Source organism: Mus caroli, unplaced genomic scaffold (genome assembly GCF_978045245.1).
Source record: "Mus caroli unplaced genomic scaffold, Mus_caroli_1 scaffold_11, whole genome shotgun sequence".
NCBI lineage: Eukaryota > Metazoa > Chordata > Mammalia > Rodentia > Muridae > Mus > Mus caroli.
In genome coordinates, this window is record NW_028227266.1 from 118,346,651 (window position 1) to 118,559,741 (window position 213,091).

General features: G+C 50.8%; 3 protein-coding genes across 13 annotated transcripts; 2 read left to right on the top strand and 1 right to left on the bottom strand.

Annotated features, from left to right (window-relative positions):
* The first annotated feature begins 8,099 nt into the window (after positions 1-8,099).
* Positions 8,100-49,652, top strand: Acvr2b (activin A receptor type 2B). 3 transcript variants are annotated; one of them, XM_029481924.2, is made up of 11 exons: positions 8,100-8,382; positions 35,020-35,233; positions 35,551-35,660; positions 35,785-35,936; positions 36,009-36,152; positions 37,437-37,580; positions 37,806-37,954; positions 38,793-38,907; positions 40,051-40,189; positions 40,275-40,405; positions 40,863-49,652. In XM_029481924.2, the coding sequence occupies exons 1-11, from the start codon at positions 8,331-8,333 to the stop codon at positions 41,055-41,057; spliced, it is 1,545 nt and encodes a 514-aa protein (XP_029337784.1). In that variant the 5' UTR covers positions 8,100-8,330; the 3' UTR covers positions 41,058-49,652. The 3 variants fall into 3 exon arrangements, with proteins under 3 accessions (XP_029337784.1, XP_029337785.1, XP_029337783.1); XM_029481925.2 differs by having other exon boundaries at positions 35,809-35,936; XM_029481923.2 differs by having other exon boundaries at positions 35,785-36,152.
* A 4,003-nt stretch (positions 49,653-53,655) lies between these two features.
* Exog (exo/endonuclease G) lies at positions 53,656-73,685 on the top strand. 2 transcript variants are annotated; one of them, XM_085828180.1, is made up of 7 exons: positions 53,656-53,870; positions 54,015-54,049; positions 55,601-55,750; positions 57,007-57,146; positions 58,585-58,661; positions 60,877-60,991; positions 72,129-73,685. In XM_085828180.1, the coding sequence occupies exons 1-7, from the start codon at positions 53,671-53,673 to the stop codon at positions 72,588-72,590; spliced, it is 1,179 nt and encodes a 392-aa protein (XP_085684306.1). In that variant the 5' UTR covers positions 53,656-53,670; the 3' UTR covers positions 72,591-73,685. The 2 variants fall into 2 exon arrangements, with proteins under 2 accessions (XP_085684306.1, XP_021028206.1); XM_021172547.3 differs by lacking the exon at positions 54,015-54,049 and having other exon boundaries at positions 53,664-53,870.
* A 19,169-nt stretch (positions 73,686-92,854) lies between these two features.
* Positions 92,855-191,225, bottom strand: Scn5a (sodium voltage-gated channel alpha subunit 5). 8 transcript variants are annotated; one of them, XM_029481484.2, is made up of 28 exons: positions 191,057-191,225; positions 172,763-173,089; positions 170,713-170,831; positions 162,242-162,331; positions 160,799-160,927; positions 153,466-153,557; positions 149,869-150,099; positions 147,756-147,819; positions 146,577-146,718; positions 145,942-146,139; positions 144,525-144,704; positions 143,636-144,007; positions 140,048-140,180; positions 138,994-139,232; positions 132,226-132,399; positions 130,774-131,130; positions 126,997-127,440; positions 125,600-125,758; positions 122,742-122,862; positions 121,912-122,066; positions 111,508-111,681; positions 107,942-108,064; positions 105,337-105,618; positions 102,910-102,963; positions 101,924-102,061; positions 101,248-101,352; positions 99,376-99,646; positions 92,855-96,256 (listed from the first exon to the last, which is right to left on the bottom strand). In XM_029481484.2, the coding sequence occupies exons 2-28, from the start codon at positions 173,033-173,035 to the stop codon at positions 95,016-95,018; spliced, it is 6,060 nt and encodes a 2,019-aa protein (XP_029337344.1). In that variant the 5' UTR covers positions 173,036-173,089; positions 191,057-191,225; the 3' UTR covers positions 92,855-95,015. The 8 variants fall into 8 exon arrangements, with proteins under 8 accessions (XP_029337344.1, XP_021027288.1, XP_085684307.1 ...); XM_021171629.3 differs by having other exon boundaries at positions 125,600-125,761; XM_085828181.1 differs by having other exon boundaries at positions 101,248-101,348; positions 101,920-102,061; positions 125,600-125,761.
* Positions 191,226-213,091: the final 21,866 nt, after the last annotated feature.

Genomic DNA, 213,091 nt, shown 5'->3' on the forward strand with positions numbered 1-213,091 from the left:
AGCAATGCCATTCTTACATTTCCCAGGAAACCTGGTATAACAGGGTTTCATGGACCCAGATAGTCTTAATAAGGCTTTGAAGCATCTTGGTAGGACCAAGGCCACATCAGACTCAACAAGACAAGGAAAGGTCACTGGGTATGGAGGCAGGCACCCTGGAACATCATCAAAGAAAAATATAAGGACTAGTGAGTGAGGTGGCTCAGTGGGTAAAGGGGCTTGCTGCCAAGACTTAGGATCCAAGTTGGAGCTCCAGAGTCAACACGATGGAAGGATGGAACCAAGCCCAGCAAGTTGTCCTTTAACCTTGACACTTGTGCTGTGGCAATGAGCATCCCCTCATCCCCATGTAAGCCAAGGACAAAAGTGTGCTCAGGTCTCTACCTAGCTAAGCTATCTAGTGTTTTAGTCATGTCTTAGCTAGTTTGCTCACTATTTCTTGCCGTGCTTCTAAAGACAACTGTCACCATACCAGGAGACGAAAGGAGACCCTGACATGGAAGAGTGTCAAATGGTACTGCTTGGACAAAGTTATCTGCTAGCATAGGACAAAGGGGGATGTCTTCATTCGCTTTCTCTTGCTGTGAAGAACACCATGATCAAAGGCAATGTAGTGGAAGAAAGGGTTAATTTCACCTTCCCTTTCCAGGTCACAGTCATCCCTGAGAGAGGTCAGGGGAGGAGCTGAGCAGACACCATGGAGACATATTATTTACTGGCTCCATCATGCTCAGCTGTGTTTCTTATTCAGCCCAGGCACACAGGCCTAGGAATGGTGCCACCTACAGTAGGCCTGTCCCTCCCACACCATCCATCAATCAAGGAATTCTCTCGTGTCCATGGCCACAGACCAATCTGATCTGAACAGTCCCTCAGGTGAGAGTGCCTCAGATGACTCTAGACTGTGACATATTGGCAGCTGAGGAGAGGCCAGGAGAGGAGAAATGGGAAGTACAAAGAGCTCACTGTTGTATGTGCAATTTTGAGGAGTTGATAATATTTAAAATTGCACAACAAGGGACTGGAGAGATGGCTCAGCAGTTAAGAGCACTGACTGCTCTTCCAGAGGTTCTGAGTTCAATCTCCAGCAACCACATGGTGGCTCACAACCATCTGTAATGGGATCTGATGCCCTCTTCTGGTGTGCCTGAAGATAGCAACAATGTACTCACATATATAAAATGAATAAATAAGTCTAGATCTTAAAAAAAATTGCAAAGCAAATGCTTGAGGCTTAAGTACTGAAAAAGGAGAACTGAGCAATAAAACTATTAAGTACTAGAAAGGCATTAGTGTTCAAAACAAAAACCCTATGGGTGGGTGGGTGAGGAATACCCTCATAGAAGCAGGGGGAGGGAGGATGGGATAGGGTGTTTCTGGGAGGGAGGGAAACTGGGAAAGGGGATAACATTTGGAATGTAAATAAAGAAAATATCCAATAAAAAAAAAACCTATATAATCAGTATAATGAAAAGTTTCTAAAAAGCAAGAACAATGCAAATCTCAGCGCTGTGGAGAGCTGTCAGCAGTCAGCAGGTAAAGGTGTTTGAGGCCTGAGTCCGACCCCTGGTGATCCATATGATAGGAGAGAACTGACTTTACAAGTTGTCCTCTGACTGCCATACAGGTGCCCTGGTACATGCATTCATGTATACACAAGAAATAAACCTTAACAAATGCAAGTTGTCCTCAAAGGAAAGGCAGCAGATCATATAACCAGGAATACATGGTAATTGCAGCTTTGTGCACGCAGTAAGCAGAAGTCCCAGCATGAGTCCAGTCAGTAAATGTGAGAGCCCTTAATCCACCTACTCAAAGAATTTCCAAACAGTGTACAAACCAATGCATTCCTGAGTTTAGAGGAGACAAGCACAGAATTGGTGGTTCAGAAAGACTGAAGAGTGGAATGGTCAGCAACAGTCCGTACACAAAACTCACAGAAAGCAGAGACCACAACATCTGTCTCACTGTACAGAATTGAAGTAAGAGACACAAAGAGGGACACCATAGTGTTAGGGGCTTCACTTCACAATCCTGATGTGCCAGCCACCAGGGTACAGGCTCAGCTATTTGTTTTGTCAGCTTGAAATACATTCTGGAATCCTCTGCCTGAGCCAGAATCCTGTGTGCTGTCTTTCTTTCCAGTTAGCTGTGTCCTGTCAAAGCACATGGCATTTGTGCAACGGCATCAGGGGAAACAGACCGCTGGAAAGAACAGAGTTTTAACACACCACTATCTTCTTTAAGGCTAAAGGAAACAAAGCTACATGCTTTCTACACCAGCTCTTGGGAGGCAGAGGCAGGTTGGTTTCCATGAGTTTGAGGCCAGCCTGGTGTTCAGGCCAGCCAGGGCTACATTGTTTGATTCTGTTTCAAACTAAACAAAACAGAACAGAAGGAAACAACAACAAATTCAGAACTGGAGAGATGGCTTGGTGGCTGGCCAGTTAAGTACACTTGTTACTTTTCCAAGGACCCAAGGTTGATTTCTCTCACCCACGTGGCAGCTAATAATGATCTGAAACCCCAGTTCCAGAGGATTTGTCATCCTCTTCTAGCTTTCACATGCACTGCGCTACAAATACATCTTTAAATTAAAAAAAAAATCCATACCCCCTCCAGATGTGATTAATAATGAAATCTATGGCACATAATTAAAGCAATAAATGAAGATATCTCCTAGAATATGAATCACTGATAGCAATGAAAGAATAAAATGGGACTGGTGAGATGGCTCAGCGGGTAAGAGCACTGACTGCTCTTCCGAAGGTCCTGAGTTCAAATCCCAGCAACCACATGGTGGCTCAAAACCATCCATAACGAGATCTGAAGCCCTCTTCTGGAGTGTTTGAGGACAGCTATAGTGTACTTACATATAATAAATAAATAAATCTTAAAAGAAAGAAAGAAAGAATAAAATGAAATTAGTTGGAGTGGCAGCATTTTTTTTTTTAAACCCCAACACTTGGAAAGCAGAGGCAGCCAAAATCTCTGTGTGTTCAAGGCCAGCCTGGTCTACACAGTAAATTCCAGGTCAGCCAGTGTTACTTGGCGATACCCTTTCTCAGAAAAGTGTTTGGTTTATTTTGTGAGTGGGTATGGGTGCACATGTGGCACGCACTGAAAGGGAACTCAGCATTCAGGAAGTGATAAGCAGCTTTCACCTTGCCAGGGGAGGTACTCGCTTCTGCAGCAGACCACACACGTGTTATGGTTTGTTTTGGTTTGTTTTGGTTTTGGTTTTTCGATACAGGGTTTCTTTGTGTATCCTTGGCTGTCCTGGAACTCACTTTGTAACCCAGGCTGGCCTGGAACTCAGAAATCCACCTGCCTCTGCCTCCCAAGTGCTGGGATTAAAGGTGTGCGCCACCATGCCCGGCTTGTTTTGTTTTTTTAAAGCTTCATTGTGAACTCCTTGAATCCAGATGTTTGGTTCTTTTCTGTTTTTAGAGATTTATTATTTTTATTTTTGGTGTATGCGTGTTTTGCCTGTATGTGTCTTTGCGCACGTGTGCATTGCCTGCTGAGGTCAGAAGAGGACCTTGGCTCCCTGGAATGGGAGTCAGAGACCTTGTAAGCTGCTATGTGGGTGCTGGGAACCAAAGCCTGGTCCTTTTCAAGAGCACCGTGGTGCCACCTCTCTGATTCCAGTCTCTTTCTGTGCCTGTTTGCAGTGGGACTGAGGAACGTCCATCCCCACGTCACCAGCTGCTGGGATGCCTTTTTGTTTTCCATGGCGTATTTCCTGTCTAGGACTCTCTTGTCCCACGTAGCCCTTTCTTTCTTGCGTTTCTCTGTCCTTTTGTACCGAAGCTGGCTCATGCAGCCTTTAGTGCTTCCCCTCCCCAACTCCCCCTCCCCCTTTGCTTGTATTTTGAAGAAAACTTTTTTTTTTTTTTTTTTTTTTTTTTTTGGTTTTTTCGAGACAGGGTTTCTCTGTGTAGCCCTGGCTGTCCTGGCACTCACTTTGTAGACCAGGCTGGCCTCGAACTCAGAAATCCGCCTGCCTCTGCCTCCCGAGTGCTGGGACTAAAGGCGTGTGCCACCACGCCCGGCTTGAAGAAAACTTTTATCACTTTGTCTTATTCGAAATTTACAGGGATTTCCTACATATTTTTCATGTAGTTGTTTAATATTTTGGTGTGGATATTTTCAAAGATTCAAACACCATGAAGCCAAACCACTACCTCGTCAGAATCTGATAAAAATGTTAAGAGCCAGATGTAATTTGTTATGGTTTTGTCCCTGGCTCTGCAATAGAAGAATATGAAGAAAAAAAAAAAAAACACTTCTGTGTTAGCCTATGTCCCTGAGTTATTACAGTGACTGGAGTTTACCTGGTGACCCCTAATGGACATGTACTGAGAGTAAGAAATAGATTTTGTGGTTTTAAACCATTGAAGTTTGGGGACTTTTTCCATTAGCACGGGATAAGCTAACAATTCCCTGTCATTATAGAGTGTTGCCTTCCTCTCTGATCCGATTCATTTAGCTGACCTCAAGGTCGTCACCATTAAATTAACAGAGGGGGTAGAAAGAAGACCTGTGGGTCAAGGAAGGAACAAATAGAGCCAAGAAATGAAGCCCTCTGAGATCAACGCCTAAGAAAGAACAGATTCCTGGGAACTGGAGCTGGGGCGAAGCACACAGACAGCATGCTTGCGCGGTGTGTGTGTGCGCGAGACCCTGGTTTGAGCCCCGGGAATGCAAAAATAGTAGATATTGGGGGAGCAGTATTCCTGAGAATACCCACAAGGTCTCCCTCCCTAGTATCACACAGAGGATGATCACTCTAGGCTGTGGGCCCCAGTGACTCCCTTGCATGCGTTTAGAGCATGCATTTGATTGTGCCTCTCAGTGGCTGAGGGCAGCTGGCCCCGTCTTTTCAGTTGTCGCCAAGTAAAGTTATAAAAGTTATGGAAACCTTGGTAGTTTTCGTTGAGGTTGAGGTGTAGCTCAGCAGGATTCAAACCCCAGAACTGGTCTCTGCTTCCGCGGTTTCTGGCATGACAGAAATACTAGCAAGCAGCTCTTTTACCTTCTCCACAATTTCACGGCAAGATTAATGCTTACCACAGGCTTGGCAACAGGTTTTTCTTTCCTTATTGAGGCTACTTACAGGCGACATGCCTTCTCTTAGGCGTATCTGAGTTCCCAGCAGCGTTACTTTCTGTATCAGGGCCATTATTGGGTGAAATGCAGATTCTCTGAGCACAGCACTGTGATTCAATGACCACTGATCCGATAGCCAAGGTGGCCATTAAGGGGTGGCCAATGGGGGCTGAGGGCGGGACTGGAGAGAGAGCTTGGAGGTTAAGAATGCTTGCTTCTCTTGTAGTGGAGCAGAGCTTAGTCCTCAGCACCCACACGGGGTGACTCACAACTGCCTATCTCTAGGCCCTCTTCTGGCCTCCACAGGCACTTGCATACAAATGCACATACACATAAATAAAAATAAACCTTAAAAAAAAAAACCCGAGAGACCAATGAGTGGGCAGAAAATCAGCACGGAAGTTGGGGACAGAGGCAGGAATCTGTTGTGTCCTGGGAAGGTCAGAGAAGAGTGGTGAGAAGTCATCATGCTAGACAGAGTGGCTAGCAGCTTGAAAATTCTAACTTATGAAAATTAATATTTAATGATTTGAGCTTGGTATGGCTGTTAGTAACTGAAAAGAGAAACCACAAATAAAGGGGAATTACTATAATGTAATATAGGCATCTTTAAAAAAAAAAACAAGATACAGTTCTTTCTTTTTTTTTTTAATTTTTAAAAATTATTTATTTATTTTATTTTATTTTCCAGACAGGGTTTCTCTATATAGCCCTGGCTGTCCTGGAACTCACTTTGTAGACCAGGCTGGCCTTGAACTCAGAAATCTGCCTGCCTCTGCCTCTGGAGTGCTGGGATCAAAGGCGTGTGCCACCACACCCGGCCTAATTTTATTTTTCTTTTCTTTTCTTTTTTAAGATTTATTTATTGTTATATGTAAGTACATTGTAGCTGTCTTCAGACACTCCGGAAGAGGGCATCAGATCTTATTATGGATGGTTGTGAGCCACCATGTGGTTGTTGGGATTTGAACTCAGGACCTATGGAAGAGCAGTCAGTGCTCTTAACCACTGAGCCATCTCTCCAGCCCCTCTAATTTTATTTTTAAGTGTATGTGTGCTCACACACAGGTGTTTGTGGAGGTCAGGAGAGGAAGTCAATGTTCTTGGGGTTGGAATTACAGACACTTGTGAATCGTCCAGTCTGGGTCCTGGGAACCAACCAAATCCAGGTTCTCTGCAACAAGAGCAAGTGCTTTTTACCACTGAGCCATCCAACCCCAGAGTCCCATCTTTTAAAAAAAGTCACCTCAGTTACCATTTGGAAAGTGTGCTAGTACCATAGAGATGGCTCACAGGTACCAGGACCTGATGGCACTCTGGAGGATTTGAGATTGATTTCCAGCTCCTACAGAGTGGAAAGACAGAACCAACCGCAAGTTGTCATCCAACCTCAATGTGTTCATGCTCTCTCTCTTCTGTCTCTGTCTGTCTGCTTCTCTCCCTAACACACACACACACACACACACACACACACACAAGTAAAATATAATAAAAATCTTAAAAGAAATAGAAGATACACTTAGCAACGTGAATGGACCCTAGTGACATCTAAGGAGCCCCCATCAGCCCTCTGCTGTTAAAGCTGCCCAGATGTGAGATGGAGGGTGCTGGTGGCACGGGGCATATGGAAACATATGACTGGATGTTGGATGCACATTTGATATATACAGCAAGCACATAGATACAGGCAAGAAAGCACACACACAATCAATAAACGAATGAAAAACGGGAAGAGTCACAGATGGACTGAGAGCTCGAGGCCATCTGAGGATTACATAAGAAGAGAGGAAAAAGACAAAATTTCAGAGCAAAGGTGGTCAGACAAGGTGCAGACCGCGGTGGTCTCAGCTTTTTGGGAGGCCGAGAATCGCTACCTCAAAGCCGTAGCAGAAAGAATGGAAGTCTGGAGGAGTTTAACACCATCATTTTCATAAGGGAAGTCCGAGGCTCGAGCAAGTGAAACGACCCAGGCTGGCGGGGGGGAGGGGGGGGCGTGCGTCCTTCCTCCTATGACCCAGGCTGTGGGGTGCCACCTTCCTCCTCACTGCTCTTGGTGAGGCAGGAGGTAAGTATCTGAGGATTCCATAGCATTTTTTCCCCTGAGTGGTGACTGGCTTTTCCAGTGTTGCTGGGAGGCCGATTGCTCTCACACTCTGATTGTGTAACATCTGAAATGGAGGGATCTGGTGTGTGTGCGCGTGTGAAAGGAACAGAGACATGTTCTGAACAGATCTTTAGAGGTGGGAGGAGTGCTGAAGGTAAGATGAAGGATGCTGGATTGCTGAGGATCCTTCAGAAAGCAGGTCGCCAACAGTTCTTTCCCACCTGCAGCTGCTCTGTGGGTCCTCCTCTGCTTGGAGAGAACTGTGCGTGCGACGTGAGAACTGCTGTCAATTCAGACTTCAGCGTTTTCCTGCCAATTAATTAGCCCATAAATGGGAGCTGGAGGACAGAGGTCCTAGGTTATGGGGACCAGGAGCTATCCACTCACTCAGGGGTCTCAGAGGAGCGTGCATCCCGTAGCGTGGGCTCCATAGCACGGGGCAGGCAAGCACCAGCCAAGTTGTGGGCAGTCCAATCCCACCAGCTCGGAGAGCGCGCCCCGCCTAGCCCTAGAGCCTGGTGCTGCCTGCGCGCTGTCTCCAGAGGGCGCGGGCTGGGGGGCGGAGCCTCGGTGTTGTTGTTCCTCTTCGGCTCCGCCCCCAAGGGGGGCGCGGACCACGCGGCCCGAGGGCCCGCCTCCCCTCCCCCTCCTCGCCCAGCTCGCCCGCCTCTTTGTATCCAACATCCGGGTTTCCCCGCTGGCTCGGCTCCGTGGCCACCGCTCAGGAGCCATTTTGGACTCGGTTCAGGTCCCCTCCCCCACCCCTCCCCCGTTCATGGCCCCTCCGGACTCGGCCCCTGCGCCCGGGGCCCGGGCCCAGCCCCGTTGCGCCATGCCCGCGTCGGGCGCGCCCTGGCCCGCGCCCCGCCGCCGCCCCCCGGCTCCCGCGTCGCCCCATAGCCCGGGCCGCACTGCGCGCCGCCCGCAGCGGCCCTGAGCCCCTATCTCCGCACACTGCCTGGGAACCGAAGCGCAGAAGCGCGCGCTCCTGGAAGCGAGACCCAGAGAAGGAGCGGGAAGCAGAGCGCAGCCGCCGCCGGGCCCTGCGCGCCCCGGGAGCGCAGCGCGGCCCTGCCCGCGGGCTCTGGGTGTCCGCGGGGCGGCGCCGCGGAACATGACGGCGCCCTGGGCGGCCCTCGCCCTTCTCTGGGGATCGCTGTGCGCCGGTAAGGACCGGGCGCGTCGTGGGGGTGCAGGGACCTGGGGCGCGCGGTGTTTACCAACAAAGGGCGGCCCCGCGGCCTCGGCGCCGCGCCACCTGCCTGGGATCGGGGTCGCGCGGGGCGCTCTGCTTGCGATCTTAGAGGCGAGCTCGCCCGTGCGGTTCCTCTGCGCGATTCTGGCTCGCAGAGGTTCTAGGTGATGGAGGAACCTGGAGCGTCAGGGTCGGGGTTCAGGTTCCGTGGGTGTGCGGACCCCAGGGATAGAGCGAGGAAAACCTGAGCGTGGGGAAGGCGGCCAAGCGGGGTGGGCATCTAATTGGGGGCGGCTGGGTTGGGGCTGCTCGCCCCTGAGAGTCATAGGTGTCGCAAAGCGAAGCGGATGGCTTTCCATAGCCCGCCCGGAGTCCTCTGCATCCCGTCCCGCCACTCCGCGTCGCGATCCTCATGCGAGTGGCTCCTACCTGCGCCCGCTTTTCTTGCAGCGGGCCGCAGATGCGCCCTCGTGGGACCGCTTTTGTTTTGGGCAACTGGGAGTGGAGAAGGGTTGAAGAGGCGAACCAACAGGTCTCAGATCATTTCGGCCGGCACGTGGCGGGCGTGAGTGACCGGCGGTCAGCCCGCAGCCGCCTGCGGGCTGTGGATAGCTGGTGCGCGTCTGCTTGGGACTAGGAGGTGTGGGTGTGTACGCTCGAAGTTGTGCTGGGAAAGCGCTTTCTCCCCCCAAAGCCTAGGCACTGATTTCTGTGTCCCGATGGTGCTGAAGCGTGCTCAACTTTGTAGGAGCTCCGGGGCGGGCTTAGGGCAGTTCCAGGAAACATGGACAGTCGGGCATTGGGACTCCAGAGAAAAGATCGTGGAGATTAGGACGGCTGGTGCCCGGTGGCCGGGGCTCTGGGTCCTGCGCGTCTTTGTTCCCAACCCCCATTACACATGCAGCTCGGGTCCCCTGCCGCCCGAGGTGGCAGCAGCGCGGAGTCTGGGAAACCCGCGAGGGGCGGGGCCCGGAGTGTAGGGAAGGGCTGGGATCCCCCTTGTAGCTGCGGGGGTGGGTATCCCAGATGGTCATTGCACCCCCTCACAGGGATCCTCATTTTCAATCTTTTCTATTACAACGTAGTGAGGGTTAGCCGTTGATTCCGACCCGGAGAGTTTTTGCACGAGCCTGGGTGCGGTGGAGCATGAGTGTAGGAACCAGAGGGCAGAGATAACTTCTTTGCTACTCGAGCCCACTGTTGGGAACGGTTTCAGTGCTGTCCTGGAGTGGTCGAGGCAACGCGGTGCTCAGGGTGAACATTTTGTTTCTTTCTGCCACTCCCCGAAGTGTTGCTCCTGAGATTTTTCTCCCCAAGAATGAGAGCCTGGAAGTGATGGAAAACAGTGGTCTTCTCTGGGGAGGGCGCAAGGCAGCAGGCCGATCCCAAGGTACACGACCGACCTCTAGTCGGCTCTCGACTTACTGGATTTCTGCACCTGGACATGTATGTGCCTTGCCTCTTTTAAGTTTCGGTTTGTTGAAAGCATTGTCTCAGGGCCGTTCGCCTCAGACTAGAAGTCTGTATGTACATCACTGCTCCAGTTTGTTCCAGTTTGGCCTCACCAGTGTCACTTCCCATTTGGGGGGTGCAGAGTGAGAGTGGATCCCGGGTACCACATCTGCTGCACTGTTTGGGGGGGAGTGCATAACAGAATACAGAGGCACGTGTTCTGATTAAGCCTGTGGTTCTGCCTTTGGGGATAGAGTCACCTGTGTTGTGGTGGCTGCTGCTTTCTCTTTTGAGGAACTGGAGGAAAACTTTGAAGGGTTGGGGTAGAGCTGGCCTTCCTGTGCCTCTGGCTTCAGAGATCTTTCCTTTATGTTTCTGGCTTGATATTTGGAATTACTCAGCTCTATGGTAAAAAAGAAGAGATCTGTATATTGATGCTGCCAGCGGGAACATGGGCTCGACAGATATATTCAACTTAAAAATTCCCAACAGCCCTGTTAGTAAAAGAAAGAAATAGCTGTGTCTTTCGTGTTTTCTTCTGCCTGCTTTCATACCGCAGGACTGGGTGGTTCAAACAGCAGTGTGAGGCTGGAGGGATGGCTCAGTGGTTAAGAGTGCTTGCTGCTCTTGCAGGGGACCCAAGTTCTAGTCCTAACACCTGAACTTTACTTCCAGGAGGGTCCCCTGCTGTCTGGCTTCGGAGAGCACCAGGCATGTGTGTGGATGGGCACACAGACATAGTTGCAGACAAACACTCCTGAGATAAATACAGTTAAAGTAGCCATATGTATTTAAAAACCAGCAGTGCTTATTTTAACATGGTTCTAGAAGCCAGGCCAGGGTGCCTTAAGAGAGCCAATCCTGCAGTCAGGATCCCACCCTCATGGTCGAACCCACCCTTACCGCTCCCTAGAGATCCCACTTCCAAAGACCTGTATGTCTTTATTGGTGGTTAGGGCTTTGCCATTATGAATGGGCAGGGGGATGGGGGTGCAGAGCCTTCCTCTTTTTCATCGTTGGACAGAATTAAGTTAACATGAAAATTAGTCATTTCAACATACATCACTATAATTAATGAGACAGGAAAAAAAGTTTTTTTTTTTTCCCGAGATAGGATTTTTCCATGTAGCCTTGGCTATTCTGGAACTCGCTCTGTAGACCAGGCTGGTATGGAACGCCTAGAGCTCTTTCTGCCTCTGCCTTCTGAGCACTCCGATCAAAGGTGTGCGTCACGGCTGCCTGGCCCTGGTTGAGACATGAAAAGAATTTTAACTATCTTCAACATATGGTACACATCTTACCCTTTACAGAACACCTCAGTTTCAACTTTGCACACTTGAAGTTCTCTGTAGTCACATTTGGCAAAGTCAATGCCATATTGGACTGCACTGGGTGAGAAGGACAGACTGGACTGGTGCTGTAGCCAGTAGATATGTCTGGAAGTCTTTCTAGATGTGAGGCTGGCCCAGTATGCCCTGGGTGGGGGTGGGGGGCTGGCATTTGGCCTTGTGTTGCTGTGGGCATCCTGGCACGCTATTCTCTGACATCTGCCTCCATCTTTGTGGATCAGAGCTCTGCGTGGTGAAGAGCAGGAGGTGTGTGCTAAGAATGGTCTCAACAGGTCCTTACTGCCCAGAGGTGTTCTCATAGGCTGACCACTGACACCGGGATGTATCTTGTCCATTTTCTGTGGGTGGAGGTACATATGAGTGACCTTTAGTCTTCTGGTCCATTGCAGTGGGAGAGGCCAAGCCAAGGGCTACAGAGTCACGGATATTCCCTCCCCAGAGCGGATGTCCTCTGCTCTCTGTCCTGTCTGCTGGTCTTCCCAGACTGCCTGACTATCAGGTGGGCATGCCCTTTGGGAGGAGTAGGTACCCCCTCCACTCTCAGCGGCCCTTACGGAGCAGATGCGATCCTTGCCTGAGTGAAGACGTGAGACCCAGAACCCTTTGGGTGTGTCTCGCTTAGGCAGGCTTTTGTAGTGTGCCTCCATGCTCCTTGCTCTTCCTGGTACCCAGAATCCTCCAAGTCTCTCGGGACTCACTCGCCCTGGCAGTTACCTAAGGCCTTTCTTTTGCTGGAAGCACAGGGGAAAGCCCCATTATCTCTCATCCTGCTGCTCTAAGAAAACAGAACTCCAGGAAATATAAATCAGGGCTTACATGGGCACTTGTATGTGTGTGTGTGTGTGTATGTGTGTGTGTGTGTGTGTGTGTGTGAGTACACATACAGACATAGTGTTGCACATCCTTTGTGGGCTCTGTAAAATCCCAACTGCCTTGCAGTCAGCCCTCCCCTCGGGGCAATCTGACCCTAGAAGATTGTGTGCGTTGGACCTATTCCTTAGCCTGTTTGGTCCGTGGACACGTCCTTGCCTTTTCTACTGCTACTTGTGATTCTGCCCATCGCTCTGTTTCCATGGTTTCTTCCCCATCCAGGAAGCCACCTCTCTGAGTGCCTATGTATTTAGCCCTTCTACCTGAGAGGTCAGTAGTGCACATGGGATCTACAGCAAGTCAGAGCCTGAGTTCAGAGCCAGCTCCTAACCTATTACCATGGCCTAGGATCCAGTGGGTTGAGGGAGAAGAGCAAATCTGGATCATTCAGGACCATTCATATTTTCAGTCATAATTCCTCCCCATTCATGTGTGTGTGTGTGTGTATCTGTGCATGTGAATGCCTGTGTATATGTGTATATACCTGTTCATGTGAATGCCTGTGTATATACCTGTGCATGTGCGTGCCTCTGTGTGTGTGTCTGTGTGTCTGTGTATACCCGTGCATGTGAATGCCTGTGTGTCTGTGTATACCCGTGCATGTGAATGCCTGTGTATATGTGTATATACCTGTGCATGTGCGTGCCTCTGTGTGTGTGTCTGTGTGTCTGTGTATACCCGTGCATGTGAATGCCTGTGTATATGTGTATACCCGTGAATGTGAATGCCTGTGTATATGTGTATATACCTGTGCATGTGAATGCCTGTGTATATGTGTATATACCTGTGCATGTGAATGCCTGTGTATATGTGTGTATACCTGTGCATGTGAATGCCTGTGTATATGTGTATATACCTGTGCATGTGAATGCCTGTGTATATGTGTATATACCTGTGCATGTGCGTGCCTCTGTGTGTGTGTCTGTGTGTCTGTGTATACCCGTGCATGTGAATGCCTGTGTATATGTGTATACCCGTGCATGTGAATGCCTGTGTATATGTGTATATACCTGTGCATGTGAATGCCTGTGTATATGTGTATATACCTGTACATGTGAATGCCTGTGTATATGTGTGTATACCTGTGCATGTGAATGCCTGTGTATATGTGTGTATACCTGTGCATGTGAATGCCTGTGTATATGTGTGTATACCTGTGCATGTGAATGCCTGTGTATATGTGTATATACCTGTGCATGTGAATGCCTGTGTATATGTGTATATACCCGTGCATGTGAATGCCTGTGTATATGTGTATATACCCGTGCATGTGAATGCCTGTGTATATGTGTATATACCCGTGCATGTGAATGCCTGTGTATATGTGTATATACCTGTGCATGTGAATGCCTGTGTATATGTGTGTATACCTGTGCATGTGAATGCCTGTGTATATGTGTATATACCTGTGCATGTGAATGCCTGTGTATATGTGTGTATACCTGTGCATGTGAATGCCTGTGTATATGTGTGTATACCTGTGCATGTGAATGCCTGTGTATATGTGTATATACCTGTGCATGTGAATGCCTGTGTATATGTGTATATACCTGTGCATGTGAATGCCTGTGTATATGTGTATACCCGTGCATGTGAATGCCTGTGTATATGTGTATATACCTGTGCATGTGAATGCCTGTGTATATGTGTATATACCTGTGCATGTGAATGCCTGTGTATATGTGTATATACCTGTGCATGTGAATGCCTGTGTATATGTGTGTATACCTGTGCATGTGAATGCCTGTGTATATGTGTTCATACCTGTGCATGTGAATGCCTGTGTGTGTATACCTGTGCACGTATGTGGGTGCATGTTCAGTCTAGAGAGTATCACATGGCTTTCACAATTACTCGCCTCCTCGTTTTTTCTCTCAAAGCATCTTGTCTTAGCTTGTGGGCATGGGCCACAGCTCACTGTGTTTGTGGATGTCACCGGACAACTTGAGGAAGTTGGTTCTCTCCACAGTGGGTCCTGAGAAATCAGACTTAGGTTGTCAGGCTCAGTAGCAGTCAAACTTTTACTGCTGAGACATCTTGTTGGCCCCCACTTCATTTTTGAGGCAGAGTCTCTCTGACTCCGGAATTCACCCTTAAAGCAAGGATTACAGGTGCTCACCATATTGCGTGGCGTTTTGTGGGGGTGCCGGGTGACTGAACTCTGGTCCTTATTCTTTTGTGACACACACATCAACTGAGTCATGTCCCCAGACCACTGTCTTCTTTAGGAGACAGTCTGGATAGTCAGTCCTGGGTTCGGGTCCTGGCTGCACGGGCCTTTCTAGAACAGGGTTTCTCAAACCTCGACAGCAGTGATTTTTGCACCTGTGGATTCTGTCCATTGGGAGGAATGTTGGTGGCAGTATGGAGGCAAGCCTGCACTCTGCAGATGCTCAGCTCTCTCGCCTCGGACCATGGTGAGTGGAAATGATTCTTGGCATCTCTGAGGGTTGGGGTGAAACTGCTTAGGTAGGCTGAGAACCAGTGGTGTAGAACATTCAGCCTTTATTGGGGTACACAGTTGTGGGAGATAAGGGTTATGGTCCATTCAACTTTCTCCCTCTGGAGTCAGGATAAGGAGCTGGGTTCTCCCTCAAAGCTTGGATAATTCTTGCATCTCTGAACCTGTTTGTGTTTGGTTCAAAATCAATGGTCCAGGGGACCGGCTGCCACAGAGGAGAATCCTGGCGTCCTTGAGTTTTCCCAGAAGTGGTTCGGGTTTCAGGGAGGCGGCCCGTTGTGGGTGGCCGGGCAGCCTGCCTGCCCGCACCCGCCCACCTGCTCTGGCCTTTGCCTTGAGGCTGGCACTTATGCCTCTCCCTCCCGCAGAATGTCAGGAAGTGCCTGTTGTTGGGGCTCTGCCTGCCTGACACCCCCTCTCTACTCACCTGGGATCTGGGTGAGCCCGGGCTGTATCTGTCTGCCAAGCCTAGGGGGTCGTAGCAGGATCCTGGCATGCCCTTTCCTCCCAGTGGGCCTGCCCAGTGGCGCTCCGAGGAGCCGCGGCGGCTGCGGGCCTGGAACTTCCAGGCCCAGGACGCCAGGGCAGGGGGGCAGCCTCACCCCAAAGGTATGGGTCTGTCTCTTCCCACGGGGCTTGGGAGGTATGTGGTGGGAAAGCCTTGCCAAAGAAAGGCACGGTGGGCTTCCACAGAGACCCATTTGCTGGTCTCTGCAGGCTGGCAACTCCCTGTGGCTGCCCCGTGCTCTTTTTATGCTGTGTTACGCGGAGGATTGTCGGGGGACATTTCTCCCTGATCCTACTCAGTAGGACAGCTTGGAGCTGCTTACTGGTGGGGCTTACAGGGTGCACACAAGCCTTCTGACCATCATTCCGAGTTCTCCACATCACTCTGTGAAGTGTTGCTGAAGTGAGGTTTTCTAGGCCCACCTCTTCTGCACTCTTTCTTCCCCATGATGCTGTGGTTGCTTTCTTAGAGTTCATGGGTCTGGCCCTTTCTCCCATGCTGTCACCAGGCTTTTGCTCTGGGCCGGACACCCCTTATTCTGTGTCCCCCCCTTTTTTTTTTTTTTTTTTTTTTGGTTTTTCGAGACAGGGTTTCTCTGTGCAGCCCTGGCTGTCCTGGAACTCACTTTGTAGACCAGGCTGGCCTCGAACTCAGAAATCCGCCTGCCTCTGCCTCCTGAGTGCTAGGATTAAAGGCGTGCGCCACCACGCCCGGCTTTCTTTTTTTTTTTTTTTTTTCCCCCCTTTTTTTTGCCACATTGTTGACCAGACTTACAAATGAGCCTTAGGCCCAGAGGTGGTTGCTCCTGGGTGCCCAGGTTTTAAGAGTTGGGAGATGCTCCAGTTCTTAAGATGTCTTCAGGTCGGTCCCTAAGGTCGGCAGGATACTTCTGACCATGGTAGGGATTGGAAATCCACAGACCAGGCCCGCTGGGATTGTTCCACGTGGCAAGGGTGCCTTCTTCTGGCATGGGACTGACTAGTCCTGGCTTCTGGCCTTGGACAGTTCTGTTCTTTCCCATCATGCTGTGCACACACATGTGCCATCTTTCCTGACCCTCTTGGGGCCTGGCAGCTGAGCCTGGTGTTTTCATTCATGGACACGTGATTTTGGAGAGAAAGCCTGGTCCACTGGGCAGGTCTGTTGCCCGCCTCCCTAGGGAATGTTCTGGAGGGGCCTGGCCTGCTGGACAATGGCGCTTCTTCTCCCTGGTTAGTTTCTAGGCTACAGCTGGCGAGTTGTGTGAGGCAAAGCCAATACTCTTGTTTGTAAACGTGTTCCTAGGCAGACTATTTCGGTTCTACCTCTGAGAACCAAGGAGGCTAAAATTAGTTCTGGGGAGGAAAAGGAAGGCTGTCGGAAACTCAAGCCCTTGGCTGGAAGGTGGAGGAGGCTGTTTCCCCATGTTTGTGGCAGAGTGTTTAGAAGGATGTGAGCAGAGCAGCTGTTGTCTGTCCATCTGAGTGGAGGGAGGGATGCCTGACTGCCCTGCAGACCTGGGCCACTGAAAGGAAGCAGGCGGCGGCTGTCTTGGGAGCTGTCTGGAATGTTCATGCCAGGGTGTTTTTCTTTCCTTCCTTCCTCCCTCCCTTCCTTTTTCCCTCTTTCTTTCTTTCTTTCTTTCTTTCTTTCTTTCTTTCTTTCTTTCTTTCTTTCTTCCTTCCTTCCTTCCTTCCTTCCTTCCTTCCTTCCTTCTCTCTTCTCTTCTCTTCTCTTCTCTTCTCTTCTCTTCTCTTCTCTTCTCTTCTCTTCCTTCTGGTCTTGCAGTGGTCCAAAGTGTTTCCGGGTGTGGAAACAATGCTGTCTGATGCCCACCTTAATGCCAACTTCCTTACCTTCTACCTCAAACCCGGTAATTACCTGCCCATTGATTTAGAAACGTCTCATGAATTCTCAGATCCCTAGGTTGGCAGCCAGGGGTTAGGAATCATTTCTCTTGGATATCTGGGAGGACTTCCTTTGTGTATGAATTTGAAGTGGGGTTCAGTAGGAGTCTTGTCTATGTCCCTGGCCCCTTGGGAGACCTAACTTCTCTGCAAAGAACACGTGGGTCAAGGTTCATCTACCAAGTGACTTAAAAACTACAGGGACACAGGGTTGAGAAAGGTGAGTGACCCCTGCCTGAGGGAGGGTCAAGGTTTGTTTTTTCTTGAGCTGAAAACCTTCGCTCTACCCAGGGGTCTCCTGGTTAACCTCTGTGGGGAGCAGAGGTCACGGGAGCCCTATTTTCTTTAACTCTTTTTAACTTTTATTAAATTTATAGCCGTTTAAGTAACACGCATATGTTCAGTTGCAGGAATTTAGCTGTTAGTAGGTACAACCGAGGTCTCATTGGGTGTGGGAGTGCAGCGCATGCCTGTGACTCCTGTGCTTGGGAGAGGCAGGAGGATAAGGAGTTACAGGTCCTCCTGGGCTGTGGAGACTGTCTCAAAAACAGATAGATTAGAAAACAAAAATGGCGGGTCTCCTGAGTAAGCCCTCCCTCTTAAAAAGTGATTTATTTTTGTGTATGTGTGTGTGTTTGTGCACATGCACACACATAACCTTGTAAATTCTTGTGCATCGTGTACAAGCCTTGCACACAGAGGCCAGAGAGGATGTCAGACCCCCTTTAATTGGAGTCACAGGCGGTTGTGAACTGCTTGATGGGGGTGCAGGGAACAGAACCTGGGTCCTCTGCAAGAGTGGTTAACTGCTCTTAGATTCTGAGCCATCACCCTCCCTCCTCCAGACCATTTTGAGATAATATCCCACGTTGTCCAGTCTGACTTCAGAGCAACTCTGCTGGCCTTGAACTAGGATCCTCCAACCTGCACTTCCCGAGTGATGGGGATACAGATGTGCTTCACTGCATACACTTTTATGTAGTGCTGGGGAGGAAGCCTAGGGCTTCAGGAATGCCAGGCAAATGCTCTCCTAATTGAGCTATGTCCTCATCTTTCTTAGGTAAGTCTTTTGTGGTTGGTACATATTCTTTGAGGCATTCCTCCCCCAGTAGGGAAACTGTAGGTATTACTTAGGTAATAATAAGATGATGATGACGATGACAGTTTTATTATTTCTTTACATGCATGTGGAGGTCAGAGGACAGCCTGTGGGAGTTGGCTCTTTATTCCCATCTTAGGAGTGCCGAGGCTCAAACACAGGCTCCAGGCTTGGCAGTGAGCGCTTTTACCCAGGAAATCTTTACCTTAGCCTTTGTTTTTTGGTTTTGGTTTTTTTTGTTTTGTTTTTAGCCCCCTGCTGGTGCCACTGTTGAATGTAGCTGGATTTTGCTACTTTGTGGGCGCCTCTTTTTTTCTACCCTTTATTTCACACCCTATCATTAGATAGGAGAGAAAGGATACAGGGGAAAAAAAGAGATAGAGACCCCTGAATCTGGTTTCTTTTGTTTCTCCTTTGAACATGATTGCTAAAAAACTGAAACTACCCCCCCCACCTCCTCTACCCCTGCCACATCCTCCCTGCCAGCCCCTCCCCGCAACGACCAACAGCCATTGACCCTGCTTCTTGGGGCCCTAAGATTTATTTATATACCCTCTGAAAAGTTCCCAGAATTCCACAGGTCACACAGCTGCAGAAATTAATCTGCAGCTAGCAAAACCCCACCTCTGCTAGAGCATGAGGCAAATCAGAGTCAGCTGCTGCAGACATCGGAAGCAGCCCCATACCCTAACACCTGGGATTAAAACAATAACACATTCTTATTAATATTTCTGGGTTTTTAAAGAAACCAAAATTCCAAAATTGTCACTATGTTTCCCCCCTTCTGTTTTAAGCCATTAATTGTGCTGTGTGTATTGGGAAATTGTAAACAAGAATTTTCAATGAACTAAGTGCTTTTTGGGTCAGTGGCCCAAGGTTTTCAGGAAAACTCTTGCTCTTTCTGCTGGAGCAGCTTTGCCTTTGACGTAGGGAACGAGTAGCGGCTGAGCAACCCTGTCATCTGCGTTAAATTTTACCTCTCCTTTTGCTTAAGCCATAATTCTAATTTATCCTGTGAAATCTTCATCTATAATTTTTGGATGCAGTAGTTTTGGGAAGTCAGTCTACGCCTCCCAAGATCATTCCTACAATCCCCGAGGGCAAAGGACCATAAAATCCAGTGGCTATTTTATGACAGTATTTGGGGGATACGGTAAGATGTTTAGCTCTGGCTAAGTCTAGAGCCATACTGCCTGCAGTAGCATGCATTGAATCTCCAATACCAGTGGCGGTTTTTCCGTTTGCATGTCGCTCCTTGGCTGCAGGACCTTGAGCTAGGCCCCCAAGACTGTTTCCCTGCAGTAAGAAATGACCCTGACTATCTCTTCTGAACCTACACTCTTTGGTCCAGTGGCAGCCCTAATCACATCAGCTGCATACCCCTGGGAGCCTAGACCACCTTTCTGGTTTATATTTAGACGAACAATTGTCCTTAGAGATGTCTTGCTCACAGTTTTGTTGTGGGTGACAATATTTCCCACAGTTAAAGCACTGGGCATTTTGAGATCCGAGGACTTTAGCTGCTTCATCACAGTTTCTTTGCTAATGAGTGCATTTCCAGAAACTGAGACACCTGGCACTTTGATATTGGAGAGCTCTAGCTCCAGCTTGACCTAGGATATTAGCATGGTACACATTAGAACCAGTATCAGTCATATCCCTCATCCACTCGTCCAACACCGTAACTGGTCTGATAACTTTTTTACATCCAGTATTTGAATTTCCAAACACCAAGGTTTCCACCAACACTTGCCTTCCATCCTTGCGTCAGGGTCCAGCTTTGTTTACAGCTAAAACTAATCTTTGTTTAAAAAAAAAAAAATCCGTGATGGCTTCTCCAGAGCTTGTATAATCTTTGTTAAATGAGGTGGGTTTTTCTCCCCCTGGGCTCAACCTTGTTCCAAGCTTAAAGCCACGAAGCAATAGTGTCCTGTAGTTACGTCATAGAATAGATTGCATCTATTCTTGAAAATCAGAGTCCCACCCTTCATCCAGCAACCATTCCCCCTCTATTTCTCTGTTCTGTATTCGCAGCTGTTATTTGCAGCTGTATTCCACCATTATTAACCATTGCAACTGCATACTGGCCTCTGGTACAGCTGTTACCAATCCCTTCCATTCTCGGGAAAATAATAGTATTTTGAGTAGCCCAGTTACTTAGAATTTGTTTCACGTAGGGAGAGTGCACCCCATATGAAATCATAGCCTCTTTAAACCACCCTAGATCAATTGTTTCTGTAGGACACCATCCTGTCTTGTCATAACCTAGTTCCACACCGTTAGCAGGCATGTCCTGACTACTGAGGAAGCTGATGGTGACCTTGTCACCCTGGGCCACCCCTCCTCCCACTCAGCTTTTCTCTGTCTGACCTGGCCGCCGCCCTCTGCCAGTTTCTCTCCCTCTTTCTCCTGCTCTCTTGCTCTGGGACCGAGCCTGGGCTCTCTCTCCTGGTGCTCGTTGCCTCTCCACCTTTGCAGCACCAAAGCTGCTTCCTTTCTTCAGAAACAAAGAGTAGTGAGACCTCTCCCCTTTCCCCCTTCAGCTATTTGTTTGTTTCTCAGGCCCCTCCATGTAGCCCTGGCTTGTCCTGGAACTCACTCTGTAGACCAGGCTGGCCTCGAACTCAGAAATACCTGCCTCTGCCTCCCAAGTGCTGGGATTAAAGGCGTGCACCACCACTGCCGGCTAAAATCACAAACTTTTATTTTAACAAGAACCTAGGTTTAAGGTAGGGATGGGAGTAGTAACTGAGGTCGAGGTAGATGGGGTCAGTTCTAGAGAAGAGGACTGGTGACTGGTGCAAGTAAGTCCCCAAGGATTCCTTGCTCAGAGGCTGCACTGCCCAGAACGAAGCCCTCAACCGGGGAAATGGTTTGGTTGAAGGAACCTTGTAGACGCTTCACATGCTGGTTCAGGGTCGATAGCTGATCAAGCAGAGGGTTTAGGATTGTCGCCATGTTGCCCAAGTGCGGCAAGATCTACAGCACAGGTCTGCAGCAACAGGATATTCAGCCACTGGGGAGCAACCTTCCGGCACTCACGGTCCTGGGAAAAGCTAGGAGGCTCATTGGCGTTCTCCACGTCGTTGTGGAGGGTTGGTCGGGCTCAGGAGCCTGCGTGCCGAAGGGCCTAGGAGCAAGGGAACTGGCAATGAATGCAGCAGACAGGTGCAGTAGTAGAAGGGTCGATCTGAGTGCAGTAGGAGGCAGGGTTGGCATTTCCCCAAAGCCAGTGGCAGCCCAGCCCCTAACCAAATTTACCATTTAAAAAAAAGAGATTTATTTATTTATTTAATGGATAAGAGTACACTGTAGCTGTACAGATGGTTGTGAGCCTTCATGTGGTTGTTGGGAATTGAATTTTTTAGGACCCATTATTATATAAAAGTACACTGTAGCTGTCTTCAGACACACCAGAAGTGGGTGTCAGATCTCATTAGGGGTTGTGAGCCACCATGTGGTTTCTGGGATTTGAACTCAGGACCTTCAGCAGAACAGTCAGTGCTCTTACCTGCTGAGCCATCTCCCAGCCCCCAAATTTCCCCTTTTTTAGTTTTAACATTTGAGCTCCACATTCGAGTGCCACTTGTTGCTGGTCTGTGCTACTTTGTGGGTTCTTCCCCCCCCCCCCACTTTATCCCTCTTGTTTCACCTTCTATCACTAGATAGGAGAGAAAGGATAGAGGGGAGAGGGAGAGAGATCCCTGAATCTAATTTGTTTCATTTCATTTCTTTGAGCATGACTACTAACAAATCACAATCAACACCCCCAAATGACCAACAACCTGCACCCCACTTCTCTGCTAGAGCACGAGGTGGGCGGTCTGAAGTGGCCCCATATCACTATACCTGGGATTAAAGCAAAAACATAGTCATATTATTTTTGTGTTTTTAAAGACACCAAAATTCCAAAATTGTCCCTGTGGTTGTAGGCATAAGATGTACAGAAGTCAGTGGTGATCAATCATAGCCTCATAGCCTGGTGCATGTGTGCGCGTAGTGGGTGTAGAAAGTGTTTCCTATGTGCAAGGCTCAGTGGTTAAGGACACTGACCACTCTTAAAGGACCCAGGCCCGAGTACCAGCACCCACAAGGTGCCTCCCAGTCACCTGTGACTCCAGTCCCAGGGGATTCAGTGCCCTCTTCTGACCTTGATGGGTACCAGGTGTTTACATGGTACACAGACAAAACAAAGATACACCAAGTAAAATAATGATTTAAAAACTGAAGATGGAAAGTGTAGCTAGGAGTGAGATCTTGGTGTGGTTCCACAAACCCAATGCACCTTTACAGTCAGCATCCAGACCAAGTCTCCCAAGTTTCCCTTCCTGTCTCAGTGGCTCTCAGGACCCAGTCAGGGCCTGGTGGATACTAAGTGTGCGCTGAAGCCATCTCAGCCCATGCTAGTTGCTGCATCCATCCCTAAGGGTAATTAGCTACTTTGTTTGTAACCAGCATAAACTGGTTTTGCTTGTTATATTTTATACGACAATATTCACACTTTTGAATGATTTGTGTGTGTGAGCAAGATGCCTTTTTTTCTTTAAAGATTTCTTTATTTTTTCAAAGATTTCTTTATTTTATGAATATGAGTACACTGTAGCTGTCGTCAGACACACCAGAAGAGGGCTTCTCAGATCTCATGACGGATGGTTGTGAGCCACCATGTGGTTTGAACTCAAGACCTTTAGGAAGAGCAGTCAGTGCTCTTAACCACTGAGCTTGCAAGATACCTTTTAAACTCAGATCCATGCGGGCAAGCTTTCTAACACACATGTCGGCTAAGGTCTTTTTGTTTTTGTCAGATCCATGCGGGCAAGCTTTCTAACACACATCCATGCGGGCAAGCTTTCTAACACACATGTCGGCTAAGGTCTTTTTGTTTTAAACTCAGATCCATGTGGGCAAGCTTTCTAACACACATTCATGCGGGCAAGCTTTCTAACACACATGTCGGCTAAGGTCTTTTTGTTTTTGTCAGATCCATGCGGGCAAGCTTTCTAACACACATCCATGCCGGCAAGCTTTCTAACACACGTGTCGACTAAGGTCTTTTTGTTTTTGTCTTTTGCTGTTTTTTTCTTTTTTAAAGATTTATTTATTTTATGAATGTGAGTACACTGTCGCTGTCTTCAGATGCACCAGAAGAGGGCATTGGATCTCATTACAGATGGTTGTGAGCCATCATGTGGTTGCTGGGAATTGAACTCAGGACCTCTGGAATGCTCTTAATGGCTGAGTCAGCCCTGTTGGTTTTTTTTTTTTTTTTTTTAAATAGGGCAGGAATTAGATCACTGTGATTGATCGATCAGTTGATGATTGACCTATCAGACAAAGTCTTACTATAGCCTAGACTAGCCTGGAATTCACTGTGTAGCCCAGGCTGACCTCAGATTTGTGATGAGTCTCTTGCTTCTGCCTTCCAAGTGCTGGTATTAAAGGTGTGGGCCACCATGCCTGCTTTACTCTTTACAATAGTCATGAAAAATTCTCAAGTTTAGAGATAGACGATGCTTTATTGGCCTCCTGTTGGTGGGCTTTCTGATTGTATATCATTTATCTAGATTGAAGAGAATAATGTCGGGAACACACGATGTGCTTATTTTGCATTTTAATAAGCACTGAAAGTGACAGGTGACGGCAGTAGGTGCAGAAGCTGAGTGACTTGGCGGTTGACCCTCCCTCCGGCACAGTGTGGGTTTCTGGAGGTCTAGACTTCAGCGTCAACCTTGTAAAGTGCTTGGCTACAGAGGTTGAGGCAGCCACCCCTGGGGAAGGTGCCAGCATCAGAGGCTACTTCTGGGTGTCCCCTTTACCCTCTTCAGGGACTGTGGCAACTGCTGAGGTGGCCGACGAGCTCTGGGAAGCGGCACTGCCTCAAGGCACAGTGCGATGACAAAATGTTGGCATGGCAGAATTCTGATTGCAATACAATTTTAATAACAATCTCACGATGGAAGGACCTCCGGAATTCCCGTATGTTTCTGGTTCCTTCATGCAGCCCTCCGCCATGAATACCTGTAAAAGTAGGGAAGGCAGTTTGGTGTTGTGTGACTTCCAAAGCCCAGCTTCTCTTTGGTGTCTTGGTTCAGCTGTCCTCATTTAAGCCCATGTGTCAGGCCCTGCTCATGGGTTTTAATGACAGGACTTGTGGCAGTGTCTCTCATATGCACAATGCCCCAGTTGGCTCTTCCACATCATCCTGGTGACAAACACTATTTGTGCCTTTGTCTGCACCATCGACTTAATGGAAAACCACATAGCACTGCAGACTCATTCAGGAGTAAGATGCTGGCAGGCTTGATGGAAGAGACTTCCCTCTTCTTGGCTTCCAGGAGGCTGGCTGCCACTGGCTGCTGGCCTTTTCTCTGTGTACACCACAGCTTCCTCGTGACTGCTTCCATCTCCTATCTGTTTATTTTGCTGTTGTTGTTTGAGACAGTATCTCTAGACCAGGCTGGCCTCCAACTCACAGTGATCCACCTGCCTCTGGGATTAATGGCGTGCATCACCACGCCTCACTCTTCCACCTGTCTAAATATAGACATCCTTAAGGTTTGTATTTTAACCTGTGGGTGTGGTAGGTGACATAGATGAGTCTGTAATATTTTGGAATTAAAAATGACAGTTGAAAGTGAATCTTGTTTTCCTTTTGGGTTATATTTTGGAGTGGAAATCACTTTGTTATTGTTGAGACAGAGTCTTACTATGTAGCCCTCGCTGGAACTCCCAGAGATTTGCCTGCCTCTGCCACATACTGGAAGTAAAGGCTCAGGCTACTTAGCTCAGCTGGAATCTACTATACTGGGGGTTTGTCTTGGGGGTCTCTGTTCCTCTAACACTTCCCATGGGCTGCTGGTGAACCCTGTCTCTCTCTTTTCTCCCACCCACTCTTCATTAAGTTTTGAAGTTCCAAGGCAGTTTTACTACAGTCTGAGGGGATGCGGCTGTAAATCTCAGCAGCTGCCGGGACTCGTGACACCCATGAGGAGAGCCAGCCATGCCGTGCCACGGTGGAGGTTGGTGGCCGCGGCACGGTGGGAGGTAGTGTTCCGGAAGTATCCCCAGACATGGTTCAGTGTTTGGAACACAGACAGAAGGAAGGGGAAGCACAGAATCCAGGCTGTTTTGGTTCCTGTGTAGATGGGACCTTGCTTCGGAGTAGTACACTGTGGTCCTGAAGAGAATTCGGGAAGCTGGGTAGAAAGCAGATACAGGGCCTTCCTCTTCTGCTTGCAGGGGCCAGTGGCACCCGGAGCCGACCAGAGAAAACATGGAGCTAAGAGGGACGATGTACAGACCAGGACCAGGCACTTCTCTCCCCGCTGAACTGTATAATAATATAGTAAATTCCCGAGCCCCAGATGTAGCTGCCTCCCTGCTTTCAAAACTCTGCTAATTCCAACATTCCGCCCACCCCCCGCATCCATTGTGCTTCCCTTTAAGAGCGATGAGGATAACCTGATTTTACAAGTTTGTCGGCTTGTGTCAGAATACTGTGAATGACAGTTACAGAGAATCTTGATTGTGCTGTCCCCCCAGATGCTGGTGTTGCTGGCACCTCCGCTGTTTTTAACGTCGGGTAGTTCTATTGACTGAATTCTTCTGTGGCGTGCAGCTCAGGTCCTTGGGGCTTGTTTGGCTATTCTGGTGTAGTTCTAGGATCAGCTAGAGGGCTCGCTAGTTTGCTGGCTTCCATCCAGGCCTGCTGGCTTGTCATTCAGAATTTTTTTGTGATCACCCAGAGGACATACCTATCTATCAACCGTGTCTCTGTTTGAAATTGGAATTTTGTTTTCTGTTTTACTCCTGGTTTCATATCTGGTTTTGGCGGCATCTACCCTCCAGGACATTAAAGAAATATTTATTTTTAATTATGTGTGTGTGTACACACGTGTGAGTCTGTGCTTGAGTCCTTTCTAAGAGCAGTACTTGCTCTTAAAGTTGGAGCTCTCCTTCCAGCTCTTCAATACTATTTATTTGCTTGTTTATTTAGAGACAGGGTTTCACAGGGTCTTTCTGTGTGGCCCTGGTTGCTCTAGAACTCATTATGTAAGCCAGGCTGGCCTAGAACTCACAGAAATCCAGTTGCCTCTGTCTCTGTCTCCTTAGCACTGGGTGGGATTAAAGATCTGTGCCACTACAACCAGGTGCCAGTACATTCAGATAAAGGGCAGATGGAGGGAGATTCTGTTTTTTTTGTTTTCTTTTTCTTTTTTTCTTTTTTAAGATTTATTAGTTTTGCTCTCTCTCCCTGCCCCCCCTTTGCCCCCTCCCAATAAACCTCACATGGAAAAAAAAGATTTATTAATTTTATTATTTTATATGTATGAGTGTTTTGCCTGCATGTGCATGTCTGGTGCCCATAAAGGTTGCGAGAGGGCATCGTATCCCCTGGAACTGGAGTTACAGATGGCTGTTAGTAACGATGCGGGCGCTGGAATAAAACCTAGGTCCTTTGCAGGAGCAGCCAGTGCTCTAACCACTGGGCTACCCCTTCTGCCTTTGCAGTTCATGGACTTGTGAGTGAAAAGCATCCGTCACTGTAGTCTGGCTTGCAAGTACTGGCAGTTGGAAAGCTTATCCATTGTAGGTGCCATTTCTTTCTTACTAGATACTTGCTCTCTCTCTCTCTCTCACTCACTCACTCACTCACTCACTCACTCACTCACTCACTCACTCACTCTGGGGCTGAACTGTTGCTGTCTCATTGTCTTCTCCTAGTGTCCCTCGCTGCACTTTAGCCTGTTATGTTAAGGATGGGCTTGAGTGCTGATTGACAGCTCTGAGCCTGTAGGTGGAGCTGGCCCGGCTGGAAGGGAGACCTGATTATAGACAGGTTTTGGAGCCAGTTAGGGTCTGCTGAGGAGGGTCTTCTGGTCTGTATGTGGACAGGCTGGGTCCTGGAAGCCACAGATGGGATAGTGCTGCGGGCATGCGTTTGGTTTGCCCCCTTTTCAGCGTGGCTCAGGCCTGAGGTAGCCTGTTCCTTTCTGCCCAGTCAGCTTGGCTCTGTGGGTTTGGAGCAGGGCAAACCTGCATCGGAGGCCTGACTGTGCTAATGAACCCACCTTCTGCCTTTTCACACCATTCTTACCAGTGACATCTGGTACCATAGAGTGCCAAGTCTTGGACGCTTCTGTGGTGGGAATCACACTGCCCAGCTTTGTCCACGGCCAGTTGAGGGCTCTGCGTGGTCAGTTCCCACTTCTCCGTCTGCTCTACAGCCAGTTCTGAGTCTTCCCTTCTGTAGCTTCTTTTATTCCTTGAGGCTTCTGCTCTAGAAAACTTCCCTCAGCAGAGGAGTCAGGACATGCTTATAACCCTTGGCCTCACCTGGAAGGACGCTCTCTGGTGTTCTGCAAGAATCACAGGGCCGGCTGAGGGCCCTGGGCCTCACCCTGTGCTGTGGAACTGTGGAACTTATTTATGAAGTCTGGTATAGAGGTGACGTGAGATGTCTTGGCTTCCTCCTGTCATTTTGGAAAGTGTTCTTGGACTGCTTGAAGCATTTATCGTGGAAGAGCTGAAGAGCCCCCATGGAATGCTAGGACAAGTATAGTGAGCTTCCCCTCCCAGCATAGCCAGGGAGCTGCGTGTGCGGGGATGGGAGGGAAGAGTGTGGACACCAGAGGCACGTGCCTCCGCCAGTCTCAGGTGCCCATCCTGGGCTGCAGGCATGGTCCAGCGGAGCACATCCAGCTCTTCCAGAGGACCCAAGCTCTGTTCCCGGCACCCACATCTGGTGGCTCTCAAACTCCTGTACCTCCAGCCCCAGGGGAACTGATGCCTACTCTGACAGCCTCCATGGCACCTGCACACACAGGGAGTAAGAATTGCTCATCCCCTGCAGCCTTGCCCATTCCTGTAATTTAGAGACTCGGGTGGATCCAGTAGATGTGAAATTGACGTTAGGGCCCTCCTGTCCTCGGGCTTCTTTGCTGTCTTACCATGCGTGAGGGCGTGCAGCCTGTGGCTGACAGAGCAACTAGATAATGGAATTCATCTCAGCCAGGAGGAAAGGGGAGGGGAATGGGGCAGATGCAGTTCCCTCTGAGACTTTATAACTACAGACATGACCCTGAAGTTAGAAGTTCATATTATCCTGTTCTGGGAGACTCTAAGTCAGAAATTAAAGGTGTTCTAACCGGTGTGGGGTTTGGCAGAAGCAAAAATGATCATTTCTCTCTGGAAGGTGGCATTTCTCAGAAAAGACCCCATCTGAACATAGGCTCAATATCCAAAATTCAAAATATAAGAAGTCTGCCTGAGTGAAAGTCATCAGAAACAAACAAGCAAACAAAGGTGGTAAATTTTAAAATTAGAGGAGGAGGGTGCTGGAAAGAGCTGGCTAAGAGCACACACTGGTTTTTTGGAGGTCCAGAGATCAGTGCCCGGCACCCACATGCCAGCTCATGGTCGCCTGTGTTCCGGGGGGTGGGGTGGGCGTCCAATGCCTCTGGCCTCAGTCAGCTATACTCGCCTGCCTGATGGGTCTTTGCTACCTTGTGGGTTCTTTTTCATACCCTTTATTCCCCTCGTCCTGTCCCCCCGCCCCCGTCTCTAGACAGGAGAGAGAGAAGTATAGAGGAGAGAGAGACTGAGAGTTTTTTTTTTTCTTGAGCATGACTACTAACAAACTGCAAACAATCCCCTTGAACAACCGCCAACTCCACCTCGCAGGCACAGGTGAATCTGAGTTAGAGGCTAGCCTGATCTGCAGAGCAAGTTCCAAGATAGGCAGGGCTGGCTATACAGAAACCCTGTCTCAGAACAAACAAACAAACTAAAAATAAACAAACAAACAAATAGAGTAAACTTTAAAAAGTAAGTTAGACAGGAATTCGGAGATACCCCAAAAATAGAATGTAAAATTGACCTAGGATGACGATGGCTGAGGGGATGGTCTAGCAGTCAGGGACATTCCTGCCTCTTCCAGGGGACCTGAGTTCTGTTCCTGGCACACACACACACACACACACACACACACACACACACGCGTGTGTGTGTGTGTGTGTGTGTGTGTGTGTGTGTGTGTTCCTTTTTTGTTCTCTTGATGCTAGGCATCAGACCCTGGATTTCATGCATACATTGCAAGCCTGGTACTGTTCTTGACAGGCAAAAGCAGGATCTCTGTGAGTTCAAGGCCAGGTTGGTCTACATAGGGAGTTTCAGGATAGCCAGGGCTACAGAAAAAATTAAGTAGAAATATTAAGTGGAAGAGATACACAGATTAGACACAGTAAAAAGAAGAAACAGTGCGTTGAAAGGGAGATCTTAAGGAATTGCCAAGTGACAAACTCTAGGACAATTTAAAAAGGGGGTGGTGGGTGATGGCTGATTTCCACCCTTAGCTAGCTAGACTGGGCGTTAGCGAGGTCCACATTTGGATGTGTCTGGGGGTATTTCCAGAGAGGTTGGAAGAGAGGGATGAACCACCCTGGATCAGGTGCTGAACCATGGAGAAAAGGAGGGACCTAGCTGAGGACTGAGTTTCTGTCTCCTGATGTGATGGACTGCGATTCCCCCCAAAACCCTTTCTCTCTTTGAAGTTACCGGTTGTCAGGTGTTTGGTCACAGAGATGTGAAAAGTGTCGGATGCAGATACTTGAGTGTGTTGCTGCTGCTCTAACAGCACAGAGCACCATCGCTGCACCACATACTGGACGGTTTATTAGCAGTAGAGGCTGGAAAACGAGCGTGGCTCTAACGTTCAGGGAGGACCTTAGTGCTGTCCTTCCCTGCAGTAGAAGGGGTTGAGTGGGTGCCGTTCATAACTCACTGGTTTAGTGATGACAGACACGCTCTGATGAATCCTTTCATGAAGTAAGCATCCTCACGAGCCAGTCATCTTTTAAGAGATCGTCATCCCCACCTGTCCAACCTCGTCGAATCGCGGATTCAGTTTCTAACCGAAGTCTGGGTGTGATGACACTTAACTGGAATCCAAGGAGGTTGAGACAGGGGGATCACGAATTTGAGGCTGGCCAAGGTTATAGAGAAAGATTGTATCCTTTAAAAAAAAAAAACAAGCAAAGAACCTAATAAACATTTGTAGCGTTTGGACCCCCAGACAGTGAGAGCTCTTGTTATGGTTTGCCTGTGAGATGTCCCAATGGGCTCATGCGACTGAACACTGGTTCTTTTAGTTGTGGATGTTTTCAGAGGTTCTGGAGCCTTTGACAGTCAGGGCTTAGCTAGAAGTGGATCTCTGCTAGTGTTGTGCCAGGGACATGTCAGTGATCCCCCAAAACACACGCAGGAGCCAACCTGATGGAACTCACAGCAGGGTCTTTAATTTTTTTTGAGCTAGCTCTGGCCCCTCCAACACATCACCATCATGCAGGATGGTTTTGGTAGTGGGGGAGCCCCAAATGTCTGTCGGGGCAAGGCTTTATAGTAAGCATCAATCAGGGAATGCATATGTATGCAAGCATCTAATTGGAAAGCTCCTATGGCCCCTAACACAGTTGGCTGGTGCTGGGAGTCCTATCATAAACTTAACTTCTGCTCCCCTCTGCATTGGTGGTTGTTAGGCAAGGGGCTTGTGACCTGGGGTACGGGTTTGTTGGGGGAATAACCAGGAGACACTGGTCTTGTTGGGGGTGTAACCTGGAAACTCTGCTCTTGTTGGGGATTAGCCTAGAGACTAGAGCTAGGCTCAGGTTCTGTTGGAGGGCAACTTGGAAACTAATGCTAGATACCAGCCTGTTGTTAATCTACGTAAGTTTAAACTTAGGTCCGGTGCTCTAAAATGGAGCCTGAATGTAAAAGCTTTGGCATCTCACTGGTGGTCTTAAGGTTTGATAGCCCAGCTCTGCTTGCAGCCCGTGCCTGCCTCCTGAAGCCCTTCAGCGAGCAAGCAGCCTTGAGCTCCTGCCGCTGCTGATCGATCCATCGGTGTTGCTGGTCGCCTCACATTTCTGCCCTCAGATTCCTTCCTCCCCACAGATGATGAGCCAAAATAACTCCCGAGAAAGGGAGCTAATGTACCTAGTCCCAAGATCCCAGTATAGCAGCAAAAAAGCAGCCTTGGCTGTATAAACCACAAATAATGTTTTAGAGATGTATACAGACAACAAAAATACTGAATACTGAGTATAATCTGTTCACAGTTTATTCCCATGCGGATTTCGTATTAATGAAAATCTAAAGGTGATGGAGTTAATCTAGACGTTTCAGGGATAGGTGGTGGAAAGGTAGATTAATGCAGATGTAGAGTCTCAGGTACCCTTCAGATTAGCTAATGCTAGGACAGAAGGGAACCTGAGCTTCCAGGTCACAGGTGGTAATCCATGTTGCTCAGTGGGTAGCTTGCATGAAGTGCTGTGTTTGATCAGCAGACAGAGCTGCAGGAAAGAAAAGGAAACAAAGAACAAATGGAGATTGGAATAGAGAAAATACTAATTTAATCATGAATGTGTTAGGACTCTGGTTTTAAGGGAAGCATTAGATTGAATTGTAGAAAGTTCAAGTGGGCAGAAAGCTTTAAAATGAAAGTGGGAAGGAAAAGATAAATTGGGAAAATGCCACCAGAAATGTTCTAGGTAAGTTAGCACCAGCTAGACATACTCACCTTCTCCACAGACAGGGTTTCTCTGTGTAGCCCTGGCTGTCCTGGAACTCAAACTCAGAGATCTGCCTGCCTCTGCCTCCCCAGTGCTGGAGTGTCAGGACTAAAGGCGTGCACCAGCACCACCTGGCCTTTTGACAGCATGAACAGAGATGGTTACTGCACAGCAGCGATACCCATGAGCATAGACTTCCCTCCGCATAAGGAGAGGTACCTGGCCAGGAAGTGGGAAGGCTGGCCGGTGTTCCCAGGGGAGCTCGGCTGAGGGCGTGCCTCGGTGGGCCGCTCTCAGAAACTGGGCCAACTGTTTTGGAGAAGGATTTGGCAGAATGTACTGAGTCAAAGCTGCTTAGACTCAGCATTTCCAGGATGGGAGGAAATGCTCACCAAGGCTATAAAAAAGCTTTGTGCGTGATGGCTTTGCTCACACGACAGCTGTACATAACCTGAGGGTCCAGCGGGTGAACCAGGCGAGGTCACACTGGGCAGTCCCAGGGCTCCGAAACATGGAACTTCAGGATGTGGCCTGCAAAGAGCCTTAACCTCTGCTTCACTTAGTTCTGTCATCTTAGGGGTTCACTCGGGGTTCTCCATCATAGCGTGCCTGGGGTGTGGTGACAAGTGGGTGTTAGTCTAGGTGACACATAAATACAGATGAGGCCAAAAAAAGCAGAATTAAAATGGTTCGGCTCTCTGGAGTAAGGATTTAAAAGAAACTTGGTTCATGGTGTTGGTATATTGCATGAATGTGCATGCACACAGTGCATGCATTGCCGCTGGAACTAGAGTTACAGGTGGTTGTGAGCCACCACGTAGATGCTGGGAACCAAAGCCATTTGTTTTCAACCAAAGAATAAGCTCTTGTAACCACTAGCCCCACAGTGAAGGATTCTAAGATAAACTGTAGTTACTTGACGGGTTCTTTCCTCCCAGTCTGCCAATATGGGTTCATGCATATGTGTGGTGTGTGTGTGTGTGTGTGTGTGTGTGTGTGTGAGATGCTCCAGCCTTGCCCATCCTTTCTCTTCTGTAGGTTCCCCTTCTGTAGCCACCCTGGTTGTGGTCCTGGGGACTGATGGAAATGCAGCTGTGTAGGGTGGGGAGGCAGGGCCAGTTGGGGAGACTCCTGACCTGGCTGCTAGGCTGTGGGCGGGAGGCCTTCATCTATTAAAGGGCTCTGTGGCCTTGTGGTTGGAATTTTGCCATATGCTATAAATAGCCAGTGTGAGAGTGTGAAGAAATGGAGCCAGGGAGGAGAGAGGAAACGGGAGGCCCCCTGGGTCTCCAGTTGGCAGTGGCCTGGGTGTGGTGTGGGAAGGGTGTGGAATGTCACATGGGATGCAGAGCTGCAGGCAGGCTTGGTGTGGGGCCTGGACTGGAAGGATCGCTACAACCCTAGGAGGCAGGTGCTGTCAGTCACCTCTCAGAGAGTGGCTAGGTGATTTGCCCCAGGCGCACAGCTGTGAGGCATCCGCAGTCTGGCCAGCTCAAAGCTGCTCTGCAGGGTCGGCTGTGGGCAGGTCTGGGAGGTCGGTGGCTCCAGTGAGCTGTTGGGTCCTCCCCGGAGCCTTCATGTGGACTTCTCAGGCTTCTCCACTGGGATCCTATGGTCATGCCAGAGGGGCTGGTGCCTGACACTGGCCTGGAGCTAGGCCAGGCTGAGGTCTACTCTGTTTGTTGTTGCCCTTGTGACTCCAGGGGCTGCTTGTAGTCTGAATGGAGGTGGACACTCTCCTGAGTCTTGGGTGTAGGTCGGAGGTGGAGCAGACAGTACACACAAAGTCCAGGTTCCATCCTCAGCGTCTATAGCAGGGGTCTTGCTTCATGTTGAAGCCATCATTCCTTCTTGTCCCCTCTGCCCATAGTCTGTCCACGCCATCTGTTACATAGGAACTCATTCTGTGCTCAGCAGCTCAGGGCCAGCCTTGCAAGCCTGTGGGGGAAGCTGGGCATCTGGGAAGCAATTGCAGAGGACACTTAAGAGTGTTTGTGCTACACACATGCTTTCATTTCCTCCCAGGGGAGAAGGAGCTGTGTCCTCCCTGGACTGGGTGCTTCACCGAGCTCCACTACCCACTCCTGCCACAAGTACCCGGGGGCTTGTAGACACTCTAGGTGCTACCCTGGCTCCCGGAGCTTGCTCGGGCTTTGTTTTCTAGCCTGTACTCTTCCCTTAGAGTCTCGTCCACAACCTAAAGCCCTGTGCTTGAATAAGGTCCTGGTTGGGAAAAGCCAGTGCACACCCTGTCTGAGCCCCATTCTGGATACCGAGACCCTTCTGGGCCAGGCTGAGTTCTAGCCACCTGACAGGTTGTCACCACAAGTGTCAGGGCCTAGGCCAACAGGACCTGGCATGGCTAGGGCTGAGGCTGGTTTCTGCCATTCTGACCTTTCGGGTCCTACCTGGAGCCTTAAGACTGGCGTCTTGCCCAATCGGGGCCTCCCTGGGAGGAGCTTTTGCCTGCTGTGGTGAGATCTTGTGAGCGTGGCTCAGATCTGCTGTCTTGAGGGTTCCTTTTTTTTTTTTTTGGTTTTACGAGACAGGGTTTCTCTGTATAGCCTGGGTTCCTCTTCCCGAACAGGCAGTCAGGATCCTCCTGTCTGCACCGGGCCCTGGGAAACCAAGCAGTGTTAGCAGTTAGCACTCTGCCAAACTCAGGTCAGGTGGGAGCCCCCTCCCTGATGCCCCTCTGGCCTCAGGTGGGTTAATGGAGTAGGCTGGGTGCCAGTGGATTGAGGTGCAGCAAGGCTAACTCAGCGCTCTTTCCCGTTAGGGTGTCTGCATAAGGTTGTCAGCGAGGTAATAAATGCCACACGTCCTTGGGATGTCCCATGAGGGAACAGGATACCTTTGGGATTTGTGTACTCTTTCCCGTCCTATATCTAAAAGGTTCATGGGGTCATAGTGGGGCAAAACGGGGGCACGCGCAGGGGTGGGGGTAGGGTAAGTGAGGCTTATTGGTGGGGTTGATGAGAAGGGTGGAGTAGGTGGGCGAAGGTGTGGTGAGTTTGGGTGTGTTCAACCATCTGGATGGAACTTCTGGATGAGATCTGTAAGAGTGGATGGGGCGTACCTGTGGGTGTGCAGCAGACCCAGCTGGACGGCTGACCTGCAATCATAGCTTAGCCCTCCTGTCTGAGAGAAGTGACCCTTGGTGACCCTGGGAGCTTACCCTTTTCCTGTAAGCTTAGCTGTTCTTCAGTACCTGGTGAACACAGAGGAGAAAGTCCTGCCTACAGGCTGGTGTAGGCAGGGAATGGAAGAACACTAGCCTGGTCTTGGTAAGAGGTGTTGATGTATGGATGGTAAGGGGGCCAGTATTAAGGGCAGAGGGGTGGGTTGGCATCTTTGCCAGGCACCTTCAGCAGGTTACAAGTCACCTCACCGTGCTCAGCCTCTCTTCTCTCAGGCGCAGGTTCCGGGCGAGGGGAGGCTGAGACTCGGGAGTGCATCTACTACAACGCCAACTGGGAGCTGGAGCGCACCAACCAGAGCGGCCTGGAGCGCTGCGAGGGGGAACAGGACAAGCGGCTGCACTGCTACGCTTCGTGGCGCAACAGCTCGGGCACCATCGAGCTGGTGAAGAAGGGCTGCTGGCTAGATGACTTCAATTGCTATGACAGGTACACGGGGGAGCGTTCCCACCGCCGTAGCACCCGCTACAGCCCTAGCCCCGCTGCACTTGGCCACCCACTGATCTCAGGGTATCTTCAGAGGCACTACCCAGAATCCCAAGCCCCTGTTCTGGTGTTTGCTCTCTTCAGCTCAGGCAGCATTTCCATGCCTGCCTGCCCTTCTCAGCCTTGAGTCACACTCTTCAAGGGATGTGGGTTCACCCTACCTGCTGATGTTTCTAAATCTGCGCTGCCTGGGGGTAGGGGTCGGGGGGAGTCTTGCCGTCCCTGTCCTGGAGTTTGTAACGGGGACCCTGGGCCTTCAGGCAGGAGTGTGTGGCCACTGAGGAGAACCCCCAGGTGTACTTCTGCTGCTGTGAAGGCAACTTCTGCAACGAGCGCTTCACCCACTTGCCGGAGCCTGGGGGCCCAGAAGGTGAGGGGCCTGTGGGAAGAGGGTCTGAGTGTGACACTGTGGAGCCAGTGGGGAGTGTTGGCAGGGCCGGCTGGAGTGTTAGAGTGGGCGGGCTGTGTGACACAGGGCTCCATGTGTCTCCCAGTCACGTACGAGCCACCCCCGACAGCCCCCACCCTGCTCACGGTGCTGGCCTATTCGCTGCTGCCCATTGGAGGCCTCTCTCTCATCGTCCTGCTGGCCTTCTGGATGTATCGACATCGAAAGCCTCCCTACGGCCACGTGGACATCCATGAGGTGAGACAGTGCCAGCATTGGGCAGGGAGAAGGGACGGCTGTGCAGACTCCTTTAAGCCCTTGCCTTTCCAGGACCCGGGGCCTCCACCCCCATCCCCTCTGGTGGGCCTGAAGCCACTACAGTTGCTGGAGATCAAGGCTCGGGGCCGCTTTGGCTGCGTTTGGAAAGCTCAGCTCATGAACGACTTTGTGGCTGTGAAGATCTTCCCACTTCAGGTGAGCTTTTGGGGGTCTCCAGGCCATCTTCTCTCACTGTGGTCCAAGCGGGAGTGTCTTCTCCATGGGGCAGTCTCGCTGCTGACTCAGTACTGAGAGTCCATCAGACACCATGTTGGTTTTGGGTTTTGCCATTACTTTCGTGTTGTGTATGCAGTTTGCATGTTTGTGTACGCACAGGTCCATGTGTGGGGGCCAGAGAATGAGTCCCTTTATTGGACTCCTTTTTATTTTTTGGAGACAGGATTTCAGTATGTAGTCCAGACTGGCCTAGAACTTGTCATATAGACCAGGCTGGCCTTGAACCAAAAGTCTACCAGCCTCCACCTCCCAGATGCTGGAATTAAAGGTGTGCACCACCAAACCTGGCTCTCTACTTTTTACAGTTCTTTATTTTTATTTCTTTTTAATGAAAAAAAAATTTTTTTTCTGGTTTTTCGAGACAGGGTTTCTCTGTGTAGCCCTGGCTGTCCTGGAACTCACTTTGTAGACCAGGCTAGCCTCGAACTCAGAAATCCACCTGCCTGTGTCTCCCAAGTGCTGGGATTAAAGGCATGTGCCACCACCACCTGGCCCTCAATGAAAATATTTTTATGTGTGCAGGTGTTTTGCCCGCATGTATCTATGTGTACTGCATGTGTGCCTTGTGCCTGTAGAAGCCAGAAGGGAGTGTTGGGTCCTTGAGACTGGAGTTGCAGACAGTTGTGAGCCACCATACATGTGCTGGGAATTGAACCCAGGTGCTCAGGAAGAGCGGCAGTGCTCTTAACCTCAGAGCCACTTCTCTAGCCTCTACGTTTTAAGATTTTTTAAGCCTGGAACTCACCGGTTTGGTTGACGAGTCGGCAAAGAAGTCCCAGGGATCCCCCATCTCCACCCCTTCCTCCTTCCAGCACTGGGGTTACACTCCACTGTGTCCAGGGGCTGGGAATCTCTCATGCTTGCCTGGCAGGCACCTTACCTCCGGAGCATCTCCTTGGTCCCTGAGCTTGGTTTTTGGCATTGTGATATACTCAGAGGCTTTGGACACCAGGCAGCCATGTAGTTAGGTGCCCAGGGTACTTAGGAAGGCAAGCATTTGCTGGCTGATACTGGCTGATCACCTCACTCAGCCTTTGTAAATCAGGGCGCCGTTGTCAGCTACCCCAGAGATCACTATTGGTCTGGTTCTCTTAATTGCGTCGTCTTTCGATGCTGAGGCTAGGAAATCAGGGGTTGGGGATGGAGTAGGGTGTGTTGGGGTGGCTATGAGCGTGGCAGGGCTGAGCTGCCTCCCTGCCTCAGGACAAGCAGTCGTGGCAGAGCGAACGGGAGATCTTCAGCACACCCGGCATGAAGCACGAAAACCTGTTGCAGTTCATTGCTGCCGAGAAACGAGGCTCCAACCTGGAGGTGGAGCTGTGGCTCATCACAGCCTTCCACGACAAGGTGAGCCACACCCCAGACCTGGGTGAGATAGATGGGTCCCAGTGGTGGTTTTGTGATGATCTGACCCCGTGTCAGCCGCACTTCCCACCTGGATCACGTCCACAGCCAGAATCGCCACGCCGCCCATTCTGAGCATTTGTACTGAGACATTCCTGCTGGGCCTGGGTTGGTTGCATCTTGTTCTGCATTTGGAGCCTTTGCCCACAGTCTGCTGCCTTCTCTTAGGGCTCCCTCACGGATTACCTCAAGGGGAACATCATCACGTGGAACGAACTCTGCCACGTGGCGGAGACGATGTCACGAGGCCTCTCATACCTGCATGAGGATGTGCCGTGGTGTCGTGGCGAGGGCCACAAGCCTTCTATTGCCCACAGGTACCTGATTAAGGAGCCCCTCTGCAGGTGGGGTGCAGTTGCAGAGAGTTCCCTCTGCTTGCTTGAGTGTGCCTGTGGTGTGTCAGAGCAAACCTGGCCTTCCTGTGTGCTGGAGATAGCCAGCTTCCAGACCAGTGTTCTGGTGCCCTCTGCTGGACCCAGGAGAGAGTGCGGACTCTGGTACTCTGGAGAGCTTCCCACTCTCAGACTGTGGTCAGAACCTTTTGTGTCCTCAGGACTCTACTTACCTAGTCTGTGTCGGTTATGTTTGCTGATGCTTGCCGGTACAGAGCACACGTGTGTTTATGTGTCCTCGTGATAACATTAGCTGTCCATTGTCCCCCGGTGGGGAAAGGCAGATGATAGGCGATTACCTCCCATAGCATTGATTAGGATCTTAGGATTTCTGAGCCACACCTTTGTTCGTTTGGTTGGTTTGGTTTCTGTTTTTTTTTTTTTTTCTAGTCGAGGCAGGGTTGAGTGCCTGCACCCACCCCAGCGCTACCCTGCCTGTGCGGCTTTAGCAGCTGATTCTGAATTCTCGTTCACATTCCAAACATTGTAAAATCACAGAAGACGTGTGCACATGCCCTGTGAGAAACTATTGGCCGGCTTTTAGTAGCGTGGTCTAGGGTCTGCCCAGCTGCCAGGCAGAGCCTCCCAGGACTCCCAGGCCGTTTTGTCTCCTGCCCCACAGAGATGGGGATGGTTTGACCTGGGCGCTGCAGTCAAGTACTCTAGTGCTTGGAGAGCCATGGTGGGAGCAGGGTCATGGCCAGTCATCACGAGGCGGGCTGAGTCCTGATCCCGTGTGTCAGTTGGCGCTTGGTCTCCACAGGGACTTCAAAAGCAAGAATGTACTGCTGAAGAGCGACCTCACCGCGGTGCTGGCTGACTTCGGCCTGGCTGTTCGGTTTGAGCCAGGGAAGCCTCCAGGGGATACCCATGGACAGGTGAGGGACCTGGGCACTGGGAGGAGGGGCTTGAGCAGCTGATGCTCTGTGCTCTGCTGGAGCGACGGCAGAGCTACCTGGGGACGTAGACTCACTAAGAGAGAAAAGAAACCAAGGCCTGGAGGTTGGTGAGGCTTCCTCCAGCTAGGCTAGCAATTTAGCAATTCCTCCTTGTATTTCAGTCTTTCTCTTTCTGTTGTAACTTTATTATATATATATATGAAATATATTTATATTTGTGTGTGTGTGTGTAAGGGAATCAGTGTTTTTTTTTTTTCCCCATCATGTGGGTTCCTTGGACTGAACTTGGGGTTGTGTGGCTTGACATCAAGCACACCTACTACTGAGGAACCTGCTTGCCCTCAGTTGTAGTTATTAAGCGAGATTAAAATCAAAGGCCATGAAAATTAAGCCAGCAATCATCCTAGGAGAATCTCCCTGTGGGTTAAACATGCTCTTGACATTTTGTTTCGGCCTTTTGATTTTTGCTGTTTATTTAGCGTGTGTATTTCTGTTTCCACATGAGTGGCATGTCTGGGAATGGAGGCCTGAGGTAGTCACTGGCATCTTCCTTGATCACCTAAAACCTTGTTGATTAATACTGGGTCCTTTGCTTGGACCCAGATCTCATCAGTTAGTCTAGCCGGCTTTCTCTGGGGACTCCATTGCTGTCTCCCATGTTGCAGGCAGGTTACATTTACGTGGATACCCAGACTTTCATCTTCACACTGGAGTGACAGGTTCCTTAGGAGCTAAGCCACCTCTTCATCTCCCCCTTGTCTGTTAGGGTGTCTGTCTCTGTCGTTCAGATTGGTCTGGGACTTTTGGTTCTCCTGCCTCAGCCTTCTGAGTGTCTGGCTTTGCTTTAGGCACCATCAGAGGCAAAGCCTCAGAGTAGCTTGTTTGGGATGTCCGAGGGCCTGCAGAGCTGTCTGATAAGCACTGCCTCCAGCTCGTGGTGTCGTCACAGTTATCAGCTGGAATCTTCACTCTGCCTCAAACGGGATGGAGCGGGGCTTTGGCTCCAAGGCTTCCTGCTTAGAATTCCACTCTTACCCAACCTGGTGCACGGCGCTTCTGCCAGCTGAGTGTGATTTTGAGTGTAGCTGGTCTCTGGAGATCCTGCCCTTTGTCTGCCTGTAGGTTGGCACCAGACGGTACATGGCCCCCGAGGTGCTGGAAGGAGCCATCAACTTCCAGAGAGACGCCTTCCTGCGTATCGATATGTACGCCATGGGCCTGGTGCTGTGGGAGCTCGTCTCTCGGTGCAAGGCTGCAGACGGTGAGTGGTTTGGCGGCTCTGGGCACCCTGGGTTGGGGCCTTGGAGCCGGGCTTCGGGTGATGCCATCAGCCCCTCGTCACTCAGGGCCTGTCGATGAGTACATGCTGCCCTTCGAGGAGGAGATTGGCCAACACCCTTCGCTGGAGGAGCTTCAGGAGGTGGTTGTCCACAAGAAGATGAGGCCCACGATTAAGGATCACTGGCTGAAACACCCGGTGAGGGGGCTGGGTTCAGGAATCACAGGGTGGTGTGAAGGGGACCTGCCTCGCAAGACAAAGCAAAGCCTAGGAACGAGGTTCCCGGGACTCTAGGGACATATCTCAGAGGTTGTGGGGAGTAAGGTAGGCCCTGACCTCTTTCTTGTCCCCGTTGTGGCTCAACATGGAAACGCTGGGCAAATTTTTGTGTTTGGGCTTTGTGTCTATTTGACTTGAGTCCCAGTGTCCCAAGATGAGCAGCTGCAGCTGCCTGCGGGGGGAGTTCTCCTGCTGTGGTGAAGTTTAGTGAACATTCTCCTGGGCTGGGAGGAGAGGAGTCTGGGGGACTGCTAATTGACCTGTAATGGCGGTGACAGGGCCTTAGGCCCTTCCTGATCCTCTCATACAGACCCACTGGCTGCCTTCATTAGTTAGCCCTAACAAGGTTTCTTCCCTCCCTCCCCCTCCGCTGCAGGGCCTGGCCCAGCTCTGCGTGACCATTGAGGAGTGCTGGGACCATGATGCAGAGGCTCGCCTTTCTGCAGGCTGTGTGGAGGAGCGGGTATCCCTGATCAGGAGGTCGGTCAATGGCACTACCTCGGACTGTCTCGTCTCTCTGGTGACCTCTGTCACCAATGTGGACCTGCTCCCTAAAGAGTCCAGCATCTAAGCCCGGATAGCGTCTCTCCAGACTCAGTGGATCTGAAGAAAAAAAAAAAAAAAAGGAAAAAAAAAAAAAGAATTGTGTTTTGTTTTGGAAATCCCATAAAACCAACAAACACATACAATGCAGCTGCTATTTTACCTTGACTTTTATTATTATTATAATTATTATAATTATTATTAATAATATTATTTTTGGATTGGATCAGTTTTTACCAGCATATTGTTCTACTGTATTGCAAACAGCGGACACGTCAGCAGGCGTTGCGGTGCTGAGCTGTGAACGCAGAAGCGGCGCCATGCTGAAGAGCCTCAGCCACCTCCTGTCCCTCGGATTCATCTCCCCTCGCTTTCTCTGTCGTCTCAGAACCTGTAACACAAAGAAACTCCTGTCTTAGGAAACTCAATGCTGCAGTTCTCTACTAGAGGAACCTTTGAAGACTGTTACACGGACACACCCTTCCTCCTCCGAAGAGGGCCCCCCACCCCCACCCCTTTATTTTGCGTTTCTCCCACTTCAGGCCGTGAGCTTAAGAAACGGCGGCTGTGTCTTTGTCTTCGTGGGTGTAATGGGTGTCGTCCTGACCCAGCCTCGGGAAACCGCGATCAGGAGGGCGGTCTAGTCTGAAGCCAGAGGGGAGGCTGATGCTTCTGGGTAGGGTGCGGAGCAGAGCTACACTGGACTTGGGCACATTTGGAGCAACACCCTTGGCTATGGAGGCTACTTTCTCAGGTAACAAGGGGTTGAGGGCAAGGACCTTGTGGAGGCCAAGCGGTAATAATAGCAAGCACAGGATTTGGAGAAGGCCCAAGAGCAAGGGCCAGGCTGCCCCACCTGTCTGGTTCCTTCCCACTGACGGGCTTGGCCATGGGACAAGACGCTACCTTGCTCCTGTGTTAGGACCAGGTGAGGGCGTGACAGTTTAGTGGATATTCTTCATCATACATGACGCTGTAGATCTCTTTCATGGAGGAAATACTGAGCTGCAGTTTCCTCTTGGCAGTTTGGGGAGATGCCTGTGGCCAACCCTGCACAGCGTGGATGGGCCAGAGGATCCCTGGTAGGGACCATGCCAGCCTGCAGCTCTGGCGTGGCCCCATGCAGTGCGGCATTACCGAGTCCTCTCTGAGGCTCACGGGCGCAGCTTTCTCCAGACCCTTTTAAAGTGGTGCATATTCTAAAACTGTGTTTCTCTTACGCCATAACCTCGCTCGCTCCAGGCGGTGAATGTTCTTAATGCTGCTGTTTCGACATTGGATTTTTTTTTTTTTTTAATTTATGAAACATGCTAAAGGTTTTTTTTTTTTTTCTCAGACAGAACACACACATCCACATATATACACATGCTTTGCTGTGTGGCTTCCGAGGTTTAAATTTTAAAAAGTGAAAGAAGTAACTTCACGACCACAGACCACCTCAAACCAGAAATACCTCAGAATTTTCTACTTGTGTATGTTTTATTAATTATATATTTTGTTAGTTGTGTTGTCTTGTAGGAAGTATATTTTAATGTAAGTTGACTTTTATGACGAGGAAGTTTAAAAGAAATAGAGAAAAAGAAAAAAAAGTTTGGGTCTTCTAGTCGGTACTACCGTCTTCGTTTGATAAAAGCGCCCTTGTAAATAATTGGCATCAGCTGTAGGTTGGCTGTCCGGGCCGAGATGGGCATTCATCACTCTGGTTTAGGCTGTATCATTAAAACTGCACATCTCTTGACCTTGAGGGTAGATAGGCCACTTCCTCCCGGATTGCTTAGAGGTCCACTGGGTAGCACTTGGAACAACACGCCCACTTTAACTTGGTGGTAGCACGGCCCTCAGACCCACTGGAGGTGACAGTCTGTGACATTCAGTTCTTTCAGCAGCAGCAGGTGGAATTCTGTCCAGCCAGTAACTGTGCCGTGACGTCTGGGAGGGCACGGCTCACAGCTGGGCAGCTGCTCCCTCGGCGTGTTGTGTGTGGTGCCTGGGTTGGTCCTGGGCTTGTTCTTCTCTGTGGGTGTTTGTGCACAGGGTGCTGAGGAAGGCCAGCTGGTTTCCCTTCCTCTCAGACTTAGTATGTTTCCGTGGGTCAGTGTGGGCTGGCTGAGGAGTTCAGGGGACGTGGACTCTGTCTCTCTAAGCTATGTCTGTCCCTCCCCCACCCCCATCTGATTTTTGTGCTGTGGTATTTTCTTATCTCAGAATACTTTCCACTGGTTAACAAGTCTTAGAGCAGTTGCTTTCTTTTCCATTTGTTTCTTTAAGGAGCTTTAACTATTTATTGAAAAGTGCCATATATCTCCTTTCTCTAGCTTTCTCCTCAGGCGGTGGGAACACCCCTTCTTCTAACCCTTAATAAATCAATCACTAAGGAATGTAGCTCTTTCGCTGCAGGAGTGACCCAGTCACCAGTCACATACAGTGCCAAACACTAAACCCAGCTCCCTGTATGGTGTCAGGACCCTGGGTGGCTTTTCTCTTGTGTTGCTGCTTGTCAGAAGCATCCCGGCCTGGCTGAGCTCTGGTATGGGACATCCCAGGGAGCCCTGTGTCCAGCCACGGCAGTGTCCTTGTTAGACCTCTTGTCAGAATGGATCGATTGTCAAGGCAGGGTTCCTGTTTGGTGTGGCCAGGAAGGGGGGGGGGAGCTTGGGTGCGGTGTCTCTGAGTAGGGGCTGTAGACTGCCTCTTGCCTTCAGGTAACATACCCAGCTGCTCATAGCTGGAAGGTGGGTGATATTCCAGGGTGTGGCCGGAAGTTTAACTTCCTTCCTCCCTCCCTTCTCTTCCTTCTAGTTTCCTTCTTGTGCCCAGTTGAGACCTGAGGCTTCTGCCTCACACTTTCCTGCAGATTTTGTATCTATTCCCCTCTCCCTCTTTCTGGACGACCAAGGAGGAAGTCCCTCTGTGTGTCAGGGGAGAGAAAGAGCTGGGGGTGCTTCCTCCTTCCTTCACTTCAAACAGAGTCCCATGACTGCTGGCCTTGGCAGAGAATGTTCCGGTTGATACCTGTGACAGCAAAAAGTCACCTGTTGAGGGAAATGTCTGTGAGTCAGAGAAAGACAAAGCAAGTGAAGGCAAGGTCGCTTGAGTCGTGCACCCTCACTGACAAGGTTGCCAAGGAAGGCTGTCAGCAGTTGTTAGCATCTGGGCTAGCATGGGCTAGCCTGTGCTGGCCTGGTATCACGGACACCAGATGCAGGGGGAAACGTGGGCCTTCTGCTCATACATCCACAGGGAAGGGCGGATCCCTTTCTCATCACTGGGCTACCAGGCCTGCTGGGCCTTCCTGACCAGGCCTAAGCTTCTAGCAAGGTGCATGATCCTGTCTGCTCTGGTCTCTCTTCATCCCTGGCATTGACCATGCCCTTGACTCTCTGTCTTGCTACTCTACCCTACTCTGCCCTAGGGCTTAGGCTCTGTGAAGGATTTTTCTTGGTGGCCAGCCTACATAGGTATTTAATGGTTGCCGTGTGCTCCTTGGCTCAGAGAGCCTGTCATGTGGCATTTCCTATGCTCAGCCACGGAGGCAAAGAAGTGACTGTCCCATCTAGAGCTGGAGGGCCGGATGGTTCTCTCACACGCAGACTTTTACCTTTGTAGTGTGTGAAGTTCCAGGTGCATCCTGGTAGGTAGGAGAATGTCCTCTTTGTTTTTCCTATGTAACTAATACAGTAAAAGCTTACTGTGCTGTGAGTTGAATTCCTGCCGTTGTTCTTAGGACATGGTTCATTATTAGAGTCCCTGAATCTGAGGAGTTCTCAGGTTGCTCAGCTTGGTCTCCAGCATCAGCTATTGCACCTTTTTGGGCTTTTGGAGACACAGCTTTGGAAGTGATCAAGCCTGGTCCACATTTCAGACAGGACTTGTAGAGGACAGCTTTCCTAAAAGTGTGGGAAACCGCCAGGAATTCCTACACTGGGATGGTGTCCCAGGAATCCTGTCCTCTCAGGACCTGGTGACATGGATTTTTCTTCATCCCCGGCTGTCTGTAAAGGCTAAATTGAGAAGTGCTCAGCAGCTGGCTTCTCCAGCCTAGTGATGAGGTTAAACCTCAGCTAACATCATGTTATATAAGTAGGCCCAGTAACTCAGATGATGGGTTTCTTAGAATCTAGATGCTAAACTCTCCATGCATCCAAGATTGACTGCCTAGTTCTTCTTCACACACAGTTCTGGGTAGTTGACTCGTAGCCAGCAGCCCTCCTGTGAATGTACCCCAGACCTTTAGAAGGATGTTGAGGAAATTGCTTTTTGCGATACCAATTTAGTTTTATAGGAAAAAGAAACTGAGGGTCAGAACACTCCCTTGGGAATCAACTAGTTGGTTCCACCACGTTAAAGAAGAAAGGAAGAAGGCGAGAGAGTTTAAGAGGCGCGTGAGCTATCGTATCAATAAGTATGCCCAAGTTCTTTTGTGGGGTCCTTGGGATAGTGCCATTCGGACCTATCTGTGATTTAATGACTGTGAACCACTGTTGGGCTGACCGTTTGCAGTGAGATCAGGAATGCCTGCGTCTGCTGGCACTAAACCAAGCTGTAGCATTTTCATGCTGGCATCTTCCAGGTGTGAAGGAAGCAAGACTTTGCCCTCCTGGTGCTCCTTGGAGCTCCTTAGTGCCCAGACCAGCGCCACTTCCCCCATCCACGGCGGCACCGGGCCATGATTTGCCCAAGAATTAAAGTTCATGCTCCCCAGATGCCGGTGAGGGGTAGTGGGCTCTACACTGCTTAGGCTGAGTTAGTGTGTGCAGCCCTATGGGTGCGTGTGCTAATCGATTCAGACGGGTGTTCTGAACACCCTCGGAGAACAGTTACTGTATTCGGGTGTAGACTTTGTGCTTTTGAGTTTACAGTTGGGGGGAAGTGTGTGACCCATTAGTTTTTTCGGGCATGCGAAGGTGGGTTATTGTGAATGAACGAGCGTTGCCTCAAGTCCTGGGGCACCCACCTGCATGGGCCCATCCTGGCTCCTGGTCACTTGACACCAGTGTTGTTAGATAGTGCTGTAAATAAGAGTAAGTTATATAACAGACGCCACTTGAAATTTTACTTTAAGAAAAGTCTATAGCTCCGCACATATATTTAGTTATTATCTCTTGACAGATTGCCTCCACACAGTATGGAGGTTGTTTTATACCACAGATTATTTTTATAAACTAGTGAGTCGCAGTGAGAACGCATCTGTAATCCAAGCCGACGAGCTTTACTGTCAGGATGATGTGCACGCTGGAGCCGAGTGCTGGGAGCTTAGCTTAGTGCATGCACAGCTTCCCGAGTACACTGGCAGCCTGGAGTTGGCTTACGGGTCCCCCTTTGGCAGTGGTATCTGTCCTGCTTCCTGCCTGTGAGAGGACAGCATCCAGGCTGGCAAGGGGCCTGGAGTTGGTTGGATTTCTGCTGAACAAAGGGTTCTGAGGTTGAAAGTTTGTCAGCTCCTTCTGTAGAAAGTAGTCCCGCGAGTTAAAGAGCAGGAGGACAGAAGCTGCGTGCCCCACGCCTAGAGAAAGATTCGGGCTATAGGAACCATTGAAATGGGGATTGGTGGCCGAGTTCCACTAACCAGAACTATCTAGGACCAAACTGAGTCATCCTTTGGAAACAGCAGGGCACATGGATGTCATGGTGGAAATAAGTGGAGAGTTGCTGAGCAAATTTTGCCCCTTTCGGTCAGGGTCATTCATCCCAGAGGCTGCTTTCTTTCTGCTCTAACATGTCGAGTCAATCAGGAACCAATGGAGGAAGCTCAGAACCCCAGTCTCCTGGCATGTTATCTTTCCAGTTCCTGCAGAGGGATTCTGTAAAGGCCAAGCCAGCCATGGCCAGATCTGAGGTGCAGCTAAAGGCCTGTCCCTGCATCCTGCCTGCTGGCTCCAGCCTGCTGCTACAGAACTACACTGGATGGGGCGGCCCTGCTCAGAGATCCTTAGTGTGTCAGTCCAAACCAGCTTTGCCCTCTATTCATCCTGGCTAGAGCGCTGTCTTACGTGCGCTGTTCCTCTCTACCTGGGATCTGGATTCCAGATCCAGCTGCATCCTTGGAGCCCCCCACCCCCAACATATCCACACAACTTGTGTTCCCCATAAAAGAACACTTCTGTGCTTTGCAGCCGCCTGTCTTGGAATGTAATTCTGTTGTGCCTTTGTTTTCTGTCACTCGCCCCTCAAAAGCAACTGCTGTAAGCTTTTTTCTAATTTGTCTTTTCTAGCCCCACCCCTTCCCCCAGGCTCCCCTTTTCCAGCCCTAATTTCTGGATGCACTTGTGTCATCCAGGTACTTTAAGAACCAGTTACCTCAGATGTGATGTGGAACAGTGTCACCATCTGGCCCTCTTGATCCTGCCGACTCTTACCACACATGCAGGAGGCCCTCGGAGTGCAGACACTGACTTGTTTTAAAGCAAAACTCTTCCCAAGTATGGAACCAGGGGCTTCTGGCAAGCCTGTCCTGGCACTGTGGTGGGACTGGTCGGGAGTGTCATCCGAACGGTGCTTCCTGTGTGTTCTGCCATTCAGTATTCTCATAGTCTGGAGAGACAGCACCCTAACTGGCTGCTCTCATATGCAAATCGGCTCCAAAGATGAGCTCTTCCCAACACATTTCCAGTCGCTAGAGCTCAGACATAGAACATTCCTTCAAACAGCAGGGTAGAAGCCCCCATCCACTGCCACAGTGCATTCTGGGAAGATGTCTGTAGTATACATTGCTGTGGGATTAGGCCTTGTGGGATATGGCTGCTTGTCATTTTGATGTATTTTAAATAAATAAATAAATATATATATATATATTTTTAAAGAGCCTTTTTTACCAGTTCAAAAGCTTAATTAACCAGCTGTCACCACATCTGAATTTTTGTCTCTGGGGCATCGACGGCAGGCAGAGACTAAAAGTGGCAATTCAGCTATGAGTTGCCTGCCCTGGGCTGTCCTGCTGTCCTGCTGTCCTGCTGACCGTGGGACACCAGGGTCAGCGTGTTCCCGGTGGGTTTCAACTCAGCCCTCTGGGTGTTTGGTCTCTGCCCCACTTAGCAGACTTAGTCCTTAGTCTTTGTGACTTAGTCTTTGTGCTTTAGCCTCAGTGGGGTTTTCCCAGAGTACTGCCACGAGTTGAGTGTATGAGTTTAGCCAAATAATTTCTCCACTGGGAAAAGCGCTATCATGGAAATTGTACCTGCTTCAAAAGAGACCAGAGTAGGAAAGACTAGTTACCAAGGCCGTCTGGGAGCAAGCAGTTGTCACGTGCGGGCAGGAGATCTCATCTGAAAAGCTAGGTCTACCAGCAGGGGTACAGTTGTTAAAATGCCAGTGGCTTGCTTTCCCACGTCCCCCCACCTACCCCCTGAATTCTGTAACTGCAAAGAAAACTGAGTGGTACTGGAGAACCACAGGGAGGGTACCACAGATGAGAGACACTCTTCTAGACTTCAGTTCATGCCACAGATGCACACGATCCCGTTTCAACTGTACGAGAGAATCTGCTTACGAACCTGATGTCATCCCAGTGATGTTGTCAGAGGCCACAGTTTTCACACGTTACCATCTCTCCACATTTGTCCTCGAATCTGAGTCGCATTATTCAGTACTGTAAAGTTAACTTGGGGTCGAGTTTGATGTCGATTCCTGTGAAGAAGAGCTTTTGGCACGTGACAGACAGACAGTGAGTTACAGAACACAGCAAAGCACGGAAGTTTTTGCACGGACAATTATGGAACCAACAGAAAATGTCACTTTTTAGTTAGCATCTTATGTGTCAGTTTTACCAGCTATTTCTAACTTTGTGCATCATTTGGAAGGGAAACCTTGAAGCTTGTGTAACTTAGTGGGATATGTGTGTTACCCTTAGGGTGGGTAGCCAAGTCTCACTAAGCTGTGTTAATCTAACTTGTATATATGAATTGTAATTAAGAGTTTGGATTCACCTGTTTTCTCACGGTTTAAAAGTGACGAGTCATTACGAAGTCTGGAGATGTGACTAGTCTATGATTTCAAGCTGTTAGAAGTCAGGAAGCTCTCTGAAATGCTAAAACTAAGATTCTAGTTTCGGGCTCAAATTCGATTAAGTACTGTTTGTATGCCAGAGTATGTGAGGTGTAAATGTAGTGGGGTACTTTTCACCCTTGTAGCTGTAAAATACACATTTTGTAGAACAGAAAATAGCTTGTACTACTGAATTAACAAGTTATACTAAAGTATTATGTCTTAAAAACAAAAATACATCTATCTATATATATATACACACACACACACACAGAGTTAAGCTTGTTGCTGTTACCCTGTCTGGATTTGAAAATTGTGCTGATTTATAACACACACACACACACACACCACACACCCCTATAATGGCCTGAAGCAGACATACCTGTAACTACAGTTGCAAACTGCAGACATTTTGGAGAGAAGAACACTGTACCATAGCTCATTCTTTGCGTGGCTCTTTGCTCCTTTTTCCCTGTGGTCATTTTAGAAACGAGTGTCAAGTTTGAAATTAGATCTGCTAAGTTGGGGTTCTGCTGCTGAATTCTGCACTGGGTCCCCAAACAAACCGATGTGAATGTAGTTTTTCCCCTGTGTGAAGGAGCAGCCACAGCCCCGTCAGAATAGGAGGAAAAGTCTAGAAGTATCTCAAGGTTTATCTTTTTGTATATGAAAATAAATAATAATAAATAAAATAACCTTGTCTGTATTTTTTTTTTAATTTGTGATTATTTCTGCATGTGTGTATCTATGCCATCTATGTGTGGATGCCCAGAGAGGCCAAAACTGCCCAGAGAGGCCAAAACTGGTGATCAGATCCTCTGGAGCTGGAGTTACAGGTAGTGGAGAGCCGACATATGGGTGCTGGGAATTGAACTTGGGTCCTCTGGAAGAGTAGCAAGTGTCCTTAACCACTGAGCCATCTCTCTAGACCACCCCCACCCCCCCTTTTTTTTTTTGGTTTTTCAAGACAGAGTTTCTCTGTATAGCCCTGGCTGTCCTGGAAACTCACTTTGTTGACCAGGCTGGCCTCGAACTCAAAAAACCGCCTGCCTCTGCCTCCAGAGTGCAGGGATTAAAGGTGTGCACCACCATGCCCAGCGCACGGGGTGCACCCCATCGTGATGGGGAAAGAGCTCAAAGCAGCTGGCCACGTCGCTTCCACTGTCAGGAAACGGACGAATACCTGCTGGCGTTCAGCTCCTGTTTAAAAAAATAATTTACCTTTTTAAGATCTATCTTTCTTGGTTTTGTTTGTTTGTTTGTTTGTTTTTTGAGGCAAGGTTTCTCTTAGTAGCCCTAGATGTCCTGGAACTAGGCTGGCCTCAAACTCACAGAGATCCGCCTGCCTCTGCCTCCTGAGTGCTGGGATTAAAGGCGTGTGTCACTACCTCCCAGCTTCAGTTTTTATGTTTAAATCATGTGGGTGGTGGGTACTTGCACGTGACTGCCATGAGAGGAGGTGTCAGATTTCCCAGGGCTGAAGTTACACACGTAGTCACAGCTTCCCAACTTGAGTGCTGGGAACAGAACTTGGATTCTCTGGAGGAGCGATAAGTGCTCCTTAAGGAGCCATTGCTAATTACAGGGGCTCGTTCTGGCCAGCCTGTGGGCTCTTGTTTGATATCCATGTAGACCACTGTCTTGTGGGGCTAAGCACCATTCTCCACTTCTTCCATCTAGGCTAGTGAGATGATTCCGCTAATTAAAGATACCACACAAGCTGGAGAACCTGAATTTGCTCCCTTGAACCTACATAAAGGTGTAAGGGGAGAGAGAAACTGTACCCTTAACCGTCAGCGGGTGGCAGGCTGTATATCCTGGGAATCCTGGCACTTGGTAGACAGAGTCCAGATGACCAGGGGCTCAAGGTCATCTCCTAGATGGACTGTTTTTGTGACTGAGGGTAAGTTCTTGAAAGGCGGGAGGATGGTCTCTAGAAGCATCCGGAACCCCACCTCATGCCGTGCTGTGCCTTGCAGTCCTGCTGAGCAGGATTCTTGTGAGTGGGTCGGAGACACCCTGGGATTCAGTTTTGTTTCACAGATGACCTCGGCTGCGCATGGCCAAGTGTGGGCTCGATGCTGAGGTGGCCGGGAAAAATAACGAGAGCACTGGTCCTCAAAAGAATAACATAATCCTGGTTTCTCTCGCCTGGTACAGAAGACAGCTTGGCAAAGCAGCCTGCTGCTTGCTGCAAGGTCTCTCAGGACCTGTGACTAATTTAAGTGAGAAGTGTTTTTTGTTTTTTTGTTTTTTTTTTTTTTTTTTTGAGTCAGATTTCTGTATGGGTGGATGCCTTTTAACTCATCCTTTATCAAGCACCTGCTAGAAAGCTCTTAAGTGGCTCTGGATAACAGTCCAGTTGTGCAAACATTGACCCTTTTTGTAGACCAGGCTGGCCTTGAACTCAGAGATCCATTTGCTTCTGCCACCCAAGTGTTGGGGTTAAAGAAGTGGGCAACCACATCAGCAATTCGGGTGTTAGGGACCATGAATTGCCGAAGAATGATATCCTAGACTCACAGTATGCTGAAGCAAAGAACATTTATTGAACAAATTCCTTCATGCAGGGGCCTAATTCCATTGAGATGGAAGGACCCCGACTGAATTCAAAGATGCAGTTTTAAAGCCAAAAAGGGAACATTAGGGAAGGTTAGGTGATCTATATCACGATTGGTGGGTTCTATCTCTGGGGGTCTGGATGATGCCATGATTAGTTAGGGTCTCCATTAAAGCAAACTTCATGCCAAGGAGGGGCAGCTCTTGATCTCCTAGCTGTAAATTTGCCTAACGATTCTTTTGCAAGCTGGGGAGGGGTCCCTTTTATGTAAGCCTGGTTGTCCCAGTAACTGACTTGCCCAGTCTGGGAAGTAGAAACTCAGAGCTGGTCTCCTGAACTGCTGGTTTGCAGCCTGTCATGGAGTCATCCTGGCTCAGGCCAATGCTCTTTTTATGGGAAGCTGGAGACTGCTGCCAGGTGAAGACCCATTGATCTGAGTGGGAATCTATTAAATACGAATATTCTTCTTTTTACAAAAAATAATTTACGGTCTACAGAGTGAGTTCCTGGACAGCCAGGGTTACACAGAGAAACCCTGTCTTAAAAATAATAATAATAATAACAATTTACCTAATTTTATTTTATGTGCATTGGTGTGAGGTTGTCATGAGTCATGAGCTGTGAGGAGCGGGTGTGGCAGCAGTCCCAAGATGGCGCCCGGGACTGCAGCTAAGTCTTATGACTTGCACCTGACTTCCTCATACACCTGAAAATAAGCCACGACCATTGTGAGAGCTGCGCAGGTGCACCATGATGCTGGCAGTGTAAACAAGTCCATATTTGGTGGAGACATGCCCCTGCCGCCTTGATTGGCTGAAGCTGCGTGCCTGGTGGATGGGGGGCTGAGAGCATATAAGCAGACCTCCCTGGGTACTCGGGGTCCCCATAGCAGCATTGAGGCGTTGCTGCAATAAAGGTTGTTGAGAAGAATCCGACCGTGTTGTGTCTTCCTTGCCGGCCGAGGTGGGCGCAACAATAAGCTACCATATGGGGGCTGGGAAGCGAACCCAGACCCTTTAGAAGATCTGACAGTGTTCTTAAACACTTAGCCATTTCTCTGGACCTTATGTTCTCCCTTTGTCAGTGGGCATTTGCCCATCAATTTTGTCTAAGACCAATTAGAGAGGTGCCATAAAGTGGCTAACATTTACAGAGTTACTTGACGGCATGCATTCCATGTATACCACCTTAGTCCTGAGATGAATCCCTATTGTCTAAGATGACAATTTTAACTTCTTTTTTGAGACAGGGTCTTGCGATGTAGCTGAGACTCATTTGGAACAAACTATGTAGTCTCAGCTGATCTGGAGCTCAGAAATCCCTTCCTAGTCTTTGCTAGCGCTGGGATTACAGATCGGCTCCACCAAGCCCAGTTACAGTTTATTACATCGACTTATTTATGTCTGGCTGTACATACCTGTGCATGTAGGATGGCAAGCACATGCCTGTGGCGGTGAGAGGACAGCTTTCAGGAGTCAGTCCTCTTCTTCTACCAAGTAGGTTCCAGGGACTGAATTCAGGTGTCAGTTTTGGTGGCAAGCACCCTTACTGATGAGCCATCTTGCTTGTCTAGGCACAAATTAAAAGAGATAACATGGACTGACACACTGGGCTAGTTTGGTAGGGATTTAAAGTTCTGAGCTCTGGCCCATCCAGAGTCTCTGGCTACCACGGAGTACTGTTTTCCCAGGAAAATCGATAGGCGGTACAAATGTTCTGATGTGTATTTTGACTTTGAAGCAAGTGTCCCAAACAGTCCAATGGGGTACAGGTTTTGGAATCACATCGAATTGGATCCCAGGTTAGGAGATCTTTGATGGATCATGAACAAGCATTTACTCACTATTAAATGGGACTAAAGACAATTTCTTCAGAGGACAGTACACACACACCATTAAATTGGCAAGCCAGGACACTTAACCCATCCATCAACTGGCCAGGACCAGGGATGGAGGTAGGCGTGTCTCCCCTGCTGGACTCTAGGGGACGCGCCAGACCCTCAGCAGCGAAGGCCTCTGGGAGGCGGCTCGGGATAGCGCGTGCGCGCCTGGTTCCGGAGCCGGCGATTGGACCATTCCGGCCTCGGAGCCCCCGCGTGCGCATGCGCGGCCGAGACAAAGTGCTGGCGCCCGCGAGTCATGGCTGCAAAGAGCTTCGCTTCCCGTCTCAGGACCTCGCGGCGGTTTCTGAATGGCTTCTTGGCCGGGGCTGTAGTGGGCGCCGCGGGAGCGGGGCTGACGGCGCTGCAGTTCCTCCGGCGTCCGGACGCGGGATCCGCGAAGCTGGCGAGGCAGCCACACGGTGAGTCTGCAAGCCTGCTCTGTCCCCGGGGCTCGGCTCCCCACTGCTCCCCCAAATTCTTCACCTGGCTGCGGGCTCACACGTCACCACCCCTCCATCCTTAGCTCCACCCCGAGCTGAGACTCTGTTTGTTCTCCACCTTAGGTGCAGCACAGTGCCTGGTACAGAATTGGCCTTCAGTAAGTGTCTTAGTTTGTTTTCCTGTTGCTGTGACAACGTATACCTGACAGAAGCAACTTAAGGGGTCTGTTTTAGCTCCCCGTTCAAGGTGCACCCCATCGTGGCGGGGAAGGAGCTCGAAGCAGCTGGCCACGTCCCTCCACTGTCAGGAAACGGACGAATACGTGCTGCCGTTTGGCTCCCTTTTCTCCCAGTTTCTACAGTGCGAATCCCAGTCAGGGAATGGCCCAGCCCATAATTAAACTGGAGGTCCCCATATCATTTAATACAGCCAAGATTCCCCCTCTCCCCATAGGAATACCCGGAGGCCTGCTTCTCAGGTGTTTCTAGATTCTGTCAAATTGACAACATTACAAGAATGTTTGAAGGCGTTTCCGTAAAGAATATCTGCTACCCAGTCTTCCTAGTGTGTACATCCTTAAATTTACGGGGCATCTTATCTTTAGACAAAGAAGTGAGCACAGACCCATCACATTCCAGGACGTGCTGAACCACCCGCTTCTTTGACACTTGCCATTGTGCCAGAGGACTGCTCTGGGGAGGCATGGGGAGGAGTCACTTGGAAACAGCTCCGGGTTGAGTCCTCTAGGAGGAAGTGTCAGTTTCTTAGCCGCACTGCAGTGAAGGCTTCAGTCTGTCTTTCCTTGAACAGAAACACTGGGGAAGTATCAGTGAGGGACAGTGTGGGTGGGCTTGTTTCCTTTGTTTTTGCTTTGAGCCAGTACTCACTGTGACCCAGCCAGGCATGAGACTTGGAGTAACAGGTGTGTGCACCCACTCTTGGAGTTAAGGTCTTTTAAAAACCGAAATGGATACTTAACCTGGCAGCTGATGTATCACGTTGATGAAAAACTAAAACGATGGCCATTTTTGTCTCTATTAGTCGCAAGAGGTTCCCATCCATCCACTTTTATACTTGTAGCACTATGGTTTTCCTTTGAATTCTCCCCCTACCCCTCATACACACAGTTTGTGGTACAGGTTTAGAAAACTAATGTAGAAAACTAGTGAGATTGGATTCTTATTTCTTTTTGGTCCCAGGAGTGAAGCCAGGGCCCGTATACCCTAGTCCATGCACAGCTCTGTCATTGAGCTGTGCTCTGCCTCGAGCCAGGTTTTATTTAATTATGTATAGCACATGCCTGTTAATTCCACGTGTGGTCAGCAGGAGCAGGAAGAACAAACGTTTAAGGCCTGCCTAGGCCACGGAGTAACTTCATAGTTAGTTATGAGTAACCCTGTGTTTGTTCCCTAGTCCCCAAACTAAACGCGTACCCCCAGAGCTGAAGCTCATTGTGAATACCTGACAGAGGGTAGGCAAAGGAGGATTTTGCTGAACTCTTTTCTTTGACTTAATAAATTATGGCAAAGATGAGGCCTATTTGATTAGACTCCCTCCTCCTTCAGAGTCAGGCTCCTTGGAGAGACTTTTGAGGCAGTTGTTTTTAGACTTCACCGTTGTCTTTAGAATCCTTTGTTCTTAATAAGAATAATTACTTTTTTTCTGTTCATAACCCCCTCCTTTCTTTCTTTCTTTCTTTCTTTCTTAGAATCTGCAGAAGAAGCTGTCTTGGAACAGTTTGGGTTTCCTTTAGCTGGAACAGAGACCAGGCGTTACACTAACCATGCCTTGTCTTACGATCAGGCAAAACGGGTGCCCAGATGGGTTCTTGAACATATATCCAAGGACAAGATCATCGGTAGGTGGTTGGGGAAAATGTACAGGTGCTGATTAGAGGGCTGTTGGTAATTTCAACCTTTGTACCTCATAGCACACGTTGAAAGTGATATTTGTCTGCTCTCTGAGAAGCAGCTGAGAGCTACATCCTGACCCACAGGTAGAGAGACAGGAAAAGAAGAGACTGGGCTTAGCATGGGGCTTTGCCATCTCAAAGCCCGCTCCCAGCAGCACGGTTCCTCAGTGAGGCAGGCCACACCCCCCAGTCCTTCTCATCCTTCTCGGAGTCCACCAGGTGGGGACCAGCATGCCTGTAGAGGCTATTCTCATTCTAACTACCATGTTGCTTATCAACATTCATCCCTCTCAGAGATCTGTCTGTGGGGTTTCTGGGTGGAATTCTTACCTTAGATGTTTATCATCTCAGAGCCAATAGAGAAGCTGTAAGACATCCTCCCCCTCCTGAGCAGAACAGACCTCTGTGTCTGTGTGTATCCTTTATCCACTCACTCAGTACAGATAAGCTTGCCAGAATATAGTTTTGTAAAACAATACACAAGTGTCTGGTTTTAATGGTCTCATATATGAATGTTTTCATTGTTTTGTATGTGAGAGTTTCATATAGGCATGTAATGAGTTTTGATCAAGTCCGTCCCCTTCCCCCCCCTTCAGTTCTACCCTGTCCCTTTCAGACTATTTCCTTATAATTTCATGTGTTCTTCTTTTTCTTAACATCCCCTGCCCCCTCCACTCCTGCCCACCCCCACTCCTGCCCCCCACCTCCCAGACCACTTAGTGCTGTCATATGTACGCTTGAGTGTGGGTTGCTTCTCAGGGGCTTCAGTTGCTTGTGGCTCGTAGGTGAGAAGAGGGACTTTGTGACCTCCCTGCCCCTTTGTTGGTTTGATCTTGTGCGTGCTCCTGGGATCCTGGGAGTGCTACATGATGGTGCTTTGGTGAACAAGTTGATTTGGTGGTGAAGTTTTCTCTGCTCCTCACCATTTACCGTTTCCGCCCGTACACAGCCCAGGGCAGTTTCCCTTTAACTAGAAAGGCCAGAGTCAGAGCGAGAAGGAGCATCACTGTAGGAGAAGCATCCATCCTAGGCCAACCTTACTGAGCTCAGATGGAATATGAGCTACTTAGGACCCGGAGGCACGCATGTGGTCCCTGACATGTGTTCCCTGACGCCAGCCGCCGGAAGCTGTCCCTTTCCACACTATCCAACCTTCGAGCCTCAGAGGACCCCCTGATAACCATCTGTGTGTTTTTCTTCAGGTGACGCTGACAGAAAGCATTGTAAATTCAAGCCGGATCCTTCTGTCCCTTCAGCCTTCAGCGCCCTCAATGAAGACTATATCGGAAGCGGCTGGTCACGAGGCCACATGGCCCCGGCAGGAAATAACAAGTTTTCCAGTGTAGGCATATTTTGGAGAGGATGAGGCTGTGTGACTGATGACCTAGGAAGCAAATTGTAAAGCTCAAGAACGTCCTTGTCCGGTTTTGTTATTTTTTTGTGCCTTTTTAAAATTTTAATTTATGCTCCTTTGTATTTTACCTCCATGTCTGTCCGACTGAGGGTGTCAGGCTTCACTTTTCATTTTAACTTGTGTCTGTTGAACAAACATTTCACCACTGAGCTACACCCAGCCCCTAACTCTTTTTTTTTTTTTTTTTGAAAAGTTTCAGAGATGAAGAAAAGTTGAAACACAGCAGCAGTAGATATGACCCAGTGGCTGCCAGGCTGCTGTGGGGTGGTGGGGCTGGCTAGTCAGTGAGGTGGAGTTTTGTGCGAGTAGATTAGATATGCAGAGAGAGTGCATTACAGTGGCCAGAAACTGGGAGAAAAGGGACGTTTTCTCTACTACTTTTTTTTTTTTTTTTAAAGATCTATTTATTATGTAAGAACACTGTAGCTGTCCTCAGACACTCCAGAAGAGGGAGTCAGATCTCATTACGGATGGTTGTGAGCCACCATGTGGTTGCTGGGATTTGAACTCAGGACCTTTGGAAGAGCAGTCAGTGCTCTTAACCACTGAGCCATCTCTCCAGCCCTCTCTACTACTTTTGAATTAAAATTTGGTTTTCATGCCTCTTAAATAAAGTTCCTGGAGGTTGGCCTTTCCTCCAGATGTGCAAAGCCTCTGTTTAGTCTCCTTTTCCCTGGAGGCCTTTAGTCCTTGGAGCTGATAAACATGTGTTTGGGTGGCTGCTATAAATGACAAGAAAGGCCAGACACACTGAGCTACTTGCGTTATAGTTTTTATTATTATTACTACTCAAGACATACTTATGTAGCCCAGGCTGGGCTAGAACCCATTATGTAGCTTAGGGTGACCCTGAGTTTCTGATCACCATGCCTTTACCTCTGAAGTACTGGGCTGATGGGCATGTGCCACTGTGCCCAACATGGCATGCATGCATACGTGTGTGTGTGTGTGTGTGTGTGTGTGTAAGTCTAATTTTTTTAATGCAAGTAATTTTGTGTATATTTTGTGTGTGTGTGTGTATGCATGGATCATATATGGAAGCCAGAGGGTATCTTTGTAATTTGTTCTTTCCTTAATCTGTATGTGGGTTCTGGGCATCAGATTAGGGCTAACAAGGTTGTGGAGCAAGCACCTTTACCTGCCGAGCCATCTCACTGGCCTGGAGGCGTTACTCTGCATAACCATAGTTTTCTGCCTTGGAATATCTATTTATTTGTTTGTTTGTTTATCTAAGCAAACATCAGGTTTGGGCTGTAGCCTGAGTGGGGCTGTGGCTAGGTGAGTAGGTAGTGTGGAGACTAGCCGTTAGAGCTAATCTAGAGCAGAGGCATTCTAGAATAACACAGTTTCATTTTTCCCTTCTCAGGAAGCCATGGCAGAAACCTTTTACCTTTCTAATATCGTGCCTCAGAATTTTGATAATAACTCCGGCTACTGGAACAGGTAGGTATGGACGGTAGGCGGCGTGCCGCGAGCTGGACTGCCAGCTTGCTTGTGTTGTCTCTGTGTTCACTCCTCAGGCGCCATCCTGGCTGAACGCTGCTGTCTCTGCCGTGTTTGAGAGACAGCCTGCCTCTCTGGCCCATGTGCTACTGCTCAGAAGTCAGGTTTCTAGAGAAACTAATCAAGGTAGTACTGAGTGGTGTGTCCAGGAAAGGCACGTTCCTGAGCTTGGCAGGGGAGGCATTGCCAGCTGCCCAGGCTGCCTTCCAGCCTGTGACTGTCCTTTGTCGCCTCCTGATTGCCGAGATGACACACGTGCTGCCCCGCCTGGTCTGCTTCCGAGCTTTGCAAGAGAAAAGCTTTGGTTTTAGTGGTAGACACCATGAGACCGCTGAGCCCTCTGCTGCTTCTGACATTGCTAACTTTGCCAGGTGGTCTTACCAAGCATCGGAGGAGACGGGGATCGACCCAGTCCTGGCTGGAGGCCACCACTCCTCTCAGCTCCTCCCAGAATGTGGTTGTCTCAGGCAGGTGCGCTTCTCAGAACTATGTAGTATTTCACAGTTCAGAATTCAGCTAAGGGTGCATGTAGTTTTTTGGTAGACCACTTGCTTCAAAAGCACAGGGGTCTTGCCTTCCATCTCCACCACACACACACACACACACACACACACACACACACACACACACAACCCTAAGAAGAGAAAGTGCTGTGTCAGATGAGGATCTGGGCTCAGTTTCTGGCACCGTGTGGTGGCTCACGGCTGTAGTGCTAGGTCCAGGGGATCCAGGGTCTTTTTCAGGTGATCGTATAGTAGTTCACTTATACGCAGGTAAAATGCACATGTAAAATAAAAAGATAAATCTAAAAAAAAAAATAACTATTAAGAAAATGTCCTATATTTAAAAGAGGTTGGGGCTGGAGAGGCAGCGCCGTGGCTAGGAGCTTGCAGGAGACAGGAGTTTGCTTCCCCGTACCTGTACCCGGTAGCCCAGGGGTCCAGCACCCTCCTCTGTCCTCTGTACACATACAGACACACAAAGAACCTGTAGTGAATCTGTAAAGACTTCCTAAGTCAGGGCCCATGTGTTTCATCTGTGTACTCTAATCCTTACCACCTGCTCAGACTAGAAGATACGACTTTATAAATGGATGTTTGTAGGAGAAAAGGCTTGTTTTAAAACGTAGCCCACAGTACTTAACCTACTACACTTAAAAAATTAACAGTAGTTCCTTAGTGCCAGCTGTACAGAGTTCAGATTCCCCCGAGTGTCTCTGCCACAGGGAGTCAGAAGGTTCCAGTCTAACTCCCAGGTCTCCTCGCTCCCCAGTGAAGCTTCCCCTCTCAGCTTGGTAAAGCTCTGGGCGGTCTTCCCCTTCCTTGCCATTGTTGTGTCTGCAGACTGCACACCTACGGGAGCCTTTGGAGTTTCTTTCTCCCGAGGGAGACCTTGGTAGAGAGCAGCACTTCACCTTGTAACTAGGCATCCGCACTCTGGGAGGAGCTGAGAGGAGTGGTGGCCGGGGTCGCCAGCCCCTGTAGGCCACACCACACACAGTGCAGTCTAAAGAGTGCATATCACTGTTGCATGGACAGTCCTGTCATGAGGCAGTCACTGCACGGGACGGCCAGAAGCTAAGCGCCCACTGTGTAAGGAGTCCATGTTCCTAGTGTCCTTAGCCTTTTGGGAAAGACGCATCCTGGTGATGAGAGACAAAAGAGCCATCGCTTGGTCCAGTAGTCTCTCATGATACACGTTCTAGAAATAGCCACGACTTGGGGAATTACAGTTTAGCTTTTGACTTTTATGGGTAAGTACAGGAGACGTGGTCTGAGAAACATCTTGGTATAATATAAGCCCTACCTTCAGCTTTAGATGGGATGAACTTATACAAGTTGGGGTGCATAGCTACAGTCTTGATACTGTTCTTAATTAAAAAAAATATATATTGGTTTTTGAGACAAGGTCTCACTATGTCTCCTTGGCTGCCCTGGAACTATGTAGACAGCAAGACTGATCTCTGACTATCCAGATCCTCCTGCCTCTGCCTTCTGGGTGCTGGCACTAAAGGTGTGTGCCACGATGGCTGTCCCTAAGTCAACCTCTTAAATGAGCTGTCTCATTTAAGAGTCTTTCCTAGGGACTGGGTGGCTTGCTGCTTTCTTACGTGACACCTGTGAGCATAAAACATTATTTTTGATTTGTTTTTCAGAATAGAAATGTATTGTCGTGAGCTGACGGAGAGATTTGAAGATGTGTGGATAGTATCAGGACCTTTAACCTTGCCTCATACTAGGAATGATGGAACGAAAACAGTTAGTTACCAGGTAGGGACGTGTAACATTCCAGCGCATGTTGTTCCGCGAGCTCGTAATCTCGTTGGATGCTCTGCTTCCTGACGTCATGTATTCAGCATTGTTTATCAGGTGCCTCCTGCTAGGGTTACAGAAGCAGATCCAGTGAGGGGGTAAAAACAACCATTGGCAGTTAAAGGGAGGCACTCACCACCCAGCTATGTTGAAGACATTCTTGTTCTTTTTCTTTCTTTCTTTTTCTTTTTTTTTTTTTTTAAGATTTATTTTTATTTATTTTATTTTTATTTTTTTGAGACAGGGTTCCTCTGTGTAGCCCTGGCTGTTTGGAACTCACTCTGTAGACCAGGCTGGCCTTGAACTCAGAAATCCGCCTGCCTCTGCCTCCCAAGTGCTGGGATTAAAGGCGTACGCCGCCGCCACCACCACCCGGCTTATTTTTATTTTTATGTAAGTACACTGTAGCTGTCTTCAGACACAGCAGAAGAGGGCATCAGATCCCATTACAGATGGTTGTGAGCCACCATGTGGTTGCTGGGAATTGAACTCAGGACCTCTGGAAGAGCAGTCAGTGCTCTTAACCGCTGAGCCACCTCTCTTCCCCCCACACCCCCCCACCCCGTTCCTGACTCTGGAACACTTAGGGACCGTAGAGAATAGACAAAGTGTGTGAGAACTTGCAGTGACGTAGAGACAGATTGTACCTACTGCCCTGGAAGGCTCCAGTGTTCTTGGACCTTCTCCGGAGGAGCGCCTTAGAGGGCTGACGGCTCTACCAAGAGTGTGACTGCATCTCTGTGGAGAGGCCCCCTGAGCATTGTGCCGGGAGGGTGGCACTGTGTGCCCGGCCATGCAGGGGAGGGACACTTGGGGAATGCAGGTCGGGTTAAGCCACCAGAGTCGGTGATGGGAGGCCTAGGGAACAGCTGGAAAGGCCCGGAGCAGCGGTGGGGTGGGGCGGGGTGGCGGCTGCTCTGCGCTTGCCCGTGCTTGCTGTCTGGGTGTGCCGTGCGTGTCTGGTGTCTGTGCCTACTGCTTTCATGTGGGTTCCAGGGTTGGGAAGTCCAGTCGTTCTCAGAGGCGCTAAAGGAAGCAAAGGCCAGCTTCCTCTTCTGACCAACTTGATCACTTAGTTTTAGGGTTTTTTTTTTGTTTTTGTTTTTGTTTTCAAATCTTAGAGTCAAAGTGCCTAAAGGTGTCTGTTATTTTAATTTGGAAATATAATTATTCTTGGCTTTGCCTAAATCCTCTTACTCCCATTGCCAGGAAAGACTGGTGACCCATAAACCTGAAACGATTCACTCATGTTTCGTGTGTGTGAAACTGAGAGCTTTAAGTAAATAACCTGCTCTGTAATAAAATGTTACACAGCATAAAGGAAGAACTAACTCAATTCAGAGCGTCTTGCTACATATTTTTTTTTTTTTGGTTTTTCGAGACAGGGTTTCTCTGTGTAGCCCTGGCTGTCCTCAGAAATCCGCCTGCCTCTGCCTCCCGAGTGCTGGGATTAAAGGCGTGCGCCACCACGCCTGGCTACATATTTTTATTGTATAAAATAATTTTTAAAAATTAAACATATTTTGATCATATTCTCTCCCTCCCCCAAGTCCTTTCAGATCATCTCCCCTCCCTACACACCCAAGTTTAAGTTCTTTCTCCAAAAAAACCCAAAAAACAAAGACCTAATACAATAAACCCCTCAGAATCAAACAACATAACAAAATATAACAATACCCCAAAAGATAAACAAAGTGTACATCATATTTATTTATTCTGGTAGGCTTTATTATTATTTTTGCTACTGTGTTGTTCCAATTCAATAGTGGAAAACATTCGTTTTATTTATTGCTTTTCTTATTGGATATGATTTTCTAATCTACAATTTACAAAATCATGTGTCCAAGTTCTTTGTGCTGAGAGGGCTTCAAAGCAATGGTACAAGCTTTTAGCCATCGGCAGGCAGATCTTGCCTTCTAAAAGTCACCTCTTGTTAAATATCCAACGCCCCCACCCACACCAGAGAAGTGTCTGGTTCCCTCCAGAGTGCCCCAGGAAAGGAAGCACTCAGACAAACGGACATGGGAGCGAGCTGGGAGGTGGTGGGGTTAAGCCGCCTGAGTCTACGATCGCAGGCTTACCGTATCTGTGACTAAATATGAGAGCCAGATATAGTGTAAACCAACTGAGTTAAGTCGGTACCGCTAGTGAGTGAGTACACGGGGCCAGGGCGCTCCTGATTGACAGCTGCGGAGTTGTCATGAGTGAAAATCTTAGGGATCCTTTTGTGGCCCTCACAGTAACAATCTTTTCAAGCAGGTATCATCAGTGGATGCCAGTGTAGCAGGAGTTCCGTGAGGAGCAGGGCGTAGGCTCATCACCCCATAAGTCGTTTAATGATCAGAGAGGTGAGAAATACAACCTTAACTTCCAAACCAAATGACCAGCGCTCTTACCTCTAGTAACGGGACTTAGTGATAGAAGTGCCGTTTCTGCAAAAAAGAGTAATGTTCAAGTCCGCTGTGTGGAAATAGCAGGCGGAGCCCAGGGGAGGACATTATAAAACACACTGTGTGCTTTATCAAAGAAGGGATCATGCCATGAACACAAAGGCCAGGGAAGCAGCTGGGCTGGGGTAACAGACATGGAAACAAAGTCTGCAGTGTGGTTTGAAGGCAGAAGGCAGGGCTGCTGGGGTGGTGTGTGGGACACGTGGACCATGCTTGGGGTCTGGAGACCAGATAAATGATGCTGCTACTCAATTTCCTGATTTTCGTAGTTGGTCTGTAACTATGTCAGTGAATGTCTGTTCTTAGACCGTACATCCTAGGGGATCAAGGAGTGAGCCTGTGACTTAGTTTAAATAAGTTTAGGGACAACAGAAAGGAGAATGATAAAGGCATCAAGGAGGATGTTACCAGTTGGTGGACTGGGTGAATAATGGAGTTCTTAGACCGTTTACAAAGTCTGAAGTTCAAAATGGAAAAAATACAAAGATGATGTTCTCTGGTCTCAGTTTTCATTGCACTGGCACATGTGATGTTGTCAGTGATGGAACTTGGCCGTTAGTTTATCAGTGGATGATGCTCAAGAGGTTCAAGTAGCCTGAGGAGTTTCTGGAGATCTGTCAGCCTTCCTCACAGTCATCAGACGCATGAGGCCAGCCGGGCTTCCTGAAAGTGTGTTTTGGGTGAGGGTCTTGGCTTTTGATTTTATCTTAGAGCCTTACTTGTCCTAGGTCTTCATTTTCTGGGCTTCTGAGCCCTTACCATTCCAGGTCTTCAATGTCTAGGGCCTGTGGATGTTTACAATGGCAGAGCTTTAGTTCAGTTTTCCTCAGGGGCTGTCATGGGGGAGGGCAGTGTACACCTGTAAGTGACAGTCCTCAAGCCGTATTCTTGATTGCTTTCTCTTTCCTTCCCTCCTTCCCTCCTTCCTTCCTTCCTTCCTTCCTTCCTTCCTTCCTTCCTTCCTTCCTTCCTTCCTTCCTGTGTGTGTGTGCGTACACGCGTGTGCTCTGTATGCATATGGGGTCTGTCCTCCCTCCACCTTCACAGGGCTGCTGGGATTGAGTTTAAGTCACCATGGCTAACATGGCAAAGCACCTTTACCTGTTGAGTCATCTCCGGGGTCTTTTTTTATTTGAGGTAGAACCTCACCATGTAGCCCAGGCTGGCCTAAGAACCTCACCATGTAGCCCAGGCTGGCCTAAGACAGCAGCATCCTCGGCTTCCCAGTGCTGGGATGACAGGTGTCACCCTGCTGGGCTCTCTACTGATTATTTCTGTTTCAGATTAAAGAGGGCTATGCTGCATTTTTCAACTCTGGTTTGTCATTTATTAGCCTATTTGTATATAATCTGCGCCTCAGCACAGCTCCAGATTCTGCAGGTCCCAGACTTTGTCTACTGCAGAGGTGTGAACAGAGGCTTGCCTATGACTCGCACCTCAGGGCGGGTTTTGGCCGATGATGCAACGCGTCTGTCATTTGCACTGGAGTTGATGATGTTAGTGGCTAGGGGACCTCATGCATGTTCTCCAGTAGAATGAGAATAAATTGATAATTTTATTGAAAAAAGCAAAACTAAAAATTGACTAATAAGCAACAGTTAATTGAAATCCGAGGAAAACCCTGTACAGGACGCAGTCCTGCGGTGTATGTAACAGTCGCTGTCCATAACGGAATGCACTGGGGAGCAGCTTGCAGCGGAGGGTCTGCCTCGTAGAGGGAGCGCACATGTTTACCTCTGCCTTGACCCTTCCCCCGCTCCTGGCCAGTTCCCTCTCATGTGTTCCTGTCCAGCACCTTGGGCCTTGGGATTATACTGTGGGGTCTATTGAAAGTACAAAGCCAGGATTTATAGTGCCGAGTGTGTGTGTGTCTGTGCACGTGCAATGTGTTTGGGCCTGTAGGGAAGTAGATGTAATTCTATGTCATTAAGTTGGTGCCACTTGAGAGACAAGTGTAACACGACAGACACAGCGGACGGCGAAGGGCGCGCAGGGAACCGCCGGTGCCATTTCTAAGAGTGTAGTCATGTGCTTTGACTTTCAGTTCTTTTATAGGGGGTGAGGAGGTTTGAGACAGGGCTTCTCCATGCAGCCCTGGTTTTCCTGGAACTCACTCTGTCGAACAGGCTGGGCTCAAATTCACAGAGATTCACTTGTCTCTGGGCGCTTTCACTTTCTTGTTGACATGGTTCGGGTCATTTAAGCCCTACCTTTCAGACAGAGAGATCAGTAGGTTCCTGTGAAAGACTCCGAAAGGAGCCCCTCGCTCAGGCCTCAGGACAATAGCGGACACCCAAGAACTCACGACAGACTGAGCTTGTTGCAAACCACATGAGGCTTTATTCGGGGGAAGCCAGAGCTCTGCGGACGACTCATATCCCATGCAGGGGTAGAGGAGTCGACCTCGAGGGGAAAGAGGTCCCACTTTTTATAGGCCCTCATGGGGGGAAGGAGAAGGGGGAGAGTAGGGGATTTCCAGATCTAAACAATGTCTATTCTCAAGAAATGGGTATGGGAGGGGTACAAGGAAAGAGTCTAATGAAGGTGCAGCAATGGGCACACACCTGGTCAGAACATTGGCAGACACACAGGTTCAAGGAGTGGCCAGAGCATTGTGCACCTCTATTTTTCTAAATCAGTGAAGCTAGTTCTGCTAACACTGACGTCTATCTTGCCAATTTCAGGGCTTCTGTGTCCTTTTACATTCTGCCAGGATCTTTCACCTGAAGGTGTTATCCTCGAGGTCTTTTAACTTCCTTGTCCCTCCCCAATCCCCACCCCACCACCCCCCCTTCCACTCACTACGGTCATTTCCTTAGAACAGTTTTGGTGTGTTGCCCTGGTTGTTCTGGAAGCCTTGGGATCAGGCAATCCTTGGAGTTCACCTCTCAAGTAGCCAGGGCATACCTCAGCTATTCAGCACATTTAAATTAGCTCGAGTGTGTACCTGGAAGCTCTGGGTGCTTCTCATACAGAGTGTAAAGGTGGCCACAGAGAAAATGAATGGTAATGGACAGTTGATGAGGGAGAGGAGGGTGAGGAGGCAGGATTGGTCACCTGGGGAGTCCCAGCAGAGACCTAGGTAAAGTGAGGGGGAAGCTGAAGTTGATGTTAAGAGAGCATGGCTCTGTGCAGTCCGTGGTGACAAGGAGCAGGTGGGAACTGCGGGTGGGGACTGCAGGGAGACGGGACACTTCCACGAGGTGTGGGTGAGTCTGCGTCTGCTTCCTGTGCCTTCTCTTGGGCTCTCTTCCTTCTATATGCTTGTATTGTCCCATTCTAATGTGCTGGTTTTGTTTTATCTTATTTTTTTTCTTCGTATCCCTTAGAAGCCCGTTTGTTTTCTAATGAGAGACAGAAAGGAGGTGGATCTGGATGTGAGGGAGGTGGGGAGGAGCTGGGAGGAGTGTGGGGGGGGGAACCATAATCAGGATGCATTATGTGAGAAAAAGATAATTTTCAATAAAAGAAAAAATCAATTTAATTGGGCAAAAAAATGTATTTGTATGCACACAAATGTATTTGTATTTGTATGTAAATGTATACGCATGTGTAATCTTGTAGTCTCACTAAGGAAAGCACATTTGAGGAAAGATGAGACTGGAAGAGTAGGGGAGGGGCAGCCTGTTCTGAAGCAGTGAGCACATTTATTCAGAGGAGGCTGAAGAGATGAAGGGCCGGGGCCTGGTGCAGAGATCTGAACATCCAGCCAGAATCCGGGCGGTTCTCCAGCACGCAGGACCTTTTAGAGTTCCAATCAGGCATTTTAGTGCGCATTGCACAGCTTTCGAGAGCTGTCTGTTCCTCTCAAGGAACAGTGTGAGCCTGAGCCCCCGCTCCGGGGCGGTGCTTGGCAGTTAGGCACGATGATTCCGAGCCACGTGGCTGCTGCTTGTTTTCAGCTGCACGTGCTCTGTCCCTCAGGAGAACGGACACAGCCAACGTTCTAGGTGCTGTGCAGGTGCGGAGCGTGTGCGAGTGTAGACTCTGGAGAAGTGAAGCAGACGAACTGGCCTGCGGTGAGGGCATCATGCTACAACCCTCACCAACCCAAACGTTGCGGCTGTTCCTTTACACACAGGAAAACTGAGGGTTGCAGAGGTCAACTCCAGGTCACACAGCTCCTCGTTAGGAGGCGAGGTCCAAGCCTGGCTCTGTCTTTTCCCACACCTGATGCTCAGTCTGTCAGAGCATTGTCCTTTGAGGCTGTGCCACAGGGACAACTGAGTGTCCAGTACAGAGCATGAGTCTGTCAGTAATGAAAGGCGTTCTCAGTGGAGGCCAGTTGCAAGGAATATCTGCGAGCATGCAGAAATAGCAGAAAATGGGCCAGGAGGGTTCCTTACAGCCAGGCAGAGATGTCCACTAGGATCTGGGAGATGGCTCATAGTACCCTAGAACTGAGTGCGTGTGGCCCCCAGGGAGGGCAAGTAGCAGTGATTTTATCAGAAGTGAGTCGGCTGACAGCTCGAATCAGAATCGCCCTTAGCATAGCTGAGGCTATCCATGTGCTTTCTCTGATGTGCCCATTCCGAAAGAGAGTCCAGGCAAGGGAAGCAGACCTGAAGACTTGGGTTGGAACGTTGTAAATGATCCGAGGAGCGTGCTGGCGGGAAGCTCCAGATTTCTGCCAGTTACTCCCAGGGAGGGAGAAAATCGGAAACCTGCCCCAGGAGTCTGGAGGCATCCTGGTGGGAAAGGGAGCGTCTACCTGACATCTAGGGGATGTTTGTCTCTTTCCGCATCTACCCACTGCCTGGAGCAGTTCCCTGCAGGTGGAGGCTCTATTCCGTGTGAACAGCCTCACCAGCAGGTGCCTGCTGTGGTGACACAGGGCTGACCGACACACTCCTGTTGACTTCCCCCTCCTTTAAGGGCGTGGTCTCTCAGTGTGTCTGGGCAGTTTTATTTTTGGTCTGACTTTCTTCCTCTCCTCCTTGTCTTACTGGGCATGGTGTCTGTCACTAAATGCATTTATCTTAACGTCACTCAAGACACGATAGCTATGACACTGCAAGCAGCAGGCTAAGTCTATTCTTTCTTGCCAACTTCTAAAACTGGGTTGGCTTTGCGGCTATGACGGGTACTGGGTTTCTGTCACTGAGAGGGGAGGAAGGAGGCACTCTGACCAGTGTTTAGGAAACGACCAACTTACATGGGAGTCCATCTTCTAGCTGTTACATGTGTTGTATTTTCTACTCACTTCCAGTCGGTCAGTTTCCAGTTTTTGTTAGCCTTGACAAGGGTTCAGGGTTCCTGAGTGTTTTAATGGTGACAGCGATCTCCTTTGTAAAGCACTTTTATGCCAAATCTTCTGTGAAAAGGTTTGTTGCTGCTGTACTGATATTAAAGCTTGGTTCCTGTTAAGCCACGGCAATCCTTTGTCCGCGGTCATTGGTGTTGTACTTCGTTTCTCCATGTTGACCTCTAACGGCCCGAATCTTGCTGGAACCCACGGTTTTCCACTCTGCCACTGCAAAACCTGGCTTCTGAATGACATCCACTTCAAAAAATAGGTTTTTAAAAAAATAGGTCTTGATGATTTTGAAATCTTTTTTGTTGTTGTTGTTTTGAGCAGGGTCTCATATAGCCCAGGCTGGCCTTGAACTCCTGCTCCTCCTGCCCCCACCTCAAGGTTCTAGGATTATAACTATGCACTATCATAACCCGCACTCCCTTTGGAATCAGGGTCTCACTATATAGCCCTGGGTGGCCCCAGACTCACACTCACAGTTATCGCCTGCCTTTTGGGATTAAAGGTATCCTCCCTCCCTCCTCCCCTCCCCTCCCCTCCCCTCCCCTCCCCTCCCCTCCCCTCCCCTCCCCTCCCCTCCCCTCCCCTCCCCTCCCCTCCCCTCCCCCCTCTCTCTTACCATATCAGTCTGTTGTCGTAACAGTCGTGTGAGGGGCATTTGGGGATTGCTGGTGCTGTTTTAGAAATGAAGGAAGGAGCCTGGTTTTGTTATAGCTTATGACAAGTGGACCCTGTGCAGGTGTCTGTCTGGTCAGCAGCCTAATGCTTCAGTGCATGCGTTCCAGGGACACTGTCCGGCAGTGACTTTCCTGAAAGTAAATGCTTATGTGTTTTGCTGAGCTACCTATAAGGAAAAGAACCCTAAGGTATTTTAAGATTATTTATGTCTCAAGTTTTTTGTTGTTTTTGTTTGTTTGTTTTGAGAGTTTCTCTGGGTAGCCATGGCTGTCCTGGAACTCACTTTGTAGACCAGGCTGGCCTCGAACTCAGAAATCCGCCTGCCTCTGCCTCCCGAGTGCTGGGATTAAAGGCGTGTGCCACCACGCCCGGCTCTTAAGTCCCAAAGTTAAGGAACAGACACTGGGTTATTTAATTTTCAAGCAGGCATGGTGTCTTTTGCGTGTGCTGAGAAACTCAGACAAGGTTACTCAGAAAATGAACGTAGATTTTGCTTTCTACTTACCTGTGGGGAGGTCTTGGCCAGAAGCAAAGCACCTCTGTCAAGGACTGAGGTGCAGCTGAGGGATAGACTGGTGCCCAGCATCCCTGATGCCTTCTGGACTGCAGCACTGGAGATCCTCAAACTGTCATGAGTCTAAAACCCCAAAACTATAAAACGGCACGTAAGCAAGTAAAGCCGGGAAGTGGGAAATGTCAGTTATGGATACTTTTTGCTGGAAGTGAAGGAACTCGGTTAGCGGTTCTGGTGGTCATGCCTTATGATGACCAGGCAATTATTTGTGAAAATGACCATTTGTTTGCGGACAGGGAGCTCACAAGATAGACATAGGCAAGAGAATGGTATAGAAGGATCCCAGGGTTTTCATGCTGTGTTGCAGTGGCATGGAAAGCCCACTAGGTGGTGCCAGGAGTTGGCTTACCAGCCACTGTGGGATGTTTGCAGCTCGTTTCCTACCACCTTGTGAGTGTGGCTCCATCGTAGTTATGTCCTTAGTTTTGGTTCCTGAGCCCTTACTGTTATTATTTATCATGTTTCAGCATCGGGCCACATGCCGTGGCAGTCGGCTCTCCCCGCAGATAGTGTCCTGCAGAGTTCTCTGCCCTCCTCTTTCCTTTGTAATGAGATTTGTAGTCCGGGCTGGCCTCGAGCTCTTAAGTGTATAGCCAAGGATGACCTAGAGCTTATGGCCCTCCTGCCTTCACCTGGATGCCAGATTCCTAGCTGCACCACCCTTTTACCGTGCTGCGGGTCAGTGCTAGGCTTACGACCCAGCATCATTAGCATCTGCTGGGGTTCTGTGACCCGAGTGTGAACACCAGCTTACCTTCTCATCCCTTTGCTTCGACGAGCTCACGTCCTCATGCACAGCTCACCCCTGGGGCCGAGATCTCGAACCTGTGAGCAGTGTGGTTTCGTAAGCCCTGCTCTGTCTGAGCCCTGACCGACCAACCACTTTCCGTATGTTCAAAGGCATTGTTGTAGATCCTGTGGCGGGGTCTTCCCTGAAGTCCTGTAGCTGGCTGTGGTAATGTGTAACAGACAGACCATGGAGTTCTGGGCTATGTGCAGTGCAGATAGGAGTTTGTAAAAATCAGGGAAAACCTCTTTTTTGGCTTGCATCTCGCCGCCTTATTTGGGCTTCTGACAGGGAATCTCATCTACAGCTAGAACTGTCTGACAGGAGAGTAACCTACTGACGGCAGCAAAGGCCTGCTCTGGGCACTCCGAGCATGTCCAGTTGGGTCTTGTCATTTTATCGGGGACCATTAAGCAAATGGACATCCCGCTTTTGTTTTTTAGACAACAGATGGAGGCTTTTAAGCATATTGGAAGGACATTTGAAGAGGCTTCTTAATCCTGTTATTTCATTAATACGGCCAACCTACAGAGCGGCTTGTTTCTCTGCCTCTGCCTTCCTCGTTGTGTGGCTACTTTTCTAAAGTGTGTGACTTGACAGCGTAATTTAGAAGGTCGATGTTTGGTAATCCAGGAGCATTTGGAACTAAGCAAAAGCAGTTGCATGGACTTAACTGTGAAAAGTGAGCGACGATCGAGGTGATCTAGAAAGTTCTGTTGCTACTGTGTCTGGCTGCGGCTTCAAGGGCTGTCTGTTGTTCCTTGGGGCGTTTGGGCTGTTTGTACTGTAAGAGCTGGGAGTGCTGAAGCCAGCAGTTCTGACTTCTGTGTTTAGAGTGTTAGGAGTTCTGATTAGCCAATGAAGAGGAAATGACAGCCCCCCTCCCTCCCTCCCACTGGAAGTTCAGTGCTTGCTTATGGCACCCCTTCGTCCTCTGTCCTGTGGACATGCTGTGACCCCTGCCCTTTGGGGTAACATTATGGTTTTTTGTCGTTATTTTGTTCTTTTTGAGACAGAGTTTCTTTGTGTAGTCCTGGCTATCCTGGACACCCTTAGACCAGGCTGGCCTTGAACTCAGAGATCCACCTGCTTTTTTTTCCTCCAGGGTCCTGGGATTAAAGCCTGGAGCCACCGCTTGCAGAGGTAACAGTATTTTAAAGACTGGTTAGAACTGGTCAGTACTCACGGGTTGTTTGAATGTCTTTCCTTTTCCTTGGCAGTTGGTTGAATGCACTGGCTACACTGAGGCCATTCACAGGCCGTTTCCTGTAAGGCATCTACAGAGGTGTGGGAGCAAAACCTGGGAAGTGTCGGCACAGCCCAGTGCACTAATCGGACTCCTCTGTTTTTAGGTGATTGGTGAGGACAACGTGGCCGTTCCCTCGCACCTTTACAAGGTGATCCTGGCTCGCAGAAGCCCGGAATCTACGGAGCCGCTGGCGCTGGGGGCCTTTGTGGTGCCAAATAAAGCCATTGGGTTCCAGTCCCAGTTATCCGAGTTCCAGGTGAGCCTCCATGACCTGGAGAAGATGTCAGGTCTGGTGTTTTTCCCCCGTCTGGATAGAAGCAGGGACATCCGGAATATTTGCTCTGTGGACACCTGCAAGCTCCTGGGTTTCCAGGAATTCACTCTGTACCTGAGCACGAGGAAGATTGACGGAGCCCGGTCTGTGGCCAGACTGGAGAAGGTTCTGGAAGCTTTGAAGAGCTCAGGGGTGGAACCTGACGGTTACTTCCTGAGTCGCTATGAGAAAAAGCTGGAGGAACTGAAGGCTAAGGAGCAAAAGGACGCCCAGCTGGAAAAGCAGTCCTAGTGTCTGTCTGGGTGTGCACTGAGCACCTGTGACCAACAGGTTTATTTTCAAGAAATGATGGAATTCTGACCAAAATCCTCCAAAGACTCGGGACTCAAAACTCAGTGTCGTTGTCCTTCGCTGGGATCCGAGGTGGCCGAGATGGTTTTAAAACTCTGCTCTCACGTGCTGCTTCCCTCATGACCCTGAAGTCCTCCCATCTGTCTGTGTTGGAGGATCCAATGACTGTTCGTCCTCTGTGCAAACCCTGCTATCCCGTCTTACCTGCGGGGAAGCTGAGGCTCAGAGAACTCTGTATCTTTACCATTGGTATTCAACAGAAGTCATCCAGGGTGCCTCAGAGTCCAGACAGAGTTAGATGGGTGTAACTCAGTCCGTACCTGGTCCCTGCATCCAGGGCTGTTTCTGGTACTACAGCCCTCCTGGTGAGAAGGGTGTATCTCTTCTCACATCATTTCTGTGGGAAGAAATGTGGGTCTTGGAAAGATTAGGTACCTTGTGGGTTTAACCAGAGACTGTGGTTCCCTCCGCGGATCACACGGTGCCAGATAAGTATGTTTCTTGCCTCACTGGCTCCTAAAGGAGCCCAAGAAAGGTGTGTGCCAAGAGTCGCCGGGTACCTCTGGTCCTGCTGTCTGCTGGACCAGCACACCACAGGTAGGTATAGCCTGGGCCCAAGGTCCAAACCAGCTCATTGCCTGGGGAAAGAACAGCTGCTTTCTGTGCCGACCTCCAGACTGGTTTATTCAGATCTTGAGCTGTCCTGAGTACATGCGCATAGCCCAGTAGCTTCTGGGCAAAAGGACTTGTCTGAATCTGCCACTCTGCCACTGTCCTCCAAGCAGTACGAGAGTGATCTTTGTGGCATTGTGTTTGCCTCTGATAGAAATGCACGACTTTACAATAAAGACAAGAAGGCTCTGGCTGAGCCGGGCAGTGGTGGTGCACGCCTTTAGTCCCAGCCCTTGGAAGGCAGAGGCAGGCGGATTTCTGAGTTCGAGGACAGCCTGGTCTACAAAGTGAGTTCCAGGACAGCCAGGGCTACACAGAGAAACCCTGTCTCGAAAAACCAAAAAAAAAAAAAAAGAGAAAGAAGGCTCTGGCTGACCCTCTACTGCTCCTTCATTTGGATAAAAAGAAACCATCAGGTGTAGGACACAGTGACGGATTAACTCCGTTCTGCGGTACCTTCCTCTTCCCCATTAACTTGTGCCAGTCCTTCTGAGGATAGAAAGCCAAAATGTCACCATGACCGAAAAAAATCTGTTACTTTCTCTCCTCAGAAAAGAGGTGATGGCGGGGCCTGGGAAGGAGGCTGGGGCTCCTCCTGCCTGTGCCCCAGCTTCCCACCATGTGTTTATGCAGCCGAGCTCCTCCTCCTATGGCCCTGCTCTCCTCTGCTGGCCTGGCTTGCTGCTAGCTTTGGAGTTGCTTCCCACACTTTCCCTACTCTCCCTACTCAGGAAGAATCTTGTCTGTATCAGAAAGTTTCTGTAGCTTGGGATTTTATTTCTTATGAAAGATGCTACCTGGCCATTGTAAGACAGAAATAAGAGCAAACCAAAAAGACAGCACGCCTGACTGCGTATTATTTATTTATTTATTGAATCTGTATTTTTTATGAGTGTTTTGCCTGCTTGCATCTGTGCATACCACCCAAGTGCCTGCTGCCCACAGAGGTTAGAAGAGCTCATTGGATACCCTGGAAGTGGAATCACAGATGGTGATTCACATACTGTGTGAATGCTGGATTCTCTGCAGTTGAATCGGGGTTCTCTGCAAGAGCAGCCAGTGCTCTTGAACCCCGATCTCAGATTTTATGTGAGAAATGTCTATTGGTATACAACACTGATCCTTGAATTGTTCTTGTGAACATTTCATTAAGAGGACCCAAAACAAACACTTAAAATGGCTCCTCAGTGTCGCTGTCTGTTTTCCTGGATTGCAGTGCAGCAGATTCCTGGGCCATACTTGAGTATCAAATGTGTCAGAGATAGACATAACCAGTCAAACCTGAGTGGGATCACTGTCCGTTCGTTACCTCAGTGGGCTCCCTCAGGTTCTTGGGCTGAGCCTTCTGGGCCATTCACCCTTCCAGTTCCTGGTCTGAAGAAATGACCAGGCTGAGTTGGCGCTGCTGTGGGAAGTCCCTGTCTCTGGGTAGGAGATTTAATTCTTAATCTTTCTTAATTTCTAGTGATATCTTCAAGTTCTTTGGTCTCTGGACTAAGGCTGTTGGCCAAAGCTGAATACAGCAAAAGCCTTACTGGAAGCTAGAGAGGTTAGGGAGAGGGATGCTAGCCCCTGAACTGCGTTGCCATTTCTGCTCTTACATCTTAACCAGCAGAGACCTCTGCCCTTCTCTCCGGCCTTTGACAAGTGCCCAGCAGGAGAGGCAGTCTGCTCTTGAGGGAATGGCTTCCTGCAGAGCTCTGCTCAGTTTGCAGCCTGACACTGGCATGATCCTGTGTGCCTCCATGTCACCTGTGTGCCCTGCCTCATCTGAGAGGGTATTGTTGAGCTCACCACAGACTTGTGGCAGACTTCTGTTAACAGCTTGTGAGGGGGTAGGATCTAACATGTGCCCTGCCAACAGCGCCCCCAGCCTGTGCACCTGTGAAAGCCCTGCAGTTCTTGGGAGAGGGGGCCTGACTGGTGGAAGCAGGCTTTGAAGGTTAACCCCCTCTCGGTTAGGACCTAAGTGCTTTGCTTTCTGTCGGCCGCCATGTAAACATCCTCCGTCTCAATGCTCAAACCTCAGGAGACTGCCGTTCCTGTTGCCCTGCCTCCCATACCGTAGTGGACTGGAATCCCAGCGCTGTCAGATCAAATAAACCCTTCCTGGAGTTGCTTCTGACCGGTGATTGGTCACAGTGACAGGAGTAATACGTGGGTCCCCCTGACCACACGGCCCCTGACCTGGTGGAGCTGATGAGGCTGGCCTCACACAGGGCATGGCTGTCCTGCACGCAGCCTCACATTTAGAAATCGGTCAGCCTACGGGAGAAGGCCAAGCAGGGGGCTTTGCCCTTTGCCGTGAACATCATTGGGGACAGTGGAATCGTCATGGGCATTGCCAGTGTGGGGTTAGGCTTGCTCTGGTCTGAGAGCTGAGTTCCGCTAGGGGTCAGTGTGGTCTCATCTCCACAAGCGTCAGCTAGGCTGGGCGGCCACAGCCTCGCAGTCAGGCTAGAGCCTGCGGCTTGGCAGGAGAGCCAGGTTATCTGCCCGGCAGGTTTCATGTTTTCACTCCATGGAAGCTAGTAGCTTCATTCCTCAGCTGTGTGTTCAGAAACGTCAAGCCTAAGAAGTCTTGCGTGTAGTGATTGTCTCTTCCCCGCTGTTTGTCTCGTTGGCGCTTTTCTACCTGGAACCTGTGAAAATTCATTTGTTGTCCCACTACAAAGTAAGTTGAGGCATGACAGGTCACTTTTCTCTCTCTCCTTTTTTTTTTTTTTGTTTGTTTGTTTTGTTTTTTTAAGGCAGGGTTTTTCTGTGTAGCCCTGGCTGTCCTAGAACTCTGTAGACCAGGCTGGCCTCGAACTCAGAAATCCGCCTGCCTCTGCCTCCCAAGTGCTGGGATTAAAGGCATGCGCCACCACATCCGGCTGACAGGTCACTTTTCATGCTTGAACTTAATGCAGCCTATGAATAAGGACATTCTTCCATGTTTCCAAAATATGCTATCAAATCTAAAAAGAAAAATTACCAAAATTTCTGCCAGGTTTGGTACAAGTCTATAATCCCAGCACTTGGGAAGCAGAGGCAAATGGGCCATATAAGCCATACTGTATACCAAGATCCTGTTTGGAAAAAGAAAATTTGGAAGATCCTTTCACAGGGGTCACCTAAGATCATCAGAAAACACAGAAATTGCCATGATGACACATAACAGTAACATTACAGTCATGAAGTAGCAGTGAAACAATTTCATGGCCGGGGTTACCACACCGGGAGTCACCACACCACGAGGAACTGTGTGAAGGGTCTCAGCATTGGGAAGGTTGGCAACCCCTGCTCCGGAGCAGTGTATCATCTATTTGACTTTAATATATATATATCCCTTACCTGCTCCTTGAGGTTTTTGATTCCGGGGTCTACATTTTAACAAATTATTTTAAGTGTGTGGTTGTTTTGCTTCTCCTGTGTGTCTGTGTGTCATGTACACCCCTAGTGCCCAAGGAGGTTAGGAGGGACAGGTCTCCTGGGGCTGGAGCTATATTGTGAGCGGCCACGTGGGTGCTGGGAACTGAACGTAGATTCTTTGTGACGGCAGCCAGTGCTCTTAACCACTGAGTCATCTCTCCAGTCCCAAATTTACATTTTTTAATAAAAAAAATCGTGTGTATATGTGTGTGTGTACGTGCATGCATGTATGCATGTGTGTCGGTGCATGGGTGTGTATGCATGCACCTGTGTATAGGTGTGAGGACGTGCATGCCACCCTGTGTGTGTGTGTGGAGATCAGAGGCTGACCTCAGGTGTCAGCCCTTGCCTTCTGCTTCTCTTGAGGCAGTCACTTGTTGATTATACCAGGCTAGGCACTAGGCGGCTTGAAAGCTTCTGGAGGTTCTCCCTTGTTCCCCCATTTTGCCTTAGGCGTGCTGTGTACAGATGTGTTGCCACATCTGGCCTTCTGTGTGCTGAGGAATTGGCACTTGGGTCTTGGTACTTGTGCACCCACTGAGCCACCTCGCCAGCCCCGGAATATGTCATTTAAAAAGAACACTAATTGTGATGAGCGCCGGCGGGGCTTCAGGCTGTTCCCTGACACCCTCGTCTTCCTGGCTGATACTAGCTTTTGCCTGAGGTCGTTTCAGGGCAGGAAGCTCACAAAGATGTGGGAGCAGCGGACCTTACATGCTTGTACAGGGCTCTTCCCAGTAAAGCAGTCAGGATGTGCCGTGTTGAGTCCAGGGAGTGGCTGGTCCTTGAAGCCTAGTCCAGTTTTCTCACCGTATACTGTGGTACGAGTGGAACCCACTCCAACAAGCTGCTCCAGGTCTTTCAACTGACCCGCCGTCAAATCAGCAGCTCATCACACACCCACATGTCAGTGTGTGGATCACAAGAGGGAGTTTTATATACGCCAACTGTTCAGCTCCTTGGTACAATCTCTACCCACCTCAAAGGAGTTCACGTTCATGGTAGTCCAGTTTCATCTCGCCGACACTGCCAGGCTAGCTGTGCCTTTCAGCTTTGCGCTGCAGATTGAATAAACAAGGCCTTCAGTGTGTTTGTTTAAAAAAGCAGTGGTGGAGACAAAAAAGGAGAGCCTGGAGATACACAGTCCATCCTACACGGCAACTGGTATTGTACATGGACCCATTTCATGTAAGTTCTTATTTGTTTCTGGGCAAGGTATATCTCTGCGAGTTCAAGACCAGCCAGTGCTTGCTAACATAGACCCTATCTCAGTAACAATAATGAAACCAAATAAAAACCAATAATAAATTTATGTACACTATAGAAACGAGTCCCCAGGACAGTAGTGATTTACTCCAGGGTGGGGGAGAGGCCTGTCGCACCTGTAGGCCTGTAGGATGTGGCTGGGTCAAGGCTTTGGAGATAGGGCATGCTTGAGGTGGGGGACCCATCCCATCTTGCCGTGCTTCAGCAGGACAGCCTCAGCTGCCGTCATCCTTGAGAGTGAAGAGCCTCATACAGGAACAGAGAGAGGATTGGTTGAGAATGGAATACACAGTTTGCAGGTTGATGATAAGGGGTAGCTAGTTACTTGTCAGCTTGCAGGCAACGGGGGCAGTGTATGATGTCAAGCTGGGCACCAGGCAGAAGCAGCTCTGAGACCATAACACGTTGCTGCACACCGTATCACTGCTCAGTTCTCAGAGCCCCTTCCCAGGAGAGCCTCTTCTGGGCACCAGTGAGGAGGTGCTATGGGGAAACGCAAATCTAGAGTCTTCTGGTCTAATGCCTACCCTCTGTCTCCCAAGATTCTTCTCAATCTCACCTGGTTTCCGTTCAGTCCTTCTTGTGTCCACCCAGAGCCCCGCTAATGTGCTAGAGGCAAACACGTTAGCGTCGACTCCTTTCTGGGGTCCCCATCGAACCCTACAGATAATAACAGGTTACATGTTTCGGGGTTACCCAACAAGTCAGAGAAACAGAGTGAATTCTGTTGAGTCTTAGGGGTCCCAGTAAGGCTGGGAGGGTCTGAGTACTGTAGATGACGGGCTTTGAGACCAGGGTTGAGCACTGCCAACCCCGTGGCCAGACTCTTGAGGTACATTCTTGCCCCCTCCCCCCCATCCCCAAGCTGAAGGCTCTGCAGAGTTCCATCGCTGGCCTGAGAGGATCCTTCCTGGTGGGACGATGGGACCAAGGTGGTGAGTGTGTTAAGCAGGGACTCGGGAAGCAGCGCTAAAGTTAGACGACCTAGCTGTGTGCAGGTGTGAAGCCCCACCTTCCCTTCTGCCTGGATCTCAGCATGTGTCTGTTCTCGGCCCTCTTTCAGGCCTATGTCAGGCTGGGTGAAACGTCCTGCCTCTTCTCTCTCTCTCTCTCTCTCTCTCTCTCTCTCTCTCTCTCTCTCTCTCTCTCTCTCTCTCTCTCTCTCTCTCTCTCGTCCTTTCTACCCAGATGTCCTCTAGAGCTGTGGGGCGTGGGCAGTGGCGGGCAGGGGCCTGAGTTCCTGGACACAGCTGGTTCTTTGTTCACCATCGGACAGGACAGTGTTTTAGTTCCTTCCCACTGCTCACAAGATGCCCCTGCTTTCCTCTGGCCATCAGTGCATGTGCCCTGAATCTGCCTTCCCCATCTTCTCACCCCTTGGGGAGAGCCTTAGAGCCCTTGCCTGCCACTGCCCTCTGATACCGTGAGGGAGACCTGCTCTAGACTGTGGGCGGAGATGGAACACTGGCCATCTTGTCCCAGGTGAACGGAGCCAGCACAGCATGATGTCACCTGCCTTCTTCCCCTGTGTGGGTCTAAAACTCAGGCCGACACACAGGAGGTGTGCGCCTCCCTTGTCCTGCAGAGCCTTCGAGTTGTAGGCTGGGGCTTGGACCCTTGCATGTCTGGTCTGGGGTCAGAACCTGGACTCTGACTCTGGCTTCTTAGTGTGTTGTGGCATGATTCCTGTTTCCCTCCCTGTTAGGTAAAGAGGTGGGCTAGACGGTCAACAGGGTCCCGCCCGACTTGGAACCCTTTAGGAGTGCGGAGCAGAGCCTTCCCTGGAGAAAGCCTGCAGGGTGGGTTTGCAGAGGAGGCATGGTGGTGCAGGTGGAGGCCGCAGGGGCAGAGTGGCTGAGGGCCTCTGAGGAGGTGTGAATGAGGGAGGCAGAGCAGGGCTGGTGTGGACAGCCCTGTCCCAGCTCTATCTCCTGTCCCAGACACCCTCTCCACACCCCAGCCCTGATAAGCAGGTGTGAGCCATGGCCGCCTTGTGACAGGCCCTTCTGCAGGGAGGATGATGGCGGGGGTCCACTTCACATCTGAATTCACTTCAGCATCTTTCTTCCTTCTCATCCCCCCAAGGGAACTACACAGTCCCAACGGCACGGCTTTATTCCTGACCTCAGCCTTGGCTCTAAGATGTCCTTTTGGCTGCCTGGTGCCCAGCGAGGTGTACATCTCCCCCAGTTCTCTGGCAAAGTGCCTAGGAGGGTAGTCACCCATCCCCCACCCCCAGGGATGGTTCCTGCAATGACCCCTGTTGCTGGGGCTGGCACATCCAGCGTTTCTTATCACCTCAATGACTGGTCCTCTTGTCTCCTCAGTCAGCTGCCAGCCATACAGCCACTCTGTCTGGGTCTACATTTTCCTCTAAGGAAGGCCCTAGCCATTGCCCAGATGGCCATTTTACAGGCCTGGGAGGTGGCTCAGCGGGTAACGGTATTTGCTGTCAAACCTGACAAGCTGAGTTGAATCTGCAGGATCCACATGGTAGGAGAGAACAAACTCTCACAAGTTCCTCACATGTGATATGGTGCGTGTGTGCACACATGTGCACGCAAACACATACACAAACACCCCATAATAATATTTCAAAGGTCAAGACCCCTTGTTGGTAGGTTTATGAGCATGGAATGGGCAGAGATGTCTTGGTGAAAGAAATGGATGTTCAGAGCTCTCAAGAAGACAAATAATTGCTAAGCCAGAAGCCACGGAAAACCCTCGGGACTTAGGTTCTCTCCAGGTCCTCGTTCCCCTACACTCTAAACCCTCCAGGCTTAGGGCCCTAAGCTGAAAGTCTACCTTCTAAAATCCTCAGGCCTGAAGATTATCTCCATCTTTCAGACTGCAAACATTCTGTACCAGACAGCTGTGTGTGTGTGTGTGTGTGTGTGTGTGTGTGTGTGTGAGAGAGAGAGAGAGAGAGAGAGAGAGAGAGAGAGATGCTCTGTAGGCTTGTCTGTATTTCCACACTCAGCTTCCTGCACAGCTCAAGAGACAGGGCAGTTTCCTGGCTAAGAGCACAGACTCAAGTCAGACAGGCTGACTTGGTGTCACATCCTAACTTTGTCATTTTAGCAGATAGGAAAGCTCTGACAAGCAGCTTAATCACATTGTGCCTCCATTCCACCCCCTGTAAACCAACGCTCCTGATTTTCATGAGAGCTAGCTCCATTAAACCATTTTGGGCAAGACTGTTTGTTGTACAGGTGACGTTGGGCATCCCTGATTCTAGGCAGCTCGCAGTATCCTTTTCTACACTTTGGAAATTCGACCATTGGTTGCCTGGTTTCAGCAGAATCTGCCAAGTGCACCTTTTTCTTTGTTCTGAACACATAATTATGGGGAACTATGGGGACCTTCTGCTCCTTACCGACTTTCCCCATAGGTTTTCACCCTATTTTAAGTTCCCAGTTGGCCCATTCAAATAGCTCCCGTGTCCTTTGACATCTCTCCATCAGTCTTCGGGCACTTCATGTTCTAGCACAACAAGATGTTCCAGGCACATTGGGTAATTTTTTTTTTTCTGCTCTAACTCTGAATTAGCCATTTCACAGGAGTCCTGGTTCTTTTTAGTGGACAGTGACACTAGAAACGAAGATTTAGATGCTGATATGCTGGTTGACACTGGTGTGTCTCTGCTTCTAACTGATGTTTCAATGTGCTTTTCCGATAGCACTCGGAGGTGGGAGACTGCTATAGAAAATGTAGCTTAAGTAAGGGAGTCAAAATGGGATGGCCTGTGTGGTCCGGCCCTTCCTGCTTCCTTCCCTTCCCTCTACCTTCCCTCCTCTCCTCTCCCTCTCCCCCTTCCGTCCCTTCCCCTCCCTCCCCCTCCCCTTCCCTTCCCTCTCCCTCCCTCTTCTCCTCCCTCCCCTTCCCTTCTCTTTTCCCTCTTCATGACCTCACCTCCCCTTTCTTAGTCAAGCATTCCTTTGGGCATTCCAGTATAGAAACCTCTGAGGCCGTTTCCCCAGCTACTCTCGCGCTATCAGAGGCAGACAACTATGCGACCTTTCTGTGTGAAGAGCCAAAGGCAAAGATAATTCTTGAGAAAGTTTGTGCTTAGGACAATCTGGTGACAAGGTGATGGGGAAGACGCATTTGGAAGGTTTCCACCTGGAAGTGGTCCTTTCTTCTTCAGGAAAGCACTCAGACCTAAGCCCGCATGGTCATTGTCTTTGGGCATCCATGGGGGGGGGTCTGCTTGCCATGTGGGCCTCAGGAGTCTGAGAATCAGCTAGCAGGGTTTAAATGCTGGCATCTCGCTTATATCACAGGTGGCAGGGACAGTGGAGATCAGAAATGACAACCTAATGAAGGCCACTCAAATGTTTTCTTTATGCAACTGTGGAATGGGTGGATAGCTGTAATTTCTTCCCTGGTTAACTTTTTTGAGATTAGACTCAACGTTTCCTCTTCTCTGAGGTCCCTGAGACAGGTAGACAAGAATCCAAGAGCCTCTTGGAAGAAGGCTGCCTCCTGGGGTTGCATAAAGGAGACCTGTTGAGCTGTAGCCACAGAACCCCTGTAGAGTTCAAAGGACAACTTGCAGGATTCTCTTCTTTCCACCATGTGGGTTTTAGAGATTGACCTAAGGCCATTTGGCTTAGAAGAAAGCACCTTTAGCAGCTGAGCCATCTTGCTGGCCCATGTTTTTCTGAATTTTAAGACAGGGCACTCTGACCATGAATCTCAGGCTGGCTTCAAATTCATTGTCTGGCTAAGCTGGCATTGAACTTACGACACAGTGCAGGCTGACCTTGCCTTTGTGATCCTCCCAGACCAGCTTCCCAAGTGCCATCGTGTCACATCAAGTGCGTTCTTGACAGGTTAGCAGAACAGGTTTGCGCCTTTGCCCTGTGTGCTGAGGAGGTGACCAATGCAGCTACGTTCACAGCACCAGAGAAGCCAGTGTTTCTCCCGCCCACAATGCTGCCTCCAACAGGAGCTTGCCTTATTAGAGTTCCTGCTGGGAGAGGCAGGGTCCAGCAGATGGGACCTTAAACTAATTCTCAGAGGCTCAGCAGTTCCTCTCACAGTGTCAGGGGCAGCTAGGGTAAGAGGATCATTGTCATGTCCCAGGGAGTCATGAGGAGACACTTGGCACCTCTTCATCTATCCATAACCTAACCACTGTTGTGTCTACACAGAGAGAGCACTGACTCATTTCTCACCCACCATCCTTGCCTTGCACAATTCCTTCCACAGAGCAGAGGTAGGGTCTTGCTAAAGCACAGGCCTGGTGAGCAGCCATGACCTTCACCCCCATAAACAGAAGTATATGAAGGAGTGAGCCCCTTCAGCAGCCCCACACGCCTCAGGTCATATCCTCTTCTGGACCTTGCCAGCATGTGCCACCCCTTATCTGCCAGCCCTGTCCACATGGGCCAAGTTGCCCGTCTGGAATGGGTCACATCCCTTCCACTTCAGAACCTCACATTCTTCTCTCTGCCTGAAAACGCCCACAGGGTCAAGTCCAATGCCACAGCATCAAAAGAGGTCTTCCTTGACTCTGCCCCGAATGTTGTATTAGTCAGTGTTCTCATGGTGGTGACCAGATACCAAGCAGGAAATGGAATGAGGGGTGGGGAGAGCTTGTTTTTGAAGGTGCAGTTGGCATGTGGGAGAAGACAAGGTGATAAGAATAGCCCTTGGCCATGGCCACAGGAATATCAACCTGCTTGCTCATATCTGCGTACGTAGGTCGGGAAGCAGAGAAGGGAATGTTTGGCTCAACACTCCCCCCTCCCTTTTCTTTTATTCAGTCCGGGCCCCCAGCCTGTAGGACGGGGCCACTGCAGTCAGGAGTTCCCTGTCTTCAGCTGATCCTCTCTGGAAAGGTCGTCACAGTCACAGCCTCAAGTGTACCTCAATAACTCGTCACAAGCCTTGTCCTCCCTGCCTGGAAGCAGCTACAGGCAGTGCTGGACGGTCCCTCACCTCCCTGACTTGACTGTGAGCTACGTAAGGTCAAAGACAAGCCTGACTGCTCATCACTGTAGCATCAGACTCTATAAGATGCTCTGGACATGTTTGCTGCAGGAAGAGCAGGCAGATACCTCAGCCTCCCCAGCTGGCTCCACGTGTCGGACTTTATTTGGTGACATTTGAGAAAGGGAGGGAGATCCCTGTGGCTCTGGGGCCTTCTGCCAGTGTGGTTGCTAGCATCAGCCCTGATGGCTGGGCTTCAGCGCCACCCACCGCTCAGCACATACCCACCCTTCACAGGTCACAGTCACGCTCTCTGTAGGAGAGGGAATGCTTTGTCAGGCTGGCGAGGCAGGCAGATGCGTGACCTCCCAGCCCTGACCTGGCCTGGCCATTCTTCAGCTGGAAAGGAGATTGTCTTTTAGGTCCTCAGGCTAGAGCCCGGGGGCAGTAGGTTCTGGGGGTGGTACCCGGGAGGTAGCTGGCTTGGGAAAGAACAGGGTGTGGGGTTGCTAGGGTGCCAAGACAGTCCTGGTGGGAACCTGTGGCTAAGAAGGCTGCACAGGACTTCCCACAGTCAAGGAGGTGACAATGAGTGTGGAGAGCATGCTCAGTAGAGAGGATGGGCAGGGGGTAGGGACAGAGGCTGGTCTCCCCCAGCCTAGCCACTGTCCCTTGCCCCTCGGCTTGTGAACCCTTCTGCACCCTGACCTCTGGGTGCCTCTCCTCTTTGATCTGATCTTCTAGAGCTTTGAAGCTTCAGCCTTTGAATTCCTTCCTTCTGCCAGCTCCCCAGCTGCACCCCAGCACCCCACCTCTGCTCCTTCCCCTCCCTCTGTTCGGGCTCTGCTGAGCCCAAGTGTCCTCTCGTCGCCTGCCCTCCATCTCGGTGGCACGCTGGCACCGGCCCCGTAGCTGCCTGTGCTGATTCATAACGTAGCTGCCCTCCTTCCCACCCCACCACCCCAGAGGGAGGAGGCCCAGGCACAAGAAACACTTCAATTGGGGGTCCAGTTTTCTCGTAGACATCACAGGGGTCCCCACAGAGCAGTGGAGCTGACTAGGGCTGAGCCATAAGGTGGACTGACTGGCATGGATCCTACGGGGTTGAAGAGAGAGGAGACCTTGAAAGTGCTGCCATCTTCCCTGCCACTCATGCCTGGGCCATGTCAGGGACGGGTGATAAGGTCATCTTTGTGTTGCCCTGTGTGCACAGCTGCAGTGCTCCATGCTGGTATGGCTGCCTGGAGCCTGGGATGGGGAAGGGACCTGTTGGAGTATGGATGGCACTGAACAGTTTTTCTGGAACTCACTGGTGGGGTGGTACAGTGGCTGGGAGATCCTGCTTGTCTAGCTCTGTGCCCGCTGTCCATGAGACACAACGGTTCACACAGAAATACAGGGTCTGAGAGGACACGGGGTTATATAGGAGGTAGTCACGACCGTCAGCACACTGGACGTTCATGATGCTCACTGTATCCTGGGGGTTGCTGCGAGTTCATTCCATGTCTGCGAGTACAGAATCACATACACCCAGGAAGGATATCCTTGCTGTTCCCATTTCACAGCTACATTGCCATTCCCATTTCAAGCCAGATGATACATGCAGCAAGCCCCAGCACAGCACCACACTGTCTCACATGGGGAGACTTGTACCTCCAAACAAGGTTGAAAGTGTTGAAGCTCTAGAGAGAGCTTTAGAAACAATGGCAGAGGGGCTGATGAGATGGCTCAGTGGGTAAGAGCACCCGACTGCTCTTCCGAAGGTCCAGAGTTCAAATCCAAGCAACCACATGGTGGCTCACAACCATCCGTAACGAGATCTGGCGCCCTCTTCTGGAGTGTCTGAAGACAGCTACAGTGTACTTACATATAATCAATAAATAAATCTTTAAAAAAAAAAAAAAAGAAACAGTGGCAGAGAGGCAGGTGGATTTCTGAGTTCGAGGCCAGCCTGGTCTATAGAGTGAGTTTCAGGACAGCCAGGGCTATACAGAGAAACCCTGTCTCGAAAAACCAAAAAAAAAAAAAAAAAAAAAAAAAAAAAAAGAAAGAAAGAAAGAAACAGTGGCAGGCATTTCACCAAAGAAGATAGAAAAGCAGCCAATCACTGCACACAACAAAACTCAGTCATTAGCCACCGAGGAAAATGAAGTTAAAATGTCTGAGATACAAACCATAACCCCAGAAAAAACCCCACCGAACCAAACCAAACCAAACCAAATCAAAAACAAACAATAAAAAACATTTAAGATATGAGTGCTGCACCCCTTTGATACCAGTACCTGGGAGGCAGAGGCAGAGGCGGAGGCAGAGGCAGAGGCAGATGGGGTTGAGACCAGCCTGGGCTCTATAGTGAGACCCTGTCTCCTGAACAGGTGTATGAATGAGGGTTAGGCCCACCGGAACAGGTAAAAACTGGTACAACCCAGAATGGGAGGGCTAGTAGGAGGCCTTGGTAGGGGTGCTTGCTGCCAAGCTGGGTGATGTCAGTTTGATGACCCGCAGGTTGCCCTCTGACTTCCAGATGACCTCTGACCTCCAGATGGACTTCTGCACACACTCATTAAATAAAGGAAAAGAAAAAAAATGTTTAAAGGGGTGACTTTTATTGTGTGCAAATTATACCTCCCTAAATAAATCTGACTTGAAAACTGGATCTCCCGGGCAGTGGTGGCACACGCCTTTAATCCCAGCACTCGGGAGGCAGAGGCAGGCAGATTTCTGAGTTCGAGGCCAGCCTGGTCTACAAAGTGAGTTCCAGGACAGCAGCCAGGGCTACACAGAGAAACCCTGTTTCAAAACAAAACAGAAAACAAAAAAAAAAAAAACCAAAAACCAAACCAAACTAAACAAACAAACAAACCCAAAACCAAAAAAAAAAAAACCCCCCAAAACCCCCAAAAAACCCAAAGGCTGCGGGGGTGGGAGGAGGTGGAGGGGGATTCAGAGAGATGGCGGGGACCACGACTGGGGGTTTTAGAGAGTTCTGGTGGAGCTGTGGGTATGAGCAGGCCATGCCAACTGATTCCCCTACTGACGGCTGTGCTAAGAACACTTAGGAAGAAGAACTAGTGAGAGCGGAGGGAAGGTACTCAGAGCACAGAGGTGGCCTCAGAGGGGAGGTGTTGAGAACCGGCTGGCCTTGGGATGTGTTCTGAAGGCAGCGCCAACAGGATTTCGGGCCGGATTGGATACGGAGTGTGAGGGAAAGAGTGGAGGGAAGGATCACATCAAGGGTTTTTGGCCTGGGAAGCTGGTAATCCGGCCGGGCACCCCCGTGGGCACCGTTTAATGGTTTTAGCTGTCTCCCGGGGCCTGTGGGTGAAGTCAAGGCAGAGGCAGTGGGAGGCATGGGTCAGCCCTGCTCCTGGCTCTGGTCTTGGCATGGGCTGTGCATCCTGGTGATTCCATTATGCTTTTATTTATGGCCCTGCTGCCTTTGTCATTTCCTTGCCTCCTGTCTGGAGTGAAGGCTGTAAACATGATGGATTGGTACAGGATGAGGGAGGCTCAGTTAGAGCTGCTGAACTGGCCTCTTCTCTTGGGCTAGCCCTCCTCACTTACACTACCTTGGGATGTCTCCACAGCCCTGCCCATAGAAGGGGACTGACCCTGGCTGTCCACAGGTCTCACCCTGACAGGGTGAGCAGGTAGATGATTCCCACAGAGAAGTGGTCTTAAAGACAAATCCTGGTGGCAAGCCTAGCCCTGATCTGCTCACACCCACATCACAATGTGTGCCCCATTAAACACTGTGCCCCGCACACAGCCAGGCATAGGTTGGGACAGATAGGAGGACAGGACATACCACCAGCCAGTCAGCCTACATCCTGGCAAGGGCTTCTCCACAAAGGCTGGGATACTGGGTCTTTTCTTGTCAGCAGCAGGTGCCTGGCAGCTGCCCAGGATGCCAGCCCCGTGAGCTGGCATGGAAGGAAGTGCTTGCTAGTGTGGTCATTACCCGTGCTGGGCTTAGGCTGCCGCAGGTCTCACTGCTGTTGCTCAAGGTGACTGGGATACCATGAAGAACAGTGCCAACTGTTCAGCCTTAAGGTCTCTGAGACACCCTGCAGCTCAGCACGCCTGCTGGGCAGCTGTCAACCACTGACTGTCATTTCTGAGCAGAGTCCCTCAGTACCCGCTCTACTCGAAGTCTCCCTATCCTCCCTGCCTACCTCTGTCCCTGGGGATATACTGAGGCTTGTGGCCCGAGTCTGTTTGGGAGAGGAAGCCTGAGATTCATTCCTTGCATTTTGAATATAGGTAAATCCAACCAGGTGATGATCCCAAATGGGCCCGCATCTAACTTTCTTCCAGGAAAACAGCAGAGGGTAGGAATGCTGGGAAGGGAAAGGGGCTGGAGACCCCAGGGACAGGAAGGGTACAGATAGAGTGGTCCAGGATAGGAAGGGCACAGATGGAGTGGTCCAGGTGAAGCCAGGGTGGATTGGCTCAAGTCTACTGATTCTACAAACATCTTCACACATCATCCATGCTGGGCTGCTGGGCACCAGGTCTAGGGCTGGAGACAAAATTGCGAACAAACGGGCTGGCCTGGTCAGCCGCAGCCTTTAGCGTGTTAAATGGACAGGATATATGTGCTCAGAGCACTGGAGGCAGGGCAGAGAGGCGCGATGGCAGCACCAATCCTGAGAAGCTGCCAGGGTTGGGAGGCTCAGCAGGGGGAGGGGTGGGGGAAGGGGCATCCCCTGAGTCCAATACTGATCTGTCACACCCTTGGCTTGTCCTTGGTCACTTCCCTCACTGTGGCCTCTGCCTCTAGGAGGGCCCAGGCATCTTTCTCCCTGCCCCTCCCAACCTCCTGGACACCGAGTCTCGTGTCTGTCAGAGCTGCCGGTGGAGGGAGGGCTGCCCGCATGTGGCAGGGCTGCTGCCAACGCCATGGCCCTGGGGTGAGAGCTGACGTCTGTCCCGGAGCATCTCCCTGCCAAGGGCTGAGATTCCCGGCTGCATGCCTTCCCACTTGACACAGGAGCTGGCATCTGCCCCTTACAGAGTCATCCGCCACCCGGACCCCAGCCTAACCCCCATTTGGCCTGGTGACAGCTGTGACATTTTATTAGGTACAGGCCTTCTCTCACAGCCTCAGGGAACTGGGGAAGGCCCTACAGATCAAGAACCCCCAAGACTCAAAAGTGCTGGCTTTAAGAACAATAGGAGATGCTGATCCAGTCTGAGCGAGTAGCTAGTGTCCCTGGAGCATGGGAGAGAGAAGATCCAACCATGTACAGTCCTGTGGAGGGGCTGCAGCCTCAGGCTCCTTGTGTTATTTTATGTATGTGGATGCTTTGCCTGACTGCATGCATGTAAACCATATGTGTGCCTGGTGCCCACAGAGGTCAGATCCCCCGGAACCACACTACAGTTACAGATGGTTGTGAGTCTGGGGATCGGTCAAACCTGGGTCCCAGGGAAGAGCAGTCAGGGCTCCTAACCACAGAGCCCTGCTGGTGTTTCTTTTGAAACGCTCTCCTGTGGACGTTTTCATGAGACATCACTTGGCAGGGATCGCACATGCTCTCCCGCAAGTTCCATATGTATGTAAGATGGCTCCACAAGGTTACACACACGTCATGAGGCTTTGGGCTTATTAAAAAGCTGGTTGTGACCCACACCCTACGATGTGGACTGCCCTTTGAAAGGCGCTGGCTGGTTGGAAGAAAGACAATGAAGGTGACCATCAGAGTGACCAATAGCGTCAGACTTACCTTTCATATGGTGGTCATTTCTTTTCTTCTTTTTTTTCTTTATTAGATATTTTCTTTATTTACATTTCAAATGCTATCCCGAAAGTTCTCTATACCCTCCCCCCGCCCTGCTCCCCTACCCACCCACTCCCACTTCTTGGCCCTGGCATTCCCCTGTACTGGGGCATATAAAGTTTGCAAGACCAAGGGGCTTCTCTTCCCAGTGATGGCCGACTAGGCCATCTTCTGCTACATATGCAGCTAGAGACACGAGCTCTAGGGGTACTGGTTAGTTCATATTGTTGTTCCATCTATAGGGTTGCAGACCCCTTCAGCTCCTTGGGTACTTTCTCTAGCTTCTCCATTGGTGGCCCTGTGTTCCATCCATAGATGACTGTGAGCATCCACTTCTGTATTTGCCAGGCACTGGCATAGCCTCATACGAGACAGCTATACCAGGGTCCCTTCAGCAAAATCTTGCTGGTATATGCAATAGTGTCTGAGTTTGGTGGCTGATTATGGGATGGATCCCCGGGTGGGGCAGTCTCTGGATGGTCCATCCTTTTGGATGGTCCATCCTCTTGTCTTAGGTCCAAACTTTGTCTCTGTAACTCCTTTCATGGGTATTTTGTTCCCTATTCTAAGGAGGAATGAAGTATCCACCCATTGGTCTTCCCTCTTCTTGATTTTGTGTTTGGATATTCTAAGTTTTTGGGGTGGTGGTCATTTATAAGGGAATATCGCTCGGAGCTCTTGGCCTTGCTCTCAGCCAGGGTGCAAGTCTGAGAAGGGGAGCTGAGGGTGCTCGTTTTGAGTCTCATTTGTATAATGTTTCCAGGATACTGGGCCTCCTCTTGAGGAAGGGCCTGGGAGACAGGTGTGTGCACTTCCCTAAACTCGGGCTTTCTGGGGGCAGGGGTTCAGAGGTTCTTGGGGAATGCTGACACTTAAGGAGAGTGGAACCTCGCTAGGCTTCAGCAAGCTCAAGTACTTGGATGGTGACCATGTTGGCAGGAAGCTGGGTAGACTCACAAGTACCTAAGGGCAAGGACAAGGATCAGCAGGGATCCTGGAAAAGGGACATCTCTTGGGAAACTGCAAGAAGAAGACACAGCAGAGGTCTCCTAACAAATTGTCCCTAACTCTACACCTGGCCTGGGTGGAGCCACCCAGACACTCTGCTCTTAGCACTGGGCATGCTCATGCCAGGCTGGGACTGTACAAGAAAAGAGAAGGCAGGCTATTGCTGATTGCTGTGTTTCCCCCAAGAGAAATGCCACAGGCTCTGCCTATTCTCACCCAGGCCCAGGGAGGGGTTCAGGAGACACAGGGAGGGGCAGGGAGACTAGTTCCTGTGACCTCTCATCTGTCTGCTCACCGCTTTATTGGCATTTTTTGAGAGGGGAGCTGTGACAGAAGGGTTAGAATGAGGGCCAGTGATGGATAGAGCACTGGGCCATGTCAGGGAAGATTCCCAGAGGAGCAGGAGAGTCCTGACCCCGAGAAGAGCAAGGAGTGTGCTGGGGAGAGGGGGCAGCAGCTGGTGAGGCTGGAAGAGCCTGGAGCCTTGGGGGCTGGAGAGATGTGGTTACAGAGGGAGGTTGGCAGGGATAGGGGCCTGAGACAGTTTGCCTTGATCCTAAAGCAACAGGAAGCCACGGAGCAACTCTATCCAGGCTTAGTAATCTTGGATTGAAATATCACCCTGGCCACAGGGAGAAGAATTTGGAATGGATGAAGACAGCAAAAACACTTGTTGGTTGTCTCCAAGAGGCAAGACACAGGCCCCCTAACTGGACGAGAACAAGTTAGAACCAAGCAGTGGGATTTCAGAGTCACCGAGGAGGTGGGGCCCCAGGGCTTCAGTGAGGCATTTAAGATGGCATCAACGGGCCTTGGCAAGGCAAGGGAGTTGAGTTCAGCATTGGGTGATCCAGCTGGAAGGTCTAGAAATACCCAGAGTAGACTGCTGAACACTGGCCTGGGGCTCAGTGAAGAGGCCTCAGCCCAGGACAGGTTCTTCTTCAAAGCCTTGGTTGGGCACAATCAAAAGCCAGCAGGAGGCAGAGCAGTAAAAGAGAAAATGAAACCAATCAATCAACCAACCAACCAACCAGCCAACTAACCAACCAACCAGCCAGTCAGCCAGCCAGCCAACCAACCAACTAGCCAACCAACCAACCAACCAACCAGCCAACTAACCAACCAACCAGCCAGTCAGTCAGCCAGCCAACCAACCAACTAGCCAACCAACCAACCAATCAACTAGTCAGCCAGCCAGCCAGCCAGCCAGCCAACTAGCCAGCCAACCAACTAACCAGCCAGCCACCCAGCCAATCAATCAATCAACCAAACAACTAACCAATCAACCACCAACCAACCACAAGGGTTGATTATAAAGCCCTTAGATCTGTCATGGCCACGAGAGAGAGCATAGAGAGGCTGTGGACAGAACTGAAGACAGCCTTGCTGGACATACATGCCCTGTTTTCCAAGATGAATAGTGTCCTGGAGATGAACCATGGGCAGTTAGCAAGATGCTGACTTGTCAGTGAACCAGGCACTCTGCACAGTTAAGGTGGCAAGTTCAGTGCTGTGTGTATCTTACCATGATTAAAACAGGAGAAAGAAGCAGGCAAGAGCTTGGAAAAAGTGGTTTCCAGGAAGGGGAGGGAAGCACTTCCTGGGGCGACCTGCTGTATTCTGAGGTAAGGGTTTGCAGGTGAGGCCAGAGCAGGTGATACTAGGTAGGTATGCGATGACGATGATGGGACTGGCAGCAAGGAATGAGGGGATGAGAGGACCAGGAGTCCAGTGTCAAATGTCGCAGGTCCAAAGCAGCCAGTGACTCTGTGCTGAGGCTGTCCCTAGTTTGGCACTTTGGGAGTGCAGTTTCTCCTCTCCGAAGTGCCCTAGAACAAGAGGTCTTCGAGGAATGGCCTAGGCATATTTTCTCCTGGGGGGTCTGCTGTCCCCCACCGTCGTCTGTATCCCACTTGAGCTGCCTGAGCCTCTGCTTCTGGCCATTCTCCAGTGTGGACAACCTGAAGTCATTCCCAAGTCCTGAACACTCTCTCCCACCACCACTCTCCGGCCCCCGTAGCCACTGTCACTCTCCAGCCCCTGCTCATGCCAAGGCCCCCTCTCAGCCTCTTCCAGCCTCCAACATCCTGCCCCTTCCTTCCCAAGAACAGATCCCAGACCAGGTCATGTAAGCCATTTATTCGTTTGTTTGAAAAATAATGTATTCCATTTATACACGAAGCTTAGTGAGAAGTGCTCATTTACCTCAAACGACACCTGACATGTACGCATGCCCCCTCCCTCCATCCGTCTACCGGCTACTCTCTCCTCCCCTCTGTGCAGTTCTAGAAAAGGAGGCCATGCTAAGCCAAGGACTGGGGACTCGCTTGCCCCTCCCCTCAGCCACCCTGTCTGCAGCCAGCCCGGCACCTGTCTTAAGGCTCCAAGGCCATCTGCATATTCGAAACCACAGCCTCTTTCCGGCCAGCTGGGATGGCAGCCCTGCCAGCCCTGCCAGCCCCAGGCCACATTCCTGCCCATGCGGCCTGAAGTGAGTGCCAGGGAGGGACACACATCTCTCCAAGCCTCGAGAGCAAAGTACAGATCTACAAAAATAAGATTTCCACTCAGAGAGGCATCACCAGGACAGTTAGAACCAAGCCCCCCACACCGGACTCTGAGGGGACATTGGATAAGCCGCCAGGGGCAGGTGGGGCGGGAGCCAGCTGCCACCAAGGGAACCGAGGTGACAAGAAGAAACATAATACTTGACTCGCCCGCAGTGCCCCTCCTTCAGCACTGCCAGGAGCGTCCAGCCCTCCGACAGCTCGGCGAGGTAGGTAGGAGCAGCCAGCCCGCAGTGGGCAGGCGCCACTGAGGTGGCCTGTGAGGTGGGTGCCCCCAGCCGAGGGTGGCTCTGCTGGAGAGCTAGACTTGGGCAGCCAAGCCCCTGCCTGCTCAGGCTCCACCAGCCTGTCCCTTCAGCAGCGATGGTCTGGTCCTCTACAATAAAAGATTTGCATATGCTAAATAGGATTGTCAGCAGCTGAAGAGGTCACGGGGATGATTGGACTTATAAAATCGGTTTGTTTTCCCTGAAAAAGCCTTCTCAGAAGACGCCTAGGATACAGACCCTGGGCTGGGCCCAGATGCCACACTGTCTCCTCTCCCAGTGGGGATGAATGGCTTGTCACCTTCCAGGTCACAGAACCAGGCCTGACCATGCAGGGCCTTTCTCCTAGACAGGGCCAGGCTACCCTCCCACTTCCACAGTGTCTGAAGACGGTTGGAGCCCCAGTGGGAATCTCCTTGACACACGGCCAGAGGCAGAGACCCCAGGGGAGCCTGGGAAATGGAGACGGCTCCCTTTGCTGCCACAGCTGGACACAGTTCAGCGGCCCACGTGGAACAGCCTTCTTCTCCCTTGGCCTTGGGACAGGGCCTGCCACATCTCAGAAGCAAGCTATGTGCCTGGCTGTGAGCGAGGCTGGCTCCCTCGCGGCCTTGGGCTCCAATATTAATACTCTTACAGGAGAGAAAGGGAGACCAGGGTAGCTCTCTGGAAGCTTTCAATTTTTACAGCACTGACCTCAAGCGAAGCCTGACTGAGAACAGGAGACTGGAATCCTGTGGACAACAGGGGCACAGAGTGAGTTCACAGGAAGAACCCCACACTGGGGGGCCAGGAAGAAAAACCTCTCTCCTTTGGAGCCACTGACCGACCACATTTGCCTGAGGCCAACTCTGGGCCCCTGCGGCCTATGTCCTGCCCCAGTGTGTGAAGTGTGCACATGCACACGCACTCGTGTGTGTGAGTGAGTGAAGTGCTTGGGCCTTCCTGGCTCCTCAGCCCAGGTGACAGGAACCACGACCCTCCCCTTGGGTGCGAAGGATCCCATGTTAGCTCTGAGAGCAGAGTTCTCCACTGACGCTCGCTCAGGGTTAGGAAGAGGCAGTGTGAACTGCTGCAGATGTTCATGGAAAAAGATGTTCTTTGCTCGAGTAAAAAAATATCAAATATAATAAACCTATGAAAGCTTGTTCACAACATGTATAGTGTGTGCTTCCCATTTCACCTCAGAGGGGGACAGAGTTGCTGTTCAGAGCCACGCGGCGCTGCCTGGCCAGACCCGGCTACTAGGGTGTGCCAGGCCTCTACCAGCCAGGGTTGCTCGAGCCGCCTCTAGCTTCAACACAGACACACAGAACTCTGCCGTGTGGTTCCTCCACCTGGAGGTTCCCCTGTCACCCCCAGAGCTAGGAAGGCCTTAGCCGACACTGGTTTCAACTGCATAAGGTTTGTCAGGATACAACAGGGCATGTCCTGGCCGGACAGTGGCCAGGTTCACACTATAGACTCTCGGTCCCTATCTGGAGATGGAGGGAAGTCTGCAAGATCTTCGCTGCGGCTATAGTCCGACGCCCGCACTGGGAGGTTATCACTGGTGGCCCTCGTGACGCTGTCATAGGACGGGGGGAAGGACGTGGAGGAGATGGAAGAGCTGGAGAGGGGACCGCTGCGCCGGGAGAAGTTCTCATTCATCATGTAGGCAATGAGTCCCTCTCGCTCAGGGGCATCCTCATCAGAGAGGCCACTGCTGCCCGCTTGCTGGCGGAAGAGGAAGGAAGCATGCTTCACTGAGCGCTGCAGGAGGTGCCTCCGGAAGGCCCGCTGGATGACCGTGGCCGACACCTCCTCGTGTTTTCGCCGCAGGGTGGTGGTGATGGGCTCATAGGAGATCTTGGATGGATTGGCCGCCATGAACTTCTCCTCCATCTGGATCTTCAGGGCATCCATCTCCCCAGACTCCCCAAGCACCCTCTTGGTGAAGGCAAACAGGATGTCCATACAGTGGATACGGTCCCCGCTCACCATGGGCAGGTCCATATTGATGAGGCTTATCTGGTTGGGCTTGGCGATGCGGAGCGGCTCAGACAGGGCATCAGCAAAGTCGGACAGGGCCAAATACTCAATGAACTGGGTGGCCTCCGGGTCAAACTTCTCCCAGATCTCATAGAACATGTCGAAGTCGTCCTCGCTCAGGGGCTCGGTGCTCTCTTCTGTGGCCACACTGAAGTTCTCCAGGATGATGGCAATGTACATGTTGACCACGATGAGGAAGGAGATGATGATGTAGGTGGTGAAGAAGAGGATGCCCACCGCTGGGCTCCCACAGTTCCCCCTGGAGCCATTGCTGTTGGGCAGGTTGGGGTCGCAGTATGGGGGTCCTGTGTTGAGGATGGGGCTGAGGAGGCCGTCCCAGCCAGCCGACGTGGTGATCTGGAAAAGGCACAGCATGCTGTTGGCAAAGGTCTGGAAGTTGAACATGTCGTCGATGCCAGCCTCCCACTTGACGTAGGCAAAGTTGGCCATGCCGAAGATGGAGTAGATGAACATGACGAGGAAGAGGAGGAGGCCGATGTTGAAGAGGGCGGGCAGGGACATCATGAGGGCGAAGAGCAGTGTGCGAATCCCCTTGGCTCCGCGGATCAGCCTGAGGATGCGGCCAATCCTGGCCAGACGGATGACTCGGAAGAGCGTTGGGGAGAAGAAGTACTTCTGGATGATGTCGGAGAGGACAGTGCCTGTGGGAAACAAGCAAGACTGCAGCCACCACTCTTCTTCCAGGCCATGCTCACCGAGGGCAAGTGTGTCTGTAAAGGACAAAGCCCTTCCAGGAAGAACAGGTCATTGGGACGTTCTAGGACTTGGCCTCCTCTTGCCTCTATGACCCAGGAGACAAAGACCTATAGTTTGCTAAGTGTTTTCTCAGCTCTGTTATTCTAATTGTAAGGATGGACCTGTACAGTGGTATATCAGGACATCAACTATACATGGGCTCTGAAGCCAGAGGGCCTTCAGCACTGCATCAGCCTAGCAGGAACCAGAGCTCAAGGCTTCCAGCTCCTCACTATTCAAATGCTCTGAAGATCAGCAACCCAGGGATCTCCTGGATCCTCACTGGAAATGTCAGGCCCCACCCCGACCCCTAGTCCATCTCCTCCTAACAAATGCAGTCACTGCGGGTGCATATGAAGAGCCATGATGCCCCGGTATAGTGTCTCTGTAACAGTTCCCGTCACTCTCTGGCTCTGGACTCTTCCACTTTGGCGTGTCTACTTTAAGGACACAGGTATATTACAGGAGAAAGGGTGAGGTAAACTTGGGGGTGCAGGGACCTCTCCTGGCTCTGTCAGGAGTGCTGCGGGTTGACATGTGCCAGGAGCATGGGGCTATGCCCCTTTCAGCCTTCATTTCATTAGACGTCCCAGAGCCCAGCACAGTCAGCCACAGGCTCCCTCCCAGATGGAGCCTAGAGAAGTTAACTAGCCCGAGTGACAAGCTGGGACAAGACCTAGACGCTCTCGCTCCATGACAGCTCTTAGCCACACTCTGGGTTGGTCCAGAACCAGGACCAGCAGATGATTTGGAAATACACGCTGTACCCCCCAAAGCCTCTGAGACGCCAGTGGTCTGCTCGAGTTGACATCCTGCACCCCTTACACTGCTTTCTAGCCCCATGAGGCACACTGCCATCCTTACCTCCACCCAAGTGGGGCCTTGGGACATTTCCAAGCCTACCTCTTGTTCTAAATGCCTGCCCATCACTGCGGTGAAATGAGAACCTGCCCTAACCTCTGACTGCATTTGCCAGAGGTACATGACATCTATGGCAGAAAAGCAAAGTTAGAATGACCCCAAAGACAGATGTGTACTAATGGGTGTGTGTGTCAAGTATTGACAGCAACAAAGACAAATTATACAGGGTCAAATTAGACCTCATTAAAATAAAAACAAAAAAAAACAAAAAAAACCCACTTCTGCTTCAACAGGCGTCACCAAAACAGCAAAGCAGAGAGAGGGAGGAGATATTCTTGATTTGTATATTTGATAAGGGATTGGAATCCTGAATAGATAAAGTGCTCTTACAACATGACAATAAATACGATAAATTACTTTAATTTTAAAAAAGAATGAAGCTGGGTGTGGTGGCGCACGCCTTTAATCCCAGCACTCGGGAGGCAGAGGCAGGCGAATTTCTGAGTTCGAGGCCAGCCTGGTCTACAAAGTGAGTTCCAGGATAGCCAAGGCTATAGAGAAACCCTGTCTCGGAAAAAAAAAAAAAAAAAAAAAAAAGAAAGTTTTGAGATAGCTATTCTCTATGCAAGATAAACAAATAGCTAGTAAACAGAGAAGAGACATTCAGTGTCATTAGCCACCAGGGCATTAGAAACCCAGACACCAGTGAGGTAGTGCCATATCACCAGGATGGCTGTAAGTATCATTAAAAACCCAGCCATATGGCGGTGAGGAGGTGGATTAATGGGAGCTCTGACCACCAATGGTGACTGGGCAAATGGTGCGGCCACTTTGGAAAATGGTTCGGCAACTCTTGGATATTTCATGGCTGCCAGGAGCTGAGGGGGAGCAGGCATGGAAAGAGGCTAACATTATACACTGATGGTTTCTCAGTTCTGTGACAATCTAGTCATGTTCTGCATAACAATCATCAAGTCAATGGCAGACTGTAGTGTAGACCCTCCCACAGGGTCACACTGCTCAGTAACCTGGCAGCCGTCTTTGTGTTAGGTAAATTCCGCGATGTTCACAAAATGAGGAAATCGCCTATTGACACATCTTCCAGAACGTCTCCCTGGTTAAGCAGTGCCTAATGATATGGAAACCCACAGAGTGCACACTGTCAAGGGAATTCTAAGTTAACCTGCTGCGAGTTTTATGGCACATGAATCACGTCTCAATAAAGCTCTCATATTAGAATTTGGATTCCAGCAGAGTGGTGGTGGTGCACACCTTTAGTCCCAGCACTTGGGAGGCAGAGACAGGTGGATGGATCCCTGAGTTTGAGGCCAGCCTGGTCTACAGAGCAAGTTCCAGGACGGCCAGGGCTACACAGAGAAACCCTGTCTAGAACCCCTCCCCTCAAAACAGAATTTGGGTTTGGGGCTGAAGAGACATGGTGAGGATCTTGTCTGTGTTACTCTCTCATCCTGTGTCGTCCCCCCCCCCCCCCCCGCCCTCAGGAAAACTGCAGGAGGCAGGTGGTTCTGTAAAAGAGCACATGTTGGACTGTAGAGTTTTCCATCTCCAGAGATGATTGATATCTTCTACACTATCACGTGATCTATCTCTCATTCTTAGGGACCTGCCTTGCCTCTTCTTCCTTCAGCCTCAGCTGCAAGCTTCTGTTCGGAGGGTAGGAGAGTCTCTGTCGTGGCCATTCCTCTTTCTAGCCTCAGCTTTAAAGTTTTCTGAATAGCCACAGAGCTGTGTCCTAGGGAGGGCAGGGTCAGGATGGGATACTGCGTTCTCTTCAGGTAAACTTAGGCCTGAATGGGCCCTGACAGTCAAGTTCTTTTTAGAGTGATGTGTAGGTCTGTGCATGTGTGTGCAAGCATGCATGTGAGGGGATATACATGTGTGTGGTATATGTGTGTGCGTGTGTGCATGCTTGTGCATGTGTGCTTATGTGTGCTTGTATGTGTACGTGTGCGTGCTTTCGTTTGCTTATATGTATGTGTGTGTGTGTGTGTGTGTGTGTGTGCTTGTGTGTGTGTGTCTAAAGGGAAGTCAAGGAAGACAGAGCAGATGAGGAGCTACGGCACTAAGTAGAGTGCAGAGGGCTGGATCAGACACACACACGACCCGGGCAGGACTTCCCCGTCCAGCCAACTTGCATACCCACCAACGATGGAGAGGATGACAACCACGAAGTCGAAGATGTTCCAGCTGTTGGTGAAGTAATAGTGGCGCAGGGCAGCCATCTTGACAATACACTCTCCTGTGAAGATGGCCACGAAGAGCAAGTTGATCTTGGCCAAGATGTTGACTTTCTCAGGGCTCTGGTCATCCGTCTCTACCATCATGGTCACCATGTTTAAACAGATGAGGAACATGATGGTGACATCGAAGGCCTGCTTGGTCACAATGTCGAATATGAAACCCTGGTACTTGTTCTGGAAGAAGAGGCGAGGGGCTCAGTGCACAGGGATCCTAGAAAACTTGCCAGTCAGCCCAGACAACTTACATCCTACTCACCCTTTGTGAGACTACAGCCCACGACCCTCACCACACAGCATGTGTAGAGGAGGAAACCATGGAGGTTGACCAGATGGCCTTCCGGCCTGTGGACTCCATCCCTTCCTGGCAGAGGCCCGGCCCCCAGCTCCCTCCTCTGCCAGGCCACCCTGATGCACCTTCAGATAGACGTCTATCCTGAGTTTCAGCACACTATCCACGTGCTGCTCCTGGGCCTCATAGTCTGGAGGTTCAAGGTCAAATTTAAACTTCAACCCTAGCACTTGTATATGCCTCCACATTAACATATTTTCGACATGTTATCTTATGGAGTAGATGTTATTTATTCTATTGAATAAAATTCTATCTGTATGTTTCTAAAAACATCTCTTTTGGGGGGGGGGTTCGCGACAGGGTTTCTCTGTATAGCCCTGGCTGTCCTGGAACTCACTCTGTAGACCAGGCTGGCCTCGAACTTAGAAATCCGCCTGCCTCTGCCTCCGGAGTGCTGGGTTTAAAGGCGTGCGCCACCACGCCCGGCTTTCTAAAAACATCTTATTTTAAAAATGTGCACGTGCGTGACTGCAAATAGGTATGCACACACGTGAATGCAGGTTAGGTGCCTGTGGGATACAGAAAATGTTACTGGACCCCTGTAGCTGGAGTTCCACACAGCTGTGAGGAAGCTGCCTGATGTGGGTGCTGGTAGCTGCAGTCAGGTCCTCTGCAAGAACAGTATACAATTTTAACCACCCAGCCATTCTCCAGCTCTTCTATGTGCCACCAACTGTAAGGGAGCCCAGATTATTTGAAGGAAGAGGGAGGATTGAGAGTGATGTTCAGTCCTCACCCCCTCGGTTTGCCACCCCCAATCTAGGAGGGAAGAGGATGAGTGGGGAGGAGGAGGAAAGCTCTGTCCAACTGGCTTGTGGATTAGGGCCAGCTCACCTAAGGACTTTGAACAAGTCTCCCCTTTTTTGTTTGCTTGTTATTTTTAGGACAAGGTCTCAATACGTAGCCCTGACTGGAATTGAACTCACAGTGAGCCCCCTGCCTCTGCCTCCCAAGTACTGGCAGGTACCGCCATGACCCAACTCCTCATCCCATTTTCACGAAGAATGGCTTGATGGGGCCAAGAAAGTCAGGCTAGCAGAGAGTCCAGCACCACCCTGGCCCTACTCGAGGGGATAAATCCAGTTCTCCAAGGAGCCCAGTGTTCTGAGGATGAGACTGTGAGTGGGGGGAGGGATGTGAATGCCCACTACACTGCCTGGAAAGAATATGTGTCCCTGAAAGGAAGGAGGGGGCTCACTGGAAGCAGCTGAGTTCCTGTGAGTATGTAGTGTGCCCTAGATGACACCACCTGTCCTCATGCCTTCCCCATATCTGCGTGAGCCTCGGGCTTCTGTGTGGGAGAGCAATCCCAGAGTCCCTCTCAGCTGAGCAGCAGCCTGAAGAGCCCTTGATGGGAGGTTTCTTTGATGGAGGTGCCCAGGGCTCCCGTGAGACCCTCCCGACTCTGCCAGGGAGCCTGGCTCACCAGAGGCCGTGGGATGGGCTTCTGGGGTTTCTTGGAGCCCAGCTTCTTCATGGCATTGTAGTACTTCTTCTGCTCCTCTGTCATGAAGATGTCCTGGCCCCCTAAGTATAGAAAGACAGCACCCGCATAATTTTGGGGTTTTCAGGACCTTGCTTCCCAAGTGAAGGTGCCAGGCTCAACCATTTCGTAACTTCCTGTCTCAAATGTATATCTGGAGAGATCTTCCCCCCCAAATCTGCCTTTCCAGGGTCCCCTGGATGGATGGGGGGGCCATCCCTGTTCTCTGGTTTTGTGGCCTGCAGATCCAGTGTTCACCTGACCCTCTCCCTTGGCTCAGCTCAGGCAGGCCTAGACTCCTCTCTGAGCATCACTTAGTTTGGCTGCTGCTAATCAACGGCTTCTCTGGTGCATCTCCTTGGGCCCCTGCACATCCCCACCCATGACTCTTGATCATAGACTGGGTTAAGAGTTCACAGTCTCACCCCTGAATCTCTTAGCTAGATGAGGGCAGGAGGAGACCCACTGAAGTCCCCTCTGTTCCTCATGGCCACCTCACACCCCTCCCCACCCTATTTCATCTTAATAAAGAGGCTCATCCCTGAGGTCCGATGGGGACCTCTGGCTCCCCGTCCCCCTCCCCCCGCCCCGTCCCTGGCGGAGCCAGTACTCTACGTATCTTTTTCTTCTGCTGGTTGAAGTTATCAATGATGACACCAATAAACAGGTTGAGGGTGAAGAAGGAGCCGAAGATGATGAAGACGACGAAGTAGATGTACATGTAGAGGTTGTCCTCCCACTGCGGCTGCTCCTCATACTGCGGGGAGAAGCCAGGCGGAGGCGGTCACACAGGCGGGAGGGATGGAGCCACAGTGGGGCTGGTGTGCGAGTGTGTGGCTGTAGTGAGGTCATCAAGTGCATGCAGGTGTGCATGCGTGTGTGTTTACGTGTGTGTAAGTACATGTGTGTATATGTAGAGGTTGTCCTCCCACTGAGGCTGCTCCTCTTACTGCAGGGAGAAGCCAGGCAGGGCAGTCACACAGGCGGAGTGGGACTCTGTGTGTGTATTTATGTGTGTCTCTCTGTGTGTTAGAGCTGAGTGGAGAGGATGGTGGCAGGCAATGACAGGCTAAGGGGTGACCCCATATCTGTGTGTCCAGGCCCTGGGCCCTGACACTAAGCTGTCTCTCAGTCTTCTCCCCTCAAGCATCTGTATGACTGGGTGGGGCACAAGGACCAAGGAGGAACTCATCTCTGCCTGCTGCTTCCACCTGTTCTCCTGAGCAATGAACAAATCATGATGGGTTGGATCTGGTGGGATCGAAAATGTGTTTAGACTCTGGGGACTGCATGAGAGAACCCACAGCCTTGCTCCAGGGCCAGGCCTGAACACTAGGAAGTGCTCTTAGGCGTGCTCTGTTCCATCCACAGGCTGGGCTTTCAGGCCGGGAGGCCAGGAGGCCCACATACTAATTTTGTTGTGGGCTACACACACATAGACACACACATGCACACGCATGCATACACACATGCACACATGCATGCACTTGATAGCCTCACTACAGCCACCCTACACATACACATGCCAGCCCCACTGTGGCCCCATCCCTCCCACCTGGGTGACTGCCCTGCCTGGCTTCTCCCCCACAGCTGGTGGCAACCTACCCCTCTGGAGTCCACAGCCGCATACATGATGTCCATCCAGCCTTTAAATGTCGCCTGTGAAGAAGAGACCATGAAGGTCATCAGATTTGGTGATCCGCTTCAGCTACAAAGAACTCCCATCTCAATTAGGCCAGGATCAGCCTCCTACAAGAAGCAAGCAGGCCCTAGCCCACCTGTTCAGTAGTGCTCAAAAGGCTGGGTGGCCTAGGGGAAGGCCTCAGGTAGGGGCTGAGGATGGAGGAGAAACACCAAGAAGGCCATGTTAGCCTTCTCAGTTGAGGCCTCTTGTCTGGTAAGGCTAGGAGAAGGTTCACTCCTCAAAAATATACATTTCAGACTCTAGATCCCAAGGCTGGTCTGTGTCCTGCTGCTCAGAGGACCAGCATCTTGCCTGTAATGACAGATCCTTTCTACCACTGTTCCGGTGAGGGGCTAACAACTCGCTCTCTGGAAGGAAAAGAAAAATCCCTAACGTATTTGCCGATTTCTCTGATGTAAATGTTCCCCGTGCCGTGCTGTGACCGATGGGAAGAGAGGCGAGACCCACAGTGTTAACGCGCACACAGCACAGACGGCAGCCACCCAGGCGGTAAAAAAGCACGCCAGGCTCATGTGTTTTAGCATCACTTAGTCATAAAGTTTAGTTTTCTCGTAAAGGTTGTGTTCAACAACCAGCTTGTAACATGTCTGCAAACGTGACCCTCAAGTCCAGTGAGCCAGCATCAGCAGAACCTAGCACACCTCACAAGGCTGCGGCCGAGAGGGAAGGAGGCTGTGTGAAGGAGTCAGGGCTCTGGCATTGGCTCTGCATCGTCTGTACAGTTGGGGCCCGCTGTGAGAATTCAAAAGGAGCTCAGAGCTCAAGAGACATTCTTGGTGGTGAGACCAACTTTCCAGGGAAGTCCCACTGGGTCCCCAGCAAAACCTAACCCTTCCCCAGGCCTCCCCTGGAGCCACAAGCTTGGCTCTGCATACTCTCCCCCTCTCTCTTATTTTAAGGTTTATTTTTATATTTGCACATGTGTATGTCTGTGTTGGAGGTCTGCGCATGTACATGGGGTACCGTACCCTCAGGCCAGAAGAGGGTGTTGGGTCCCCTGGAGTTGGAGCTATAGGTAGCTTCGTGCAGACTGACATGGGTACTAGGGACTTAATTCGGGTGCTCTGGAAGAGCAGGAAGCACTCTCCGCTGCTGAGACAACTCTAGTCCCACTAGTATTCTGGGTCTAAGCGTTCTCCCCCAACCTTCAGACAGGGTCTCTCTGTGTAGCCTTGGTTCTCCTGGAACTTGATCTGTAGACCAGACTAGCCTTGATCTCAGAGATCCTACCTGCCTCTGACTCCTGAGTGCTGGGATTAAAGGCAGGTGCCAACACCACCTGGCTAAGAGTTCTTAAATTTTTTTTTGTTACTAAAGAGTTATGTGTGTGTGTGTGTGTGTGTGTGTGTGTAGGCCAGAGGTCAGTATCAGGCATCTTCTTCAATGGCTTTTCACATTATTTTATTACATGTATGTGTCTGAGTGTGTACATGTGTGTTTACCATACCATTCTTGTGGAGGTCAGAGGGCAACTTGCAGGAGTTGGCTCTCTCCTTCCACCGTGTGGGCACCAGGGATTGAACTCGGTCACTAGGCTTGGTGGCAGCTGCTTCACCAGGCCTCTGTCACCGAACTTTCACTGAATCTGGAGCTGGCTGGTCTGGCTAGTCTGGCTGGCCAGCAAACCCCGGGGATCGTCCTGTATTTACCTCCCTAGTGCTGTGTTTAGGGGCATGTGCCACTACAACTGGCTTATGACGTGGGTGTCTGGGATCTGAACATAGATCCTCGTGTTGGTGTGGCAAGCCCTTTACTGACTGAGCTGTGTAGGTTGATTTTTATGACAGGTGTTATAACCACTAAACCATCCTGCCCATAAAGTAAATGGAAAATCAAGAGGACCGGCACATCAAAGATGAAAGCAGACATGCTCCTTTTGGGGGTCGGGGTGCGGACTGAGGATTCAGGGCCGTGCAGGTGGTAGGCAAGTGCTGTACCCCTGAATCATATCCCCATCCCAAATGTAGCCTTTTAAGCAGCCTGAGACATTTTATGACAGAGGGTGGTCAGTTACAATTTCACCAACAGTTCAGTGTCTGGGCAGTCGGCAGTCTTTTGTATCTAGCCTGTGCCACCTAAAGAGGTCAACTCAATTGATGGCTGGGAACTGATCCTATCTCATGCTGTCTTGCCCCCAGGCCAGTCACCCTGGACAAAGTGTCCAATCTATAAATGAGAGTCTGAGGACTTGGCACAGAGCCACTACCCAGGGCCCTGTTACCCTACTGCAGGGACCGCCTGGCCTGCTCCTGCCCATGCCAGGGTGAAGGGCAGATATCTGAAGCACCAATGGAGGAAGGGAGGGATCCCTGTTCTTCCATACTCACCACCTGCAGCAGGGCCAGGTACCCAGCCCCCACGTTGTCAAAGTTGACTTTCACCTTGGTCCAGTACAACTCTCCAGTCACATTGAAGGACTCACACTCGCTCTTGTTGTTCACGATGGTGTAGTTCAGAGGCAGGTCCCCTTCGGTCTGGTTGATGCACCTACCGAACTTCCCAGCGAAGAGGTTCACGCCCATGATGCTGAAGATGAGCCAGAAGATGAGGCAGACAAGGAGGACGTTCATGATGGAGGGGATGGCGCCCACCAGCGCGTTGACCACCACCTGTGTGTGGGCAGAGAGGAGACTTAGTTCTTGAGGCTGCCAAGAGCATATGCCCTTTTCAAGACTTCGCCCCCTCTGCCTGGTGGCCACAGGTGGCTGTGGGGGTGGGGGTGGGGTGGGGATCTTCCAGTCATGAAGGCTAGAGCTTTGGTGTCAAGTGAGGGAGTCAGAGAGAATCAAGAGGCCTTTTTATCCTCGCCCTAAACGCTGAGGTAACTCCAGAATGCATCAACCTTTCCCCTTCCAGGCCCCCAATTTTAATAAAAATGGGGTCTCTACTCGCTAGTCAAAGCTGCCAGGATTGTCCTCGCATTGGGGTAGGGCAGGCTTAGACACAACCGAAGGCTTTAGGCCCTGTGTCAGTCCTTCACGTCCTTAATTCTCTGTGGCAAACTTCTGGTTTATTTCAGGGTGGCTGTGACAGGGGGAGGATGGCTCCCCTGAGGTATACCCAGGAGACCCATGCGCTGTGTCTGCAGGCTGTGGCTCCTGAGTCTCCATACGGTGGCTTCCTGACAGATACATCTGGGGAACTTCGGTCCAAGCATGGTCCAAGCCTGGCTGTCTATCACACAGATGGGGGTGAAGCTGGGCAGATTCTGTGACGACACAGAGGGTCCGCTGCTGAGATGGGGGATGACATTCTGAAGCAGACAGCACAGCCCTGGAGTTGGCGGGAAACCGTGCTCCCGAGTGCTCCCCAGGGCACCAAGCTTTCTGCGTAGTTTGCCCTTGGCTGGCACTGCAGCCAGCAGCCACATCAGAGGCATTCCTGGCACCTGGCATCAGTGTGTCCCTCTGGAATCAAGTGTCCTTGGCTCCCAAAGAGACGTTTAACTCTGGTCCCATCACTCCCTTGTGTGTGGGAGTCCCTGCCAGGACTAAGTCTAATTGGTGGTGCAGGCAAGGTTCAAAGCCATCCCACAGATGATGGGCTGTGTGACGGTACTTGCTGAGGCAGTAGGACATTGTTTCGTGAGGCTGTGAAGAGCTGGGTATGTTAAACCACACACACACACACACACACACACACACACACACACACACACACACGTACGCGCACACACACACCACCCCTTCTTTCTTAGTGACTGTCAAAGTTAATTCCTTTTCAGTGCTGGGGGCAGGGTGTCAAACCCAGGGCCTTACCCACTGAGGCAAACGCTGGGCTAGAGACCCACATTCTCCAGCCCTCGGGACTGTTTTTCTTGAGGGCTTTAAAATCTTGTCTCATAAAAATGGATGGATGGAACTGGAAGAGATGAAGCGAGGTAACCCAGGCTCAGACAGACAGCCGCTGTTTGTTCCCCTCATATGTGGATCCAACTCCCAATTTTTATATATGTACATCTATGTGGGAGTGAGTGTGGGCGGACCTGGAAAGGGGCCATGGAGTGGGGGATGGGAAGACGCTTTAAGGGAAAGGCATGGGGAGGGTAACAGACAAACAGGATACAAAACCGGGAAGGGGACGAGAAGGGCCGGGGGCAGGGAGATGGGATGTGGGGGAACCAACGGGAGCTAAGTGTATATAAAAATGTCATGAAGAGATCTGTTACTCTGCATGCTAACTAAAATTATTATTTTAAAAAAGAAATAGGGTTGCAGAGACAACCCGGCCTGTAACAGCCTGAGAGCAGGAGTCTGGTTCCCTGAACCCAGGGTGGAAGGACAAAACCAATTCCTAAAAGTTGTCTTTTGATCTCCAAATGCATCCGGTGACACATAGGGCCCCTGTGCTCACAACACACACACACACACACACACACACACACACACACACATTTTTAAAAAGATATGAAAATTTGCCTTATATACCCACATTCTTTGGTAAAATGTGGTAACACCCCAAATGTCTATGGGATCAAACAGGCATTTGCTAAGCCATGAGCTTACACTTGGCAAACTGTCACCTGCAGGGGAGAACACAGTCCCCTCCACAACACCTTCCCTGGCTCCTGCTACACTGCCCTTCACTGTCACATAAGGACATGGGAAAGGCAGTCTATGACTGCCAGGAAGTGCGGGACTTCAGGCCAGCCTGGAGAGCAGCACACAGGGTCCTGGGTCCCTGTGGCAGAACAGAGACAGAGAGAGGGCCATGGTGCCAATGGGCCTGGGTATCAGCAAGATCATGCTCCACTGAGTTCTCACCTTCTCCCTGATCGTGAGGGCTTGAAGAGCCTTCCCTGGAGATTCTAGACTACACTCCTTCAAAGTCAGTGAGGAGACCACATAGCTTCAGGCCAGGCGTCTCGTTCCAGCAGCTGGGCACTCAGCCCCACCCTCCCCCACCTGCTGGGTTGGCAGAGGCTCCACTCACCCTCATGCCCTCGAATCGTGACAAAGCCCTCAGGGGTCGAAGTGCACGCAGTGTCCTCAGGGACTTGATGGGACCCATCTCGGCAAAGCCTAAGGTGTTGGCCACGAGGCTGACCAGCGAGACCTACGGAGAGGGGTAAGGGTGTAAAGGCAGGGAGAGCTCCAGAAACAGGCAGTAGGCAGGCTCTCGGTTCATCCAGACGGGCTGGCCACTTTTCCTTTACTGGTCCGTGAACTGCTAGGCTAGGCTTCCCGGGGCCTTGAAGGCCCTCTAGAGAGCCCGCTACATGTGTGTCACAACCACTGACCCCATGACCTAAGATGTGTCACTTCTGTTCTACCCCGTGTGGCTGAGCAGAGACAAAGCCTGGGCTTCTATATCCGACCTTCCTTCCAGTTGGTCCCCTCTCTCCCTGAAACATCTATCCTGGAGAAGCATACAAGCACCAGAGGCTCATGGGGCACTCCCCTTAAGTTGAACTTTGTACCATTACCATCTTCTAAGGACCTAGGCAGGGTGGGTGACACTGGAGGACTCTCTGCTCTCTGCTCCCCACATCCCGTCCTCAGCACTCCCCTGCTGTGGACCTCATCGCGCAAAAGGCCCAAGAACTAAGGCCTATACTTCTCTACCCTCTCGTGACCACAGAGTGGAAAAGGTCTCTTTCCTGGACCTCTGGCCCTTTAATTACCCTGGTGCTGTGGGCGGGAGGGCTGTGGAGAGGAAGCACTAGGTGGCCAAGGAGCATTGAGAAGGCCCAGCTCAGCTTCCAGGGTGCTTCCCCCACTCCTGGAAGATGCTGGAAGGCAGAGTGACGTGTCAGGGCCCACCTCCCCGAAGGTGGAACAAGTCTTCGTGGGTCTGCCTGTCGCTCCTTAGCCACCTTTGACATCTCCTTCTAGCAGACGCTTCTATGTCTGGACTCTGGATTCCCCCATCTCAGAGGAGGGTTACCCCATCCTTCCAGCTGTTCTGGCTGCAGTTTCGAAACTGTCCCCACCTGCTTTGAGGCCACGCCTGACCCATCAGGATATCCTGTTGGCCCTGCCTTCAATGCGGCTGACTGTGGAGGTTCCGCACCGCCTTAGGCCAGGCTCACTTCCCCCTGGCTTACAGCCTCCTCACCCTGTTCCAGAGTCCAGCCGCACTTCTCCCTTGCCTACAGAGTATGGGGCCCTTTAAGTGCAGAAGCCAGTGTGTGGCGTCCTTCCACTTAAAGCCCTCAGCTGCCCCTCTCTATCTTTCCTTCAGTGGTGCTGGGGACTGAACCCAGGGCCTCACACATGCTAAGCCAACACTCTGCCACCGAGCTACATCCCAAGTCTTCCCTTTCCTTTTTGATTTTGAAGCAGGGTCTCACTAAGTTACCCACCTGGCCTTGAACTTGCAATCCCCCTGCCTCAGCTTGAGTATGTGTGATATAGGCCTGACGGTCCTCCCTTTTCAACCTAAATAGAAGTCCATGTTTTTGCGAAGGCCTTGTGAGCCTTTTCTTCCTCCTGTCTCCCCCCCAACCCCCGCCCAGCCACTCTGGGGTGGCTTCTCAGATGTGTCAGGCATAGTGCTTTTGAAGGTTCTGATAAACCCCTAGGAGTCAACCCTCAGATCTGCCCCAGGCAGCTCAGCAGCCCACTCTAGCTAGGTTATTTGAAGTGTGCCTGCGTCACCTCTCTACCCTGTGCCCTGGGTTCTAGACTTTTAATAGCTGGCCTTCTTTGGGTTCTCCCTACCAATTCACCCCCACACATAATGTCAAATTGCCTCCACCTCCCTTTTTGAGACAAGGTTTTGTTATGTAGCCTTTTGGTCTGGAACTCATAGCAATCCTACCGTCTCAGGCTCGGGAGTGCTGGAATTATAGGCTGTGCTTTCATACCCAGCTAATGTGCGTGCTTATTTATTTAAAACCGCCTTTTACATTGACTTATTTACCAGGTGCACACATGTATAATGGTACATGTTTGGAGGTCAGAGGATAACGTGGAGGCGTTGGTTTCTTTCTTCCATCCCGTAAGTTCAAGGGATGGAGCTCAGGTTGTCAAGCTTGGCAGCAAATGCCTTTACCCACTGAACCATCTTGACAACCCCTAATGGGCATAGTTCTATTTGCTTTATTGTTTGCTGTCACATGTGTCTAGGTGTGAGACTGTTAGACTTACAACAGTCCTTGAACATTGGCCGGGACTAGCTGGAGTCCTGGGATCACCTACGACCTGAGGTCTGGAACTGCAGGAGACCTGGGACAGTCTGAAGCTTGGGACCTCCTAAGACCTGAGGTAACCTGAGGCTGAGACCACCTGGAGACCTGGGACCACCTGAGGCTCAGACCACCTTTCTTACGGTGTGGCTAATGCTGCTTAAGCTGGAATGGCCGCAGGAAGGGCATCTCCTGCTCTGACCTCAGCTTGCTTCTCAGAAGGGTTTTTCCTGTTTTAGCCTGGAAGCACTGTTGATTCTGCTCAGCCTTGGGTTCCCTGGGTTTTGGTTGGTGGACTTCCCAAGAAATCCTTTGCCTTCCTCAGACTGGGTATCTATCCCTCGGGTGGCCTAGCGTCCCAAGAAAGCATCAGGAAAAGCAGACCAGGGGTCCCCAAGGCAGCTCTGGGAGGATCCTAGGCCCTACTTTGGCCTCTTAGCAGAACCTTCACCTCAGGGCTGAGAGAGCCGGGCCAGGCTGCACCCACCCCAGCCCACTGCCACACACTCAGTGTTCTCTCGGTCAGGCGGGGTGATAGGTAAAGGCTAGGCTGGAGCCCAGGCACCTGGTTCTAGGTATATTCTCCATCCCACTGGGTCTCCCAGACACCATGGTTGAGACCCTAGGTGGTGGCCTAAGTTGGCTTTTGGCTAGGACTATTGGGGCTGAGTCTCTCCCCTGCCAATGAGTCAGCTCTGCTGGTGTGTAAACCCCAGTGTCAAACCCAAGGACCACTAACAAATCCATACTTTCTGGAAAGTGGCAGCACATCCCGATGGCCACTCTTCCCAGGGATGTGCACACACCTGGGCTCCTCAGCCCCTCTTTCTTCACTGAGAGTAGATTCAAGGACCCGAGCATTGTCTCTTCCTAGCTGCATCTGCCTCCCTGCTTTATCTACAGGGCCCACACTCATCCTGCAGTCTCTGGAGTCCAGGAAGCTCAGGGGAAAGGGGCTTCCCTTGATCTCTCAGTCCCTGCCATCCTGGGACACAGCCTGGGCAGACAGGGTCCTCAGGGGTCAGATGGTCCACTCAGCCATAGTACAACACAGACACACCTGTTCACCTCCTTCCTCCGGTCATCCTGATGGCATGTCCAGCCACTGCTCCTGTCCCAGGACCCTGCCTGAACAGATCTCTGTTCTCTGCCTGTCTCCCACAGATCCTGCTCCGAGTCAGGCCTCTGCTCTCAGTTGCCCTCTTCCTCCCTGACCCGAGGTCTAGGCTTCAGTCTCCTGGTTTCCTTCTGCTCACCTGCCATACAACACAGCTTAGCACCCCCAATTCCACGTGGCGATTCTGCGTGGCCCTGTCTTTCCATCTGCCGTGAGCCCCCACCTCTCGGGTCCCTTCCTGTGCCCACTCACGTCCACAATTAGGAAGTCCAGCCAGCACCAGGCGTTGGTGAAGTACTTCTTGAAGCCGTAGGCCACCCACTTGAGCAGCATCTCCAACACAAATACGTAGGTGAACATCTTGTCGGCGTACTCCAGCAGAACCTTGACGGTCTTCCGCTCCTCCAGGTAGATGTCCTCGAAGGCCTGTGGGCAAGGCAGACGGAGGGCAGAGAGTCCCGGTCACTGCCAAGCAGTTCACCCAGCAGGGGCACAGTTCCCAGCTGCTGAGGAGTGGGGAACCTGAGACCAGACACCCGTGAAGGAGGTACATGGTACAGTCAGGGGCATGTCAGAACTGTAGGTAGCTAGCTGGGCAGGGCGTGCCCCCCCACACCAAAGAGCAAGCATTTGTTCCAGGCTAGCGTGTTAAGATTGCTTTCCTGGCTGGGCTTGGTGGTGCGGGCCTGTAATCCCAACTGAGGCGGAGGCAGGGATACCACAAGGCCAGCCTTAGCTGGAGAGAGACAGAGGGGGAGGGAAAGAGGAGGGAGAAGAGGGGGGAGGGGAAAGAGCTATCAAGGCTAGCTTGGGTAACTCGCGTGAGATCCTGCCTCAAAAATACAAAGTAATAAATAAATGAACGCTGGCTTGTAGCTCTATTGGCCCCCCCCCCTTAGCATGCGCTAAGCTCTTGGTTTTGATTCCCGTCACAGCAAAAGTAAAATCATGAAATGAAATTATTTATTTATCTAAATCATGTGAATTAAATAAATAAATAAGATGTAGAAGACAGATAATTAACCTTTCCCAAGCATTTAAACCAGAGAAGGGGAACAGGTGCTCAGCTCATGGCTTTCTGCTGGGCACAGTGCGCAAACCTCCTCTGGCTTCCCCTCCATGTTGAATTTAATCTACTTATCTTGTATATTTACCGTTTTCACGGGGATTTATACTGGACTCCATTCTAGCAAAGACCAAGACCCCCTTATAATGAACACACTTAATAAACAAAAATCCAAATATCAGCCACATGGCACTTATTATTTTTAATTAATTGATTTACTTATCACTTGTTTTGAGACAGGATTTCACTGTACAGCACTGGCTAGCCTGAAACTCTCTCTGTAGACCAGGCAAACACTGAATTCACAGAGATCCACCTGCTTCTGCCTCCCAAGTGCTGGGGTTAAAGGAGTGCATCACCATGCCCACCCAGCTAAAGCAGGATTTTCAACAAGCCCTGATGTTCAGGACAGAGAGGCCCTCCTCAGGATCTAGAGGTCAAAGGTGAAGCCTCCGCCAGGAGCCCTGTCTTGCATGTCTAAGGCTCAGGGACCACCTGTCCCCGAACAGTAAGGATGAGAAAAGGTCCCCTCCCCCTTCCTCATCCCTGCCTCCACTGGCGCATCCCCTGCCCCTGAGCCACCAGAGAAGTGGCTGGGGCTTCCGGCTGCCCTTCCTCCTCTGCTCTACTCCTCTCCAGCCAGAGTGCTCTGAGGCTCCCTGTCTAGGCAACATGTCACCGGGGATGCTGGGGAGCTGCGTCCTTCTGTCACCCCTGGGCCCCTGTCTGACTTCAGGGCCTCTGCTGTGATCCAGGGATGAGTACTGTATGCAGTGCCTAGGGACACACAGCTGAGGCCCCAGTATGGCTAATTGGGCCTGTGTGGGCAGCAAGGCAGTACAATCCAGGCCTCAGATGGACTCGGGAACCTTCAAAATAAAAGGAGGTCCATTGGTCTGCTTATGTCTATGAATTTATTTTTACTGAAATAAAGAAAAATAATATGCTTCCTAGGAATCAAACAAGGCCTGGGGATATAGCTCAGTAAAAAGCATGCATAAGCTCTGGGTTCAAGCTCTAGAGCCCTACATAAATTCTCTCTCTCTCTCTCTCTCTCTCTCTCTCTCTCTCACACACACACACACACACACACACACACACACACACACACACACACGACACACACCCTAGAAATGATCAAAATTGACATTTCCAATTTCATGAACATACTGGACTGGGCGCAAGCATTCAGATACCATACATTGAGAGAACTCGTGTATGTACATGTATGCACACATACGCCGAGTGTGGTTTTATTGGATACATCAAACATTTGCTTTGAAATGGATTTAAATTATTTTTATCTTTTAATCATGTGTTTTTGTGTATGTGCATGTAAGTGCAACACCCACTGAGGCCAGAAGATGGCGTCAGATCTCTTGGAGTTGGAGTTACAGCCGGTTGCGAGACATGAGCCCTGAACTTAGATCCTCTGCGAGAAAAGTGAAAAGCTGGGTGTAACACGAGAACTTGGGCGGGCTGAGAGAGGAGGCTTGCCAAACAAACAAGGGGCTACATGGTGAGACCCTGTCTAAAAAACCAGCCAACTGAGCTGAACAAGATGGCTCAGAGGGTATAGGCGATTGAGATCCTTGGGAGCTACGAGATGAAACTTCCTGCAAGTTCTCCATGGAGTGTGTGCACGCAAACCAACGCAGTAAAATTGTAAAATAATCCTTTAAAAAACAAAAACAAAACCCTAATGAACCAAATAAGAAAACCAAAGAGATTACTTTTTCCATCAAAGTCATTTCCAGCAATGGCTCTGAACCTTTGCTCACTAACGTGAATACATTAAATTCCCATCAGCCTTCTCGGAGGCTGTGCTTAACTAGGGGCAGTACTAACGCCAACAGCATGTCGATTTGTTGAGGGTGCAGTTCTAGATTCCTGATGTCAGAACAAAGGTGTGGTCTGGGGACAGACTGTGAGCAAGCCCAGAAGAGATCAGTTGGCACTCCATCCACGGAGCACTCTATTCTAGTCTGCTGTGTGCCTGCCCTCTAAGTCCTGTTTGCTATGCTAAATGTGCATTTCCACATATCTAATATAGTGATATCACTGGTTATAATGTGCACGTAGCATAATCTTTGGCACTGTGTTAAGAAAGCCATCACCTGGGGCCTGGAGAGATGGCTCAGTGGTTAAGAGCATTGGCTGCACTTCCAGAGGACCTGGGTTCGAGTCCCAGCACAAACATGGTAGTCTGTAACCCCTCTTCCAGGGGGTCTGACACTCACTTCTGGCCTCCTCAGGCTCCGGGCACACACATGGTGCACATGTATGCACTCAGGCAAAACAACCAAACACGGAAAAGAAACCCTGTTTTTAAAAAGTCCTCATCTATTCTGAGACCAGAAAAAGGAATTCTCTCCTTTCCTCCTTTTTTAAAGTTTGATGGTTTATATTATGATTTTAATATATATTTGGTAAAGAGTAAATATGTATTTTAATAAACTTTCCTCGGTGGTTTGTCACTGCTCCAACATTTTATTAAAAAGTCCACACAAAATCTACCAATCAGAAGTCAATCTTACTGTGTGTGACATTTCTCTATTTACGTAGATCTACCCCACGCCTTTCTGGTGTCAGGTTTTGTTTTTTGTTTTTGTTTTTTGTTTTTGTTCCTCTCAGTGCTGGGATGGAACCTAGGGCCTGGCCTGTTTCCAGACAAGGGTCTGTCACTGAGCCACACCTGAGCCACACCCGCTCCCCTCTGCTGTTCCTCGGCCACACCCACTCCCCCCTGTTCCTCTGATGCTGTCTGTTCCCATGACCTTTTTGGTTTGTTTGTTTTGTTTTGGGTGATTTTGAAGATATATTTTAGTGATATTTTATCCAGTTCATTCAAAATCATTATTAGAGTGTTACTTTTATATGTTTGTGGGGTTGGGACATGGGCAGGCCATAGCACAGGTGTCAAGGTCAGACGTCAAGAGTAGGGACCTGGCTGTCTCCTTCCACCACGTGGGCTAGGGGTGGGAGGTGGGGGAGTGAGGGGGAGGGGCGGTAACTTAGGCCCTCAGGCTTGGTGGCAAGCAGCTTTTCCTTCCTGAGCCTTCTCTCCAGCCCAGAATTAACTGTCTGTCGACTGCTCTAGATAGAGCCTTCTTACCTCAGACCACAGCGTGGTGGAGTCTGTCTTTTTCTCATCTCTTGCAAGCCATTATACTTACTTAACAGACCTCTCTGTTACATTTCTGTTATATCTGTCCCCAGTGATATTTTGTGGTGTCATTTTTAACAACAGGAAACTAAGAAATAGCAGAGAAGCTATTGCCTTTCCCACGCACATAAGACGGGATCAGCCGCAGCGGCTCTTTGTATCCTGCTTTACAGTTGGCCAGGGTTTGGGTTTTGTTTGTTTTTTATTGTTTATTTTGTTGAAGATTTATTTATTTATTTATTTATTTATTTATTTATTTATTTATTATATGTAGTACACTGTAGCTGTCTTCAGACACTCCAGAAGAGGGAGTCAGATCTCGTTACAGATAATTGTGAGCCACCATGTGGTTTCTGGGATTTGAACTCAGGACCTCTGGAAGAGCAGTCAGTGCTCTAAACCGCTGAGCCATCTCTCCAGCCCCCTCTCCGGTTCTTTTATGATTGCTTTTTTTTTTTTTTAAGTCTTTTTGTGTGCATGCCATGTATGTGCTTGCTCACATGTGTGAGCAGTTCATGCATGTGGAGGTCAGTCAGTTCATGCGTGTGGAGGTCAGTCAGTTCATGCATGTGAAGGTCAGTCAGTTCATGCGTGTGGAGGTCAGTCAGTTCATGCGTGTGGAGGTCAGTCAGTTCATGCGTGTGGAGGTCAGTCAGTTCATGCGTGTGGAGGTCAGTCAGTTCATGCGTGTGGAGGTCAGTCAGTTCATGCGTGTGGAGGTCAGTCAGTTCATGCGTGTGGAGGTCAGTCAGTTCATGCGTGTGGAGGTCAGTCAGTTCATGCGTGTGGAGGTCAGTCAGTTCATGCGTGTGGAGGTCAGTCAGTTCATGCATGTGGAGGTCAGTCAGTTCATGCATGTGGAGGTCAGTCAGTTCATGCGTGTGGAGGTCAGTCAGTTCATGCGTGTGGAGGTCAGTCAGTTCATGCGTGTGGAGGTCAGTCAGTTCATGCGTGTGGAGGTCAGTCAGTCAACCCTGGGTCAATGCTCACCTTCCATCTTATTTGAGACAGGGTTTCTAATTTGCTTTGTGTGCAGCAGGCTAGGTGTGCAGGGGCTCTCCTGTCTCCACCTCCCATCCTGCTAAGTGCTGGAATTATAGATGTGTGCCAACACATCCAACTTCACATAAGTGGGAGGGATTCACACTCAGGTCCGGGTTCTAGTGTGGCAAACTCAACCCCTGCCCCACCCCCACACCTGGCCTGATTTTAAATTCTTGCTCTTCTCCCCGCCCCCCCTTCCTTCCCTCCTTCCTTTCCTTCCCTCCTTCCCTTCCCTCTCTCCCTCCCTTCCTTCCCTTCCTTGCTCTGTAGACCAGTCTGGCCCCAACTCAGAGATCCACCTGCCTCTGCCTCCTGAATGCTGGGATCAAAGGCGTGCGCCACCATTGCCTGGCCTCAATTCTTGCTTTTATAGTCACCAATTTTTCTTTCATATACCTAATTAATCATCCTGGTAAGTACCTGAAGATTACTATTAGATAATGATTAATAGCTGGAGAGCCATTAAATGACTCTTTCTATATTCTTAACTTTAATGAAAATGTTTCAAGTGATTTATCTCTAATGATGGTAGAAGCTGAGTTTTTCAGTAAACTAAAGAAATGTTTTATATCTTTCGTTGTTGGGTTTTATTCCCTCGATTAAATAATCGTGTGTTATCTGTTTTCTACTCACAGAAATAGATTCTGGGACATACCAGCATTTTGACATCTTAGAGTATATATGTGATATGCCTAATTTTAAAATTCTGCTACTGGATCCCACTTGCATTCTACCAGATTCTTGCACCATTTTTTCTGAGTATGTAGTCTGAGGTCTGAAAAGCGGCATGTCTTCTTTCAATAGTCTTGAAGGTTATGAAACCCGATTTAGTTTTAACAGGTATATGTGCTTTCCATATTCTTCAGACATTATAATCTTTTTTAAGTTTTCCTTTTTCTTAAATATTTACTCTTATTTTACATATATGAATGCTTTGCCTGCCTGCATGTATGTATATCGTGTATGTAGTGCTCAAGGAGGCCAGCAGAGGGCATTAGACCCCATGAGACGGGAGTTACAGGGTGGTCCTGTGGGTGCTGGGAACTGAACTTAGATTCTCTACCAGAATATTAAACAATGAGCATTCCCCTCAGGCCTTCCTGCCCTCCCTCCTTCTCTCCCTCCGTCCCTCTGTCCCTCCCTTCCAGCACATGCGCGTGTGCATGTGCGTGTGCGTATGTATACAAGGTGCTCATTAAGGCCAGAGAAGGGCATCAGATCTCTCAGAGTCACATGTGCCTGTGAGCCGCCCCGTACGTGTGCTGGGAACCCAACTCCGGTCCTGCACAGGAGCACTGCACGCTCTTATCCCCTGGGCCATCTCTCCAGCCTCCACGTCAGAATATTTTAGATACCAGTGGAGTTATTTTCTTCTCTCAGACTCTGATAGACTCTATCCTGAGAAACATGAGAAATTAGATTAGCTAGTGATTTCTGATCATATTTTCAAGGGATTAGCTATAGATTTTTATGCCAAGTGGCTATTTACTTTCCAATTCACTAATTTATATTTTTATTTCATTAACCACATCCTTTGGTTTGCTCCGGATTGTCTTGTCCTACATTTATAATTTTTAAACAATTTTATTAATTGACCGACAACTGAGTGGGAGAGGGGTTGTGAGTGTGCGTCCTCTGGCATGTGTGGAGGCCAGCTGGGACAATTCAGTAGCAGAGCACCTGATTGCCATTTTTCCCTATTTTTCCTCTAGCAGTTTTTGGCTTTAGGTTTAAATGCTATGCAGTCCCAAGTAATAGTCATAATATATTTTAAGTTTTTAAAAATGAGTGTATTTATTTTTATGTGTATGACTGTTTTAATCGAGTGTGTCTGTGTAACATGTGTTTGCCTGGTGCACATGGAGGCCAGAAAAGGGCAGCATGTCCCCCGAGACTGGAGTTAAAGGCAGTTGTAAGCTCCCATGTAGGTGTAGGGAATCAAACCCAGGTCGTCTGGAAGAGCAGCCAGTGCTTTTAACTGCTGAGCCATCTCTTTTGCTCCAACATTGCATTTCTAGATGCATTTTACTTATATGTGTGTGGGGTATATGCATGTGGAAGCAGGTATCCATAGAGGCCAGAGCTGTTGAGTCCTCTGAAGCTGGAGTGACAGGCAGCTGTGAGTCACATCATGTTTGTGGGGACAGAGACGGACGCCCTCTGTAAGAGCAATGCGTGCTCTTAACTGCTGGGCCACCTTTCCGGCCCAAGCAGCTGTACTTTAACTGTAGGTTGAGGCCTTCATTGTCTTATCTCAAGCTTTTTACTTCAAATTAAACATTGTTTAATATTAATACACCAACAAAAATGCCCTGACTTCTGTTGACGTGTCTGTTAACGGGAGAGAAAATAGTTGGTTCTGAGAGAAGAGACTAATTTCGTCGTTAGTCAAACATTTTCCCGTGGCGGCTGGAGAATCATAAGCATGACATGATTGTGTAGAGGACTAGGGTTTGGTTTCCAGCCCCCGCACTGGGCAGCTCACCACGACAGGGGACTCCAGGAGGGTCTGACAACCCCTTCTGGCCTCCAGTGACTCCTGCACACGTGTGAACATAGACATAGATACACACAGAGAGGTACACAGACACGTATGTGCATATCCATGGACACAGACATACACCACACACACACACACACTATCTTCATTGTTAAACTGACCTGATTTTACCATAAAAATGCACATGGCCACATCTGTGAGTGTGTTTCCAGATAAGGTTAACTAGGCAGTTAACCTGTTCACTCTTAAGTGAGTGGACTGATTCCCATAGGTTGGGGGTGGGGAGAAGAAAAGGCACGACGAAGGCCCAAAGCCACCTCTCTCTGCTTCTGTATCAGCCCAGATGTGCTCCAGACCATGCCTCCCCAGCTGTGATGGACTGACTGTGTGTTCTTACTGTGTGACCCCAGAACAGGCCTTTCCTGCTGTGATGGACTGACTGTGTGCTCTCACTGTGTGACCCCAGGACAGGCCTTCCCAGCTGTGATGGACTGACTGTGTGCTCTCACTGTGTGACCCCAGGACAGGCCTTTCCAGCTGTGATGGACTGACTGTGTGCTCTCACTGTGTGACCCCAGAACAGGCCTTCCCAGCTGTGATGGACTGACTATGCGCTCTCACTGTGTGACCCTGACCCCCCAAAGCAGGCCTTTCCTGCTGTGATGGACTGACTGTGTGGTCTCACTGTGTGACCCCAGAACAGGCCTTTCCTGCTGTGATGGACTGACTGTGTGCTCTCACTGTGTGACCCCAGAACAGGCCTTCCCAGCTGTGATGGACTGACTGTGTGCTCTCACTGTGTGACCCCAGAACAGGCCTTCCCAGCTGTGATGGACTGACTGTGCGCTCTCACTGTGTGACCCCAGAACAGGCCTTCCCAGCTGTGATGGACTGACTGTGCGCTCTCACTGTGTGACCCCACTCAAAGCAGGCCTTCCTCCCTTAAGGTGCTTTTGATCAGGTGTCAAGGAGAAAAGTATAAAATACACATCCCTAATGCAAAAAAGTATGAAATTTGAAACTTTTGGAGAGCTAATATGACACCAAAATTCCAGATATGAGCATTTGTGAAATTTGGGTTTAGGCTGTTCAACTGGTACTTTTATGCAAATAGTCTCAAATGCCCAAACCCCTAAGATCAGAAACACTTCTAGACCCAAGCATGTTGGATAAAGGGATTCAACCAGCGTAAACTTTGTTTTATGTTTAGTATTTTAGTCAGTTTCTTGCACATGGCTGATAATTTTTTTAAGATCAGAGTCCTTTCCCTTTTAGAAAGTGAATTTTATCCAGTTACATTTATTATTAAAATATACTTGATCTTGCTTGGCTGTCTAATTTTTTTCTATTTTTTATATACTTCCTCTTTCTTTTTTTCCTCCTTTCTTTTTCTCTCTTTCTTCCTTCCTTCTCTCTCTCCTTCCTTTCTTTTCTTTCTTTTCTTTCCTTTCCTTTTCTTTCTTTCTTTCTTTCTTTCTTTCTTTCTTTCTTTCTTTCTTTCTTTCTTTCTTTCTTTCTTTCTATAAGGTCTCTGTTTTCTTGAATTTCTCCCCTCAGCACTTTGGAAGGAACACTGTTTGCTTTCTCTTAAGCAAGTTATAACTTTAAACAACACACGCAGACTTCTTTTCCCCAGTATCATGGATGTGATTTTTTAGCAACAGTGCTTGGCTGACTACCCTGGTTAAATTCACCAGCTGCTTGCCAAAACTCCTCCTCACTTATGCCAGCCTGAGATCTTCCCCCACAGCCCAGACTAAATGGCTCTGGCTGCCCTTGTTTGTGGCTGTTTAAAAACAAAACTTGTTAACATATTGTCAAGCCATACTTCTCTGAAGCCTACGGAGCCTTGGTTCTGGCTGCAGATGGTAAAACAGCGGGGCCGGCTGCAAGTCATGGCTCCAGGCCCGCTCTAAAGCAGGGAGGGGCTCGCACAGTGCTCCCTCTTCTCCTGTTGCCAACAACACATGTGCCTGCTCCCCACCTCCTCTGAGTTACTCCCTGTTCATTGGCTCCTCCCTCAACCATCTCAGGGCTGGCCCATCTTTGTAGAAGGCCTATAGGCCCAGAGCTTGTGCCTGTAAGCCAGATGGGAATTTTCTGGAGGGTCTCACTGCTCCTCCTTGGCTGTCCTCCACCATGAGTCCTCCATGCTTACTCCAGGGAGTCCTCCCTAGCTGCCTCTCCTCCACGTGTCCTCATCACTCAAGAGTCCTCCCTTCCATTCCCACTTTGTTTCTACCTCGTGCTCATCTTTGACCTCTCAAACTGGTAGAATCTGGTTTCTCCAAGTAGAGTAGAAGACCCTGAGGCCAGAAACAGAGGGCTTGGAAAAGACCATCGAATAAACAAAAGGTTAAAGTCACATCTGCCTGTGTTCACACACCAGACTCGGGGCTTTTGAATGTTGTGGGTGAGTGATGGGTGTTTCCATAGAAGCTGATGCACTCACAGAATGTGACAACGTGTGAACCACACGGCTCAGCCCGTGACCCACACGGAAGGCACAGGTGGTGCGGAGCCATGATGCCCAGTCAGTCATGGCTGTGGTTTAATGGCCTGGCATGTCTGATGCAGAGGGCGGGTGGATGAGCACCAACGCGGGAGGATGGAGACCCAGAGAAAATAATTTCCCTTTCATGGAATAAGGCACTGGGCTGGGCACAGGGCAGGGGTCAGCCCCTCTGCTCCGGCCTGTGTAGCTGCTGTGCATGTTGGATTTCTGAGCCTGCTCTGCTCCAAGGGGCCTGGGGAGCACATCAACAGAGGTGCGCCCCACTTTCTGACCAGGTGCGCTAGCTGGAGGTGTCTCCTTCCTGCTCCTGCCCTCCTTTCTTCTTGTAGCCCTCCCTGCCCATCCCCCGCATCCCCAGGAGGTACCAGCGCTCCGCTGCTGAGCAGGATCATGAAGATGATGAAAGTCTCGAACCAGCTGTGCTCCACTATGCGGTAGCAGGTCTTGCGCAGTCTCCACCAGACCTTCCCTGGGGCCTGCGTCGTGTCCACCATGCAGCAAGGACAACGTCGGACGCAGCCTGTGGGGGAGGGCGACAGGCCCGTGAACACTTCGGTCTGACGGCAGAAGGCCGCCTGTCTGAGGGGATGACCGAAAGGTTGGGACGGTGGGGTACATGGTATGGTGTCAGAGTGGGGAGGTCTGTGGGTGCTCTCTGCAAAGCTACACACTCAGCAAACACTCTGTGAGGATGCTGGCTGGACTGAGAAGGGGGCAGGGCTGGGGATGGCATGGGTGCCAGCCTGTTCCCCTTAGGAAATGAACTCTGGAAATACTCATCTCCCATGATCTACCCCCTTGGGAATGGTGGATCCCTACGTGACCACCAACACTGCAGCGGCTTGTGATGGAGAACCACAGCTACTGTCCAAATGTGCCCATTCACAAAGGTGCGATGTCAGTCACCAACATGGCCATATACCAGACACTTGGGTAGACAGGGAAAGATTCCATGTGCAGGGCATGGTGGACCTGGGTTAAACTAGCTCACATGTGCCTGCCATACCACAAACACGGGGCTATCATCCCTCAGGGATACTGTGCAGCCCTGCACCATGGGCAGACCCACTATGATCCACATCACAGGGGAATGGTAAAGGGAAGCAGACTCCAGCTCAGGGTGAGCATGGCCCGGGTGCTGAGGAACTCTTGGGTCTCCTGTCCCCTCTGGGTGTGGCCGAGAGCTGCCTGGTACCTTCAGTGAAGCAGTCCTCTGGGTCCTTGACATCCTCCCCGAGGTCTGGGATTTGCTCCAGGAGGTCTGCGGTGTTGGTCATGTCAGCGGTGCTACCCTCGGAGTAACTGTCCTCGGGGGTCTGTGGGGGAGGGGAAGGGAGGGATGGCGTGGGCTGAGGACCAGCCTCCAGCTCCAGCCTAGCATCTGGGGTAAGCCTAGGTTGAGTGCAGATGGCTCCCTCTTTGCACACCCATGACTCTGAGGTGGAGGGGTCTCAACGCCTGCCACAGAGCTACTCAGGGAGGGTGGAGTGGAGTCTGGGATTCGGGACTCCTGGGTCTGTGGTTCTGGCGTGTGGGGTTTAGGGCTGGGGTGTGCCGGAGTGAGGGATTTTTGAGAACTCAGAGTAAGGAACACACCTAGCTTGGACAAGACAGACAAAGTGGCAGGGACTAGGGGATCACCCATCGGTACGCAGACACATCCAGAACAGAATCAAAACCAAGACGCAGGCACACAGCCAAGACACGGGCACAGAGCAGCAGGTCAGACATGCAGAGAACATGCCAGCAGCAGAACATGCATCCCGTTCACCTCACACACGCTACAACTGGGGCAGAGAACGTGCTGGGACCTTCCCTCCCTGGCCCTAGACATTGAGAACTTGCTTGGTTCTCAGGGAGGTCCCAGGTCAGTGGTTTTCAACCCCTTGGGTTGCAACCCCCTCGGCAAATCTCTATTGCCCCCAAAATTCACATTAGGATCGATAACAGTAGCAAAATTATAGTTTCAGAGTAACAACGAAATGATTTTCTGGTGTGTGGTGGGGTCACCGCCACATGAGAAACTGTATCAAAGGGTCGAAGCCTCAGGAAGGGTGAGGACCTCTGCCGTAGGAAGGACATCTGACGGCCTGTGAGTGTCTGTGCCTTGTGACTGAGGGCAATGTCACATGCCTGTGAGTAGGTAGAACACCCTACACACCTGGTGGTGTCCCGCCACCGTGAAACCTGAGGCTTAGCCGGTCCCTCCTCCAGCTTAGCCAGTGGACTGGCCCTTGGGTGGTCACCTCAACCTTAATGTGGGACAGCACAGGGGGTCCAGTTTGATGCTCTGTAGCTCCCCACTAGCACACGCTGAAGTCAAACCTGCTCTCGGCCTTGGTCTAGCTCCTTTCTTCTCCGAATATGCTTCTCTTGTGTCCTTCCTGGCCTCTCTAGGGTGCACTGCCCCTACAAGTCATTTACACAGAAGTCCCCGTCCCTGCCTCTGTTTATGGGGAACAGAACTTAATGACAGAAGAGTCAGGAGGGCCTCCATAAAGAAAGGACCCCTCATTCCCCCACCGACTTGCTTCTACCCTGTCTCACTCTCCTCTCAGCCGGCTGCCCGCGGCCAGCCTAGGCTCTTGATTGAATGCTGGAGCCTGGCTCTGGTCCTTGCTGCCTTCTTTCCCCTTCCTGGGATGAATCCCCATGCCCACATCTGTGCCTCCTGTTTCTTGTCACTTCTGAGGTTTGTGGTCTCAGTGACTAAGTCTCAGGAGACGGGACAGCCTGCTTGGAGTGGCCAGAGGGGTAGGGCTCCGTCTCCTGGCCCATGCTCTTGAGGCTGGCTATCCAGCTGGGGTTTTGCAGGCTCAGAGCTGAGCATGGCCCAGAGGGCGGCCATGGAGTTCTCAGGCTCCTACTGCAGGAGGGAGGAAGCTCCTTTCCTTTCCCTCCCCCCTCCTTTCTGTCAGAAACAGGAATTCACTGCAGCTGCTGTTGACCTTGAACTTCTGATCTTCCGGCCTCCACTTCCCAAGCACTGAGATTACAACTGTAGGCCGATACTCCCAGTTTATGCAGTACTAGGGCTTCGTGCACTAGGCAAGCCCTCTACCAACCCAGCCTGGAAGAAGTCCTTTCCCCCGGGAACATCACGGCATTTTTCTCGCCTCCTCTCCCCGGACCACAAACACCTGAAGGGAAGAAGCCACAGAGCTCTCACTCTCTCCTGAGGCTTGGGATCCCAGGTCCTCCTAACTCAAGTCAAGTGTTAGGCCATCTAGGGAGAAGGCCAACCCCCACCGTGAGGACAGTCACCAGGGCCTCATGCTCCAAGATCAGTGACGGTGGGTGGAGCATCCTGGGGCCTGTCTTACACTAGGACCAAATTCCCAAGCACTGGGCTGAGGAGTGAGGTCACCCGGCACTCTCTGAGCACATGACTTCCTTTCCACATGCTTGAAGCAAGTGAGTCTGAACAGTGCGGTTGGTTAGCCCTTGGCTTGGAGGCTCTGCAGAGGAAGCCAGGCAGGTCACACATGCAATCAGGCAGGCTGGGGAATGGCTACCTCCTGTCCACAGCAGGGTAGTACCACTCTCAAGTTTTCAAGAGAAACAAAAAGTGTGGATTTTTTTTTTTTTTTAAACACAAAAGCTCCCAAGTGTGTGGCAGTTAATTCAAAGTAAAGTCTTTTTGTGGCCACAGTAAATCCTGATAACAGGCTGAGATGCCCCATCCCCTCTTTTTAATCTTTGCAGGGAACACAGGGAGGAGGCATCAGTTGACAGATGTGGGGAGGACTGTTCTGAAGATCATCCAAGCCCTCTCTGGACACGGAAAGTCACAGGACAAACGCTTGCCGATCAGCACAAGAACACAAGGGAGAAGGGCGAACACGTGGAAGGACAGGTTTAGTCCGGCCTCAGAGTCCTGAGCTGGGATGGATACCATCTCTCCCTGTCAGAACACTGGCTTCCCACCCTCTTCTCTGCAACCATCTCCATGCTGCCCGTGACACACTTGCTCTGGTTCCCCTTGGCAAATGTCGCTGGTGCTGCGGCCCCTCACAGCCTGACCCTGGCCCCGGCAGCAGACCCCACTGTTACCTCACCGCACCCCGGGGCCCGGGGCTCCGCTTCCCGCTCTTGCTGCCAGTCTGCCTGAGACGTACTGGCCTCGGCTTCAGAGGACGTGGTCTCTGACACCTGGCTCCAGACCCTGGGCTCCTGGGGGGGCTCGTGGCCACCAGACACAACTTGGGATTCCTGCTGAAAAGACCCCATGAGCAGAGCCCAGACACCCGGGCAGGGGGTCTCCAGGGCCCGCCCTAGTCTTGTGGGCTGCAGCCCCTCCCCATTGCTTCCTGGCCTCTTCATGAACCTCCATCTACTAAGATTACATTCTTCCTCTGCTGACTTGGGTCAGTAAGTGAGAGGTTCCTGGTAAGTATGGGCAAAGGACCCGTAGCCAAAGCTCAGCGTGTTTAAGACTCTCTGAAAGGGCGCAGCTGGACCACAACGCCCATCTTATGATTGCTACCAACTCTCCTCAGGAGGATGCTCTGACTTCTCAAGGTCTGAAGATACTGCAGTTAGCCCAGACCGATTCCCACAACTCACGCGCGCCCGCACACACACACACATGAGCACACACATGCCCACGCTCACACATACTCATGCACACATGTGCACCCGCACAAGTGCACAGGCATGTTTGTCCTGGTCCCAGGGGACGGGGAAGAGGAGGAACAGCCAGAAACCAACTCTCATCTCCTGTGCAGGAGACACGGGAAGCTGTGGTTATAACCCCAGCCCTCCCTCCCTCAACCGCCCCTACAACAAGGCCAACTGAGGCAGGAGGAAGCAGAACCCCGGAGCTGGGCCCAGCTACTGCTAGCTAAGGAAGCAGCCAGGAAGGGCCACCAACATGGAGGGGACCTAGTTACGCCTGACTGAGGGACCTCTGGAGCTATACGGAGCCCAGCTCAGGTCAAGGGAAACCTGAGGGACAGACACCCTGCCTTAGCCAGACCCTGGTGCTAAGTGTTAAAAGTAACAGGCTGAGAGATAAGATAGTGGTGTCTCCGACACCTCCATCTCAGGGATACTTATTTTTAAATCTCAGAATTAGCCTCAGTCATGGGAGGAGGGGAGGAGAGGGTTGCAAGGACACCAAACTGTAGCCCTCTCTCTCCCGGACATCTGTCTCTGCTGGTCCTGGTGCTGGGCAATGTGCAGAGCTGGGGGTGGGGGATGGAGGAATTCATCAAGAACACTGAGCTATGCCTCATGTTCCCTGGCTGTAAGGTCAGCCAGGGATGAATACTAACTAACAGCATAAACGGACAAGCTGGAGTTGGCACCTTCTGAGGGGCCAGCTGCCATGGGGCTTCCTCTCTCCCCGTGCCATTGCTGAGGTAGTCTGGTTGAGGCTAGGAGCTGAGCCTCTGGTCTCCATACAAGCAGGTGGCTGTCCTGTCAGGACGGGTGGGGAGATGGCTGACCTGTTTGCTGGACTCTTCCTCCTCCGTGCCAAGGCTGTTCTCCTCATCCTCTTCCTGGTCATCAGTGTCCGACTCAGCCACTGCGATGGGAACACACACAGGCTCGGTATCCCCAGGGGTGCCCTGGCCCGGCCGCTTGTCTTCCTCGAACCGTGTTTCCTTGCGGGCTGGGGGCGCCTTCTCCACCTCTGGGGGTGGTGGGGACCTGGGAGCGGCGATACAGCTGGGCAGCTGGCTGTGGGTGGCAAGAGCCGCAGGCTTCTTAGGTCGCCGCCGCAGGAGCCCGCAGCAGAAGTCCCAGGTGGTCCTCTTGACAAAGCGAAGGCCCCTTTGGATGCGAGCCAGGGCCAGCTGGAGGTTGTTCATCTCCCCATCCTCGTCAGGGGCTGTGAGGTTGTCTGCGCTGAAGGAGCTGAGCAGCAAGGCCAAGAAGAGATTCAGGACCTGTTGAGGCAATGGGTCAAGTTCACCCAGGCACTGCCAGGCTCTGGAGGGGAAACTGAGGACCTAAGAGACTCGAATACTCCTGATGACAAACAGCTCAGAAGCACAGAGCCCCGGACGCTGGGTTCTCACCCACCCCTCTCCTTCTCTTTCATAAGGAAGTTTGATCTACAAAAGAAAAAACGAATTAAAATTCTTTTTGCGAAAGGCTCAGGCAGCCAGAGTGCAGATTCAGGTCCCTTGTGTTTCAGCTCAGGGCCATGGGGAGAGCCTCTGTTCACCCAGAGAACTACAATGAGGGGCTTGCCTGGGGTTACACAGGGAGATGGGGACGAGCCTTAACCAGACAGCAGCAGCCTCTGCACCCAGCCCCTCTGAAGAATGAGGTAGCAGGCACAGCAGGGGAGGGTGGCCCCAGGGCTCCCTCCTGGAAAGTGGGGGAGTTAGAGACAAGGCAGAAAGTCCTCAGAGAAACCACTCCCAACTTAAAGAGCTTTGAAAGGGTTGGGTAAGAAGGAGGCATTAGCTCTGGCTCCCCCACAGAGGCGCGCTACCTGTTGAGCATCTGTGGCTGCTGGCAGAGCATTCTGCCTGTGTTAAAATGGTCTTGGCACCCTTCCACATGAGGGTCACAGGAAAACAAGCGGAGAAGGGACAGCGCAGCAGGAAAGGAGATGGGGAATGGGCATGCCTCAGACTGACTGTGGGGTGTGACACACCTGGATGGACGTCCTGGGACCAGTGTATTGACTGGCCCCATGGAGGGTAATGAAGATGGCAGTAGGCCTGTAAGCATTCCCTGGCACCAGGCGTCTCCTGTTAGTCCCCAGGAAAGAGTCCAGCTGAAGGGACCCTGTGGTCCGGTGGCCACACGAATCTCTGAGCCGTTGCCCCTATCTCCTTCAAGCCCCTCAGGGATGCACCCTACCACAGGGAAACCATAACTGCCAGGAAACCGAGGGTGAGCATTCTGGTGAAGGTGGTGGTGATGGTGAGGATCAGGCCTCAGGAAGAAGCCATCGATTATAAAGTAACACGCATTCCCACAGCCAGCCAAGGCTAAAGGTGCTTCTGTGACAGCTCTACAGGGAAGTGAGCACTCCTGATACCTGGTCACCCTTTTCATGTCCTTACCAGGATTCAGTATTAATCAAAACTGCTGTCAGAGCTGACCTCCAGCTTGGCCCCTGGCTTCTGTCTTCCGGATCTATGCATAAACTGCATGTTCATGCAGGTCCTCCTTGTGGCCCACATCTCTCAGCAATTCCTGGCCCCACAAATCCTGACTCTGTAGGGAGTCCTAGGTCTAAGCTTCAGGCGAGGCAGGAGGCCTTGGTCCACCCACTTGGGACCCGAGGTCCTCCGTCTCCAGCTTCCAAAATCTGGTTTCTTCCAGGGCTTCCCCGTCAATCATGTGTGGCTCCCAGCCTTGCCTGGTCCCTTCCCGTTTCAGCAGCGAGCTCGCTTCCACCCACGCGGCTGGCCCCAGCAGCGGCCCAGTTCCCGAGGCGGCAGCGTGGGCTGGCAGTAGCGTCCCTCCTCCAGAGCCTCTAATCTTCTTGTCCCCAGGCAGATCCGCTCAGAAATGGCAGGACTCTGCGTGAGGGGCGGCTCAGCCTGGCATCGGTCTGGGCGCCCAGCGCATTTTGCTTTTTCTTTTCTTTTCGGAACAGAAAAGAGTCTGGCAGCCCTTGGGACCAGGGAGGGGATTAAGTGAGGCTAAACCCCAAGAAGCAGATTTTGAGGGGACAAAGAGGGATGATGGGGCCTCGAGCTTTATGTCTGGGGACTGAGAAGGGGATTAATCTGCTGGGCCCTGTCCTGCCCTGGCCTGGATACTGAAGCACCTGGATACTGAAGACATATCCAATAAGGGGAATGGCTCTGCAGCCCATAATTATGGTTCCACAACAGGCTGGAAAGTGGATCCAAACACCCCCAAAATGTGCCTATGTGCTGGTAAGATATTGTGCTACCCGGAAGGGACATGGTAGTCACAGGGGGGCCAGACTGAGCAAGTGTCGCGTGTTGGTCACCAAATAGATTTATCCAGTGAGGTGGTTCCCACTCTGAGCTGATGACTAACTTTAGCCTTGTCTCTTCTGAGCTGAAAGCCTTCTTTAACCTCCCTAGCTGGGGAGAAAGGGCTCTCATGGATTCTTCCTTGGGACACTGACCAGTTATTTCTGTTTGAGAAAAATAAATAATTTCTGTTTCCCTACATCTCTCAAGTTGGTTGAGTGCCACGAATGTTTGGGCTGGGCCATGTTTCCCTCTGTAAGCCCACCAACAACCACCATAATGTTTGGCCTGCAAGAAACGCTTAACAAGACTTGTTACTCTGAGTAGAAAACCATGTAGTTATTCCCTGGTAATGGAAGACAAATTAATAAGCAAGTGAATGAATCAAAAACAAGTGAGTAACGTTTTCAGGTGTAGATGGTGTGCAGATGAATTAACAAGCAAAATGCAACAACGAAGAGTGACCACGTCACTGTGAACGGCTAAGTGACCGTTGCTGGATGGATCAATGAATGAATGGGATTAGTGAATGAGGGGTGTATGAGTAGGCTGAATATGGAATGAATGGAAAAGGAATAAGTATGGATGTGGTAGAGGAATGAGTGGAGGGTAGAGAGAGGCGAGAGATGAGTGTGGGATGAATGGGTAGGTGGGTCTATGAGCAGGCATGAATGAGTGTGTGTGAATGGGAAGTCAGCAGACAGATGACTGAATGAGTGAATTGGCAGACAGATGAATGGATGGACAGATAAATGGATGAATGGATGGATGATAGATGGACACATGAATGGATGGATGGATGGATGGATGGATAGATGGATGGATGGACAGATGCATGAATGGATGGATGGATGTATGAATGGATGGATGGACAGATATATGGATGGATGGATGGATGGACAGATGCATGAATGGATGTATGTATGTATGAATGGATGGATGGACAGATATATGGATGGATGGATGGACAGATGCATGAATGGATGGATGGATAAGAGGGTAGATGGCTACACAGGCGAACATACTGATGTGTAGACAGACGAAAGTGAGTTGTGAATTGATATGCTCATGATAATTGCATAGGTGGATGGCTAAGTGTGCGCACAGGCACAAGAACGGATAGTTGAGTAGAAAGGAAAAAATGGGCAAATGAGCAAGCAGAAGAGTGAAGGGGTAGATGGACCAGAAGCTTATGGGAAGGTGAATGGTTTAAGGGACGCTAAGTGACTGGCCAGAGAGAAGGAAATGGGGGTAAATGGATGATGGGATGGATGGGGTCAGGGTGCATCCTGTGGCCCTTGGTTGACTCACCACAAGGTTGCCAATGACCATGACCAACAGGAAGACCAGCAAGCACAGCGACTGCCCAGACACCTCCATGCAGTCCCACATGGTCTCGATCCACTCTCCACAGAGGATGCGGAAGATGATGAGGAAGGCGTGGAAGAAGTCCATCATGTGCCAGCGGGGCAGCAGGCCAGAGTCGCTGATGCGGTGCCTCAGCTCCGAGTAGTTCTTGCCGAAGAGCTGCATACCCACCACGGCGAAGATGAAGACGATGATGGCCAGCACCAGGGTCAGGTTCCCCAGGGCACCAACAGAGTTCCCGATGATCTTGATGAGTGTGTTCAGGGTGGGCCATGATTTGGCCAGCTTGAAGACCCGCAGCTGAGGAAGGAGGGAGAGAAGGCGCCTTTGTGGTGGATCTGGGTTGCTGTTTCTCACAGACTCTATTATTTCCCCAGCTCTTGCCTGAAAGCCATGGAAGGTCTGTTCCCCTAACGCACACTCCGACTAGTTTCTCTGAGGGAATTCCTGCTGATTTCTGGCACAGTCTGAGGGAAGCCTGCTGGGCTCCAGTCGGAGCCCACCTCTCCATTTCTAGGAGCTTCTTAGCGGATTCTCCGGCCTGGTTTGTCCTTCCTCTCTTGGAACTGTTCCCACCAGACACTTTAGGCCAGCTAGAGCCATCTGACTCACCCAATCACCAGCATCTTTCTTCTCAGTAAGCACAGAGAAAGATGGCAGATACTTTGTATTTATTGGGCACCCAGGCTGTCCTAGGCCTGTGCTTCGGAGGAACTGGCTTAATGTAATTTTCTGATAACCACATAAGGTTGGCATGGTTACTGCCCTCTTTTTGGTCCTCAAAGGAAAAGTGAGTTCTGTAAGGCCCTTGGCTCACAGGAGTGGGACCAAGATTCGAGCTTAGACCCAGGCTTTCCCTGCTGCTCCCACGGAAACTGCCACACTCCTCCTCTAGGAAGCTGTCCCTGATCGCACCACCAGTCCCACCTGAACTTCAGGTGTTCCAAGCTCCAAATGTGATCCACCAAGCAGTTTCAGTGACATCTGAGACCCACTGAGTCTGGGTACCCTAAGCACTCCCAAGTTTACAAAATACAACGTCCCGAGTGAGCCACCCACAGACCTGGCTGTGCCTATTAACCTATGGCTCTGGAGGACTGTGTCTCCTGAGTGCTGTCTCTCATCTGTGAGCCGGGGACCCCAATCCTGGTTCCTGCTGGGACTAAGGAGGTACATGACAGGTCACGCAACTGTCAGCTGATTCCCCCGAGGAATGTGTCCACCTCTACCTGACATCCCCACACTGGGCAGGCACCCAGGAGCCATTAACAATGTCTTGACATCATCAGGATGTGACAGAGCAGAGCAAGGGTATCTGGACAGTGGATGTAGAGAGGTGTTCCAACCCCTGCCCCGCCCTGCCCCGCCCCTCCCGCAGTGGGTCCAGGCAGATACCAGACGGAAGGAACGCAGCACAGACAGGTTGCCCATGCGGGACAGGCCCAGCTCCATGAGGCTGAGGATGACGATGATGCTGTCGAAGATATTCCAGCCCTGCTGGAAGTAGTAGTATGGGTCAAGGGCGATGATCTTGAAGGTCATCTCTGCCGTGAAGATTCCCGTGAAGACCTGAGGAGAGAGCAGGAATCAGCGGGTCCTAAACACCCTGGCCTGGCCACCAAGCTCCCTCCTTCCTGACTCTTGTCATGCCAGTGTCTTTCCCGAGGCCTCTTGGTGACTGGTCAGGCTCATCAACTCAGAAACAACCCGTATTCATCACGGCCTCTGCAGACATGCAGGTCTAACAGCCAGGATCAGCTGGGACAGCTACAGCATCCTTACAACACACTGCAGAGCTCCTGGCCTTTGCTTCTGCCTCTCTCCAGAAAGCACCCTTACCTGTGAGCCACTCCCCAACCCATGTGTATTTAAGAAAACGCATCCAAAACCTGGATGAGGAAAGTCTCACTGTCCCCACTTCATAGGTAAGGAAAGTGAGGCACCGTGAGCTGAACTGGTGTCTAGGGTCACACAGTTAGAATGCTCAAGAGCCTGTTGAAGGACATAGTCCCAGGTTGGTTTGACACGTGGACTACAGCCCACATGTGGCTGAGGCCCAACATTAGAAGTACACTTAAAAGTTGAAATAAGAGCCGGGCGTAGTGGCACATGCCTTTAATCCCAGCACTCGGGAAGCAGAGGCAGGCGGATTTCTGAGTTCGAGGCCAGCCTGGTCTACAAAGTGAGTTCCAGGACAGCCAGGGCTATACAGAGAAACCCTGTCTCGAAAAAAACAACAACAAAAAAAGTTGAAATATATATATATATATATATATATATATATATATATATATAAATATATATATATATTTTAATTTCTAATTCTTCAGTGTGTGCCTCCTAGATGACCGTATCATGCTGCAATGTCCCAGGCTGGACATGCTCTCTCAGAGACATTCCTGAGGGAAGGAACGGAGTCTGGTTTTCCAGGTTTGCTGACTTGTGGAGCTTGAAATCCAGCAGGCCGTGGTGTTGGCTGGCAGCCATGACACAACCCAAGGCCCTGCCTGGCACGATCCCCTGAGGAGGGTATGTCTGCTGAAGCTGGAGCTGGAAACTTGGCCATGGGAGGAGGCGCTCGGGAGCTTCTGGAAGGGGAAGGTGGTAGGTAGCACACCCTGGTACCATGCTTGCAGCAGGCATGGAAACATGGAGGTTGATCAGCGTCCAGCAGGGAGGTGAGCTGGCCTGGGCACCCTCGGGAACTCTGCCAGAGCAGAGACCACATGGCCTTTCGTCTCTGTTCAGATGGGGCTCTGGGGAAGCAGGCTGTGGGAGGATTTGCCACACATGCTCCGTGCAGACCCATGCTCACCGCTGAGAAAGAACTGTTTCTCAGAGGAGACCTCAAGGAGACCTCAAGACCCTCCAGGCTCCACCCAAATCTACGGCAAGCATACAAGCCTGTCCCCATAGTTCCTCCATGTCACAGACCCCATCTCCTCAAGTCTCCTCATCCGTCTGCTCCACCCACAAGACTCACTGCCTTCATCAGGTCTGTTCAAAAGCAGAGTCCGTGTGCTTCCTGACTGACCCATCTACCAGGCCCTTCAAGCACGTTCCTCAGCCCTTCCTCCCCCCTCACAGCATCGGTAGAATCTGGGCACCTGTATGTATCCATCTGTATGGAGTCTTCTCTCTTGGGAATAAGCAGCAGTTAGATTCTGACCTGCAGGCTACCCTGCCCCCTCCCCCATCTGGTACCACTATGCTCATTTCCATGCCTCCTGGAAGCTTTAGGTGCCCAGCCTGAGCGTTTACTCATCTGTACTCAGACCCCGGTTAAGCACACAGCATCCCTGAGAGTCCGTAAGAGAGGCCCCTGGCTACTCCTTCAGGACACAGGCGTGGACTTCCCTAGAACCTGCTGGGCACCTGAGAGTGAGTAGGTTTCTAAGGCCTATCAGATGGGCTCGTGGGTGTTATTCCTCAGTTCAGGGGGCAGTGCTCAGCAAAGGCTCTTGCTCTCCACCATAAGAAAGCTCCCAGCTGTTGGTGTATGGTGTGCACAGAAACACGGAATACCAACCAGATGTGTGGCACAGAGAGAGCTCTGAGGCACTGTGGTCTTAGGCCAGCTTCTCCATCCATCTGAGCCTCGAGTTGGCTTCCTACCTCCCACAAGTCCTCAGTATATCAGTGCGAATGGAGACTTCTCAGTAAGTGGGAGACTTTTGGGGAACCTCAGACAGTAGAGCTTGGAGTTTGAGAGACGATTCTACCGTTAAAAGCACAGATTGCTCTTCCAGAGTATCCAGTTCAATTCCCAGCACCCACATGGCAGTTGTAATACCAGGTTAGGGGGTCTGATGCCCTCTTGTGGCCTCCTTGGGCACTGCACACACGTGGTACACATACAGTCATACAGACAAAACACTCACACACACACAAACAATAAAGAATATTTTTTACAGGGCTGGAGAGATGGCTCAGCGGTTAAGAGCACTGGCTGCTCTTCCAGAGGTCCCGAGTTCAATTCCCAGCAACCATATGGTGGCTTACAACCATCTGTAACTGGGTCCTATGCCCTCTTCTGGTGTGTCTGAAGACAACGACAGTGTACTCACACATATTAAAATAAATCTTTAAAAAACAACAACAACAAAAGTTTTTGTTTGTTTGTTTGTTTGTTTGTTTTTTACAAGAGGGGGGTCCTTTTGAAGCAAAGTTTCACGGAGCCCAGACAGGACTCAACTTGGCTCTTCTTGATCTCAGCATTTATCTTTCATGAGACCACATGATGCACAGTGTAAGCCCAAGTTTATTGGGTGACACTGTGACTCCTTTCCATGCTAATTAAATCAAGCTCACAGCTTCCTTTTCTTTTCTAGTATTATTATTAGCATCTGTGGCATATCCTACAGCAGAGATGTGCCATACCATTGTAACTAATTCTCTATGGTAGACAGTCTTCTCTAGAAAGACTGTCATAATAAGTACCATTTTGCAGACATATTGTTCAATTTGGAACGGTGTCAGTGACCATTGGTGGGGCTTCTGATGTGGTTAACTGGTCCTCAGAGACAGGTTTTAACCAACTCCATGAGCAGCATGTGACAACTGTCTCCCTCCAATGCTAATCCTGTGTCTCTGCTCCTCACACGCAGCTGTTTAATCAGTCATTCCTTTATCTCTGTGTATCTTCTTTTGCCAAACTGCTGTTCATGCTCATTGTGGATTGTCCTATTACAGCGATTGCTTATTTTTGAATTATATATAAATATACCTTTTAGATTAGGGATGCTATCTCCCAGTCTGTTACATGCACTGCTGTTATTCTCCAGACTTGTCATTTATTTTTAAGTTAAGAAATAATTTAAGAGCTGGGCATGATGGTGCCTGCCCATAATACCAGGAGGATCTGGTGTTCAAGGTCACTCTTAGCTTTATAGTGAGTTCAAGGCCAGCCCAGGTACCTGAGACCCTACCTCAAACAAAACAATACAATAAAGTGTTAACATCTTTTTCTTATTTGCTTCCAATGCCAGTTTTCTCTTTGTTTGTTTGTTTGCTTGCTTGCTTTTGGTTTTAGAGACACAGTTTCTCTGTATAGTCCTGGCTGTACTGAAACTTACTCTGTAGACCAGGCTGGCCTCAAACTCAGAGATCCCCCTGCCTCTGTCTCCTGAGTGCTGGGATTAAAGTTGTGTGCCAATACACTCCATCTAATGCTGTTTTGTCCATTATCACAAGATAGTAGTAGTAGTAGACTGAACCTATATTTGCCGTACACTACAGTGGGCACTATCTATCACATTTATAGATGCTATAACTTTTTGGGTTTTATACTATATCTTAATAGATGGTAGAAAAATTGCCACCTTTCCCCCAAGACTGTCTGTCTGTCTGTCTGTCTGTCTGTCTGTCTGTCTCTGTATCTATGTGTACATGCAGAGAGAGGGCAGGAGGAGTCTGCAGATTCAGACAGTAGTGAGCCACCATGTGGGAACTGATCCCAGGACCTCTGCAAGAGCAGCAAGTGTTCTTAGCCACTGAGACACATGTCCAACACCAGCCCAACCTGCTGTATTTTTAATTCCTTCATAATGGGAAACTTTTCAAACTACCTTCTCCCCGATGTTGCCTCTGATTATGCCATGGGCTGGACAGTTTAACCAGCCAGTCTCCTCTTTTATGGAATCTGCCTGAAGAGTCTGTCACCACACCAAGATTACCTACCTGTTTATTTTGGTGTTTTGTTTCTTTGCCTTAATATTTAAGCCACTTAGACTATGTAAAATTCAAGAAAACCAAAGCCTTTCATATTAGCAATCACACTATCCAAACCGCAGGAAACGCAGCTGTTGCCGGTAAAGAACATCGGTTTAGTACAACTGTCAATCACAAGCTGACAGTTCGGGAGAGCAGGTTCTCTCCATCACAACCAACCTCTGCCCAGTCCTACCCAGCAAACTACACTTAAATCCTGCAATGGCCATCCGACGGGCACATAGCATCTGCAGATGCACCAGGAGACTGCATGACGAGATGTACCAAAGACCACTCAATAAACACCCCCGGCTGCACCGCGAGACACCGCACGTTAAATGCACCTCCTCCTTGAATTACAAGAAGGAAAATCCAAGAATAGCCAAATGGGCTAAACGACTGGAAAAATGTTGAATAAATTCTGCAAATGGCCACTTAAAGTCCGGGGTTTATAAAGCAGTTAAGGAAGAAAATATCCACAGCTCACAGTGTGTGCAAGGTCTACCTGCCCTCGAGAGTCACCGGAGCAGCTGGGCCTGAGACCCAGCCAGGGTCCTTCCTCTCCACTGGCTGAATCAGTGAGCCCAGCTCTGCTGAGGACATCTAGAGAGGCTGGCAGTGTCCATGTGCCAGGATTCTGTGGATGCATGCCTGATTCTACTGTCACCATGCCACCCCTCCTGCCTCAGTTTCTCCATCTGTAAAGTGAATATGTGGGGTCAGTCTGTCTAATAACAACAGCTACTACAGCCACCATGTATGCTGAGGGCTGGTTGTTCATGCAAGTTGGAGGGAGGCACATGACAGACATTATCTTATTCAGCCTCATTAGCTTCCAATGAGGTTCATATCGTCTGATTCTTGCATTTATTAAATTCAGCAAATACTCATGGTGCCAATTACCAGGATTAAGTAATTTGCTTGAGGTTCACAGTCAGTAAGAGCTGAGTCAGAATTCAAATCCGGCTCTGCTTGTTGGTAGCTGACTAAGCACACTCGGTTATCCATCGCCCACTACCCGCCCACGGGCCGCCAACATCTATCCACACATTCATTTTCCTTTCTTCCTTCTCTATATAGCCACCCCCACCCATCCAATCTGCTCCCACTCTCTGCTGCTCTCTCATCATCCACTCACCCTCACCTACAGATCCAACTATCTTCCCTTCTGACCTTCTATCTCCCAATCTAATTATTGACGCATTTATCCACCCATCTCTCATTTCATTATCTCTAATCATTTGTCTTTTTATCCTTCCTTTCTTCTCCCCCCAATTATCCATCTGTCCACTCTTCTAGTCTTACTCACGCCTCTCTAATCATCTTCCTATCCATCTGTCCTCCCACTCATCCATCCATCTTCCCATTCATCTACCCATCCGTCCATCCATCCATCCTCCCATCCATCCATCCATCCTCCCATCCATCCATCCATCCTCCCATCCACCCATCCTCCCATCATTCCTCCCATCCATCCATCTATCCATCCTCTCATCCACCCATCCTCCTCCCATCCATCCTCCTCCCATCCATCCATCCATCCATCCTCCCATCCATCCACCCATCCATCCATCCATCCTCCCATCCATCCACCCATCCATCCATCCATCCTCCCATCCATCCATCCATCCATCCATCCATCCATCCATCCATCCATCCATCCTCTCATCCATCCATCCTCCCATCCATCCATCCATCCATCCATCCATCCATCCTCCCATCTATCCTCTCATCCATCCATCCATCCTCCCATCTATCCTCTCATCCTCCCATCCATCCATCCATCCTCCTCCCATCCATCCATCCTCCCATCCATCCATCCTCTCATCCATCCATCCTCCCATCCATCCATCCATCCATCCATCCATCCTCTCATCCATCCATCCATCCTCCCATCTATCCTCTCATCCTCTCATCCATCCATCCTCCCATCCATCCACTGATCATCCCATCCATCCTCCCACCCACCTCATTTGTCTCTCTCCTCCATACTTATACACCCACCATCTCCCCACCACCTCTTTTGTTCTATTCTCTATTGAGTCATCCATCCTTTACGTTTCAATAATCCACTCATCTGTTTCTTCCCTTCTCTCCTGTGCCCACCCACTCACCCCTCCCTCTCCCCACTCAGCAGCACTGGATGCTCATTTGTACGATCCCTGTCCTGTGTGCTTCCCCCCACATTTGCTCACCACTGGCCAGTCTCCACTCATTTCACACTCAGCCAGACTTTTGATTGTAGCACTTGAGCACATTCACAAGCTTTAACCCCATCCTCCCACTCAAATCGACACCTTTGCTCCCTAAAACCAGACTCCAAAGCTCCTTCCTTCAAGCTGTCTCCAGGGACTGGCCCCTTCAAGAGCCCCTTTGATGTTCAGAATCCCTTCCCCGTGAGAGTCTTGCCCTTCAGAGATGCCCACTTCAGCGCCGAGGACAGGTGGTCCTTACCAGGTTTCCGACCTGCAGCATCTCCTCAAACTCGGCCGTCATGTTGTAGTGCTCCAGAGCCATGAAGAGCGTGTTGAGCACGATGCACATGGTGATGGTGAGGTCAGCAAATGGGTCCATGACCACAAACTTCACCTTCTGTTTGATGGACATCCAGAGTGGGCAGCACTCCCAGATGAGGTAACGCTGGGCAAAGCGATTCCAGCATGGTGGACACTTACGGTGGGACTCCTCCAACTCTGGGGACAGCCAGGGAGTTAACTCGGTTTACTGACCAGGTCATCTGCATTGGGTGGCATTCTAGAAGGGTCTTGTAACTCGAGTTGGGGGGACAGCGGGGTGCTAAGTGGCTGCAGCACGCGGAGGGGAGACTAGGGAAGTGGGTTGCCTGTGTCTCGGTTCTTTACTCTGGAAGTGTGGGAAGAAAGGGCTGCAAAGCGAAGAGACTAAGCTGGATGGGGGCGGGACTGGGGTTATGGCAGATTAGGCCTGTGTAGGCTTATGTCAGACCACTACGTCTCATGGACATGGGTGCAGGACAGGGCAGGTTGCAAGTGAGGGCAGGACGCAGAACAGCCAAGTTCTTATCTGACTGAGCTGAAGTGCTGGGGTAGGGTTTAAAGCACAAGCATTCACAGCTGGGGCAGGGCGACACAAGACCCAGTTTGGCTTGGAAGGTGTGTGGAATTGCCTAGGCTGGGACCAGCTGGTACGGGCCCAGGATTGCTATAATTAATAGTCCAAGAGGATATATGGGAATGGCTGACAATAGGCGAGAACAGGAAGGGCAGGCAGGAGACAGGGTGGCTTTAGACAGACTGAGGTATGCTTGGGAGAGGGGTGGATGAGGTGGGGAAGGGCCTGGGGCAGTGGATGGATGTGGGGATACCTGGAAAAGAAGTAGCAGAACCAGAGAAGAGACCAGAGAACAGGCAAGGACATTCCCAGCCTGAAGAAGAGATGCCTGGGAGAGGTATGGGGGACCCAGGTGTGGGGGCAGACATGACGATGAGAGGCTGGAGGTGAAAGGGTGAGGGGAAAGTGGGACACTGACCTTCCAGAGCGCTGGTGAGGACACTGACGGCGCTGAGTGCCCGTTGCCGTGCCCCGGGCTCCTCAAAGCCATCTGCACATGGAGCCTGTGGTGTCAGCATCTGGGGCCCACCAGGCTCCTCTGACGGCGTGGTCTGCGTGCAACCGGGAGACATGCATCAGCCCAGGAGGACTCAGGAAGACAGAGTGGCAGTCTTGTTTCTGTGTTTTGGTCTTTAATTTTAAAATTGCATTCACTCATTCATCCATTCATTCTTGTGCGGAGGTCAGAGTTCGGCCAGCGGGCGTTGGCCGTCTCCCCTGCCATGGGCATCTCGGGGACTGATCCCAGGTTCTAAAGGTTGGCAGCTGCAGCCTTCGCCCACGTAACCATCTCACTAGCCCTTGTTGATTTGTTTGTTTGTTTGTTTGTTTGTTTATGGTCTCATGTAGCCAAGGCTGACCTTGAACTTAACATGTGTCTGAAGATGTCCTTGAACTCCTGATCCTTATGTCTTTACCTCCCAAGTGCTGTCGGGGTTGTAGGTGTGTGCCACCACGTCTAGTTCATGCTCTGCTGGAGATCATACCTAGGACTCCATGCATGCTAGACAAGCATTCTGACTTCTCTCCCTACTGAGCTACATCATAGCTCCAAGCATAGAGGTCTTGCTGGGATAAGGAATGCTGGACTTGGAGAACCAACTCCCTGATCCTTGCATCTCCCATCCACCACCATCTCCTTCCTTCCCTGTTCTCAGAGTACACACACCACACAGGCCCCTCCAGTACCAGCACACCAATAGATGAGGACAGTGGCAGACCATGTCATACAGAGGAGGTATGCTTGGGTCTAAATCAGAAAACTTTAATTTTTTTTAAATAACCATACTTTATATGCATGAGTGTTTTGCCTGTGTATAAATGTTGGTGCACATGTGTGTGCTTGGTGCCCATAAACACTACTGGCTCCCTGGAACTGGGGTTGCAGACAGTTGTGAGCCTCCACATGCGTGCTTGGAATCAAACTCCAGTCCTCTGAAAGAGCAGCCAGTGCTTGTACCCACTGAGTCATCTCTCCAGCCTCTACTTATTATTTTTTAAATGATCCCGAGATTCCTTGTCTTTCAATCCACTCTCACACTTTTTTTTTTTTTTCGAGACAGGGTTTCTCTGTGTAGCCCTGGCTGTTCTGGAACTCACTCTGTAGACCAGGCTGGCCTCGAATTCAGAAATCCGCCTGCCTCTGCCTCCTAAGTGCTGGGATTAAAGGCGTGCACCACCACTGCCCGACTCATAAACACTTTTATACACACACCAAGAATGCATAGAGAGACTTTGCTTTGCGGCACTGTTCCTCGTAACTAAACGAAATGTCTAGCTGACTAGGAAGAATATTAAAATCAATCACAGCTCTGCCCAACCCTGGACTCTGATACAGACAACAGTGAGAAGCTGATCTGGGTGTACTCCCTTGGGCATATCTCCGAGACAGATGTAGGAGCCAGTCAAAGATCTGAAGAGTGAATACCAAATTGTCAACGTGCAGATACTTGTGGAACAGGGACCAGGCACAGTGGAAAGTGACAGTCCCTGCTCACTTCACGAGCTTCAACTTCTCTGGGTTGCCCTCCCAATAACCAAGAGCAAGTAGAAAGAAAGCTCTGGCTAACTGGCGGCAGCAGGTGGGACCTCTCTAGGCTCCTTCCCCTAACCCACCCTGAACCAGAGAGGCCTCCTCCCACTCCCCACCCCCACTCCCCAACACTGACAGGGGCCCTGTACCCAACACAGGGCCCTGTTTGCAGACTAGAAACAGGCTCAAAGGGGACCAGCAGAGTGAGGAAGGCATTCCCAGAGGCTTCTGCCCGGCTAATCTCTTTGACTTTTCAAACGTCTCCATCTTGGATGCTAATTCCTTTAACCTTACAAACGACTCCGCCTCGGCCAGCTAATCCCTTTAAAGTTACAAATGGGCCCTGCAGAAGTGAGAATGGGTGAAGTCAGAGTTCCCGGTAATGAAGTGTGTGAACTTGGATTCCTCCCGACATGTGCAGCACAATGAGATGATTTTCTCCCTAATGGGATTAGGAAATTCTATTAGCGCTCCAGCTCTGCCTGCCTAAGGCTGGGGATCCAGAGCCCGACTGGAAGCCAGATACCCTACCCTCCAGGTGACAGGTCCTGAAGGACACAGATAACTCTGCAGCCCTTAGGGGTCTTGAAGTTCTTCCCCTTCACTCCCTATACAGGGCTTGGACTCTTGGCAATGCATCCCAGAAGCCTCTACTTGCTGGTGTCAACAGCACCTAGTAACAGGAACCAGTAACATGCACAAGTGGCAAGATCTGGCCTAAGCCTTGGACCTGTTTCAGCTCCCGTGGTCCCACTACCACATGCTGACGTACGTGTTAAATCTGATTTCCACTTTGCAGGAAATTGAGGCTCCAGATGATTAGCCCGTATAAAGATCCACAGCTATTGGCCATGTAGACTGGGCCCTCCCTCTTCACACCACCTTCCTGACCAAGATCCCATTGTCCAGTGGTTTCTCCATCTTGGCTTTCCTGTCTGTATATGTGTTCCTGAGAGGGTATGTGGACTTGTAGGGGCCAACCCGGCAGTCACCAGTGTGCCACAAGAGACCTTCCGTGATTGTAAACACCTTGCTGACAACAGTTCTAACAGCTGCCGTCTCTTTTCCAGCCTCACTGACCTCACAGTGCCAGACAGGCTCTTCCCCGGGCTGTCTGCCCTTTGGCTGTGTGTGACACACTTCGGTATGGAATGCATGGTACTGTGACATTTTAACAGTGCCGACCATGTTCCTGTATGTCTTTGGTCCTGTCTACATTAGCCACTTTGGGTAATTTTCACCCATTATACAGATGAGACACTTAAAGTGCAGAGGAGCAAAAAGATGTGCCAACAGCTGTCTAGCTGGTAAGCCTCGATCTAGAATCCAAACCTAGGCTAATGTTGAGAGCTTGGGCACTAACCACTCTGCACACCAGCCCTCCAGATGTAGAAAGCAGCCTGGCTCCTCTTCTTGTGGTTGCTGCTTAAATGCTTCCTAACATGTGTTTTTAGGGGTTCCTCTCCACTCATCCTGCTCCCCACTCCCAACACTTACGACCTTGGCTGGCACTGTGTCCATCACAAGTGAGTAAAGTACTGGACTATCTCTGACTCACTTAGTGAGTGCTGTCTGGATCTCTGAGGGCCCCTTTGCCACCTAGCCCTTGTCCCAGGCTTGCCGGGATGGCTTCCTGTCCGGCTGATGCAGAAGGCACTTGATACAGCACGTGGCCTCCGGGACACTGGTCTGCTGTGGCACTTCAGCACGAACAATGCACCAGGTGTGAAATCTGACTCTCTCATCACTACACCAAATGTGTTTACACAGACATTTTTCTTTCCGTCTTCTCTTTTTTCTCTTGACTTGACTGCCTGCCCAGTTGGCATGGAAACTATAAGGGGAGAAATGTTCTGGGAGTGGGGCACACAGTAGGTGCTTGATCAACATTTAGCAAGTAGTTTTGAGCCTGGTACCTATCACTAGTTTGGGAGATAGATCTGGACTGATGTTCATCAGGCGGGGGTGGCTCACCGTGTCTGGGGGTCTGTCCAGCACTATAGGGCGGAGAAGGTGACTCCCTGGAGAGGTGGCCTCTGCATCCCCTGCCCCCAGCAAGGAAACCACTCCATTGCAGTCCACGGTGCTGTTTCTTTTGCCATTGAGGACGTGACCAGGAGCTGAGGTTCCAAGGCCGGGCTGCCCTTGGGCGCTGGGACGGCGCAGGGGCCAGGGCACCAGCAGCGACGTGCGGTGGCTCTCGCTCTCTCCTGCTGTACTGTTCTCGTCATCTGCAAAATCTGCCTCAGATCCTTGGTCCCGTCGCCGGAATGTGAAAATGCTCCCTCGGCTGGAGCGGGGCCTCATGGATGTCCGGCTGAGCCCATGGGTGAGGCTGAGCTGATTCTGAGGGCACAGGGAGGATGCGTGACCCACAGGACTCGGTCTCTGCTTCAGCCAGAGTATCAGCTCAGCTCACTTCTGAGAGCACTTCTGCTGGCCACAGCGGGGGTGGGTGGGCGCTTAGGAAGAGATGGGGTGTCCCCTGCATCTTCTGGGTTCTCTATTCACTTCACCCCTGTATCTCTGGGTTTGACTCTGAAGCTGCTCTGGGCCTGGGGATGGGGCTAGGCTGGGCAGAAGAGCTAGGACCAGTACTCGGGCCCCTATCACCCCACACCACAGGCCCCCACTCCCAGTGCTGTCCCTGTACTTGAGGACTAGTTCCAGGTAGGAGGCGGCATCAACACACAAACCTGCCCTAGCTCTCCCCCAATTTAAGAATGACTGGGGGAAACTGGAAGGGATGGGAGGGGTCCAAGCATGCCTTTCTTGGAGACTAAGCTTAAGGCTGTGACCACACTGGGGGTGGGTGGGGGCATCATGATGGGTTTTGCAGAGGCCAGAACCACGTCAGGATTACCAATGCTCTGGGACCATCTTCTGAGTCCGACTTGGGGAGCCTGTCATCTCCGCCATCCTCTGTCCCCGAAGACAGTCGTTTCCTCCTCTTGCTCCTTCTCTCATGGTTGGTTACTGGGGCCAAAGGAGACATCTCCAGAGAGCTACGGGACACAGTATCCACGCCCCTGATGGTGAGAGCCTGGAAAAGGGTAGGGGACGGGTATCTGGGTCACAGAGAAACCCTGGCTAGTCTCAGGCCTAGGCAAGCTGCCCCATTAGTCTTCACGCTTGACTCAGAGCGCTGCCTTCATGGAGTTGATCCCAGGCAGACCCACAATGCTTTGAGAAAGACAAAGAACCTGGAAGGGAGAGCAAGTAGCCAAGTCGGGGTGTGGGATGGGTGAGAGAGGGGTGTTGGTGAACAGAAGAAACAGCAGAATCGAGGTCAGGGGTCTTCTAGAAGGTTCACCTGGCCAGGATGGCTGTGTGTGTGTGTGTGTGTGTGTGTGTGTCATGGAGGCAGAAAGCATACACAGATGTCTCCAGACGGGTTTCTTTGTTCTTACTCTTTTCCATGTGAGTGAACTTGTGTGTGTAGGCCAGAGGTGAGCCCCGGGTGCCATTCCTCAGGGACACTCCACCTTGGTTTTAAAGACATAGCTCAGTGTGACCCAGGACTTACTGATTTAGTCTGGGCTGGCTGGCCAGTGAGCCCCAGGAGTCTCCCCGTTTCTACCTCCCCAGTGGTAGGGTTACAAGTCACACGGTGCTTTTGAATGGGGCTTCTGGGGCCTGAACTCAGATTCTCATGCTTGTATGGCAGACGCTTTAATAACTGATCCAGTTCCCCAGCCCCTTCGGTTTCCGACAGCTACCACAAGGGAAGCTGTCAGATGTGGGGAGCCAGGGCAGAACGGCCATCGCACAAGTTTCCAGCCCTGGACTTTCCTCACGACCCCAGTAGGAATTATCCCTCGATCAGAGTAGGTCACATGCACAGACATGGATCTTGTACCAGGCACGGGCTGTGCCCACAGAGGCCATGCTTACTGAGCCAATATCACCTGCACCCCACCCATTCTGCATTACCTTTGCCTTGAAAACAGAGTGGCAAAGGAACCAGTTTTACCCACTGCACACCACACCAACAGGCCCACCTTGCTCAGCAGGCACTGCCTTCCACTCAGCATGTGCCACCTACCAGCCTTATCCAGCATGCACCACCTACCAGCCTTATCCAGCATGCACCACCTATCAGCCTTATCCAGCATGCACCACCTATCAGCCTTATCCAGCATGCACCACCTATCAGCCTTACCCAGCATGCACCACCTACCAGCCTTATCCAGCATGCACCACCTACCAGCCTTATCCAGCATGCACCACCTACCAGCCTTTCCCAGCATGCACTGCACCTTCAGCCACTGCTCGCTCACCTCATGTTCCTTCTTGAGCATCTCCATGGCCTCCTGGAAACGCTTCTCTTTCTCTTCCGTCTCAGCGATGGTGGCTTGGTTTTGCTCCTCGTAAGCCATGGCCACTACAGCCAGGATCAAGTTCACCAGGTAGAAGGAGCCCAGGAATATGACAAGCATGAAGAAGATCATGTAGATCTTTCCTGCGGACCTCAGGGTCTGGAGGAGCAAGGGGCCAGAGGTCACCCTCACTGACATTCCAGGTTAGGGTCTTTCTAAGTTACGGGTCTGGCTATGCGAAAGGCTCAGTGTCCTAAAGCTTGGGGCGGGGTGGAGAAAAGTATGTCCCACCTGTAGAAGGCCATGTGTCAACCCGTGGGAGAGTGTCCCACTTAGAAGAAGGCAGGTATCTCACCTAACGGGGAGACTGTTGCATCAACCGAGAATGTTCTGTCCTACAGTGTGAAGAACGATCTCATCCACAGAATAGAGTGTCCTCTCTAAGGGACTGGAACTTAGTCACCAGCCCTTTCCCCTGCCCCCTCCATAACCCTCACCAGTGGAAAGTTACTGGGGACATTTCCAGCTATCTATTTGTGCAGCCTGCTCTGGGGTCCATGCCTTGCACCCCTCTGCTGGCCCCGGAACCCATGCACCTGCTGGTATAGACGTTCCCAGCAGTCCTGTGTCATCAGGCGGAAGAGCGCAAGGAAAGCCCAGGCGAAGGAGTCGAAGCTGGTGTAACCGTGGTCGGGGTTCTCACCTGCCTTCAGGCACCGGTAGCCCTCAGGACATGTCCTATAGCCAGACACACACATACACACTCTGTCCCATGCTGTGAAAGATCCTGGTTCGTTTCCCTGGGCAGCCCAGCCTATGCTCAACGGCTTTTGGGTCCTACATCCGTGATCTTGTCCTTGCCACATTCATGACTGACCAGGTCTCCATCTTCCTCTCTCCTAGACCTGCTTGGAATTTCTAAGGCCCAGTTCCCCTCTGTCCACATGACACACCCTTCCTGGTGGCTGTGGCTGTTTCACTGTTGCTTCCCCCCCTGGAGGAAGCCCATGTTCCTTTCTTGGCTTGTCCATCCCCTGGGGAGTGAACACCCCGGAGCTCCAGAGGGCAAGTCTTGGCTAAGTGTGAGTAGAGGCAGGTGAAGGGCTGGACTGGGTTGCATCTGGAAAAGTGTCTATTTATCACACATGCACATGCACACACAGAGACACACACCTTGTTCAGTCTCTCTCCTTGACAGGGCATGTATGTGTATATGTGGGAGGAGGGGGAGAGAAGAAGAGAGGAGAGAGAAATCTGTTTGGAGAAACTGGGCAAGTGCCAGGATATTCCTAAGGGTGCCTCAAACCCAAGGCACTGCAGACCTTTCTCCCATGGTGGAAGGAGCCAGCAACGTGTAAGCTGGGAACCTCACACTAGAACCAACTGCCACATGGTGAGCCTGGGACCCCTCATCCTGTCCCAGACTACCATGCACTGAGGCTTGGAAACTGCCCCTGGAAACAGGGCGCGTGAGGCTGCAGGCTCATGTTCTGCTTGGCCATGAACAAAATCCAGCTAAGACTAAGGCCACACTCACCCTGGAAGGGCAGATCAGTAGAGATGGAGCCAAGGTCTAGTTAGGACCCTGAGGGGTACCCTGGATGTCTTCCTTACCCCAGCCCATCTTTAGGCCTCCCCTGTCCCTCCAGACCTGTCACTTCTCTCTTATGTGACAGGGGAGGGAGGTATGGAAACTTTCAGGGTTCTGGTCAGGAAAGTCTTAGACACAGCAGCAGAGAAGTACCAAAGGCCACTGGGAGGACTGTCCCACCTACCCGGCATCAGAGCTGTTCCCACACAGTAACACATCCGTGGTGCCATTCTTGAGTAGGTAATTGGCTGCAAGAAAAAGCCTGGGTGTGAGTGGCTTGGGTGGCCCAGTTCTGGGTGCCTGCTCCACACTGGGTTCTGGAAAAGACCTCGTTACTGTTCGCTTTCCTTGGCCACCGTCCCGATCCTCACCTACGCCTTGGCCAGGACTTGGTGGCCCTGGATGCTTCTCTCACTCATCCATCCTTTTCACTGCCGCTCCTCTGCCAGTGTCTCACACACTCTTGAAGATGCAGGAAGCCCTGGGTAGGACTCAGCTGTCCCTCTGTCCCTATAGGCAGCTTCTGCATCCAGCTCCAAACCACTCAGGGGGCCAGCCAGGGCCAAGAGAGCCCTGAGCCAGGAGGCAAGGGTCTGGGCAGAGCTCCAACTTGGCTGCTGTGTCACTGTGTGGCCCACTGCCATGACATAAGCTGGTGGAAGAGATGCTGGCCGGTCACCATGGCAACACTGTGGTCTGTTCCCATGGGGCTGGGTCCAGACCAGGTGAGGCACGGCCCACCTGCCTCGCCATCTCTCCATCAGTCACCATGACCCACCTCTGTCTTGGGAAGCATTTCTCTAAGTGTGGTCCTGGTGGGCAATGTTAGTGCCTGGGGAGCGGTTGGCCTATACACTTGATTCAGAAGCAGCCAGGGCCTGTAGTCTGTTTTCTGGAACCTTTCAGGAGACTCTGATGACTGCTGAAGTTTGGAGTCATTCATTCCTATGAGGCCACAACAGACCCGTACCCACATCCACCCGTGATCTCTTGTCTTCTTGTTTTCCAATGGGTGCTAGTTCATGTATGTGAGAGGCCCTGACTTCAGGGGAGCCCTCTGAATCCTTGGAGCATGGTATCTGGCCTTGCCCCAGGATCTTCCTTTGATCTGGGTGGATGGTACTTACTGAAGGAGGAGGTGACCAGCAGTCTGAAGAGGTGACAGAATGGAGGGTGCACACACCCATACAAGCCAGGCCACCTCATCCTTCTCAAAGGGCTCTAGGGCACGTGTGCACATTGGAGGAGCAGCCTGGGCCCTCAGCACAGACACTGAGGTGAAAGTTCTTACTTCAGACATGGCGTCACTCAAGCCTCACAGGCTGCAGGGAAGCTGGTCTCCTCACCATTACCAGCTGTCTGGACTCAGCCTGTCCCCAAAATGCGAATCTGTAAAGTGTGTGTGTGTGTGTTTACATGCGTTTGCGAGAACTCATGGAAGGGTCAGAAGTCAATGCCGGGTATCTTCCTCAAATCATTTTCCACTTTATTTTTTTGAGGCATGGTCTTTCCCTGAACCTGGATCTTGCTGATTTGCATAGTCTGCTTGACAAGTTAGCCTCCATGACTTTCCCGAACCCTCCACCCCCATGGTGGGTCTACCTCTCTCTCTCTCTCTCTCTCATCTATTTATCTAACATCTGTCTACCATCTATCTATCTATCTATCTATCTATCTATCTATCTACCTACCTACCTACCTACCTATCTATCATCTATCTATCTACCTACCTATCATCTATCTATCTATCTATCTATCTATCTACCTACCTACCTACCTACCTATCTATCATCTATCTATCTATCTACCTACCTATCATCTATCTATCTATCTATCTATCTATCTATCTACCTACCTACCTACCTACCTACCTATCTATCATCTATCTATCTATCTACCTACCTATCATCTATCTATCTATCTATCTATCTACCTACCTACCTACCTACCTATCTATCATCTATCTATCTATCTACCTACCTATCATCTATCTATCTATCTATCTATCTATCTATCTATCACATGCTGCTTTACGATGCGGGCACTGGGACTTGAACTCAGGTCTTCATGCTGATAGCAAGCACTCTGCTGACTGAACCATCTCCCTACCCCCAATCCCATCCTTTGAATGCCATCTCTCCAGCTAGCCTGGGGTATACCCTTAGCCTGCCTTGAGTCCCAGCCACAATTGGATGGTCCTGGAGACCTGCCTGCTATCCATTAGTGAAGCCTGGGTGGGAGACACCCAGCTTTGATGGTCTCCCAACACTCTCTCCAGAGGCATAGTGAGCCCATACCTGGGTCATTGAGGTAGACGTCCAGAGAGTTCCAGACTACGCCGTCGGCCTCCACGGAACCATTGGTGCCGTTGAGCTCAGTGAAGTTACGCACGCACTTGTGCCTCAGGTTGCCCATGAAGAGCTGCAGGCCAATGAGGGCAAAGACACTGAGGCAGAAGACAGTAAGGACCATCACATCGGCTAGCTTCTTCACAGACTGGATTAGGGCTCCCACGATTGTCTTCAGGCCTGGGAAAGTGAGATGGAACATGGGGTGACCCACAGATAGTCTACTCTATGGTCTTCTGGATGGAGGCTGGGCCTGGGGAAGGGCACTGGGCCTCCCCAAGTCCTGTATTAAACAGGCTGAGGACAGGGATGGTAACCACAACACATGGATACAGTGAAGGAGGCTTCCTGGGCCTTTAAGACCAGCAGGGTCTCTCCTGACTGACAAGGGCAAAGAGTCCACCCAGCTTTGTGTTTTCAGAGGGGGTCAGAACGCTCTATTCTCCACCAGCCCAGCACAGGAAGACACAGAGTGGATGAAAAATGTCTTAAGGTCCCACCGTGGCTGCTACATTGCAAAGTGTACCAGTCTGGCCTTTGTAACACAGGCCATGGCAGAGGAAGCTGAGGTCCAGCCCCACTCTAAGTCAAAGCAAGAGCCTCTTTTGATCTGGAAATGGGAGAGACACAGCTGCTCCTGGTGGGGGGTCTTCCTGCTGCTCTACCGCTGGGGCCAGCTGTCTTGGAGACACAGTGGGTTTCAATCATTTGAACGAAACTAAGGAAGTCAGGGTCGGGGCTTGGGTTGTGGGTGGCTTAGTGTAAAGGGCAGATATGGGGCTCTGGGGGAAGGTTTGGCAGGGTTGGGATGTCCTAAGAGTGTAGAACCATCCTCTGGGGAAGGTTACAGGCAGGGACCACCAGGTTGAGCTGCACCCCTCTTCCTCATTTGCTGACCCTTGGAGCCCTCCCCACCCCTCCCATTTTCCCAAAGCGGAGTGGCCATGATCTGTTAGTTGCACGGTTCAGCTCCTTGCAGAAGCCAGCACCATACAGCGGAGTGACAGAGAAAGCATGTGTGCACACATCCCATCTGACCCTCAGCTACTGTCCTAGGGCAAGTGCGAGCAGCGCATGAGAGGCGAGGGGCTTGCTGCCAGCAGCAGGGCCCCAGCCCCATCCCCCAAGCGGCCAGATCTCAGGTTAAGCTCCATCCATCCATTGTCCAGCCCATTAATGTGTTAGGAGCGCCCGTGACTATTGTGTCCTCGGCCCAGAGACAGAGAAGCAGTGACGGACAGACAAGAGAGAAGTGCACGGCCTTCTCACAACGATACCATCACTGCTGCCTGCCAAGGGCTCTGGCACTTGGGACTCCATGGAAATCATCCTGGCACATGTTGGCAACTGCCCAGTGGGTGGGAGTCGGGTAGGGAGCCATGTGTCCGTTACAGTTCAGAACTCTGAGCACCTACTGAGAGACATGTGTGTGGTGGCAGGCCTTTAGGCTTGCAGGCCGATGTATCTCGGGGGTACATGACAGGGATATGGCTGAAGCTTGGATGCCCACATTGGACTGTACCCCAACAGCCAGGCTTAAGGATCTCTGCCCCAAAATACTCTAGTCAGGGCTGGCAAAGCAATCCTGCTCGGGCCTGTGGAGACAGCAGCAAAGGTCACCTACCCCTTAAAACCTTCCCCTCCCTTATAACAAAGAGAGAGCGTTAGTTCACTTATGTCTAGAATGGGTTCAGACAAGCTGCAGGTCAGACAAGCTGCAGGTGTGTGGAGTCTGCCCCCTGACTTCGCGCTGGGGACTCCTGCAGGCAGCACCCCATTAGATGCCCACCCTGGGGGCTGCTTTCCGTGGCCTCTCTTAGCTGCCGGTGACCTCAAAAGGCTTGTTAATGTCTTGTGTCTTCTGAAGACTTGGGAATTGGACTCAGGGGTCTTGGACACCCTAAGCAAACCTTTTATACCTGTCTACATCTCAGTTGTTTTATGTATTTAAAAAATGTGACACAAGGTTCTTGCCTGGCCTCGAACCATTCGGTAGCTCAGGCGGGCTTCGCGTCTCCTCTGTCAGCCTCCCAGGCAGCGGAAACTGCCGACTCCCCTCAGCCAGTGACATCTGCTTCATGAGAGTTACTGGGGGGTTGCTCCAGTCAGGGCACGAATCTGGGACACTAGTGTGGCACGCTGGGAAGACATGGTCTCGCTGTGGACATACTAAGTGGGTTCCGAGGTGAGAAGAGACATTTTGAAATTTAGTCTAAATACAAAATGGCCAGGAGGAGTTATACTTATAAATTAGCCTGTGACCCGGGGTCTCTGGCTCCTAACACCCTGAGGGCAGCAGCAGGCCTGGAAGTCACCAGCATCTCCCTCTAGGAGTAGAGGCTATCATTGGTTTGGGATTCCAGAGCTCCTCAGTTCTGCGGCAGCTACACATGTAGAGAGGCAATCTGGTGTCTTCCTCTATTGCTGTCACCTTATGCTCTGACCCAGGGTCTCGCATGGAACCTGATGCTCACCATTTTTCTGCTAGACAGGCTATCTAGTGAATCCCCCAAGATCCTCCTAGCTCTGCCTCGCCAGCATGAGCTCACAGGCACATGCCGCCATGACCAGCTTTTTCACTGTGGCTTCTGGGGATCCAAAGTCAGGTCCTCAAGGTTGCACTATAAGCACGCACACTGTCCACTGAGCCACACCCTGCCCCCAGCTCTCTCGCCACCTTAAGTGCCTTGCCCATTCTGAGGACTGTGGACTCACAGGGGGCTCCTGGGTTCTGGTCACTGCTCCTCCAGAACAAATCCATAAAATAGGAGGAGTCTGAGCCCATGCCAACCTGGGGAGTTTGAGATAAACGGTGGGAGTGAGTGGCTCTAGGGGCCAGGGTGAGTGGTGTCCCCTTTAGTACCAATGGGCTGCTGGGTATTTTCCTGGGTGGACCAGTGAAATGGTTCCTGCTGAGGCTAAGGTTTCCCCGGTACAGTTGCCAACATCTGTCACGGAGGATTTCTTCCCGAGGCTACCATGCATGGTTTGCTAAACCTCTACTGCGCCATGCAGCGAGGGCTGGTAGACGCCAAGGCCCGATGATGCCTGTCAGCAGACTACACTTTGTGTCTCGGGATGGGGGCTGAGGCTTGCACGAGTCACATGGGACACAAGGCTGGGCTCTGGCACTGTCAGGAAAGACTGCTAGGGGTGTGCCGTGGTTTCCTCAAACTCCACCTTTTCGTTTTCCAGAGCAGAGTTTGTCGCTTCCTGTCATTGGAGCCTCAGCTTCTCACTAGGAAAGCTGCTGAGTTCAGGTTGGAGAAAGAACTGAGCATTTTGGGGAAGCACTGGGGACCAGTTCCGTCTTGCTGTGGGTTGCCCTGAACTCCTGGTGTCTGAGAGTGGGCTTGGCTGGGGTGGACAGCCCAGAGCCCACTCTGAGGTTCCAGGGAGATTCTTCCACCGCCTCCCGGCTCTGGCAAAGGTATTCTGGTGACAGGCACATCGAAAGGGCCTTCTGGGAGATAGCTTTGGCTCCCAGGTGGCTGGAAGGGCTCAGGCGTGTCCCTCCAGCCTTGGCGTTTAACCTGATTTTTTCACCTGAAATGACCGATATAGTTTTCAGGGCCCGGAGGACTCGGAAGGTGCGTAAGGCTGAGACATTGCCCAGGTCCACAAATTCAGTTGTGTATCTGTAACAAGGGAGATTCACACACGACACAGTGACGGCACACCAACAGGAGACACACGGTCAGAGGAGGAGAGGGCGGGGAAACAGAGAGAGAGTCACTTGTGGCTGAGGTCGGAAGGCAAACCTGGCCTTACCTGGAATAACTGAAATCGTTTTCAGAGCTCTCAGGACTCTGAAAGTTCGAAGAGCCGACAAATTGCCTAGCTTTATATTCTCTGATACATACCTGTGGGACCAAACCACAGTTACCGCAAGTTACAAAGCGGAGGGTGCCCGCCCCACCCGTCTCCCTTTCCCGGCAGTGTGCCTGCCCCTGCCCTCTCCCTTCTATGGCCCCATTGTGAGGTGAGGTGGTAGACTTGGGCCCTCCCCTGGCCTTCCTCCTGACCCATCCTCTCAACACAAGATCTCAGCCTACCCGTCTTAAGGATGCCCACAGCAAGCTCCCAGGTGGCTTGCTCCGTGATGATCCCGAGATCAACAGGTGCTAGGAGGCAACTACTCTAGGGACGGAACATAACACTCCAAGACTAGGTCTGAGGCTGGGGACACATTAGTGTGGAGAGGGAATTGGCTCCAGGAGGCAATGATGGAAGTATGTATGTAGACTTCTGGTCTTCCTAGGGTTCTCTGCGTCTTCCAACATGTGTCACCACTGTGTACTTGACTGACTCTGAAGTCTTGGCTGAGGCCACTGGATCTCTGGGGACTGCCCACCTGCTCTTCTTTACCACAGCTCTTTCTATGCAGGGAATGATCACAGGCTATGATCTCACAAGAGACAGCATGAGAATTCGTGGGGAAAATCAGTCCTGGGGTGGAGGAGGTCTTAGAAGAGAGTAGGGAGGTTGTTCTACCAGCTCTGTCTTGCGTTGGTCTGAGGGAGGCTTGGCAGGGCCGAATGGCTATGAGACTCCCATCTTGAACTTAGATGCGGTCCATCTCTGACATCCATGGGCATAGAAGGCAGCTGTCCGGAGAAGGGGCAGGGATCTGCCCAAGCATAATGTGAGGCCATGCATGCACTGGGCAGGCCACATGACCACAGAGTATTGGAGAGGCGAATGCATAGTACGTGACCAAGGCCATCGGGACAGTGGCAGATGACCTGTGATATTTAACCAGAGGCCTCGCATGCAGGACATCTGACATTTAGCTGAAGGGATCTGATGTTTAACAAAGGATGTAGAACTCAGGGTGTCTGATGTTTAACCAAGTGTGTCTGGCTCAGGTGTCTGGGTGGTGTCAGGCCAGGTCATCAGTCCTGCATTAGCTTAGTCCACCCAACAGTCCAGACCCATAGAGAGCATCATGGTTCTCTCTGTTCACACTGCTCAGGACCTTTGAATTTCTCCATGGGCTGCTAATGTCTACAGGTAAGGTTGTCAAAGGACGCCATATCCTGAGACCAGCAGGGCCAGCCTGGCCTGGCTCTGTTCACTCTTGAGGTCCATCCACCATCACAGGGTCCTGTGGATGTGTCTGTTCCCTTCTTAGGCACGTATTATTCCCAACGTCTTCTTTCTCTGGCCCGCCAAGGCCTTTCCGTGGCTTCCCTTCCACCCTTGAGACTTGTCTCAGTTGACAAATTCCAGTGCAGCCGTTGGATCCATTCCATCATCCAGCGAGGAGCAGAAATCGCTACCTTGTCCCAGCTCACGGACGACGGTTAATCTGATGTAGGCTCTTCCAGTGTTAGAATTCCTCTTTTCTCCTGGGTGGCCCAGAGACTCCAGATCTCTGTCCCCATCCCGTTCCCAATCTCTGTCCAGAGTGCCTCAAGACTGTGCAGTTGAACCTGAGATGTTACTGACATGGCCGACCCACGGAAGACACGGCTCAGAGGAACCGATCCCCATTGCTGGTCTCCGGGTGGGGCCTGTGATGCCTGCTCCTCTCCCTCCTCTCAGTGCTCTCAATATGGCTCCAGCGGCACAAGGTACAGGGAACCTTGCTTTCCCCCTCCTACCCCTAAAAGCCTGGTTTATCAGATGGCGTCTCAGGGAAGACCTGCACGACCTGCCTACCCCGCCCTGCCTTCAAGGCTCCGAGGAGATGGTGCTGCCTCTTCAGCAGCAAGTGCTGAACGCAAAGGAGCCAGGACCCCAGGAGATGAGGATAGGCTGGTGACAGCATAGGGGACACACAGCTATGCCCCTGGTAGGCTTGCCACCACCATGTGGCTGGAAATGAAACTTAGGTCCTGGTGGGAATTGGCTGGACATCCAGCCGGGGGTTGGAGGAAGTCTGGAAGGAGGAGTCAGATCTGAGTGACAGGTAGCCTGGGACCACGGTGAGACAAGACAAGGTGGCTACCTAGATAGAACTTGGCTATTCCTACCAGGGAACACCAGGCCTCCACTGAGGCCTTTCTTGGGGGGGAAGGTGGTGAATGTGGCAGAACAATGGAGACCCTTTCATGGTAGAGAGCTATCTTCAGAGTGACATGGATAGACAGGGTAAGGGGTGGGCAAAACTCTCTCACAAGCCAATCAACCTCTCAGCTGGCCAAGGAGCTGACTGGTGGTAGGCAAGTGGGTAAGATCATAGGCCTGCCAAGAAAGAGCAGAGGGTGGTGGGTGAGAGACCTACACCGAGTATCAGTCCCAGCACACACAAGGCTTTCTGGCAGCTGTGGAACTCCAAGAAATGGCCTGCTGGCTTCTCTCTGCCCCACCCTTATCCAGAGACAGTGGAACCCATGCTGTTAGCTCCTTTGGTGGCTGGTCCCCTCCTCTGTGTCCTCCCTCCTTTCACTCTGGGTTTGGTTTCCATAACAACCCCAGAAGGTGGGAGGCTGTGTTGACTGGCAGGTAATGCCCAGTTTAGGGTGTGGAGAATCTCTGGATGCTGGGCTGTGATCTAAGCCTGGCAAGGTTCCCAGCACCCCTTGTAGCAGCTTCTAAACTGAGTGGGGTGTCTGCCTAGAAGTGCAGCTGAGGAAGAGCGGGGACACTGGCTTTCAGTCCAAGCATCGCTGCTGATGCTGTCTGTTATTATGGGCACGTCGGTTCTCTCTGAGCCTCAGTTTCCCCAAAGGTAAAAGGGAAGGTTGGATGGTGAGTTTCACTTCATTCGACTTTGCCCTGCCCAAGACTCTCCGGATCATCCTGAGGACCCATTTCTCTCTAACAGAATATTTCTCTGAGGTGGGGAGCTAACTGGTTTTCACCCGGCAGAATGGATATCAATCAATGCTGTGGGAGCAGGTCTGACTAGTGGCAGAAAGCTGGCATTCCAGCAGTCCATTCTGTCCTGGCAGAGGTGGACAGGCCATTTCTGTAGCTGCTCCAAAATGCAGTGACTATCCAAGAATAGAGTCAGGCCCCTCTGTCATGCCTGTTCTCGGCATAGGTGTGGCTGTGGTGAGAGTCAGGCCCCTCTGTGTACTGGCTAGTTTTGTGTCAACTTGACACAAGCTGGAGTTATCCCAGAGAAAGGAGCTTCAGTTGAGGAAATGCCTCCATGAGATCCAGCTCTAAGGCATTTTCTCAATCAGTGATCAAGGGGGAAGGGCCCCTTGTGGGTGGGACCCTCTCTGGGCTGGTAGTCTTGGGTTCTATAAGAGAGCAGGCTGAGCAAGCCAAGGAAGCAAGCCAGTAAGTAACATCCCTCCATGGCCTCTGCATCAGCTCCTGCTTCCTGGCCTGCTTGAGTTCCAGTCCTGACTTCTTTAGTGATGAGCAGCAATGTGGAAGTGTAAGCTGAATAAACCCTTTCCTCCCCAACTTGCTTCTTGGTCATGATGTTTGTGCAGGAATGGAAACCCTGACTAAGACGCTATACCATGCCTGTTCTCAGCACAGGTGTGGCTGGACTCGTTAGGAAGAGGCACATCACACTTTCTTTGTGGTTCAGAGTAGGAATGGTGGCCCCTGGAGGAAGGGGACAGGACCCTGTAACACTTGCTGGAGGCCGCAGAGGGTGCTCTCTCTATGCACCAGGGCTGTGCTGGTCCAGGTGATGGCTTCCTCCTGAGAACAGGAGTATCTCCATGGCAACTTTCTGTAGGTCTAGGATGCAGAAGTCAGGTGAGGCCCAGACAGATGCTAGCCGCTCTCTTGCCTGACGCTCCTCTTCATGGTTGGTAGATCACTGCTTACCCCTGCAGCCTACAGAGACCCCAGAGACAGAGCCCGGCCTGCCACCGCACTCAAACGCCCAGCCAGTGCGGCCTGCAGTCTCTGACAAGTTCTCCCTCTCAAGGCCCGGGCTCACCTCCCTGCTCCATTCTCCCTGATGATTCTGCTTCTTATTTCACGGAGAAAATAGAGGCAATCAGAGGAGAAATTCCCCCTTCGCTCTTCATCAGCCTGTCAGCCTACCTCCGCCTCCAGCCAGAACTCTGCCTTCCCTGAGCTGAAGGTCAGTTCTTCACCTCAGTGCCCGGAGCCGCACTCAGTCGGGACGTTCGAGGGCTTTGTTCCTGCGTTCCCTCAGCCCCCTCCTGCCTTCCTCAGAGGTCCCCTCTCCTCAGGATCATTTCCATTAGTCTCTCTTCTTTGAAAGGCCTTCCTTGACCCTCATTTCCCTCCGGCTACCTTGCCATTTTCTGCGTGGTTTCACAGGGACTCCAAGAATGAGATGTCTGTATTTCGCAACTCCTCCTCCTCCAACCCAGACCCTTTCTACCCGGATGCAGAGCCTCCCACTCCACTGTGACCCCTTAGTGGGAGCACCAGCAATCACCCAAAGTCTAACAGGCCATCGGCTGTCATAGTTTCCTCCTGGCATGTTCTACATTGAATAGTCTTTCTTGCTGGCTTCTGGGTACCACTCTCCTGGGTGTGTTCCCTGCTTGCTGGCAAGTTCCCTCTGGTTTTTGTGGGCCAGTTCCCCTCCTTTCTTATTTTATGTATGTGGGTATTTTGTTTATAAATGTATCTGTGCACCACTTTTGTGCCTGGTGCCCACAAAGGCCAGAAGATGTCAGATTCCCTGGGACTGGAGCTACAGTTTTGAGCTACTATCCGAGTTTTGGCAACTGAACCTAGGTCTTCTGCAAGAACAGTCAGTGCTCTTAGCCACTAAGCCATCTCACCAATCCTCTGCTCCTTAAAAGAGAGTGCTTATTTCATGTATATGTGTGTGCCTGGGTGTGTGAATGTGAGCCATGTGTGTGGACATCAGGAGAGGGCATCGGGTCCCCTGGAACTAGAGCTGCAGGTGGTTACAAGCCACTCAAAACGGGCGCCGGGAATTGAACGCGGGTTCTTTCGAAGAGCAGAAAGTGCTCTTTTAACAACTGAGCACCCCCATCCCCTATCTTTTGACCTCAGGATGTTGGTGTGTCCCACAGAGTGTTCCGCCATGCTCATTCTTGGCTTTTCTTATCTGGCTTTCAGTGTCTTCACTTCAGTGCCTCCAGCTTGGCCAGCGTGGGTCACTTGCCCACACTCCAGACTGGAAGATCCTGCTGTATCTCACCCTTCCATACTTAGGATATCCCCAGTACTTCTGACTCCCTTCCTCCTCTGAGCCTCCCTCTCCACAAATGGTACTGCCATCCACCACAAGCAAAACCCGGCAGTCACCCTCAAAACAACCCAGCACTGACCAGGGCTCCTCTGCTCTGCTCAGACGCTGCTTGGCCGGCTCCCCTCCCCTAGTAGTTCTCGTCCTGCCTGGCTCTGACATGATCTCTGTGGACAGACAGCAAGGTCTACCCCTGGCTATGGCTCTTTAACTTCATGTCCTGTCATCATTTCCTTTGCTCACTCAGCTCCACCCTGGTGTGTGTCTGCACTTCAGGTAGGTGGTGTATTGTCTCTAAGCCTGCTCCTCCATCTGGAAAATGGGAGACCTGGAGTCGGTTTGCAAATACCTAGAAACAGCTTTGGGTAGTCTGTCCATCCACCATGCTCTCCATTCAGTCTGAAGGTGTTCTAAGGGCATCCTGAGAGCCCAGTTCCTCTCCCAGCTCCTTTCCTCTACAACACAGCCCAGGTACATCCAAGAATCCAAGAAAGTAGGAACTGAACTGAGCCTCTATCCCACCAGGGGAGGCCAGGACTTGCACAGGAATGGACTACAACTCCCAGAATGCTTTTTGCTGAGGTGCAAAACTCAGCCCAGCACATATTGGGTCCTCGCTGGAAGAAGGGGTATACTAGGTCAATTCTTGACTAGGACTTCAGTACAGTAGCCCTGCCTTAGTCAGCTGTCTCAACAGAGAGAGGTACCTGGCTCCTGACATCCTGTGCGGGGAGTATCTCAACCCCTAACGCTCTGCAAGTGTCCCCTAGGAAAGGAATTAAAGCTGTAGCTGGGACTACGGTAGGCCTCGGGGCATGATCACCTTGTGGTGCGCTCCCGAGTTTCCAGCTCTAACTTTCTTGCTGGTAAAACATGACTAAGGGACACGTCTAACCTGCAGCCCAGAGGCTGCATGAGGAGGCACATGGCCCAGGCTCAACAGAAAATTGTGAGCTTGCTGAAAATATCAAGACTGTGTGGATTGGGGCATGTACTTTATAGATGATTGTGTCATCTTGCAATGTCAAAAGATCGGGCATGGCTGGCTTGCCTCTAGCATACCTCTTCTGCTGGGGCCAGCATCCTGTGAGCTGGGTCAGTGGCTTTTAAGAAATGCTAGACAGGAACTCTCCTGGCACAGGTTCCAGAGGAAGCTGGCTGTTTCCCCAGGCTTCTCTACTGGAGTCTCACTATTAATGGCCTTGGATACGAGGCCATTGGTCTCAGTGGGACCTGGGGCTGGATTTCTAGGTGAGCACAGAGGCTGCTAAAGCAGGATCCATCCACCTCACCCCACTCCATCTTCTGAGGTCAGAGCTTGATAAATCAGGCTCACCTCACATGTGTTCACTATGAAGCCTAGGTTGGCCTCAAACTCACAGCAAACTTTCATTTGGTCTTAGCCTCCCACATGCCTTAAGCAGACTCTTCGCTTGACCTTAGCCCAAACACTAAGATAAAGACTATTGATATTAAAGATGTCCCTTTAACATAGGGCTGTCGTGGTCCCCAGATGAGCCAGGGTGCTCAGACACTTTGTGTCCCTGATGGGCCGCCTCACCTTGCTAGAATGAGCTGTAAGTCTATCCTGTCCTCACCTTGCCACACACAGAACAAGATAGTCACTCCTCTGTGGCATACTGTGGCTTATGTCAGCCACAGCTGGGAAACCCAGACAGCCTGGGACATGGGGCACAAAAACCCTGCCCCGAACCGACCCTGCATAGCTAGTGTGATGCGTCCCGGTGAGAAGAGCTGTGTACTTACGCCATGACGATCACACTGAAGTCTAACCAGTTCCACGGGTCCCGGAGGAAGGTGAACGCATGCAGGCAGAAGCCTCGAGCTAGAATCTTGACCAGAGACTCAAAGGTGTAGATGGCGGTGAAGGTGTACCTGAGGAGGAGAGGCCATCAGGGGCTGTCAGGATGGCTGGAGCCTACAGACTCGGTTCATAAGCTTTCCCACCTGGTGTGAGCCCTGGGCAGCTCCTCACACCAGAGTCATTAATCATAGTGGCCTGTGCCCTGAGATAAAGCTTTAATAGGCCCTGCAGGTCTGTGCCAGACATCTAGCTAACAACTCTACATGCCCCTTTGCTTTACAGAGAGACTGTCAGGTGTCTGGGGAAGTCTCCACTTTCACCCTTGCTGGAAGAGCCCTATGTATCCCTCCCTCCAGCTCGGGGGTGGGGGTGGGGGTGGGGGTGGGGGGTGGGGGTGGGGGGTGGGGGTGGGGGTGGGGCGTGTCCACATGCCTATAGTGACTACCAAGTCTACAGAGTGGGACACCATGGGTAGGGAGACTCACTGACCATTAGTCATGCTTGTGGGCTCTCAGCCACTAGCAATGGGGAACAGGGACACTGACAAGTATTTAGGGCCGGGCTTTAGCTGCCTACCCTGGGCTAGAGGGAATGGAGATCTTCTAGTGTGTAAGGCTGGTAGGTCCTTTCTGCCTACAGCAGCCCGAGGAATCCAAAATGCCTCTGTTCCCGGGAGCTGGCCCACAAGAAAGGCAGTGACCCAGGCTTCAGAGCAGCCAGGCACAGCCACTGCAACATCAGCCCTGGCCCTCTTTGCAAGCCACTCTTAGAGGCAGCTGTACCTTCCAGAGGTTTCCACAAACCGGGAGCTGAGTGTGGCAAGGGCCCACCAAGTCTGCTTAGAACCTGGAGGAAGTAGACATTTCTTCAGGAAGGGAAGACTCAAGAGGCAGAGTTCTAAAGCCTCAAAAAGTGGTAGGAGGCAGGACTCTGGTGGGGGCCAAGGCAACAGTGTAGCACCAGAGCAGAGAGGTGACCCCCCCCCCCCCCACTGCCTTCCTGCTGCTGTTTCCCCAGCTGCCTTTCAAGTCAATCGGGCTCCAATTTTCAGTCTTCCCATCTGGGACAGGGCTGTGCTGACCCCGCTGACCCTGGGTTAGCAGAGAGAATGCTTGCTGATCTTGTAACAGTGTCTGGCATGTCTCTTTAGGGCCTGGGAAGATACCCCACATTACTAGTTTGCAGAGCTTCCACCTCTAAGGCCACAAAGTTACAACAGGCATATGGCGTGAGAATGGTAGGCAGGCAGAGGCTGAGCAAAGGCCAGCCTCCTGGGCGGGACTCCAGGCGTGGGCGGAGCCTCCATCTCAGTCAACTCCAGGGCCCGTGGCATGGGATAGAAAGGGAGGGATGGGGTAGGAGGAAAGGCCCCCGGAGATACTCACTCAACATATTTGGTCCAAGGCGGAGGGTCGTGTTGTGCCATGAACACACAGTTGGTTAGGATGGTGCACATGATGAGCATGCTGAAGAGCGTGATGCTGGAGTTAAGGAAGACATTGGAGGAACTGGCGACAAAATCCACAGAGGATCCACAGAGGATGCCGTGGGAGGGGCTAACAAGAAACCCACATAGAGGATACACAGAGAAAGCCGTGGGAGGGGCTTACCCACAAATCCCTCAGAAAGCTATGGTAGGAGCCACAAGAAACCACGAGAAAATTCTATCCATAGAGCCACAGAAGACGCCTCCCCCTCAGAAAGCCACGGAAGGGGCTGAAGGAAGCCATAGAGGTCCCATCCACAAATCCACAGAGAGGCCAAAGAAAGCTGCGTAAGGGGCCACACAAATCCACCAGAGGAGGTTAGCTAAGCCACCATAGCTGCCGAGGGGCTGGGCCTGATGTGACTGCCAGGCAAATGTTGCCAGATCAGTGAAGACACTCCCAGTGCTTCGAGGCCTTAGCGCCAAGGCCTCCCTACCCAGGGGTCTGCTCTTTGTCCTCCAGGCACTTGCTGCCAGAGCCTGTCCTGTTCCATAGCTTAGCAGGCACCAGACAAACTGGAGACCACATCTTCCGCAGTGTGGAATGGAGAGACACCCCGGACCTTAGGGTTGATTCCTGCTCTCAGTCACATGGAAGGGAGTCAAGCTTCAGTTTGGAGCCGGCCAGGAAGATAGGCAGGGTCCGAAGTTCCCTCTCCCCAGGCTTTAGCTTCAAAGCACATCTGGAGGTGAGCTGCCATGTTGGAGGGGGGCATTTCCAGTGTGCTTCCGGCCTCTACACCCGCCTCTCACCCAAGTCCCATGCCCTGGGCTCCTTGCTTTTTAAAATCTCTCATCAGGAAGGACCACCTCAGCTCATTGGCTGTTGTAGCACCACACCCCCAGAGGCCAGCCATCCCCTTTTTAGCCTGTGGATCCTCATTGAGTGTCAGCCCATCTGTCTGCTTGTCAGAAAGGGGCAAACACCACCATTGTGTCCTGGTATCTTTGTGGGAACTCAGGTACTAGCTAAATCACCAAACCCAATGCTGGCTGCGTCTTAACTGTTGCTCCAGACTGGACAAAGCTCTGACTGACTCCCTTCGCTCTTCCCTTGGCGTCTGTAAGATGAAGGAGGAGGGATCAACCCTGGGCCTCCTAGAGGCTGGGGTGCTCCAGGAACCTGGCTGAATTCACAGATGCCCCTCCCTACCCCAGAGATGCTGCACTGACTACTCCCTGTGGCTGTCTCCAGGTTGTGGGACACCACAGCCCAGCCTCAGCCCTGAGCATGTGGCTGCCAAAGGTGACTCCCAAGGGCAGTCCCAGCTCTCAGGACCTCCCCTTTCCTCCGTATACAGTTTCATTCTCCTGACCCCAGGCTGGCCCTTACTGGTGCCTGCTCTGGGATGTGTATGAGTAGAGTCTAGCCAGGTGACTATCTGTCCTACCTCCAGGCTCCTAGATAACCCAGTTAATTAGAAAAGCAGCCTCTTTTATAATTAATTCCCTAGTTTCTCATAAGAGAGGGGGGAGGTCAGGCTGTTTCATCAACTCAGGACTGGCCTACAGGACTGCTCAGCCAGAGAAGGCACCGCTCCAGGCCCTGGGGTCCTTACTTCAGTATGCTATGCAGCAGGGTCCTGATTAGCCAACTTAACACAGCCAAGCCATGAAAGGAATGCCTCAACTGAGGGACTAGCAAAACCAGACTGGCCTATGGGGCTGTGGAGGACTGTCTTGATGGATCAGTAATGTAGGAGGGCCCAGCCCACTGTGGGCAGCACCATCCCCATGGCAGGCGATGGACCTGAGTTGTATAAGAAAGCTCGCTAAGCGAGAGCCTGTGTGCAAACCAGCAAGCGACATCCTCCAGGCTTTTAAGTTCCTGCCCTGACTTCCCTCAGCGACGAACCTCAAGGCATCACCTGAAATAAACCCCTTTCCCCTCTATTCTGTGTTTGGTCAGTGTTTTATCGCAACAACAGAAATCAAACTAGACCAGTCACCATGTCAAGCCTACCATCCTGCATGTCTTCCAGGGCTCAGACACTCATCGAAGAATTCTATCCCTTTCCCTGATGCCTCTCCATCGCCAGGCTCTGGGATGAAACTTTTCTCACTGGGTGAACCGGTTACCAACCCCTCAGCTAGCTTCCTCCACTTGCATGGACCCACTGCTGAACTATAGAAGATCTCAGAAGATGTTTGAAGTATGTATGGGACGGTGCCCATAGCAGATACCTGCTGAGCCCCTCCTAGGAGCCAGGCTCTGCGCATGAGCCAGCCTTACTTTCTTAATAACCCTAAGAGGTGTGAGCTTTGCCTCCATCTGAAAAGATAAGAAAATGGATGCCCAAGTGGGTCAAGTTGAAGGTCACGCATCTGGCAGGATGCTGCCCCAGAGATGCCGGCTGTTGAACCCCTGGTTGCCACCACTGCACATTTGAATTGCAAACGTGATACAGCACTGCAGATGTGACCTGCTTAAATACTTTAGGTGGTAAGCACTAGTTGCAGTCATCACGGGGTCTTTATGACAAACACGGGTGGGAGGGTCTGAGGCTCCTAACTGGTCACTGCTCGATGACAGACAGCGCATGAGCTCAGGAATGTGAGACAGTACTGCAGAGAGAGGAAAAAAAACCTAGAAACCCGTCTCACCCCTAGAGCCTCCAGAAAGGAGCGAAGCCCTGCAGATTTCCACTCAGCGGGAGCCTCCCAAGCTGTAAAATGATAGATGTGCACTCCACAAAGCTAGTGTGCCCCTGGCCGTGAATCTCGGTGGCACCTGGAGTTACCCAAGGGACAGCATTGATGGAGGACAGAGCTGGCCTGAGATCCATGGGTACCCCTCCCAGGTTCAGGAACCCCTCTGTGGTAGTCTCTCAGCAGGAGGAACTCGGCTGTACTCTGGTCCACTCTCCTGCCTCTGGAATGGAGGACTTCCTGTTAGCTACAGCACTTGACCCTCCCTTGACAACAAGCATGCTGTTGCTTAACACCCATGGTACTGGATGGAAATCAAACCAGGCAGGCCCTGTTAAGTTCCAGGACAGTTGTCACACAGGAAGAGCAAGGAAGTTTTGTCATCTTGTGTGTGCACATATGTGTGAAGGTATGCATGTGCATGTATGCATGATACATGTAGACCACGGGACAATCTTGGGTGCCATTCCTTGGGAACTTCAACCTTTTCTTTCGGAGAAGGAATCTCACTGGCCTGGAGCTTGCCAAGCAGATTAGGCTGGCTGACCAGAGAGCTCCAGGGATCCAGCCTGTCTCTGCCTCCCTAGTGCTAAGACTGCAACTGTGTGCCACCAGGCCTGGCCTATTTACATGGATTCTGGAGATAAGCACTGGTCCCCATGCTTGCAAGGCAAGTACTTGACTGAGGCACCTCTGCAGCCTTTATGTGTCTTTTAAAGAGCAAACATCACCAGGCCACGAATGCATGACAGCAGAGTCCTGTCCTTGACACACAACAAAAATGGGACATTACACCTCTAGTGGAGCTGAGCAGGAGGGCTTCCTGGAAGAGACATGTAAGTCCCAGTGACACAGACTTCTATGTTAAAGCCAGGATTTTTCTACTCTTGGTGGACCACTGACAACTCCTCAGAGTGGGAAAAGGACTGACTTCTCTCCAGAGAGTGGCTGCATGGGCAGCTGATGTGGACACCCACAAGGATGTGGCTAGAGAGATGAGCACAAACCTGAACGTTAAGACTTGGGAGTTCTGGAACACTGTCTAGGTTCCCCAGGTCTGGAGATGAGCCGGGGTGAACCAGGCTCATGTCCTTCCTCCGTCTGGCACCTCAGAAGCTTCACCTGGCTTCCTTGGCTTTAGGGATCGCTCCAACACTAGTCTTTGTGTATGACGAGAGACATCTCTCCCCACCTAGTTGAAGCCCCTGGCCTTCAGGCCCCCTCCCTAAGCACTCCAAGACTCCCAAGGAGCCCAGCATGGGCCAATAGCAGACTTAGGGGTCGGTCACCTAAACTCCCAGCCAGGACACATCTGTTTGTGCTGCTTGCTAGTTTCAGGCCAACATCAGGCTGGTCCTTTGTGTAGGCAGAGGCTAAGGCCAGCTCTATAGCCCTGTGCACAGCAGAACATCTTCAACCCTGCCATGTCATTGTCTCAAACACTCACTCCCAGCCTCACAATTAAAATGCCACCAGAGACTGAGTGTACAACCATGGAGACTGCCTGTGCAACCACAGAGACTGCATGTGCAACCATGGAGACTATGTATGCAACCACAGAGACTGTGTATGCAACCAAGGACACTGCCTGTGCAACCACAGAGACTGCCTGTGCAACCACAGAGACTGCCTGTGCAAACACGGAGACTGCATGTGCAACCACGGAGACTGCCTGTGCAAACATGGAGGCTGCCTGTGCAACTATGGAGACTGCCTGTGCAACCATGGAGACTGCGTATGCAACCAAGGACACTGCCTGTGCAACCACAGAGACTGCCTGTGCAACCACGGAGACTGCATGTGCAACCACGGAGACTGCCTGTGCAAACATGGAGACTGCATGTGCAACCATGGAGACTGCCTGACACTTGGGCTACTAAGTCTCCCAAAGAGAAGGGAATTAAACACGGGTGGTTACTGTCACGGTTTCTGCTGTTCAATGAACATGTACACACACACACACACACACACACACACACACACACACACACTTAATTTGATTGCCCATTTGAATCTGGTAGAGAAACGTGGGAGGGTTTTGTGAGCAGCTCTTGGGCACCGAAGAACACAAACTGATTCTTGGCATGAACACTAGGTCTCTGAATGTGACTGCGCAGGAATTCGGAGTTCCATTAGTTTCTTTTATTTAATCGTGGCAGGAACACATTCTGCAGAATTATGACAAAAGTACATAGGAACGAATCAATTCTGTATGCCCTTATTTACTTTCCCAGCCATTTCCCAGGGACACACTACAAGCTCAGGACCAAAACCAGAGCCAAACAGTGGTGGCACTTGCATGCCACACCAGGAGCCCTAACTTGTCACAGGAGACCAGGATGCATTCTTGCCCCTCTTTAAGTTTCTTTGCTCAGCCTCCAAAGACTGTCACATACAACGCTGCACATGGAGAGACCTAGTGGGTATTTGAGTGGATGTGGAAATTTAAACACAGTGAAATTTTACCATTGAAAACATGAGTCCATGAGTCCAGACTTGGGCTGAGCCAGACACATTGACCCACGACCTCCTGATACTCCAGAGCTGCTCTGTGTCGCAGGGAGTGGCACTCACACCTTTAATCCCAGCATCTGGAAGGCAGGTGGATGTCTATGAATTCGAGGCCAGCCTAGTCTACCTAATGAGTCCCTGTCTCAAAAAGAACTTTACTGTGGTTGCTAATGGGCACAGGCTCAACCCAATTTGGGGGGGTGCTGATGGAATCTTATAGAAATAGGTAGCAGTAATGATGGTGCAGCCTTAGAAATACACTTTAAAAAATCACTGAATCGCATACTTTAAGATAAGTTGTATGGGCTGGAGAGATGGCTCAGCAATTAAGAGCGAATAGTGTCCTTGCAAAGAACCTGTGTTCACACGGGGGATCCACGAGGATCTGGCACCCACAAGCACGTACCTCCACAGAGCAGACACACACACGCACTCTCACACACACATACTCTCTCACACGCACAATCACACACATATTCACAACACACACATATACACACATATATGCACACTCACACATATACACTCACACATACATACACACAATCACAACAGTCTCTCACACACATACAACACAAGTCACACACATATGCACACTCACAGTCATATACACTCACACATACATATACACATACACACACTCGCACACACACATACATACTGACATTCACACACACTCACAGATGCATACATACAATCACACACTCTCACACACACATACAACATACACTCACAACACACATACACAGTCTTACATATACACACATACACATACAATCACACTTACACACACACACACACACACACACGGAAGAGAACGAGGAACTGAGAGGCGGAGATAGAAACAGAGAATTTAAGAAATAACAAAAGCAAACGCTCAGTGTCGTGTGGCATGTGAGGCAGACAGCATCCTCCCAGGAGTCAGCGGACGCCTTGCAGATGCCTGGGTTTTCAGCTGGTGATGCTGCTCCAGGAAGCCCTAAGCATCTTACTTTTAAATAAACTTCCTGGGTGCCACACAGGTGACCCTTACATCCTGACAGGTGGAACAACGAAATGCAGGTTCCCAGGTAGGCCTAAGGTTCTGCAATTTCTACAAAATCCTAGTGATACTGGAAGGCCTGGTGCTCCATCACACGAAGGGTCTAGGAGAACTGGGAGCTGGGCTTCCAAAGACCACAAAATCTCAGCCCCCTCGTCCACTAGGTGGCGCTGTCGGGGGCGATCAGCCCATCGCCAGGTAAAGGAGTGCTGTGGCAGCCAGGGAGCCTAGGGTAGGGCCTCACAGAGCTCATCACTTCCCTGGGGCGGCTGCCCTGGGGGAGGCAGGCAGGCAGCTTAGGGCCCTCACAGCTGGTCTTACCAGACAAAGCCAGAAACTCACAGCCTCAGAGCTACCCCTCAGTGCACCTCAGGCTGAGCTGAGGACCCCAGTGTCCCACTGTCTTCCTCATCCGACTGCTTCCCAGCCTCTCATCTGCCTAGCAAGTCACAGGCAGTGCCTACAGAGAGTCAAGGGACCTGGGCTGCATCTCTGGAGATTTCTGTAGCTGCTAAACAGCACTGGGTTGGTTAGATACCTGGAGAAGCAGCCCAGAATGAGGGTGGAGGATGCTTTCAGGGTGGCCACACCCCTGTGGCAGGCTGGAGACCAGCTCGCAGCACTAAGGAAACCGGTTCCCTCCTGCTTCAGCTCTGTTCCTTCTACAACGATGTGACCACACTCTGGAGGCAATGACAACTTCATATCTGACTTATCACTCTTAGGGGGCTCTCTGCAGGGGATGTGTCCATTCAGAGAGGGGGTGGGGTGGTTGGGAAGGGCTTCCGGAGCTCTGTCCAACCCGTCCACTATACCCATAACTAGTACCAAGCATCGATTGGAGCTCAGCAACATGACAGAGATTAAAGATGGCACTTCTGGCCCTTGGGGTTGGCTCAGTGGGTTAGGGTGCTTGCTGCCAAGTCTGATGACCTGAGTTCAATCCCCCAATCCACATGATGGAAAGAAGACTGGTTTCTGCCTTCTCAGCTCCACATACCCACCATGATCTGTACGTGCTTCCCCCAACAATACAAGTAAATAAATAACTGAATACACAAATAAATAAATAAATACATACATACATACATAAAATAATGCAAAATTTTAAACCACCACAGAAAGCCAAAATCAACTAACCAAAGGACAATGGACACAGCCTACAAGCATGCCCTCATCTAGGTCACCAGTGGCCATGAAAGGGGCCTTCCAGGTCTCCACAGTAAGGTGCACGTGCCTCTGCCTTGGTGGACTGCAGCACCCCTCTCTGGGACTCCATCTTCTGGTCCCTTCTCTGATATCCAGAGGTGACTGAGCCAGTGAGTTGGCTCAGTGTCAAAGGTACATGCTGTCAAGCATGCTCACCCTGGAACCCACAAAGGCAAAAGGCAACAACTGAGTCCTGCAGCTTGCCCTCTGACCCCCACACTCTCCATGCACATAAAAACACAATAAGCACATAATATATCTTTAAAAATGCAATCCAGAGAAGGCGGTGCACCCTTCAGGTGCTGCCTGAACCAGGACCCCGAAGCTGGCTTGGCGCTGCTTTTCCTGCTGCTCCACTCCAACAGCTCTGTCAGCAGGCAGGAAGCATTTTTAGGCCGCGGTTTATGTAATTGGACGCTAACCAGAGTTCTTTGAGAAGCTCTCAAACTGCAAACATTTGTCAACACCTAGTTCAGAAGCAAGCGCTGCCTCCTTCGAAAGAGGCCCACATGAGAAAAAAAACTAAAGACTTTAAAAAAAAAAATCCCAAGAAATGGCTTTTCCTAGGCTGAGTCTCAAGGCAGCAGTGGGTAGAGGGCTCAGGGGTGGTGGTGGGTGGAGACATTTGGAGCCACCAGAGACAGGGGAATGCTGGGGAAATCATTTCTTCTGAACCCCAGCTCCTTGGCTCCAAGGCTATTTTTCCTCCCGAAGAAGCAGAGGAGATGTGAGGGCTTCTCAAACTTCCCTACACCCGAAGAACCCTTAGGGATCGTGTGAAGATGCAGGCGCTGACTCAGCGTGTCGAGGGTGGAGGTCACTACCGGCCACTAGTGATTTCTCACTATGCTGCTTGTCCTAGGAGGAGTGAGGGAACCCCGCACCGCCCTGGCCTGAGCTCAGCACCTGTGCATACCCCAGGACAGATGCAGACATAAAGGATTAAGAGCAGAGGATATGAGTGTACCAGAATCTTCACAGCCGCTCTGCGCACCGGGTGGAAGGGGCTGAGGACGTACAAGGCATTCGTGGCACTGAACCGGAAGATGGTTTTGCCCTTATTCAGCACGATGAAGGTCTGTGGACAGAGGGAACTGTTAGGTCTGGAGATGGCTGTCATCTAGGAGCCCTCAAGCAGTTCCCTCTCTTTCTCCCACCCTGCATGGTGGAGAGTCCTGCTCGCAGCTGGGGCAGCAGAGACTTATGGGTGAGGAAGGAATGCTAAAGAGAGCTATCCACGGCTTTCCCTGGGACCTTGCCTGCCTGAGGTCAAAGGTCAGCCTCCGAATGGCACACAGGGTCTGGGCTTTGAGGATCTCCCTTTGTTTCTAGAAGACAGGCCTGTCTGGCATCATGGGGCAGGGGAGCTGTGAGATCTCAAGGCTGCAGAGCAGAAGCCGGAGGCAAAGGGAGCCAGCACACCAGAGCATGGCAGCCACAGGCTATGAGGTCACCCATCTTCACGGGCTGAGGGGATGGGACAAAGCCCTATCTAACCTTGGCTGCTGGGACACGGTGAGCAGATAGGTCAGAACTAGGAGTTCCATGGGGTGCCAGCCTGCGTGACCTCAGGCGGTGTAGCCAGGGACGGCAAGAGAAACAGGTTGGAACCCAGGGTACCAGGAAAACATCAAGCATCCCCAGATATATAGAGACTAAAAAAGAGATGTCTTTGGTGACCTGTGGTGGGGCGGGGGGCTCCTAAGCCCAGCCAGCCTGGACTCCGTCTTAGGTTCACCTGCTGTGCTCACTACTGGTCTCATCTGAGTCCTGCCTAGTCCTTTCTGTTCCCCTCCATGACCTAGACTCACTCTCAGGTGTGTCCCTAACCCTAATCCCAATTCTGTCAGCTCCGAGCAAGCATGACCCGAGCCTACCCACTCGTTCACTCACAGCTCAGGCTCACATCCTACTCGGACCCTACTCCAGTCACCTGAGCCAGGGAGAAGTCCTAGAGCCTCATCCTAGGAGCAGGGCCCAGGTCGTCTCTCCTGCTATCTGTCTGTGTAGATGGAGTGACTGTGTGTGTGTGTCCCTTCACACCCACAGCTGATCACACATGCACCTATGCATATGCACATACACACAGACATGCACACTCAGGCTTAGTCTCTTAAACATTGTCTTCAACCACCATGACAGACAGACCGGCAGACACATGCTACCCAGGCCCCCACACTGACTGTACTTATCTTTCCAGTCCCGCTGGTGTTGCTCTGCGCTCAGCTTGAAGCTGGCCACAGGGACTCCCGTGGCCACCCTGGTCTCTGTTGCCTAGCCTTCCGGGAAAGGCCTTCCTCTAGATCCCAGCCTGTTCTCCTGCCATGACCCCCACAGTCAGGCCCAGAAGTGGACAGTTGTGTGAGCAGCCTGTCCCTCTGTAGGGGACCTGTGTGCCTGTCACATCATTGGTGCAGGGGAGGGCCTCTTGGAGAAACAACACAACACCCCCTTCCCTCTCTCCAGGCAACAAGGGCGGCTTCCTCACACTCCATGCCTTAGCAGCCACGCCCTCTTCACCCCTCAGCCTTCCCATGACCTCTGTGGTTCAGGGAAGGCCATGAGGCCCAGGAGACTTCTACTGTGGCTCAGCCTGAGCCAGCTGGCTCAGAGAATGATGCCTGGCTAATTCTCTGAGCTGCCAGAGGGACAGGAGGAACACATGCAGGAGTTAGGAGGGGGACCGCTCAGGGCTTCATTCCAAGCGCCCACACGTCTGGGGACAGAAAGGAATCCCCTAGAGGTATATGCCGGAGAACGACAAAAGAAGGCAACATTTCAGTGGTCCTCCCACCCCCATGTTAGGGGCTCACACGGCGTGATTTATGTCTGTACCCCAGAACTCCAAAATTAAGGTGATTGGAATACAGATTAATGGTGAATCACTCCCCCAAAGCCCAGGGGAGCCAGCCCCACACAGAACTCTGCAGGAGCAAAGCTCCATCTGTCTGCTGCCTTCCCAGGAGCTACCCAAAAGGGTGAGGAGGGTGCTGAGGGGGCAGCAGTCACCTTCTGGGTACTATAGAAAGGGTCCAGGTCTTCCAGGGGCTCCCCGATGAGCTCTCGGGGTGGGTTGCCATAGAGATCTGGCAGCTTTTTGGAGGCCTGTAGGTCCAGCTGGGGCCGGGGAGCCTCCTCCTCTGGCAGGCCCTCACGGCTCTCCTGTGAGGTGGCCGAACCACGGGCTTGTTTTTCAGCCATGCGCTTCTCGATGGCCGCCAGTGACTCCCGGGTGAACCTACGGAAGCTGCTGGTGCCCCGAGGTAACAGGAAGTTTGCCATCTTCTCATCCTGCTTCTGGGGGCACAGGCTCTCCTCAGGCTGCCTGGAAGGAAGCTGGGAGACAAACATAGGGTGTGATGGGGTGCCACAGCCAGAGGGCAGGGTAGTTAGCCAGCTAGGCCTGTGGCAGGGAAAGACACAATCTGCAAAAGTGTACAGCCCACCCCCCTCCCGACCCCCTCCCGTTGCCAACCACTGCACAGGCGCATACAATTGACAGCGGCTGGGGTAAACGCTGATGCTCTCCTCCATTGAGGTGTGGGGTTGGGGGGAGGGTCCGTGAAGTGACTCCCCCCCACTCCTGCCCCAGTGTGTATGCGCAAATATCAGTGATCAAGAGACGGTGTGTCCTCATGAAGGGGTTACCCTGCCCACCACACACAAAAGTAAAAACACTTCAACTGACCCCCTTTAAGACATTTCCACCACAACCGGCTCTGTGGCCTCCACAGGGCAGGGATGGGAAGAGATGTCTGTTCATTTTATCCCAGACCCAAACAGAAGGGCCTTTCTCCAATTAAAAGGTGAAGCATGCATATGTCAGGATTTGGCCCTGCACGGGACAGGGTCCTACCCCTCCTCTCCAGGGAACATTCCCAGCCTGAGTGGTGTCCAGTGCCCCCACAATCCCCATGCCCTCACACAAGAGGTGCAAATCAAACCTGAGGCATAGAGGCAGCAACTGGAGGCAGCATTTGCCCCCCAAGGGATCCAGGGTTTTCAGCAACGGCCGGCCGGACAGGAACACAAGAATTAGCATCCAGATGTTGGCATCTGGTGTGCCCAACTGTGCAGACCTCCAGCTGAGGATCTCATAGGGATTCCCTGAGTGCAGTACTGTCCCTAGCTAGACTGATTCTAAAGACGGGAAATGTGACAGGTGGGTCTCTGGCTCATCACACTGTCCCCTCTTCTACCATAAAAGGGGACATACAAGCGCAAACCCCAAGGGTTGTTTTTTTTCCCCAGCACCGGAAGGCGGTGACCACTGGTGAAGAGGACTTCCAACAGGCATATGTGTGTGACGTCAAACAGGGAGAATGTGGCCCCTGGTGGCCTCAAAAGATTCAGAACCTGGTGCGAACACACTCTGTCTATGACAGCAAGGCAGAAGAATGCATTTCTGTCGAGCTCACCAAAACAGGATGTGGCCAGAGGGCTCCTGACTATGACACCAAGCCAGGAGGCTGCACCGCTAATTACCACATCAAAACCGGGAATGGCTGGGCACCGGCTCAAGAGGGCAGACTGGACACCTGCTGAAGATGTCTGCCAGGGACACACTCTCTTCCTGTCAGCCAAGGGCTTTGCCCTGAGCTCACTCCATGGGGCATGTCATTAGTGACCCCTATATGCTTCTGTGACACCCATGCCAGCACACGGCCAACAAGGACCCCAACTCAGGGTGCCCGAGCACCACCGATGGCAGATAAAGGATGAGCGACACACACAGCCTTATAGGCTCCAGGGCTGCTGAGCCGGTTCAGCCCTCACTGCCAAGCCCGATGACCCAAGTTCAATCCTTGAATCCACACAAGTTTTGAACTCCACATGGTTGTCATGGTGCACACGCACACACATGAGGTGGGTGGGTCGGGGAGAACACATGAGAATGTAAAAAAATGAAAAAGCACAGAGAGGACACCTCTAGACACTGGGGAGATGGCTCCGTTGGTACAGTGTTTGCCATCAGAGTGTGAAGGTCTCAGTTGGAAAGTGCCTGCCTGTGATTCCAGTGTGGGGAAACAGAGGCAGGAAGATCCCTGGGGTCTGTTTGCTGGGCCATCATCCTAGTCCCAGGTCCTAGTGAGAAATCCTGTCTCAGAAAACAAGTTGGACAGCTCCCGAGGAATGACGCTGCTGTAAGCTGACCTTTGGCCTCCATATGGCTGGCATATATGTGTCTCTGCACTGGGACACACACACAGACATGAGCATATAGTTGTATGGTGTGTGTGTGTGTGTGTGTGTGTGGTATGTGTGTGTGGTGCATATGTGTATATATGGTATATGTATGATGTGCGTGCATGTGTATGAATGTGCATGCTGGTGTGTGTGTGTGGTTTGTATGTGCATGTGTGGTATGCGTGTGTACATGGTATATGAGTGTGTATGATGTGTGTGTATATGGTGTGTGTGGTATGTGTGTATGGTATATATGTGTGTGGTATATGATATATGAGTGTATATGGTGTGTATATGATGTGTGTGCATATGTATGGGCTGCATGCTGGTATGTGTGGTTTGTGTGTGCACATGTGATGTGTGTGTGTACATGATGTGTGACTCTGTATGATGTGTATGTATATGGTGTGTGACTGTGTATGTTGTGTGTATATGATGGGTGTGCAAGCTGGTGTGATTAGTATGTGTGTATGGTATGTGAGGTGTGTGTGGTGTGTGTATGGGGTCTATGTGTGTGTATGTGGTGTGTGTGCTCATGTGTATGGTGTATATGTGTCTATATGTATGGTGTGTGTGTGTGTGTCTGTGGTTTGCATGTGGGTGTGTATCCCTGGGCCAGTACAGTACGAAATGAACGCTGTAGAACCAGAAAGACAGAGATTCCCTTTCCAACCTCCCCGTCCTTCTGCAGCTTCTTATTTGATTCACACAAAGTTAAAGGACCATCTTTGTTAAAAATAGCAGGTGAGAGTAGGTCCCCACTTCATGAGAGCCTTTCCCTGTCTAGCCTCCACCTCTGGCTGAGCAGAAGGCGTCTATCTGCAGCACTTATCAGCAAACATGAATGGTGATTTTTCTTCCCCTAGCTGAGGAGAATTTGGGCCAGTTTTCAACTTTCTTTGCACCCTTCCCTCATTGCTTGAATCTGCTACGATGAGCTTGCAAAGCAATACAGCCATTACTCATTTCATGTACGAAACAAAGAGCCCAGCCTGAGGACAGCGGGGCAGCCCTCTCCGTGGTGAGCAATTGCTCCTCTGTAAACGGGGAAGCCACCCCTTAGCTCAGGATGATTTGCTAAAAATAGTGTTCTCTGGATCAGGGTATCCATCTGTGACCATACGCCTGCAAGGGTTCTGGAGACACGTGGAAGCCCAGGGACGCACACACTGGCGGAGTGTGTGTGTACAGGCGTGCACCCGCACATGCATCTGCCTCAGTAAAGATGGCGGAGTGTGTGTGTACAGGCGTGCACCCGCACGTGCATCTGCCTCAGTAAAGATGGCGGAGTGTGTGTGTACAGGCGTGCACCCGCACGTGCATCTGCCTCAGTAAAGATGGCGGAGTGTGTGTGTACAGGCGTGCACCCGCACGTGCATCTGCCTCAGTAAAGATGGCGGAGTGTGTGTGTACAGGCGTGCACCCGCACGTGCATCTGCCTCAGTAAAGATGGCGGAGTGTGTGTGTACAGGCGTGCACCCGCACGTGCATCTGCCTCAGTAAAGATGGCGGAGTGTGTGTGTACAGGCGTGCACCCGCACGTGCATCTGCCTCAGTAAAGATGGCGGAGTGTGTGTGTACAGGCGTGCACCCGCACGTGCATCTGCCTCAGTAAAGATGGCGGAGTGTGTGTGTACAGGCGTGCACCCGCACGTGCATCTGCCTCAGTAAAGATGGCGGAGTGTGTGTGTACAGGCGTGCACCCGCACGTGCATCTGCCTCAGTAAAGATGGCGGAGTGTGTGTGTACAGGCGTGCACCCGCACGTGCATCTGCCTCAGTAAAGATGGCGGAGTGTGTGTGTACAGGCGTGCACCCGCACGTGCATCTGCCTCAGTAAAGATGGCGGAGTGTGTGTGTACAGGCGTGCACCCGCACGTGCATCTGCCTCAGTAAAGATGGCGGAGTGTGTGTGTACAGGCGTGCACCCGCACGTGCATCTGCCTCAGTAAAGATGGCGGAGTGTGTGTGTACAGGCGTGCACCCGCACGTGCATCTGCCTCAGTAAAGATGGCGGAGTGTGTGTGTACAGGCGTGCACCCGCACGTGCATCTGCCTCAGTAAAGATGGCGGAGTGTGTGTGTACAGGCGTGCACCCGCACGTGCATCTGCCTCAGTAAAGATGGCGGAGTGTGTGTGTACAGGCGTGCACCCGCATGTGCATCTGCCTCAGTAAAGATGGCGGAGTGTGTGTGTACAGGCGTGCACCCGCACGTGCATCTGCCTCAGTAAAGATGGCGGAGTGTGTGTGTACAGGCGTGCACCCGCACGTGCATCTGCCTCAGTAAAGATGGCGGAGTGTGTGTGTACAGGTGTGCACCTGCACATGCATCTGCCTCAGTAGAGATGTGCTTGTAATTTCTATTGAAATGGGGGGGGGGATTCGTGCAAATGGATGCCAGGGCGTGCACAGGTGGGTGAAGTCTCACCCACTGAGCATCTGTGCTAAGAAGCACACCTTCACCCTCATGTGCCCCTCCAGAAGACGACATCGAGGGAGCCTCTCACTCCCCTGGTGAGTTAGGCCTGTTTAAAGTTTGGGGGTTCTTGGAGAGACAGAGAAATGATTTGAGGGAGAAGGGGTGGCAGTATTTCCTTCATCTGTAAAGGTGTCGTGAACGCCTGTAACTCAGTGACCCAGAGACTCGGTCTCTATATCCCTGCTCCATATGGTGACTGTGTTCACCTCAGTACTACTGCTGCCCCCAACTTCAAGGTCATAACGCTTCCAGTTCCTGCGTGATCCTATTAGAGAGGCCCACACACTATGGAAATTTGGTTTTTTAAGTCTACCAACAGTTTTATTCAATACAATTGATTTCCATTTTAATGCTATGTCTTAAAAACGGACGCTGAGATCTCAATGGGTGGAGGACCCCAAGATTCTGGCTCAGTCACTGCTTAGTCGCTGAGCCTGGGGCCCATCTTCCTTTGCTGTGGGTAGGAGGGTCCTCCAATTCATCCTGGGATCCACTGTGGTGGGTGTCAGCCTCTCTCTGGCTCACTGAGCTTTGGGGACATCCCTGGGCAGGGTTGGAGATCAGCTCCGCTGAGTCTTAAAGAGAGAAGCGTAGCCTGGGGAGCCCAGCCGCCCCCCACCCTTGACCTTGGCAGATTCTGAGTCCTGCTGGGTTCCAGAGTGAGAGACAGCACGTTAGGGGGGCAACCCCAGGAACCGCCTAGGGTGAAAGGGCCGAGTCTAAGCATTGCCACACCTTCTTGCAAAGGGTTGTGGGTCCCAAAGGCGGGTTAGCACTCACACCCTGGGAGCCCCTGGCATCAGAGGCCTGCCTGAAACTGGATTCCAGATGAAGCTTCACTGCCTCCCAGCCGCAGCAGCCTCAGGTTCCAAAGTAAACCGGCCAAGAGTGGCCTTTGTGTTCTGGGCTACTCGCGGTAGGCGGGCAGGATCGGCTTTCTCTCTTGTTCTTCTGCCTGCACCTGGCTCTGGCCCCGCCCTTCCTTCGGCAGCCCAGAGCCCACACCCTGCTATGCCTGGTATAGCCCGGCTGCAGGATTACAGGCTGCCAGGATGAGGTGAGCCCCAGAGTGGTCTGAATGTGCTGAGGGTGTGGGGACATCCATGGCTGGGGAAGGCTGGAAGAAGACCCAGCTGAGCCTCCATCGTTCAACTCCTGAGGCTGGGAGGTTATGGTCGATTTGGTTTCAAGATGGCAGTCCCCATTGCACAGCAGGACAGGTGGGCATGCCACTGCCTTGCTCCAACACAGCTTCCCCTCTGTTGGCATCTCAACACTAGTACTCCATCTGCTCTGGAAACCGGGGCAGGTTCTCCTAGCTGCCCCTTCTGCCTGGTGCAGTCTCCCCCGTCCTGGCAACCCCACCACCACCACCACCAGGAGTCTACTCCATCCAAACTACATCCCTCTACCTCAGGTCACGGGAACACATCTCCCTAAGTCCCACTGACTCTGGAGTTAGTGGGAGCAAATAGTTTGTTCATACTGGTACCTGTTCTGGCCATGTGCCCTGCACCTTCACTCAGTGTTTCCACTTCCTTTCTCAATATCCCAGCCCTGGGCATGCTCCTAACCCCTGCTTGGGATCGTTGTTGTGATGGGTTAATATTGTCAACCTGACAGCGTTTAGAGCCTCTGAGCACACTCGTGAGGGATTTTCTACACTGAGTTAACTGAGGCGGGGAGACCCACCCTGAAAGCTGGTGGCATCACCCCAGGGGATAAAGTTCTAGACTAGATAAAAAGGAGAAAGGCAAACTGAACACCGGCGGGGGAACACCCGGAGCCCCGCCCCCGGGCCCGCCCCCGCCCCCGCCCCCCCCCGCCCCTCTCTGCTTCCTGACTGCGGATGCAATGTGACCAGTGACCTCTTGCTTCTGTAATCGTTCCTTCCCCTCTGAAATGAGCTGTATCCCGTGAACTGTGAGCCAAAATACCCCCTTCCTTCCTTCCTTCCACTGCTTCTCTGCGCATCATCACAACAGCAAACACATTAACCACGACAATGGCCACGCCCCCGCACGGCCACAGTCCACTCTTTCCACCCCAGTCTGTAACAGACATTAGGAGCACGGCCTGTGTTCAGTGTGACGTCCCTTCCTCCTTCACACTTCCAACCTGGCCCTTTCCCCTTCTAGACTTTGCTGGTCACTCAGTCTCTGGGGATAAATCTGCCTTGCCCACTTGGCCCGGGTGTCTAGCTTAGGGCAGGGCAGGGCTTCTGCCCTAAATGTCCCGACTTTAAGATGGAGATACTGTGGGGGAGTCAACGCTGTGCATGCTCCCACTGTGCGCCGGTCTTCCTGAGCCTTCCTGAATAGATGCGGCTCACACCAGCGGCCAAAGACAACTGAAATGGACACTCATCCTAGCAACCGAGAATGCAGCTGCAGCTAATGTCCCCTGTCCTCAGGGTAGGAGACCAATGTCAGGTTGCTTCATGGGTCCTGGTTTGCATGGGACTTGGCTGGCTTTACCAGCGAACTCTCAGGATGCCCGACCACAGAGAGGGGAGGAGGAGACAGCTCTGGGTTCCCGCTCTGTGCAGCCCCTCCCTGCAGACTTCAAGCCCAGAGCCTGAAGGCAGGCTCACTCCAGCCTCCTGCCTGAGTCATGTCTGGCATTTTGGTCGTTGTGGAATCTGAGTCTCTGGAACCTAGCATGCAAAGAATATTCTTTGCCATGTAAATTTATGCGCAGCCCTCTGTGGAAGTGGCTCCCGGGCTTCCCAGGAAATCTCTGCCTGCTTCCTCTGTTTGGCACTTTCTTTCTCCTGCTTCCCGGTGCCATGACCTCTGGCTGGGTGACCCACCACCCTGGCAGCCATCTTACCTACCCAGGTTCACCTTTCCTGGCCCTGGCACTCCCCTGCTGCCTTTCCCTAGGTGCTAAGGAAGAGGTCCATGGAAAGGTGCCTGTAACCTCAGAGCAGGAACTTATGCCCCAGACAGGGAGGCCGGGACACTGTGGCTCAATGACATATCACCATCCAGACCTTTGTCTTCCACGGGTTGTCATCAACCTTCCATTGGGTTGGTGGTGCAGGCCAAGCGGGATGTGACAGCCGCCACCCAAGTCTGTGGCCCATGCCTGCATCAGGCAACTCAGTTTCTCCCTTCAGCAGAGCATACTAATGAATACCTCCACTCACTCATTTCGAGAATTGATTCAGTGAGCACACATTTGGCACCCAGTGTATGTATGGTCTTACAATGGCTTCAAAGGGAATGTTTCTTCCCCAGATCATGGTTCTCAAATCAACTGCTGCTGATCACATGGTAAAAGGGCCCCGTCAGCACAGACTCCACGCTAACCCAAAAGGACATTTTTCTCTCTGGACTTGCTGAGACTGTTAATGAGGAAATGACCCTGTCCAGAGAGCCTCCCGCATATCCATCTTGGCCTCCTTTTCCATGGCTCCTCTTCCCACATTTCCTTCTTAGAGATTTCCTGTTCTTATATGGGATGAGGAAGTGGTTAGGGCTGTGGGTTGGAAGCCAGCCCATGTAGGCGAACCTGGGCCCTGGTACTTGCTTGCCACATGTCCTAGGGTGAATTAATCTCTGTTTCTCTATGCATCAAGTGAAGGGGAGAAACTGTTCCTGGAGACTAGGTGTGGTCTCTTGGGAGCAGAGGCAAGCAGATGTCTGTGAGTTTGAGGCCAGCCTGGTTTACATGTGGAGTTCTAGGACAGTCAGAACTACATAGTGAATTAGTGAGACCATATCTCAAAAAAATCAAGAGGGAGTGGAGGAGGGAGAGAGGAAACTAGAGGGAAAGGGTTGGGGAGGAGACGAGAGAACACTCCTATTTGGAGGGTTGTTCTGTAGTGTGTAAGTATGCTGCTCTTCCTGTCCCAGGTCTTAGCCACAATACAAATGCAGTGGTCACTAGCTGCTGTTGTCCTTGTGGTCTTTGCTGTCACTACCATGTGTCATTTAATCCCGAAGATCCATAGAATTACATCATTGGGCCATTTGTCCTGTGAACATGAGGGTGCAGTTACACAAACCTATAGGATGGCCGGGCAGTGGTGGCGCACGCCTTTAATCCCAGCACTCGGGAGGCAGAGGCAGGCGGATTTCTGAGTTCGAGGCCAGCCTGGTCTACAAAGTGAGTTCCAGGACAGCCAGGGCTACATAGAGAAACCCTGTCTCGAAAAACAAAACAAAAAAAAAACCTATAGGATGCAAATTAGTCACTATCAATTAGTCACTGTGGTTACTTTCTTTCCACACTAAGCACTTACTCCACAACACAACAGTTCCCTGCACAGAACACCCCTGAACTCAGCGTAGCCTTCGTGTAGTCTGGTGAGCTTGTACACACAGACCGATATCACCTGAGCAGGACCGCACTCTAAAATTACAATAAAACACAGCACAGGGAGTGCACAAAGCAGGGCCGCAGAGGTGGCTCAGTGGGTGAGGGCATGCTCTGTTCTTACATCAGACCCAGGTTTAGTTCCCGGCACCCATGTTGGGTGGTTCACAACCACCTCTAACTCCAACTTTAGGAGATTTGATGACACCCCCTTCTGGTCTCCATGGGCTCCTGCATACATGAACACAATCTCACACAGGCTCATACCCATACAAATAAATGATGAAAAAGCGAACAACACACAAGCTAATAACACAGTTGCTGACTGTTGCCAAGTATCACAAACTACTCCTAATTGCACATATGCTCTATGTTCACAATATAGGTTCATTTCCACAGCAGCATACATGTGTCAACATGTGCATGATCACTCACAAGGACAGCTCTGTGATGCACACATGCACACACACACACAAGACAGCTCCGTGATGCACACACACACACACACGGACAGCTCTGTGATGCACACACACACACACACACACACACACACACACACACAAGGACAGCCCTGCACTAAGATGTTACGATAGCTACAGCATCACTAGGTGGTAGGTATTTTGCAGCTCTCTCAGAATCTCCAGAGACCATGGTCCCCTGTGTGGCCCACCATCATTGTGCACAGTTACACAACAAGTGACTACGTCATTGTTCACACAGAGACCCGGCTCAGATCCTTCCACACCAGAGCACCCTGCCTGTCTCTCTCCTGTTCAGTCCCTGGTGGGCACTCACATCACCTGGCAGAGAACCCGTTTCTACATACACCTCCCACCCCAGCATTTCTCTCGAGCTCTCGGAGCAGAGCAGAATGAACTGGATGGGTGAAGGGACAAATGCTATCTAGTCAAGAAGCCACACTTTGACTCTGGCTCCTTCGGGGCAGGGGTGGTGTCCTGGGGTCATGGGGGTGCCATGCCAGAGTTGTCTCATGTTCTTTATGAGCCTGTCATTGTGCGTGTGTGTGCGTGTGTGTGCGTGTGTGTGCGTGTGTGTGCGTGTGTGTGCGTGTTGCATGCACATGTTCAGCAGTGTCTGCAGTTTTGGAGCATGGTATTTTATCCTTGCTACAATCCCACGAATCGGGGAGGGTATTATCCTTTCTTCCCAGGTGAGAAATCTGATACTCAGACATTAGGAAGCTCCTAACCACTGCACTACCCGTCTCTTTCACCTTTGGGCAGGACTAAGAGAAAGGACATCAGTGGGACTGAGTGTGTGTAAAGAGGCCCGATTCACCCCAGGAGGCTGGGTGGATGTGCCTAAGGAAACTTGGCCGGTTTCTGCCTGTGCCCAGCGTTGGCACTTCCTCTGACAGAAGTGACTCTCTGGCAGTTTTCCTCTTGGTTCTGGCACTGCCCAGCAGTCACTCACTCGCTGTGTGTGGCTCTAAGGGCTGAGGACATGGCTACAGTGGACAGACCTGTGTGTGACCCATGGCACAGGCTTAGGAGGTAAAGAATGCTGAGCCTTCTGTTAATCCTTTCTAATGTTGATTACCGTTAAATGCATATTTAATTTGATAAAATCCTGGGTCAAAAGAAACATGTTAAAATAACTTCTGGTTTCTTTTTACTTTACAAAAAAAAATGTAACTACTAGAGACCCCCAAGATCTGTGGCTGGCATCCAGGGATCCTGTCCAGTTTGGTTGGAGATCGATACTTAGCAAAGTGAATCTACTACGGTCCCCCCCCTGCCCTGGCATCACCTGCCCTGGCATCAGGCCTCTGGAGGTAGGGCAGAAGCCACAGAAGCAATTGAAAAAAGACTTGTATTGGTAGACCAGAAAGTAGCCACCTGGTTTCTGGCGGTGGTTATGGGTGGCCAAGGAAGCTAAAGCCACAGGTGGGGATGATGGGGGGGGAGGGGTCCACAGAGTGTTCACACCATCCCTCCCGCCCAGGCAATTATCTGTACAATCCCAGCTCTCTAGGGTAACTGTTCGGACAAAGGCTCCACGGGGGTGCCAGCTGGTGCCATGGCCTCTGCATTCAGAGGTCCCTGTTCCCAGATCAAAGGCACATTGACACGTCCTTGCACCCGGGCCTCAGCTAACCTGCTCCCTGCTGGGTCGCTCCTTTGAGGCTGCAGCGGAGGCTTTAACCCTGTCTAGTCCAACCCCGAGGAGGAGCAGGGCAAGTCGGAACCGCTTCCCCCTCACCTCCTGAAATCTCGGGGAAGACCTGCCCAATCACCCCCATCCCTCCCGAGGAGAACACGCCCACCCCAGCTTCTGGGGAGGCCCTAATTTACACACATTTGCATCTCATTTATTCCAACACCCAGCTAATTCTGCTGACAGGAAAACCCCATCAGCTTTAGTTCTACAGAAGTGAATTCCCAGTCAGGGATAGAACCTGGCTCTGTCAAGGGCTGGGAGCTGCGGTAGGGTCTGGCTCATCTGGTCCTACCTTGGATTCACCCACCTGCCAAAGACAAACCAGGAGTTCCTCTTCTAAACCTTGTCCTTTCCTTTCCTTCCTCCCCCACAGAAAGCACGGAGCAATGGTTCCTCCACTCTCTAGTACTGGCATGTGTCTAGATGCTAGGTATGGGAAAACACAGAATCTGCAGGATCCTCCTAAACACACACACACACACACACACACACACACTGTGCAGTACCCTGTGAACCCATGAACCCAGCACCCTACCTTCGTGCCCAGCCTTCCCTGTCAGCCTTCTCATAGGCCCATGCACACAGAATCTCTAAGATGCGTTGGTGTGCTTGCTATTCTCCAAGGGCCCAACACTGTCCAGCCCCGGATCTCCAGGGCAGGGAATTGGAAAACCTAACACCCTGTGACCACAAAAGGACAGGGTTAGAGGACTGGCATAGTCACAGGGGGCCATCTATCCCAGACTCTGAAAAATACCCCCCCACACACACAGTGCCCTGCATGAGCTCCTGCAGACCCTCAAAGCGCACACTGCGAGAAGACAGCCACCAGCATCCTGACTCTGCCCAGTCCAGCGTCTTCCAACTCATCTTTCTGATACCTGAGCTGAAAAAGCCTTCACAGGGAAATTGTGTATGGATGCTATGGCAACCGAGGAATTTATGGGGCACCTACTGTGTACATCGAAGGAGCTATTCATACCCCCAGGGAAACCTGAGAGTCTCTCCCTCTGGGGTGACTTACTGCCCAGAGGGAGAGGGACGAACCCACGGAGACACGGAATCTGTGCCACAAAGGCATCCAGGCCATACTACACAACCGTATACTGCACTCAATGCACTTCTCAACTGAAGGACAATTTAAACTCAAGAAACACGCTCTTCAAGTGTGTACAGTTAGGCATGTACCGCCACCCAACTAAGACATTCTCTGACCCTTTCAGTCAGCTGCTTAATGCCTAGCACAGAGTCCTGTGGCCTCTTGGAGATCATCACAAAAACATGCGGGCTGTTTTAGGCAAAAGCTGCTGCCTCTCGTTTGTGGGTGAGTACACAGTAAACTACCTGTGCACTAAGGCTAGAAGTGACCCAAGTGGGCACAGATAAAGGCGAGGACGAGAAGGTGCCCCGCATCTGCTCTCTCTGGGAATGGTAGGCGGTGGCGGCTCCTTTGGAAGGTTTTTCTTTTTCTTTCTTTCTCGTCTCCTTGCCTTGGACAGATTCTGAAACGGAAGCTCAGCAATTATACATCTAATCGGCACTCGGGCTCAGTGAGCGAGTGGGGGCTTTCCCTGGGTTTCCAGTGCTGTTGGCAACTAGCTGTCTCTTTATTTAACAGGCAGTCTGTGCTGCATCCGACCCAAGTGCTCTGTGGGGTGGGCGCTGGGTGCCTGGGCTGCCTTCCGCTCAGGCTGTGTGGGTAGGCCTCAGTCCTTCCCTGCACTTCTGTGTCAACTGATGACCCCTGCGTGGGGCCTTGACCAAGGAAGGAATAAGCTGGGCTTCCTAGCTTAGCTGGGTAGCCCAAGAGGTTGGTCTTAGACCCTTGCTTGGATCAACAAGACTGGGTTCTAATGCCAGGCAGAGGGACTCACTGTTGAGACTAGTTTCTTCCTTGGCAGGGTACCCTTGCTCTGAGATCAGCCCTCTCCACTCAGTCTGCTTCAGGGGCACTCTACACACTGCTCTGGTGCCTAAGCTATCAGGCTGCCTCTGCCTGCCTTATAATCTCTTTGAAAACCACCTCCAACGCCAGGTCCTTTCAAGAATCCATCCATGCCGGAGAGGTGTTTTCTACCTTCCCTATCCAAGATGAGCCTCCACTGTTCACAAAGTGACATCCAGGACCAAAGTCTTGACCAGCTAAAGCCTGCCTGGGTTGCCCTAAGACCCCAGGGTAGCCAGAGCTGTCCCTGGCTCCAGGGGTGTAAGAGCAGCCTCAGTACACAGGGCTCTCTGAGTGGGCAAGAGAAACACAGGGCCACACAGATGCTGTAAGAACAGCTCCACCCCTGCCATCAGCAAACACCCCTTGGGGGACTCCACTTTCCACTGACTCCCTGGGAGACTTAATGAGACTGAAGAGAAGAGAAAGGACTCAGAGCATAAACACGTCTCCCTACCGAGCAACGCCAACTACAGGCCAGGAGAACCAAGCCCAGCCCTCCCTTGCAGCCTCCCCCAGTAGCCTCCAGGCCTGTCTCCTCCAGGCAGGCTTCCCGCTGTTGCACATTGACCAACTCTCCATAGGGGAGTCTGGACCTCCATTCTAAGCTTGTCTTCTATCTGTCCTGGACAGGTCTTTCTGGCCCAGGGGTAATAGGCAGGCTCCAAGGTCCTCAGTACCCCTCAAGAGTAGAAGATAGACTGAGGACTGGATTAAAGAATCTATGTCAATATCCCTAAGGTTGTGTTGTGATGTCTATCCCCAAAGTCTGGGGGGTCCCAGGCCCCAGGAGTTGACATAGGGTCTCTATAAATAGTGCCAGCACATATTGATCATCTTTAAAAGACACGGTATGTTCTGGGCCCACAGGAGAGGAGAGTCGTATCTAAAAATAGCTTCATTCCCAAGAACTGCTGCCAGCGCCAGCCCAAGGAGAGTGGTGTAGGCACACAGAAGGGGCAGTCCACTGAGGGGGCGGGGCTAGAATGGAGACCTGCCTTCTCTCCATTCCCATCCCTAGCCCTCTGCTCTGGCCACAGCAGACATCCTTGAGCTAGTTTCTGCCGCAGGGCCTTTGCACAGACAGCTTTCTCTTTAGTAGTCTCTCCCTACCTGTTTCTTGCTAGTCAAGTCCCGATCAGCTAGCTGCCTCCTCCAGAAGCTTCAGGTTCATCCAGGCTACTCGGGACTCACTGTCCCTCACCAGGAATCCCCGTTTACCCTTCCACTGCATTTGCCACTACCTAAAATTATACTCTCCCTGTTCCGTGTTATTCAGTCTCTCTCCCCACGACTATGCAAACTTCACAGCCGCTGTGCCTGTCTTGGATACTTAGAACCCTCCACAGCACAGAGTAGATGCTGAACACTCACTCTGTGCTGCCCACCCCACCTTCCAGGCTGGGCTCTACTGCCTCTGAACTCGGTGTGTGATTAGCCTGGCCTGGCAGACGGGGTGGTTATCAGACCCAGGCATTCCTACAGCTGCCCTGCTCCCCAAATGTCCAGCCTCCTGCGTCTTCTCTTCTCTTCTTTCTCTGCCCCCATCCACCCCACCCCCATTTAGCTATGGAACTTTGGTTCCAGCCTCTCTTGTCCAAATTCTGTCACCATGGACACCTGCTCTAGGCAAGCCCATCCTGCCTCTTGTCTCTAAATACAGCTTTGGGGATTCCCTTTTCTCCCCAGAGGAAGGACCCACTCGGCACGCAGAGGCGGGAATCAGTTCCTACCGTGACCTTCCTTGCAGAGGTCACCTCACCCTGGCCTCCCTGACTGGCCCAATGGGCAAACTGTGATGTGTGCACCTCTCAGCTGCAGTTTTGAGCCACAGGCTTCTGGTCCTTCACTCGAGATGTTTTTCATAAGTCCTTGCCCATGATGCACCGCAGGACTGCCTAGTTGACAGTATCTACTCAGGTTCTACCTAAAGCCAGAATGGACCCACCCCTCACCGGCTCCCTCTCCCTCTCCCTCTCCAGCTGTCAGACCCCCGAGAATGCTGTCCACCTGTGCTCCTCCAGGTCATCTCCTGCCCGTGCCTTAACCCACTCCAAACCAGCTCTCCTGCCCAGTGTGTTCATTCACCAGAACCCATCCACGCAGGGCACCACATCCCGTGGGCTCAGAGAGTGCCGTTTCTCTTGAAGAGGTCACCGGTGCCCTCGCTGCGGCTCAATCTAATGGGCACTTCTCTCTAAATTATTCATTCTTGTTCATCTGTCCATGAACAGCGCAGACGGTACCTTCTAAAAAATCTCTCAGCAGAAATGGGGGATTTCCCCTTCCTGGGGGAGGGGCCCTTTCTGCCTCTGGTCGGTGCCACCTACCCTCCTGGCTTCCCTGTTGACCAGGCTATCCAGTGTCTCTGAGCATCTGGCTCTAACACCATCAGAACCACCTGTCTTCTGTTTTCAGAAGGACACCGCCTGCTCCACCCCAGAACCGAGAGAGAATTAGCATGCCTGGGGGCGGAGCTTCAAGCAGATGTTTTTATGTAAAGCTTCCCGAGTTGAGTGATGTTCCGGTGACCAGGCAGCCCTGGTTCCAATGGACAGCCCATGCTGCCCTTCTGCAGCATCTACCTCAGCCCCATCTCCTTCTGGAAGCTTCCTTCCAGATCCTTCCCTCTAAGGCCCAATTGAAGTCAAACTGCTCACACCAAACTTGACCACCAGACTTCACCCACCCATGCCCCTCACTGTATACACAGGGTAAAGCATGGGTAGCTCTGGGTGCCCTGAAAGGCATGGGTGGCATACTAGCAGGTTTCTCAGCAGAGGACACCACAGGGTGTCACCCAGTGGCCTGCCTGGTGCACCCCCTCAGCTGAAGGGCCCCATCTACAGCAGAGTCCAGCTACTTGGGAGACGCGTGCTATGACCCAGCTGCTCTCCCTTCCCGGCCTTTAGCTTCATCGTCTGCAGAATGGTTGTGATTGAGGTCTCCCCACTGTGGGCTGATGTGGGACGCTCTGGGAGATGAACCCTACGAAGTGCCTGGTGAGGTCTGGTCTACGGAAAGCACTCAGTGCCTGTTAGTCATTTTTAGAACCGTTACTGAGGATAAATTCCCAATTCACAAGAAAAGCTTGCAAACGCCCCTGTGACTGTGGCCTCGGTTTCTCCTCACAACATGGGACCCAATGGATCGCTCAACTAACTGTTGAGTATTTTGTACTGATTGGTTGATGACTGAACTACACTCTCCTCACCAGGAAAACTCCTGTTCATGCTTCAAAACCCAGACGGAAGGATATCTGGCTAGAACAATACTCTTGACTCTCTTAATCAAAACTGCGACCTCTTCAGTGTTTCTGGGGAGACACCTCTGTCATTGCACTCTTCCAAAAGCTTTCTCGAGGACAGGAATGCGTCTCCTGTGAAAGGGACTGTGTTTTTTTTTCACTGCTGCAGGTTGCCCCAGGAGTCTCTTCTTTGTGGATTGCCTGGGCACCAGCCTCCTCCACTCCCCCATCCCCAGCTGTCTCTGGTACTTCCCACTGTTCTTCCATGCTTGCTCTTCATGCCAAGTGAGTCAACCCTGGAATTCTTCCAGAGGAGCTCTGATGGCCACCACACACAGGGACTAGGCTCTCTAGAGGATGACAGCTGTCTATGCTACACCAGGCTTTGAAAATGGGTTCTTAGCACCTGAGGCCACTCTTCTCTCTCTATTTAGACCTTCTTTGGTCAGTTCTGGGCCAATTTGGCCCCCAAGAAATAGATTCCAAGGGACTTTTGCCCTGAGAGTTCTCCCCAGTCCAATGATTCTGTGTGACCTTGGATAAGTTCTTGACCCCCCCCCCCCGAGCCTCATTACATGTGGTGGTAGTGAAGGTTTCAGAACCTTCAACATTCTAGCAAAGACCCAGTGTCCCATGTCCCAGCTGACTTTTGCTTCTGCGGCAGCAGCCTGTCCCGCCTTTAGTTCACTCTCCTCTCTGTATTACCATCTTTTCTGTGCACACAGCCAACTCTAAGTGGGAAGGGACAGGTAGAGAAGTGGAGGGGTGGTCGAGGGCTGGGCTGCGCCAGGGGCCTTAGTTCTGAAAGACAGTGAATCTACAGAAAGTCTGGGGTTCATGGAGGTCCTGTTCTGGGCCTCTCTAGATGGTGCATGGGGGTCACAGCTGTAAGGGGCAGCTCAGGGTCCCAAGGGCACACTGATCCCACAGTCCCACTAGACTGAAGTCGCTACGGAGACAAGCGTGAGTTCCATGGCTGATCCTTGTAAGCTGCCCTCCAACAGGTGTTTGGAAGGCCTGCCTACAGCCAGGCCGCATCCTGAGCATTTCCTCGCATCATGAGCACCAAGGCTGCCAGTCCCCACCATGTCACTGTCCCCACCAGACAAAGCTAGGCACCTCCACTTCCTCTCAGGGCACCTCCAAAGACGATCAAATACCGCAGAGGTCCGGGACCTCCTCTCTCTCCTGTCCGGGTGCGCGAGTCTGTCCAGGTCAAAGCAAGGAGGGCAAAGAATTCTCCCGAATTTCCATGTCCAGAAACCTCTCCTCTCTCAGAGCGCATAGAGACAGGAGGAGATGCGACCGCTTCAAGGCTACAACAGGGCACCAAGATCTTGGCGTGATGGGAGCTCCCAAAGACAAAGCACATTCGTAGATCTGACCCCCAATAGAGCGCACAGATTCCTTCCTAGGGTGCAGAGATCTCGTCTAACCGAGGGCATAGCCCCGGTGCCGGGTTCCTCCACCCCCGGGGCCCAGGGAAAAGGAGCACTCGGCCTGCTCCCTAGCCCTGGTCAGTGCCCGCTCAGCCCTTTCACCCCCAGCTCTCAAGAGCCACATTCTCCGCGCGCCTTGTCGCTGCTCTGACCTTGGGGTCTCCGGCCTCGGGAATCCGGGTCCCAATCCCAGCCCCTCGGCGAGCCTGCGCCAGCGATGGTCCGGGAGCCGGGGCCGAATCTCCCCATCCCCCGGCCCTCGACAGCGCACGGGGAACCCGGAAGGAGAGGGGACGGGAGGAGACCCGCGGCGATCAGAGACGACCAGGGGAACTCCGGCCCGGGCCACCTGCGCCTCTCCCGCCCCTCCCCCCTCGGGGATAGTGGCTGCGGGGGCTGGGGACCCGGCCGGGCGGCTCCGGGCCATCGGGGAGGAAAGTTGGGCGGCGGCGGCGGACAGAGGGGAGCGGGGGACTGCGGGACACGGGGGATGATCGCTCACCTGCTAGTCCCCGGCCCGCGCCTAGGGGTGGGCGGCTGCAGCGCGGCGCGGGCTCGGTTCGGCGTAGGGCTTGGGGCAGCGGGCGCAGGCTCAGCGGCCCCGGGGGCGCGATCCCCGCATCCCACGGGCGCCGCCGCCGTCTCGGCTCCGCCGCTCCGCTCGGGCTCCCGGGCTCGGCGGGCGGCGCGGGCTCGGGCTGGGGGCGGGGTCGGGGGCGGGCCCCGCCTGGGCTCGGCCTGGGGCTCGGGGGCCCCGGGCTGGCTCCGCCCCAGAGCGACGCGCCCGGGGCTCCGCACGTGGCGCTGCGCCCGCCTGGCTCGCGAGGAGAGCCACCCTGCCCGGCGGGGCGCACGCCCACCACTCTGACCCCGGGCGCGCCCTGCTGGAGACGGCCGCCCACGCGGACACGGACAGACAGACAAGCGGACGCACGCCGACCTGCGGACGCCTCGCTACAGAGAGCCACCCACGCAGACCTGGACCGGCACACACGGACAAACGTTGGCACACACATTGCCCAAGCCAGAGTACACAGACACGCCCCTCCTCGATGATCTGGGGACCCTACCCCAGACACCTCATTTATCCACGTGCATGGACATGGCATGACCTGACATCTATGCTGAGACACACTGACACACATGCACACGGGGATACAGACACCGACGCACAGATACACATGAACATAGACACCATTGACATACACTGGCATTGAGGAACACATACTGATAAACCTAATGATACCACGTGACTTAGAGACACATCCATTGACACATTGACACGGAGACACGTAGAACCACATTTCTAGAGACACAGTGACAGTACCGAAACCCATGCACTGTAGATTTTTATGTGAACATGCTGACACTTGAGAGCAGACTGAAATCAAACACACCCCCAGACTCTGTATTAAACACAAGCAGCAAACACTAGCAAACCCACAGACACGAGCATCTCCATACACTCACCTCGTGAGCTGTGTTCAGCCTTCTAGTTGACCCACAGAGGGATACCAAGTCCCACACTGACAGGACTGTCCAACAAGGATACTGTCAGGAACACACATACACTTGGACAGACAGCCGTGTACATGTAGGTATAGATTCATACATTCGCATACAGACAGCCAGACCCACAGGGAAAGGCACGGGGCCAGTGGGAGTACATCTCCCATAGTTAAACACGAGAGGCTACTTCCATTGGCTATTGTGAAGGACAGCGCCTCAGAGTCTAGGGCTATCACAGGAACACAGAGGTACACACAGACACACACACACACACACACACACACACTGTCCTTTTCCCCGGGAGTTATCCTTCTCTGCAGTGTTGTCAGACTGCTAGAAACACACACACTGGGAAGGTAAAGCTGGTGCTAGCTTTCAAAGGGTGCTGCAGTTCTGGGTTTGGGAGCCAGGACATGCATGGGTCATACATGTACTTGCATGCGCGCTTACACACACACACACAGAACGCACACACACTCACACATGCCCACACTCATGTGCACACATACACTCGCAAGCATGCACACGCACACACGCATGTGAGCACACACATACCAGAGGCAGACTTGTTTTGTTTTGAGACAGGGTTTCACCATGTATCTCTGGGTCGCCTGGAATTTGCTATATGGACCAAACTGGTCTTAAGTTCACAGCGACCTGCCTGTCTTTGCCTCACAAGTCCTGAAAGGGTATGTACCATCATGGTCTGCCCAGCAACTTCTTTATGGGGATTTTGAAGAGGTGGCTGTGGGCCAGTGGTGTTGTCCATTTAAGACTTGAGTGTGGGGCTCCAGGAGTTTCTGACGCCTTGGAGGATATATAAAATGTCAGTATACAGTGTTGTTTCAGACTCTGAATGGGATGAACTCTTGAGGGTCTGACAGAGGGACCACATTACCACTCAGCGGCTGGCCTCTAGCTCCTGTCAGGCCTGAGGTTGGCCAGCAGCTCCCACTAGTGGTCAACATGAGAAGTGCACCCAACGATCCCGTTGCAAATCCCCCCCCCCCCCCACTGTGGAACTCACCTTAGCCCAGCTGAAGCCCACACCCACCAGGCAGGAGGCAAATCCAAAACCAGAAGGACCCACCCTCCCTGAAATCTTTAACCACCAGCCTCGGGATTCAGAATTCAGATTCAGACTTGTAAATGGACTTTCTGAATGGAGAGAGGCTGAAAGTAAAGGTACTAGGACTTGGAGGGAAAGTCCTCCTTACTCCTTATTCTGAGCAGTTCTAATCCTTTCTCCTCAGTGCGCTACCGGGGGATGTTGACCAGGGCTACACAGAGTATCAATATACTAGGTTTAAGCTCCTTTCCTCCCCCTGCCCCCCGTGTGTGTGCATGTATAAAGCCTGTGGAAGGAGAAATGAAAACCCATACCCACTGGAGATTCAATCATGAACACACAACTGGGACTCTGAGACAGGATGCACAGTGCGAGAAAGGGCAGCAGGCATCTGGAGTATTCGGTACCACCATCACTAAGAAATCCTGCCAGATCCAGGGTACCTCTTTGTCAGGCTCTATTTAGGAAATGAGGAATATGCATGCACAGAGCAGCTAGAGGCAGTGAAGGTTTTTCTTTTCATTCTTATTCCGTCCTCCCCCTTCCCCAGGTTCAAAGTTGAATTAGACACATTGTCTTTCCCGGCTCTGAGACTGCTCTCTCCTATGACTGTGTCGATTTCTTGTCTCATTGCCAAAGCCAAACACAAGACACCTGACAGAAGCAACTTCAGGAAGGGGGTTTATTCTGGCTGAGAGAGCTAGGGTGCCGTCCATCTGCCATGGCGGAAGGAAGGCCCAGGCAGGGGCGTAAGGTGGCTAATCACATTGCACCTACATTCGGGGAGCAGAGACAGGTGAGGCTGGTGTTCAGCTTGCTCTCTTCTTTTTATTCACTGCAGGACCCTCCCCCAACCCCCATGGAAGAATGCTGTCTACATCTAGGGTAGATCTTTCTAGGAATTCTGTCGGACATGCCCAGAAGTATGTCTCCTGGGTGTCAGATTAATAATGAATAGTAACCAACTAGGGCTTCCCTTCTTTCCCCTGTTTCCACCAGCCCACTGCTGTCCCTATTCACCAAGCATCCTTCCTGATAGAAAGGGGAGTTCCCAGGAAAGCACATGCTGTAAAGAGGTGCCCACACCCTAGGGCGCACGCTCGGGGCGTCTGGTTTATCTCTGACTGCTCTAGGCTCTTGTTTGTTTGTTTTTTTTGTGTCCCCTCCCTTCTATCAAACCTGCACATAGGAAAGTACACGTGTCTTAAATGTTTAATATTAGGGTTCCCTCAAACAAATCTTTATAACCAGCACGTGGAGACTAAACACTACCTCAGTCCAGAATTCCCTTAACAGCTCTAATGTCACCACTTCCAGCCCCAGGGTTAACGATATCAAATTCTCTTGGCTAGATTTGCCTGGTTTTTTTTTTTTTTCCTCGTTACATATTTACTCATTTCATTTGTGGTGTGTGTGTGTGTGTGTGTTTGTGTGTGCGTGTGTGTGTGTGCGCACACACACACGTGAGCATATGTCAATGTCTGTGTTTGTAAGTTGGAGGATAACTTGCAAGAGTCAGTTCTGCCTTTCCACTATGTGAATTCTGGGACCTAAACTCGGGTTCCCATTCTTGGTGGCAGGCAGGAGTCTTTACCTACCCAACCATCTTGTTGGTTCTGCTTGCTCTAAATATGTTTATTGATGAAGATGGAGTGTGCCTGTGGGTGCCCACATCATGACCCACTTGTACAGGTCAGTGGCACACTTTACGGAGTTGGCTCTCACCTTCCACCTCCATGTGGGTTCCAGGGACAAACTCAGGTTGCTGGCTGACACCTTTCCCCTGAGAACCCACTGCACTGGCCTCCAGTTTGCTTGCTTTGACTTTGTATTTAAAAAGGAATCAGAAACTGCAAACTCTTTTATGTTTCATTTTTCAGTATGTGTCTGTCAGTCCGTCCACGTGGCTGTTTTGTCTTTGTTCTAGCCCATTGGCTCTTCTCTATTGTGCTGCTAATGGGTGTTTGAGTGGTTGCTAGTTTAGGGTTAGCATAAATAGCGTGCTATGAACATTCTGGAACACGAACTGAGGTGAGCGCATGTGCCCTTGAACCCGACAGAGAGTTGCCGGGTCTTCGGTAGAGTGTGTCCACTTTCTGTAGATATTGCTGGTTTTCCAAACTGGTTCTGCTGGCATCCACGCCACTACAGTGACTACGCTGGTTCATCTATGTTCTCTAGCACTGGGTATTTTTGTAAAATTTTTTTTTTTTTGCTTTAGTCTCTTGAGTGGGTGTGCAGAGGTTTCACATTGTGGTTTAATTGACATTTCCCTGGTGACTAATGAAACTGAGCGCTTTTTCATGGTTTATTGGCCATTTGTGTGTTTGGACTTTTCATTTATATAAATGGGCATTGTTCAAGATTCCATTCTTTTCTTAGCCACCCCTACTCTTGTGTGTGTGTTCTGCTTTTGAGCTCAATCATGGCATTGTGTGGGCAGCTAGCTCCTTGCCTCATTTGTTGCAGTGTGCCCTATGTGAATCCTCTATGTCCTTTTCTCTCTCCATTCCCATGGAGGCTCGGCTCAGGTCGAGGATGAGAGAATAGCAACAGTCTTGGGTCTCTGTTTCTTTCACCTTGCTAACTCAAGAGGTGTAGAAGGGCTAAGAAGTGAGGATTCTGGCTCTGAGAACCCCAAACACTGCCCTAGCAGGTGCTTTGGAAGATGGAGTGCGAGGTGGGGCCAGGACAGAGTCCACACAAGGCACTGGCTGCACCACCCTGATGTCCGGCATTGGTTCTCCAGGTGAAGCTTGCTGGATCTGAGCTCTGGATGGGCTATCTGCAGCTTAGAGGCAGGAGCTATCCCCGAAGGGAGGGATTTTAGAAAGACCTCCGAAAGCCATAATTCTTTTGGGTGCCAGAACCCTCTCTTCTCTCTCTTCTCTCTCTCTCTCTCTCTCTCTCTCTCTCTCTCTCTCTCTCTCTCTCTCTTTCTCTCTCTGTGTGTGTGTATGTGTGTGTGTGTGTATGTGTGTGTGTGTGTGCGCTACAGAACAATCTCAGATGTTGTTCCTCATGAGCCATCTGCCTTTCAGAATTGTTACTGTTGTTTTGAGACAAATGTCTGACTGGCCTGGAACTGGTTGCTTAGTGAGTCTCTGCCTGTCCAGCCTTGGACTTACAAATATACACCACTGCATTTGCTTTATTATGTTTTTTAACCGGGTTTCTAGGAATTGAACCCAGAACCCCACGCTTACGCAGAACCCTCTTTGCTATCTCCCCAGCCCTAGAAGCCTGGTTCTTTTAGTTAATTAGCTAATTAATTTTATGTAAATGAGTATGCTGTTGCTGACACACCAGAAGAGGGCATAGGATCCCATTACAGATGGTGGTAAGCCACCATGTGGGTGCTGGGAATTGAACTCAGAACCCCTGGAAAAGCAGCCAGTGCTCTTAACCGCTGAGCCACCTCCCCAGCCCCAGAACTCTGGCTCTTAACATGCATTTCACACTCAAGCTGAGAGCTCAGTGTGGGGAAAGACCTCGAAATCCTGGTGACCCCTTCCTCAGCGGAACCCACCCTGCTTTCTCTCCCCATGCCTCTCATGAAGGCTGCAACGTCTGGAGTTCGACCCTCTGATTTCCCTGAACTCAGCTCAGGCGTGGTACATGAGGACGGCCAGGAAGGAAGCTTTCCTCAGAAGAGCTCTTCAGCTGTGGAGCCGGTGCCCTCTCTCTGCAGGTCCTTCCTGGTTAGAGCTGACAACGCCTCTCCAACATGAAGGTCCTGCCAGGAGATGGGGAAAGGCCTTGATCCGTTGACAGTGAACTGTGGAGCTTCATTCTGGAGACCAGCATTTCTCCCTCTTCGGGGAAATCGACTCCCACTCCAGCATCCAAAAAGTTCTCTTGGTTCCGCTTCTATTTTTCCCTTCTTATTCAACGTGGTACCTATACACAATAGAATTCTAAATTTATTTATTCCTAGTGTGTGTGGGCGTGTATGTGACGTGCGTGGGTGCCACCGTGCTACAGTGCATGTGTGGAGGTCAGAGGACAGCTTTGTGGAGTTGGTTCTCTACCTCCTCCTTCTCCTGGGTCTCCTGGGAGAGAACTCAGGTGATCAGATTTGTGCAGCGAGTGCTTTATGCTCTGAACCATCTCACTGGCCCTCTCATCCATTAGTTTTTAAAAAGTGATTTATTTACTTTTATTTTATGTACATTGATCTTTTTGCCTGTATCTATGTCTGTGTAAGGAGATCAGATCTCCGGGAACTGGAGTTACAGACAGTTGTGAGCTGCCATCCAGGTGCTGGGAATTGAACCTGGGTATTCCAGAAGAGCAGCCAGTACGTGCTGAGCCATTTCTCCAGTCCCCAGTTTTGTTTTGCCCATGTAGAGTTTGTGTGTTGTTAACGTACGTCATTGTCATCTTAGAGAGGTTTCTGGGTGCCACTGATTTGAAGGCTGCTCTCTCTTCTCAGTTTCTAGTCCAGATTACACAGTCAACAGATGCTACCCTCCCGGGCTAACGAACTTCTGCTTTATTCCCAGTCAGGAGAGGGAAAGGGGGAAAGAAACAGGGATTCACAGCCAAGGACAGGAATATGTCTCCCTGCCAAAGAGAAACGCTGGATTGATCCCCTCTTTAATCCTGGTTCTCAGACACAAGTCTGCTTTTATCTGAGGGACCATTGTCAAGCAGGAAACATGCAATCACTTCCTGTAGACCCCCAAGTCAGGTACACATGTCTAGAGGTGCCCATTTGTCCCTGAGAATGTCTCTTCTTCACGATTCCATGGTGACCCACTGGGAACCCCAGAGAAAACAGACAAGCTCTGACTTCAGAAGTGCACCGACTAGTGTAGCCGGCTCCGACTTTTGCCTCAGTTTACCTACCTCGTGTGCTGTCCTTCACCCACTAGCTGGTCTACTGCAGTAAGCAGAGTGCAGAGCTTGGGGGGCGGGGAAGGGCAGGGGCTTAGATCAGTTTATCTTATGCAGGGTCTGTGAGTTTATGTCAGGCTCGTGGTCTTTCTGGGTCTTCTATTCACTTATGAGACAGGGTAATTGTTTATCTGCCTCACAAGTCAGTGAGAAAAAATGAAGTAAGACAGTGAAATATTGGAATACATGTTTTACAGGTCAAATTTGACCATCCTGGTACCTAAAGCCTGTTCACTCAATAAACAAACCAACAAACAAACCCAGACTCCCAGGGAGAGATTTGCTTGTAAGCTTTCTCCCCCCACCTTTTTATTTTTATTTTTTTTCTCCCTTCCTTTCTTCTGTCAGGATCTCATGTTGCCTTGACAGGCCTTGAACTTCCTATGTAAGGGAGAGTGACCTTGAGTTTCTGGTTTTCCTGCCTGGGATTACAGGTATGTACAACCATGGCTGCTTTATGATATGATAAGAATGAAGCCCAGAGCTTTATGCCTGCTTTAGGCAAGCACTCTACCAACTGAGCTACATCCCCAGCCCGTTACACAGAGACTTCTGAGCACACTCGGAAGTAATATCCCCAAGGCCGAGAAGGTAGCAGGGCTGGGAAGATGCAGAGGTCAACAAACACTTCAGTATACCAGCGGGTCCAGCAGCCAAGACTCCAGGAAGACCCTGCTTGAGTCAAGCTGAGCCCTCAGTGCAACAGAAGCCAAAGAGGGACAGGGCAGGCTTTCTGCCTCTCCAGCAGCCTGACGACAGGCAGTGCAATGCTTTTTTTTTTCCCGGCTGTCTTGGAACTCACTCTGTAGTCCAGGCTGGCCTTGAACTCAGAAATCCACCTGCCTTTGCCTCCCAAGTGCTGGGATTAAAGGCGTGCGCCACCACAATGCAGTGCTCTTGATGAGGCCTGTCACTTTGGGTGGATGGCTTGTTTCAGGCAAGGGCAGTGTGAAGAAAGAGGTTCATCTGGAAGCCAGCAGCTAAAGACTGGAGGACCCACAGCACTTGGATGCTAACAAGGGTTCTGAGCATCCCTCAGCAGCCTATCCTCTGCCCTTGCTTGCCTGGGTTAGGCTGAGCTGCCGTTGCTGGCGACAGTCTGAAGGAACAAGGTTAACCAGAAAATGGTTCTGCATCAAGCAATGCCTCTCAGGCCTGGCTTTGCAGGTGAGATGCACTGGGATGCTGGGACAGGTTGCTGGTTTCTCCCAGGGTTCCCTCCTCCCCGCAATCACAGCCCACAGAAGCCCATGCTAGGCACCTGTGTTCCCATGGTCCCCCACATTCCAGCGGGGACATACAGCCATCCCGAGCTCTGCCACCCACATGGAGTTCTGTCACCTTGTGGCCCCGTTGTGTTGTTTCACTTTAATGCTGCATTTCATGGAGTAAGAGGATCAGGGTGAGAGGTCAGACTGCAGATGGAGTGCTGGCGCCGGGACTCAGCCCACAGATGTACTAGGGTGTGTGTGTCAGGTACATTGAACAGTCATGTGACTGGCTTTTCGTGCAACGAGCATTCTTCAGATTGCATTTGCTTATTAGTAGGACCTCATAATGGCCATGCAGGCCCTTATTCCTGGATTGGGGTCAGCTGCCTGTGGGGACTCTGGAGTACCTGGTATGGCCATGTGAAATAGACTCAGACTCAGAGCAGGTAGGTCCTGGGAGGGAGGATTTGGGGCTCTGAGTAGGCTATGTGCAATTAGAGCAAGAGGGTCAGGAATGGGGCCGGACTGAGGATAACTAGAAGGGGGAAGAAATTAGTGAAAAGCCAGAGACTGCAAATTCTGGGTGGGCACTGAGTTCCCAGAAGAGTTTTTTTTTATTTTGTACCTTTAAGAAACTTTTTTTTTTAAAGGGGTGGGAGGCTGGGGAGACAGTTCAGCCAGTAGAGTACTTAAGTTTGACCCCAGAACCCACCTAGAAAAGTCTAACCTGGTGACTCTCAGCACTAGTGAGGTAGAGAGAGAGGCAGGTCCTGAAAGCTTGCTGGCTCGACAGCATAATCTGTACGGCAAGCTCCAAGCTAGAGATAGCGTCTCAAGGTAAAAGAAGGAAGAAGAAGAAAGAGACTGACTTCTGTTCTACACACACACACACACATAAACAGATGGCTAGAGAGACACACAAATAGAGGCACACACAGGCACCTATATACACATTCACACATCCATGTGTATCTGTCCAAACACAAATGCACACATGTGCACACACAGAGAAACATTTTCTGTATATGCAGAACCCACAGGAGGCTTTAAAGGTGTGAGTCTAGGTGAAAGAAGCCAGCACGGAAAGATTGTGCATGTGACTTCGGTCCTGCGCACTCAGGAGCTGTGGAGCAGGAAGTAGTTCTGCAGTTGCCAGGGATTGGGGTGGAAGGAAGTAGGACCGCTGGCTTGGGCGTCGTGGGGGGGGCATCTAGGGGGGCTGGATGCTGAGCAAGCTACTGAGCATCTCTCAAAACTCACAGACGTATGTATATCCCAAAATAAATACATAAATACATAAATTGCCTGAATGTCGGTTAAAATAGAAATAAATAAAAGTGAAAATATGTAAGCAGGGAGCACTTTTGCCCTTTTGGAAGGGAGTGGCACTTCTGGTCAGAGTGTGTGGGTGTATGGGTGACCAGTGTGGGTGTCAGAGTCCCTGCTTTCCAAGGGACGCCCTGATGGAAGCTGGTGAAGTGTCTGCTCCTCACAGGAGCACAGAACCCAAAGTTCCCTAAAACACAGCCATCATGGCAGGCACTGAAGGACAAATGAGCACGGCGTAGCCTTCAACTTCTATCAACTCTCAACAGCACTGGAAGGCTGCTCTGGGCCTCTGTGGCCCGGTGCCTAAGGGAAAAGCCGATCGATTCTGAAATCCTCTAGTGGGCTGTTCGCAGCTAGTGCTGAAGAAGAGCGTCGCCTTAACACTGGAAGGAGGCTCGCTGGCCTCTCCGCTGCGTCCTCCCTGCTCCTGGACCACTTCCTTCATCTCTGCAGTCTAGTGCTGTCAAGAGTCCCGAGTGTCTCCTCCCACCCCGGGGCCCGCATGCTTAAAGAAGTGAATGAAGCCAGCTGCCAGGCTTGACGAGCGATTCAGACGACTTTGCCCCCCACCCCCGGAAATCAATGCTCGGAGCCAGAAAACACTCAAAACTGGCATCGGATGACAAAAGCCACCTCTTGTCTTGAGCGCACCGGGCTGTGAGGGAGATGAGAGCAGAGGCTGGAGAGGAGCCTTCTCAAGTGAGCACTGACAGGAACAGAAGCGCTGCCTCCCACTCTCCCTGCGCAACGCCCACCCCGTCTGGGCTCAGACATGCTGACACTGCAGCCACCACCTTGATGCCAGGACCACCCAGCGCCTATCAGTGGCAGTGCTGTGGTGGGAACCCCAGGGAAGGGCCTGGAGGGGGCAGTTGGCATGACACGTGTGACATCAGAATATGGAGCTCCTTGGAGCTCTCCATTGAGTGCAGTCGGCCTAGCCAAATACTTTTGGCAGCAGCGAAGCAGCAGAAGTGGACCAGCTATGGGTCCCTTCCTGATAAAGCAGTGTTGGGATCCAGCTTAGCTACATTTCCCTCTGCAGGGCTACACCTTATGCACATGCCTTTCCAAGGGACTCTTGAAGCCCTGCACATGGCTTTCGCTGTTTCAAAAGCGCCTATTTCATCCTCAAGGTTTAATTGTTTTCCTCTGGAGCAGTGATTCCCAACCTTCCTAATATTAAGATCCTTTAATTCAGTTCTTCAAGTTGTAGTGACCCTCAACCATAAGATTATTTTATTGATATCTCATAGCTTTAATTTTGTTATTGTTATGAATAATAATGTAAATATCGGACACACAGGATATCTAGTATTCATTCCCACGGGGGTCGCGACCCACAGGTTGAGAACCACATCCCCAAAGCAGGTGTCCCATCTGGGATGTCCCTCCCCAGTAGGTGGCCTTCAACAAGCTCTCCTTAGGTCTCTGAATGAACAAGTATTCGCTTTCCTCTTGGTTGAGTGGCTGATCTGGAGAGAAATGTCCGTCTGGTCTGTAATGCCGTGGTCCTACGTAGTAGGGTGTGATGGCTCATGCCTTCAATCCAGCATTTGAAATATGTGGGCAGGAAGGTTTCCTTGAGTTCAAGACCAGCCTGCTTAGCTTGCATAGTGAGTTCCAGAGAAGCCAGGGCTAAAGTGAGACCCTGTCTCAGAAAAAAAAAATGTGGTTGTGGCGATGTATACTTTTAGTCTCAGTGTTTGGGAGGCAGAGGCAGGTGGATCTCTGTGAGTCCCAGGTCAGTAATTAAAGGTTTGAATTATATTAACATTTTATAAATAGTCCAGCAGGCTGGCTAATATGCAGCCATTAGCTTTGTTTGTAGCTTTTACCTTCAGTGTATGGGATGCCCAGATTCTTTGCCCACTTATTCTGTTAGCTTTTTATATTTATCATTCTAGATTTTATATTTATCATATTTCATATCCATATTGTATCATTTGTATTACTCATCCAGAGACCTAAGGAAGCTTTGGGGATCCTTTGTGTTTTCTGAGTCTGAGACCTTTGTTAATGTGCTTTCTTTCTGTGTGTCTTCCTTTTTACTTCCCCTCTCCTTCCTTTCTTCCTTCTTCCTTCTCTGTTTCTACTTGTCCATGCTTGCTGTTTGACAGAGTCAAAGGCTGGCCTTGGCCAAACTGGTCTTGACCTTACCCAGGCTATACTCCTGACCCAGCCCCCAGCCTCCCAAGTGCTAGAGTTACAGGTATGCACCATTACATTCAATTCTAATTTTTTCATTTTCTTTTTTTTTTTTTAAAGGTTTATTTATTTATTTATTATATGTAAGTACACTGTAGCTGTCTTCAGATGCACCAGAAGAGGGCGTCAGATCTTGTTACGGATGGTTGTGAGCCACCATGTGGTTGCTGGGATTTGAACTCTGGACCTTCGGAAGAGCAGTCGGGTGCTCTTACCCACTGAGCCATCTCGCCAGCCCCCCCTTTTTTTTTTTTCATTTTCTTAACAGTATGTTTTGCAGAAACTTTCTTATTTAGTCATTTCTAAGGCAGGTGCACCCATGGCTGGAATTGAAGTTGTCACCTCCCTGCCCCAGCTCCTTTAAGCACTTGGGTTTAGAGTCCTATGTCACCATGCCTGGCACTTAAGTTTTTATTTTAAATTTTTAATGAATGTCAATGTGTCAAGTATTTTTAAACTATTTCTTTTAGATTTTTATTTTATGTGTATAAGTGTCTACCTGTGTGTATGTATGTGCCCGCAGAGGCTGGAAGAGGGCATTGGATCTCCTGGAACTGGAGTTACTGATGCTTGTAGGCTGTCATGTGGGTGCTGGGGATAGAACCCAGGTCCTCTGCAAGAACAACGAACAACTTAGCCATCCCCCCCACCCCAGTCCTTTTTTTTTTTTATGGGCTTTGTTTTTTATGGTGTATCTAAGAGGACTTTGCCTAATTTAAGGTTAAAATCTGTGTTGTCCCATGAGGCTTGTGACTCTGGGTTTTCTAATTAAGGACATCTGTAGTCTCTTTCAGGTGGATCTCATGAATTGTAATAATAAATAAATAAATAAATAAATAAATAAATAAATAAATAAAAACCCAAACCACCGTTCTGGGATTCTGACTGTGAGCTGACTGTTATTCTGACTGTTGAGTCTGCAGAGTATTTCAGAGGAGGATCAACTTCTTAGCTGTGCTGTGCCTTTTAATTCATGATTATAGGTCTCCAGTTACTGAGGCCTTTCCTTTTGGTGTGTGTGTGTGTGCTGTGCCTGCCTGTGTGTGTGGGTCACGTGTGTGTGTGTGTGCATATGCATGTGTGTTCTCTGTTTTTCTCTCTCTTCCACCTTACATTTTGAGATAAGGTCTCTCAGTTAAACCCAGAGATACCTGGCTTGACTAGTCTCCCTGGCTAGCTTGCTTCAGGGATCCTCTCTCTCTCTCTGCCTTCTGAGGCTGGGGATTGCAGGCCAGGCTCCTTGCCCACCAGGTGTTTACTGGGTTCTGATCTTGTTATTATGTAGCAAGCGCTTTATCCACTGAACCATCTCCCCAGCCCTAATTTCAGTTCTTAGACATGTACTTTAGACATGTTCAGTATGTATATGTGTGTATATATGTATGTATATGTACATATGTATAGCAATATATATATGAAATTCACCAAGTATCTGATCATTTTTGGACCTTTTAAAGAAAAATTCTACTAGTATCTCACCATGGAGGTAATACATTAAAATACTTCAAATAAACAAACCCCTAAAACTGCTGAGCCAGGCACCTGGCATTCATGGCATCTATCATTCATATAATTCACTTTTCTGGCTCATATTTGCATTACCAAGGCAACTCAAAAGTCTGCTGCATCTTTATAATAAGATCCGATCACCATAATATCAAGAAAAGCACGACGTGGATGAGTGTCCTTGTAGTCACAGATCCCGTAAGGTAATTATTTCTTACATTGTTTCCTTGCAGAGACAGGTTGGCTTAAAGAGCTTGATAGCAAAGGCACTCAGGTATAATGTTGGTCACACCAGGTAAAAGCAGGACGCTTTTTGATTGGAAGGAAGGGAATTCGCAGTCACCTGTGTCTGGATGCCAGGGGCTATGTTGGTTTATATCAGCAAGGCTGCATCCTCCAAAATACTGCATTTAGAAAACTACCTGGGCAGGCACAGCAGTCCACAGACATTCTGAGATCCTTCTGCATGGGCCTCGCTAGTGCACGAGATGGGGTGCAGCTCAGATTGCAAAACCACTGCTGCTCAGGGGCCTCCTCTTGGCCTTTTCTGTAACGTCAGCCCTGGCATCCCACGTGGGGGTTCTGCCTGTTGCCAAATGTATCTATCCCCGGTGTCACGAGACCTTGAACTTCTGATCCTTCTGCTGCACTTCTTGAATGCCAGGATTTCAGGTGTGCAAACCACTTCCAGTTTGTGTGGTGCTGGGGCTGGAAGCCAGCCAGGGCTTTGAGCGTCCTGTCAAATACTCAAATAATTGAAGTACGCCTCCACTCCCACCCTCTCTTTAACTCTGCTAGAAGGTAGAGTCCTTGAGACCAGGCTGTGCAAAAAAAAAGTTATAGGCCAGATTTACCATGCTATCGTTCGCCAACCCCTAAACAAATGCAATCTAAGTAAGTATAATATTCAGTGGTAATGGAAACCTAAATTTAAATAATCATATGTTGCTGGTGGCAGATCTAGATCCAGGTGGTGGGGGAGGCTGACTGTACCTGTGTTCCACTGTGACTTGTTGGAGCATAGCTCCATTTTCCATCCTGTCCCCACAAGTGCTTAGGCTCCCACTTAGGCGCTGCTAGCACTCTGAGTCCTGTGTCTGTTAGCTGTGCGTGGTGGTTCCTGTCTGTAAGTCCAGCACACAGGAGGCAGAGGCAGGCAGATCTCTAAGTGTGAGGCCAGCCTGGTCTATGGAGTTGGTTCCAGGACAACCAGGGCTACACAGAGAAACTGTCCCCCAAACAGCAAACAAACAAACACACAAACAAACAGGAAGACTATACTGGCTGGTTTTGTTCATCAACTTGACACAAGCTGGAGTTATCACAGAGAAAAGAGCTTCAGGTGAGGAAATGCCTCCATGAGATCCAGTTGTAAGGCATTTTCTCAATTAGTGATCAAGGAGGGAGGGCCCATTGTGGGTGGTGCCATCCCTGGGCTGATAGTCTTGGGTTCTATAAGAGAGCAGGCTGAGCAAGCCAGGGAAAGCAAGCCAGTAAGAAACATTCCTCCATGGCCTCTGCATCAGCTCCTGCTTCCTGCCCTGCTTGAGTTCCAGTCCTGACTTCCTTTGGTGATGAACAGCAACGTGAAAGGGTAAGCTGAATAAACTCTTTCCTCCCCAACTTGCTTCTTGGTCATGGCGCATTGTGCAGGAATAGAAACCCTAAGACACAGACAAAAAGCAGAGTCCTTGCCTTTAATCACTGAACGGTCCTTCCCCTTCCTGTAGTGCCCAGCTACTATCGTAACTGATTACAAGGCCTTTAAGAGAAAGACTAGTGGAATAGAGTGTATGCCTTCTAATCAAAGAAACCTCAGCCTGGGAAACTGACACATTTTAGAGAACAAATGAGAGGTTTATTGCAACAACTATACCAGATCTGGAGTTTTCTTTCTGGTTCCCAATTCCTGCCTCAGCTTGCAACCATCCGCAACTCTACCTCCAGTCATTCTGATGCCCTCTTCTGGCCCTATGCGCATCTGCACACAACTAAACACACACACACACACACACACACACACCCATTCATTCATTCACACAGAGATTGTACTTGTAGATCCTGGAAGTTTTCATAGAGTTGGTTGAATCCATCCTACATATTACATGGAAAGGCTCAGATTTATAATAGCTAAGTCACAGCCTTGCTGGCTGTGGCACTGGGTGAGCTAGCTGGGGCAGTGCTGGAGAGCTGGTGGGATGACCAGTTCAGCTACCACCCAGGCCCAGATCCAGGGCTTTGAGCTAGCCCACCCCAACATTTACTACATCTATGAACTGCTGGAGTGTGTGAAGAGGCCAGTCCCCCAGATCCAAAGCTGCAGGATCTCCATGACACAGGTCAGGAACAGAATATCCAAGAGGACTCCCAGTGAACATCCAGTATTGATTGTAGCAGAAGCCAGAGGTCTTGAATCAGACCAGTGACTCATTGCAATGAATGTTTGCAAGAAAAGCTGTTTGCAAGCAGTTAAGAGCACTGCCTGTTCTTCCAGAGGACCTGGGCTCAGTTTCCAGCACCCACACAGCAGCTCACAACTGTCTGTAACTCCCAGATCTGACACCCTCACATAAACATACATGCAGGCAAAACACAAGACACATAAAGTAAGAATAAACTCTCTCTCTCTCATTCATATATATATATATATATATATACACACACATATATATACACATATATATATATATATACATATATATGTGTGTGTGTATGTATGTATATGTGTGTGTATGTATGTATATGTGTGTGTATGTATGTATGTATATGTGTGTATGTATGTATATGTATGTGTGTATATATATGTGTGTGTATGTATGTATATATATGTGTATGTATGTGTGTATGTATACACACACATGTATGTATGTATGTATGTATGTATGTATGTATGTATGTATATGTTTGGGCAAAGGGTGCACCATGACACATTGCAGCTTCAATAGCGAGATTTTTTGTTTTGTTTTATTTTTTTTGTTTCTTTTATTTTTTAATTTAATTTAAATTTTAGCTTTTGTTTTGTTTTCTTTTGCGACTGTGGATGCAAGGGCACAGGGTGGATATGAAAGGTCAGGGAGCTGGGTGGGATTAGGGTACATGATGTGAAATTCACAAAGAATCAATAAAATTTTTTTTTAAAAATAGCTGTTGATTCTGACAAAGAAAGACATGAAAATATACTACACAGGTCTGTGTGCATGGTGACTGCTTCGCCAGAGGAGCCATCCGCAGGCCCCCTTTCTCCTCTTAGACTTATAAAGCAGTTTTATTTTCCTTGAATCTCTTTGGTGCGTTGATGGGTATGTTGTTTGGTTTATGGAAATGATGCAAACTAGGGTCACTGGAAGAGTGATAACCTCAACTGGGGAATTGCCACCATCAGATTGGCCTGTAGGTAAGTGTGTGTGGAGGAAGTTTTTGATTAATGATTGAGGTAAGAGAGCCTGGCTGATTGTGGGTGGGGCCATCCCTGGGCAGGCGGTCCTGGATTCTGTAAGAAAGCAGGCTGAGCAAGCCAGCAAGCAGCTCCCTTACATGGTTTTTGCTTTTGTTCCTGCCTCCAGGTTCCTGCTTGAGCTCTAGTCCTAGATTTCTTTGATGATGGACTCTAATCTGTAAGATGGAACAAACCCTTTCCTCCCCTGAATTGGTTTTGAGTAGTGTTGTCTCACAGCAACAGAGAAGCAAACTAAAACAGAAACCCGACTAAGATGACAGAGCAGGACTTCTTACTCCTATTACTGAGCCAATGAAAGACCAGGTCCTGATTGAAGCCTGGATTCTAACTGTGTCATTCTTCCTTCTCACTCAGAGGGAGTCCAGGGCACTGCAGTGCTCAGCCGATGAACTGAGTAGTATCATCTTCAGAAGCTTCAGCTGCCAAGTGTTTCTGAGGCTCCCTGTTCCAAAGGAACATCAAAACCCAGCACACTCACACACACACACACACACACACACACACACACACACACAGCATACACACATGCATGCATACACACATGCATGCACACACACATACACACACACACACACACACCACACACAGCATACACACATGCATGCATACACACATGCATGCACACACACATACACACACACACACCACACACAGCATGCACACATGCATGCATACACACACACACACACATGCATGCATACACACATACACACACACACAAACACACACACATGCATGCATAGACACACACAGCATACACACATGCATGCATACACACATGCATGCATACACACACAGCATACACACATGCATGCATACACACATGCATGCATACACACATACACACACATGCATGCATACATACACACATACACACACACACATCCCTCTAGTTTACTTTATAATACGATTACATCTGGAAGCAGGAAGAGAGAGCAGCCAAGTTTCTAATCATCAATTAACTGAGCCTTGACTCTGGAAAATGAGCTTTCTCTATCTTCAGCCCTCCACAGTTATCTTTGCCAGCAAATGGCAGTGGCCAACTTTGGTTGCTGGTTGAGCTACTGGAACAGTGTTTAAAGGTCAACAGTTGCTGCGACTGCCTGAGCTGCTTATTTGATGCGTGCAGGCAAACCCGGCCTTTTCTACCTGGACTCACTTGGGGGTGACTCATCTAGAGTGCTTCCAACGGACACACTTTAGAGCATTTCCACTTGAGGGGATGGATGAATAATCTTGTGGTGCTGGGTTCATTGCTGATTGATGGCCAGGGAAGCCTTACCTGGAAGGAAAGGATTTGAGTTTCTGCACAGAAGAATGTAGGAGTGGGCACCTCGGTTTATTCCAGGAACATCCTCTCTGAGCAGGCTTCGTTATTTTCAGTCAGTTTGCTTGAGATCCTAAAAATCCCCTAACCAACCAACCAACCAACCAACCAACCAAACAAACAAACAGAAGCCACAGCTCCGGTCTTCATAGGCCCAACACTTACCCAGTGTCCCTCACTCTGAGTCCAATCTGTTTGGCTTTGTCATGGTTGCCAGAATTCAGGTTCTTATAAAGCAGGAATCCAGCTGGTAACCTGTGATGTTACGAAACTGGGACTAGCCAGTGTCTCTCTTTTGTTAGATTTCTTTTCCCTGTCCTTCTCCACCTCCCCTCCTCTTCCTTCCCCTCCCTCTATCCTCTATTTTATCTTTCCCCTTTCTCCCATTTCTTTCCCTTCCCCTTTTATTCCCTCCCCTGACCTCCCCCCCCCCCCATCGTCTGCCCTCTCCTCCCTCCCCTCCCCTCTCCTTCCCTTCCTTTTCTTTTTGTTCTCCTCTTCCCTCTGGTTCTACCCCTAACCTCTTCACTCTTTCTCTGTGCTCATCTCACTAGAGAATGATGATAGAGGAGACATTTTTCCATGCAGCAAGACCAACATTTATCCTATGTTTTTTGCACGTTGATTGAATAGTTAGCCTTTGGGTCCTGGGTTATGAAGATCTATTTATGTGCCAGCTATTTGTCATTCATTTAACATAAGTCTGTGAACGTACTTGGACATTATTGCTAATGATACATCTGTGAGCACGGCAGAGTGCTTGAGAATTTACGTCCTAACAGGAAAGACAGACAGACTGCTATACTGATATTCAAGGGAAGATGATAAGCGCAGTGCAGATGCCTGTAATTGGACGGGTTGGTCATGGAGGAACCACAGACAGTGTGGGAGAAGGGGCATGCATTTTCTGCTGAGGTTGTAGTGGGTTTCAAGGACCTCTGCACTGAGGCAAGAGCATGTCTGGTTTAAGGAACAGCTAACAAGGGAGGAGGAAGGTGAAAGAACGTGGGTGAGGTCTGAGAAGAGAGATGGGCAGATTATGTGTAAAGCCATCGTAATGACAGCTGTTCAGAATACCAAAGGAACCCTCGGTGAGGTTTGAATGGGGTTACTGTTTGAAAATAGACTATTGCAGACAAGAGTGGTAATGGGACTGGTTGGAAAGAAGTCAAAATACTACTCATGGAAGTAGATGGCCACTTGGATAGTGTTGAACCTTTCCGTAAAGGCTGTGAATCTGGCGACTCCCGCCTGTGATTGGAAGGCAGAGTTGCCTGTCTCGAAGAAAAAGACACAGTGATTGGTTGACAGAGTTGTCCGTCTTGAAGGAAAACACAGCGATTGGACAGGACTCTGGAGTCTCTCTCTCTCTCTCTCTCTCTCTCTCTCTCTCTCTCTCTCTCTCTCTCTCTAGGAGAGCGTGGTTTTACTTAGATAGCTGTCTTTGTTATGTTAGAAAGTTATTTTCATGTCTGGTAAGGAGACTGTAGACCAACCTCAGGCAGCCAATGGGTGGATGGACTGGCAGATATTCTTTTAACATGTTCCGCATCCATTCTTTCTTCAAATGGTCACAGAACTCTTCTGTTGGGAATGTTCTCAGAGCACCTCCGGATTCCCAGGTCATGATCCCAGAAAGCTGGTGTGCTGGGAACAATATTTGTTTTGGATGGGGACTGTGATATATTCACTCGTGGGGCATGATGAATACCTCCTTGGGTTTCGGTTGGAATTACTGGGGAAATGTCAAATTTTCATTTAACGATCACAGATACAAATAAATGACTTACAGACTATCTTTCTTTCCACACGGACATGATACGGGAGGATGGAGCTAAGGTAGAATACAGTACACTGGAGAGGAAGGAAGAGACTGGATCCCAATAGAATCAGTTGCCTTTTGGGGTTTTTTTATTTAGTCAGAAAAAAAAAAATATTTCCTTTCTTTCTCCTCCATGAACTACTTTAGGTTGGATTTCTTCTCTTAGGGATTTATTTTATTATTTGGTGGTGTGTGTGTGTGTGTGTGTGTGTACGCGCGCGCGTGTGCCAGAAAAGGGTATTAGATGTGCTAGAACTAGCTCCCAGCGTTTGTGAGTGCTAGGAACCGTGCCACCCCCCCCCACCCCCCCAGTCCTCTGCTCACCATCATAGAGCCCTCTCTGCAGCTGCGTGTTGATTCCTATCGCTTACACTGAAGTCTAAGAGCTGGGCAGAACGTGCTTTAGTGTCGTTTCTGTTATTGGGATAAAATACCCTGAGACAACACTAACTTTAAGGAAGAAAGTTCTGTTTGGTTACAGATTACAGCCCACCACTGTCAAGGCGGGAACTTGAAGCAGCCAGTCACACTCACAGTCAAAACGACAGAGAGGATGCAGAATGTGCAAGCTTGCTCATGCTCGATAGGTTCTCTTCACAGGTTTCCACAGTCTAGCACCTTAAATGCAGTGAATGGTGCTACCCGCTCCGAGGTAGGCTCTTCCCACATCAGTACCCTCCCCACCACACAGACATGCCGGCAGACCAGTTTGATCTAGAAAATCCCTTATTGAGGTTCTTCTGTGTGATTCAGGACCGTGTCAACAGATAACTGAAGCTAACCATCGTAGAATGTCTAGGCTGTGTAAGGTGAGTGCTCCTGTGATCTCATCCTGGCTAGTAGATGGCTTCTCAGAATCAAGTCCTGAGGCAGCCATGCTGTTTGAAGTAACCCAGGGATACTAAACTTCATCCCCACCAGGAGTGTTCTACCCAGTCTCCCTCCCTCCCTCCCTCCCTCCCTCCCTCCCTCCCTCTGCCATGCTTGCTTCACAGCAGCGTCTGCTGGGCTGCCGGCACATCTCCTGTGCTGAATGCAGTTCTGATTCACTTTCCCGAGAATTTCCTGTTTTAATTACCCACTCCTGAACTCCTACTCATCCCACAGGCGCAGATGACCTAAGTCGGGGATGTAAATGCCACAATGGAGAAGGTGGATGGTAATTACTTCTGTGATGAGGGAGGAGGAGAGGCTAAGGCTCAGACGCTTGAAGTTTCTTTCTTCTTTTGCAATTGTGAAGTAAAAATACAGAAAACTCACTAGACAAACATGCTTGACATGAAGGCGCTCCCAGAGAGGTGTAATTAGATGCCAGCAGTCACCAGCCTCCCCTCTCTGCCTGGCAGGAACTCGTTTCTGGCTTTCATAACTGATCTCTGTTTTTCTGTATGTGTTAATTCAGAAAATCACCAGAATCACCTAGAGTCCTATAGGATAGTTTTGTATCTGGCTTCTCTCATTCAATATTGCCCTTGTAAGATTCATTTATAGACTTGTGGGGAGCTATTTCTCAATTGTCTTTTTATTACTGCATAAGATTACACTCTTAAAAATGACACAAGTTAGCTGGGCGTGGTGGCGCACGCCTTTAATCCCAGCACTCGGGAGGCAGAGGCAGGCGGATTTCTGAGTTCGAGGCCAGCCTGGTCTACAAAGTGAGTGCCAGGACAGCCAGGGCTACACAGAGAAACCCTGTCTCGAAAAACCAAAAAAAAAAAAAAAAAATGACACAAGTTCTTAAATTATTCTATTGCCGATAGACATTGAATTATTTATAATTTGGGTCTATTAAATCCATAATAACTATTTTTTGTTTTAATTTAAAAAATTTTTTTTACACATAGCATGTTTTGCCTACATGTGTATCTGTGTACCACATGTGTGCCTGGTCACAGAGGCCAGAGAGGGTGAACCTGGAGCTATATAGACAGTTGTGAGCTGCCATGTAAGTGCTGGGAATTAAACCCAGGCCCTCTGAAAGAGCAGCCAGTGGGCTTATCCGCTGAGTCATCTCTCTAGCTTATTTGTATTTGAGACAAGATCTCACAGAGCTCAGGCTGTCCTTAAACCCTAAAGGTGAGGATGACCTTGAACTTCTGATCCTCCTGCCTCAGCTCTGGCAGTGCTGGGATGACAGGCACGTACAATCCTGGCTTCATAAGAAGTCATGATGTGTGTCTTGTTAGGGTTTCACTGTTGT

What these genes read in the sequence shown, in the direction of transcription:
- Exog (XM_085828180.1), top strand. Translation starts at nt 53,671, where the DNA reads ATGCGCGGCCGAGACAAAGTGCTGGCGCCCGCGAGTCATGGCTGCAAA. An exon ending in TGGTACAGAATTGGCCTTCA is followed by an intron (nt 54,050 to 55,600) that starts GTAAGTGTCTTA and finishes TTTCTTTCTTAG; the next exon opens with AATCTGCAGAAGAAGCTGTC. An exon ending in AACTCCGGCTACTGGAACAG is followed by an intron (nt 58,662 to 60,876) that starts GTAGGTATGGAC and finishes TTTGTTTTTCAG; the next exon opens with AATAGAAATGTATTGTCGTG.
- Acvr2b (XM_029481923.2), top strand. Translation starts at nt 8,331, where the DNA reads ATGACGGCGCCCTGGGCGGCCCTCGCCCTTCTCTGGGGATCGCTGTGC. An exon ending in CTGGGGATCGCTGTGCGCCG is followed by an intron (nt 8,383 to 35,019) that starts GTAAGGACCGGG and finishes CTCTTCTCTCAG; the next exon opens with GCGCAGGTTCCGGGCGAGGG. An exon ending in CAGGGGATACCCATGGACAG is followed by an intron (nt 38,908 to 40,050) that starts GTGAGGGACCTG and finishes GTCTGCCTGTAG; the next exon opens with GTTGGCACCAGACGGTACAT.
- Scn5a (XM_021171629.3), bottom strand. Translation starts at nt 173,035, where the DNA reads ATGGCAAACTTCCTGTTACCTCGGGGCACCAGCAGCTTCCGTAGGTTC. An exon ending in GTGAAGATTCTGGTACACTC is followed by an intron (nt 162,332 to 170,712) that starts ATATCCTCTGCT and finishes CTCCAGCATCAC; the next exon opens with GCTCTTCAGCATGCTCATCA. An exon ending in TGCTGCGTTCCTTCCGTCTG is followed by an intron (nt 131,131 to 132,225) that starts GTATCTGCCTGG and finishes CTCCTTCCTCAG; the next exon opens with CTGCGGGTCTTCAAGCTGGC.